General features: G+C 51.9%; 10 protein-coding genes and 2 long non-coding RNA genes across 17 annotated transcripts; 5 read left to right on the forward strand and 7 right to left on the reverse strand.

Moving 5' to 3' along the window:
- The first annotated feature begins 201 nt into the window (after positions 1–201).
- On the forward strand, positions 202–98,994 carry RABEP1 (rabaptin, RAB GTPase binding effector protein 1). 2 transcript variants are annotated; one of them, XM_088028051.1, is made up of 18 exons: positions 202–434; positions 36,283–36,411; positions 57,586–57,789; positions 59,395–59,555; positions 65,179–65,298; positions 70,575–70,710; positions 73,971–74,149; positions 76,043–76,174; positions 80,231–80,698; positions 81,788–81,892; positions 83,360–83,476; positions 88,029–88,127; positions 91,474–91,614; positions 94,164–94,353; positions 94,960–95,015; positions 96,489–96,587; positions 97,295–97,411; positions 98,079–98,994. In XM_088028051.1, the coding sequence occupies exons 1-18, from the start codon at positions 401–403 to the stop codon at positions 98,178–98,180; spliced, it is 2,589 nt and encodes an 862-aa protein (XP_087884177.1). In that variant the 5' UTR covers positions 202–400; the 3' UTR covers positions 98,181–98,994. The 2 variants fall into 2 exon arrangements, with proteins under 2 accessions (XP_087884177.1, XP_087884178.1); XM_088028052.1 differs by lacking the exon at positions 36,283–36,411.
- LOC148163343 (uncharacterized) lies at positions 85,158–87,723 on the forward strand. The gene is made up of 2 exons (XR_015769262.1): positions 85,158–85,617; positions 85,906–87,723. It is a non-coding gene; the product is annotated as an uncharacterized LOC148163343 (long non-coding RNA).
- A 1,509-nt stretch (positions 98,995–100,503) lies between the features above and the next one.
- NUP88 (nucleoporin 88) lies at positions 100,504–121,016 on the reverse strand. Its single transcript, XM_028125099.2, has 17 exons — positions 120,702–121,016; positions 118,485–118,654; positions 117,636–117,761; positions 114,595–114,681; positions 113,408–113,584; positions 110,286–110,472; positions 109,964–110,111; positions 106,804–106,902; positions 104,320–104,410; positions 102,798–102,899; positions 102,238–102,396; positions 101,887–102,012; positions 101,747–101,812; positions 101,544–101,624; positions 101,205–101,331; positions 101,002–101,120; positions 100,504–100,719 (listed from the first exon to the last, which is right to left on the reverse strand). Exons 1-17 carry the CDS (start codon positions 120,975–120,977, stop codon positions 100,656–100,658), a joined length of 2,205 nt encoding a protein of 734 aa, XP_027980900.2. The 5' UTR covers positions 120,978–121,016; the 3' UTR covers positions 100,504–100,655.
- A 425-nt stretch (positions 121,017–121,441) lies between these two features.
- RPAIN (RPA interacting protein) lies at positions 121,442–127,547 on the forward strand. The gene is made up of 7 exons (XM_028124954.1): positions 121,442–121,550; positions 123,137–123,307; positions 124,305–124,365; positions 125,697–125,808; positions 125,939–126,002; positions 126,547–126,687; positions 127,406–127,547. Exons 1-7 carry the CDS (start codon positions 121,470–121,472, stop codon positions 127,433–127,435), a joined length of 660 nt encoding a protein of 219 aa, XP_027980755.1. The 5' UTR covers positions 121,442–121,469; the 3' UTR covers positions 127,436–127,547.
- Positions 127,548–127,601: 54 nt separating this feature from the next.
- C1QBP (complement C1q binding protein) lies at positions 127,602–132,353 on the reverse strand. The gene is made up of 6 exons (XM_028124953.2): positions 132,083–132,353; positions 131,375–131,525; positions 129,570–129,663; positions 128,349–128,444; positions 128,068–128,190; positions 127,602–127,977 (listed from the first exon to the last, which is right to left on the reverse strand). Exons 1-6 carry the CDS (start codon positions 132,285–132,287, stop codon positions 127,828–127,830), a joined length of 819 nt encoding a protein of 272 aa, XP_027980754.1. The 5' UTR covers positions 132,288–132,353; the 3' UTR covers positions 127,602–127,827.
- Positions 132,354–133,708: 1,355 nt separating this feature from the next.
- On the reverse strand, positions 133,709–147,648 carry DHX33 (DEAH-box helicase 33). Its single transcript, XM_028124952.2, has 12 exons — positions 146,733–147,648; positions 144,559–144,719; positions 143,756–143,983; positions 143,409–143,579; positions 141,155–141,340; positions 140,431–140,542; positions 139,310–139,469; positions 139,093–139,181; positions 138,380–138,507; positions 137,837–138,040; positions 137,167–137,253; positions 133,709–136,268 (listed from the first exon to the last, which is right to left on the reverse strand). Exons 1-12 carry the CDS (start codon positions 146,983–146,985, stop codon positions 135,960–135,962), a joined length of 2,088 nt encoding a protein of 695 aa, XP_027980753.1. The 5' UTR covers positions 146,986–147,648; the 3' UTR covers positions 133,709–135,959.
- Positions 147,649–148,854: 1,206 nt separating this feature from the next.
- Positions 148,855–159,425, forward strand: LOC114225329 (uncharacterized). Of its 2 annotated transcripts, none has more exons than XR_003612539.2 (3): positions 148,855–149,083; positions 149,996–150,145; positions 156,269–159,425. It is a non-coding gene; the product is annotated as an uncharacterized LOC114225329 (long non-coding RNA). The 2 variants fall into 2 exon arrangements; XR_003612538.2 differs by lacking the exon at positions 156,269–159,425 and adding an exon at positions 153,883–154,426.
- Positions 153,037–162,383, reverse strand: DERL2 (derlin 2). 2 transcript variants are annotated; one of them, XM_028124941.2, is made up of 7 exons: positions 162,281–162,383; positions 161,398–161,460; positions 159,402–159,475; positions 158,178–158,271; positions 157,158–157,353; positions 156,813–156,903; positions 153,037–153,507 (listed from the first exon to the last, which is right to left on the reverse strand). In XM_028124941.2, the coding sequence occupies exons 1-7, from the start codon at positions 162,371–162,373 to the stop codon at positions 153,402–153,404; spliced, it is 717 nt and encodes a 238-aa protein (XP_027980742.1). In that variant the 5' UTR covers positions 162,374–162,383; the 3' UTR covers positions 153,037–153,401. The 2 variants fall into 2 exon arrangements, with proteins under 2 accessions (XP_027980742.1, XP_027980741.1); XM_028124940.2 differs by having other exon boundaries at positions 161,398–161,463.
- A 331-nt stretch (positions 162,384–162,714) lies between these two features.
- Positions 162,715–168,944, forward strand: MIS12 (MIS12 kinetochore complex component). 3 transcript variants are annotated; one of them, XM_028124942.2, is made up of 2 exons: positions 162,715–162,849; positions 165,761–168,944. In XM_028124942.2, exon 2 carries the CDS (start codon positions 165,800–165,802, stop codon positions 166,418–166,420), a length of 621 nt encoding a protein of 206 aa, XP_027980743.2. In that variant the 5' UTR covers positions 162,715–162,849; positions 165,761–165,799; the 3' UTR covers positions 166,421–168,944. The 3 variants fall into 3 exon arrangements, with proteins under 3 accessions (XP_027980743.2, XP_087884179.1, XP_027980744.2); XM_088028053.1 differs by lacking the exon at positions 162,715–162,849 and adding an exon at positions 163,008–163,066; XM_028124943.2 differs by lacking the exon at positions 162,715–162,849 and adding an exon at positions 163,293–164,086.
- Positions 168,945–174,050: 5,106 nt separating this feature from the next.
- Positions 174,051–174,995, reverse strand: LOC114225296 (small integral membrane protein 48). The gene is made up of 2 exons (XM_028124853.2): positions 174,588–174,995; positions 174,051–174,504 (listed from the first exon to the last, which is right to left on the reverse strand). The coding sequence occupies exons 1-2, from the start codon at positions 174,674–174,676 to the stop codon at positions 174,279–174,281; spliced, it is 315 nt and encodes a 104-aa protein (XP_027980654.2). The 5' UTR covers positions 174,677–174,995; the 3' UTR covers positions 174,051–174,278.
- An 8-nt stretch (positions 174,996–175,003) lies between these two features.
- On the reverse strand, positions 175,004–175,462 carry SMIM48 (small integral membrane protein 48). The gene has a single exon (XM_088027250.1). The coding sequence runs from the start codon at positions 175,460–175,462 to the stop codon at positions 175,097–175,099; it is 366 nt and encodes a 121-aa protein (XP_087883376.1). The 3' UTR covers positions 175,004–175,096.
- Positions 175,463–179,263: 3,801 nt separating this feature from the next.
- NLRP1 (NLR family pyrin domain containing 1) lies at positions 179,264–222,738 on the reverse strand. The gene is given in 21 exon segments (XM_088027046.1): positions 179,264–179,365; positions 182,137–182,204; positions 185,414–185,637; positions 186,838–186,991; positions 188,290–188,378; positions 189,687–189,776; positions 191,134–191,304; positions 191,828–191,998; positions 194,446–194,616; positions 196,695–197,772; positions 197,775–197,949; positions 197,951–198,284; positions 198,353–198,455; positions 209,735–209,938; positions 211,964–212,161; positions 212,588–213,038; positions 213,326–213,478; positions 215,171–215,194; positions 219,965–220,132; positions 221,087–221,151; positions 222,405–222,738. Coding segments are annotated over 21 exon segments (4,527 nt in total).
- Between the last annotated feature and the right edge of the window lie 57,676 nt (positions 222,739–280,414).

The raw sequence follows: 280,414 nt of genomic DNA on the forward strand, positions 1-280,414 counted from the left end.
GGACGGAGGCCTGCGAGTCGCCCCCCGGGAGCCGCCCGTGCCCCTCCCCGGACCCCGCGGCCCTCGTTCCCCCCAGCCTCCTCACCCGCTCCCCCTCCTCCCGCGCCGCGCAGCTTCGCGGCGAGGCCCCGCCCCTCCCCCCGGGCGGCGTCACGTGCCGCCCCTTCCCCCCGCGCCTGCGCACTGCTTATTTCCCGCTGTCAGGATGAGGAGGCGGAGGTCGGCGCTCGGGTCCGTCTCTGCCCGCGGCTGTGGCGGCGCCGGCGGCTCCAGCCTTAGCGGTTCCTCCCTGGGCGGCGGCGGCGGCGGCTCGGTCGACGCCTCCTCCGCCAGCTGAGCCCGCGGGAGCCCGGGACGCCGGCCGCCCGCCCGCCCCGCTCCGCGAGGCCGCCGCCCGGCCATGGCGCAGCCGGGCCCGGCTCCTCAGCCCGACGGTGAGGCGCCCACCATGGCCGGCGCGGCGGGCGCGGCCTGCCGGGCGGCGCGGCGCGGGGGCGCTCGGGCGGCGGGGGGCGCGCGCGGGCCCGGGGCCCCGTGGGGCGCGGCGGGAGCGCGCGGGGGCGGCGGCGGGGCGCGCGGAAGGCAGGGCGGGGGGAGGCCGCGGGGCCGGCGGGCGGCGGGGAGGGCCCGGCACGTGGGCCGTGCGGCGGGGAGGCTGCGGACCTCGGGGCCCTGCCCGTGTGCGCCGCGCGCGCGCGCGCGGCACCCCGCGGGGCGGCAGGGCCCGGGTGGCGCTCCCGGAGGGGCCGTGCGGCCTCATGGTCAGTGCCGGCGCCTGGTGGGGGGGGGTGGGGGTCCAGAGGACGCGCCCCCCCCCCCCCCCAGTGACGAGCTCTGGGCAGCCGCAGCCTCTTTGACCTTAGGCACGCTTTCGAAAGGAGGCTCCTGCACGCCTTTCCACTTTGTCGGGGAAGACGGCCACCTGCGTGGACTCAGGCGCTCAGCGTCGTCCTGGGGGCTTTGGGGAGTAAGGACAGTGGTGCTTGATGTGCAAGTCGGGGAAGCGTGTCTTTTGTAGCACTTGCCTTCTTGGAAGGAGAAAGAGCCCCATCCTGAGTCCTCCCAAGTGGGTTGTCGGAGCCCTTCGTGACCTTCTGGGAGGCGCGGGCTGAGCCCCAGACCCTTGAGAGGTCGACCACCTCGTTCCAGGTGTTACTACCTAGAGTTCGGTTGGGAGACAGTGTGCTTGCCCCTCCGCAGAGTGTCTAGGTGAGAAAGTTCTTGCAGGTGTGTTTCTGCCATGGGCGTGTGCGCCCAGCGACGGGTCGGCGTGAGTGGGACCTTGGCGGGTGATGCCGGGCACACAGTAGGTGCTTAGTGAAAAACTTGGCCCGTGCCTAGGGTGGTGTGTTAAGTTACAGCCTTTCGTGAAAAACTTCGCCTTTGTTCCTGCCTTTGGGGAGCCCGAAACAATGTTATCAGATGTTAGGGCTAGCGGCTCTCCGGGAAGTAGGCTCCAGAGCCTGCTCGCGCCCAGTTTTCGGTTTTGTTGGGAGCCCGCGGAGAGATGGGGAGCCCCCATCCCCGGAGTTGCGCGGGGAGAGCAAGCGGGGCTGTTGTCTGGCTGCGTGCAGTGTAGTCCTCACCTTTGCACTGGGTGTCGGGGAAGAACACTGCCTTTCCACAAACCGCCCTTTGTTACTGCTGACGGAGGCAGAGCCCACAGAGCCCCAGTGGTTTCTGGCTCTGGTCTGGAGTGGGAGGGATGCTCAGCTGGCTGCCGCCTTCTCCCGGGCTGCGCGGAGACAGGTCTGGGGCCGCTCAGGTGACAGGGCAGTCTGGAAAAGAATTCTCCCCCCTTCGAGGATGCGGAATGGTCTTGTAAATAGACAGAAATGACTAAGCACTTGAAAGAGGGTGGGAAAAATTAGCTTTAGGAAATCTTGTGTTCTTTTGCTATTCTTAGTGCAGGTTTGTTCCCTGTTCCTCAAATCCTGTGAGTCGGGATGAGATTCAGTTTGCATAGATTGCAGTATTTATTTTTCAATTAGTGTAGCAAATGAGCAGCCACAGCCACTGTGCACAAAAGGAGAGCGGGTTCGGTAAATCCCAGGGCTTTGTGTCAGCATCTTCTTAGAAGTTCATCGTGGGGATTTAATTTTTCTCTTTGGCCGAACTTAATATAGGTCACTTTTTAACACCTTAGCTTTAGGCTCGCTCAGATGTCCTTGCCCTGCTGAGTTTTAAAAATACATGTGGAATTCTTTTGAGCCACACTGGCAGTCAAAGATAACTGTTCAGTTTTTTACTTTAATCCCGCTTTTCTCTTTTTTTTTTGTAAAAATTTTTTTCAAGATTTATTTGTCAGAGAGCACAAGCAGGGGGAGTGGCAGAGGGAGAGGGAGAAGCAGGGTCCCCACCAAGCAAGGAGCCTGATGCGGGGCTCCTGGGATCATGACCCGAGCCGAAGGCAGACGCTTAACCGACTGAGCCACCCAGGTGTCCCTAATCCTGCTTTCCTCATTTTAGAAGCAGCTTGTCTTTTATGTTGATATTGTTTAACTTTTTTTTTTTTTTTACTATCTTTGTTTTCCATGGAGATATGGTAGATTAAGAAAAGGATTGATTTGTGTGTAAATTGATAGAATGAAATATAATTTCCTTTTTATTCTTTTTAATTTTTTGTTTTGTAAGTTTATTGAAAAAGTTTTTTGTTTTGCTTTGCTTTTTTTTGCTGGTGCATCTCAGTTTATTCATTTAGAATTAAGGTAATTTTAATAGCCATAGGAATGTCATCTAATTATTCCCTTTCATCTTGAGAATTCAAAGACTATGGATAAAGATTTTCAAATTTTAGTATTTTAAAATCCAAGTTAAACTATATCATAGAAGCATTTACTCTGATTTCATTTTTTATTTAAAAACACTGCCTTGTAAAGTCCCTCCATTGAAAATGTGTGTGTATAAAGAAGAAATATGTCTTCTCCCATCTCCCAGAGGTCACCCGTAGTAAGTTTCCTGTCCTTCTTGACTTTTTTCCTGTGGTTACACAGACGTGCTAACTTCTCCACTGAAGTGGACATGCTTTCTGCAGATAGGTCTGCGACTCGTCTGTCTCACCTAGTGCAGGTTGTCTGTCATTATTACAAGCTTGTGAGTGGTCCTGTGGCGGTGTCCTGTGCTGTCAGCTCTGCGTGCCTTGCTCAGGGGATCTTCGGGTCGGTGGGGCGCCTGCTCCTGGGATATTGTTCCTATTCTACTGATGAGGAAACTGAAGCACAAACAAGTTGAAAGTGTCTGTAGAGTTCCGTAGCCAGGAGGTGGAGGGAGCCAGAGTTCCAATCCAGCCCACCTCCTGTCAGAGCCCTCTGGTCTGTTCACCAGATCATGGACTACTTTCAAGGTCAGTGTTAGAGGTATGTTTCATTCCATCACATGCATCTACCACACAGGATTTATTTGTCGGTTTTTCTGTTGATGGACAGCTGGTTTTCATTATTGGACAAGTTTTTCATTTTATCAGCAGTGCTACCATAGATATCTTGTACTTGTTTTTCAGGCACTCTTTTGCTTCTGTAAGATTACTGACTTAAAGGACGTGAGCGCTGAGTGGTTTAAATTTTAATAGCGATTGCTAGCTTACTCTCAAAAAAGGTATCAATTTACATACCTGCCAACAGTATATGAGAGGGTGGATTTCCTTTGCACTCTTACCAGCCCTGGATAATGTCAGCTGTTTTAAATTTGTATCTTCGGATAGATCGAAGAAATGATATTCTTCAGCTAACAGATGTTTGAGTACCTCGTCTTTGCAAAGCCCTGTGTTAGGTTCTAGGAAATCCAGTGATGAACTGTGCGCCAGGCACGGCTGTAGGTGTTTGGGATACATCAGTGGGCCACGCACATGGTGAACAGCCCTGCCTTAGTGTGGGAGAAACAGATACTCAACTACAAACATAAGCAAATGGTTTAGATTGTCAGGTGACAAATGCTGTGGAAAAGGGGAAAAATAGAGCAGGGTAGAAGGAAGGGGGTTGGGCTGGTCAGCCTTATTGAGAAGGTGACCTGAAGGAGAGAGGGTCAGCTGTGAGGCTGTCTGGAGGAAGAATGTTCCAGACAGGGGTCAGTTTTTGTAAATGCTTTCAGGAAGGGTGTGTCTGGCATGTCTGGGGAAGGGCATGGAGGTCAGTCTGGCCAGAATGAAGTTATGGGGGGCGTGGGGGGGGGAGGTGGGAGAGGGGAGGGAGGGTAGGGTACGAGGTGAGAGGTCATGGCATGGCGGCAGACCTTGCAGGGCCCTAGCAGCATTGATTGGCTCTCACGAAGGGAACCGTTGAGAGTTTTGAGCAGAAGAGTGATGTGATATGACTTATGTTTTAAAAAAATCACTGGCTGCTAGATTGGCAGTAGAGTAAAGGGAGGCATTAATCTGGGGACAAAGTGGTAAGGCTTGGACTGGGTGTATTGACGGAGGTTATATTTTGAAGGTTTGACCAACAGGATTTGGATTAGATATGGAATGAGAGGGGGAGAGAGAGAGAGAGGGAAAGAGAGGGAGGAGTGAAGGGTCACTCAGACGTTTTTGGCTTGAGCAGCTGTGAGAGGTATGCAGTGCAATGAATGCCTATAACTTAGGGATTTGACCCATTTAGGGAGTCCAGGAAAGGTTTCTGAGGCAGAGGTGCTAGAGCTGGGATCTGAAGGGTGAACAGGAGTCCCTGTTTGGAAGAAGCAGGGCGGTGAGAGTACTGGAGAAAGGCCAGTATGGGCTGGCCTGAGTGGGTTTCAGCCTCGGAGCTGAAGCAGAAGTCACTGAAGGGTTTTAAGCAAGTACATGACATGATGGCTTTTAAATTTGTACTTCCCAGATAGTGATTATATATACTTGGTCTTCCTTCTGTTGTGCAGAAAGCTTTAATTTTTACATGGATCTGACCATTTTTAACATTTTATGGTTACTGCTCTTAGGAAGACCTCCCCAACTCCCATGTTTATTAAAAAAACAACCCTCATTTTCAATACTTTTATGGTTTTGTCTTTTATATTTAGTACTTTAAACCATCTAGAATTTGTTTTTGAATTTTAACAAGGTTTATACTAAACAAAGTTTCGTATCAAGAAGCATTAGCGGGCGCCTGGGTGGCTCAGTCAGTTAAGCATCTGCCTTCCACTAAGGTCATGATCCTGGGGTCCTGGGATTGAGTCCCACATGAGGCTCCCTGCTCATCAGGGAGTCTGCTTCTCTTGCTGCCCTTCCCCCTGCTCCTGTTCTCTCTCTCTCTCTCTCTCTCTCACTCATTCAAATAAATAAAATCTTAAAAAAAGCATTAGCTAAACAGGAGATTACCTAAGAGTAAAAGAAAATTCTAAAGTATATAGGAATAGCAACTCTACGGGGCAGCTGCTATCCCTAGGGCTGAGGCAGAGCGCCCAGGGAAGAAATCAGTCTTCAAGAGGCCACTCCCAGAACTGAGATCCAGACTTTGTTGGCCTTCTGGGAAGCCACTTTCTGGCTTGCTGGGAGAAGCCACCTGCATCTGGAATTTATTTTTGACATGACGTGGGGATCTAATTTTATTTTTCTTCCAAATGGATAGCCAATTATTTTAATACCATTATTCAATGATTCATACATTTGGTTCATTTATTATAACTTGAGAAATCTCCCAACTACTAAACTTTCAGAGATACTTGATCCAGAACACAAAAGCCCTGAGTTCACCCTGCAGTCTTACTGCTCCGATATCCCAACCCACAGTAGCCCAGGATTGTGTGATAGTCTTTAATTTGTATGTTTTACCTGGCTCCCTGGGGATAGAACTGCCTTTGACTCTTAAGGGCTCTGGTTTCTGAAATCTCGTGACTACATCATACAGGAGCTCTTTATGTAGTGAAATATGATGTGCTTTTCTTGTATAATCGTTAAATTGAGTTTAGCCTTCACGAGTATCTAGTAACCATTTTTGTATGCTACAGTTGTGGCAGGTGGTGTGGGGGGCGGGACATAGAAATGACTGAGAGAGAGACAGTTCTCCTTTCAAGAGTCTTGATCGAGTTGAAGGAATGGGCCTGGGACACACTAATGTGAACCGAGGAGGTGCCTAGCGGTAGAGGCTCATTTTCCTCTGTTGGATCCCAGAGGAAGCTGCTACTACCAGAGAACAGGAAGAGTTATGAAGGAAGGTATCTTTGTTCACTTTTCTCATTAGATAACCTGAATCTCTTCCAGGTGGTAGACTGATTTCTGTTTGAATGCCTCTGGAGAGCGAGCAAACTCACTACCTCCTGTTTTTGACTGGTTACAGTGTTTTTGTGTGTGCTTTAATTGAGCGGAAGCTTGCCTCACCATAACTTCTACCCACAGGTTTTAGTTCTCTTCCCTAGGACCACACAGAGGGAATCCAAGGCATCTTCTCTATGTGAGCCTGAAGAAATTTGATAATATTAGGTTCTTCTCAGATACTCTCTTTATTTCTCCTCTCAGGTAGTTTTGAATTTCCTTAACATCTCCCCCCTGATCCCCCAGTGTGTCAGCTTCAACTTGCATTGCCTTTCAGGCACTTGGAAGGTGTCTTTAAAAACTTTTTTCTTTGAAGTGTAGTCGGTACATAGTGTTAGTTTCAGGTGTACGGCCTAGTGATCTGAGAAGTCCGTGCGTTGTTCTATGCGCACCACAGGTGTGGTCGCCATCTATTGCGGTATCATTGTATTCTCCACGCTGACCCTTTCATCCCTGTGACGTGTTCATGCCATCACCGGAAGCCGGGACCTCCCTCTCCCCTCCGCTCATTCTGCCCGTCTCCCCCCCCCCCCCCCGCTCCCCTCTAGCAACCATCTCTTCTCATTTATGGGTTTGTTTCTTTCTGCCTTTTGTTTGTTTATGCATTTGGTTTTTAAGATTTTACATAGAAGTTAAATCATGCAGCATTTGTCTTTCTCTGACTTATTTCACTTAGCATAATACTCTCTAGATCCATCCATAGTGTCACAAATGGCAAGAACCCACTCTTTTTCGCAGCCGAGTAAAATTCCATTCTGTATCTATACCACATCTTTACCCGTCCATCATCACTGGACACTTGGGTTGCCTCCACATCTTGGCTGTTGTAAGATAATGCTGCAGTGAACATGGGGGTACATAATTTTTTTGAGTTGGTGTTTTTGTTCTCTTACTTTCAATACCCAGTAGTGGAATTATTGGATCGTATGGTAGTTCCATTTTTAATTATTTGAGGAACCTCCATACTGTTCTCCACAGTGGCTGTACCAGTTTGCATTCTCACCCTGCAGTGCACAAGGGTTCCTTTTTCTCCACATCCTTGTCAACATTTGTAGATTCCTGTCTTTTTGACTGTAGCCATTCTGACATGTGTGAGGTGGTATCTTGTTGTGGTTTTGATTTGCATTTCCCCGATGATGAGTGATGTTGAACATCTTTCCATGTGTCTGTTGGCCATCTGGATGTCTTTGGAGAAATGACTATTCAGGTCTTCTGCCCATTTTTTCATTGAGTTATTTGTTCTTTTGGTGTTGAGCTGTAGAAGTTCTTTATGTATTTTAGGTAGTAACCTCTTACTGGATATATCATTTGCAAGTCTCCTCCATTCACTGGGTTGCCTTTTAGTTTTGTTGAAGTTTCCTTTGCTCTGCAAAGGCTTTTTATTTTGATGTGGTCCCAATAGTTTTAGCTTTTGCTTCCCTTGCCTGAGGAGACACATCTAGAAAAATGTAGCTATGGCTGATGTCAGAGAAATTACTGCTTGCATTCCCCTAGGATTTTTATGGTTTCAGGCCTCACCTTTAGGTCTTTAATCCATTTTGAGTTTATTTTTGTGTGTGGTGTGAGAAAGTGGTCCAGTTTCATTTTTTTGCATGTAGCTGTCCAGTTTTTCCAGCACCATTTACTGAAGAGACGGTCTTTTTCCCCTTGTATATTCTTGCCTCTTATCATAGATTAACTGATCGTGTGCGGGTTTAGTTCTGGGCTCTGCATTCTGTTCCGTTGATCTGTGTGTCTGTTTTCATGCCAGTACCACACTGTTTTGATAACTATAGCTCTCTACTATCGCCTGAAGTTTGGAATTGTGGTATCTCCAGCTTTGTTCCTCTTTCTCAGGATTCCTCTGGCTATTTGGGGTCTTTTATGATTCCATGCAAGTTTTAGTATTATTCTAGTTCTGTGAAAAATGCTGTTGGCATTTTGGTAGGGATAGCTTTGAATCTGTAGATTGTATTGGGTAGTATGGACATTTTAACAGTATTAATTCTTCTAATCCATGAGCATGGAATGTCTTTCCATTTTTGTCATCTTCAGTTGCTTTAATCAGTGTTTTATAGTTTATAGAGGTCTTTCATCTCTTTCATTAAGTTTATTCCTAGGTATTTTATTCTTTTTGGTACAGTTGTAATACTTAACATTTTCTGATCTTTGAGATGGATGTCAGTTGTTAATGACTTCTGGTGGTACTTGATGTTTTCTAGATGTATTTTACCTGTAGAGAGTAGTAGATTTAGAGACATGGCACTGAAAGGAGTCTTAAAGACTAGTTATCTTCCCTAATTTTACAGATCAGGAAATTATGGACTAAAGAAATGGAAGTGACTTGCATTGTAGCAGAGACAATACTAGAATTTAGGAGGAGAATGAGGCTGTCATTTCTCTTCTGGTTACTGCTCCTGTTTATGTAGAATGAACTTTGCCTGGAGGCCTCATTATGATGTCACCTGGACAGAATCATAGAATTGATGTAACTTGATTTTAGTCAAAATGCACAAAACTCCTTATTATCATTCCTTTTTCTTTAATACTTTCATTCTTTAAATAAATATTTACTGCTTATGCCTTACGCATGGTGGGCATTGTGTTGCGGATATTACAACAAACTAGAAATGCTCCTTTTGTTATGGAATGTAAAGTCTAGTGGTGAAGACAGATCCCATGAGGAAAGGGCATTTTTTCTGGCTGGTGGTGCTGTCCCCAGCACCATGTTTGTCATGGAGTGCATATGAGCTATAGGTATTTGTTGAAAGAAAGTCAGAGGACAGTGTGCTGTTACGATAACGTGGTAGCTTTTCTTCATTTATGGTACTTCGACAACACACAGTAGGGAGCATCCTAAATCATTCAGGAAGTTTAGTTAACATAGGTCCTTCCCTCCATTCAACCCTTACTGCACCCCAAGTTATACTGGAGAAAGTGGTATTTGAATAGAGCCTTGAGAGTTGTGTGGAATTTCTGACAGATGGCGGTGGTGTCTTGGAGAAAGGTGGTAGAGGAGAGGAGGCGCCTTGGAGGGTACAGCTGGAGCGTGTGCAGGGTGAGGTGAGGTGAGTGAATTATCTGGTGGTATGGGAGCCTGTGTCTTGATAAGAGACAGGCTTGAGGGAAGGGGTTGAGCCTGAATGGTGGAAAGCTTTGCCTCTAGCTAAGGAGTTTGGGTTTTTCTAGGTGATGTGGCTAGGCATGTGTGTTTTGGTAGAGTCATAGTGTCACCCAACCTGAGCTATAGGAAGCTTGCTCTGGAAGTTATACAGAGGGTAGACTGGCAGGTGGTTAAGGAGATTGGCTAGGCTGTTCCTGTGGTCCAAGAGAGATGATGGGGTTCTGTCTTATGTCTCTGGGAGTGGAGTGAAGGAAATAATAGATGGGAGAAATACTGTGGTGGGCAAATAGCAGCTTGTTGAACACTTGGTCTGGGGTGCAGGCAGGAGGGAAATGAAGGAGGCTTCTGGGAGTATAGCTGCTGATCACCAATCTGGGGGACCAGCGGGAGGGCAGGTTGAATAGGAGAAAGTGGCAGATTTGGTTTTGGTATGTTGATGTGGAGCGCTAGTGGGGTAGCCGTGTGGAAATACCTAGTAGGTAGCAGGACGTGTGGCCTGGAGCTTTAGGAAGAAAGCAGGGTGTGGATGAACTTTCGGTAGTCAGATGTTTGGAAATCATCCAGAGTGAGTGCCGCTCATTGCGTATGCTTGTTGCATGATGGCCCCTGTGTTGGGGAGATTACAACAAAAGGACAGTCTGTGAGGAGGGCCACAGATGAAACTGATGGGTTGGATGATGAGGAGGAAACCAATGATGAATCGTAAAAAAGGAGAGTTGGGGGAAGATTAGTATTATTAAGAGTCAGTGTGCAGGGTGATGGTCACCAGTAGTAAATGCTGCACAGAAGTCAGGTGAAGACCTGAATGGTCATCGAAATCAGCACTTAATGACTGTCGGGACCTCTAGGGGAAGAGTTTCAGCAAGGAAGTAAATAGAGGAAGCATGGATAGACATTTAAAATTGTGGTGATACACCTGCAGTCAGGGCAGTCGCTTGGGAAGGGCCATAGAGTTGTGACGTTGTGTGTTTCAAAAATAGAAACTGGGGGCGCCTGGGGGGCTCCGTCGTTAAGCGTGTCTGCCTTCGGCTCAGGTCATGGTCCCAGGGTCCTGGGATCGAGCCCCGCGACGGGCTCCCTGCTCGGCGGGAAGCCTGCTTCTCCCTCTCCCACTCCTCCTGCTTGTGTTCCCTCTCTCGCTGTCTCTCTCTGTCAAATAAATAAAATATTTAAAAAAAAACAAAAACCCAAAAATAGAAACTAAGCGGGGGGTGGGGGGGGGGCTCCTGGCTGGCTCATTCAGTTAAGAGTCTGAGTCTTGATTTCAGCTCAGGTCCTGATATCGGGGTCCTGGGATTGAGCCCCGTGTCGGGCTCCACCGCGGGGAGTCTACTTGGCTGTCTCCCTCTGCTCCTCCCCCTGCTCATGCGTGTGCTCTCTCAAATAAATAACTAAATCTTAAAAAGATATACATTGTCGGTGCTGGTGGAACTGCCCGTAGAAAGGGGGAGCCTGAAGATCTCAAGGAGAAAGTAAGTAGGGCCAGCTCTCTGAGGAGCTGAGAGCAGATTAGATGGAGCAGGAACTGGAGAGCTGGATCTCATCCTACAGAACAGAAGGGAAAAGGGAGAGAAGACTCTGAGTTAGAGGAGAAACTGACTAAAACGTACATGTAGCCTCCATTTTTTTCCTCGTTTATGCAGCATACGTGATCTGCCTGTCACCTGTGAACAAGGTAAAATGGTACCTGTCCTCATGGATGGTGTAGCTCTGAGACCTTTGTTGCAGCCAAGTAGATTAGCTCATCTGTACTCACCTGGATTCCTCCTCTTAACCGCAGAACACGGAAAATAATCGGGCGGTTTTCCCAGTTACCCTACAGGCGATATAGCCAGTACTGTTCTAGATGCACAGGAGAGAGAAGTTAATTCATTATACACTTTGGAGACTGTGGGCATTGGTGCTTCATTCTGGCATGGAACTTCCGTTGAGAAAGGCTGGGAGAGTCATACGTACAGGAGATGATTGGGTCCTTATTATGGAAAATCTGATGGGGTGCGGGAAGCAAACCATGATGTAGGGTACCATTCCTTTGGTTAAGGCTATTAAAAATCAAGACAGATATTTACCACTTAATCCCCAGTTGACATCTACTTTTTCTAAGCTCCTGCTACGTTTGTTGTCTCCAAATAACCGACTGCTGCGGCCTCCCACCCCCTCTAGATCTAATGTCCCCGACTTTCTTATCTCCTCCAGAGCAGAGTTTGTTTGAAACTACTTTCTTTCGTTTTATTGTGAACCTTGTAAGCTTCTGTAGACAGTTACAGAAGGGATATTAACAGTTTAGATCCATCTCTATTGCAAAAATTTGCTGTGTGTTCCAAACAGATGAAAATTTAGTCTTCCTAGAACACTTCTGTTTTCTGTGGTAACTGTATTAGAAAATTCTTAATTTGATCAGGCCCAAATAAGTTCCCTACATGTAGCTTATGCACCTTGGTTCTGGCCTTTGGAACAAATCAGAACTAGGCTATTTTCTCTTCCACACAGAAGGCCTTGAGATATTTAAAGAGCTTGCTCCCATCTTGGTGGCTCCTCATAGCGGGATTCTGCACCCCCACCATTCTTCATGGCTTCCTCTGCTGGGGTAGCCAGATGTTCTAATGCCATGTGGTTTGCTCGTGCTCAACCTAAAGTTGGCGAAGATACTCCAGACCTAGAATCTGTGTGACCTGTGGGTAGTACATCAGAAGCATTCTTTTTGATCAAGACCCTCAGCCCCCTTTCTAATGTTTGCTAACATTCCCTCAGTTTATGTTTCTATTCACTGTATCATATTGGTTCATAGCAAAAGAACAACTATGATTTATTGAGAAGCTATATGACTTGCACCATGCTGTGTATTTTTTTAAAAAATTTTTTGAGTGTTTATACTAGGCACTGGGGATACAGATACAGTTACATTAAAAAAATAGACTATTTTTTTAGAGAAGTTTTACTTTTTGATTTTTTTTAAAGTACTTTTTTTTTTTTAAAGGTTTTATTTTCAAGTAATCTCTACACCTGACATGGGGCTTGAATGTACAACCTGAGATCAAGAGTCATATGCTCTGTTGACTGAGCCAGCCGGGGGCCCCTTCAGAGAAGGTTCAGGTTCACAGCAAAATTGAACAGAAAGTACAGTTTCCTTATACCCCCGCCCCCACCAGGCTCCCCCACCATCAGCATTCCACATCCGTGTGGTACATTTGCTACAGTTGGTGAGCCTGCTCATGGTGCATTATTATCACTCAAAGTCCATCATTTGCATTAGGGTTCACTTGCTGTTGTACGTTCTGTGAGTTTGGATGAGTGTACAATGACATGTATTCATTCACTGTTGTGGTTTCATACAGCAGTTTCAGTGCCCTGAGTCCTACCTGTTCATCATCATTCTTCTCCCCTCTGCCCCCCCAAATTCTTGGCAACCTCTGATCTTTTCACTGTTTCCATGGTTTCACCTTTTCCAGAATGTCAGGTCATTGGAATCCTATAGATTGGCTTTTTTCACTTAGCAATATGTGTTTAAGGTCCCTCCATGTGTTTTTTGTGGCTTTTCAGCACTGATTAATATTCTGTTGTATGGATGTACCAGTTTTTCCCTTCACCTACTGAAGGACATCATGGTTGCTTCCAAGTTTTGGGGATCACGTGTAAAACTGCTGTGATGCCGATTTCTGTGTGGATGGGAGAAACCAAAGGGTGTGATTGCCGAGTCGTGAGAGTATGTCACAGTGGCCACACCGCTTTGCCTTCCCACCAGCAGGGAATGAGAATTCCTGTGGCTCCGCCTCCTCACCAGCATTTGGTGGTATCCGTGTCTGGGATTTTCTCCATTCCAGTAGCCGCGCGGTGCCATCTTGTTTTAATTTGCAGTTCCCTAATGACATGATGGGGAGCATCTTTTCATTTGCCTATTTGCTGTCTGTGTATCTTTTGTGAAGTGTCCGTTCAGAATTTTGGCCCATCTTTGAATCAGGTGGTTCATTTTCTTTACTGTTGAGTTGTTAAGAGTTCCTTGTATATTTTGGATAACAGTCCTTTATCAGATGTGTCTTTTGTCAGTATTTTCTCTGAGCCTGTGGCTTGTCTTCTCGTTCTCCTGACAGCGTCTCTTGCTGAGCATTTTTTTTTTAAAAGATTTTATTTATTTGAGAGAGAGAGAGAGCAGGGGCAGAGGGAGAGAGAGAGGGAGAAGCAGGGGGGGAGTGGGGAGCTGAGTGGGGAGCCCAATGCGGGACTCGATCCCAGGACCCTGGGATTATGACCCGAGCTCAAGGCAGGTGCTTAATGGATTAAGCCACCGAAGTGCCCCCAGAAGTGTTAAATTTTAATGAAGTCCAACTTATCAATTATTTCTTTCATGGATTGTGCCTTTGGGGTTGTATCTAAAAAGTCATTGCCATATCCAAGGTCATCTAGTTTTCTCCTGTGTTTTGCTCTAGGAGTTTAATAGTTTTGCATTTTACATTTAGGTCTGTAACTCATTTTGAGTTAATTTTTGTGAAGGGTATAAGGTCTGCATCTAGATTCTTCTGTTTTCACGTGCAGCCTAGCTGTTCCAGCACCATCGTTTGTTGAAAAGGCTGTCCTTTCTCCATTGAACTGGCTTTCCTTCTTTGTCACACATGAGTTGACTCTGTTTGTGTGGTTTTGTTTCTGGGTGCTCTGTTCTGTTCCATGGATGTTGTATTTGTCTACTCTTTCATGCTATGTGTTTTTAAATTTCTTAATTAAAAATGTTCGCATCGAAAATAATAAGTGCTCATGGTAAAACATTGTGTAAATTTCTAAAAAGAGGAAAAGTCCATATAAGCTCATAAGCTCATCACTCAGAGGTAAACAGTATTAAAGGCCTGGTATATATATTTTCCAGTTTTTAAAAACGTATGTGTCCTGATGATTTAAAAGTGGAATCATGCTGCATATGCTGTTCTCAAGCTTCCTTTTTGATACAGATTATGTCATCAATTTTGAAATAGATCATTTTTGTGCAATTATAAATGTAGTATAATTTTAAAAAATAAGTCCCCATTGATGAATATTTATGCCATTACAGGAATACTACGGTGAATATCCTTGTCCCTGTCATGGCACACGCCTGTGAATGTTTTTTGTGGTGTAAATTCTTCGAACTGGAATTAGCAAGTCAAAGAATGTGCAGGTTTAAAAATTTAATGGCAAATGCCAAATTCTCTTTCAAAAAGGTTTGAGTTTACAGGCTCACCATCAGGGCATCAGAGTACTTACAGCTCCTTAATTTAACAAATTAAGTTCTTTGCATATGGGGAAGTTGACTTCTCTGTTCTGTGTGTAGCAGGTGTAGCAGAAGTCTCCCCCAGTTTGTATTTTAATTTTGAGATGTTTTGGCATATGGACATATTTTAATTTTTATGTGACTTAATACTTTTTTCTTTTATGGTTTCTAGATTTACTTCTGCATCCTCATGTTATCTTCTAGTATTTACTTTTAAATATTTGATCACATTGGGATTTATTTTGATGTAAGGACTGAGGTAGGAATCCAGCTCTTACAGTTTATTTTCAAATGGCTAGCCAGAAGTTCTTGTACCACGTAGTGATTAATCCATTTCTCTCCATTGATTTTGAAACACCACTATGTATTATATGCTAACTATCCAGGGACACTTGAGTTCATTTCCAGATTGTATGTTGTTCTATTAATTTATCTCTTCTGGTGTGATACCATATGATAACAGTTGCTACACTGATACTTTCTAGTGGTTTCATATTCTGAGAGCCAGGAACCCCTCATTATTCATTTTGTCACGTTTCCTCCCAGCCATTCTTTGGTATTTATTAATTCAGATAAAATTTAGAATGAGCATATTAAGTCTGCCCACCGTCTTCCCCTCTCCTGCCCCCTCCCAAAAGGCCTTTAGAGAAAACCTCATTGACTGCGTTCATAAACTAAGGAGAATATGTATCTCTAGCAAAAAGTCTTTACAATTACAGTGCCTTATGACACTTTAAATGCATTAACTCTATAATTTATTTATCCAGGTTCTTAAAGGGTAGTATTATCCATATTTCACAATTGAGGAACTAAAACTTCAGTAACTTGCCCAAGATTCAGTTCCCATGACTACTTTCATTCCACCCACTATCTCTCAGGTCAGTGTTATAAATTTTAGATCATTAAAAAAGGGGCAAAATGATAAGAAAATCCCAAGTTTCTTTTTTGATCATAAAGCGCAAAGAATATGTAAAGAAAGCTGGACTCACCCGTAATTCCATCCTTCAGAGGATTTTGTCATTCTGGTCTATTTCTGGTCATGTTCTATGTCTACAAATAAAAAATATTTAAACTCGTGGGGCACCTGGGTGGTTTGGTCTGTTGGGGCATCAACTCTTGATTTCAGTTCAGGTCATGATCTCAGGGTCCTGAGATCAAGCCCCATGAAGGGCTCTGTGCTGAGCAGGAGTCTGCTTGGGATTCTCTCCTTCTCCCTTTCCCTCTACCCCTCCCTGCTTGCGTGCTCATGTGCGCTCTCAAGTAAATAAATAAATCTTAATAGATTCCTTACAGAAAGAAATGTTTAACCTGTTGATCATATCGCACATGTGGTTTTCTATTTTTATTTTATAATGTGGAATTTTCCTGTGTTGTAAGTTATTTTTCAAAAACACACTTTTGCTTTAAAAGATTTTTATTTATTTGACAGAGAGAGCACACAAGCAGGGGGAGTGGCAGGCAGAGGGAGAAGCAGGCCTCCCACCGACAGGGAGCCCGATGCGGGACTCGATCCCAGGACCCTGGGATCATGACCTGAGCCGAAGGCAGACGCTTAACGACTGAGCCACCAGGCGCCCCAAAACCACACTGGTTTAAAAGTCTAATTTACCGGGGCGCCTGGGTGGCTCAGTCGTTGAGCGTCTGCCTTCGGCTCGGGTCATGATCTCAGGGTCCTGGGAATGAGCCCCACCTCTCCCTCTCCCCCTGCTTGTGTTCCCTCTCTCGCTGTGTCTCTCTCTGTCCAATAAATAAATAAAATCTTTAAAAAATTTTTGATTAAAAAATTTTACTTTTATAGGATGCTCTTCCCACTTACATGAAGAGGTGTTCATGATGTGCTGTTAAATAGTGATATTTTTAATGAGCGCATAGTCCTACATGGTATGGGTTCCGTAATATGTTGAATTCTCTCTGTATTTGAGTTTTAACTTTTTCCGCATTACAGATAGCATTGTAGTAAGCACTAGTGCAGATACTTCCTCAGTAAATCTGTTAGTTGTTTCGGAAGTTGTCTGGTACATTTACATTTTGATGTATTCTTACGGACTTGGAGTACTTCTGTCTCCGAGCAGTTGGAGAGCCAGTCCCTAGTGGCTCCCTCACGTAAAGGGTTCAGTGTGTCTGTGTGTGACCAGGTTGGAGGTAAAGCAGTCCAGGGCTGGCTCCACTGCTCGGGGATGGCCAAGGGCCCACTTCTCTCCTCCACTTTCCTCCCATGGGAGCCTCTTGGCTTACATCTTAATTACTTTTTCTCTTGCAGATGTAGTTCTGATTACATTTTGGGAATATTTATTCCTTTAAGTCTTTTAGTATTTTCTTTGTTCCATTTGTTGCATTCTCTCCTCTAGGCACGTGGATGGATCGTCCTTCTGTTGGCATTCTTTGTTTCCCATAGTTATTTCCTCTTTAATTGCTTTACTTTTTTCCTTTTTGTTGTATTCACTGGGACTGTTTCAGGTCTTTTTGGTCTCTTTAACAAAATTGATTATTTCTTAATGTTGGACAGATTTTTGTATACTTGGGGTAAACTCAAGTTGGTTGTATGGACTGTTCTTCTAGTAGGTAGCTAGATTTTATTTAATTTTTTTGCAATTCTAGTCATAGGTGTGGTTGGCCTATATTTCCATTTTGGAACTACCTTGGCTTTTGGTATCGTGATTATACTAACCTGGTAAAATAAATTGGGAAACATTCTTTTACTATACTGAGGAAAGTTTAAATAATGTAGGAAATATTTATTCCCTATAGATTTGATAGAATTTGTTATGTTCTCTTTGAAGTTTCATCTTTGAAACTTGTAAAGCTCTTTCATTTTTGGGGGTCATTTTTCTATTGTTAGACATTGGTTATTTTGATATTTTGGAATTTTAATTGATGGTACAGTCAACGTTCTTGTAATTAAATCTACACTTATCTATGATTACTTCTTTAGGATGAAATCTTGGCAGTGAAATTGGTTAAAGAATATACAAACTTGTGGGCGCCTCGGTGGCTCAGTTGGTTAAGCGACTGCCTTCGGCTCGGGTCATGGTCCTGGAGTCCCAGGATCGAGTCCCGCATCGGACTCCCTGCTCGGCAGGGAGTCTGCTTCTCTCTCTGACCCTCCCCCCTCTTATGTGCTCTCTCTCTCTCATTCTCTCTCTCAAAATAAATAAATCTTAAAAAAAAAAGAATATACAAACTTGTAAGACTTTTGCTGTTGACTACCATGTAGTCACCTGTCTTGAACTATACCCTGGATTTGTTTTACTCAGGTGTGGTAAGGTGACAGATACAGACACAACTGCCTTTGAAAGAAGAGTTTATCACTTAGAGTGTCCAGGAGAGTGGGGCATGCCACGCTGCACAGGGTCACGGGGGCATACCGGGCTTGGTCGGGAAGAAGGAGGAGCACAGGGAAAGCGTGGCCTAGAGCCTCTCTTGGGGTTTCCATGTGAAGGAGTAGGTGGGGCCGAGGAGGCAGGATGGAACAAGCTTAGGAACGTATAGTTTGAATAATGTCAGTGGGTCTCTGGTTTTCTGATACCTGGCCATGGGGTGATTTTAAGACAGGGGTCATACTGGCTTGGTGTGTGAGAGTTAGATGAATGAGGTGGTTGTAGTGTAGACTTGGGCTTAGTTGGTTTGCACGTGACGGGCATGCTCATAGGTGAGTTGTTTATCTCTAGGAACTAACTAACCCTGGGGGCGGCATTCCCTTCCTGGCCAGCAGGGCTCCATGATGTCAAAGCATCATAACCGTATGGAAAATAAAAAATATTAATACACCATCCTTTAAGATTGTAGTACTGTGTGCTCCCACCAGCAGTGCATGAGCACGCGAACACTAAGTAGTCGTATCTTTAAAAAAAAGAAATCCACAGGGACACCTGGTGCCTTAGTCGGTTAAGCATCTTGACTCTTGGTATCAGCTCAGGTCTTGATCTTAGGGCCATGAGTTCAAGGCCTGGGTTGGGCTCCATGCTGGGTGTGGAGCCTACAAAAAAAAAAAAAAGGGGAAGGAAAGAAAGAAATCCACAAAAATGTTGGCTAGTTTTGGTGAGCAAAGTTGTTCAGATTTGCATTTGATTTCTGTTGGTTTTTGGAATTCTTTTGTAAATGATCCATCTTTATCCTTTAACCATTAAATAATATTTGTCTTTTTATTGATGATTAAGAGCTTTTCATACAGAGACATTACTCCAGCAAGTCTAGATATTTTTGTGTGTGTGAAACTTTTGTTGCCATAAATTATTGAGTGATCTGGTTGAATTTGGAACAAGAAATCAAATTAATTCCTTATGCACTGTCTTCCTGCATTAAAAAAAAAGTTTTTTAAACTCTGAAAAACACCCATGAATATTTTATATGTGGTGTTTGCATAGGTTTGGTAGGATTACTGTGTCTTTCCTGGATTTCTCCAGTATTTAAATCAAACTTCATTTTCTTTCTTTCTCTTTTTTAAAGCCCTTTTATTTATTTGACAGAGAGCACAGGCAGGAGCGGGAAAGGGAGAAGCAGGCTCTCCACTGAGCAGGGAGCCCGATGTGGGACTCGATCCCAGGACCCTGGGATCATGACCTGAGCTGAAGGCAGACACTTAACGACTGAGCCAGCCAGGTGTCCCTTACTTCATTTTCTTGTGAGATTGTGAGTGCTGAGAAACACCTGTGCAGATGCTAAGTGAGTGTGGGAGAGAATGTGGCAGAACTTTAAGGACTCACTGTAGATTTGGACTGGATGAACCTCAGAACTTTAGGATGGAAGGGACTATTTACCGGTCATCTAGACATCACTCTGGCTCTGAAGGTCTCAGCCCTGTGAGTTTATAGCTGATCTCTCACCTTTGTCACCGTTGGCCTCTGGGGCCAGATAATTCATTGCTGTGGGGGGGGCCGTCCTGGATATTGTAGGATGTTGAGCAGCATCTCTGGGCTCTACCCAGTAGATGTCAGTACCCCCCCCCTCAGGTCGTGACAACCAGAAATGTTTCCCACATTGCCAGATGTCCTCTGGGAGCAAACTCACCTCCAGTTGAGAACCACTGGTTTCTAACAAAATGCTTTAGAATGCCTCTTTACCATTCTGATATAAAATTGTACACACGATTAAAAAAATCTTAACAGTATAATGCTCAATAAACAGTGTCACTAAGTGAGAGAGCACCCCTAGGAGGTGGTATTACACCGGTTTGTAATTCCCACTTATGTGATGCATGAATCTTCTATATTAATCTCCCCTGTTAATTACCTGTAGTCACAGGGAGATCTGTCTAGGCCTTGACAGATCAATATTTGCCCCCCCCCACACTAAGATTAACATCAGTGCATGCTCCTTGAAATGTTTTACCTGTTTGTTTCTCGTGTCCCCTTCTAGGGACATGTAATTAATTTTCTTTATCCACTTGTAGGCAGGATAGGTATTTATCAAAATTTTGATCCCTCTTATGTATGACCTTGATGTTTCTGAAAAGCTCATAAATAATGCATTCAACTTTTCCTTATAAATCTTTGTGTTTTTATTATATATTTATGAAGAATTTTTTTTTTAAAGACTTTGTCAGAGAGCATGAGCACAAGCAGGGGGAGTGGCGGGCAGAGGGAGAAGCAGGCTCCCCGCTGACCAAGGATCCCGATGTGGAACTTGATCCCAGGACCCTGGGATCATGACCTGAGCCAGAGGCAGATGCCCAACTGACTGAGCCACCAGCCACCCAGGCATCCCAAAGAACTTTTTTTTTTTTAAGATTTTTTTTCTTTTTTATTTGACAGAAAGTACAAGCGGGGGCAGTGGCAGGCAGAGGGAGAGGGAGAAGCAGGCCTCCCGCTGAGCAGGGAGCCTGATGTGGGGCTCAATCCCAGGACCCCGGGATCATGACCCGAGCCGAAGGCAGATGCTCAACTGACTGAGCCAGCCAGGCACCCCCAAAGAACTTTTTTTCTGATAAATATCTCCTGATGTCAATTTTGTAGCTATATGTAGCCTTTTTACAACCTAAGTGTAGGGAGATAGGAAATGACATCTACATTTTAGATTTTCTGTGTTATAATGAAGGACACTGCACATAGGGAATTTGAATTTACAGTATAATAAAACATTCTAAGGTTTGACGTTTCCCCTATAAATAATAAATCTTAAGAATATTCTAAACTGGGGCGCCTTGGTGGCTCAGTCGGTTGAGCGTCTGCCTTTGGTTCAGGTCATGATCTCGGGGTCCTGGGATCGAGCCCCACATTGGGCTCCCTGCTTAGTAGGGAGACTGCTTTTCTCTCTCCCTCTGCTCCTCCCCCTGCTTGTGCTCTTTGTCAAATTAAAAAAAAAATATTCTAAACCGATGACCATTTTATTTTGAAGGAATTGGTAATAATCAGAAACAAATCTTTTATTAAATAGTTCCCCATTGTGAATTATATGTGTGAATATGTATAATGCCCCATTATCTGGAATGGTGGAGGAATGAAATTTTTTTTTTTTTTTTTTTTTTTAAAGAGAATGGGCGAAGGAGCATAAGGGCTGGGAGGGGCAGAGGGAGAGAGAGCATCTTTTTTTTTTTAATAATTTTTTATTGTTATGTTAATCACCATACACTACATGATTAGTTTTTGATGCAGTGTTCCATGATTCATTGTTTGTGCATAACACCCAGTGCTCCACGCAGAACGTGCCCTCTTGAATACCCATCACCAGGCTAACCCATCCCCCACCCCCCTCCCCCTCTAGAACCCTCAGTTTGTTTTTCAGAGTCCATCGTCTCTCATGGTTCGTGGGAGAGAGAGAATCTTAAGCAAACTCCTCACTGAGCTCGAAGCCAAGCCCGATGCAGGGCTCAGTCTCATGACCCTGAGATCATGATCTCAGCCGAAATCAAGAGTTGGATGTTTAACCGACTGAGCCACCCAGGTGCCCTGGAATGATGTTTTATGGGCATATTATTTTTTGGCTAATTTAGAGGTAAGCCTTCCAACACAGAAGAGACGAGACTTAAAAAAAAAAAATTAAACTTAGAGTCCTTTATGTGGAACATTTTAAACACTTAGCCTCCATGTATTTGAGTTCTCTCTGATTTTCCTCTTGTGATTGAGTTCTAGTTTCAAAGCGTTGTGGTCCGAAAATATGCAGGGAATAATCCCAGTCTTTTGGTACCGGTTGAGACCTGATTTGTGACCTAGGATGTGATCAATTCTGGAGAATTTTCCATGGGCACTAGCGAAGAATGTGTATTCCGTTGCTTTGGGATGGAATGTTCTGAATATGTCTGTGGAGTCCATTTGGTCCAGTGTGTCATTTAAAGTCTTTATTTCCTTGTTGATCTTTTGCTTAGATCTGTCCATTTCAGTCAGGGGGGTGTTAAAGTCCCCCACTATTATTGTATTGTTGTAAATGTGTTTCTTTGCTTTTGTTATTAATTGCCTTATATAATCGGCTGCTCCCACGTTCGGGGCATAGATATTTACAATTGTTAGATCTTCTTGTTGGATAGACCCTTTCAGTAGGATATAGTGTCCTTCCTCATCTCTTATTACAGTCTTTGTTTTAAAATCTAGTTTGTCTGATATAAGGATTGCCACCCCAGCTTTCTTTTGGTGTCCATTAGCATGGTAAATGGTTTTCCACCCCTCACTTTCAATCTGGGGGTGTCTTTGGGTCTAAAATGAGTCTCTTGCAGACAGCATATTGATGGGTCTTGTTTTTTAATCCACTCTGATAGCCTGTGTCTTTTGATTGGGGCATTGAGCCCATTTACATTCAGGGTAACTATTGAAAGGTATGAATTTAGTGCCATTGTATTGCCTGTCAGGTAACTGTGACTATATATTGTCTGTGTTCCTTTCTGATCTATGCTGCTTTTAGGCTCTCTCTTTGCTTAGAGGACCCGTTTCAATATTTCTTGGAGGGCTGGTTTCGTGTTTGCAAATTCTTTTAGTTTTTGTTTGCCCTGGAAACTTTTTATCTCTCCTTCTATTTTCAATGACAGCCTCGCTGGATATAGTATTCTTGGCTGCATATTTTTCTCGTTTAGTGCTCTGAAGATAATTATGCCAGTCCTTTCTGGCCTGCCAGGTCTCTGTGGATAGGTCTGTTGCCAATCTAATGTTTCTACCATTGTAGGTTACATATCTCTTCTCCCGAGCTGGTTTCAGGATTTTCTCTTTGTCTCTGAGACTTGTAAGTTTTACTATTAGATGTCGGGGCATTGGGAACATTTTAAACACTTAAAAAGTAAAAAGATTAGTAGGTAGACCCACCACCCTCCATGTGTCATAACTGTTGATGTGTAGCCAATCTTGTTTCGTCTATAACCCCTCTCTCTACTTCCTCGCCTGGATTTTTAAATAGCAAATCTCAAACATCTATGATTTCTTTTGAAAACATTTCAGTATCTATGTAAACATAGCCACGATACTATTATCACATCTAAAAGCAGTTAACAGTCATTCTTTATCACAAAATATCCAGTCAGCGTGGACATTTCCTCAGTCGTCTCAATTTAAAAAATTGAGTTTGGGGGCGCCTGGGTGGCTCAATCGTTAAACGAGTCTGCCTTCGGCTCAGGTCATGATCCCAGGGTCCTGGGATCGAGCCCCGCATCGGGCTCCCTGCTCAGTGGGGAGTCTGCTTCTCCCTCTCCCACTCCCCCTGCTTGTGTTCCCTCTCTCGCTCTCTCTCTCTGTCAAATAAATAAATAAAATCTTAAAAAAAATTGAGTTTGTTCAAATCAGGATCCAAAATAAGGGCCATTAAAATTGGTTGATCTGTCTTGTCTCTTTTTTTCCCCCCTTATAATTTATTTGTTGAAGAAGGCCATCCTGTGGCACATTCGCCTCTTAACTTCTAATTGCATCCATGTTTTGGTGTTCTCCATATTCTTCTGTCTTCTGTGTTTCCTCTAAATTGGAAGTTAGATCTAAAGTCATACTCAGATCTACAGCTTTTTGTTTGTTACGTGGTTTTTGGCATTTTTTGTGTGCGCGGTGGATTTGTTTTCTTTTTAAAGACCAATCTCAGAGTGGTAACGTGTACCTCCATCAGGGGCACATAACGTCTGGTTGGCTCTTTTTATGATGTGAGGACCATTGATGACCATTTCCTAGATTTCTCCGTTCATTAGGGTTTGTCACATGGTAATTACCAGCTGGAATACTTCTGTAAGGAAGAATGCTGCTTGTAAATTTTGCTACCTTAAGGGATATTTTGTGTAGGAAATGGAGAATAAAGGAGTGATGCTTTTCCCTGGTAAGCTTTCGAAGCAATGACTTGGTTGCCTAGAATCCTTCAAAGGTGACCAATCAGGTTTTTTTTTCTTTTTATGTCAAGATTATGCAGATTTAAATAATGTACATTTGTGTTTTGCTTCATTGTTGTTTTTATTGCTCGTATTAGTTTACTATGGCTGCTGCAACAAATTACCACAGACTGGATGGCTTAAAACAACAGAAATGTATTATCTCACAGCTGGGGAGGCTGGAAGTCCAGAATCCATATCACTGGGCTGAACTTTCAGGCGTTGGCAGGGCCATGCTCCTTCCAGAGGCTCCGGGGGAGCTGCAGTCCTTGCCCCTTCCGGCGTCCCCTGGCTGCCCCACCCCAGTCTCCACCTTGCTTGTCACGTTGCAGAGTCCTCTGTGTGTCTGTTGCACAACTCCTGTTTCTTAAAAAGGTACATACGGATTGCCCACTGGAGAATCGAGGATAAACTCCTCAAGGTCCTTCATCATGTCCTTTGCCATAGAAGGTTAATATTTATAGGTTCTGAGGATTAGGAAATGAATATATCTTGAAGGGGAGGTGTGCTTTGATGTTCAAATGATCTCTTTTGGCCATTGTATTCTCTAAGACTCGTAAGTCCTTTGATACAACCCCAATAGATGTTTCAGCTTGTCTTGTACCCTTCCTGCCCAGGCCTGGAATCAGTCACTTTTTCTAAGGAGCTCTGGTTCCTTTTAGTGGGAAACAGTATTTAGAGGCCACATTCTTGGTGCTTGGAATGTAGCATTTTTTTAAGCAGCTTTTCCAAAATAAATTGCACTTTACCCTGTTTCCTTCAACAAAGTGCACTGGACATCATTAAATCTTTTTTTTTTTTTTTTTTTTTTAAAGCAGGCTCCATTCCCACGTGGAGCCAAATGTGGGGTTTGAACTCATGACCTTGAGATTAAGACCTCAGCTGAAATCAAGAGTTGGACGTTTGACTGAGCCACCCAGGCACCCCCATCATTAAATCTTCTATTAATGATTTATTACTATGAACATCAGTTTTAGGACTGAGCTGTAAGCTGATGACTCTCCAGTGCTACTGAATTTTAAAATTAGATTTGTTTGCTTTTATACTAAACGTTAGAAATTTCAGCTCAGTTCTAGTCATTGTTCTTTGTTTCTCTGTGACCCAGCCCTCCTTGCTGTCAGTGGGGTCTGCTCACCTACAAGGATTTTCAGTTTACTGTCGGCCTTCCTGCCTAAACTCTGCTTTTTCCATATCCTTTGTTTTCTGACTCCAAGAACACTAAGGGTTATTAGGAGATAAAATCGGATCTTAGAGAGTATTGTATTAAGTCAGATGGGAAGAGAAGTCTGCTTCTGAGTTAAGCATTGAAATGGGTAAGTTTTTCATTCCTGTGAATCCTTCAGACTTTTGGTGGGAGGGCATGGTGCTGATAGTGTGTGGAGGTGGTCAGAGTTGCCACACCTCTCGTTACAGCTTTACTAAAGGTGTTCATGTTTTTGATTTAGAAAACTATTCAAAGTTTAACCAATAGCATTTTAAAAAATAAAGTTTACTGGGACCATCTGGATGGCTCAATAGGTGAAGCGTCTGCCTTTGGCTCAGGTCATGATCCCAGGGTCCTGGGATCGAGCCCCGCATCGGGCTCCCTGCTCCATGGGAGGCCTGCTTTTCCCTCTCCCACTCCCCCTGCTTGTGTTCCCTCTCTCGCTGTCTCTCTGACATATAGATAAAATCTTTAAAAAAATGAATGTGGAAAACAGTTGAAAAGATGGTGGGCAGCCATGGATATGGTGGTTGTCCACTACAGCTGTGGTCTGCAAGCAGATAAAGAGCTTGCACCAGACTGTAAGTTCATGCGCTGCGTCTGTCATCAAAACATGCCCGCTAAACTGAGCAAGGTGCTCAGTGTCTTAGTGAACTTTGCATTCTGGCACAGACTTCTTAGCTCCTTAGAGCAGTAAAAGTCTGTGTGTTGCATTAGGGCAGTGTGCGCTCCTGTGAGAGCAGAGGGTGGAAGGGAAGCTGGGGTTTTAAGATGACTGACCTCAGGGTCTAAGTCGGCAGCAGAGGACGGAGATATTTGAAGCAGCCTGGCAAATTGGGAGAACTAGAGAGGGTAGGAGAATTAGGGGTCAAAACGAGCGCTTGGAATATCCAGGGTGCCGGCAGGCCCTCCAGTGCTGGCCCGTAGGTATGTAATGGGAGCCAAAGAGTGTAACGTAACTTTTTCTAGTAGCCACATTCAAAGAGTAAAAAACCAAAACAAGACCTCCAAATGGAAAAGCAGGTGACATTAACTTTTTAAAACAACAGTTTTATTGAGATTCCGTTCACATGCCATCAAGTTCACCCATTTTAAAATGGACAGTTTTCTGGTTTTTAGAATTTCCACAGAGCCATGCACCCATCACCACTGATTTCTAGGACAGTTTTCTCACCCCAGAAAGAATCCCCACATGATCCACAGTCACTCCCCACTGCTCCCCACCCTCCTGGCACCCACTTTCCTACTCTTAGTCTCTCTGGATCTTCCTGTTTTTGGACATTACTTCTACATAGAATCATACTGTATGTAGCTTTTGGTGTCTGGCATCTTTCAGTTAGTACAGTGTTTTCAAGGGCCATCCATTTTGTAGCATGTATCAGTACTTCGTTTTTTTTTTTTTTTAGGTTTATTTAATTTTTTAAGAAAGTTCTACACCCATCGTGGGGCTTGAACTCACGACCCTGAGATCAAGAGTTGCGCGTTCCTCTGACTGAGCCAGCCAGGCACCCCTGTGCTTTGTTCCTTTTTATGGATAAGTAATATTCTGTTGTATGAATACCACGTTTTGTTGATCCATTCATCAGTTGATGTACATTGGGCTTCCTCTTTTGGCTGTTACGAATAACGCCGCGATCATTCGTGTACAGCTTTCCTTGGAAATTAATTTTAATGTGTTTTATTTACTGCAGTATATTCCAGATGTTATAATTTTTTACATGTGATCACTATAAAAATTATTGAGGTATTTTAGATGTTTTTGTACAAAGGTTTCAAAATTCCATATTTATTTCATACTTAACACACTTAACTCAGTTTAGACACTTTCAGGGGTGCAGTAGCTTCACGCGGCTCGTGGCTGCGAAGGTGGGAAGCACAAGCCCAGAAGGAGCTCCAGGGGACTCCTGTGCTATGTGGGGGAAGTGTTTTCTGCACATCCGAGACATTTGCTTGCTTGCTCCCGCGTACCTATGCTTACTGCCTTGCTCCCTTTGTCCTTGCTTTGCCCAGTGAAATACGCGTCTCTCCTTCGCTTCTCCAAGTCCTTGCTGTCTTTTCAAGTCTTTTTTTTTTTTTAAAGATTTTATTTATTTATTTGACAGAGACACAGAGAGAGAGGGAACACAAGCAGGCGGAGTGGGAGAGGGAGAAGCAGGCTCCTTACTGAGCAGGGAGCCCGACGTGGGGCTTGATCCCAGGACCCTGGGATCATGACCTGAGCCAGAGTCAGACGCTTAACGACTGAGCCACCCAGGCGCCCCTGTCTTTTCAAGTCTTGAGTAATGTCCCTCTGCAGGGGTGGGTTTAGCCACTGTAGCTCACTTCTTTGTTCTTGTGTTTCCTTAGGAAATGCTTAGTGAACACCTTGCATGGGCCAGCCACAGTTCTAGGTGTTGGAAAGGTAGCAATGAGCAGGATATACAAAGTCTGTTTTCACTGTTTCTAGTAAGGAACAATGTTTAAATATTCAGGGAAATAATTTCAGATGCGTGCTACATGGATAATAACATAGGCCTGACGAGGAAATCACTTCTGCCAAGCACTAATTTATTCTTGTGATTTTTAACTCCTGTCTCAATAAAGATTTTAAAATAGTTTACATACAATGAAATTTAATAACTTTAACTCTCTAGATCCATGAGTTTTTCACAAACACAGGCAGATCTGTAACCATCACCATAATTCTGTTCTAGAACATTTTACTCCCCAAAGTTGAATCATGCCCCTTTGCAGTTTAACCCCTACCCCTCCTTCTGGGGAAGCACTGATCTCCTTTCTGTCACTATAGTTTCGCCTACTCTAGAATTTCATATATAAGTGAAATCATACTTTTTGTGTTTGGTTTCTTTCACTGGGCATGATGTTCTTGAGATTTTCCCTGTTGTGTGTGTTAGTAGTCAGTCCTTTTAGTTGCTGAATAGCATTTCATTGTATGGGTGCATCATTATTTTTTTCCATTTTTAGTGGGTATTTGGGTTATTTTCAACTTCTGGCTTTTGTGAATAAAGCTGCTGTGAGCATTTGTATACAAATCTTTGTGAGGAAATATGTTTTTATTTGTGGGATTGCTGGATTGTATGGTTAAGTGTGCATTTATAAGGCACAGCCAAACTTTTCCAAAGTGATTGTACTGTTCTGCATCCCACCAGCAGCCTTACCAACACTTGGTAAATTCAAGCCCCAAAATAAGAATTGAATTTAACATCACTGATAGTGAATTTTTAAAAGTCCCAATCCCAGTCCTGAAGTGGTATGATATAGTTCTACTTATGAATGCCGCTCGAGTTTTAGGCAGAAAACTGAATTCTTTTCGCCATTTTATTAAGTAAACCTGATACTAAGTTTTGAGTAGCCTTCTTTGTCTTGTAAATGGCTACTAAAATATTTAAATATCCAAAGTTAGAAAATATATCTGCAATCAGTCCAGTGGTAGTCATGCTTTTTCATCTCGCTTGGCATTCTATGGCGTTTGAAACACTTGGGAAATAGTACACACTGAGTAGGAAACAGTCCATCTGTATCCATGCATACTTGAATCCACTGTTGAACACCAGCATTTGACGGTTATGGTACTTGGACTGAATGTAATCGGAAATTAAGGTGATTTAAAGATTACCTGGTAAAATGCATGTAATGGTGCCTGAACTGTATCGTATATCTTGACTAGTATTCAAAAATGTTCAGAGTTTATTTGAACCATATAGCTTATTTCTGAAGTTATCCTTGTTTGGCAACTTTTGAAAATTTTTTTCATGGTGTTCATTGTATATGCCAAGTGGGAACACATGGTGGAACATAGCTTTATGCGCTTAGAGTAATGTAGGAATGGAGCCTGGAATATGGTTTATACTTAACTTGTTTGCCTCCTGAACATTCACTGAAATCCCCATTTTTTTGTTCATAGGTACTCCTGTAGTTTTTACTTTTTGTCAAAGCTTTGTTTACATGTTTGTCTCAATTGATAACTCTGCTTGAATATAATTTCTGGAACATTTAAAAAGAATAGATGACTTGAACAAGTGGTTTGAGAAATTTTAGAAATACGGTGATTTTGTAGTTATCGCTAGGAAGAATCTGTAGAACAAGTTGAGCCAAATGAACATCCTATTTTTGTTAAAGATTTATTTATTAGAGAGAGAGGGGGTGGGGGGGAGGCAGAGGGAGAGAGAATCTCCAGCAGACTCCCCACTGAGCAGGGAGCCCAATGCGTGTCACAGTCTCACGACCCTGAGATCGTGACCTGAGCAGAAATCAAGAGTTGGATGCTTAACCAGCTGAGCCACCCAGGCGCCCCCCTCTTTTTTGGGGGGGGGCAGAGTTTTGAACCTGCAACTATGAAGTTCTGAAGTTAACAGTTACTATCATTTGAGTGTTTATTAGATGTGAGTTACATTTGTATGATGGCGTTTCTCATCCTCAGAGCCTGTGCTACTCTTCAAAATGGGTGTCGTCTTTATTTTTTTAAGATTTTATTTATTTACTGACAGAGAAAGACAGCGAGAGAGGGAACACAAGCGGGGGGAGTGGGAGAGGGAGAAGCAGGCTTCCCGCTGAGCAGGGAGCCCGATGTGGGGCTGGATCTCATGATCTGAGCGGAAGGCAGATGCTTAATGACTGAGCCACCCAGGTGTGCCCCCTTTATTTTATTTTTTTTAAAGATTTTATTTATTTATTTGACAGCAAGAGAGCACAAGCCGGGGGAACAGTAGAGGGAGAGGGAGAAGCAGGCTCCCTGCCAAGCAGGGAGCCCGATGCGGGGCTCGATCCCAGGACGCTGGGATCATGACCTGAGCGGAAGGCAGACACTTAACCATCTGAGCCACCCAGCACCCCAACATGTCATCTTTATTTTAATGAAATCTTGGAAAGGTTGAACTTTTGCCTCAGTTCATATAATGAGAGCTCGGTTTTGGGTTGAAGCACGGTTTTCTGACTCCAAAATTGTAGATAGCTTATCTTTGAATTTTAGTAAGTATTTGACTACACTGTTGCCAAATCATGGATAAGATGAAGAAATGTGATTTGATACTAATGGTAGTTGGAACGGGTTTGTAGCTAATAAGAGCAATCTGATAAAGCAGTGTCAACCTCCACCCAGATCTCAAGTGATGTGCTCAAGAGCTCTGTCTTTGCCTCTAACTTAAAACTTTGTTTTTTAAAAAAACAAAAAGCAAAAACCAAACACCTCTGCAACATGGCTTGAACTGTGCCAGGTATTGGTTGGAGGGAGCCTTGGCTTAATTGAAGTTCGAGCAGAAAGGATTTAAGGACAGTGTTAGATTATGTTAATCTCGTGGACTAAGAGTGGGAGTGTGAGCTGGTGTCCAAAGCAGGGCGGGGCCAACTTGTAGAATATTCCTAAGGAAATAGCCTCCAGATACAGTGTTTCTGCTAGACTCTGTGTAGGTAATGCGTTAGGATCAGAGTGTCCTATTACGTAGAATTTTGACTGTAGTGTGCAGGGACAGCAACTGAGACGGGGAAGAATTTATTAGAGTTGGGAGGTGTTTCACCTGGTGGAGGAAGGGGAGGGCAGGTGTGGATCGCAGATATTAGACATTTTCCTAATTCTGTAGAGAGCAGGACTAAGATCCCAAAGGAAGTGGTTTAGGGTTGTGTGACTAAAAGTAGGTATTTCTCACGGGGGACCCACTGTCTGAAGGAGCGGGAGGACCACCTAACATCTGTGAATGGTGAACTGGCCGCCCTGTGAGGCGGTGGAATGAGTTACTAGGTTTAGGTTCGTGTGGAAGCCGTGTGACCACCTGTCTGTGGTGTTGTGGGAGTGGGGTCCTGTACAAGTTAGGGATGGGTGGTTTTCAGACCACTCTGACCTCCTCCGTCGTAAGACACATTTCCCGTTACAACCCAGCATATATGTGTGAGCATCTGAGATACAGATTTCGTGAAGTAACGTATACCCAGGTTAAGTGTGTTGCTGGTAGTTTCTATTATATTTCATTCGTTTGAAAAAGTGGGTTGCTAATCACTAAATTTAACAACTCATTAAAGGATTGAGACTCAGTCCGAAATGCACTGGACTAGACTAATCTCTGAAATCCTTGCAAAACTACGGTCTTGTGATTGTTCTACTCAGTAACCTAGACCTAAACATTAGACCCACAAGATTCCATCCACACTGCAGGTCCTTGGTGGCTGTCATTAATTTTGATCATCAGTATCTTTAGGGAGGCTGAAAATGAGAACATACTCTTACGTCTTGATTCTTCTCACCTCTGCCCCGTACCCCACCCCCAGATCAGGTTTTCCATTGTTTCTTTTCTTAAATTCATCTCTACCTTTTTGAAGATTCTCTTAATACATTTTCATTATCTTGTTTTCCCTCTGAATGGACGTTTGGTGCCAGTTTGTTCTTTCACTTAGTACCTTTCCCAATTTGTAATAATGTCTTCAGGTGCTTTACACAAACACCCACTAATCTTTAATGTAGGAACAGTTGACTTTCTTATTTGAAACCCGTGATCTTAAAAGTGTTCTTTTATCTGAAGTATTTTGACACCTAATTGCTTTGAGAGTTACAAAAAAGAAAAAAAAAAAGGAGAAGTAAGACAAAGTAAGGTTTTTCGTTTTGATTCACAAAAGGAAGAAGGCTAAGAAGCTCTTCTGTGTAGACCTCCTAACCAGATGTGATTCTGTTTTAGAACTGGTTTATCTGAGTAAATGGACAAGGGAAAATACTGCAGTTCCTTGAAGTTGCTAAAGTCTGGTATTTTGGAGATCATATAAAGTGAAATGGGATTATGTGAAGTGAAATGGCAGCCTCTGTGGTACCAAAGAATCAGGATTATTCAGTCATATAGACAGAGTGATTCCCAAATGCCCCGTCTGTTTGCCCTAATACCGTGAAACAGTTGGTAACATAGCCATTATCGGCCATGGGTCTGTGATGACTAATCCCTGCTAGCCCGCCCACTGGATGGTTGCCTCTCCCCTTTCTCCTGATGTGGGCTAAGTACTCGTGGATTTACTTAAATAGTAGCCTAAACAAAGCACCGCTGAGTGGGTACATGTAGTGTGGTGATAATCATTTTTAGTAATTCCTAAAAGAAGTTGTACATGATGAGTTTTTGGAGCACCAAGAGAAGGTAATTTGCTAGCTGGAAGGCCACTTCTGAAACAGAAATTAAGAGGTTATTTTTTAGGACATTTATCTATTTTAATAAATTGTTCTGGGAAAATTAAGTGTACCTTATAAAAATGATTATTTGGTGTGTTAAAACATCTTAAGACCATTGAGGTAAATTATATGCACTTTTTATGAGCAGAGATACTGCGATGTAGTGGTAAGATACAGTTAAAATGATAAAAAAAAAAGATGCACTTCATCACCTTTTTAATTTAAATCAGTGTAATCAGGGTGCCTGGGTGGCTCAGTTGGTTGAGCGACTGCCTTCGGCTCAGGTCATGATCCTGGAGTCCCGGGATCGAGTCCCGCATCGGGCTCCCTGCTCAGCAGGGAGTCTGCTTCTCCCTCTGACCCTCTTCCCTCTCGTGCTCTCTATCTCTCTCTCATTCTCTCTCTCTCAAATAAATAAATAAAATCTTTAAAAAAAATAAATCAGTGTAATCAGTGTAATTTGTTATTATAGTTACCCTTTGCTTCAGAGAGGCAACCACTCTGAGTGTAATTTGGCATATTCTTTCCAGTCTTTTTTTTTTCTATGTATTTTTGGCATAGCTCATATTGGGTTGTATAATTTTGTATCTTGTTCTTTTTATTTAATATAATTTTTCTGGCTTGATATTATTCCATTGGGTGGATATTCCTACCATACTTAATATAGTTTCATTTTACCCAATGAGACACAAATTAGGACTTTTGAGTTACAGGAAATGTTCAGATTCTTTTGTTCTACTGCAGTTATGTGTGTGTTTATTTAAGGTGTTTTCTTGGATCTTGAACATCTTTAAACAAAAAGACTGGTTGTAGTAATATTTGACTTAGACTGTTTTTCTTCTATTGCTTATGTCTCATCAAACTTAATACAGTTTGGGACTTAAAAATATTTTTAAGTTATTACATGTTCTCCCATTCATATCAGGATTAGGGAAGGTGATATATATAAGAATTACTGAGTCTTCATTTATTTACCATATTATTCTTTTTTTCTTTTTCCTTTATGGTTTCTTAGGTCAGACATTTTGAGTAATTGATGTAATAATTTTTCCCTTTGGGTGTCAGGCATTAAAAATAGCCATTGCATAAGATAGTTTTCCCCTTTTTCTTTTTTCCTTTTTAATTTTTTTTAGAGAGTGTATGCAAGGGAGGGAGAGAGACAGAATCTTAAGCAAACTCCACACCCAGTGCGGAGCCCAGCGTGGGGCCCAATCTCACAACCTTGAGATAATGACCTGAGCCAAAATCAAGGGTCAGACGCTCAACCGACTGAGCCACCCAGGATCCCCAAGATTTTATTTTTATGTAATCTCTGCACCCACTGTGTGGCTTGAACTCACAGCCCTGAGCTCAGGAGTTTCATGCTCTTCCAACCAAGCCAGCCAGGTGCCCACTTTTTCTTATCCAGATGCAGGTAACAACGTGCAGAATGTGTGGAGTGGTTAAGGAAGGCTGAGCTACTAAGAGCTCTTAACTGCTAAGTTCAGAAGGCTTAATAGTTGAAGGCTGACATTAGTACTGACTTTGGTTCATGGTGCTGTGAAGATACGGGGTGATCGGGAAGAGTCTGAGCTGGAAGTCTAAGCATGGGGACTGAGTCAGGGTCATGAGGCTCGAGTGACTTCTGGTCTTCTGTGGCTACATACAAAGTCACCTGATCATTCTGCCTTTTTCCTGTATTCCCTAAATAAATACCACTAGTTTAATAATTGCAGATAACATTTATCAATTTCTTTCTAAACGTCGGGCTAAGTACTTTTGACATGAACCGTTAGCTAGTTATTGTGAACTTGGTGGTGACCATGTTAGAAAAATAGTATAGTACTTTGTGTGATGAGAGCTATTTTCAGTTTACTTTGTGGTTGGTCGCTAATGTATTAGGATATGGCCATTTTAGACTTCTCTGCTGTCTTATGCAAGGTGAATTGATTTTTCCAGATATAGCAGTAGAGGCATTCTTTTTTTTTTTTTTTAAAGGAAAGTTGTTTTGGCCTTTTTCTTTGTTGTAGAATTGCAGTATGTTAGAAGTACTTGAGGTGTTTTTAAATTTTTTTAATTAAAAAACAAATGAGAATAAGAGAGTTGGTATATCCTCAAAGGGATCATGATTCCTGGAATTGAAAACTGTCCCAAAGCTGGAGAGAGGCAGCCAGACCTGTGGGTGTGGGCTGCATCTGCACCGTGGCCCAGAGCCAGGACGGGGTTGGGAGTGCTGGAAGCACGCTTAATTTTGGCTGCAGTTTTCTTTTTCTTTCTTTCTTTCTTTTTTTTTTTTTTTTAAGATTTACTTATTTAAGAGACAGAGCCTGCGAGCGGGGGGAGGGCAGAGGGAGAGGGAGACAAGCAGACTCCCCGCTGAGTGGCGAGGTGGATGCAGGGCTCCATTCCAGGACCCCGAGATCATGACCTGAGCTGAAATCAAGGTCAGACGCTTCACCGACTGAGCCGCCCAGGCGCCCCTTGACTCCAGTTTTAAAGGCTGCATTTTAGTTTTTATTGATTGATTAGCTTCAGTTCCTAAATGTAATGTTGAAAGGTATGGCCATTTTTGTGTGTGTTTTGGTGGGGTGGGGGTGTATTTGTGAGGGAAAAGGAAGGACAGAGGGATCTTGCTTTTCCTTTTTCCTTGGTTCCCCTGAGTCCTTCCTGACCTCATGCAGTAATCAGTAGCTACCCGTCATGTCAGAATGTTAAGTGAAAAGCTTGTTTATTTAACAGTTGGGATTTGGGCCATAAAAATGCCAAGAGAAGTAAGTAACACAGATAACAAGTTTCCTTCGTGGTTTCAGATAGTAAGTACGAGATAACTGCCTATTTTCCCCTCCAGTGGATTCTCCATCCCTCTTTTTCTCCAAACGTTATCGAATGTTCACATTGACCGGATGTCATTCTTTGCTGTGATCTAAAAACCCTAGATATTTACTCCTCAAAATGACTCCATACCTTTAATAGCAAACAGTGGAGCTTCAACAGCCGTCCCTCCCCGTTCTGACCCGGATTGTATCCATACTGTCGCATCTGTAGTGAGGCTGGTCTGAAGATGTTGTGGGGATGAACATGGTTTTAGGGGCTGATTTTATCAGTGCATTATTTTTTATCAGAGGAGTTGTAGAGAACTTTGAAAACCACATGGAAGAAATTAATGAGCCCAAATCTATTACTCATAGATAAATCATTGGTGCATTTTTTCCAGTCTTTTCTGTATACTGTAATTGAGGACTGGGTTGGGGGAGGGTAGGGCCTTCAGAGATAATTTCAGATCATGGTTAAAATTGTAATCATCATTATCTGGAGTGGCTTGTCCTAGAGAGGTGGGACCTCTGCTGGCCTTGGTGTTTAGGCAGGGGAGGCGTAGGACCCGCCGGTATCTCCCAGAGGGGTTCAGGCTGTTGCTTGGTGGCTGGGTGGGGCAGAGGAAGAGGTGGGGTTGGACTCCTGGATCTCCCTCCTCTTGCTTGAAGTAGAAGAACCTCTGGGTTTGCTCAGGATAGGCATTAATTTAATCAGCTGCAACCAAATTATGTAGCCCCTGAAGTCAAAATGTGTCCCGGTCCCTGACACACCCCAATTACCATGAATCTGCAAAGCAGATAATCTCCCAGTCATTGAGAGTTCATATGTAATATACAGTTCTGTATCCTTTCTATATGGAAGGGCTTTTAATTACGATCTCAGTACAATGGTAATGAGTCCTCTTGAAATTGGGAGAATAGTTTGACTGGTATGGCTTTCCTAATCAGAAAACCTGTTAAATTTTGCTTGTAATGCTTGAGAGAAAGCAGAGGTAGCAAGATTGGGCCCAAATACTCCAGTATTTACTAACTCCAGAAGTAGATTGACATTCTGTCAGTTATACAAAGGAACTTTAGAAGCTCTCTTTTGGGAAATTTGCCTTATGTGATTCTCCATATATATGCTGTTGCACTTTATATGATTCATTCATAGTGTGTATTGTCTAACAGAAGTGAAGATTAGAATTTTCTAGAATATACTGGATCTTTGGAAGAAGCTTGACTACTTGTTTCGTTATAGAAATGTGCAGCTAGAATACTGATTTATTCTTGTGACTTAATTTATAAATAAAAGTTATTACTTGTTAACTAGTATTTTTTTTTCCAGTTTCTCTTCAGCAACGGGTAGCAGAATTGGAAAAAATTAATGCAGAATTTTTACGTGCACAGCAGCAGCTTGAGCAAGAATTTAATCAAAAGAGAGCAAAATTTAAAGAGTTATATTTGGCTAAAGAGGGTAAGTTCCTAAGTCTCTCTCTAACCCCCCATACTAAGACTGCCTTAAAATGTTGAGTTTCTTGGTAGTACAATGTTAATTTTGTCATTGAACACACCTTGATTTTATTTGTATTTACACTGTAAACTAGAAGCCTATTTAGAGGTTAGAGTTAAGAATGGAATTGATAGAACACATTGGAAAATGCAGGATTCGGGTTTTTCCTGGTCTTTGAGCTTCACAGTGATACGTAATGTAGGTAGGCTACAGCACCCTGGGACACAGGGCTCTCGGTGCTCTTTGTGCCTGAGAGAGAGCCCAGGCGAAGTGGACTGGGCTGTTCTAGAAAGAGCCTCGGCCATGTCACAGACTGTCGCACACACTGACACTTCATGGAGTCGGTCCCGCAGACGATCCCTTACTTAGCAGAGACCTAGGACCCCCTGTGAGGCAGATGCGGTGCTGGGCGCTGGCTGTGAAGGAGCCAGAGTCACTGGGACCTGTAACTCCTAGAACTTCAACTCGAGTGAGGAGAGAAGCATACGGGGCACATATGGGGGCGTATCAAGAGGGCCTGGCCCTGCAGGGTAAGGACAGGGTTACATGTTGGGCATTGACCTCAGAAAATACGGCTGTGGCTTCTGCACCCCCCCCCCCCCCCCCCCCCGCCACCAGTGGTTCCCAGAGTGTGGTTGCCTAACAGCAGCATCAACATCAAAGTCACCTGGGAAACCTGCTGGAAATGCACCATTTGGGGTCCTGGCTCAGACTTGACTGGCTCAGGGTCCAGCAGTTGGTGTTTTAAGCCGCTCTTCAGGTGATTCAGATGCTGGATAAAATCTCCCCGAGAGCCGGTTAGAACACCGTGAGTTGGGGCAGGGCCCGAGAATCTGCATTTCCGATGAGCTGTAGGTGCTTGCAGTACAAGGACCACAATTTGGGAGCCGCTGCTAGAGACTGGTGATCACCCAACTTTTAAATATCACTTCATGGACGCACTCCATACAGTAATTACATACACCCCTTGTACCTTTTTTAAAGTTGATGCTTAAAAATTTTTTATTTTAAATTTAAAAAGGTGCAAAAGATATAAATTCTATATTATTGTCAACACTAAGAATTTAAATGAAAACTTCATGCTCTTAAACATATCCAGCAGAATCAGTGATTTAATATCTATCACCATTCATTTTAAAACATAAGTGAATAAGCTCTTTAGCAGAGGTAAAACATTTTTTTCCCTCGTGTTGGGTTTTCAGTTCTACAGCTCCCTCAGAATTTTATTCTAAAAGGTTGTTTTTTTTTCTTCTTTTTTTAGGAGCACAAGCTTGAGTGTGCGTCAGAATTTTACTTGCAGGGTTTGTTAGAGCAGAGATTGTGGGTCTTCTCCCCCAGAGTTTCTGACTTACCAGGTCTGTGGAGTCCTGGAGTTTACACTTCTAGTAAGTTAGAAGGTGGCGCTGATGCTTTTGGTTCAGGGACCACACTTTCATATTTGATGTTTGAAAGCCTTTTTTAAAGAAAATTTCATCAGACTTCTCTGTGACACAAATTACATGCATATTTCTTCTGCACTGAGTTACCATTACAGTTATTAATAAGTGCACAGTTAATCACACTGTAAATATTTTATACATTTAAAATATAATAAAGTGTAAAAATTATTGGAAATGCAGGTCTTATGAGATGCAATTGGGTCTCCCTCCCAATTAAGTCATAACCTCTGCGTGAATAATATTTACTTGTAGAAAAGGATCAGTTTCAGGTTTGTTGTTTTTTTAAAGATTTTATTTATTTGAGAGAGAGCACAAGGGGGAGTGGGGGAGGGGTAAAGGGAGAGGGGAGAAACCCAAGCGGACTCCCTGCTGAGTGCAGAGCCCAACACGGGGCTTGATCCCAGGACCCTGGGATCATGACCTGAGCCGAAGGCAGATGCCTAACAAACTGAGCCACCCAGGCGTCCCTAGTTGTTTTTTTTTAATAGACATGAGTGCTGAGAACCCTTAGTCTCATAAATAAGTAGATGGAAATAGGTTTATTTTACTTTATTTTTTTAAGGATTTTATTTATTTGAGAGAGAGAGAATGAGTGTGAGCATGAGCAGGGGAAGGGGCAGAGGGAGAGGGAGAAGCAGGCTCCCCGTGGAGCAGGGAGCCCGACGCGAGACTCGATCCCAGGACCCTGGGATCATGACCTGAGCTGAAGGCAGACGCTTCACCGACTGAGCCACCCAAGCACCCTAGAAGGTTTACTTTATGGTGATGATTATTCCATTCTCTTAAACTCTTTCTGAATTATATGTTAAGTCACATAGTCCTCAGGTTCAAAAATATTTCTGTTCTGTTGGCTGGCAACTTGATTAGGCTTCCTTCAGTTTTGTTGAAAGCAGACTTTGCAATCACCTGACCTGCCAGAGATTTATTACTTACTTATTAGTCAATCACTTTTTTATTACCAATATGGATATTTTAAATTATCCCTCTGGTTTGATATGGGAGGGGAGTTTTTACACAACGGGGCAGTGACCCATAGTCCAGTTCAGGATGGGTGGAAGGCCCGTCTCTTGTCAAGTGGGAGAAGGCTGTTGAGGAAAGGGACGTGGGCACAGAGAATCTGCACTCAAACCCTACTCTGTTTTAGGGAAGAATACTTATGAACATTGAGGATCAGGAAGTTGATTCCTTTAAAACAATATGTGTCTATGAATCCTTGAAAAATCTTTGTGTACCCCAGGGGTATGTGTACCCCACTGAAGATCACTGCCCTGCAGTGATGTTCTTCAGACTACAGGTTGTAACCCTCTGATGGATAAAAAACAATTAAGTGGGTTGTGACCCACAGTTTAAAAAAAAAAAGGAATAAAATGGAAAATAACAGCACAATATACTTGGTAAGATTCAGTTGAGTCACATGGACTGTTTTGTGTCAGTGACACACAGAGGTGTATGTATAGAGTTGTGATATGAATATGTTTTTTGCTGTGAATTGTGGTCAGAGAAGTTTGAAAGCCAGTATTCCATAAGATGCAGCGTTCTTCGGCCTCACCGAATGCAGCCAGGACTTGCAAAGGCTTGCTGCCTGCATTACGCGGTGGGTTCCGTGTTCCTGTGGCTTGTGGGAGGGCTGTTTCTGTGTTTGATTTGGTTCCTTCATAGGCCGACACGGAGATGGGAAAGCTGGTGTTTCCTATCTCGGCATGGTGGCGCTCTGCAGGTTACCATGGAGGTAGGGATGACTGAGATACGGTGTTATCTTAAAAAAAGTAGAGTCTTCTGGAGCAGATAATACATTTTGCACAGTATCGTCGTTTGAATATATGTTGAGTGTCATGAGAAAGAAGTTATGTCCAGTTCTTCAGTGTGTTTATATGACTTTGTTAATTCTCCCTTATAAAACTTATTTATTTCTTTTTCTTTTTCTTTTTAATTTCTTTTTCTTTTTTTCTTTTTTTAAAATTTTATCATGTTAGTCACCATACAATACATCATTAGTTTTTGATGTAGTGATCCACGATCCATTGTTTTCATATAACACCCAGTGCTCCATGCAGTATGTGCCCTCCTTAATACCCATCACCGGGCTAACCCATCCCCCTCACCCCCTCCCCTCTAAAACCCTGTTTGTTTCTCAGAGTCCATAGTCTCTCATGGTTCATCTCTCCCTCCGATTTCCCCCCTTCATTTTTCCCCTCCTTCTCCTAATGTCCTCCAGGCTATTCCTTATGTTCCACAAATAAGTGAAACCATGTGATAATTGACTCCCTCTGCTTGACTTATTTCACTTAGCGTAATCTCCTCCAGTCCCATCCATGTGGATGTAAAAGTTGGGTATTCATCCTTTCTGGTGGCTGAGTAATATTCCATTGTATATAGGGACCACATCTTCTTTATCCATTCATCTGTTGAAGGGCATCTCAGCTCTTTACAGTTTGGCTATCGTGGACATTGTTGCTATGAACATTGGGGTCCATATGGACCTTCTTTTCACTATATCTGTGTCTTTGGGGTAAATACCCAGGAGTGCAATTACTGGGTCATAGGGTAGCTCTATTTTTAATTTGTTGAGGAAACTCCACACTGTTTTCCAAAGTAGCTGTATCAGCTTGCATTCCCACCAACATTGTAAGAGGGTTCCCCTTTCTCCACAAGCTCTCCAACATTTGTTGTTTCTCTCCCTGTCCATTTTTGCCATTCTAACTGGTGTGAGGTGGTATCTCCATGTGGTTTTGACTTGAATTTCCCTGATGGCTAATCATGATGAACATTTTTTCATGTGTCTGTTAGCCATTTGTATGTCTTCTTCAGAGAAGTGTCTGTTCATGTCTTCTGCCCATTTTTTGACTTGATTATTTGTTTTTTGGGTGTTGAGTTTGAGAAGTTCTTTATAGACCTTGGATACCAGCCCTTTATCTGTAGTGTCATTTGCAAGTATCTCCTCCCATTCTGTGGGTTGCCTCTTTGTTTTGTTGACTGTTGCCTTTGCTGTGCAGAAGCTTTTTATCATGATGAAGTCCCAAAAGTTCATTTTTGCTTTTGTTTCACTAGCCTTTGGAGATGTACCTTGAAAGAAGTTGCTGTGGCCGATGTCAAAGAGGATATTGCCTTTTGTTTTCCTCTAGGATTTTAATGGATTCCTGTCTCACATTGAGGTCTTTCATCCATTTTGAGTTTATCTTTATGTATGGTGTTAGAGAACGGTCGAGTTTCATTCTTCTGCATGTGGCTGTCCAAATAAAACTTATTTTAACCTTGAATTGATGAGGCACCACTTTCAGCTGCGCAATGGTGTGTCCTTGTCAAGAGGACCTGCGATACCTTTAACGTATATGCAGGGCGTCATGGCAGTACACCTCTGACGGCGTTAGAGCTCACTGCCGACTGGTGGCGAGGTCCTGTTTCCCCCTCCACTCACACCAGCAGTCCTTTTTATAGCTTTTTCTTTCAGTCTTGGCTTATTCAATAAACTCGTTAATCTTGCCCCAAGTTTGTTCATTTTGTTTTCTGTCCCCAAATAAAGCTGTTAGGGCTTCCTTTGTTTTCTTTTCTTCTTCTTCTTTTTTTTTTTTTAACATTCTTAGTTTATTGATCCTCTCATGAAAAATCTGCACAACCACCACAGATAAAGCTGCCACAGCATCTTTGCTCCTTCTGTTGTCCAATCTCTTCTTGCCAGCACCAACATTGGCTTTTGCAGCCCCCCTGACTTTCTTCATTCTGTTCTTGGGTTTCTTTCGCTGTTTTCTGGATGTCTTTTTCTTCTCATACAGGCCATGTCTTGCAAGTCTGTGTTTGGGTTCATTTTTCTTTGCATAATCCAAGGAATCATAAATCATGCCAAAGCTGGTTGTCTTGCCACCACCAAAATGGGTTCTGAATCCAAACACAAATATGACATCTGGTGTTGTCTTGTACATTTTGGCTCGTTTTTCCCGAATTTCTGTCTTAGGTACTGTTGCCTTTCTGGGGTGAAGAACATCAATGACTGTCTGTTTCCGCTGAAGTAGTTGGTTAGTCATGAACTTCCTGGTCTGGATAGTTACTGTGTCGTTCATGATGGCGGCCAAGCTTCAAGCAGCCGGGGAAGAAAAGAGCTTCCTTTGTTTTCTTATTTTCTTCTTTTAAATTATAAAATGGACTTTCTTATAAGATTCTGAAGAAATGAAAATGACCAAGCACCTCTCGTTTCTGAAATACACGATCATTTGCAGTCTCTGTCTCTGATCCAGACAGCTTGTAATGTGGATTCGCTCAAAAAACATCGTTGGTATGTTAAAATTGCCCTAAGGACATCTGGGCCTAAGAAATAATGTGTTGTATCTTTACTATCTGGAGTTCTTGGTGAACTCCAGCTGGCTGTTGAGTTAACTTTTCACAAAATTTCAAAAGGACTAGTGTGATCCTTTTTGAGAGTTTTTGGTGTCATTTCTAAAGAAAATGCATAGTGTGTAAAAGGCAAATGTTGATTCAGTTTCGGTCTTGGCTGTTTGCCTATGTCTCAATGGAAATACAATTTACGGATGTCCTGTAAAGTGGAGCTTCTATTATGGCATCTGCTAGGAAGTGTAAACCTAGTGGTTTATAGTGGTTGCACATGGTAGCAGTAGAAGTCATGGATTTGATGTGTTCAGCAGTCTTTATCTTTCAGCAGACCAGGTCAAGGTAACTCTTGAAGTCCAAATACCCGTATTTTTGTATTTGGAGAAGAGCTGAAGTATAAGTGCAGACAGTAACGATGGAGGCCAGTGAAAGGGGCTGTTACCTTTGGGCTCCTCTTGCTGCCTGTTCCTGCCTTAGTACCTACTCTCGTCTCAGCCGACTTCAACTGGGAATGTTCAAGATTTCTGAAAGCTTTGTTGCCTTCCCGCTGAACTTGAAGGAAAACTATTTAGCTTTTAAAAAGAAGTATTTGGTTGGGCTTTCTTTTTTAGCCAACTTCAGTATACAGCTTGGCACTACAACGGGGTTTGTGTTTTGGAAATCTTCAGTCTTGGGCAATAAGAGAAAGCCTGTTACGTGAAGCAGCAAACAGAAGGCCATAGAGTTCTGAATTTGAAGGAAAATAGGAGGGATATAGCACGCGTTAATCACCAGAAGACTCCAGTTTTCTAGGGGTGTTCACAAGGATTTTATATGTGCTCATAACTTCTATAAAGCTAGGATGCTGGCTAACCAGAGTTTCAATAGTTAGAAGCTAGGTTAAGGAAGATATCTGTGGTCCAGATGCCATAATCTTGCACTTAGATATGGAAATAAAACTAGGGTATATTAAATAAAATTAAAGGTCCTTAGAAGTCTTAGAAACAACAAATAAATTGAAATAAGGTAAATAGATGGTTTAAACTACAGATAGGGCACAGAGATTTTCATAACTTAGAAAATGGTATTTGGGAGTCCCCCCTCTCAGTGAGACAGAGAAGCCTCAAAGAGCAGTTGACGTAGAGGCCGTCAGAGTCTAACACGTTTTCCTAAAAAGAGTCGCAGGAGAAGACAGTGGAGGGTGAGATCAGGTTTTTCAGGGATTAAGAAAAAAAGTGAGTCCTTAACATAAATGCTGATATCAAGTAGGTAAGTGATAGGAAATTCGTATTTGGCGTATCTTGAGCTATGGGACACCAGGAATGAAAATACTGAAAGCTAACAGAAGTAATGGTTAGGTTGTTGGGAGATGCCACATAAGTAAAATCAATGACAGGAGACAGCGAAATATCTTCAAAGTGCAAAGAAAAGTAATTCTCAACCTAAAATTTTACATGTAGCTAAATTACTCAAGGATGAGAGCAAAATAGGTAGTTCAGGCATATAAAAACTAAGGGCATTTATCACCCACATAAGTCACCAGATGACATTTGCAAGAAGTGTAAACACAGGGAAAATATAGGCTGAAAGAAACAATACCAGCCATAGAAACAGGTAAGTCTGAGTATAAAAAACAAAACCAAAAAACTTGATAGCTCATGTTAGGTTTTAAAAGAAGAAAGTAGAACAAATGAGACAGTAATAACAAGATTGGGGCCTAAGGCCAAACACACTGAAGGAACATAGAGGCTAGTAATCTACCAAGAAGATACGACAAAATCATCGGGGCACCTGGGGGGCTCAGGCGGTGAAGCATCTGTCTTTGGCTCAGGTCATGATCCCGGGTCCTGGGGCCAAGCCCAGAGTTGTGCTCCCTGCTCAGCGGGGAGACTGCTTCTCCCTCTGCCTTTCCCCCTGGCTTGTACTCGCTCTCTCATTCACTCTGTCTCTTTCAAATAAATAAATTAAAATCTTTAAAAACTAAAAAGAAAATACAATGATGAACTTGTATACACCTAACGAAATCGCCGTGACATGCCATGTAAAACAGAAGGTGATAGAATGAAAGGAAGAAATCAATAGATGCACACAAAGGAGATGTTTAACATTGTATCAATTGCTAGATCCAGCGATAGGCAAAGATCTAGGAATTCTGTACCCAAGTAACCAAAAATGTTCATTCCTTCTATATTCATAAGGAACACACAAAAAATTGTCCATGTACGTATATCTCAAGGACTCAACATATTTAAAAAAAATCAGGCTACCTAATGCTGTTCAAGATTTTAAACAATGTAAATGTTTTTTAAAAGTTTGGAAACTAAGAATGCGTTCCTATTGCTCTTAAAGAGCAAATCACAATGGAGATTGCAAAATCTGAGAATATGGTGAAGATACTTGTGGGAAGCAGCTAAAACAATACTTAGAAAGTAAGCTTTTAACTTTAAAATTATTTATTAAAATTAAATCATTAAAAGACAATGAGAGATTGAAAAATAAATGATCTGGGGCTCCTGGGTGACTCAGTTGTTAAGCGTCTGCCTTCGGCTCAGTTCATGATCCCGGGTCCTGGGATCGAGCCCCGCATCGGGCTCCCTGCTCAGTGGGGAGCCTGCTTCTTCTCCCTCTATTGCTCCCCCTGCTTGTGCTCTCACTCTGTCAAATAAATAAAATCTTTTAAAAAATAAAATGATTTAAGTGTTCAGCTCTGGAAGCTAGAAAAAGTGAACACGAAGAAAGTAGAAGAAGAAATAGAAATTGATGAAATGGAAAGCAAAGTTAATAGTTAAGCTAAATAAAATCAAAAGCACACCTTTGAAAAAAAAACAAATTACTGATACAGTAGAACTGTAAAAGTATAAGAATACTGTGTATGTCTGTGCCAAAAATCTTGGATATTTAGTTGAATAGTATCCCAGGAGATATGAATTGCCAAAATTACTTCAAATAGAAAACCTGAATAAAGCATGACCATAAGAAAAACTGAGTCAGTAAACAGTATTCTTATTTATAAAAGATGCCACAGGCATAGGCAAATTTTGTTAAATCCACAAGGAAAATTTGTTTCTTTTATATTCTGTGTCAGAAACAAAAAGAGAGCCATCCATTTCATTTTGTGGGATTAGGCTAACCTTGATACCCAAACAAGAAGCACTAATGCTAGTATACAAATAAGCCAATCTCATTTATGACCATAGAGTTTAAAATCCTAAATAACAGTGACTTCAGTAGAATGTTTAAAAATAGTACACTATGACCACACATAGTAGGAATGCAAGGATCGTTTAACATTAGAACATCTGTTGATGTAACTCACTACATTAACAAATTAGGAAAAAACAGGGCATTCAGTAAAATTCTTAACACCCTTTAGTAATGAGTTCATACTAGCTCTTAGCAAACTAGGATGGAGGGGGGCCTGCCTTAGCCTATGAAAACATTTTTAATAGGAACCAATAGCCTTCACTTAATAGTGAAATGAGATAAAGCCTATTATCAGTACTTCATTTTTATACTGGAGTTCCTCCTAGCCAATGCAATAAAATAAAATGAAACGAGTTATAAAATTTGGAAAGTTAAGGATAGTTTTGTCTCCATGTGGAGTCCATATGTTTATCAACATAGAGTAACCAAGAGAATTTACACTATTAGAACTAAAGAGATCAGTGGTGCGCCTGGGTGGCTCAGTCGGTTAAACGTCTGCCTTCGGCTCAGGTCGTGATCCCAGGGTTCTGGGATCGAGCCCCGCATCGGGCTCCCTGCTCCGCGGGAAGCCTGCTTCTCCCTCTCCCACTCCCCCTGCTTGTGTTCCCTCTCTTGCGCTCTCTCTCTGTCAAATAAATAAATAAAATCTTAAAAAAAAAAAAAGATCAATATAGTAATGTTTCTGTGTACCAGTAACTAATTAGAGAAGTAATAGAAAAAAAATTCTGAAAAAAAAAATCAGAATTTTTAGTCCCTTGGGAATACGTCTGACAAGGTTGTGGGAAACCTTTATAGAGGAGAATTATAAAACAAGTATTGAAGTACATGAAAGGAAACCCTGATAAATGGAATGTGATGACATGTTCATAGGTAGAAAGACTCTGTGTCATAAAGAGGCTAACTCTCCTCAGTTTGTAAATTCAGAGCAATTCCAATTAAAGTCTCAGTTTTCCTTCATGGATCTTCAGACTATCTTCAGTTTTACAAGGAAGAACAGGATCAAGAAAATGCTGACCTATTATATCGAACCACTGATTTATAGGAAATACCACGAATGAAGGAACAAGTTCAGCAGTTAGTAAAATCCAGACTGCAAGAGGCACGGAGGGCAACCTAGTTTACCCTATAAATAAATTTCAAGGGAAAAATGAGGTGAAGGGGATACCTATAGATTAAAAGAGAGTTAAAGTACATATTGACTAATTCATGGACCTTATTTGAATTTTGACTCAAAAGGGTTGAACTATTGAAAAAAATTTAGACAACTGGACTTTTCAACACTAAGTGGATGTTTGATGGTGTAGACATTGTCAAATTCTTTTTTTTTTTAAGATTTTTATTTATTTGACAGATAGCAAGAGCAGGAACACAAACAGGGGGAGGGGGAGAAGCAGGCTTCCCGCGGAGCAGGGAACCCGATGCAGGGCTCGACCTCAGGACCCTGGGATCATGACCTGAGCTGAAAGCAGATGCTTAACGACTGAGCCACCCAGGTGCCCCGTTTTTTCAGGCATTTTCAAATTCTTTCAGCTGTGAAAATGATCCTTACAAAGTGAAATTAGCCAGAAAGAGACAATGTATGATTCCACTTATGTGAGGTATCTAGGCATGGGCGCCTGGGTGGCTCAGTTGTTAAGTGTCTGCCTTCAGCTCAGGTCATGATCCCGGGGTCCTGGGATCGAGCCCTGCATCAGGCTCCCTGCTTGGCAGGAAGCCTGCTTCTCCCTCTCCCACTCCCCCTGCTTGTGTTTCCTTTCTCACTGTCTCTCTCTCTCTCTCTCTGTCAAATAATAAAATAAAATCTTTAAAAAGAATAATTAAACTTCTAGAAACAAAGTAGAATATGGCTGCCAGGGGCTTGGAGGAGTGGGAGTTGTTGTTGAATGAGTATAGTTCAGTTTTTTAAGATGAAAAGCTGTGGAGATGGGTTGAACAACAATGTGAATACTTTTAACACCACTGAACTGTACCCTTAAAAGTGGTTAAGATGGTAAATTTTATGTGTATTTTAAAAAAAATGGTCCTTATCTTTTTAGAGATACATGCTGAAGTATTTATAGGTAAATGATAATTTTGGGAGCCCCATTTCTTTTTAACAACCACAGACCCATTCTCCAGCAAAACTGGTGAAAAATTTTTTTAAAAACAACCACTTAAAGTCTATAGAAGTGGTCCTATAGCAGATGAAACATTTGTTCAAGAAAGTATACTAAATCTTGGTAAAAACAGAGTCTGTGGCATTTGATCCGTGAACTGCTCCCTTTCCCCCCCTTCCAGCCTGGTGTTACAGAAACACCACTCCAGGCTGATGATGCCAAGAACGCAGGTCTCGTGCTCTCCCCAGCTCCCGGTTGAGGACGACAGAACCTTCCTCCCCACCCCCATTCAGCTCCCTGTTGTAGAGGTGAAGTTGCAGTTGAGTGTGGCTGAGGGGTTGAGCTCCTTTCTTCTGCCCAGCCCCCACTCAGGGTGGAAGCTGTACCTTGGGTGTGGTGGTCTGGGGGGAGGGTCTCTGACGGGAGAACAAAGCCGGGGAGACCAGAGGCTACCACTTCCATCTCCCCAACCCAGTGTCCTGTTCCTATAGCTTAGAAGAGTCCCAGCAGAGTTTGACGGATGTGGTCAGGGAAGGAGACACTCAGAAGGGAGAGTGACTCTGCTCGTGCCCACAGCACACCTTCTGAGGGGCGACAGCAGCAGCCCCCCACTGCGGGAGGGGGCAAGAAATCAGTTTACATGAAAATCCAGCCAGCTACTAGACAAACAGCAGATGATGACAAGAAGCTGATAAGAGGCTGGGGCGTACCAGCACCAGAGGTGCTGCAAAAAACTGTCAGTTTCAACAACAACAACAACAAAACTTGAGATAAGAAACAGGAAACTGTTACCCATACAAAGGAAAATGTGCAATCCCTGTGAGAGTGACCAGATGTCAGATTTAGTGAAGGCTTCATAGGTGTCACACATACACTTAACCGAAGAAAACCATGCTTAATGCAGTTAAGTGTGACAGTGTTTCATCAAATGGAGAATATCAGTAAAGAAGTGATAACAACCAAGTGGAAATTCTGAAACTGAAAAGTGCAATAACTAAAATGAAAAGTTCAGTGCAGGGGCTCCGCAGTAGATTTGAACTAGCAGAAGAAAGAATTAGTGGACTTGAAGATAGATCACTTAAAATTATACATCTTGAAGAACAGAAAGAAAATAGAAACGTGAACAGAGCCTAATGGAAATGTGGGACATCATTAAGTTTGCCAACATACGTGCAATGGGAGGCCAGAAGGAGAGGTGAGAGAGAAAGAGAAAAAAAATACTAAAAGAGATAATGTCTGAACATTTCTCACATTTAATTAAAAGTGGTAATCTACATATCTGAGAAGCTCATTGAACTCAAAGTAGGCTAGAGACATGCGGGATAGAGATATCTACACACAGACACATCATAATAAAAATGTTAAAACCCAGAGACAAGGAGAAAATCCTAGAAGGAGCCAGAGAAACCTTGTCACCTGTAAAAGAACTTCGATGAGATTAACAGATGACTTCTCATTAGAAACAGTAGAGGCTGGGAGGCAGCAGGGTGACATTTTAAATGCTCAAAGGGGAGAAAACTTAACTAAGAATCCTATATCCAGCAAAAGCATCTTTCAAAGAAGATGAAATAAAGACATTATCTCAAATAGACAAAACCTGAGAAATTTTTTCCCTAGAATATTGCCTTATCGAGAAATACTAAAGGACATTCTTTAGCTGAAATCAAGTGATTCCAGACAGTAATTTGAATTTACATGAAAAAAATTATCTTGGTAAGATAATTGTGCAATTAGAGTATAAATATTAATGGATTGTAGAAAGCAATGATATAAGGGGAGCCTGGGTGTCTCAGTCGGTTAAGCATCTGCCTTTGGCTCAGGTCACGGTCCCAGGGTCCTGGGATTGGGCCCTGCGTCCAGGCTCCCTGCTCAATAGGGAGCCTGCTTCTCCCTCTCCCTCTGCCCCTCCCCACAACTTGTGTGCACTCTCGCTCGCTCGCTCCCTCTCATGCTTTTTCTCAAATCTTTTTCAAAACAATGATCTAAGCCAGTGTGTATATTATTGTTTTTATTGGCCCTGTAACATGGAAATGTAATACATTTGCCAATATCAGCACAAAGGAGTTGGGTGGGAGGAAGGCTACGTCAGACTAAGGAGATGACACCGGCTGATAATTCCAATCCAAAGGATCAACTGAAGAAAGCCGGAAATGGTAAATAAGGTTAGTATAACACACGCTGTAGATACATACTTGGCCTCCTTTTTTCCTCTCAGCTTCCTTAAGAGAAAACTGTACGGAACAATAGTTGTAGCAATGTATCATTGGGTCTGTCGTATATATAGATGCCAGCGTATAAAATAACAGTGTGGACGTGGGAAAAGAAAAGAGCTATAGAGGCGTAGCCTTTATTTTGTGGGAATTAAAGTTGTATACATTTGAAGTAGGCAAAGAAGTAAAGCTATTTCTATTGTCAGATGTCTTTTATATAGAAAATTGAAGGGAATCCACTGAAAAACTAAACTATTTTATGAGTTCAGCAAGGTTGCAGGATACAAGATCAATATACAAAAACCAATTGTATTTCTTTTTTAAAAAGTTTTTATTTAAATTCCAGTTAGTTAACATACAGTATTAGTTTCAGGTGTACAGTATAGTGATTCAGCACTTCCATACATCACCCAGTGCTTATCACAAGTGCACTCCTTAATTCCCATCACTTATTTCACCCAACCCCCCACGAACCTCCCCCCGGTAACCATCAGTCTGTTCTCTATAGTTAAGAGTCTGTTTCTTGGTTTGCCTCTCTCTTTTTTTTCCCCCTCTTTGCTCTTTTTTTTTTTTAAAGTAAGCTCCACACCCAGGGTGGAGCCCAACATGGGACTTGAACTCACCACCCCGAGATCAGACGCTTAACCGGCTGAGCTTCCCAGGCGTGTCTCATTTGTTTTTTTTCTTAAATTCTACATATGAGTGAAATCAGATGGTATTTGTCTTTCTCTGACTGACTTGTTTTGCTTAGCATTATATTCTCTAACTCCATCCATGTCTTCGCAAATGGCAAGATTTCATTCTTTTTTATGGCTGAGTAATATTCCATTGTACACACACCCCCCATCAACCACACTCCACATCATCTTTACCCATTCATCATTCGATGGACATGTGGGCTGTTTCCATAATTTGGCTAGTGTAGATAATGCTACTATATACATTGGGGTGCATGTATTCCTTTGAATTAGTATTTTTGTATTTGGGTAAATACCTAGTAGTGCAATTGCTGGATCATAGGGTAGTTCTATTTTTAACTTCTCCAGAGTGGCTGCACCAGTTTGCTTTCCCACCAACAGTGCAGGACGGTCCCCCTTTATCCACATCCTCGCCAATATCCATTGTTTCTTGTATTTTTGATTTTAGCCATTCTGACAGGTTGTGAGGTGATATCTCATTGTAGTTTTGTTTTGCATTTCCCTGATGATCAGTGATGTTGAGCATCTTTACATGTGTCTGTTGGCCGTCTGTATGTCTTCTTTGGAAAAATGTCTATTCACGTCTTTTGCCCATTAATTGGATTCTTCATGTTTTGGGTGTTGAGTTATATAAATTCTTTATAGATTTGGGGTACTAACCGTTTCTCAGATATATCATTTGCAAATATCTTCTCTCATTCTTAGGTTGCCTTTTAAGTTTTGTTTCCTTCACTGTACAGAAGCTTTTTATTTTGATGTAGTCCCAGTAGTTTATTTTTGCTTTTGTTTTCCCTTGCTTCAGAAGACATATCTAGAAAGAATTTGCTACAGCTAATGTCAAAGAAGTTAATGCCTATGTTCTCCTCTATGATTTTTATGGTTTCAGGTCTCACATTTAGGTCTTTGGTCCATTTTTAAAAAATATTTATTTATTCATCAGAGAGAGAGAGAGCACAAGCAGGGGGAGCAGCAGAGGGAGAGGGAGAAGCAGGCTCCTCGCTGAGCAGGGAGCCTGATGCGGGACTTGATCCCAGGACCCTGTGATCATGACCTGAGCCAAAGGCAGACGCTTAACCGACTGAGCCACCCAGGCGTCCCCTTTGGTCCATTTTTTATTTTTTGTGTATGGTGTAAGAAAGTGGTACAGTTTCATTCCTCTGCTGTCCAGTTTTTCCAACACCATTTGTTGAAGAGAGATTCTTTTTCCCATTAGATGTTCTTTCCTGCTTTGTCAAAGATTAATTGATCTGTGGGTCAAACTGATTGTATTTCTATACACTTACAGTGGAACTAAGGAAACAGTTCTATTTCTAGTAGCATCAAAATTATATATTTAGGAAGAAATTTAACAAAATAATTGTAAAACTTGTACCTTGAAAACTTTAAAAATGGTGTTGAAAAAACTTAAAATGATCTAAATAATTGGGAAAACATTCTATGTTCATATATCAGAAGACTTAAAATTGACAATACCCCCTGATTGACGTACAGATTTAATGCAGTGTCTTTCATCGTCTCAGTTGCCTTTTTTGTAGAAGTGGACAAGCTGATCCTAAAATTTATTTGACAATGTTAGGGATCCAGAATAGCCAAAACATTCTTGGAAAACAAGAACAAAGTTGGAGGACTCACATATCCTGATTTCAGAACTTATTACAAAGCAACAGTAATCAAGACAGTGTGGTGCTAGCATAAGTACAGGTAGCAGTTTCATGGAATAGAGTTTAGAATCCAAAAATTAACCTCCTTATTATATGTATGGTCAATTGATTTCCTACAAGATGCCAGAACAATTCACCTGGGAAAGAACCATCTTTTCAACACATTGTGCTGAGACATCTGGATATCCACATGTACAAGAATGACATTGGACACCCAGCATCTATGCAGATTCACCTGGAGTGTGTCAAGGACCTAGGTTTAAAAGGTGGACTATAAAAACCCTTAGAAGAAAACCTAGGGATAAATCTTTGCGACCTTGGAGTTAGGCAGTGATGTCTTAGATAGGATGTTACAAGCAGAAGCAACCAGTGAAGAAGTAGACAGAGTGGACTTCATCAAAATTAAATGTTTTTATGTTTCCGAGGACACGATCAAGGAAGTGAAAAGAGAGCTCACTGAATGGAAGACAGTTTTGCAAATATATCAGATAAGGGACTTTTATCTCTATATATCAGGAACTCTTACAACTAAGTGGTACAAAGACAACTCAGCTAAAAATGGTCAGCAGGTGTGAATGGACATTTCTACCAAGAGGATGCACAAGTGGTCAACAAACACATGATTAAGATGCTCAGAGTCATTAGCTGTCAGAAACAGATCAGAATTACAGTGACATGCCACTTCACACCCCCTAGGATGCCTCTATCAGGAAGTCAGTTAATAATAGGTGTGGGTAAGGATGTGGAGAAATAAGTACCCTCACATACTACTGGCAGGACTGGTAAATGGTCCAAAGGTTTGGAAAGTAGTCTTTCAGTTCTTAAAATGGTTAAACATAGAGTTAGCACTTGACCCAGAATTTGACTCCTAGGTATATATACAAGAGAGGAGAAAGTGTGTAGCAGCATTATTCCTAATAGCCAAAACGCGGGGAACAACTCAAATGTCACCTGATGAATGGACATATTATTTTTATTATTCCTGCATAAAAAGGAATGGAGTCCTGACGCTACAGCAGGGATGAACTTTGAAAGCGTCATGCTGGGTGACGAGCCAGTCATGGAGGATCGCGTGCGATTACATTTCTGTGAAACATCCAGAGTAGGTAGATGGCCCATTAGTGGTTGCTTGATGGGGGCTAGAGAGTTGGGAGGTGGTAAAGAGCACTGGGTTTCTCTCCGGGGGGATTAGAATGTTCCAGAATTGATTGTGGTAGTGGTTGCATAAGTCTGTGAATATATTAAAACAGGTATCACTACACATCTATTATAATGGCCCAAGTCTAAAACACTGGCCTCACCAAATGCTGCTGATGATGTACAGCAGTTGGAACTTTCTTTCATTGCTGGTGGGAATACAAAATGGTATAGTCACTTTGGGAGGTAGTTGGGCAGTTTCTTACAAACTAAACATACCCTTAGCTAATGTGATTCAACAATTTTCCTCCTTAGGAATGAATTGAATGAATTGAAAACTATCCATGCAAAACCTGTACATATTTATTAATAATTGCCCAAACTTGAAAGCAGTCAAGATGCCCTTTAGTAGGTGAACAAATAAGCTGGTACATCCAGACAGTGGAATATTCAGCATAAAAAGGATGGAGCCATCAAGGGAAGGAAGCTAATCAGAAAAGACTGTGTACTATAGGATTCTAACTATGAGACATCCTGGAAAAGGCAAGACCATGGAGACAGTAAAATGATGAGTGATTGCCAGGGCTTAGGAGGGAAGGAGGAGTGAATAGAGCAGAGAGGATTTTTAGGCAGTGGGACTCTTCTGTATGGTTCACAGTGGCGGGTACTTGTCATTATACATCATCCTCCTGTAGACCATGGGCTTTGATAAGATGTTACTGTAGGCTCAGCGAGGATCCCACACGTACTGCTGTGGACAGTAGGAGCTTTTGTGGGGGTGAGGCAGGGAGTGTATGGGAACTCTGTACCTTCTGCTCAGTTTTGCTGTGAGCCAGACATTGCTCTACAAAATAAAGTTCATTAGTTTACAAAAATGTGTGAGACTTGTCTCATCATGGTGTGCTGTGGAGTACACGTGGGGGGGTGGGGCAAGACTCCCCATGGGTCTGTGATTGCTGGAGCTGGGTAGCGGGTTCATGAGGCTTGTAATGATAACTTTTGAATCTGGTAGGGGACGTCTCCCCAGTTCATTCAAAACTATGGCGTTTGTGCTAAACTATGATGGAAAACCTTCTATGCGTACACGAGTAGACAAAGTAGTACAAGCACTATTGTGTTAGGCTAGACAGTGTAGATGGCGTAAAAATGGGAACATCTGTGTGGAGAAGGTGGGTTCGTACTCCACACCTGCACGCCCACAAAGCTGGTAGCGGACATAGTGGCTTTGCGGCGTTGCTGCTAACGAATGAAGTAGTTACGCGGATTAACAATCTCAGAAGCAGTGTTGAGGGATAGAGGTGATTGCAGAAGGGTACCAGGGTAGGGGAGCATTAAGGTTTAAAAACCGGCAACAGAGTAAAGGTGTAAAATATGCACGGTCATGATGCCTCCAAGTTATCGGTAGTTGTTACTTCTGAGGGAAGTGGGGCATTTGTAAGGTTTTATGTCTTAAAAAGAAATTGAAGCAGAAGTAACAGTAATGTTAAAAATTGATGAAGCTCAGGCACCTGGCTGGCTCAGTCAGTGGAGCACGGGACTCTTGATCTCGGGGTCGTGAGTTCGAGCCCCACATCGGGTGTAGAGATGACTTAAAAATAAATTCTTAAAAAAATATGATGAAACTAGGTGATAGGTAGTAAGTGTCCATTACAGAATTTTGTATATTTGTCTCTATGTTTGAAGTAGTCTGTAAAGTGTTAGTATAAACAAACAAAATGTCTTGTTTGGGTCCTAATTCAAACAGATCTTCCAAAACACATTTTTGTGGCAGCTGGAGAAAATTTTACTACAGCTTGGGTATTAGATGACATCAAATGTGTTAGGGGTGACAGCAGCACTGTGTTTGTGTAAGGAAATATCCATGTTTTTAGAGATGCATGTTGTAGTATGTTAGATGATGTTATATTGTTTCTGGGGCTTATTTTCACAAAATACTTCATAGAAAGAGGGTGGTTGAAATAAATGTGGCCAGATCTTGGTGCATCTTGGTGATGGGTACGTGAAAGATTGTCATACTAGATTCTCAGTTTCAAAGCATGTTTGAAAATCTTTATCACTACATATACGAAACCAGATGGATAAATAACTGTTCTTTAATAATTTGTTCCATTGGCAAACAGATTGGAAATGTTTTGGTACAGAGAATGTGGTTTTTTTAGTTAATATGTAGCATATAAATAGATCTTATCCAAATATACATAAAGTAAGTCAGGAACAAAATTTGACCTGGTGTTCCTCCAGGCCCTCTGTACTGCTTTTAACTCTGTGGAAACATGCCTCTGTGGAAACGTGCCACAGATTAGTATTTAGGCTTGGTATTTGCAGTTTTTCTGTTCACAGTGACAACAGGAGAGTGTATATATAGCTCTGGGTAATTTCCAGTAAGTAAAAAGGAGCAGGGATAATCAGCATGAGCAGGTGTGTGAGTGTACAGACTTGAGCCCCGACAAAATTGTCGCTCTCAGAAATGAACGAGGTATTCCAAAGATAATGCTTTTTCTTTTATTTCACATTTTACAAAACACCTTCACACTCAGAATGTGGAGCTGACACGCACAGCTTTCCTTCTGTGGCTTCGTGTGTTTAGTCTCGGGGTCACTCCCACGCACCCCCTCACCGTTTTCTGCTTTCCTTCTAGAAAGGTGTTCCTTTCTGCAGTTAATGTTCTTACCACTTTCTCGGGCTAGAGAGAGAGAGAGAGAGAGGAGAGGATCTCAAGCAGAGTCCCCACTGAGCCTGGAGCCTGTGGGGCTCTATTCTTCCGCCCCGAGATCACAACCTGAGCTGAAACCAAGAGTCGGACGCTTCACCGACTGAGCCGCCCAGGCGCCCCCAGAATGTTTTACTAGCAGTGCCGAAGCGACGTGAAACAGATGTTGAATGAATTTACTTAGAATTGGCGTGACCAGTGTTTCCCGTTTCCCAGAGTGCCAAACTTAATTCCTGCGTGTGTTTGAGAAAGATGAATGTCCTCACGATGTTGAAAAGTTCTTTAATATTATGGATTTGATTTTTTCAAGTACTTAGAAATCCATGCTGAGGAGTGTTGCCGCTGTCCCGGCTTGAGGGCTGTGGGGTCCCTTCACGTCGTGTGGCGGCCAGTAACAGAGTCAGGTCCTAAGTCAGACTGCTCTCCTGGCCCAGCAGCTCAGTTACTGCGGTCTGTAAAGGAAATCGACAACTTTGCATAAAGATGCATGGTTCTTCTGCATAAATGTCTTCCAACTTAGATGGTGAAAGACATGGAAAAGAGCAGAGTGGGAGAGCTTTCTAAGAAAGTAGAGACAGTACTCAGTGTATGTAAAATACTCTTCCCAATCGGAGGAAAGTCGGTTCATTAGAAGCCCAGGGAAAGGCTATCACCAAAGAAGAAACACGGGCATTAATAACTGTATAAAAAGATACTCAGCCTCACTACTGAGGGGGAATAGAGATGACAGCTGTCACCAGCTTCTCCCCCTGACGTTGGCAAGGGTTTTGAAAAGTGGAGAGCAGGGACTGTTGTTAAGTGTATGGGGAACAGGCGCACAGAGCCCCACACACTGTTGGCAGGCTCACCCTGTGCAGGAGTCCATTTGGCCAAACATACGCCCTACCTGGGCTTAAATCCTGCAACTGTCACGACAGATGAACTTCATATTTAAGAGGTGGTAAAGGGGTGTGGGAAAATTCATCCTGACTGTAAAAAATCCTTGATTTTGTATGGCTGCTGTGTACTCTGGCTTTTTTTCTCCTCTGTTAACGGTTTCTTGAATGTTTACTTTGTGCAAGTGTTGTACTAATAAGCATTTTCAGTAAATTGTTTTATCATTAGAGCAGCCTTCTAAGATGGGTGTTTTTAATCCCTGTTTTGTAGATGTCGAAACTGAGGCCAGAGAGGTTAAATAAGTTCATTAGCCAGTGGGTGAAAGAGCCTCAATTTAGCTTTAGAACTATGGCCTTAGTCACTATCTGGTTGGATAATTAACAAGTAATGGACTAGTGATACGTGCATACCTTAAATTTTGTCTTTATTAAAATAATTTCATTTTGGGGGCGCCTGGGTGGCTCAGTCAGTTGAGCATCTGGCTCTTGGTTTTGGCCCAGGTCATGATCTCAGGGTCCTGGGATCAAGCCCGGCATTGGGCTCCGTGCTCAGCGTGGAGTCTGCTTCTCCCTCTCCCTCTGCCTGCTCCCGCCACTCGTGTGCGTGCTCACACGCTCTCTCTCTCTCTCTCTCTCAAATAAATCTTTTAAAAAAATGTTCACTTTCTAAGTTAACATTTTAAAATTCAGTGCTTCATTTCTTCCTTAGAATGTTAACATCATAAACGTAATGCTTTCTCTCTTCCTTGGGATGTCAGCCCGATCCATGCGAACCTTCGTTAATGGAAAGGCTTTTACTCTCTCCCCAGAGGACCTGAAGCGGCAGAATGCAGTGTTGCAGGCGGCGCAGGACGACCTGGGGCAGCTGCGGACGCAGCTGTGGGAAGCCCAGGCAGAGGTGGAGAACATCAAGGCCATCGCCACGGTCTCTGAGAACACCAAGCAGGAAGCAATCGATGAAGTGAAAAGACAGTGGAGAGAAGAGGTTGCCTCGCTTCAGGCTGTGATGAAAGGTAAAGACTGAGAATGTTCCGTCTGTGCCGTGATTTCCTAGGATCGCCTCTGCCAATGGGGACTATGCTGTCAGAGGGTCTTAGACTGCGCCCGGAGCTTTTTGTGGCATCATGCGTGACCGTCGTTGGGGCGCACTGTCCTCTGTGAAAGGAGGGGAGGCCTGTGCTGCCGTCAGCGGGCCGCCGTCTGCCTGCCCCGGGTCTGGTAGTGGAGGCTTACCGTGGGTGTGTGCAGGGCTGTGGCGCTGAGCGGGGGCTGCGTTCACCGAGGGTTTGCAGCGGGGTGGGGGGCTGGGGCCGGCTCTTCTGTAGGAGCCAGGCCGGGCACGTCGGAGAAGCCGGCCGCGTGGACGCGGGGCGTGTGCGGGCTGGAGACCTCCCACGCGGGGTCCAGTCACTGCTTACACTTGGTTACTGCCCTTCCAGTCCAGCGTGGCCAGAATTTGACATTTTCAGGGGAAGTGTGGGTTGCGATGTGACTCCTCACTGTGGTCTCTGAGGTAGAAAGGTATGGGCTCGAATCAACAGGCTGGATGGGCTGCCGACCTCTGACCCTGGCAATAAAGGAGGAGTCGCGGGTTAGCCTGCGTTTCTGACCAGACGGTAACGAGCCGAAGGAAGTTGCCCCTGAAGCTGTGGTTCCTGAAATTAGTTTCATTCGTATTATAAATGTGACATAGTGGTGACTCTCTCCGCCATCTTGGCCTACGTGTCATTTTTCTGCAGTGGAATGGCTGTAAGCCTCACGGTAGCCGACGGAAGTGGCTCTCCCACATGGGAGTCTGTTCTTCCCTCAGGAGTGCATCCCGGAGGTGGGGACTCTGGGCCAGTTACAGCCTCCACGATGGCACCTGTCCCGGCTCCTTCGGTCCTTCTGGTTCTCCATCCCTTGGCATGTGGTTTTCACCGCCGTTCTCCTTATGGCTAAAGAGTGGTCGCTGCTCCTTCAGTCGCCTCAGGGAAGCAAACACTCTCTAGAAGTCTCCATACACCCCTTCCGTTTATTGAGGTGTGTGGTTGCCCATCACTGCAAAGGCAGCTGGAAAATGTAGCTTTTAAATCGGCCCGCTGACTTCTTAGACAGAATTGGGGTTTTGTTAGGAAGGAGGAAGGGGTGGAAGCTAGTGAGCAACCAGCTGTGTTTATCCCGGAAATGCCTCAGGTTTATACTAAAGAGAAAGCCATTTAATACGGGCCGCGTAGACTTTGTCTCCGTTCAGAATCCCGAGTCACAGTGAACTATTCCAGATGCACGTCCCGTTTCTCACACGTTCAGGCCGTTGGACGGGGGTGACAGGAGCCGGAGCGTGGTGTGGGCACGCCGCGGTTTGGCGGACATGGGCCGGCTCCGCACACCGGCTCTCTGGCACGGGCCAGGGCCTCTGCTGAGCTCTCCTCATCTAGGGGAACGCTCGGCACACGCCAGCCGTGAAGACGAGAGAGGGTTCAAGCCCTTAGCAGAACTACACGTCATGGGAACCAGAAATCTTGCTTTAGCTTTAGTTGTTGTTTTGCGTAAATGAGGCATGAGCTCGTCTGGCCCGGTGCGCCCGAACGTCGCTCCTCGGGGCGCTCAGACCTGTACTCTGTGGTGATGTTTTGTAGAGACCGTCCGCGACTACGAGCACCAGTTCCACGTCAGGCTGGAGCAGGAGCGAGGCCAGTGGGCGCAGTACCGGGAGTCCGCGGAGAGGGAGATAGCCGATCTGAGGAGGAGGCTGTCCGAAGGCCAAGAGGAGGAGAATCTAGAAAATGAGATGAAAAAGGTATGAAGGAATGTACGCGTCTGTAGGAGTATTCGCATCCGGGCGCAGGGTGCCTCCACTGACGTTACTCTGTTCCGCTAGAGGGATTGTTGGACGCGCACGAAGTGCCGTGCGAGATGACCCGACGCGGCCCGGCCGCGAACCCCCCGTCTTCCCATCTTTGACCGCACGTGTCTGCCGCGCTGGGCCTGTGCCAGCGGCCCCCCACCTGCCTCAGCTCTGCTGGCCACCCTGCCCCGTTCCGGTGTCCCCTTGTCTGTGGCACACAGAGTTCCCCTGTTTATCGTGTTTACTGCTCGCTGCCTTCTTTCCTCGCTGGGGTGGGAGCCCTGAGCGCGGGAGTCTTGCTGAGTAGTGCAGCCTGCGTGCCCACGGGAGCGTCTAGCACGCGGGCCCTCTGTAAATGTGAGGGTCTGAGCCAGAGCTGGACCACGGCTGTTGATTTTCTGGCCTTCTCCGTGTGTGGTTCCCGTGTGACGAGTGCACCGCATGGCATGCTGAGCACATTACCGCAGATGCCCGACCTGAATAGGAGGGGCAGTGTTTCATCAGTGAGAAAAGTTAGAAAGCTTTGTGGCCAGTGTAATTATATGAGCTTTTCCTTTACTAATGTAGGTACATTCATGTATTTTGTCACATATTATGTAAAATAATACCTGAAACTTGATTTTTTAATTTCATTCCGATTAATCCTCCTCTTTGGTTCCTAACCCTCAGTCCATACAAGGACTACTTTTGTGTATTTAGAAGGTTATTTGGTTTTTATAGTAACATAAAAATCATCTGAGAACCCAGCACCCCAAATAGAAGCTTTAAACACGAAGGATAGTTTTTTCCGTTCCGTCTTGTTCCAGGACAAGACTGTAATTCAGCACCTCCGTGAGGACCTGACGACGTCTTGGTGACCACTAGAGTCAGTCATGTGACCGTGTGGTCCGCAGCAGGCCGCCGTTCCCCACCCTCCCCAAGGAGGTGGAGATGCTCGTGTTCGGTGCTCTCACTGGGAGCTCTGGCCCACGTCTTAACAGGAGACCGTCGTCGTTTTCATTCTTCTGATACATTCACATCCATGCTTTTCATAACCTGCCTCTTCTTGTCATTCTTAAAATTTGTTTTATTTTCAAAATAAACTTTGTTTTTTAGAATGGTTTTTATTTACAGAAACGCTGTGAATGAGGATAGTACAGAGTCCCATGTACCCCACTCCTGGTTTCCCTTGTTACAAGTATCTGTTATTAGTGTGGTACATTTGTCACAACTAATAAACCAGCGTTGATTGATTCTTACTAACTCAAGTCCATGCTTTTTATTCAGACGTCATTCATTTTTACCTAATGTCCCTTTTTTACTGTTCTAAGATCTCTTGCACGAAACCACATTGCATGATGCTGCGTGTCTCCTTAGACTCCTCTCGACCGTGACGGTTTTTTAAATTTTCCTTGTTCTTTTGCTTTTTTCTAAATTTTTAAAAAGATTTAATTCCAGTATGGTTCACACACAGTGTTATACTAGTCTCAGGTGAACAAGATAGTGAGTGATTCAACGCTTCAGTGCATCACCCACTGCTTATCCCCACAGGTGCCCTCCTTAGTGAGTTTTCCTTGTTTTTAATGACCTTCATTTTAAAAAAATCATCTTTACAAGTTTTGTTTATAATGATATTCAACACTTGTGGGGTCACCATTACATCAGTAAATAGCTCAGTCTGTGTTAAATTCTTTGCTGCTTCCCTCCTTTTTTTCCTGCTGATTTTTATCAGCAGGCCTCTGTAAGTATCCCAAATTAGCCTTGACTGAAGATATTTTAAGCTCATATGTCTTTTCCAAACAGGACTTAGTTAAAAATAAAATAAATGATGAAGTGACTCTTTAAGGACTGGAAAACAAAGTGAGTCCCTCTTTTCTGAGAGAGATGTTTTTTGGGAAAAATTTCCATGCATATTTGGGCATATATGATATTTTTCCCATTATGAACACCTAAGGATAAACTTGCGCTCTTTTAAATTTAGTGAATAAGGTAAATTTTCATTTTCACCAGAAGGGTAAAAGCTAACTTTTTGATTCTACCTTTGTTTCCGTGTATATATACACACGTACACACACGCACACTTACGCGCACACATATACACGCGCATATGCATGCATACACACACGTGCACGCACACGCACGCACACATTCGCATACACGCACACACACGTACATACATTCACATATACTTACAGACCCACGCACACACACGTACACACAAACTTACGCATACACATTCACATACACACACGAACACACATACACACGTATACCCACTTACACAGATACACATGCACACACGCACACATACACAAACACGCATACACGTACAAACACATACACATGCACATACATTCACATACACACGTACACACATTGCACACACATACATATACGCACACACACACATGCACACACACCCATACACATATACTTAAGCACTTACGCATACACATGTACACACACACAAGCTCACACATGCACACACACGTACACGCATACACATGCACACACACCCATACACACATATACACACGCATACACGTACAGCCAACTTACACACACACACACGCATACACGGACATACACATTCACATACACATAGACACGTATACGCGCACACACGCACATTCACATACACATACACATATACGCATACACAGACATACGTACATACACACGCATACACGCACACATTCACACACATACACATGCGTACATGCACACATTCACATACACATGCATAAACACACTGACGCATACACGCATAGACACGCACACATTCACACACGCATACACACGCACACATACGTACACATTCACATACACACAGACACGCACGTACACACATATATACACATACGCACATACACGCATACACACACGCACACATTCACACATACACATGCACACACATACCTCACACACACATGCAGATACATACCCACACACACACACAGGCATACACATGTACACATACATAGTTACATACACATACGCACATACACATTCACATACATACATTCACACACGCACGCTTACATACATGCACACACACATTCACACATGCGCACGCATTCACATACATATCCACATACACGCATGCACACGCAGACATGCATACACATACACAAGGCACACACTCACACGCATAGTTACACACACACCCACGTTCACATACATACGCACATTCACACCCACCCACACACGCTTACACACATATACACACACACGCACATAGACACACATGCACATATACGTACACACATACACATACGTACATTCACACAGATGCACTTACACACCCACACACACGCTTACACACACCCACACACATAGACGCTTACACACATACATATATGCACATACACATACAGAAACACGCACATACTACACATACACACAGATATACATACACAAATATACACACATACACACGCATACACAAATACGCACATACACACGCATACACACAGATACACACATACACATACACACCGATGCACACATAGACACACACAGATACACAGTTACCCACACATACACATACACACACTTGCACACTTACAGACGCATACACATACATACACATGCATACACACATTCACACATATACACAAGCACATACACACGCATACACACATACACATATACACATGCACATTCACATACACATGCACACACATACAGATCTATGTGTGTGTATGGGTCTGTATGTGTAAGTTTGTATCACACACATATACACTTACACACGCATACACACACATTCAGATACACTTACATGCACACATTCACATATACTTACACACACGCTTACAGATTTACATACACACGTACACAGGCACAAATATACACATATACACACATACATACATACACAAATATACACATATACACACAGAGACATACATACACAAATATATACACATACATATATATACACACTTTCATACACACGCATATGCACACATACACAAACACACACATACACATATATGCACATTCATATACACATACACAGTGCATACAGTTACACACATACGCACATACATACGCATACACACATACATACACAAATACATACACATATACATACGCACACACACACATATATGCACACATACGCATATACATACACATACACACACGGACATACATACACACACATATACATACATACACACATACACACATACACACACATACCCATATATACATTATATTCAGACATATTACACACATGTATACATATGTAACATTATTATGTACATAGTGTATATATATAATGAAAATCAAGTTTCGTACCAGTTTACTAATTTGTGGATATTATTTCCTTTTAATCCATGTTTTTGAGAATGAAAGAAAACAATATGATAGTTTTAGGGGTCATTCTTTGGGTTTGTTTCATTTAGTTATCAAAAGTAAAATATATAAATTACTTCTTAAAATAAGGTGGAAACTTTTATAGCAACATAATTTTCTAAGATTTTAGAAAATATTGTTGTTCTCTTTGTTTATGTTTAAAAACAAATGAGTCCTTTTATCCAACCATTTCATAAGAAATTATGGTTTCATGAATTTAGTAACTAGAATTATGAAAATGAAAGTATTATGTGTGTTTCCTTTTATATATGTGTCTTTTCCAGTTAATTGATTTAAAAAGTTAGATTTGTCATAGTGAATCCATTTTCCTACTTACTTCCAATTTCTAAGTAAAATAATGGGGAAAATTATGATGATGACTTGAGATTCAGAGTTGTGCAGCATTTGAAAGTCAGGCGTGGTTCAGTTTAATGAGCGCTAATTCAGCACCCGGTAGGCTTACTCGTTGTACTGAGTCTAATGGTGTATGTAAGTCAGCATTTCTTAGAAAAGCAGTGAACCAGTAAGTCGTAGCATTTCTTTTTTTTAATTTATTATTATTGTTATGTTAATTAGCATACATTACATCATTAGTTTTGGATGTAGTGTTCCATGATTCATTGTTTGTGCATAACGCCCAGTGCTCCACGCAGAACGTGCCCTCTTTAATACCCATCACCAGGCTAACCCATCCCCCCACCTCCTCCCCTCTAGAACCCTCAGTTTGTTTTTCAGAGTCCATTGTCTCTCATGGTTCGTCTCCCGCTCTGATTTCCCCCCTTCATTCTTCCCTCCTGCTAGCTTCTTCTTTTTTTTTCTTAACATATATTGCATTATTTGTTTCAGAAGTACAGATCTGTGATTCAACAGTCTTGCACAATTCACAGCGCTCACCATAGCACATACCCTCCCCAATGTCTATCACCCAGCCACCCCATCCCTCCCACCCCCTCCACCACTCCAGCAACCCTCAGTTTGTTTCCTGAGATTAAGAATTCCTCATATCAGTGAGGTCATATAATACATGTCTTTCTCTGATTGACTTATTTCGCTCAGCATAACACCCTCCAGTTCTATCCACGTCGTTGCAAATGGCAAGATCTCATTCCTTTTGATGGCTGCATAATGTTCCATTGTATATATATATACCACTTCTTTATCCATTCATCTGTCGATGGACATCTTGGCTCTTTCCACAGTTTGACTATTGTGGACTAATTCTTTTTAACCATAGGCTCAAGAGGATGCTGAAAAGCTTCGGTCTGTTGTGATGCCCATGGAGAAGGAAATCGCGGCTCTGAAAGACAAACTGACAGAGGCTGAAGACAAGGTTAAAGAGCTGGAGGCCTCAAAGGTTGTGAGATGTTGTAGCCCGTTCCTTGAACCTGGGACCCTGACCTAATGCTATGAGCAAAGTTAGAGTCACTGAGGGGGTACAAACTGGAATTTAGACTGTGTGTCTTAAAAGCCTTGCTTTCTTTAAAATGCAAAGAAAAAAATGCCTGAAGATAATTGTGTCCTTATGGATATATTAAATAATCACAATAGTGATGTTCCTGCTGCTTTGTTAACAAAGTTAGTGCTCATGTCAAAATGACACCCGATCTCATTTGTTTTCTTATCGAGGAACATAAGCTGTTGGAAGTTGGCTTTATCTCCTGAAGCTCGTCCCAGAACTGATGTCTTAGAGCTGATGATGTAGTTATAGTGCTGGACTTGTTGGCCATAAAGATACAACAGAGGAAATACAGAGGGAATGTTGAAAATGTTGATAATTAAGAGAAAGGAAAGAAAGCAAAAAATAATAATAAAAAGGTAGTCAACGAAAGCACAGCATAGGAGTGTAGAAAGGGGGAATATGTCCATGATCCTAATAAATGTAAACTGATAATCACCTGCTAAAATAGATGGGATTCTTAAAAAATCTAAATTTATATTGTTTATAATAGACACACCTAAAACAAAACTACAAGATAAGACTGAAAATAAAGGGATATTTAAAGATATGCTCTCCAAATTCTACCCAAAAGAAAGTTGATATAGTGATTGTAAAATGAAACATTTAGGATGTAAGGGAAAAAGAATAGAGATAGAGGGGACCCCATCTAAAAATTCATCAGTAGGATGTGACAGTCACGATCAAATGTACCGTGTATACCTTGAAATTTGTGAACTAAAAGGGATAATTACAAGGGGAAATTAATGTGCACAGTTCTAGTAGGAGATTGAAACAGATCTTTTTACACTGAAAAAAAAACATCTTTTTTTTTAAAGATTTTTTTTTAAAATTTATTTTGACAGACAGTGAGAGAGGGAACACAAGCAGGGGGAGTGGGAGAGGGAGAAGCAGGCTTCCCGCCGAGCAGGGAGCCCGATGCAGGGCTCGATCCTAGGACCCTGGGATCACAACCTGAGCCGAAGGCAGACGTTTAACGACTGAGCCACCCAGGCGCCCCTGAAACTGATCTTTAACTGATAGTGTAAGCAGAGAAAAACGTTAGCGGGGATATAGGGGTTTTGAGCTATCTGATTAACAGTTTAGACGTAACAGATCCATGGAGAGAGAGACTGCGTCTTCTGTGGTAGCAGAGCATAGGAATCAGGAGCTCAGCAGTTACTGGCTGGGGGACCTCGAGCAAATTACTTCATCTGACTGTGCTTTGCTTTTCTCAACTGTAAAATGGGGATAATAGTACCCTTCTCATAAGGCCACTGTTGGATTATGTAAGTCCACATGTATAAAGCACTTAAGATAGTGCATGGGATAAAGTAATTGTTAGTTTTAGGTACATTATGCTTTACATAGTGTCACAAAAGGAAGTGCCAAAAAATTTTGAAGAACTGTTATGTAAACTCAGGTGTCTGACCACAGGTTTTTAAATTATTTACAGTAAAATGGTAGCTGAAATAAAATGGAAATGAAAAAAAAAACTCACAGAAAATGGAATTCTAAAATATTTAGAGTGGTTTGAGTGTTTTACTCAAGAATCCAAAAAGGCGAACAATAGTACAGACTATGAATACAAGGAAATAATACGTTTAAAAGCAGAAATTAGTGAAATAGAAAAGCAAAAGAAAAATTGAGAATGTCAGTATAATGGGAAAAATGGGAAAACTAGTAACATAGACAAACCTCCATTAAGACTAATCAGGAGGGGCACCTGGGTGGCTCCATCAGTTAGGTGTCCGACTCTTGATTTCAACACAGCAAGACGAGATGCAGGGACAGGGCGTAAGCACTGAATGGAGACAGACGATGATTGTGTGGAAGGAAGAGAATGTACCATCATTCTTAGACCTGACAACAGTTCAAGAAAGTTGTTCCAACAAGATCAACATACAAAAATATATTCTCCAATAATCTATCCAAGTAAAGAAGGTAATGGGGAAAAAATCCCATTCATAATAGCAAAAACAAAACAACAAACAAAACCCCCAGATACAAAAAACCTAAAATCAGCTCTATGCTGTAGAGACGTAGATACCTGAGGATAGATCCAAACAAAATTATGGAATACATTATGATGAAGGTCCGAGCTCGTGTGTGTTCCTGAATGAGAAGATAGTGTATTATAAAGCAGGTAGTATATCCCCAAATTAATCTGAGTTCAAAATTCCAGTCTGAATAAATTGGGTTTAACAAGGAATTTAGAAGGAGGCAAGGTGGGGAGACTTGCCCCGCCTACCAGATATTAAGACTTAGAGTAAAGCTCCTGTAATTAAGATGCTTTGTTACTGATCTGGGGACAAACAGTGGACCAGTGGAACAGAATCAAGAGCCCAGAAACAGAGCTGGATGTGTGTGGGAATTTGATATAGGACAGCTGGCCTTGCCCATCAGTGGGAAAGGAATGACTTGTTAAAACATGGCCATTTTAGGGCCACGTGGGTGGCTCAGTTGGTTGACTGTCCAACACTTGATCTCATCTCAGGTCTTGATCTCAGGGTCATGAGTTCAAGCCCCGTGTCGGGCTCCATGCTGGGTGTGGAGCCTACTTAAAAAAATAGCCTTTTAAAAATAGTTTTACCTTTTATTTTTTTTAGAGCGAGACAGTGAGAACGGGAGTTGGGGGGAGGGGCAGAGGGAGAGAGAGAATCTCAAGCAGATTGCACACTGAGCAAGGAGCCTGATGTGGGGCTTGATCCTAGGACCCTGAGATCATGACCTGAGCCAAAATCAAGAGTTAGGCGCCCATAAATAGTTTTAAATACAGAATAAAGTGAAATCAACTTTTTACCACACACTTTTCAAAAATTAATTTCAGGGCGCCTGGGTGGCTCGGTTGGGCAACTGCCTTCGGCTCAGGTCATGGTCCTGGAGTCCTGGGATCGAGTCCCGCATCGGGCTCCCTGCTCAGCGGGGAGTCTGCTTCTCCCTCTGACCCTCCCCCCTCTCATGTGCTCTCTCCCTCATTCTCTCTCTCAAATAAATGGATAAAATCTTTAAAAAAAATTAATTTCAATGAATTAAAAACCAGAGTGAAAAGTAAATCTTTAAAACTTTTAGATCTTAAAAAAAGATGTTATTTGGGGTACAAAAGATTAAAAAAATTTTTTTAATTTATTTTTGGGAGCATGAGCAAGCATGAACATGAGTTGGGGGAGGAATGGGGGGTAGAGGGACAAGCGGACTCCACACTGAGCCAGACACGGGGCTCGATCTCACGACCCTGAGATCATGACCTGAGCTGAAACCAAGAGTCGGATGCTTAACCTACTGCACCACCCAGGCGCCCCAAAAACGTTTTTTTTTTTTTTTAAGATTTTATTTATTAGAGAGAGCACAAGTAGGCAGAGTGGCAGGCAGAGTGGGAGGGAGAAGCAGGCTTTTGCCGAGCAGGGAGCCCGATGCGGGGCTGGATCCCAGGACCCTGGGATCACGACCTGAGCCGAAGGCAGATGCTTAACCGACTGAGCCCCCCAGGCGCCCCCGTAAAACGTTTCTTAAATTAGAGACAAAAATACTGTGAAAGAGAAGTTTGACGGATTTGCCTACATGAGACTATAAACCTTCCTTATTAAAAGATGCTACAAAGGGTTGCACAGAGAAGTTGTGGGCTGTTAGGAGATACCTTTACCTCCTGTACCTGATGAACAATTAGTATCCAGATGAGTAAGAGCTGCTTAGTCCGTAAGGGATAGGTGGCCCAGTGGAGAAACCAGTGAAGAATGCGAACGAGCGGTTCACCCAAGAGGAGACCAGAATCGTCACAGAATGTGACAAGATCCTCAGCCTCACGGGAAATCAGGGAAACACCCTCTCCAGATTGCAAGCGTCCCCGTACAGATGTGTTGCATTTCCCCACTGTTTCCAGCTTCAGCTGCCACTGCCAGGTTGGAGACACTTGACAGTCTTGGGGTTTTTGGGGCTGTCACCCTCTCCTTTGTCCCTGTTGATGCTGATCCCGGGGACGTCCATAGAGGTAGCTTTCTGTGCTGGACCCCACCCTCTAGCTGTCACTTAGTTTGTTTCGTGGATGCCACTGATTATTCATCGAGTCGGCTCTCTGTGCTAAGAAGTAGCAGTAGATGGAGTTACTGGTCATGTACCACCATTTTATGTCTGCCGTATGGACTCTTGCTCTCGTCAGCTGAACCCCCACCCTCCGCGGTGGCTGGGACACGCCTCCCAGCGGCCTGCGCTGCGTCTGGTCGGCCCACGGCCTCCAGCGCATCCCATGGCAGCTTCTGCAGTCCTTTCAGCCTGCGCCCACTACTAACGTCTTGTGTTAACAGTCTAGGAGTAAAGACACTTGAAAGCAGGTCAGCTGGCATTTTCAAGTTGGAAGAAGTAGGAAGTTATAAGGCCGGCAAGTAACCTGGAAAGTGAAAGTAGACATAACCATTTGAAAAAGTTGACATAAGTAACTGGCCGAAATTTAGGATGGATAATATATAAGACAGAGTAAAACAAGTGATTCTCTATTCACTCTGGTGCAAGATTGCGTTTTATTTTGGTTATAACTATTTCAGATATTAGACTATCTTGTTAACACTTTAATATTACAGTTAAACAGAAAGAAGCCATTTTTAAAAAGATGTGATTTTAAAAAACATTCCACACTTGCCTTCAAGTTAGTGTTTATTACAGTATGAGACTAGTTATTTTTCCCATCATGACTTCCTCTTTTTTCCTTCCAATCTATGTGTCCATGAAAATGGGTCCTTTTTATAAATTCAAGGCATTTGGAACTACCTCACCAGGAAATCAAGGAAAAGCACATTTACTAGAGTGTGGCACTACTTTTATCTTTAGGAATTATAGCTATACTGTTTAAAAACCCCCCAACAACCTAGTGTTACTGAGAATGTGACAAAATGAACCCAAGTATGCGTTGCTCTGGGAATGCAAATTAGAGCTAGCTCTTTGGAAAGCGAGGTACAAAGCTGTTACGTGTATTTGCTCTGGCGATATGATTATGGATAATACCTACTATTATATTACTTTCCTAGTTTTCTGTAGCAAGTATGTGTTTGTTCTGTAATTGAAAATGAGAAGTGTTAACTTTTAAAATTTTATGTAAAATGTAAACATGAATGTAAATTATTTTCAAGGCACATCCAGAACTTACCAATATACCTAAAGAAGAAACTGTTACTTTAGTTTCATAGAATTGCATTTTGTTTCAGGTTAAGGAACTGAATCATTATCTGGAAGCTGAGAAATCTTGCAGGACTGACCTGGAGATGTACGTAGCTGTTCTGAATACTCAGAAATCCGTTTTACAGGAAGATGCCGAGAAACTGCGGAAGGAATTGCATGAAGGTAAATATAGATTCTGTATATTTTTAGTCTCAGTCTCTAAGTAGAATTGATGCCGATTAAAAGCAATAACAAGTCCTAGACTCCAACATGTTGGTGATTCACTTTAAGCTTTGCAGTTGGTTCGAATGTTCTCATTGAAGGGCTGGAGCCAGGAGGTCTCCTAAAGATACATGGATTGTTAACAGCTCCTCTTCCCTCAAGGACTCCAGGAATAACTTCACGGGGCATGAGCGGTAGACAGAAAGACAAGAGGGCTGGGAAGTTCTGCTTAAATTGCTTTTGCCCCCAAGATTCATTTTGTTGGAGGTAGATTAGCAAGAGTAAAAATGGGACAGAGCGCAGATCCTATATTCTGGCGGCCTCAAGTAGCATCCCTGTTCGTAAGGGACAGTTTTGATTTCTCTAGCCTGGTAGCAGAGTTCTACAGAAATTGACTCTTGTTTACCCAAGCCTGGGGGCAAAGGCTTATCTTTTCCCCATTAAAATAAAGATAGTGGGGTTTTTTATTTGTTTGGTTTTTTTTTTTAAAGATTTTAGTTGTCAGCGAGGGAGCACAAGCAGGGGGAGTGGGAGAGGGAGAAGCAGACGCCCCACTGAGCAGGGAGCCCGATGCGGGGCTTGATCCCAGGGCTCCAGGATCGTGACCTGAGCCGAAGGCGGACGCTTCACCGACTGAGCCACCCAGGCGCCCCTTACTTGGGGTTCTTAACCATGTTGTGTCATGGACTCCTTTGGCAGTCTTGTGAAAGCCTCTTAAGGATACTGGTTTTCATTCCTAAAATACAAAAGCACTTATATTATGAAACAGTAATGAAAATATAAATAACTGCCATCTTATGATACAGTAACAAATGTGCTATTTTCTTAATGCCTTAAATGCAAAGGTTTGGGGCGGGTCTGGTCGAGGCTGTAGTCCGGAAGCAGTGCCGAGCCTCAGGGCTGTGTTGGGGTACCTGCAGCCACTGCAGTGGCTATGGCCTCTGTTGGCCACTGGGTCGCAGGCACTGTCCTCCTTCCTGGGCTGGGTTGCCCACATTGTGGGTAATTAAGGGAAATGATAAATTTCAGTGAGAGCTTAGTAAACACACAGACCAACATTTCCTCATCTGGATGCATGGACCCCTTGAGACCTTGTATGTGTTGTGGGTTATACTAGGAACGCTTGCACAGGGGGTTTAGGACTGGGGTGAGAGAGTCCTACAGCGAATACTTTTTATGTATATCAAGTGCCGTGGGAAATAGAGCTCTTCCTCAGTAATTTAGGCTTGCCTATTTGTTTTTTTCCCCAAAGCTGAAATTCTATAAGCCTACAGAATTTTTCATAAAATACTAGGAAAATCACCCAAAGTTTGAACAGGTCTTTGGTTTTTCAGGAAGCACTTTTTGGATGTAGTGCTGTGTCAGAAAGACACGCAAACTCTGAGAGTGTCCAAAAGAAATAGGAATTTCTGTTTAAATGACATGCCCCAGCCCTTCCAGAAATAGTGTGAAACTACCAAGCCTTCCTAACCTATCTGGAAAAGTATCTGAGAAGTCTCATTAAATGAGTAAGGGCATAATTTCCATCCTGAAACACTCACACCAAAACTAGTACTCAAAGGAAGAGAAGGTACAACTTGAGCAGCCGTGTAACTTACAGCCTGAATCGGGAGAATTAGCCAAGTTAGTGCCTCTTCCGGGAGCCGGCTCGCAAGTGTGCTAGGAAGTGGCCGAGCGCAGGTGGGCTTCTTGAAAGAAGTTGTAAAGGGGGCTTTGACCGACAGGTGGCCATTTGTCAGGTGGCCAGAGATGAGCCTGACGTTCAAGGCCATTTGCACGTGGTGCAGCAAGGTCAAGAAGTGGAAGAAATTCGTTCGGCAAAGTTAGGATGCAAAGGGCAGAGGTGCAAATGCGAGCCAGATTGTGGTCACCTTGGGCTGAGGGTTTGGGATTTTATCAGATGGGCAGGAAGGAGCTTCTGAAAGGCTTTTAAAATGTTTTTCTTTTGGGCTCCCTGCTCAGTGTGGAGCCTGCTTCTGCCTCTGCCTCTGCCTCAGTCTATCTCTCTGCCTCTCATGAATAAATAAATAAATCTTAAAATAAATAAAATGTTTTTCTTAAGCAACAGCTTTATGGAGATGTAATTCACATGCCATGAAGCTCACTCTTTTAAAGTCTGCTGGACTCACAGAGCTGTGCACCATTATCAGTCTGATTTCCACAACAGTTTTGCTGCAGAAAGAAGTTCCGTCCTCATCACTAGTCACTTCCTTTTCTCTCCTCCCTCCCGGCAGCCCTGGTCTCCTTTCTGTCTGTACAGATTTGCTTATTCTGGACTTCCGTGTAGATGGCGTTATACAACATGTGGCCTCGTGTTTGGCTTTTCTGAAGGGGTTTAAACTTGAGAATGATCATCTAAATTTTGTACTTACGGAGTTTAGTTTGACAGCGGTGTGGAGGGTAGGCCGGTGAGCGAGGACAAACGGCAGGAAGCGTCCTGGTTGTGGGGGTCACGAGAGCTGGTCTGAGGCCGGCGGAGGAAAGCGCTGTGTCCGCCAGCACAGGGGGAGCTGGTGGGCGCCTGTCACAGGGGCTTTGGGTGCGGCGAGGCACGTCAGCCACGTGGGAGTCTTCTGGTTTCTGGCTTGAGTGACTTGTTCGTCAGGACAAGACGGCCGAGTGGGGCAGTGTCGGCAGTATCCACCGATACGGAGAGCCTCCGACCTGTCCTGAGACGTCAGAACTGTGGGGGTGGGAAGGACTTCTGGGTCCCAGGTTTGTCAGAAGGTATTTAAAGGCACTGAGTAGTGGTTACTGCACCTGTGGCATTTAGAGCGGTAGCTCCCCGAGTGTCTTCCCGGAACTTCCCTTGTTCTGTGAGTGGCACTCTGCCGGGAGGACTTTTTGGTCAGAGGAACTGGGGGAGTCCTGTATCCTGTACCCTCCTGCAGGAGGACACGGGCATACTTCAGAGGCAGAGCTCAAGGTCCTCGGGGAAGGACCCTGTAAAAGTGCACTTAACCAGGGTTTCTAACGCTCACGGAGCACAGAAATCCTTTGTTCATGTGTCGCTGTGACTGGGAGCACGCCTGGGAGCCTCTGTGTGGGGAGAGGTGTGAGGACAGCTGCTGTGTGTCTGGCAGCAGGCCGCCCCTCGGTTCTTGTCCAAGGCGGAGTCCCAGGTGGGGCGGACCGTCCGCCAGACCTGGTCTAGGGCCCCAGGTTACAGGAATTGCCTACCATTAAAATTCAGTGTTTCTGATTGGGGGGTTCCTAAACAGTGTGCCATCTCTTGGAGCAAGAGCGACAACAACACAACCAGCTGAAACACACGTGGCAGAAGGCCAATGACCAGTTTCTGGAGTCTCAGCGTCTGCTCATGCGGGATATGCAGCGCATGGAGATCGTGCTCACGTCCGAACAGCTGCGGCAGGTGGAAGAGCTGAAGAAGAGAGATCAGGTGAGCGGCAGTTCCGGGCACGCGCTCGCTCTGCTGGTGCCCACGCAGCCTTGGCTCGGAGGCAGTGGACGCTCGCACCCTTTCAAAATGCGTGATAGCTGCATCAGAGGGATTTTGCTTCTCACCTTTAGAAGTGGCCTTGTCTGGGGGAAAAGAACTGATTCAGCAGTGCTCCTCTCTGGAAACTGCAGGACGCAACGGTGCATATTTCTGAGAAAATCTTCCTCCACGGCTCTGTCCGGTTCTCCCAGGGCTCTGGGATTCTGTTTGTCCGGGTCGCGTCTTTTGTGACGTTGCTCTGAAAGCCTCACTGGACGGTGACGGCATGGCAGGGGGGAGGGGCTGAGTGATCCCAAAGGATAGGAGTCCAGAGGGCTGCTCACCCGAGATCCTGTTTTCTCCTTACCTTTTAAAAAGCTGTCTGAATTACATGAGTAAGACACAAATACATCTCAGGTTAAAAATGCAACAATAAATACAAGTGATAAAGGAGAATCTCCCCAGCCACCTCCCTTCCAGGAGCGAGCACTTCTGTCCTCAGAAGTCTTCCTGTGGAGGGCGGTCCTCCAGGGCATTTGTCTGCGTTCGGAAGCGGGTGTTCGGGTTGGTTCAGAGGTGGCACAGGGAACGTATTCTGTGACCTCTGCACCAGAGAGCTCTCACTCTCGCTCACTGCCGGGGTGGGCACACCGTGATGGACTCGATCCCTGCCCCTGTCCCGGCGCCCAGATGGCTTCCCGTTCTGTGTTCTTCATTTCAAACAGTGGCGCGGCTCATCTCCTGCACCGTGTTGTGCGTGGGTGCAAAGATCTCCCCAGGAGAGCTAAGTAGAAGCTTTTCTAGGTACTGTGCAGATTGTTTAGATTGCCTTGTGTGACTTAGGCTAGATTTTGGTTTTCAGAAGTTTCATCCTTTTTAAAATTTCTGTCTTTAATTGTGACTCATTCCTCTTCTGTGTAGACACAGCCAACTTAAGGATCGAAACTGTAAATGCTGGAACTGGTCACTTGGGACTGTATTAACATTTACTGAGGTTTTTCTACACGGTTTTTCCGCAGTGTGCGCAGGCTTTACCTGTAAAGCTTTGTGTCATGTAGTTCCCAGAACAGACACTGCAGCGCCCCAGGTGCAGTGCGGCTGTTGGCAGATCCCAGGTTCGAAGCCTGTGCCCCCGACTTCCCGTGTGCCTGCCCTGTTCTCAGCCACAGCAGGATACTTGGGGTCCCTTGTGTGCCTGCCCTCCCTGGAGCCCTTGCTCACCCCTCACCCGGTTGGCAGACTCTCCGCACTGATCCTTCCAGATCCAGCAGGTGCTGCTTTTGTGGGCCCGTTTGCAGCTGCCTCTGCGGAGAGCGTGGTGTTGCTCCTGAAGAAGCTTGTGGCCTCCCTCCCCCCGCCCGTGTGATGCCGAGGCCATGTCCCTGCCCGCAAGGCCGTTCTGGGGAGCCCTGAGGTGCCTGCTCATCTGTGTCGTGCAGATTGTTACATCAACTTCAGCCATTCGTTTTGTGTTCCACATGAATTTGTACCTGTTTCTAGTGGCCGTGCCCTGCCTGCGTTCTGTAGTTGTCGGAGGGGACGGCCACGTAAACGCTCTCGGATCCCGTGACGGAGAGGGTGTGTTTTGTGTTGCTTTCTCGTAGCGCACTCTTCTTGGAAGCGGCTTCCTGATTTCTCCTTTATGACAGGCTTCGTACTTTGTGCCTGTGGTGGTAAAACACTTTGTCAGGACCAGACATTCTGACAGTGATTACAAAGCAAATAAACTTCAGGGTCCAGTGTTCTCATGAAGCTTTGTTCCCTTTTATCTGTTTTGAGCGGCTAAAGAACTGTATGAATGGTGAAGTGTAGATCACCTGGGTGATGTATACATATATTTTCTTTAACTTCTAGGAGGAAGACGAACATCAGAGATTTCACAAGAGGAAGGACCATGACAGAACAGAGGTTGAGGAGGAGGCAAAAGCCCCAGCTGTGTGTGCTTTCGCACACGAGGAGTCTTCAGCCCAGCTGTCGAATGAGGAGGTAGGGTGAGTCTGTCGTTAGGGCCCCGTGTCCATGACGTGGCTGTGTGCGTGTGGGAGTGTGGAGCTGGAGCGATGGTATTCTGTCTTACCGCATCGGTGGGCTCACGGCCAGGGCTCCGGAAACATGGGGTCCTCTTACCATCGCTCAGCCACGTGCAGGCTCTTTTTCCAGTGGTTCTCAAAGTAAGGCAGTGGAAGGGAGCTTAAAGGACACCTGCAAAATCTCTGTGGGGTGAATAGTAAATGTTGCCAGTACTTTGGCTTTTACTTTAAAATATGAGCTCAAGCCCTGAAGCCCCGAACCCCCCACAGCACATGCTTGTGTATCAACGGATCTGAGGCTGTGGGCTCTGAGGAGTCAGGTGGAGTGGGGAGCCCCGGATGTGGAGAGGGGTGCTCCTGTGGCCTCGGGGCCCCTTGCCTCCCATCGGGGGTCCTGTCTGCAGCCTCTCGGCCCCCTGCGCGCCAGCATTACTGTCCCCTTCCCTTGTGGGAAGTGCAGCTGTGGCCAGGCCGCTCCCCTCCTCGGAGACCACACAGGCTCCCGTGATGGGCATGACAAGGTTCCACTTCCTGCTTCACACCATTCCAGCCGCAGTTGCCATCCCGTCATGCTTGCACGCTGGCTCCTTCTTCCGCCGTGCCGCCTCCCCTGCTCGCTCATCTTTAGGACGCAGGCTGACTGTTACCGCCTTCGGGATAAGAACGAAGGCACAGAAGGGCCTGCACCACTGGGTGACCCTCTGTGCCTCCCATGCTCCCCACGTCTTCACAGCCGGACCTGTCTCCGTGCTGGCCAAGCTCACACGCCTCGCGCCCACTGCCCCCAGCCCCGTCTCCGTCTCCTGGCCGATCAGATCAGGGTCTGTTCCCCCTTTCAGGGGTACCGTGTGTCTGTGTAGTTGGCACGTGTACGCTCAGCCCTATGTAATCTGCTTCCTGGTGGCTTATATTTCCATGTTTATGGATTGTTGGACGTGAAAGTTTTAAAAATATCCTAGTGGACACTGAAAAGGATGATGTAATTGTTTTTCTACATTCTTTGTTTTGGGTCGTACATGAGAACCACTTGGCCTGATTCTGCTGTGCATTTTTTTAATGGTCAGACTCCCAGGAGAGTGTTTCAGCTTTTGGGTACTGCCAAGTATTATGTGGTTTCTGTGTGCAGGAATGTTTGAAAAAGTTTCAGACTTTTCAAAAAATATTTTAGCAGGAAAACAGGAAAGAGATTTGTTAGAATGTACAGTGAAATATTTAAAAAAATTTTTGATTCCGTCTTCATTGGTCTGTAGTATATATTGTGCGTAACATTTCCTGACATTTGAAATATATTTTAGATTTTCAGATCTGATACTTTACAGTTTGAATGTGGAATATGCTTGTTTTGTATTGAGACTCATGACGATTTACTTTCGCCTGTTGATGTAAAGTTCAGAGTGGCTGCTTCGGAGACTTAGTTTTATGGCTAAAGACGATGAAAATTTGTAGGACCTGATACCTTCTTTAGTCTGATGTGTGGAGTATCCTTTTCTCACTACAGAAGTAATGTGTGTTCGCCATGGGAAATGTGGAAAGTACAGAAAGGGCCTACGAAACAAGGAGAGCTTCTGGGTGATTCTCCTGCCCAGACATGGCCTCCACTAGCGTTCTAGTGCAGACCCCTGCTTCCTTCTTGTTTCTTTTCTCTGTTTCCAGAGTTAACGTGGGTGTTTCTATTTTCACTTTTTAGGCATAACTCATATTTTAACTCTAAATAATATTTTATGTAAATTTTTTGCTCTTAAATCTGTCTTAGAGGTTTTGGCGTATCAGTAAACGTTTTCCCACAAGTGGTACTTAAGAGCTGACAGCATTTCGGCAAGCACATGCCCCATAATTCCATTGTAATTGATTTATGCCCAGGCCTACAGGTCCACGCCATTGGAAAAAATGTGTAATGTGTAATGTTGCTCACGGTGTCCCTAGAAGTGAGTCACGTGCCCCGTGCAGAGCCATGTGCAGATACGGCAGCACTGGGTCACAAGGCATGGGCAAGAGCAAGTGGACAGCACGGACCCCAGGCATTATGGGGACTTTCGAAGGCAGGGGCAGGGCAAACCGCACAGGGCTGGCTGGTTTGAGGAATACCAGGAGGCGTGGTATAGAGTCTGTCCTTGGTTTCCTGGTGCCTGGCCCAAGGTTGATTTAGGGCGAGGGGCGTACTGGCGTGCGGCTGTGAGGGCAGGTAAAGGAGGTGGTTGGGGGCTGGACACAGGATGCGTCACGTGTATGTGTGAGGCATGTTCGTAGGCGACTTGTGTCTTAATCGGAGGAGTCAGGTGGCTTGGAGGGACCGTCTCTCCCTGGCCAGCAAGGTCCTCAGAATGGGAAAAACATCGTAAAACAGAAAATGAAAAATGGGATTGACAGACTAATAGATTGGTTCCATCTTTCACTAGTGTGGGAGTTTTCCTCATTATGAGGAACAGCATAATGCTGTTGCATGTAATTCTTCCCTGAACAGAACTCACCCTGGACTGTCCTGATTGCTCCCCTTAGTGCAAGCTATGGGGAAAGGACCGCCGAGTTTAAGGGCATAGATGTTTTTCAGGTATTGGCACATACTGTTGAGTCATCTTTGAGAAACCCCCCACAGTTCACGCTGCCCCGGGAGTGTGTGCCCCCTGTGTGGTCGCGGGCTCCGTGGTCTGGCGTGTTTCCTGCCGCTGCCCCCTCCCCTCCTCCATGTCCGTGAGGCAGCGCTCGCGGGAGGCTCCGTCGTAAGCCAGCAGCAGGGATTCCCGCCCCGGCTTGTATCGGGCACTTACTCGGGACCTCGGCTGTAGCTACAGACTAGATGTGTGTTCCTCAGCCATCTGAATCTCGCAGATGAGAAACATCTTTATACAGAAAGAAATGGAGGAATTCACTTAAAATTTTTGTATTTCAGTCTTTTCCAGTTCATAAAGGAAAGGGCGTTTAACAACAAAAAGTAGACGGGGTATTATCTTGAAACAAAGGCTGGTCCTTTAAATCGAATATGTTGAATTTTAAGAAACACTTGCTGCACGTTTCCGGTTTTCTGGGTTTCTGGGTTTCTGGGTTTCCTGGTCACTGTGCGGCTGCCTCGTAGGGCACACTGCTGTGCTGTTCACACTTCGGAAACACACTGCCCTGCGTGTCTTTTTAATTGAGCTGAAATTCACACGTCCTAGAATTAACCACTTGAAGTATGCACACACCATGTCTGTCTAGGTCCCCCACCCCAGGGGACCGCACGTCCTCCAAGGAGTCACTCCCCGGCTTCCTTTCCCCTCAGCCTTTGGCATCCACTGACTGGAGTTACTAGTTCTGGACACTCTGTGTACATGGAACCACATGATGTGTGTTTTTTTACTTGCTGCACCCACTTGACATGCTTGTGACACCCTCCGGCATTCGACGTTATTCTCATTTCCCTTCCACTCAGGCTACTCCTTCCTCCGTCCATCCCCAAAGTGGACGGAATTGGTGTTTCTTGGGGCTCTGTTCTCAGCTCCCCTGTCCTGCAGACCCATCATGGGTGTTCCAAATTGCTGTTGTGACTTTATCATTATGTGGTGCTTCCTCTCCGGCCTCGGTCTGAAGACTTCTGGTCCCGGGGTTGGGTGCACGTCTCCGCGCGGGCGGACGAGGAGCACCTCACGTTTGGCGCACGTGGCACTGGGCTTCGGGAGACCTTCCCTGACCCCGTATCTGGGCTCAAGCCCCCACCTTGAGCCCCCAGAGCATTCACGGAGCTCTAGCCTGTCATCTCGTCACATAGGGTATTTTAGCTGCCTGCTTGCTTGCTTGCTTTTTTCATGGAACTGCACACATGTTGAGGTCAGGGTTTGCTCACAGCCGTGTCCTGAGCGCCTGGCTTAGTGTCCAGCATATAGAAGACACTCGGTAAACGTTTGTTCAGTGAGTATGGGAAGGGAACATGCTCAGGATTATCGTATGTAACATGTGGCAAACATGTTTATGATACGGTCGTTTTTGTCTCTGAAGTACAGAGTCGTCTGACTTGGCCACGTGTGTTTTCACATTTCAGGAGCATTTAGATAGCACCCACGGGTCAGTCCACTCGCTGGATGCGGACTTACTGTTGCCATCTGGAGACCCGTTCGGTAAATCGGACACGGACATGTTTAAAGACGGACTCAGGAGAGCACAGTCTACCGACAGCTTGGGAACCTCAGGCTCACTGCAATCCAAAGCTTTAGGCTATAACTACAAAGCAAAATCTGCCGGAAACCTGGACGAATCAGATTTTGGACCGTTGGTTGGAGCAGATTCGGTGTCTGAGAACTTTGATACTGCCTCCCTTGGGTCACTGCAAATGCCAAGTGGGTTTATGCTAACCAAAGATCAGGAGAGAGCAATCAAGGCCATGACACCTGAGCAAGAGGAGACCGCATCTCTCCTCTCCAGTGTCACCCAGGGCGTGGAAAGTGCTTATGTGTCCCCCAGTGGTTACCGCCTGGTCAGTGAGACCGAATGGAACCTCCTGCAGAAAGAGGTGAGCTGCCCTTCGGACTTCCTCTCTCTTGCTCGCTCTGCAGGATAGCGGGTAGCTGTGGGATTTATTGTCGGTTCACGAGATACCCCTGGAGTCCCTGCACACACGTGACTCCCAGTCCAGGTGGCTGTGGCCAGGGAGGGAACTGACTGGCCGATCACACTGGCTGTGAACCCCCCCCTCCCCCCGCCCCCTGGAGTCCCACCTGAAGTGGAGCACAGGCAGCTTTATGTTGGAGGAGTCTAAATTTGGTTTGCTGTGCACTTGTCTCCAATCTCAGTGTACATCTCTCCTGGAGAGCTGGAGCGCAAATGCTTGTCAGCAGTCGATGAGCCAGTGCGTCCGTGTAAGGAGGGGGCAGAAACTGCGGGAGAGAGAGGTTCATCTTCCTCCTAAGCGTGTGTGCAAACTCAGAAGTAGGATTAGGAGCTAAGCTTTATGCTTTGCGCAGTGGCTCACGGGTTCACACAGCCCTGTGTTCCGGCTTCAGGATGATAGTGCCATTGTCCCCAGCTTTACAGGGGAGGGCTTTGCTTCAGGCCGCGGGAGTTGTGCAGGTGTTCCCGGGAACTGGGAGCAGGGAGATGGGGGTCAGGGGCCAGGTTCTCTGACTTGCAGTGCTTTCTTTCACGGGACCCACGTCTCCTGAAGGAACTGTTGAGCAGTGCGTGGAACCGCAGACGAAGCCTCACAGCAGCCGCCCCCCCCTTGGTCTCACGCAGGACGTGTAGCTTATGGGGTGGTGGCTTGTGGTTGGAGCCGGGGCACTGGCCCGTGGGTGCTGGTTGCTCCTGGCCGAGGCCCCTCTCCTGGTGGTGTACTCACTCACAGTGTGTGGCTCTCGGCTTGGGACCTGTGGCCTCGTGTTTTCCTCCAGTGCCGTATCTCGTGGCCCTTGTTTCATGTCGTGCTTGTATTGGCGTTTATGGCGTCTTAGAATCCAACCCTATATTGCCATAAATTTCTGAAGACATTGTCTACCCCGTCCCTGTTCTCCTCTGAGTAACGTAGGTACGACTGCATGTGTTCAAGTATGCGATGTGGAATTATGTTGTTCTGCCTGATAAGAGGTCATTTTGGTGCCTTCAGGTACATAACGCGGGAAATAAACTTGGTAGACGTTGCGATATGTGCTCCAATTATGAGAAACAGTTACAAGGGATTCAGATTCAGGAGGCTGAGACCAGAGACCAGGTGAGTTTCTTTTGGCATGCCAAACTGCTGACGTTGTCCTTCTCACCGGAGGCGCAGAAATAATGGCTTCTTCCCTCCCATTTGCTTGGTGAAGTATATCTGTGTGAAATACGAAATAAGCCGGTTTGTGCAGCGTCAGCTGCATCCCTGGGGGGCACACCAGGACCTTCCCTTCTGTCCCTTCTGTCTGGGCTTGGTTAGCTCGTCTAGCACCATGCAGGCCGGCTCTGCTCTCGCAGGGCCAGGAGCACCGGGGCATCGGATCTCGCTGCCTGCTCTTCCTGCCCGCGGCCGCCGGCCACGTGGTCAGGAGCGTGCGCCTGTGCACAGTGCTCCCCCACGCGGGGCCTGACGGAGGGGAGAGGTACTGTTGCGGCAGCTGACTGCGCAAAGCTTAGTTGAATATCATCTTAACCATTATTTAGAGTCTTCATTGCTTTTTGCCTACTTCTTGTCAGAAATCTGTTGAACTGATTGAGGTTAGTTTTCAGGAGCACAGAAATTAAGATTTGGTAGATTTTGTATGCAGAGATTGACAGGTACCTTTCCAAATATAGTGTCTAATGATGGATTCCTTGAGAACATTTAGGGAATGTGGAATTTCAGGAGAGTAGGCTTGTGAACGGATATAGAAGGAAAATTTTTTTTTATATTTCCGAATTGTTATTTGATTATTGTAGAGATTGTTCCCTTAGTTCCCTTAAAATAAAGTAAGCAGATTAGAATGATGGCTTAATATTTTCAAATGCCATTGGCTTTCATTTCCTCCGTATGTACTAGTTTCTGTAGATGCTGGAAACATAAATTTCTAGAGGTGCAGGGGGGCGTGTATAGTCTCACTGTGCGCTCAGGGAAGGCAGCGCTTGAGCTAGGTTCGTTTTAGAGCTGGAATAAAAATCAGGAGAAGTGGGAAAGGGTGTTCAAGGACAGGAAAGGTGCGCGAAGGAGCAGTTATGAAGGGGACCGCTGTGTTCTGGAAGCACGAGTCGCGCATGGGCTGGGCGGGGGGCCTGGGAGGGGGCAGAGCGCTAGAGGGGGAGGCCGGCGTGAGACCACTGAGGGAGCGGCGCTGTGGACGGCGTTTGGGCTCTGCCCTGAAGACTGTGGGACGCGTTTAGAAGCTCCAAGTAGGGAAATAATATGATTTGACTTCTGTTTTAGAGAAAATCATAGTGTTAGTGTGGGTTGCAGACTGGAGGCCGAGGATAGCCCAGACTAAGGGGGCGGTGCCCCGGCCCGCAGGACCAGGCAGAAGAGCAGACCTTCTCGGAGGAGGTAACGTACGTGAGAAGGGGTTTGTTAACCGTAGAGCACGGCTCCGGCCCCGAATGAGGTCATTTGTTCTGAATTGACCGATCAGGAAGAAGAAAGGTGAGGTTTTTAACATTTCTGGAGCTAGGGCTTTTTTTTTCCATGAACAAAAGAATCCTCAGGAACTTGTCCCGATTGGCATTTACAATTGCGCAGGTGAAGAAACTGCAGGCGATGCTGAGGCAGGCGAACGAGCAGCTGGAGGGGACGGCGAGAGAACGGCTGGAGCTGGAGGGCGCTCTGAGTCGCAGCGCCCAGGACGCCGGCCACCAGGTACGCGGGGCCGGGGCACCCCCACGCCGCCCGCCCGGACGCCCACGCGGCCCAGAGCCGGCGGCTCTGCAGTCACAGCCCTGTCTCTCCCCCGGGCCTGCCCGGCAGCTCTGTTTTCCCTCAGGGAGTAAAGATCTCTTCCGGATCTGTGCCTGCTGTCGGCCTCACAGATCTTTGACGAGTAACTTCGTAAACGACTGCGTAACGGATATCAGCAAGCTCTCATTTTTGTTTTCAGTAGGTTTTTCTGCTGCACACAAAAAACTTCCCAACAGGAGTGATACTTTTTAAGTTCCCCTGGACTTATTAAATGTATGACAGAGAAAACTCAGACCTGCAGGACAGACCCGGCACACCAGCACTCCCCTCCGCGTCCCCGTCAGGACCGCATGGCAGGGCGTGAGCCCGCGTGCCAGGCCCGCCCCTCCCTGGCTTCTGACCCCATCAGCTGAGTCCGCGTGTGTCGTCTGGTCTTCCTCATGCGGCGTCGTGAGGCTCTTCTCACCCGACGCTGGGGCGCTGGCTGCTTCCCCGTGCTTGTCGTGCGCCTGAACCGTGTGCGGATCTGTCAGTCTGTCCATCCTGACATATGCGGAGTAATTCTGCTGTGAAGTTTCCGGATGGGTCTTGTGGCACGTGCCGTGCCCGGGTCGGGGTGTTCAGAGCGCACTCCGTGCATAACTGGGTAACGAGCCAGACCGTGTCCACAGCGGTTGTCCACATGTACACTCCCGCTAGCACGCACGGGGGGTCCCTGTGGGCCCATCGTCCTGGTAGCTGGTTGTGGTGCTTCACGGAGGCTTCGTTTGCATTTCCCTGAAGACCACCCGGGTTACGTGGCTGTCTGTGTGTGTGTGTGTGTCCTCTCAAGTCTTATGCTGATTTTCTATTGGATTGTCTAGTCTTTGTTTTATTTATCTGTTTTTGGTTCTTTTTCTGATTTGTGAGAAGCTCTTTATACAATTGTACTAGAGCCTTTTGGTGACTTGTGTGGCACACGTCTGCTCATCAGTATTTTATGTTTTCATTATTTTAATGGTGCCTTTTCATGAACAGAAGTTCTTGACTTTCATGTAGTCAAATTTATCCATCTTTTCTTTATGATTGGTGATTTTTGTTCCGTTTTTTAAAAGAATATTTACTTGGGGCGCCTGGGTTGCGCAGTCAGTTGAGCATCCAACTCTTGATCTCGGCTCAGGTCCTGACCTCAGGGTCGTGGGACTGAGCCCCACGTTGGGCTCTGAGCTCAGTGGGGAGTCTGTTTGAGATTCTTTCCCTCCCTCTTCCTCCCCCTCTGTTCCTCTCCCTGCTCATGTGCTTGTGCTCACTCACTCTCTAAATAATAAAAATCTTAAAAAAGAATATTTTCTTACCCTGGTGTTAAAAAGATGTTTTTATATATTTTTGTAGAAGCTTCATTGTTTGTAGTCACATTTATATCTAAAAATCCATCTAGAACTGACTTTGCTCTAGAGGCTGTATAGACAAGGGTGAAGTTTTATTTTTCTGTATGGAGAGCCGGTTCCCGTGCCACTCAGGTTCCTACTGCTCTGCAAGGTCACCTGTGTCATTCATCAAGTGAATGTGTGGGGGGCGTCAGTTTCAGGACTCTGTTCTCTTCAACTGGTCCGTTTGTCCGTTTCTATGCCGCCTTCTCTAGCCCTCGTCCCCAAGAACGCCCCCCCCCCCCCCGCTCTTCCGCTTCGGGGACCCTGCCCTGGCGCTGGGATCAGAGTCTCGGTCTTCGTTGCCATGGAAGTGGGAAAGCCCCCCGTGAGCAGTCATTTCACTCCTGGGTGAGTCGCTTCTTCCCCTGGTGACTCCCTTCTCTCAGCTGCCTGCCTTTGCTTATTTTTCAGAGTCCTGGGGTAGCTTTTGGATTTATCCAGAGTTTTTAGTTGTAATCAGGGTAGAGAAAGGCGGCTGTGGGCCTCGTCCATCTTGGAAGTCTCCACTCTCTCATATTTTTGTTTATTTAGACATCTTTTTATTTCCACCTTCATCCAAGAAGGATACTTGGCCGGCTGTGGCATCCTGAGCACTTACGCTGTTCTCCTCTCGCGCTTGGAAGTTACTGGTTTGCTCTGGCTTCCCAGTTTCTCATAAGAAGTCTGCTGTCGGTCTTACTGTTGCTCCTTTAGGTAAAATGTTATTTTTTCCCCTGGCTATTTTAAGGATGCTCTTTTTGGCTTTTGTTTTCAGCAGTTTTACTGTGCTGTACCTAGATGTATTTTTTTCATATTTCTCCTGTTTGGGATTCTCAGAGGGTTTCTTAGATTTCTGAATTGATGTCTTACATCATAATTGGAATAGTCTCAGCCATTATGTATCTTTTAAAACTTGCTTTTATTGAGATATTACGTACAGTAAAGTGCGTAAATCTCAAGTGTAAAATTGGGTGAATTTTAACATGTGAAAAAATTTACCAGGGCGATCATCACCTGGATCAAGATACAGACTTTCTGATACATCGCGCTGTGTCCTGCTGAAGGACAGAGCTGCCCGCACAGAGAGGCAGGCGGGGTTCTGACTTCGAACACTGTTTCGCTCACTCGTGAACTTCCTGTAAGTTCAGGGGAATCCTGTCACCCCATCTGGGCTATTCGATTCTTCTGTGTGTGAGGCTCCTGCATGTTGCTGGGTACATCAGTGGTTAGAGATCCCTGCTGTGTGCATTCTGTTACACGGATGTGGCATAATGCATCCAGTGCAGGTGGGGACACTTGCGTCGTTTCTAGTTTTGGCTTTTGTGCACATACATTTTCTAATGCTCCTGTGTGTGTCTTCGGTGGACATGTGGCCTCATTTCTCTGGAGCGTCCCTCAGAGTAGATTACAGGGTCTCTGCATTGGCTTACTTTTAGCTCCACTGGGTTGGCGGTATTTCTTCCAATAGTTATATATGTTACACCTGCGCATTGTGGCTACATGGCTTTTTAAGGCTCTTTTGTATTTTCTTTTTTGTCTTTATTTTCTTCAGATGTGTCTTACAGCTCACCGACTTTCTCTTCAAATGGGTCTTAATCTGTTAAAACTCATCCATTGAAATTTTTAACTTAGATAATTGATTTTTTTTCTGTTTATCATTTCCTTTTGGTTACTTTCCATTGTTTCCAGTTCTCTGGTAGTTCTAAATTCTGTCTTTTAAATCTCTGGACATTTTAAAGTCTGTAATAATTCACAAATCTGGATTCATTTTAGATCTGTTTGTATTACCTGTGTTGTTTTTATTATTTCTTTTTGTTTTTATCCTTTGTGCATTTTTACTTGAGTGCTAGACATTATATGTGAAAATGTTGAAATAATATAAAGCCATTTTCTTGGGGCGCCTGGGTGATTCATTCGGTGAAGCGTCTGCCTTAGACTCAGGTCGTGATCTCAGGGTCCTGGGATCGAGTCCCGCGTCGGGCTCCCTGCTCAGCGGGAAGCCTGCTTCTCCCTCTGCCTCTGCCTCTGCCTCTCCTCCTTGCTCATGCTCTCTCTCTCTCAAATAAATAAATAAAACTCTTAAAAAAAAAAGCCGTTTTCCTGATGAGAGGCAAGCAACTAGTGGGCCATACAATTCTGGAGCACCTTCATCCGGCCACAGGAATTGAGATTATATAAAGTTGCAAAGGTCAGGTTAAAGTCTTCCCTAACCCTCTGGGGACCCAGTCCACGGTGCAGCGTGTTTCCCAGGCTCCCTTTGCACCGTGGGCCCTGGACTCTCATGTCTGCCACCCCACCCTGGGGCTCTCAGCTTCGTGGTGTCACGTGTGTTTCTCTTGGAACTGGCACGCACTTCTAGGGAAGAGCTGTTCCCGATGCCTCTTGACTCTCCACACGGCCTCCGTCTGGTCCGGGGCTCTGTGAATCTTTTTTGCCCTGTTCTCCAGTGCCTTCAAGTAGATACCGTTCATATTTTTGTCTGGTTTTCCTAATTCTCAACAGGAAGTTTGTGTCCCATGACCTGATCTGCCAGTACTGGGAGCAGAGTACTGGCAATAATCATGTTCTCAATGTCCAAACACATGGGTGTTGACTTATTTTATAATTGTTATGTATGAGTCCCCAACTCTCACAGGACCCCTCTCAGAAACATTAAAACTAAGGGAGTTGAGAGTTCAGTGACGTTAATCATGTGTTCATTGCTTTTAAGAAAATCATTTTGGAAGGAAACTAGTTCAGAGAAGATCCATTTATGCTTTACACTGTGCACTTTTTTTTTTGTGGGCAGAGTTCAAAATTTTTATTGATTTTTTTTTTTTTTTCTAAAAGCTCCTTAAAGGATAACATAAGTAGGCCATGTGGATTGACATCTGTGTCTAGAGATCCATACGGCACCGTCCGTGTACGGCAGTGCACGACCCTGGGGACCTCTGCTGCCGGCCCCATGTGACGTGAAGGGCTGAGACACAGCAGAGGCACACGCGTCTGTGGAATGAGTGATGATGGGTTACGATGAAGGAAGAAGACATCAGTTCTGGACATGAAATAAGCAGGGGATGGAAGGGTTCGTGTCAGAATCACCAGCTTCCTAACGATATTGTCTATGTGCATTTTTGTCTTTTAAGATCTCTGCACTTGTCCTAAGAGCCCAGGCGTCTGAGATCTTACTTGAAGAGTTACAGCAGGGGTTTTCCCAGGCAAAAAGGGATGTTCAGGAGCAGATGGTAAGTTAACATTTAAATTAGCATTAACCGTGTTAAATAGATTGCTTTGTGTTCGGTCGTGAGACCCTCCTTGCTATGACTGTGTCTCCCTGGCCCATTGGCCCCACTGTTCCTCTGTCTGGGGCCGAAGCAGCCTTCGTGATGGACAAACCTGTGTAAAGACCTCACTTGTTTTTTAAACCTGCCCCCCAACCAAAAAACACTCTCACCTTTAACTTACTTTACTTTTCTGATTTGGGCAACCTCAACAGAATAAACTGTTGACTAATAGTTGGTTCCAAATACAAGGCGAACATTGAAATCTCCCAAAGCCCCCGCAGATGGAGCTTTTGAACCGTCCTTGTACTTCTCCTGACCGGCTGATTGATTGAAAGTAGCCTCATTAGCCTCACAGGCGTTGACATGTGCACCATCACCGCTGTGCCGCGGGGGGCTTCTGGAGGCTATCTGCCTTGGGAGGGACGGGGCAGACAGCTTCTGGAAGAAGAGCTGGCTGGGACCCCTGCCGAGGAGCTCCCCAGACTGGAGCCTCCTTCCTCACCAGGCTTGTTCCATTTGCCTGTTCTTCCTTCTCCTCGAAGCTGGAACCTGACACCTGATGACCCTTTGTAGGTGATGGCAGAGTTGGCCCTGCTGGGATGATCCCACAGAGCTTTCTCTCGTCCAGCTCCGTCAGCGACGGTGGGGGGAAAGCCTCTGGCTCTGTGGGAATGGGAATGGTTTGTTTTTGACCGGCAGCCCGTCAGCGTCTGAGTGTCTTTTGAGCTGATCCCTAAATACTAGCCCTGGTCTCTTGAGGAGCATCTCATTCTAATCATTGACCAGGGACTTCCATACCTTTTCATTGATCAGAGAATACGAAATGATAACCGTCAGTGTAAAAATCACTGCTAGATGCCGACAGAGTTTCAGTGTTTAGCTCCTTTCCCCCCTCTCCTCTCTCCCCTGCTTGCCTTGTCAAGCCCGTGCGCCTTTGCCAACACTTCCGAGTGGACTCCACTTAAAACGAATGCATTGCACGTCACGCAGAAGAAGTGTTCAGAGTAGGGTTGGGGTCCTGCCCGACCGTCTTCTTGATTTGATCTTCGAAGGTTCTTGTAGCGAGGAAGAGGGACTCCGTTTCTTTGTCCCTTCACACAGGAGCAGCTATGGCCATGCCTGGGATCTTAGCATCTCCCCAACAGTGTCTTTGGAAAAATGTCCATCTTGAGTGGCTTATGGATTGAACATTCCTAACGTCTTCAGTGAGACTTATCAGTGGTCAGTATTTGGCCACATTTTCATGTGTACTGCTGTGTTTTCTCCATCTCTTCCATCTGTGGGTGTGTGTGTGTATTTTCTGAGCCGTTAGGAAATCAGTTGCAGACTCTGTGCCACTCGGGAGTATTTGTGCATGCATTTCCCGAGAACAGAGAGGTGATTCTACTCCATCCTTAAAATGTGACCCTGGTCCCCAAAGTGCGTGGCTGTTTGTAGAGGTGGTTTCAGTTTTTTATTCTGATTTTTTGATGGAGGAACCAGTCAAGGGTCACATATTATTTTTGACTGTCTTGTCACTTTAGTCTCTATTAATAATCTAGAACAGTCACCCCTTTTTTTGGGGGGGGGTGTTTTGTGACATTAGCATTTTTGTGGAGCCCAGACCAGCTGCCTCCTAGGATCATGTGTCTGGTTACTCCCGCGCGATTTGGTTCAGGTTAGAGGTCTGGGCGCCCACGGTACAGAGATGCAGCACGTCAGTGGGGGCTCCGAGCAGCAGGGGGGTGCTCAGTCCTGTCACTTGGTTGGGGCAGGGACACCATAGTTTCCAAGCGACCACTTTAGTGCTGCCAACAGCAGAAGTATTGAGTGAGGTTCTGTGTTTCTTTGTAGCTCTTGCTCTTTGAATGTTTCCCAGCTAAGAATTTACAGTCAGCCTGCTGTGTTTCCAAAGTTACTTGAATTAACTATTTCCTTTGTGGTTATGTTGCTAGTTTGATACGTGGTGAGCTGCATTTGTTCCTGTTTGTATTACATTTTCGGATTTTCCTTTTTCTTTTTTGATTTACTTTTTTTTGGAACATGTAATAACATGGTTCGTAAGTCAAAACTATAAAAATGGATACATGTTCCGATTTCTTCCATACCCCCTTCCATGTATGATCATTTTAATTTATTTTTGGTTTATCCTTGTGCTTTTGTCTTTACGAAAGTAGCAACTATGTACATTTTATTCTTTCCCCCTTTTTCATGTCCCAGAGAGTGGAATGCTAACATATTGTTTGTTGTAAATGGGTTAAAAGTGAGCATAAAACACAGTTGATTCTGGTCTGAAGATAAGAGCCAGCAAAATTAACCAAAATTTATGTGTGACCTTGCATGCCTTCCAGCAGCCTTTCTGTCCTTCGGGATGCAGCGATCACCTTCTCTGGGAAATGACCTTGAGCCTCTCCCCTCAGAACCCCTGCGTCCTTTGACCCTGCTGCCCCGTTCTCTGTCCTAGCGCTTGCACTTGCCCTGGGTTGTCACTTTCCTGAGCCCTGTGAGCTTCTCCAGGCGGAGGCTCTGGCTCTTATCTCTGTGTCCCCGTGTGCAGCACAATGCCTCGTACGGCGTGGCAGCTGCTAAAGGAATGTTGGAGCAGTGAGTAGTCTACACTTATACATACATTTAAGTTAAACGATTGAGTATTAAAAATTAGCAGAAGTCAAACACTTTTGTAGAATTTTATTGTACACTCAAATTAGCGGGAATAACTTTTATATTGATTCAGATTCTCATTACCTAAAATTATACTGCACGTCTACATGTAGAGGTAGGAGCCTGTCCCATTTTAAGAATGAGCTGCTCAGGTGTCCTGTGGGTCCTAAGCATGGATCCTCCTGATGACTTCCAGTATTTGGGGTCGTTGGGCCACTCACAGAGATCCTGAGCTGATTGTGCATATATACGTATGTTCTGTGTACACACGCACGCACGTATGAAGGAGGTGGTCTTTCGCTCTCCCTGCTTCTGGTGAATGTGTGCTGTGAGGAGACGGGTTGTTTTGCAATATGTGCTGCATTTGCTGTAAGTCCTGCTGCGCCGGCGCAGGAGATACAGAGGTATCGGGGAAGAGATTCAGTACTTTGAAGCTCTTGATGGAGACCGTGGAGAATGGGCTCAGAGGCTTGCTTCCTGCCTGCCTCCTTGAGTAGAAGAAGACTGCAGATAGAGGCGTCTCTGGGCGGCTTCTTGTCAGTCCTACAGGGCGTTATCATGCGCCCCCCGTCCTCGGCCCTCCTTTGGTTCGACCTGGGTTTTCTCTGGGGCAGCTCTCAGCAGACTGGACCCTCCTGTGTGGCTGTGATTACCGTTTGCGTTTCAGGCGGTGCTGATGCAGTCGCGGGAGCAGGTCTCAGAAGAGCTGGCGAGGTTACAGAAGGACAACGACAGTCTGCAGGGGAAGCATAACTTGCATGTGGCCCTGCAGCAAGCAGAAGACTTCGTTCTCCCAGATGCTGCAGAGGTAACTCGTTTTACCCGGGATCAAAGATGCAGACACATACATTTTCTGAAATGGCTGCGAGCCAATTCCGGTTTAAAACAGGCTTTATCGAGATAGAATTCACTTACCAAATAATTCACCCACCAAATAATTCACCCATGTAAAGTGTACAGTCCAGTGGTTTTCAGTATGTTCTCGGATGTGACCACAGTCAATTTCAGAACATGTTTATAACGTCAGAAAGAAGCCCCTTCCCCTTCCTGCTCCCCGCCGCCCTGCCGTAAGCAACTGCTCACCTCTCTTCCTCCTGTGGATCGCCCTGTTGTGGACTTCCATGGGACTGGAAGCCTACGGTGTGTGGGTTGTGTGTGGTTCCTCCTCACAGCCGACTGTTGTCAGGGTCACGGTGCTGTAGAGCAGCGTCCGAACACCATCCCTTCTTGTGGCCACGTGGACGTTTTGTTTACCCGCCGGCCTGTGGCTGGGCATTCGGGGTGTCTCCATGTGTAAACATCCATGTGCACATTCGGGTTAGTTTGGGGGAGAGACCTCGGAGCAGAGTTGCGGGGGCCCGTGAGGATTTCTCCCGTCCTCACTGTACCTCTCACTCAGCTGACCCTGAGCGTCTTCCCATGTGTTTACTGGCCGGTTGTCTATGTTCCTCGGAGAAGTGTCTTTTCAGATCTTCTGCTCATTTCTAAATTGGGTTATTTATTTTTTATTGTGGAGTTATATGGTTCTCTATATGGTCTAGATCTAAGTCCCTCACCAGAGAAACGATTTGCAGATCTTTCTCCCCATTCTGTGGATTGTCTTTTTCATTGCCTTGACGGTGCCCTTTGAAGCACAAAAGCTCTGAGCTTTGAGAAAGTCTAGTTTATGTGTTTTCCCTCCTGCCGCTCGCGCTCTCAGTGTGCCGAGAATCCTTGGCCGAATCGGTCCGTGAGTGACTCCGGCAGGACCAGACTGAGAGTGCACCAGAAATGAAATGTGTGAAGGGGTTGCCAGGCTTGGTTTTCTGTATCACACTGTAAAGGGTGAATGGCACCTGCCACCCTCCTGCCCTTACTTCTGTGACACGTTGGGTCACTTCTGTTCCTCTGTCATGGGGTGAATCTGGGCTGTGAAACCACCTGCTTCCCAGAGACGTTCCTGACCGTCTCCCATCCGTGTACTGGCTGGGCCTGAGATCAGACGGATCTGGCGCATTCACATCTCCTGGCCCTCCCCACCCTCGTGTTGCCCCATCATCAAATCCTTCAACATCAGCAAACCGCATCTGAGGCTAAACCTAAGGAGACTAAACAGTATAGGCAAGGAAGAGACTTCTTTGAGCAGTTTTCAAAATAAAATAGAGGTTACTTGTGAGATCTTTCAGTTTTTTAAAAAATATTATAGTTAATTATCTAAAAATCAACATTACAGAAATTTACAGTTTTGTAACAGTTTTCCCTGGTCCTGTCCCTGCAGATCCGACCTCTGCAATTTGGGTCTCATTCTTTTTTTATTCCTGAATACATATTAACATCACTACTGGTTTTTGCTTTAATTTGCTCATGGGGCCACGCTGCTGACTTGCCACGAGCACCCCGTCTCTGCCCCTGCCCTCCCAACCCCGTGTCTCGGCGCAGGCCGCTGGTGCTCCCCTCTGTGACCTGGTGGTCACAGACACCAGGTCACTAGACATTTCTAGCCTAAAAGCTGATCTCGGCAGAGGGAGTTGAGAGTTCGAGTGCTGCCAGCACGGCCACCTTCTGACGAGCGGTTCTCTGCAGGCGTGGGATCCTCGTTCCCCGGCTCCTAGACTGAATTCCTGGGCTGACCACACTTCCTAGAATGCTTGAAGGATGCCGCCAGTCGGCCTTGAGGCCTGACTCCTAGACCTGCTCCCGAGTCAGTCTTCGGAGGCTTTCCTTACCACGGTTTTCTCATGGCTCTTTTTTTTGCTGTTACTGATTTTACATACACCTGGTAGTTCCCTACGAAGCCCAGCGTTTACCTTAGAGGTGCTTTAGGATAGGATTGGATTTTTTTTAAAGAAGACAACTAAAATTTAGGGAAATAAATAGGATTTAAACTAGAAAAACGGGATCACCTTGGCAGGCCGCTCTTTGCCCCGGCCTCTGGCCCAGCTAGCACTTCGCTTGTGGCCGACGTTAGCAATGCCAGTGTGTGAGGAGGTACGCTTCGTGCTCCGATTGCACGCCTGCTTCGCGCGGAGCGTACGCCTTCTGGGTCCTCACCCCTAGCAGCCCCAGATTTCACGGCAGATTGTGGGAGCCGCGAAGCCCTTCACAGTGATTCCCACACGGCAAGTCCCTTAACGTTTTTCTTTTCTGCTTACGAGCCAGTTTTGAGGGAGAGACGTGCGGTCCAAGCGCACATTTCGGGCTGGAAAGGTCTTATTTCCGCGCCACGCTGAACGTCACCGCGGGGAGCCCTGAGGAGCTGGCGCTCCGTCTTAGGTTCCGCACCGTTTAAAATCCGCGAGTCTGGCGGCGGAAAATGTCGGGGGGCTCTCATGGCCTCTGCCGCCACAAACCCGGTGCGCCCTGGCTTCTCGGGTGCAGGCGCTGCGGGAGCTGGTCCTCAAATACCGAGAGAGCATCGTGCACGTGCGGACCGCGGCCGAGCACACGGAGGAGAAGCTGAAGGCCGAGATCCTGTTCCTGAAGGAGCAGATCCAGGCGGAGCAGTGCTTAAAAGAGAACCTCGAGGAGACCCTGCAGCTGGAGATAGAAAACTGCAAGGAGGAGCTCGGTGAGCGCGCGGCCGAGCTGCGTGGCGGAGTGCAGGGTCCCGGGGAGGTGGGCGGGGCCGGGGAGGAGTGGGCGGGGACGCGGGCTGTGGGCGGGGCCGGGAGGAGTGGGCGGGGACGCGGGTCGTGGGTGGGGGCCGACTTAGGGGTCATAAACAGTACTGTCTGGTTTTGGAATGTGGAAGACAGAAAATGGGTAGGGGCGGTCTAGGGAAAAATGAAGGGCTTTTCCGATGTTCTGATACATCCAGAGTAAATTCAGATTTAATTGGGACTTAAAAACGACAAAAATCCCCTATTTCGGGGAGTGGCGCTGGCTGCTCCTGGCAGGACCCCGCAGTGTCCCCAGAGCCCTGCTGGGCTGCCCCCCCACCGCCCGAGTTCGACGTGGTGCAGGACGCACTTGCCGCGTGGCCTCGCCCGTCCTTGAGCTCCGTGCTGCTGCAGGCGGGCTGGGGGTACTTGGGAAAGGGGCGCTGGTTTCCCGCGCTCAGTGTCTGACTGCTTCTTCATCCTTTGAGATCGAGCTTATGGTAGGAAGGGTGTAAACGAAGAGAGCTCCAATGCAGAATAATCAGCGAATACTGACACTTCTCTTTCCCTTCCAGCTTCCATTTCTAGCCTAAAAGCTGAACTAGAGAGAATAAAAGTAGAAAAGGGACAGGTGAGTCTCCTGCGGGTCGCGCTAGTTCCATCCACAGCTGGGAGTTGTTCCTGGAAGACAGGCCCCGTCCCGCCCTCCGGGAGCGTCTGCCTGCTGCCCGGGCGCGGCGTTTGCCGGGCCTGCTCCGTGCGCCGGGTGCCCACTGTGGTGGGGGGACAGGCAGGCGGGGTCTCTTACAAACGGGAGGGGATGTTTCTTGCTGGCTTGGGGTCCTCTTGACATCAACACTGCTGCCAACCGACCCCGTGACCTGCGCCCCCCCCGGCCGCGCCCTTTGTCCCACAGGCCCGGCCGTCCGAGCCCCCCGTTCACACCGTGTTTTCTCGCTGTCCGTGGCTTCCGCGGGGCGGCCGTCTTTCCTTGTAAGCTGTTCGTCTCTTCTCGCGGCCTCCACACGCCCGCGGGCATGGGCTCTGTCCGTCTGCCCCAGGCTGCCGAGGCCCCGGCTGAGCCGCACCGCGTGTCCGTCCGTGTGCCCGTCCGCTGCCCCTTCCTCGTGCCCCTCGCCCTCAGCTGTGACGGCCTCACGCCCGCCCTCCACACGACCGCCTTCAGTGTCCCGGCTCCTCGCTGCGCGCCCTCCCCTCGCTCCCGGCCCGCTCTTGCTCCTGCAGGGAAGGGATGGCCTGCGTCCGCCGGCTGCTCTGTCGCCGACCCCTCCCAGTCGTGGGCCTGCAGCCGTCCCCTCCTGATCTCTTCTCCGCAAACGTGCTGGGGTCCCCGGTGGCACTGCACGGCCTCCGGTCCCTCCACAGCCCCGCACAGTCTGGCCACCCAAGCAGACATCACCCGCTCCGGAGCGCGTCCCATCTTGTCCACGTGCACCCCCCATCTGGGCTCAGACGTCAGTGCTCGCCCCGCGTACCGCACCAGCCTGATGTCTTTCTCTGCCTCCAACACGCACCCCTTCCAGTTCCTCTTCGTACTGAAACCCAGGTGGTCTTTCAGAATTACTAGGTCACAAACACGACTGTCGCTGTCAAGCCCCGTGCTCCCGACGTCCCCAGGGTGGAGCCCGTTTTCCCGGCCCGGGGCCTCTCCTGCATCTGCCTGCACAGCCTGGTGCGGCCGGGACTCACCCCAGTCCCGAGAGCCATGCGCTCCCCCGCTCAAGTATCTTCCTGCCTTCTCCCCTTACCACCCTCTCCTTCCCCTGGAGAGTTTTCTGTCAGGGGTCAGTGTCACGTCAGCTTTTCTGGCAGAATTAAACGCTGCTTCTCCGCGTTCACATGCCGTCGGTCCTGCAGCACACGTCTGTCTCCTGACTGCTCCGTCCCTGGGTCTCGGGACCTAGTGGGGACCTGATGGATGTCTGATGAAAGAAAGAGGGGGTCTTGAAGCCTGACCTGCAGGCGCACAGCGATGACAGGGTGGGGACAGGGTGGGGACAGCGTGGCCGCGGGCGTCCAGGGCCTGGGGCTGCTTCTCAGGCCCCAGGCACTTTCTCAGCTCGGCTTTCCCTTCCTTTCACAGCTGGAGGCCACCCTGGGAGAGAAGTCTCAGCAGCTCGAGGGCCTCCAGGAGATGAAAATCACTTTGGAGGAACAGTTAAAGAGAGAGGCTGCTGCTAAGGTGATATTTTTATTGGTAATTTAATAAAAGTAGCGCTAAGCACATGGGGTCGCATGCTGCCTGTGTAGGAGAGGACGTGGCGGCTTGGAGCAGCGTCCCCCGAGGGCTGGCGGGCTGGCCGCGGGCGGGGGTGGGGGGGAGGACCTTGTGAGAGTCAGCTCACCCCGCACGGCCCGGAGCAGTGCTCGCTCTCAGCCGCCGTGGGCCCCGTCCCCCCAGTACGTGCGGCCCGAGGTCAGCCCAGTGAGGAGCAGCCTGACGCGAGGCTGACTGCGGGGCCTGGTTCCGAGAACGGGTCCCCGCGAGCCGTGTGCGCAGACTGACGGATAAAGACACTGCATCCGTGTTCCTGGACCGTTCTGTGTCCTAAGGTTCCCGCGCGCTCCTACTGAAGGGTTTCCTTGCCGGGTGGACTGGGAGTTGCGGGGGCCGCCCGGGGCAGAGGCTGGCCTGTCGCCGTTGCTGCGGTAGCTCCAGTCGTAGCCCCGCAAATGCTGACGAATCGTGGTCCCGGGGCCGCTGGGGGTGAGCTGAGCAGTGGGTGGCTTTGTACTCGCACCATTTCAGGAGGACGCCAGCGGGCCGCTCAGGCAGCCGTGCCCGGGGAGGCGCTGGATTCCGCGCGGCTGTCGTCGCGGAGACGCAGAGCTCGGCTTCCCGGGCCTGTGGCTCCGGGGCCCTGCTCCTCACCGGAAGCTGTCTTGTAGGCGACTGTGGAGCAGCTAATGTTCGAAGAGAAGAACAAAGCTCAGAGGCTGCAGACGGAGCTCGATGTCAGTGAGCAAGTCCAGAGAGACTTCGTGAAGCTTTCTCAGACCCTTCAGGTGAGGACAGGACCCTTCCAGCCAGGCTGCTGCCTGCGCTGGGTTCCTCTCCTCGGTCCTGCTTCCCTCCGCTCAGCGCCCCCTGAGCCACCGCCCCGCACCCCTCCCTTCGAGGCCCAGCCTAGGCCCAGCCTAGCGGGGTCCTCCCCGCAGAGCCTTATCGCCCCCCTGCCCGGCTGTGGTGCGCCTGCTGCCCTGGCCCTTGACGGACGCCTGTGGGGACATTCAGGAGGTGGTGCAGAACCCTCCAAGCTCGGGGTTCGATTTCCCCGAACTCAGCTGTGGAATCTGCGGGGTCGGGGGTCGTCCATGCCGCGGTCGCAGCACTTAGCCTGGGCCTGTCGCACAGCAGCCCCTGGGGAGCGAATTGCTCTTTGGTTTTTTTTTAAAGATTTTATTTGAGAGAATGAGAATGAGAGAGAGCGCGCACATGAGAGGGGGGAGGGTCAGAGGGAGAAGCAGACCCCCCGCTAAGCAGGGAGCCCGATGCGGGACTCGATCCCGGGACTCCAGGGTCATGACCTGAGCCGAAGGCAGTCGCTCAACCGACTGAGCCGCCCAGGCGCCTGCAAATTGCTCTTTGACGGGCCCCGTGTCTGCCAGACCGACCCAGCTCGGGAAAATCCGGGCCCGAGGCGCACGCACTTGACTCCGTGTCACTTCCCAGGTGCAGCTGGAGCGGATCCGGCAGGCGGGCTCCCTGGAGCGGATCCGGGCGATCCTCAACGACACCAAGCTGACGGACATCAACCAGCTCCCCGAGACATGACACCCGAGCAGGACGCCGGCCTGCACCCTGGGTTTTTAACTCCTCTTAGAGCAACATTAATTATTTAACTCTTAACCGAAGAAGCCACAAGAAAGGGAGCCCGGAGCGATGCTTGCTTCCGGTGGGAGAGGACGCTGCGGCGTGGGAGACGTGCACGCAAGGACTTTCCCGTGGGGACAGACGGACACACTGGACTCGGGGGGGGGGGGTGGGGTCCGCTCGGTGACGGAGGAAGTGCTGCTTTATCCGTTTTCCTGCCTTTAAAGCAACATCCCAATCGTGTTTGGAATTACATTTTCTGTTCCTAGATATTGGAAGAGAGCCTTTCCTGTTTCTGTTGTCTCGAGTTCACCAGTAACCGTGTTCAGCTAGCAGACAGAGGTGTAGTGTGCTGTATGAGTATTTTATATTAAAATATGAAGTTCGCGAGCAGGCCATCGGCTAGGGAGTGTATTGCTCAGCTCAGTGCATTTTCTTTCTTTTTTACCATTTTATCTTGCGTGGGAGGACCTTCAATGCGACCGAGACTTGCCTGAGACCTACAGGACGGAGGTGACACCACCGATGCAGGCGCCGAATCAGTTGTGGGACTGAGTGTGGCGGGGCGCCCTGCATTGGAAGCCGAGGCTCAAGGAAAAGCACAAGAGACCGCGGAAGCACTTTTCTGCCCCCCTCCCCGGACGCGCTCTGCGGGCCCACAGGTACCAGGGTTAAGCCGAACGGGCACGTCTGCTCTTTTGAAAAACTGTTTTAGTTTAGTTATTGGATCAGTGGAGAAAATAATATTAATAAAACAAGCTATGTCTGACATCTAGTATAAGCTTCTAAATCTGCTTATTTCCACCTCGAGTCCATGGGCCTGTGCGCCTTGTTTCTGATCATCCCAGACAGATGCCTAGTTTGTTTCCCTTTTCTGACCTCGGTGTGGCGTGCATACGGCCCGTGGGGGCCCCTGGGAAAGGCCGTTCGGGTCGCCACCAGGCTAGAGCGCTGCTGGCCACGTCTGTGAGGTCAGACCCCTCCCCTCTGTGTAGAAGGCTCGCTGAGCATGAGGTGCCGGGCGCCCTCACGCGTCACGAAGCACAGGGACCGTGCTCTGCTCACTGGCGGCCGGCTGGGGCCCCGCGCGCAGATGCGTCCTCAGGTGACCCTCGTGCTTGGTGCCGCGCAGCGGGAGTGAGTGGATGACGGAGACTCTGGCTCAGCCACCGTCAACTTAGGGTTCGGAGTGGGTGGTCTTGCTGGATGGGGCTAGCCCAAAAAAATCTGTCCCCCGAGGACAAGAGGAGGTCTACACCCCTCATTCCTTGGGCCCCTGGTGCAGTTCTGTCATAATTATGAATTTAACAGTAAATACTAGTTATGGAAATAGTGCTCTAGGTTCACCACGCATGAAACGTGTTAATATTGGTTTAAGCTCTCTCCGTAAAACAAGTGCTACTTGGTTTAGAGAAAGGAACCTGTATCCTCACTGAGTTAGAGTTTCATTATGTGCACGACGAGCCACAGGCAGATTTCAGAGGACTGCAGCCGGCTCACAACCTTCCTGAATGGCCTCCATCTGCTCCCTGGGAATGCCGGCACCTCGCAGACCGTTTCCTCCCTCCGCAACCAACGGCGGTCCGCGGCGGCGGCCAACTGGGGAGCCCGGCCGCGAACATGCTAGAGGAACCTCAGCGGAGACTCCTGGTTCTGCTCAGTCTTTCTGGTGTGAAACCGCAGTGACGCTACCCATGGAGGAAGCACTTCTTGAAACCGGGTTGTGTGTGTGACAGGAAGCGGTCGAGAAGGTGGGGTTCTGCCCCCGCAAAGGACAGGTCGGCTGGGTTCCCCGAGCGTCCGTGTGCTGGCATGGCTGCCCCACCCCCTCACCTGGAACCTCCTCCCCTTCTGGCTCTTCCGCGGCGGTCACAGCTGCCGTCCACCTTCTAGAACTCACACCGGCGGGTGCGAGAGATGACCTAACGCTGAGGACAGACCCACACCCGGAGAGGCTGCTCTCATGCTGAGGCCCGACCCACCCGGCACCCGTCGGGGACTGCTCGCAGCCGGCGCCGCTCTGGAGGGTGGTCCTGCCTGTCAGTCGCCCCTGCCCGGCTCTGAGCGGGCCTTGGGGGTGACCGTGTGACTGCACTCGACATGTGTCTTCGAGAAAGTGGTATTAATCAGCCGCTGCCTCGTTCAGTCCTGGGGTTCTGGCTGCTACTAGAAAACGCAGCTCCTGTGTTGGCTGAGCACGGAGACGTGGGACGGTTTCAAAAGACCCTAGTTCCTTGCTGAACACAATCCTAAACTTCAACTTAAATATAAAGTATGTTCCAACTTTAAATAAAAGCATTTATTAGATCATTATAAAACCAGTAGGAAAGACTAATCAGCAGGGCCCGGTTCGACAGCGCCTCTGTGTAGGGTAGGTAAGGCCCCCCGTCGGAGCCTCCGCCGCTTCCGCCCCGCAGGGACCCACGCCCTGTGCCCTCAGAAGTTGACGTGGTTTCGGATATCATTGATCTGCTTCACCATCTCTCTTATGTGTTCACCCCTGTAAGATCACAGAGGCACTCAGGTCCGGGGACGCAAGGGACAAACAAGGCATTAACGCTCATGCCGAAGGAATTAAGCAGCGCTGCTCGAGTGTGCGAGAAGTGCTCCGCCGAAGCGAACCGTGCGAGCTTCCCACGCGGGGCGGTGGGGCTCGCTGCCCGGGGACCCCATCAGCCACACGACACGGTCCCGTCGCTGCCCGTCGCTGCCCCTCCCACCATCCTCGGCCCCTCGGCCCCTGGGACCCGTGCACGCGGGCGGCGCGGCAGGCGGCACTTACTCCTCCTTCAGGACGGACTGGATGCACCTGCGCTGGTAGGCGCTGAGAGCAATGGCGGGCTTCTGCGGGCTCAGCACCTTCTCCATCTTCCGCTGCTGATAGTCCTTCTTCATGGTAACCTCGGGTGTCAGAACACGGACTACGGCTGGCTGCGCTGCCACCGCCCCTCGGACTGAGCGCCCGCCGCCCCCGCCCTGGCCTACCTGCTTGATGGCGTTGCCCAGGTGCCGCAGCTGCTCAGGAATCAGCTGCAGCTCCTTCTTCATGTCCCTCTCGCTGTCGGACAGAACCGGCAGCTGAGTGTGGAATCGGTGCAGCACGGTCTTCGTCCTAGAGCGAGCCAGGCGGGCGGGTGTCTCAGGCCGTGGGGGCGCCGAGCGCGCCAGAGCCCCGGGTCCTCGAGTGCGGCTCTGCGCCCCCCACGGGACGGGCGGGGCTCCCCCGCGCTGTCGCGCCAACGCCTCCCGGCACGGGCGGCGCCATCCCTGCCCCAACAGGCTCGGTACCCGAGAGCTTGGGCCGGACCGTTCGCGGCCACTGACCTGCTCATGAGGTCCTCCTGTCTCTCCCTGGCCTCCTCGTACTTGTCAGCCAAGCGCTCTGCCATTTCTCGGAGACTCTTCCTAACGGCAGAAACCAAGGGGCTCTCGGGCTACACCCCAACACCGAAGCCAAGTGTGTGCTTCTGCGTCTGAGCGTTTGAGCGGGAGACGCGGCCGCGTTCCCCGTTCGCTGGGGCACTTACCTCTCCTCGCGGCAGTAATTGAGGTCTTCCAGTTGTTTCTTCTTCTGGTCACATAACAGCTTGACCCTGGGGGAACACGGAGACTCAGCAGAAGCCGGGCCGGGCCGCTGGCGGGGCGCGCGGGCGCGGGGCCGGGGTACCTGCGCTGGATCTCCTCCTTGGCCAGGTCCTGCTTCAGGATGTACTGCTCCCGGAACACCTGCGTGGCCCTGCTCAGCAACTGCAGGCATTCCTCCGGGGCGGGGGCCGCATCTCCGTCGGACGACCTGGGAGACGAGCATCTGCTGTGACTCCCTGTCTGCCCCGCAGCCCCTCTCCCTGCTTCTGCCCACCTCCCACCCCCCGTCACCCGCTGACGGCCCAGGCCCCGTTCCCCTCACGCCCAGCACGGCAGGACACGGGAGCCAAGACCGCGGAGGACAGAGGACGGACAGGAATGACGAATGCAGAGACGGGAGCCTGGTAAAACCTGGACGCCCCAAAGCTCATACTTCAAAAAGGCGGGATTTGCAACACTCCGTTGTAAAATGCTTCTGATGTGCTTTTCGAAGGAATCTGGGCTTTCGGCCAGAATGCGGAGGGGAGACTCCGCTGCTGCCACATCTTCTCGGGTACAGAGCAGGGGAGGAGATGCCGGGTGGACCGTGCTCCTGCAAGATAGACGTGACCCGACGCCGTCTACCGTGGGCTCATCGGCTGCGTGCCCCACAGGAGCCTCGTCCACGCTGAGCTGTGAGAACACGACAAACTACACAGCGTGTCTCCCGTAACAGGCCGAGACTGCGGCTCTCTGCCTGAAGTCACCCTGGGGAGGCCGTGCCCCCTCGTCTACCAACGCTGCCGTGTCCCAGCATGGCAGGACGGGATCCTTCCAATAACGACGTTGAACTGACAGAGGCAGCCCCCAAATATAAATTCATCATGGGCTCGCTGCGGAGCACTGGACAGGCTGTTTGTCACGTGAACAAACCGTGCATTTCCCACGTGTGATTCTGGATCTGGGATTCTCCCAGCAGGATGGTCAAGCGTGTGAGGACATGAGGGGACTTACAGCAAGGGCCTTATGAGGCACTCGTAGGTGCTGGTGATGCAGACCATCGTGGGCCCCAGGATGTCGGGCACGATCCAGAACCCTCGGATGGGTGCCGGCTGCCTGGAACGACACGGCCGCAGGGGTTGACGCTCGGCCAGGACGCCTCTGCAGGAGTGTAAAGCTGGGGACTGGAAGGCCGCCATGCTGGGAGTCCTGGTCGCCTAACAGCCTGGAGGCTGTTGGGACAGGAGCCACGGGGCAGCGCTCACAGAACCACCAGCTGCCGCTGGCTTGCACGCCAGGCCCAGCCCAGTGCGAGCGCTCGCACACGCTCAGACCGCACAGGAGGCGAGCATCCAGCGTCCAGCGCTCCTGCACCAGCTTGCAGGGCTTCACCTACGGTCTCCACCCCCTGCCCTGCCCCGCGGGGGAGGCGGAACAGGGACAGCGGCCCATGTGCTTGCGTCACCTGTCCCTGCCCTTAACCACAACCCTCCTTCCGGGCGGGAGGGGGAGACGGTGCGGGGTCCAGGAGTGAAAAGGCCTGTTTTCAGGGTGAAGCCTGCACCTGGGGAGCAAGAAGCTATGACTGCGACCAGGCCCGGAGCAAGGCCGCCGCGGGAACTGCAGCCTGTGGGTGACCCCCCTGCTCACAAGCTGCCCTCACCCGACCCTGCGGGAAGAAATCGCTATCCTGACTTGGCGCTTGGCGATTTCCAATCTGTGGATTCACACCTAAGCGACAGTTTAATTTTACCTGTTTGAGAAATGTGTACACTGGGACTTTATTCCCTATTTCCCCCCTCGCTCTCTGGCCCAGTGCTGTCCTCCCCGCCCCCAGCAGGGCCTTCCCTGCGCATCCCCGAGAGCCCCCGGCCTGTTGCGCGCGTCTGGACCCTTCCCTGCTCGCAGCTGCTCTCCGTCAGCCCGCAGCGCCCCCCACCCCCGCAGCTGGGTGGCTCCAGGTGCTCAGGCCTCCTGTGCCCATCCTGTGCCCTCTCCCAAGCTCCTGCCCCGCGGCCCGGCTGCCACCCCCGCATGCCCCCGTCCACGCGTCTTCCATCTTCCCGAACCCACCCTTCCTCCTGGCCTGTGTGCCACGGCAGGACCGCGACGCAGTGACCCCAGTACAGAGCTGGGAGTCATTCTAGATCGTTCCCTTCATTCACTAAACGTCCACGGACCGTGTGTCCCCTGGCCGGAAACGGAGCACGAGACAGTGTGTGTCACAGACACGGTCTCTGCCCTCACGGACCTCACCACAAACCAACCCCAACTTCAGTGCGTGCGACAGAGAGAGAACCAGGCAGACGGGGACCCAGGGAGCCCTCGCTGAAGACGTGACATGAGCTCGGGGTCACACACGACCTGGGCTCGCGAGGGGACGGCAGCAAACGGGGGCGGGGCACACCGTGTGCAGGCGGCCGTGAGGCAGGTGCCATGACCCACAGCCCCTCGGGTCAGCTGTCGTGTCTGTCGGGTGGCGATGTGAATTCGGCTGGGACCCGGGACCCGAGCGCGCAGGGAGACGCGGCCTTACCTGCAGGGCAGTGGCTTCGTGCAGAGGATGTGCTCCACGAAGCACTTCTGCTCCGCGGCGAGCTCCTGCAGACTGTCCTTATCTTCCTCGTCTGGGGGGGCGGGGGGGGCACACCACGGTCAACGAGCCGCGCACGGCCCCGGGCACCAGCTGGAGGCGGCCAAGTGCCCGCCTCGGACCCCAGCTTCGTGCAGACCGCGCCCTCCTGACACGGGGCTCCCGGCTCCTGGCCCAGCAGGGAAAGTGGGCTTTCCCTGGTCAGCTGCGGAAACAGGCGTGTTCCCGGCCAGGGTTCCTGGGCGGCCGCCGCCTCACACACGCCTTGGCAGGTTCTGCAACAGCTTTCCGAAACGTGATTCACAGCGGCACACAACTCACCGCTTAAAGTGTGTAATTCCAGGGGGTTTGCTGCACAATTGTACACCCACCACCACAGAGATTTTTAAAATCTTTTCACGAGGGACGCCTGGGGGGGGCTCAGTCGATTAAGCGTCTGCCTTCGGCTCAGGTCATGATCCCAAGGTCCTGGGGTCGAGCCCCGCATCGGGCTCCCTGCTCAGTGGGAAGCCTGCTTCTCCCTCTCCCGCTCCCTCTGCCCCTCCCCCTGCTTGTGCACCCTCACTCTTTCAAATAAAAAATCTTAAAAAAAAAAGTTTCATTACCCAAAAGGAAGCTGCACACTCCTGAGCAATCACGTGAGTTCAGCCAATGGCCCCAGGCCACTGCCACCACCCTCCGGCCTTCCCCCTCCGCACACCTGCCTACCCTGCACAGTTCCTGCACGCGCACAGTCAGGCGACGGGTAGCTGTCTGGGCGAGGCTCCCTGTGCTGCAGGCCTGAGCCGGCACCTCATCCCTTCCTACTGTTGGCAGACACTCCATCGATGGCTGGGTCGCTGCCCCATCGGCAGTGACGGACACACGACCGTCTGGCTCTCACAAGGACACGGCTGTGAACACCTGCTCACTGTTTGTGTGGACACGTGCGTGCGCACCGGGCAGTGGACTGCTGGGTCAGGCCTTAGGTCTGTGTGGGTCGCCTGGGGCACGGCCAGACTGTTTCCCTCGGCGCGGCACCACGTCACGTGTCTGCAAGCCCCGTGCTGACTACTCTTGTTAGGACCGGTTCTGATTTTAGCCACTGTGCGCCGGGCGTGAAGTCGCACCCAGCGGTCGCGTGGCGTCTCACTTCCATGACTACTGATACGGGACGTGTTTTCATGTGCTTACTGGCTCTGCACCTCACTGGAGGAACAATGTCTACTCAAACCCTTCGTCCTTTTTTGAGTTGGAGTCTTGCCTTCATGCTACTGATTTCTACAAGCCCCTTATGTATTCCAGCTACAAGTCCGTTACCAGATACGGGATTTGCACTTACTCCCATCCTGGGGATTGTCTTTCTACTTCCGTAACAGTGTTTTCTTCTGGGAGTTCTAGAGTTTTAGTTCTGTGATCCATTTTGAGTCATTCTTGCGTCACGGTGTGAGGAAGGGGTCCAGTTCCATCCTGTCGCAGGTACATGCGGGTGTCCCAGCACCACTGGTCAAAAAGACTGCTCTCCCGCACTGATCTCTGTTGGCGCCTTTGCGGAAACCAACTGGACTCTCCACCCCGTTCCATCGACCTATGCGAACCTCCTTATGTCAGCGTCACGCTGTCTACGGTACCGTACCTTTTGTAAGAAGTTTTGAAATCGGCAAGTGTGGGTCCTCCAACTTTGTTCTTGTTTTTCAAGACTGTTTTGGCTAATCTAGGGCCTTGGAATTCCAAATGAATTTTAGGATCAGCTTGTCAATTTCTGCAAATTCTGACAGGGATGGTACTGGGTCTGCACATCGACTTAGTGAGTACTGCCATTTAACAATATTAAGTTTTCTGATCCATGGGTGGTGTTTATTTATTGAGGCTTCTTGTTTCTTTCAGTAACATTTTGTAATTTTAAGCCTATGTTTTACACTTTTGTTAAACTCATTCTTAAGCATTTTCTTTTGAAGCTATTATATGTGGGACTGTGTTATTTTTCTTTTGGCTTATTCACTACTAGTGCACAGAAACAGAACAGATGTTTGCACACTGCTCTTGTATCGTGCAAGTTCTCTGAAACCTTTATTAGTACACACACTTTTGTAACGTGTCCCCTATGATTTACTGTATAAAAGATCGTGTTGTCAGAAAAGAGAGTTTTAGTTCTTCCTTTCTAATCTTGAAGCCTTCTATTTCAGTTTCTTGGCTAGTTTCCTTGTCTGCCAGCTCGACAACAATGCTGAACACAAGTGGCAAGAGCAATGTGCTTGTGCTTCAGATCTTAAGGGGAAAGTGTGGAAGGCAGAACTTGTAAACAACCAAACTGGACATTCAGTGGAGATTTCCTGAGCCGAAATCAAGAGTCGGACTCTCAATGGACTGAGCCACCCAGGCGCCCCGATTCTAAACTACTTTTTGATAGAATCTGTGAAACATACTGAAAAGTAACAAAAAACTCACCTGACCCAAGAAACTTGTGAAGTTTATGAATCCAAGTGAGCCCAACACTGTGCACGCCGGCCTCGTGAGTACAGTGGTATCTGGAGGGACACTTGGGATCTGCAAACAGAACCATGAACGATACAACGGCAGTCGTTAGAACACGGACATTCACCCCAGAAGCCTGCAAACACGTGTGTGGACAGAAGTGACAGACGGTCTGCAAGTCCTTCACACTGTGCTACCGTGTCAGGGGTTTTGAAACTTTAAGATCTGAATTCAGTTTTCAAATACATTTTAAGTATTTTTAAAAGTAATAAACACAACCCAAATATTTCTCAACAGAAGAGTTCACCAAGACATACATACTTGTCCACCTCTGGGCATTTACTTGCAGTCCTTCAAAGTAAAACGGGGCAGCTCTGCAGAAACATATGCGTCACTCCGCGAACCTACTCAAGCAAGTGCATAAGTCACAGCCCGCCAGGACGACCGCGGACTCAGCAGTCCCGACACCGTGTGTCCACACAGGCGTGGGGTGTCACTTCTCAATAATGCTGACTCACGGATGGTTTTACTTTAAATTTGAATCCTTTTTTTTTTTTTTTATTCCTTAAGTAAGATTACTCCCACCGTGGGGCCTGAGCTTATGTCCCTGAGGTCAGGAGTCACATGCTTTTCCAATTGAGCCAGCCAGGTGCCCCAATATTTTTTTTTTGATATAATTCTTGTTTGACAATCCTTTATATTTACTAATTTTTAAAAAGATTTATTTTTTTAAAGATTTATTTACTTATTTGAAAGAGCGAGAGAGAGAGAGTACATGAGAGGGGGGAGGGTTAGAGGGAGAAGCAGGCTCCTCGCTGAGCAGGGAGCCCGATGCGGGACTCGATCCCGGGACTCCAGGATCATGACCTGAGCCGAAGGCAGTCGCTTACCAACTGGGCCACCCAGGCGCCCCAAGATTTATTTTAGAGAGCACGCACGCATACATGCAAGAGAGAGGTGGGGGGGGTGGACAGAACCTCCAGCAGACTCTTCGCTGAGCATGGAGCCTGACGTGGGGCTCAATCTCACGACGCTGAGATCATGACCTCAGCCGAAATCAAGAGTCAGGCGCCTAACTGACTGAGCCACCCAGGAACCCAGAGGATCCTTTATAGTTATACTAAGAAACATGAGGAACCGTTACGTAATTTAGATGAAATGTTCTATGCTTCTTTTGAGCCCTAGTACCAGTGAGACTACCTGAGCCTAAAACATGAGTTCCTGAATATTTATATTTATCGCTGTGACTCAGTACTTTCAAAACATTAAACAACTAAAACCAGATACAGAAGTAATTTACATGCTGAGGCTGACTGAAGATGCAACGGTTGAGGGGCTGGCTCAGTCTGTGGGGCATGTGACTCTTGATCTTGGGGTCATGAGTTCGAGCCCCAGGCCGGGTGTAAAGATTACTTAAAAGTAAAATCTTAAAAAAAAAAAAAAAAAAAGTTTGGGGCACCTGGCTGGCTCAGTTGGTAGAGCATGTGACCCTTGGCGTCAGGGGCATGAGTTCAAGCCCCACTGTGGGTGTGGAGCCTACTTTAAGAAAAAGAAAAAAAGATGCAACTGTCATCCATAAGCCCCAGATGAAAATTTCCTCCTAACAGCCTTTCTTACTGTTGACCTCACAGTAAGTAAATGTTGTGAAGTGAATGTTAACATTTTTTTCCTGTTTTATATGTTGGGGTTCTGCATAACTACTCCCTGAAAACAGCATTATAGTATTACAAAATTTTAAAAATCCTGGTGTATGGCAGTCCTCTCCCTGAACAATAAAATATTAAAAAGTTTCTTTTCATCTGGCCAAACTGGAGACTTTATCTCAGGCTCAAATCATCTCATTAGGTCTATTGTCTCCAACGGCTTTTCAAAATGTGTCTGCGCTGAAGTCAAAAGAAAAATCTCAGGATTGGGAAAGAACCAGAAATCTGTTACAAAAGAGGCAACGTTCATAACTGAAGTAGGAATCTGTTAGACACCCTGCTATTCGGTGGCCGCTCCCATCATTAAAAATCTGGGTACGTTTCAGTGACTGCAATGTGTCTTAAGTACAGATATGAACGAGTCAAAAATTTACTAGTTTCACATACGAAATATTAACTCTTGTTGGAAAAACCAAGATAAGAATATCTCCGTTGAAGATTTCCCAAAGACCTATATTCTCTTTATGAGGAAACCAAGCAGCGTGTGGCCCTTACCTCACCGGGTCCCGGTGCCGTCATCGCTAAGTGGGGACCCCTACCGCCTGGACTGTCTACTCAGACGTGCTCTGTGACTCCCTGTGTTGGCCTACTGCACGAGAGCCACGAGCCCCGAACGTCTGCTGTCCTCTCTACGGAGCTGAACCCGATCCCGTGGGCTGGCTCCAGGGCCGGTGAGCAGAGGAGCTCCTGTCTCTGCACGGGGCCCGGAAACCTGGAGGGGACTCCCGAGAAGCGGTGGAAGGACAGCGGGGTTGCAGGGACTCGTGTCAGAGCGCCTCCCAGGTCATCTGATGTCACCCCGACTGTTTCCAGATGAGAAGACAGAGCCCAGAGGGGCTCACCGAACACCCATTCGTGTCAGAACTGTGCCCCAAACCCAGCAGGAGCCAGGCTCCTTCCACTCAGCCACTCGGCATCTCCACAGCACCGGCTTCCAGGGGCTCAGCAGTCTACCCAGAGGCTCCCCAGACACAGAGAAGCTGCCGGAAAGATCTGGTACCAACCCAGGTAAATTAGAAAAAGATAAAAAGGAGAGCTTTCAAACTGAGTCTGGGAGTAACAAGATACTACGATGTGTTCAAAAGCGAAGACCTGAATCTTCACAGCAGAATCTTAGATTTGGACTTTAAAATTCCTTTGAAGGGTTACTAAAAGTTTCTATACGTTTAACTACTTGAATCATGAAATCAGCTTTCGACTGGACTGGAAAAACTCCCCCCTCGGTCTGGGCGGATCCAGACGGCAGACCTCCGGACGCCTGGGAAAGCCGCCCAGCCTCTCCCGGCCCCGGAGCGGCGCGTGAAGCCCGGCAGGCGCTCGGGGCTCAGTCAGCCTTCCCGCGGCTGGAACCCCAAAACCACGGCCCGGGAGCAGCCGGCCCCGTCCCCGGACTAGCAGGCCGGGCTGGAAGGTAGGGCGGTGCCCGTTACCTCTGTGCAGTTTGATTGGACAAGAAAAGTCGGAGTCGAAGGGGTCGTCGTCCCCGGCGGCGAGCGTCAGGCCGAGCTCCAGCTCCACGCACTCGAACACGTACAGGGAGGGGACCCAGTCGGCCCTGGAGGCCCAGGACTTCTCCGACTGTGAAAGAAGCAGCGGCGTCTCAGCGGTTCGCGTTCATCCAGCCGACGGGACCCCCCGCTCGTGTCCTGGCGGGGGGGACAGACGGCCTCCCTCGTGTCCGGCAGACGCGAGCCCGGTTCCGAAGGGCCGGGCAGTGACAGGGAGCCCCCCCGCCGTCGGCGCCCGCCTCACCGTCCGGTCGTCATCGTCGTCCCCGTCCAGCACGACGCAGTGGTACAGCACCCCCGACTCTGTGGCGATCACCAGGACGTTGGGGACGCAGGGCAGGCAGAGGACGGCGCACGCGTCGTAGCCGTAGTTGTCTTCCGCGGCGGGGTGCATGGGCAACGGGCCCAGCAGCCTCCCGACACTCCCGGGGCTGCGGGAACAGCGACACGCGGGCGGGCGGCTCGGACCGGCCGGGGACGCAGCGCCGGGCGGCCCCCAGGTCTCCGCACTCTCCTGCTCGACTCTCACCCCCGGGGCTTCGCGACTGCAGACAAGTCTACACCCAGAGGGCACGGATCTGAAGACATTTTTGGTTGTCGCCACGGGGGTGACGGGGGCGCTTACTGGTGCGCTGGGGCAGAGGGTGCTGCACGCGCCCCACTGTTCAGCTCAAACAGCACCAGTGCAGAGGCTGAGAAACCGGGCCCCAAACCTAGGACGGTGCTTCCCTCGTCACGTCTCCGAAGCTACCCAGTGCCGACAGCCCCAGGGAGACCCTCGCTGCTAAAGCCACGGCTGCGTAGCTGCCCCGCAGCTGCACTGAGCCCCCCGCACCTCCACACCTGCCCTGTCTCCCCCGCTCCCCGTCTCCCCGAGCACACCTCTCGTGCTTTCTCCAACTTCTGTCCCTTGAAGACTGGCGCCCCCCACATTCTGTCCCAAGCCCCCGCCCCGCTCTCCACGCACACAAGAGCATACTCAGCTATGCCTGCTTCTAACTACTGCCTAGACCCTGCGTTCTCCTGTGGAACGTAGCGTCTCTTCGGGGCTTCAGACCCCGCGTCCACGTGGCAACACAGTTAGGACTGGGGGACGGCCCAAGGGACCCTCAGCTGGGGAAGGAGACGTGTAGCCAGAATTACCACACGTGTGCTGAGTGTGACAACACGGGAATTTACAGCGCGAGAGGAACACAGGGACAAAGACACTGAGGTAAGGGGGTGCCTGGGTGCTTGGTCGGGTAAGCATCTGACTCTTGATTTCTGCTTAGGTTGTGAAGGGAGTCCCACGTGGGGCTCCGCACCGAGTGCAGACTCGGCTTGAAAATGTCCCCTGCCCCTCCCGCCTGGGCTCTCCCACTCTCTAAAATAAACAAAATTTTTTTCCTTAAGATTTATTTATTTGAGACAGAGAAACAGAGTGAACACGAGCAGGGGCAGAGGGAGAAGCAGGCTCCCCGCGGAGCAGGGAGCCCGATGTGGGACTCGATCCCAGGACCCCGGGATCACGACCTGAGCCGAAGGCAGACGCTTCACCGACTGAGCCAACCAGGCGCCCCTAAATCATTAAAATTGAGGTAAAAAAAGGTACCAAAAATAAATAAGAGCAATGAGAAAGGACATATTCTGAGAAGGGACTGTGAACACTCCAGCTAAGGAGCAGCTCTGGAAAGTTCTGGAAGCATGGACGGCCAGGACCCACAGGAAGGTGACCCCGCTCACTAGGATGGGAGGCGATGGATACCGTCTGAGGCCACAGGAAAGGAGCCCACGACTGGCGCGGGACGCGGGCAGTCTCCCTGCGGGGCAGCGGCCATCAGCGGGGCTCCACGTGGAGGTGACGGAGCCGTGCTTCGCCAGGATGAATGTGACAGCAGTGAGGAGAGAACGTGGAGGGGCAGACGGGATTGGGGCCGCGGGTGAGGACATGAAGCATCTGGGCAGAGAGGGCCCAAAGCCAAGACAAGGGACTGGAAAGAAAGGGATTTGTGTTCCAGGAACTTTTAGGGTAAAATCAAGAGAATTTGGGACTGGACTAGACTGCACATAAGAGAAGGCAGAAGGCGCCTGGCCGAGCGGTGGGAGGCTAATGGTGTCAGCACAGAAGCCCCCGGACGGGTCCCGTGTGATCGGCGGAGAGCGTGAGGGTCGAGGAGAGTCCGAGGGGAGCGAGTCCTCAGAGCCCTGCCGCCCGTCGAGCTCCTCGCCTTCCTCACCTCACGGCTCCGCTCAGCCTCCCGCCCCCTCCACCCGGGGTCTTCCCGCGGACCCCCCAGCCCAAGCTCCCGTGTGACCAGTGTCCCGCTGCCGCCAGCCGGGCGGGCGAGCCTGGCCCCCGCCCCACTCCCGCAGCGCCCGCCACGCCGCGCCCACCCGGGTCTGCTGAGGGAACGCCAGGGGACGAGGGGCCACACGCCGGGCCCTGGATTTCTGTCCGTCGAGACGACTTAGGAACGAAGCACAACGCTCAGCCTCTGGCCTTAGGCCTTCCTGGTTACAAACTTGCCCCAAATTCTTAGCCTCTTGCCTCACACACCACGACGGGGGAGCCTCAGGTCTTTATCTTCAGCATCTGCCTCTGCTCCCGAGGCCTGTGTTTCCAACTGTCCCCGGAGTGTCCCCGCGGTCTTGTCCAACTCAGGGTCAGTCGGGCCCTCGGTTAACACCACTGCCCGCCCCGCCGGCAGCCGGCTCGCACGGACCCTCCCTCTGCGCCGTCTCCTGCGCGCACCTCTGCCTTGGCTTCCGAACGGCCCCGGTCTGCGGCCTGCAGGTGGTCAGCCAACGTGGGCCACAGCGACTTCCGACGTCTCTGCCCCGTGCGTCCCTTACCAACCGTCTACCCTTCTGCTCGGGAGCCATCGCCGGCTTCCCACGGCCCTACCCTACAGAAAAGACCCTGTGTTCCCTAACCGGGTGTAGAACTCCACCACATGTTCCCCAGGCAGCCACTTCTAGCTCCATCATCCGATGCCCTGTACCTGAAACCCCGCCCCTGCCACAAATGTCTCATCGCTGAGCCGCGAGTGACACGTGCACCCACCCGCACGCCCTTCCCCAGCCCTCGGTGGAGCCCGCGTTAGACACGTGTCCCTCTCCACGAAAACGTCCCCATCTCCTTCACGGCGGTCCACCTCTCCCTCCTCTGAGCGGCCGCTGTCTCTGTACCACTAATGTGGTGTCTCTTCTCCCCACAACCGGGACATTTGACCCCAGGCTGCCCTGTCTGCCCTTCCCGTCGATGCCTCGCCCACATGAGATGAACCGCTGTCTGGTCAACGGTGAGGAAGTCACAGGTCAAAGGATCGGTACCACGCAAGCCAAGCACTACAGGGACCCCGCGTCCCCTGGCCGCCCCTCACTCACCTGTGCGCCAGGCTGACGTAGGTGAGGAAGGTCTCCCCGTTCTCATACAGGATGTACAGCGGGTGCACCACGACTTCCCCTTTGCCCTTCTGCCCGAACATGCTCTTCGGGACCGTGGACAACGGCCCGAAGTCAAACGCAACTGCTGTCTCCCCCAGAGACGCGGTATACGCCCTCCTGAAAAGACATTGAAAACCAGCCTGTTGAAAATAAAATGTCCAGTAACAGGAAGTGGGGTGGAATTTGTATTCAGTGGAGAAGACAGAAAATCACACTTAAAACGACAGAAGCGTCAAACCCTACAGTGCGGCTTCCCTCTTCAGCAGCTCAAACCTACAGACGAGCGGTAAAACCCCGCACAGGGACAAGCGCGAACCCAACAGGAAGACAGCGGGAGGACCAGCTCTGAGCGGGGGAGACATGCCTTCCACAAGCAACCACGACACACCTGCCCTGAGCAGGTGCTGCTGCACGTTCTGGAAACACGTCGGTGAACCTGATAGCCCCGCCCTCGTGAGAGCGACAAGACAAGAAAAGAGCACAGGACACAGCAGGCGGCAGATGTCAGCACGGGAAGGGAAGCGTGCAGGCAGCCCTGAGCGATCCTTCTGGGAGGGACTCTGACGGGCGACATCTGAGCCCAGATCCGAAGCACCGATGGGAGCGGGTCTGTGGTCACGAGGCAAAGCACAGGCACAGAGGCTCCACGTGGGCAGGGGCGGTGCTGAGAATGAAGGGCAGGGAAGCCGAGGTGGCCGAGCCCAGGGCCGGGGCAGGAGAGGGGCCGCCTGCAGGAAATCAGTGCAGTGGGGCAGCAGGGACGCAGAGCCACCTGCTTTATACCCCAAGTGTCCCTCTGGCTGCTATGGGGAGATCACAAAGCATTTCATTTTCTTAATATTTTTCTGTAGGCATTCCCCGTGTTCTACAATAAATACACGTTACCTTTGTAATTAGGAAAAACCAGTGATATGACGTGCTGCTGTCTTTGTATTTTAAAGTTTAGTATGACTGTCATCCAAAGAGGTTCCAGTTTCCTACAAGGTTAATAAATACGGGTGTTTGCTCACACCACCAAAAGCATGCCGGTCAGCGATGGAAAAACCTTGTAATCTCTGTTGAAACCACATTTGTAATCCCAATAAACTACCGGAAAAAAACATTTCAGGACACGAAGAACAACTTACCCTTTATTGAGTATCAGGCTCTCCTCTTCGGCTTCGGAAAGCACAATGACCCTGGCGGGGGTCTGAGGCTCTCGCAGAGAGTAAATCCTAGCGAGCAAAGGAGGAGAGACCCGCACTTAGAATTCTTTCATTTCAGAACTGCCCTCCACCTAATCACTGCTTCAGCATTTTCCTGCTGGTCTCACAACCATTTCTTTGCCACAGAGCCTGGTCTTCCTGACAGAGCAGTGTACTTTGTCTGTTCTTTAACGACAAAAGAGCAGGGTGTCCGTGGGACCTCCAGAAATACTGTGCATCGTTACCAAAGTGCCTCCTGGCCTCCTGCACGCTGTGGCACCCCTGTCTCTCCCACCCTGAGCCCCTGGGCACACTAGCGCCATCTGGGCGCTGCCCGACTGCCCCGAGTGGGCCAGCTCCCCTGTACCGCCTGTCTCTGCCCGTCACACACGAACCTCCTCGGAGAGGAGCCACACAGCCCTCTCTACACCCACAGGCTGCACAGAGAGGGACGTTTAGCCCCCAGTCTGCACACACTGTTGTTACACGAAAACGCAACATCACGTCATCCCTACTTTCCCAAGGGGTAAGTATAAAACGGGCATTTCTTTTACCAACATCGTTTTCATTTAAAATAACAAAAATTCACGGCACGTGGCTATAGTTAAAAGGAGAATTTTCAAAAGGCCAAAAATATCATTATTAGCAATCTCACATCACTTATAAAGCCCTCATCAAGTTAATCACTTTGTCTGACCGCCCTAAGAAACTTTAAACTTCGTTAGTTCCATTACCAGGAAAATGCCATTTAATAGATGTTTTTAACGAAAGTGTGATCCAACTGAACACACGCACTGTGGTCTTCTGCCGCCTGTAAGCAGCTCTGACTTCAAAACGCACATAAATGCTGGACAGGATGCACCGTAGCGGGGGCAGTGAAAGGAAGTGCGGGTGCACCGGGTGGGTAGGGAGATCTTGATGCCCAGAAACTGTCAACAGGGTCCCAAAGCTGAGGAGAAACAGTAACTACCCCATATTTATTTTTATTTTTTATTTCCTTAGAGAGTAGGAGGAAGGAACGCACAGAGGAAGAGAAAGAACCTCAAGTAGACTCTGCACGGAGCACAGAGCTGACACGGGGCTTGATCTCATGACCCGGAGATCATGACCTGAGCCGAAATCAAGAGTAAGATGCTCCACTGAGCCACCCAGGCGCCCCAAGTACCCCATTATTTAAAAAAGAACAACCTTCAACAGTGGAGACCAGATACCTCCTTTTAGGCATACCTGGAGGAAGATCTTGGCCTGGGCCCTTTCCCACCACCCCGTTTCTCAGCACATATAAAGGAAGACCAGGGGAGGAGCGCCTGGGTGGCTCAGTCGTTAAGCGTCTGCCTTCGGCTCAGGTCATGATCCCAGGGTCCTGGGATCGAGTCCCGCATCAGGCTCCCTGCTCAGCGGGGAGTCTGCTTCTCCCTCTCCCACTCCCCCTGCTTATGCTCTCTCGCTCGCTGTCTCTCCAATAAATAAATTAAATCTTTAAAAAAAGACAGACAGACCAGGAGAGGGAGCGTCAGGAGTCCTTGCGTATACACTGTAACCTCTGTGGCGGGAGGGTGTCCCCTCCTTTCTTTAGCCCCAACTCCAAAGCCAACTGGGTGAGGAGGAAGACACTCACCAGATTTAGAGATGCCCGTAATGAGGGGAGACGGGTGTCTCATGTCCTACCTGAATCCAGCTGTGCTGCAGGAAACTGCAGGCCCCCAAGTAAGGAATCCCCGAGTGAAATGGACAGGTCACGCCCTAGGGTTGGGGGCTTGTGAATGCTACATGGTATCCACCGCTCATATGGAAATTTCTACAGGAGGTGGGCTGGAACAGTGTGAGAAAGGCCTGTGGTACCGATGCCCAGGTCCCCATGGCCCTTGCAGGGCAGAGCAGAGGACCCTGGCGGTCACCACACCACAGAAAAGATAACAATGGCTGCATCGCGAGTGCGAGGATCCTCCATCCCAAGAGAGAACGCGGGCCTGACCGCGGACAGAGCCGGTGGGAGACAGAGCTCCTCAGTGACTGGGGGCCCCTGAAGAAACACACACCCGTCTGTGCAGAGGTCCCGTGTCAACGGCGGCCAGCAGCAGCCCATGGGACCAGATGACACCGGGAGCAGGGTCAGGTCCACCCCGACAGCCAGCCAGCCTCAGCTCCCCTCACTTCCAAGGACTGAGACCCCGAGGAAGCAGGAGGCAGCCCCGTCCCTACACATCACCCCACCTCAAGGTGCCGGGACAGAAACAAAAGCCAGAGCAGTTCAGGCCCTCCCCACACGCGTCCCTTCCCCCAGTGTCTGGCCTGTGCGACAGGCCGGGACCCAGAGAGGGTATGGACTGGACATCGCAGCTTTCAACTGGACACACCAAGTTTAATAACCAAATGTAACCAGAGAGCGATGAGATCTGTTTAAGAGGCCAGTAAGGGGTCAAGCCTTCAGCAGAGAAGGAAGAGCTGGTGGAGCACGGTTAAAAGCAGTGATTAGGAAAAATAACACTATCTGTACCTCAGCTGAGTCCCCACCCCCCCCATGTTTTACCTAAATTAGATCCAGAAAGTTAACTGATAATATTACAGAAATGTCTGCAGGATTAGGGCCTTACTCATAGAGTTCAAAACCTGTCAGATCAAACCAGTTCATTTTACAAAATTAGAACTGAGGCTCCCCTCAAGTTTAAGTGGCGCGTTGGGACAAGAATTCAGATCTCTCAACCCCCAGTTATATTCTCTTCTCCCCACGGGGCATCGCCTCCAGCAGAGCGACAGGATGAGAGGCGGGCTCTCTCGGGAGAGTTAGTGAAGGAGAGACTGGAGGCGAGAGGCCTGGCTGGGCGGACGAGCAGTAACCAAGGCCAGGCAGTCAGGGCCGTCAGACAGCCCGCTGGGCCCGAGTGCCTACAGCAGCCTGAGACAGGGCAATGCGACAGCCACTGACCCAACCCATGGCACCACAGCCGTCCCCGCGTGAAGCTGCAGAGATCGAGACACTGCACCTTATCACGTTGTCTGAAGTCAACAGCACGACGTGGGGGTCCAGCAGCTCACTGGGGTACCAAGCGGCATGCTTCAGAGTCAGAGACGTAGAACTGGTGAAAAATCTCTCAGCAACGGGAGTCGTACTACAATAAAGACAACAGTTTTTCCAAAACATTCTGTAGAATGTGGACCAAAGATCTTCTACAGGAAAATCTGTTTTAACACTCTTTACTCTTCTTTCCTTCATTTCTCTCTCAAATCTTGCTGAGAAGAGCAGTCAAAGCATCTGTTCAGTCAATACAAGTGAGGATCAAAACAACCATTTTCTAAATCACAGTGTATTTTCGACCATACTTTTACAAGTGACTTGAGATACACTAACTGATTTGATCCCTTTACTGGCCTGGTGAGAGAACTACAGGATAAACATGACTGACCCAACTGTGGAAACGGGGAGACAGATTTTAGCAAGGGAACATTTTCAGGGAACTACGCTGGGGAGCTAAAGGTGGTTTCTATCTCACACTCTTTTCAACAGATCTTTCACAGACTCTCCCGTTTGCGGATAGTTGAAAAAGATACAAAAATTAAACTCAGTTAAACTTAAACCCGTGACTCATACATAGTAACTGCTTCTCAAAAGTTATCTTATTTCTGCCCACATGAAGGAGCGGAACTCCGGTGGGACAGCAGTGGTCAGCCGGGCAGAAGAAATGCAGGTCACGCAGACATGACAGCAGGAAGCCCAGAGCACGCGGTGCTGGGTCAGCGGCACAGAAAATGCAGCTTACGGACCACCACGGCACTTGAACGACTGTCCGCACGTGTTACAAACTAGACAAACGATAAACGGAAATACAACTTACCTACAGTTCACTGTTGATTTTCCACCTTCGAATTCGGAATTCTTCCCCCATCTTTTAGGTAGTTCTAATACTGTAAGTCCTCTTACCCCTGTAAGGGCTATATGATGCTGTGTTGGACTTAACAGGACTTGAGAGATTTCAAACAGGGGCGGATTGATGCACAGCAATCTCTGGGGAATAAAGCAAACTGGTTAAAACAGCTCCTTTCACAGTAAATATGTATGCGAGGTACCTGAAAGCACAACCGTCATGGTACAGTTTTCTTTTCAAGATGTTCTTTACTTATTTGACAGAGAGCGAGCGAGCATGAGCAGGGGGAGCGGCAGAGGGAGAGGGAGAAGCAGGCTCCCCGCTGAGCAGGGAGCCTGACGCGGGGATCGATCCCAGGACCCCGGGGCCACGCCCTGAGCCGAAGGCCGACGCCCCCCTGCCTGAGCCCCGGCGCCTGTCAGGACGTATGGTTTAGTACCAGCAACCGAGGCAGGTGCTGCTCTCCCCGCTGGGAACTGCAGAGCAATGAAGCATTCTGGGTAAGTGCTAACACCCCGGCTAAGAACTGATGAGAAACTTTTTAACCGCTGAGATTAGAATGTAACATAGAATGCACCAGATTTCCCCACCTTGAAAAATAACCTCTACACATAATTTCTCTTTTTGTGACCGAACTCCAGCCTGCCCCTGACAGTCTCTACACCCCATCAGGTCAGCCTGTGTCCGCGAAGCCACCACGCTCTGCCAGCCTCTGTGTGTCTCGACGGCTCTTCCTTCTCCTTTTGTGGCTGGCTGTCACGGTCCAGGAGACCTCGAGAGACACTCCGCTGATCTCCCGGCCAGGGGCACGTGCGTCTTCTCTGTGCTCTGGAAAACTGTCATAGTTCTTGTCACCCTGCATTCGAGTCATCCTTTCAGTTGACCGCCCCGCCCCGCACAGCTGGCTGTGAATTCCTGAGAGCTGTGTCCTTCCTCACTTACCCTTGGCACAGCACACGGCACAGTGCTGTCTCTGACGTGTTCCAGGGAAGCGAGAAATGAACTCAGCAGCGTTCATAAATGACAGCTGCTGTGCTACATCAGAAACAGTCCAGGGAGACAGAGAGCAGCTTCAAGAGCTCCTGCAGCTGGTAAAACACTGCTGGACCCACGCGGCATTTTCCGGGCTTCTGAGAAGCTGCTCGTCTCAGCGTCACCAGCCCTCACAACAACGCACTTCTTCTGCGGGCACGTTCTGCTTCTCTCCTGCCCACATCACATTGCCATCTTGTCCTTTCTACTTTCACTCGTAAACCAGGAGACGGCCAACGTATCACTTACCCTCCCGTGAGAGGAGACTCACCCTCAGCCTTTACCACTGTAACTAGACCGTTCTGCACACAGTGAGATTGCCACCGCTGGTGACTGAGGTCTGCAAGCCTGCCTCACTGCTGTGGCTGAGCGGCCCGTCGCCCACTCCAACCGATGCCCACCCAGCGCCCGTTAGGAAGTAGACTGTCCTCTCGCGACCTGCTTCCAAGACTGCAGAAGCACAGCCAGCACCTTGCCAAGATCCAATCACTTCTCAACAAGAATCGGACCGTGGCTCACAACACAAGGCGTATGCGTCAGAGCAGGTAGCACGTTATTATTTTTCTCAATCTTTAAAAAAAGCCGGGATCCGTTTATTACAGAAGGACGTCTCCTGCAGGCAGCGTCTGACCGCAGGTCTGGAAGGCCGTCTACACCCACTTTCACGTGCTGCCCGCTGAGCAACACCCCGCAAAACTCCCGCCCAACTTTGGGAACGGGCTCACCTTCTGGAAGCGAGGAGAAGGGACCGCCAGGGCATTCTGTCCCGCCCCAGGCACAGAACTCGAGCCCCGCCGCCTTCAAACCTGCCCCGACTCGGGGCTCACAGCAACCCCCGCGGCAAGGATCGGGCCTGGACCCGGGGGTGCCCCGCCCGCCGTCCGCTCTCCCGCGACGTCTCCCTTCGGAGCACCGGCACCGCCGGCCTTTGCACGGCCCTCCCCGCCCGGGCCCCCCAAGAACCCAAACGCCCCGAGGGCGCGTCGGAGTCGGCAGACCTCTGCGGAGGGAACGGCACCCGGGAAGGAGAGGCTGCCAAGGCGGCCCCGCCGGGATGCGCGGCACGAAGAGCGGCGCGAAGACCCCGGCCGCGCCGCGCCGCCGCCCCGCACGCCCGCCCGCCGGGATGCGCGGGGAGGCCGGCCCCGGCCCTACCTGGTACTGGGACAGGGAGGGCTCCTCGCCCGCGCCGCCGAGGCCCCGCAGGCGGACCACCAGGAACGAGCTGCCGTCGCCGTCCCACAGGAAGAGCTCCCCGCCCAGGCCCAAGACCAGGTTCCTCGTCAGCGGCGGCGACGAAGACGCCGGCTTCTCAGCGTCGGCCGGGCTCTGGTTCTTCAGCCCCTCGCGGAGCCGCAGGAACACGGCGTGGTTGGGGAGCCAGGACTGCCACGGCTCCGCGTCGCCCGCGGGGCTTTCGGCGGCCGCCATCTCGACCCCACTGCGCGCGTCGCCCCAGTGACTCCGCGCGCCGCTGAGCGCAGCCAATCCGCGGCCGGCCGGCCGCGTTCCGGCCAATCAGCGAGCGGGCAGCCCGGAAGCACACGGCCGCGGGGGCGGGGCGGCGGGGAGGGCCGGCCGTCAGGCGGGGGCACCGCCTCGGGAAGGCCAGCCTCCCGGGGGACAGCCCGAGACCCGCGTCTCTGCTGCTTGGGCACCTCCGCCTGGCCGAGCCTAGACGTCCGAAAGCTTCCCTCAAGCCTCACCTCCCTTAGTCCGGGTTGGGTTGACCTCACAAATGCCACTACGGCCCCGCATCCTCGGGGCCGCCCCCGTCTGTCTCCGCGCGGGGCCGGCCGGTGGGACCGCCCCTCCCAGAACGCCCCGCGGATGGGCGCGGGGAGCGCCCGGAAACTACAACTCCCAGGGTTCTGCGCGCCCAGGGGGGCGGGGCTTCCTGGCGGCGACGCCCGCCGAGAGGAGATGGCCGAGGCGCCGGGCTCCGGGCGCCGCTCGCTGTACAAAGCGGTGGGCTCGGCGCCGTGGAAAGAGGTTTTCCGGCAGGTGGGCGTGGGGTTTGGGAAGCCTCGGCTGGGCCGGCCCGGGCAGCCGCCGTCCCGCGCGCCGGGCGAGGCCGGTTGGGGGAGCGCCGGGCGGCGGCGGCAGCGGCCCCGGAGCGGGACCGGACCGGGCTGGGCTGGAGCCGGTCGCCGCCGGAGTTTCAGGGCCCTGCGTGCGGGGTCGTGGGAGCCGGCCCAGTGCCAGCACGCCGCGGGTGCACCTGTGCGCTCCCACCACCACCCGCTGGGGCCGGGGTCGGGGGGTCGGGAGGCGCTCGGCTCACTTCCCCCCTGCGAGCGGGAAGTTCTGCTCCAGACGGGAGGTTTTGTCTAGTTCGAACCGAGTCCCAGCGGCAGCGCGCGCCTGCGTCCCTTCTGACCTGTTATGACATCAGCGTGGTCCCCGCGAGACGGCCCCGCCTTCCCGGGAATCTCGGAAGGGGCGGGCGTGTGCACCGCCGTCGAAGAGTCGGACGCTGGGAATGACCGCCGACCGCGGGGGCTTCCCAACCTGGGCTGTTGACGTCCCGAGCCCGACGGGCCTTCGGTGCCGGGGGCGCTGTTCCCTGCGTCGTAGAAGGGTTCGCAGCATCCCGGGCCTCTGCCCGCTAGATGCCAGTAGTCCTAAAACTAAAGTGACAGCAGGAGGGTCTCCAGGCATTGCCCCGAGCCCCGTGAGGGATGAAATCGCCCCAGGCTGAGAAACCTTGTGCACGACAGCGGCCCCGGTAGCCATATCCAAAGCAGCAGGAACGTGGGTGTAACCTGAACGTCCTGTCGTAGCGCAGCAGGTGCTGAGCTGATATTACCCAACCATGAAGGACGCTGCCCTTGGTCAAGGTTGGCTATAAAATATGGTGATCTGGGGGCACCCGGGTGGCGCAGTCAGTTGGGCGACGGACTCTTCTTGGTTTCGGCTCAGGTCACGATCTCAGGATGGTGAAATCGGGCCCCCCCCGTCGTGCTCATGCTCAGCTCTGAATCTGCTTGAGATTCTTTCCCTGTCCTTCCCCTGCTCCCTCTGCTCCACCCCCAGCTCACGCTCTTTCCGTCTCTCTCTCTTCTTAAAATAAATAAAATAAAATCTGAATGTGGTGATCAGAATACATAAACAAAGCATGATAATTTCCCCTGTCTGTGGATAAGGACTGGACAGAAATATGCAATATTTCCGCAAATACGCAAGATATGCAACATATGCAAAACATGCAGATATAACGCATATGTAAATATGCAAATATATGCAAAATATGCACATGCAAAAATAATAGTAATTAGGGCTGTAGTTGATATTTTGTGTCTATAAATTTCTGTTAATGATTTAGCATCTAGTCTAAGAAAAAAAATTTTTTTTTAGAGAAAGAGAGAACATAAGTCTGGGGCGGGGAGGCAAGGGCAGAGGCAGAGGGAGAAGCAGACTCCCCGCTGAGCAGGGAGCCCAACTCGGGACTTGATCCCAGGAACCCCGAGATCATGACCTGAGCCAAAGGCGGACGCTTAACGACTGGGCCACCAGGCGCCCCTAAGAATCTGTTTTGTTTGTTCGTTTGTTTGTTTACTGGACTCACTCCCTGTCTTTCTCCTTCCAAGGGATGCCTGGAGAGAATGAGAAACAGCCGGGACAGGCTCCTGAACAGATACCGCCAGGCTGGAAGCAGCATGCCAAGGAGATGTCAGAACACCCTTCTGGTGCAGGAGGTGATGGAAGAAGAGTGGAGTGCTTTGCAGTCTGTGGACAGCTGTCCGGAGGTCTTGACCCAGGTCAGGCTGGGATATGTGTTTCCGGGGAAGGTGCTACAGCACCAAGAGTGCCCTGTGCCCCCAAGTCCTCTGAACCCATCCACCTTCCACCCTCCAGCCCCCAGTCAGGATTCCCATTGCCTCGAACCCAGGCTCTTCCGTCTTTAAGGTTAGACTCTTCTAGATTCATGGTTCATAAATACCAGACTCTACCAATCTGCTGCATCATCGCATCTGTGAAGCTAAAAAGAAAGATGTTTCACCCCCGGGCTCCCCTGCTGGAAATGTTGACTCAGCAGGCATGGGCTAGCAATCTCTCTCTTGAAGAGGGAGTCCAGGAGCTCTCTGATTCTCATCTTGGCCAGAGTCGGGGGCTGGGTGTGGACCGGAAACCATTTACCCTGCACGAGGAAGAGCCCTGGCTTGGATGTCAGTGCTTCTGGAATTCTGACGCCGGTTGTGCTTTCGACCCTTACCTGTCCTGTGCCTCCGAGCTTCGCTTCCACGTTTGTACGAGGAAGAAGAGAGCGTGGTCAGCACATTGATATAAGAGAAGCTTGGCAAACTGCTCTGAAAACATCAGGGCTGTCTGTAGTCACGATGCGTCATCGGGTGCCTCCCGTGTGTCCCAGCGCAGGCCGGATGTCTGGGTTACATGGTCCTATTTAGTGCTCACAAGGGCCCATTCAGGTCTCTTCCCACTTGACAGAGGCCTGAAGTGAGGTTTACGGGGTTAGGAACTCCCCCCAGCAGCTCCGAGCTTTGGCAGAACAAGTACTTAGCCGCTGCCCTCTACCCTCTCCCCCCAAATTTGGGGCCCTTATCTTGTTACTGGGTGGTTTAATCATGTGTTGATGACTTCTCGGGGATCCCGTTAGCACGTCGTCAGCATATCCTAGAGAAGGGATCTCAGATCTCAGGACAGATCTCAGTTAAAGCGGAGTCCTTCGGGCCAGCCTCCCAAGCCTCAGTCACTGTGGGACTTGCCGACTGATCAGAACTGCACTTTCTCTTGCAGTTGGAGGAGCTGTTGGACGTGGCTGAGCTCGAGGAAATCCAGCAGGAGATGGCTGACCAAGGTGACCTCTGGGAGTGTCCTTCCACCTGCACCTAGCTACTGGAGCGCTGAGCGCTTTCCAAAGCAGAATTCCTTCTTAACTGCCCCCGCTCTATGCCTCGCTCCAGGCGGGTGTCAGAAGTCCCTGCTTTTACTCCGGAGTCTTGGCTCTTCCCGAGAGTCTGTTGTGACTGGGCCTGGTGCTCGGACTCCGCGTTCTGTGCGATCGCTTTCTCCTGCTGACTAAGCTGACCAGCTAGCATGAGAGAGGAGAGGGGTGCGGGCGGCTCAGCGAGTGCTGGGGCCGAGAAGCCACCTCCGTGTGGCGAGTCCAGGTCCTGTGTTTATTCTGTTCTCTGGTTCTTCTCCATTAATAGCTGAATAGCAGTCCTGTCTCCGTACGGGACGCAGTCGAGATCAGAGTGCTCACGTCACCTACTTTGCCTGCCTTCCCTCGCAGCCGTTCCCTGCTGCCTGCCGGGGCGCTCGTGGCGCCCACCCCCTGGGGCATCACTAGGGCCGCGGGGTACGGCCTAGCACCTGTGTCACTGAGCCCTGTTGGGCCCTGGCTTTGTTGTTATTTCCTGTAAGAGACATCATAGACCTGCCCTCTAAGTTTGTAGGCTTACGTAGCGTGTGGACAAGAGCCAGAGCCTCGCCAGTAAGTGGCGGCTGCCCCAGGAGGGTGCGGGAGGACAGACCGTCAGCCCGACTGCGAAGATGCCCTTCTCGGCCGGGTGGTAAATGTCAAGGCTTTGTGATCCATACGGTCTCTGGGGCAGCGATTCGGTCCTGCTCTGGTGTAAAACAGTCGTAGGCCTCATGGGCACGGCCGTGTTCCAGTAGGACTTGACTTAGAAGATCGCCCGTGGGCTGGTCGGGCTGTGGTTGGCTGGCCCTGGCGTGTAGACTGGGAGCTCATGCTTTTCTGCGTGTGTCCCTCCTTCCTGCCACATCCTCGGCGTGGTTCCGTGCTCGCTGTGTGAAGGAACACAGATTGTGAACAACACAGACTGAGCACATGGACGTCGGGGAACAGATCGCTTTAAACTCAGCACCTAGTGCCCAGTCAGGGTCTTCTCTCTGCTCTGCTCCCGTCGCCTTGGCGGTGGGGGGGGGTGGGGTGGTGAACTCTGTGTCCTCAGCCCTTAGCCCCGGCGCTGCTGACGCAGGACAGGCAGGAGGGGAGGGAGCCAACGAGACGAAGCCTGGCAGAGCAGTAAACATCTTGTGATGGGTAGCAGGATTCTGCCTGGATTCTTCTCTGGTGTGGGTGAGGCTTCACGTGCAGGACAGGCGGCCGGGCCGGGGAGGGAGGCGGGGAGCTTGCTGGAGCTGCCGTTTGCCCCGCAGAGCGGTGCATCCTCAGGGAGTATGAGAAGAGCCTGCAGTTCGATGAGAAGTGTCTCAGCGTCATGCTGGCCGAGTGGGAGGCAAACCCCCTCATCTGTCCTGTGTGCACAAAGTAAGAGATTCCAAACCCCTTGCGGCATGACGGGTGGGTGGCATGTCCCCCCGGAAGCTGGTTGTCCGGAAAGGTCTGGGGGTGCCGGGGTGCCGGCCCTGGCGTGCTGTGATCCCAGCTCTGCTTCCAGGTCCAACGTGAGTGTGTCCGGCGGTGTGGTCACGTGTCCGTGTGGCCTGTACCTCCCCTCGCACGTGAGTGTCCCCCTTCCCACGTGTGTCTGCTTGCTGGAGGCCGCTTCGCTGGCGCCGCCGAGCGTTTCACAGTCGCTCCCAGCGGCTGGTGCTCCAGGTCCTGGTTCAGGCGGGGCCGTGTGGCCGGAGTGCGGTCCGCGTTCCCGGCTCGCGGCTGGGAGGGGCGCACAGAGCCTGGTGCAGACTCAGGGTTTGCCCTCTCCGTGTAGCTCAACGGCTTTTTTTTTTTTTTTTTTAACAATTCCCGTTTGAGTATTTCCTGAACGTTGCATTCCTTATCGTCGTAAAAGAGGAAAGCCTTGTTCTCATTCTCCGTCGGGTTACCGACGTGTATGACAGCGCGGTTCAGGTAGCGCAGGCGGCCCCGTGCCCTCCTGGTGCGGCTCACCGCGGGAGCAGGGGCCCACCAAGGTCAAGGGGTTAGCGCGGTCGGAGGCGCACGGAGCCCGGCCATCCCCGCGAGCCGGCCTTGGGGAATCGGGATCTTCAAGCTGTTGACTCAGAGGTGACCGGGGTCAGGCTGTAGCTTAACTTTATTTGCTAGTCTCCAGAGTTGACGGTGCAAAAGCTTCGAGCCTGTTTGGAGGACCGCGTGAGTGAGCACAGCGCACACTGCCCGCACACGCCCGCGTTCTCCGTCGCGGCCGGGCCCGAGGAAACGCCCAGTCTCCTCATGAGCTGCGTGGTAAGCCTCCTGCGGGACCCAGTGGCGGAGCCGCCAGTGGTTGGTGGTGGTCCCACCCGGCAGAAGTCATAGAGATGGGTAGATAGTTACAAATGCAGCTTAGTCTCGTGTAGGAGAGTGGAGGTCACGTGTCACTTACACCAGGAGGTCCACGGTCACCCGGAGGGCCTCCTGTTTCACTCTGAGGACTCCAGGACGGCTGGGGCGGCCGGGGGCGGCAGGGTGCGGCCTCACCGTCGGTAACGCACAGCCAGGAGGACATGCATGAGCAGTCTGGGTGGCCATGGGATGATGGAATGTGCTAGACGGCCAGGAAGCCAGGGGCGTCCTCCGTGAGTGGTCAGGGGCTCCTCAGCATGCTGGCGCGTCTGAGCGGCCCGCTCTGTGCTCCGACGCCCACCGATCGGGAGGGGAGAGCCAGGGATGCGTGCTGGCCCGAGGGGCCGCGAGTTCGGGTTCTGCCTGCAGCGGGCGTGCCCGTCAGCCTTGGGTTCAGCTGCAGGAGCCTCAGTCACCTCCCTGCGAGGCCGCGAAAGCCACCGGCCACTTGTGTGCTGAGGGGAGAGTGTTTGGAGCCCATGCCTGGGACCTGATCTGAGCCCCAGCCGCACACGCTGCAGGCAGACGCCCCACTGGAGCCGCCTCGTGTCCCTGCTGATGAGACTTGAATTGTGGACGGAGATGGTGTTCGTGACTGGAACTCTCTGTTTAAATCCAGGCTTGTGATACGTGGGCTGTGATCCTCTAGAGCGGCCTCCACTTGTTCTCCTGGGAACAGGACTCGCTCCGCCTGAGACAGGCCCTTGTAAATACCAGCCGTTAATTTATAACTTATTTTGTATTAAAATTTTCAAACTGTCTGCTCTTGATGTGTTGTGATGCAGGCTGAAGGGGGAAGAATAGAACAGAGCACCTTGGAAGAGAGAAACCAATTTTATTGTCCATCATTATGTTATACAAAAACGTCGGAGCAAAAAAGTCGTAGAGAAGCAATAAGCAAAGGGTAAATAAGAGGGCAACAGAAATAATTTAAATCTGAATTATTCTCCATGATATCAGGAAGGAAACCACCTCGAAGCCCGTGTGCGTCTGGCTTCAGAACAGGCTGGTCCCCCGGCAAAGCCCGGCGTCTGGTCTGCTCTACTGACTCTTGACAAAACCTTTGAGATCCTCGAGAAAAGTAATGTATTCCTGGTGCTCCAGGGCCGTGCTGAGCTCCACCAGCTCGTCTGCGAATGTGTTATCCACCCCTCGGTCGGCCAGGAAATCCATCAGGTGGTCGTACAAGGCCTGTGAGCACAGACGGCCCTTCCTAGTCCCAGGCTGCACCCCTGCCGGCCGCCGAGCCGCCCGCCTGCCCGCCCCCCTGCCCGCACTCACCCAGTCCAGGGAGTCGGTGTTGAGCGTGTAATTCGTGTCCTTCCAGTCAGACTCGCCGACGGACTGGAAGCTCACCTCCCTGATGGAGAAAATGTCACTCTCCTCCTCTTCCTCTTGCCCGACCTGAGAACAGACGGGGTTCGGAAGAAGTGAAGCTGTGGCCCAGGACAAACTGGGCTATTTATAGCTGCGAAGTCCCCAGATTTCACCCCTTCCCCCGCTCTGCTGGTCCCCGCTGCACAACGCTGCTGTCATTGCCCCCCCACCCCCGCCCACAGTACCTCATCTTCCGGATAATGACAGTCCAGCACCAGGGCCTTCTTGCCACCGTCCTTGATGACTTCCACCACGAAATTGGGTGTGGACGTCAGTTCAGGCTGGGGAAGCGAGAGCACGTCAGGCCACTGCCTGGACGGGGGGGGGGGGGGGGGGGGGGAGGGAGGGCTCACGGTTCCCGGGGTCTGACGACCACCACCATTAGGACAGCCCTTAGCTGCTTCCAAACTCCTACACGATCCTGCTACTCAACAAGGAGCCTAGAATCTTCCACAGCACTAAAGCCACATGCCAGCTCGTTCAGGAGGCTGGGCTACACTTTCTGTTGGTCCTGCCCCGAGTTCTGAACCAGGTTTTAGAGGGTGGGGGATCACACGTCTCCAGGGTTTCACTTCCGTTAGCCCCCTACTTGTTTACAGAACTTCCTAGGTCTCAAATGACGAAATCTGAGCTGGGGTCCCAGCTAAGTTAATTGATCTGCTCTCCCGCAGGCCCGTTTTTCCATCCGTGCACTGCAAAGCTGGCTTAAACCTCCCAGATCTCACTTCCGCTGCCCGTTTCGGGCTCTTCCTGTCACAGCCCAGGACCCAGGCCGGTGAATCCCGCTAACCGGCCGTCCTCACGGCTCAAGAATCACAGCGCCCGCCCCTGTGGCAGTGAGCCGTCCCGCATCAGGGCGATGGCGGCCAGGGCGGCTGGGACAGAAGCGCCCCGGGGGTGTCCTCTCTGTGCTCGGCCAAGAGACGGTCCCAGGACTTGCTTAGGGAGTCCGGGCACCCTGTGGCCCCAATGCTGGCCGAGGCCTAGACCAGGCACACTGCCTCCCACAACGTGCAGACCAGGCAGGAGAGCCAGCGGCTGGGGCAAACACCTCCTCGCCGTGTCGGGCCTTAGTCTCTGATGCCCCAGCTTCGGCGGTGGGTGTTGACTGCCAGCCCGTGACACGCCGGGCCAGAACGTTCCTCCCTTGAAACACTCCAGATAAGCATCCCGATACCAAACCTCTCCCGATCCTGGGAAGGCTGAAGACGGGTTCAGTTCCTTCCCACTGAGCAAACAGGCTGCAGCGTGGAGCCCAAGCCTGCAGGGGCCGCGGTCCTGGTGCCGAAGCCCGAAACCGCTGCGCGGGGAGTAGCGGCCCAGAGACGGCCGTGCCCTTGCCGGCCCTCACCTGCTAGCGGTGGCGAACAAAGGAGATCAAGGCCCGTGCCCCCCACCGCGCTCACCTCCTGTTCTTCCACCTTCTGCCCCTGGGACGGCTCCTCCTCCCCTTCAAATGTGGGCGGGATGCTGTTGTTGATGTTGAAGGTGACGGTGATCCTGCAAAGGGCAAAGACCAGGCCAGGGGCTGAAACTGTAATGGGCGGACAAGTAGCGAGCGCTGCTGCAGTGACAGGTGCGACTAAACAATGTCTCAGAAGCTCTGCACCGATCCGGGCATGGGGTCAGCAGTCTCCCTGCTCCGGGCCCGGCTTCATCTCCGCCACACGCAGTCCCAGGGGCCCTCCACTGGCGGTGAGCGGCTGAGCGCACGGTGGCCCCCAACGGAAGCCTCCTTCCCCGAGAAAATCTGCCCACGGGGAGGGGAAGAGAGGCACCATGGTCACCTGCCGTCAGCGGGGACCCAGAGGGGCTCTCCCCAACAAACCTATGTGCCGCCCAAAGCGGCTCTTCTCCGTTTTTTTTTTAAAAGATTTTATTTATCCATTTGAGAGCGGGAACACAAGTGGGGGCGGAGGCAGCAGAGGGAGAGGGAGAAGCAGGTTCCCCGCGGAGCAGGGAGCCCGATGCGTGGCTCGATCCCAGGACCCAGGGATCACGACATGAGCCGAAGGCAGGTGCTCAACTGACTGAGCCCCCTGGCGCCCCCAAATCCATTCTTCAAAATAGCAGTGGGCAGTTTTATAATCACGAAGCAGACTGGAAACACCCAACTCATGACAGTTAAGCTGCAAGACTCCTCAGCTGCCAAACCCTGCTCCCGAGTCGGACTGGGAGCCACAGGGAGGGGCCCTCTGGCACCGACGCGCCACGGGTCCCCTGGGCTCGCCCGGGACCCCCACCCGCCACCCTCTGGAGCCAGGAAGCTGCTCTCCTGATGCTGGTGTCGCAGTCAGCCACAAAACCGGTCTCATCTGTCCCCGGGCTGGCCAAGCTGAGCTCCTGGGCACACAGGTGTGGTTCTGTTCATGAGAACATTATCTATAATGAGCCCAAACCGGCTACAAGTCACACCCTAGAAAGATGGCTTAGGGGATGTCACGGGGTGGGGGTGGGGGGGGGTGGATGGACACACACCGGAGGCAGAGAAAACCAGAACCCTACTTTACAACATACACAGAAGTTTACTCACACAGGGGACGGTGAACAGCTGAACTTGGTGGAAAGTTCCCCACCTTTCTCCCGGGGACACTCGCTGCCGCTCACATGTGATTACACCGTCACGTGTTCCCTGCTGTAAACGCCAGGGCAGGGCCTGCGTTCCCACAGCGGAGGCCGCGGTGCGCGAGTCCACACCGCAGACCTGAGGCCAATCTGTATCGGTCAGCACTGTACGAATTTCTGAATCTGGGGCGCCTGGGTGGCTCAGTCAACTGAGCGTCCACCTTCAGCTCAGGTCATGATCTCAGGGTCCTGGGATCGAGTCCTACGTGGTGGGGGGGGGTGTGTGTGTCTCTGCTCAGCAGGGAGCCTGCCTCTCCTTCTGCCTCCCCCCGCTTGTGCTCATTCTTTATCTAATAAATGTCTTAAAAAAATTTCTGAATCTGCGTGTCTGGAATCAGGCACAGCCTCACCAGGACAGCCTGTACTGGTCCAGCCGACTTCCAGCGACACCCTTCCCTACTGTCTTACTTATTAAACCAACTCGCAGCAGATCCCGGTGCAGCGAACGAACCACCTGGAAATCGTGTCCAAGGACCTGCTGTAATAAAGGCGGCTCTGGGAGAAGGCAGGGCAGGTCCGGCAAGGTCAGGGAGTCGGCCCACTCCCACCCGCGCATGCGTGCCCCCTACAGGCCCCCCAAACTTACTTTTCTCCAGCAACTTTCCGCACCAGCTTGGCTTCCGTCCCGTTCACTTCCAGCTCCCAGCCTCCAGACATCTTGGGCAGGGACTTGTGCTTCTGTATCTTCCTTTCTTCCTTAATCTCATCGTTCAGGAACTCAACAAAAGCTTTGTCTCCTACCGTGAAAATCCGTAAGATACAGAAAGAGAAAAACCAGTCAGTCTAAACCCTAAAAAAGACTCGGGGCGACTGCAACCAGAAACCTGGCCTCGGGGCTGTTTCTGACACCCCTGCCGGGGGTGCGGCCCCCCCGGAGCCCGAGGCACACCCGCTCGGCCCGGGGGTCCCGCCCTGTGAAGGTGCCGGGTACCCTCAGCGCCAGGCTGAGCTCACTCCCGGAAGAATGACTTCCAGCAGTGAACTCACCACCACGTTTCCCCGCGAAGCCGGACGTTTCCCGGTTACCGCCCCCTTCGACCTGCCACAGACAGGACCTCCTACTCTCGCCCGCGACCACCGCCTCCCCACAGCTCCCTTTCCGAGCCTCGGGACGAAGCCGGCCGCCGGGGATTAGAAGCAGCGCCGCCCCGAAGCGCAACACCTGCTGGGTGAGGACGGGAAACGCGCTCCCACGCGGCTGCAGCCCGGGGTCGTGCACCAGCGCGGGAGGCTGCGGACCGTGGCTCGGGACCCCCCCCCCCCCCCGTCCCCCGGTCTCGCCCCCGGCCCTCACCCTGGGTGTGCAGCGCGCCGCAGCCGCAGCTGCAGGGCCCGCGGGCGCGCAGGAGGCCGGCGCACACACGGAGCAGCCCGAAGGGCCGCACGCACGGCCGGGGCGCGGGCTGCAGCAGCGGCCGAGGCGGCGGGGCGGGCGCGGCGCGGAGCCCGGCGACCGCGGAGCCCAGCGCGCGGGGCACTCGGCGCAGCAGGGGCAGCATCGCGGCGGCGGACACGTGCGGGTGCGAAGGACGAAGCCAGGCCCTAAATCCCGGCCCGCGCGCCGCCGGAAGTCCCGCCCCCGCCGGGAGCGCTTCCGCGCCGGCGCAGGGCGGGCCGGGGGCGCCGGGCTAGGCGCGCCCCCTACTGGGGGCCTCCGAGGTCAGCGCCGCCGCCCGCGCCGGATCGTCCCGCGGGACCCGCAGTGCCGCCGAGCCCCGCGAGCCGCTCCGCTCCAGGGCGGGCCCTCTGAATTCCTGCGACCACCGCCCCCCCACCCAGCGTGCACCTCCCCTTGCGTGCACTCCCTCCCCCGGCGTGCACACACACCCCTGCGTGCACCCCACCCCGACGTGCGCCCCCTCCCCCGGCGTGCACACACACACACACACACCCGCGTGCGCACACACGCCCCCCCACATGCACCCTCCCAGCGTGCACTCAGTTACGAAGGCACGGCATTGTTCTGGGGCCAGGAAGCTGGGAGCGGGGGCGAGGGGACCAGAAAAAGTTTTCAAGGCACCCAAGAGGTCACTTCAGGCCCCCAGCTATGCTCCGTGACCTACACCCTATTTGCCCAAGCAGCTTCTGGCAGAACTCCCAGGCGGTGTCAGAATCGCAAAGATGCAAAAAACCTCAGGAGCTAAGGATTTTAAGGTAACAAAGGGGATGCAGAAACAGTTTCCAGCCTTACTACATCAGAAATAAGAAATGAGTGGTAAAACTCCCGGGGCTGTTTCAAAAGCAAACAAGGCCGGCATCCCTTACGGCAGATGAGCCCAAGACCCCACTCCATTTATACCGGCCCCTCAGTGCACCCACAGCCCCTTCCTCCGGCCGGACTGTTACCTCTGCTTTGTTACAAGATTAAAGTCTCCGCCCTGGGAGGAGCGCAAACTTCAGGAACATAACAGGCTTTCAGCCTTGTGCCTGCATCATGCCCACCTCTACCTGCCCAGACAAAACTCCCCTTTCTGAATACCACCACACCAAACCAGCCTGTGCCAAGGTGGACCCCAGCGCGGAACTCTCAATGACTTTCTCTGATTGTAACACTGAAAATCACCCTTGGGGTGAACATTTAACGTGCTAATTAGACATGCAACACACGAAAAGGTGTGACCTTTAAGCGCACAGGTGCTAGTAAGTCCCCACCTCTGTTGAGGGCTCCCCTTTCCCACCCTGACCTCTCCCCGGGTAGTCAGCCTGGGAACTCCTGGCTCCGGGCTGGCGCATCAGCCCCAGGAGGGCCTGGCCTCGCACTCCTGCCCACCTGGTCAGGTTCTAGTGCTTAGAGAGCCCTCGGGCCCGACACTCCCTATCAAGAAAGTCAGTCTTCCCGAATGAGTGGCGAAGACTAATACTAATACTTAAATATATTCTAAACAGCAGGGAAAGGAGCTGCAAGAAAGAGCCACACACATCCTGGACAAGATTCAGCTTTAACGGATCTGACAGTCCTGCGTTCGGTGGGCCGTCATATACAGGAGCTGCTGATTCCGCGGGGCTGTCTGTCCCAACAGACTCAAAACAACGTAAACCTGAGCAGTTGGGGTTTTCTCCGGCAAGTTCTCATAATCCACTCAGAACCTAAAGCCCTCGCTTCCCGTCAGTGCCGCGGGTCCTGGCGCGCTGGAGGAAGCCCGTGGTCACGCCTGGCCTGGCCAAGCCGCCGGAACGGCGGGATCACGCGGGCGCAGGGAGGTCCGAGAACCGGCCTCCGTCCTGCCCGCCCTCCGCAGCCTGCAGAGGTGCCGCCCAAGGAGGGCTTCTTGTCAGGGACTGGGTGCTGGCGGTTCGTCCCTCGTGGGGACTCCACGCACGGGCCGCGCGCCGGGAGCACAGGAGGCCTGTGGTCTGCGGGGAGGGCATCTCCCCCCACGAGGCTGCTTGGGGCAGCTGGTGATTCATCCGGAGAGACGGCCCAGGCTGGGAAGGGGCGTCTCACCTCAGAGGTCTTCTCAGGGATGGCGATGCGACGTCAATGGGAAACACGGAACTTAAGAAAGTGCGGTGTCCCCTGCAGCTCGGTATAAACAGCCGTTTATTTCTTTATAGTAATTCGTAGTCAAAATGGGGTTTCCAATCTGGTTCAATCCCTGAGCAGCTAGGTTAAAAATTAACTTTTTGAAAAGCCCGATAAAAAAAACTACTGTATCAAAACTCTGCCAGAATGTTGCGGTGACAAACGTCTTTCTGTACAGAAACATTAAAGCTGTTGCAAGCTCTGTGCCCCGGGCTCCCGCTCGAACAGGTACTGAGGAGGGCGGATGCTGCCCTTGCCCCAGGGAACCCCAGAGAACATACTGAGGAACGTCATCACCCACTCCCCACTGTTTACCAGCATGATTCACTTTTTATTAAAAATACAATGTATTCTTTCCCATCAGGCTGAACATCCTAGGCCTCTATTAAGAAATGAAAAAAACAGTTAAAATTTTTCTGAACTCGTCAGAAAGTCAGCAACCGCAAAGAACGAGGTGGTCTGAGAAAGAGGCAGCTGAAAGTCTTAAGAATTCAGGAAGACGGGGTATCTAGGACCCCGCGGCCCTGGCCGGACGCTGGGGTGCTCGGGTGGGAATCAACGGGGAGGCCGAGCCCCCGCCCCAGAGTGAAGCCTGCCCGTGGTCTCTGCACAGCGTCCCGGGCAGTGTGGCCCCTGCTTTGGAGCCGCGGTCCACCGGGTAAGGAATGACAGAAATACTGCACATCTGTGTTCAGACCCACCAAGCCCAGGAAAAATGCTAAGTCGGCTTCTTTTAGGGCAAAACACTCTCTGGGAAAAGATGACTTGCTTATGGTGATTAAATAGTGAAGAGGGACCTTTGGTGTCTCTCCCCTTCTCAGAACACGAGGCCGGGAAGAGACTGGAGACCCTGGGACTCCCTCTGACAGACGTGCAAACTGACGCCCAGAGGCGGGACCAGCTCACGCAGGAAGGAGCAAAGCCAGGCCGTGTCCCCCTGTCCCCAAAAAGGAGGAAGCACGGAGACAAAGAATGAGACGCAAGAGCACAAACCCCAGGTGCGGCTGGGTCCTCACCGGCCGCCCCCTCCAGCCGCCCCCAGAGCTCCCCGCCCGGCCCTGCCGGGAGGGCCGCGCCAGGCCTCAGGCCCGCGGGGTCGTACGTGCCCCGCTGGGCAGAGACGCGGCCAGGGCCCGTGCTGCGGGCCGCCCACCGCCAGGTCAGCACGCGTCCACCGCCCGGCTCGGAGCCCAGGAGCCGCAAGGAGGCTGGCGCCCTGGGGCGGGAGGTTCGCGAGGGGAGAGCCAAGAGCACGGCCCTCCTCAAACTTCTAGAACGTGAGAACGGATCCAAGCACAACAGCTGGGCTCTGCAACCGCGCAGGGTCCCCTCTCGGGGATCCTCCCCGTCACAGGGACTCGGGGGTTCACCCGGGGCGCGGGGGCCCGCGTCTCACGGTCTGTCCATTGCGGGCCGGGCGCGGACCCTGGCGCGCTGCTGCGACGCCCCCATGCGGCAGGCGGGGAACTGCGGCAGTTCCGGGGGGAGCGCCCCCGCGGACCGAGCGCCCAGGGCTGCAGCTGCCACCCCCTAAACAGAAGCGCGCGGCCCTGCGCGCCGGGCTCGGGGGTCGTCGGGCCCTGCGCTCCGGGCTCGGGCTGGTCGAGCCCCCCCCAGCGCCAGGCCCCCCCAGGGGGGGGCGGGGGGCTCAGTCACGGGCCGCCCGCAGCTTCCTCCGGAAGTAGTCGGGGGCGGCCTCGTACAGCCAGTCGGCGTCCACGACGCACAGGTCCCGCATGTAGCACCTGCCGGTGTGCAGTAGCTCTGTGTAGACGACGCAGGCCGGCCGGCAGTGGAAGAGCACGGACGAGGGGTGGATGGCCACCGGCTGGCGGGTGTCCGTGGTCACGTACGTGCCGTCCGGCTGCAGCTCGGCCGCGCTCATGAACAGGCTGTGCGCCAGGCAGCGGCGGACACTCTCCACGTCCCCGCGGGAGGACACCATCGGCATGGACATCTGCGGCGGGAGAAGCAAGCAGCAGAGACCACCCCCGGTCAGGCTCAGCGGAAGCCCGGGACGTGGACTGGGCCACCAAGGCTCCGGCCGGCGTGGCACCCCGCACGCCTCGCCGACCGGGATGGATGGCCGGCTGCGGCCCAGGGGGTAAGGGCCTTTCCTGCACTTCCTCCGCAGCCAAATTCCCCTTCGTGTTCTGGCGCGCCCCTCCAGTGAGCCCCTCTCGGAGCCTCCCGGGTCCACATCCCCCGCAGTCGGCCCCCCAGCACCGGTTCCAGAAGCTCCCACCCCTCAGCTGCACCCCCTGGGAGCAGAGCACCAGCCGAGCAGAGCGCGGGTGGACACCCGCCTGACCCCGCCAGCCTGCTTCTCCCCTCCAGCCGTGGGGAGTGGGAGCTCGGGAAACCTGACCACTGTCGTGGCTCCCGGGGGGGGGGGGTGGGGGGGGGTGGGGTGGGGGGAAGAGGCCTGGGAGAGCAATCACCAAGGAGGCAGAAGGCGGGAAGCAGGAGGGGCGGGCAGAGAGCCGCCTGAGAGCGCCCCCCAGCCCTCCGGGGGCCCTGGGGGGCTCGACTGTTTCCGGTCCACAGCTTCCCGGACAAACCTCTCCATCCCCCCTCTCTCCCTTTAAGAGCCAGGGGTTTTGGCTTCCACACTCCGCTGACCCCCGCCTGTGGAGGACGCTCTTCATCTCAGCTGTCACCACCTCCAGGGAGCCCCCGAGTCCTGCAGCTAACTGGTCTCTCCTTCCAGGCTGCCGGCTCCCGGGACAAACTACCCAAGTTGTTTAGGCCCTAGTTTCAGCGTCTGCAAAGTGGGACTAGAACCCCACAGGGGAGACGCCAGGATTTCAGATGCGGCCCAGGGGAGGTCTCCCAGATGCCAGGAGGGCCGGTACCTTCAGGCAGATATCCCTCAGCTGCGCTCGGACTTCGGCCACCAGCAGCATGTTCTTGCTGTTGACAAAGTTCTCTCTGCACCAGTCCTGAACGGGAGAGAAAGAAGACAACCCTGTCACTTCCACAGAGAAAAAAAACAGAACTTTGGGAACGTAGCTGAATTCAGAGAGAAGACGTCAGTTGCCAAAAATACAGGAAAACCGCTTTGTATCAGAAAGCATGAATGGTAAGGGTAAATTAGAAATACTTTCACAGACTAAAAATTCCCTCATGTCGGGGGCCTCAGCTGGCTGGGTTGGGGAAGCTCACAACTCTCAATCTCAGGGTGGTGGGTTCGGGGCCCACGCTGGGCGTAAAGGTTACTTAAATAAAACTTTTAAAAAAAGTTCCTTATGTCAAGTCACCGTGAAAAAAGCTACAGACTGGAGTATTTGCATCACATTAGCTCATTTCAGAGCTAAGAAGCTGGGCCACCCAGCACCTGGAGCCCCTGCCGGCAAGGACGAGGGGGACACCGACGGGGCGGAGGCCAGCCCTGTGCGCAGGCGCCGCGGCAGGGCCGCCCGCACTGACCGCGCGGCTCACGACGCCCCGCCGAAGGGCAGGCGTGTGTCAGGCTCAAGTGCGGGGGGACGCACCGCGGGAGAGAAGGCCCGGGCCGAGGCTGACCTTACTGCCGCCCAGGTTCTTGAAGGTCCGGTAGATGTTGAGCAGCGTGATGTGGTCCCCCTCCCCGGACACGAACTTCTTGCGGACGGCCTGCACCTCATCACGCCGGGCCGGAGGGCTGCACAGAACGCTGTCCACCGACAGCAGAGAAACGATGGTCAGGATCTCCTCGGTGCAGTGGAACTTGGGGGACAGTAGTACGGTCTGCACACAGAAATGACAGACAGTGTGCACCGAGCTCTCCCCCGTTCTGAGCACAGCTCTTCTACCTGCGGCCTCGGAGGCCGGGTGTCTCTGCAGCCACCTGCTCGCCAGAAGCCCACGGCCCTCCCGCAGGCTCCCACGTTCCTGGGGGCATGGGGGGCTCACGACTTAGCGCGGCCCTGAATCTCACATGAGGCCAGCGCGTGTCAGACACAACGTGGGGCTACAGCTACTCAGGGGCAACAGTGAAGGTGAAGCCGGGGCGGGGGGGGGGGGCGCAGGTTGCTGCCCCACGAGCTGTGACGGGCAGAAGGGGCACGGTGGGGAGAGGCGACTCACTTTGGCAAATCTGGGCTCTAAAGGGAAAGCTGCCATCTTTCTTCCCAGTGGAGTCAGGGTAAGCTGGTCGTCCTTCCGTTCGAGAGCACCCAGCAGGTCCAGCTGGGCGACAGCTGCCTGAATGTGGTCTACAGACAGACGGGAGAGGAGGAAAACCTGCAGCCAGTCTGCGCTTCAGGGAGCGGAGGACTCTGCGCCCAACCCCGGTCCTGGGGCACAGCGGCCGGCGACACCCCCGTCTTCAGGTCTGCCTGCAGCAATGGCCCGTGACCCCACTGCGTCACATGCACGCACCCCGCACACAGATGTGCCGTGGCGCCGCGGGGACCCGCATGCGGAAGCGGAGACATGCAGCAGTGCCCACAGGCCCTGCGAGGCCCAGCCAAGAAACTCTTCCTATTCTCCCCTTCCTACTTTCTGAATTTCTAACCATGTCCACGCATCACCTGCTGAAGGATCAAGCAGCATGTCCAACGACGTAATAACGCACACAAGCGCGAAGACGAAATGCCGCGCCCAGGCCCAACGCGAAGCCACGGCTCCCGCCCCTGAACTCTTACGGGCACAGAACCTCCCCGGAGAGTCCCAGGTGCCTCTCTGACAGCCGAGCTTATGCAGCAAAGGGAACGAGAGAGGAGAAGACCCCCAGACCCTTTTCGGAGAGCCCACCCGTTAGTTGTTGGTCCTCATGCACCCAGGCCCCTGCCGCCTACCTGGAGAGGGCTTGGACATGAAATCAAAGGTGAGCACGTCGGGGACTTTCATTGCAAGGAGCTGCAGCAGCACGCTCGCCAGGTTGCACCTGTGAGGAGCAGACCCGCGGCTGACGCACCTGCTCCGGGTCCTGCAGCTCCCTGGTCGGAGCGGCGGGGGCGGCGGGGGTGCGGGGGGTGCGGGGGCACGGGGCGGCGGGGGCGCGGGAGCACCTACCTCTGGATCTCCGGCACGGTCATCTTCTCAAACTTCTCGAACTCGTCCTCCGTGTAGAGCCGGTAACAGACACCGCTGTCCTCCCTGCCGGCCCGGCCTGAGCGCTGCCACGCCTGGGTCTTGGACACGCGCTGCACGGCAAGCACCTCCAGGCCGCTGCCTGGGGGGAGAAGGGCCCGTGTTAGCGCTTCGCCCAACACCTGAGCACACCGGTCCGCAGCGTGGAGAAGCAGCAGCATTCCTCAGAACACCGGTGACCCTTCCTGCAGCACGAGTCCAGAACCCCAAGGCCCCGTGGGAAAGCACAGAACCAGAGCAAGCGCTCCACACTGAAACAGCGGGGGATGCACCTCGGGAACGTAAGAATATGCTCGGCCGGTCTGCCTGGGACAAAGGGTTTCCCAGGCCGCGGGGCTTTTCAGTGCCCACACCCCGACTCCAGGAAACTAGGGTAGCGGGTCACCAGCCAATGCCCGTGCCTGCACCCGCCCTTCCAGCTGTGCTGCAAGAGGGAGACGTGGGATGGAGTCACTCCCGGGACTGAATGTGACACGCGTCCTGGATAAAGGTGTGCTCTGTGTCAGGCACGGGGGAACGGGTCCTTCCAACACTAACTCCAAGTCCGCACCCTCGGGAGCTGAGTCGTGCTCTGTAATCAGACGCTTTGGCTGCCTCTAATCCTCCGTAGCACAAAGCCCAGTAGAAAGCAGACAGAGGACCGGAGCGTCCAGCAAGCTCTCACTGCACACCCTCAGGAATAGATGGTATCTCACCCCAGCCTGGGAGGTTTGCTTCCTGGGATGCCTGGAGCTCAAACATCCATCCCGATGAAGCTCCTGCCCTGGTGTTGGGGGTCCCTGGCTGCACAGCCCCCTCACCCAGCTCCTCAGGGGGTCTCGGGCCAGGCCCGGCCCCTGTTCTCAAGCCAGCGAAGCCTGGACCCGTCCTGCCACACTGGGCCCCTTGCTCCTGCTGCCTGCCCCCTTCCTGGACCTGACTGCTTTCGGCCCGGGTCACCCGCACTGCCTGTGCCGCCCTGGTCGGTCACAATGAGTCCAAGCAGGAGGCGCTGGCTGGGAGAAGCTATGGGGAGAAGAGGGGCTCGTGAGCTCGATTCTCACCAGGATTATACTTCTTTGCTTTAACCATGCCCGTGTCGACCACATATTTTATTCCCGTGATGGTTATGGAGGTCTCAGCGATGTTGGTTGAAACGATCACTTTGCGACAGCCCTGGAAGCAGGAAGCAACCAGAAAGTGACACCCAGGACTCCGAAGTTTCACAACATAGTTCTCACCCGTAGCTTCCACAGTCCACTCGTGCTCCAGATCCACGTGACTAACGGGAATTCCTAACACTGAGTAGGGAGGTTCCCGTCTTCAAGGCTTACTTGAGATGATGAGCCGCAGGGGAACAGGCAGGTGTGGGCTGGACCCCCGGCCCTGCCGGGCACTCCCTGAGCACCGTCTCTCGGGGTGTCCGTGTCTACACGACGGGACCACCCCCCACCCTGCCAGTTCTCCAGAGGCAGGCCGCACACGCAGGGTGTATGCACGGTGAACGCACAGTGCCTGGCCTGGCCGGCGCTTGCACTACACGGTGTGGTGGGCACACTATGGTCTATGTCGGACTTGGGAGAGCCCCTCGTCCACCAGTCACCTCCTGCCTCTGCCCACTGCACCCCCACGGTCTCCCCACTCTCCCTGTTTCCACCAGGCTGGGGAGCCCCATCAGGGGCTGTGTCTTCTAGTCCCGCGGCTTCGCGGCTCATGCATCTGGTACCCGAGCATCCCGCCCCCACAGGTGCCCAGGGATGGGGCTGCACAGGACAGGTGCGCGCTCACCTTTGGGGCCCCCTGGAAGACGCGGAGCTGCTGGGCGTAGGGCAGCGAGGCGTAGAGAGGAAGGACCAGCATGGAGGGGCAGCCGTCTGGGAGGTGCTTCGCGATGTCTCGGCAGGTCTTGCTCATGGCTTCGATCTCCTCCTGCCCGGTGAGGAATACCAGGATGTCCTGAGAAGGAGGGGCCTCCTGTGGAAGGGAAGCGTGGGGTCACTAGGTGCCGACGAGCGCAGGCTGCATGGAACACAATAGCAGTGATCTCCCCGTGGAGAGGTACACGGGCCTAAACTTGGTGTCTCCTCCCGGAGAACGGCCCCACCCACAGTACATGGAGCTGTCACTTGAGTGAGTTGGCCAGCTATGTTTAAAAGCCAGTTCCCTTGGGGCACCTGGGGGGCTCATTTGTTAAGCCTCTGCTTTCGGCCCAGGTTATGATCCCAGGGTCCTGGGATCGAGCCCCGCATCGGGCTCCCTGTTCAGTGGGGAAGCCTGCTTCTCCCTCTCCCACTCCCCCTGCTTGTGCTCCCTCTCTCGCTGTGTGTCTCTCTGTCAAATAAATAAAATCTTAAAAAAAAAAAAAAAAAAAAGCCAGTTCCCACATCTAGTAGATCTGCCGCTGAAGCGAGCACGTTCCTCCATCTACACGGTTAAGCCCAGAGCAAAAGACGCAGCAGAAGAGAAAAGAGATCCCAAGTTTCGCCCCGTTTTGAGAGACCAGGGGGAGGGAAGGACTGGGCAGAGGGTGCTCCAGCCTGGGCGTGGTCCGAAGGGCGTACGGCAACAAGACACGGCCGGGCTCCCTGGAGAAGACAGGAAGGCCTGGGCCTCGGCCGTGAGGCAGGGGTGGGTCACGGGAGGGGGAAACCCGAGCACGGCGTGGTTGACCCCAGCTGCCCTCCTCTAGCCGACAGGGCAGGAGGCCGGACAGACACGGCAGACAGGGGAGGCTGGAATGGGATTCAACCTGGAAGCTTGGGACAAGTCCAGAAGCTGTGCCGAGGCTTAGGAGCAACCTGCCCTGCAGAAAGACAGCATGAGGCGCTCCGGGGAAAAGTGATCGCATGCAAACACAGGAAAAATATTCACGATGCTCCAATGGGAGATGCTGGAACACCTGGGGGAAAATGAGCCACAGGAACGCAGAAAACTTGTACGACTATGTCGCACAAGGAAGGAGCCATCGGGATGGGTCCTGCTGGCAACGTGGGGTCCCGAAGCTGCAATCCTGACCGGTGGCTTGAAAACCATGAGATATATCTATGCTGAGAGGCTGGAGGAGCATCAGGTCAGGGAGGGTAAGGGTAAAGCCTCACCTCCTGTGGCAGGAACTAACTGCCCGAGACCCGCAGTGTCGGCAGGTACCGTCGGAAACACTAGGGAATCACGAGGAAGCAGCCGGGATCTGCAACGGGGACGTAAAAGCAGCTGCTGGGTTGTTTAAGATTGACTGACTGACTGACTGACTGACTGATTGGAGAGAGGCGAGCGCACACGCACTCGAGCAAGTGGGAGGCGGGGTGGCAGAGAAGCTCAAGCGGACTCCCTGCTGAGGGAGGAGTCAGCAGCCGCCCTTGGGGCTGAGCTCCTGACCCTGAGATCACAACCTCAGCTGAAGTCAAGAGTCGGGCGCTTCACCGACTGAGCTGCCCATGTGCCTAGCCGCTGGTTTTCATGATTCTTTTAGAACGAACTACTGCCCTTTTAAACTTTAAGCACTCACCACTTAAAATCAAAATTATTTTTAAAAATTTGCCTCTGGATTCTTTCAGAAAGTTAACATGAAGTATGAACACTCAATTTTATGAGGGCAACAAAAACGAGAGGATTTAATCACTCGGACTTAAGTAAACGTCTAATAAAATGAGATTCTGCAATGTTTCTCTAACTCGGTTTTTCCAAAGAACCCGAAAACTCTAAAGGGCTACCCGTTACTGGGTTGACACGAACTCTTGACAACAGGCAGTAAAGAGCAGGGGCCACACTTTAGTCGGGCGGCGGCGCCGCGGGCTCCGGCCAGCACTGACAACCGAACGCCGTTCTGCTCTAACCGAGTAAGTCTCCTGACTCAGCTGAGGCATGAGGACGCTCAGAGCGGAATTATTTTTCATTTTAGAGAAGATAAGAGACGCCAAAAAGTAAGAAGCCGGACACAGTGACTCATGTCACGGGCACAGCGCACGGGGCGCTTTGGTTAGCAGTGTTTCAAGGCCGAGTGTGTCCCGGACGGCGAGGTGAGCCCCGCGTGGCCAGCCCGCACCTGGTGGATCTGGAAGACGGAGACGAGCGCGGCATGCAGGTAATCCTGCTGCGGCTGTTTGGTGTAGAACACCTGGATGGGGTGCTGCCGACCCTCCAGGTAGAGGACGGGTGCTCCGTTGAAATACTGCGAGAACAGATCCACGTCCATGGTCGCGGACATGACAATCACCTGCGTTCGAGACGGAAGAGCGTGATGACAAGGCCGCACCGGGCCTGTCCGGGACCCCCTTCCCAGCCTGGCGGGCAGCCGGTGAGGCCTGTGCCCCCACGTCCGGAAGCAGGGTAGGCAGGGGCGCCAGGCTGAGGAAGGAACTCGAGCCTCTCCCGGATGCGAACCACACCTACTTTGAGAGGCAGCTTCCCCAGTTCCTTTCTCCTCTTCTGGGCGGCCTTCACCACCCCGAAGAGCACATCGGTGTGCACAGTCCGCTCGTGGGCTTCATCCAACACGACACAGCTGTACTTGCGCAGCAGAGAGTCGGAAATCGCTTCTCGTAGAAGCATGCCGTCCGTCAGGAACTTGATCCTGGTGGCCTCTGAGGTCACGTCGTCGAAGCGCACTGTGTAGCCCACCTGTGCGAGGAACCGCTCGTTCAGTCGGCGCGGGCTGAGCAGCCGCTGGGTGCCCGGTGCCGGGCGGGCACGCGTGCCCTCGTTGGGGCCGCAGCCCCCTGCTCCCTCGGGCACGCATGGGCAGCCGACGCGTCCCTGTAACTGCAAGTATAAGCACTACAAAGAACCTAAAACTAGACTCTTACCCTAGCTACTTAATAACTTAAAAGGAAGCTACAGACAGACAAGAAAAGATGCCCCAAATATTTTAAGGTGAAATGCATAAACACACACGCAAAGTGGATGTATCCACAGTTCTGGGGCTCATTCTCCATACCCACATATTCGCTAAAGAAGTCCTTACGATTTCTCAGACAGATAGAGATTTCAGAGGTTACGGAATCCCGAAGAATGCTCGAGGAAAGCAACTAATTTATCCAACTTGCCAACAGACTCTGAACGCAAAGCAAATGGCACAGACATGTGAGGTCTGGGGAATGAGTAGAGACACAGGCCTGAGTGACCGGGGCAAGATCGAGCCTCCCTCAGGAAAGCGCCATGCGGGTGGGCGAGCAGCAGAGAAGGAGGTGAGGTACCAGCTTCCCGAGCTCAGTTCTCTTCTCATCGGAGACTCTCATGGCCAGAGAGATGGCAGCCACTCGGCGAGGCTGGGTCACCGCAATGATACCCTGGCGGCCGACCCCCCCTTCGTAGAGGTACTGCGGGAGCTGCGTCGTCTTCCCAGAGCCCGTTTCCCCTGAGAAAGAAGACAAGTCTCACCTACACGCAAGCTAACACAGATTTCACCAAACTCTAAGCTGATAAAGCCCCAGGAAAAAAGGCACTCGAGTGTGTCGCTTAGAGGAGTGTTCATTCGAACTGCACCTCAGAGGCCAAGTTGTATCAGAAGCACCTTTAAAATGTTTATACCCTGGACAATTCCACTTGCAGGAATGGATTCTGAGAAAATAAAGATGCATGTAAATATTTAGCTTCCAGAGATGTGTCATTCAACTTTGTTCCAGGCAGCAAAAAACTGGAAACAATGTAAATGTTCAACAATAGGTAACCCGCATAAAAAACCATAGGAGGAAATACAACTGTTACATAAAATGGTTACTTCTCAGAAGAAAAAATGAGATGTACTCGGGCCCACTTACACACCACCTGCAACAAACTCCACGGCCATTCTGAAGTCTGCCCTTTCTTTCAGACCCCCGCCCTGGCCCACACTTCAGGACGCGCCCACTGTTGCCAGGTCTGCCTGGCAAACTCTACAGGATGAGTCACACCTCAAACTCTCTCCCTGGGGCTGCACTGGTGGCCTCTTCCTATTGTGTCCCTGGTACCTCGTCCATCTCTCCTCCAGCACTGACCACCTTACACTGTGCGCCAACACCCCAAGTCCCTGGAGAGCAGGGAAGGTCTACCTGTCTCCTCCATGAACCTGAACATCCCACATACAGTTAGCGCCCAATGTTATTTCCCACCTGCGTGGGTTCCTCTAACTGTCCTTAAGTAGAACAAAGAATTTGGTAAACCTGGGCATCCTTCCCCTCTGGCTATCACTAAGCTTCTCTGACCTTAGAGTGTCCTAAATAGGATTATTCTTGCATTTCCCACTCTGCTCATCCTCCTGACCCAGCCAAGAATCACAGACTAAGAATGTGATTATTCTGCTGCATTCCTGCTGAATCCACCAGGAAAACCCCAAATGTGGATCGACGTCTCCCTGTCCATCTTTTCTGCTCTTACACCAGACTCCTGAGCATTGCTAAAGTAAAACAGCCCACCTGCGCAGATGAAGCTATGATATGAAGCTATGAGTCCGTAGTGGGGCCAAAGCACCTGGACTGCAGCACGACCGCCGGACCACTGATCCTGTTCTCGCTTCTGCAGCCTGGCTCTGTGCCCATCCTCCCCAAGGGGCCCCTGACTCCCATTCTCAGCAGAGCTCCTGCACCGATTCCACATAACTTAAGTCCTCACATGTGCCCTCCCTCTCCCCCCCTACAAACTTCACCCCCGCCACACCCATGCTCACCTCCTTTCGCCCCCCCCAGCCTCCTGGATAGCCTTCCTCCTATTCCCGGCCAGCGTGTTTCCACGCGGCCCCTTCCACCCCCCCCCCCATTCCTGCCGGCTTTCCCTCTTCAGCTCCTTCAGCTCGTCTCTACAGAGCTCTTCCCGTCAACCCATGAATGCAAGTCCCTCGGCTCCCTTCCCTTCCTCCCGCAGAAGCCTGCTCTCACTGCCTTCCTCCCCGCGCCGCCTACTCGGTGCTCAGCCCGGGGATACACCTGCCCCTACCCCCACAGCTTTGCCGACGGCGCGCTCAATGGGATCCACAGTCAGTACCCCGCACCCAAACCCAGTGGGCACTTCTTTGGTGCCGGATGGGGCCCCACGGCTGCATCCGTTCACTCCCTTCTTCCTACGACTCTACTCCTCTGACTCGCGCCCTCCTGGCTCTCCCTCCTCTCTCTGAGGGCTCGTCCGCTCCGTCCTTCGGGTGCTCTTCCTAACGTAAGCGCAGGAGATCAACGCCCCCGAATCACAAGCCCGCCTCTTAGTTCGCGCCCCAGACGCTGCGACTTCGCGTCAGACCCGCCTGGTTCTCCCCTCCCGGCGGCTCCCCCGCAGCAGGCCCGTCCCCGTGCGCGCACTGCCCTCCCCTCTGAGCCCCGAAGTCCCCGGCACGCCCCTCCGCCGGGCACGTGGGTGGCGGCCCGCGGCGGGGCTTCTCCCCCGAGCCCCTCGGGCCACTCACCGATGAGGACGGCGCTGTCCAGGTTCCGGAGCTGGGCCAGCAGCTGCCCCCGCGCCGAGAAGATGGGCAGGCTCCGGCGCTGCCGCTCCACCGCCTCGGGGTAGGGGCTGGCCGCGGGCTGCGCCAGGGCCGACTGCTGCCTCCGGCCTCCGCCGCCGCCGCCCGCGGCCAGCAGCATCACCACGCGCCCCCCGGCAGGCCCGCAGCCCGGCCGGAACCTCTTGGCCGGCGGGAAGCCCGCCTCCTCGGGCATGTCGGGCGGCCGCCGCGACGGGAGACCTGCACCCCGGCAGCCGACGGCAGGCGCGTGCTGCCCCTTCCTGCCGCGCGGCGCGGCGCCCACCGATGACCTCACGGCCGCCGCCGCGGGCCTCCGCAAAGGACTACGGCTCCCGGCGTGCACTGGGGGCCTGGGCTGGGGTGCACGAGTGGGGGCCGGAAGAGGGGCCCGAGGTACGACGGGGAGGAAGAGCCGGAGCTACAACAGCGAGGGGCGGAATGGACGGTTCCGCACGACCTCCACCATCGATACTGACGCTCTTCCTGACCGTTTTACTGTCCCGGTGACACGGTTTCCTGCCAGTAAACACGCGTCTCCCCTTGTCGCCAACAGTAGCAGCCGCTCCGCAAGGGAAGCACTTACTTTTGTAAAATCAGCGGGGAACGCGCAAACACGTGCACTACTTAACCCTCTAGGGCATGCCGTACGGTAGATCCTGACGTGAGCCCCGAGAACCAGCCCCTGACATCCCCGAAAGTCACTCGGAGGTCGGCACATCGGAGTGCGGGCGAGGGGGCCGGCGAGCCCTGTTGTTGGGGCCGGGGAAGGCCTCGTAGGGTATGCTGCCGACAACCGAGTGCTCTCGGGACCGGTCTGCGCGGGTCAGGCCCGCAGGGGGAGGGGCTCGGTGGCCGGCGGCGACTGTGGCCCGCCCTTCCCCCCCAGCCCCTCCCCCAGCCCCTCCCCGTCCTCCCAGCTCCTCCCCCAGCCCCTCCCCGTTCCCTCCCAGCCCCTCCCCCAGCCCCTCCCCGTTCCCCCAGCTCCTCCCACAGCCCCTCCCCGTTCCCCCAGCCCCTCCCCAGCTCCTCCCCCAGCCCCTCCCCGTTCCCTCCCCAGCTCCTCCCCCAGCCCCTCCCCGTTCCCCCCAGCTCCTCCCCCAGCCCCTCCCCGTTCCCCCAGCTCCTCCCCCAGCCCCTCCCCGTTCCTTCCCAGCCCCTCCCCCAGCCCCTCCCCGTTCCCTCCCAGCCCCTCCCCGTTCCCCCAGCCCCTCCCCCAGCCCCTCCCCGTCCCCCCAGCTCCTCCCCCAGCCCCTCCCCGTTCCCTCCCAGCCCCTCCCCGTTCCCCCAGCCCCTCCCCCAGCCCCTCCCCGTTCCCTCCCAGCCCCTCCCCGTTCCCTCCCAGCCCCTCCCCCAGCCCCTCCCCGTTCCCTCCCCAGCTCCTCCCCAGCCCCTCCCCGTTCCCTCCCCAGCTCCTCCCCCAGCTCCTCCCCCAGCCCCCTCCCCGTTCCCCCCAGCTCCTCCCCCAGCCCCCTCCCCGTTCCCCCCAGCTCCTCCCCCAGCCTCTCCCCGTTCCCCCAGCTCCTCCCCCAGCCCCTCCCCGTTCCCCCAGCTCCTCCCCCAGCCCCTCCCCATTCCCTCCCCAGCCCCTCCCCGTTCCCGGTCCCTCCCCAGCTCCTCCCCTAGCTCCTCCCCCAGCCCCTCCCCGTTCCCGTTCCCTCCCCAGCTCCTGCCCAGATTCCTCCCCAGCCCTCTCCTCCATTCCCATTACCTCCCCAGCTCCTCCCCCAGGTTCCTCCCCGACTCCTCCCCTATTTCCTCCCCAGCTCCCTCCCCAGCCCCCTCCTTGTTCCCGTTCCCTCCCCAGCTCATCCCCCAGCTCCTCCCCAGATTCCTCCCGCAGTCCCCTCCCCCGTTTCCATTCCCCCCCCCAGCTCCTTCCCCAGGTTCCTCCCCCAGCTCCTCCCCAGCCCCCTCCCCGGTTCCCATTCCCTTCCCAGGTCCTTCCCCAGGTTCCTCCCTAGCTCCTTCCCCAGCTCCCAACCCCCTTCCTTCCCCACCTCCCCCAGCCCCCCCCACCAGCTCCTTCCCCGTTCCCTCCCAGCTCCCCCCCCAACTCTTCAGAGAGGCTGCCAGGCCCATCACACACATCCCACCAATGAAAGGATTTAAAACTCCAGGAAGATAGGATGAAACCAGCAAATTGTCTCCTCCTGCATCCAAACCTCTCAGCTGCTGGTTTGTGGCAAAACAGTGGCAGGAATTATTTCCAGAGAATTCATCGGATGCTTCAACTCTCCTGAAGGACTACAGGCATCCTCTGAAGTCTCTCTCCGGGGAAACTCATCCTATCTGTAAGCCTGTTAAAAATCCTTCTTCCCCTTTCCTCCAGGGAAGAGATGATTTTCCTCTAGTTGCTGACAGTGTAGCCATCAAGGGTGGCTGAGAATGTGCATGCTGAACTCATAGCACACGCGCATTCAGAATTGACAAAATGCCACTTCCTAACCCGAAATATTAACTTAGAAGGGCAATTCAGCCACACACACAAAAAAGAAAAAGAAACAAAAAAGGCAACCCAAAACTGAAAGGGAAGTAACTAGTCTGTTCAGGCTGCGGTAACAAAAAATATGACAGGCTGAGGGGCATGCATTGCTCACAGTCCAGGAGGCCAGGAAGCACCGGCATGGCTGCCGTGTGGCTCGTGGCTACTGCTCGCTGCCCTGTCCTCACAGCGAGGTGGGGACCAGGGAATCTCTCTGCGGCGGTTTGATAAGGCGTTCATCTCGTTAGGGCCCCTCCCGAAGGCCCCACCTCCTAATACCATCACATCAACATAGGAGTTTTGGGGGGACACAAACGTTCACATCACAGCAATAACTAAATGTTGACTCTCAGATTATGGACCTTGCGTCTGTAACAGACGGACATCCGTCCTTTTCCCCCGGTGCTTTCCAGAATAACCTCCTCGAGGAGACACGTGTGCCCAGTGATTGCGAGAGTCTAGGTCGGAACGTGAATGAGGGAAGTGGCTTCTGGGAGGAGCCCATGCCCCATCTCGAGAAGCAGCCGTGAGTGGTCACCTCTAGACAGTAGCAGCCAGGCAGGCCCGGGATTGCCGGATCTTCCCATTTTTTCAAGAAAAGCCCCAAGCAAAGATTTTCCTGGGAAATCGGTCCATTGTAAACATTGGCTCCAATTTTAAAAAATGGTGCAGGCAAAATAAACCGCACGCGTGGGTGACTCATCCCCTGTCTTTGGCCTAGGGACCCTACTGTGCTGCAGCCTCCCGGCCCCGTGGAGGGGGCGTTAACGCCTAAAATCCTTGGCAGGTCCCAGCCAGTGTTGTGCACGTCGCCCACCCGCTACGGGAGGAGTCTGAAGTCTGCAGGCCCCCCAAAGGCAGTCTCTTGTGGGTAAGTGGCTTCCCCACGCAGGCGATCATAAGATAAACATTCAAAGAATGTCAGGGCTCTTCTTCCAAGAGGGGAATTGTCAGACACGTTTCATTTTTAACCGCTCTGGGATGCTCTCTGGACCATCTGTTCTTCCCAGGAGCTACCAGCCGACTGGCGGGAGCACCACAGGCTCACTTGGGCCCCACCCCACTTTCAGACAACGCCGAGCCTCAGGCGCTGGGTCCGGGTGTGTGGGCACATACGTTAGTCCCTGTATAGTTAAAAATACCAGGTAATAGTCTGCTGATCAGTAGAGTGTTTGTTCAGCACCCATGTGCCAAGCACTGTGCCAGGCACTGCGGTGGAGACGGAACTCGGGAGATGCGGACCAAGCACTGTGCCAGGCACTGCGGTGGAGACGGAACTCGGGAGATGCGGACCTGCCCTTCCGGGGCACACATTCCCATGCGGGAGACAAGCGGTGCAAGACAATTTGTCATTTGGTGTGAGAGTGTGTCGTACAGACTTGAAGTTTGATAGGGATCCAGAGAAAGACCGGGAAGGAGGCCCCAGAATCAGGACCTCCTGAGGCGCCAGGAACGGGGCCACTCTAAGAAGAGACCTCAGTCCCTCCCTGCTAGGGACAAACAGTACGCATTGGATTTGGGGGCTGAGACGTCACCGCGGACTTCGGAGCAGAGAAGGGGCTTGTCCGTCTCAAGTTCAACAACTTTAATGCAAACTCATGAAATAACGGGAGTAGCTTCAGGGACGGTCCTACAGCACGGAGAACCCCGCGGTGTCGCGACCAGCAACACAGACAGCACTCACCTGTCCGAGCCCGGCTGTCGGGGAGACGCCACAACTCCAGGAGCCCCTCACCCAACAGCTCAGCGTCCCCTGGTTTCCACGGGCCCCACACGGCGGGGAGGGGGGCTTCACTGCCAAGACCCAGGGCTTCGCGCTCTGCTCTGCACGTGGAGAGACCACACACGAGGTGGGAAAGGCAGCGAGACCCACAGAAGGGACGGAAGGAAGGACACGTGGAAGAGACTGGACCAGAAATACCTAGTGAAGAAAACACACCAAAACCTACGGAACATCTGTCTCCTAGGGAGATGCGAGGTCCTTGTCCGTTGTTCTCTAACGAGCCTCTGCGAAACTCCTCCAGCAGCAAACTCTGCCTCACTCAGGTGTGCTTCCGGTGTTACTGGTAGAATCCAGGTGTGTCGGGGAAACTGGGCACAAAATCCCGTCTATCAGTTCTCACCGCACAACGAAATAGCAGCGTGTTCTGTAAGAGTCGGGACGGAGACGGGGAACTGGGGGAGAAGGGGCCTTTCCTCCCACCCAGGCAGGCGGCACAGGGCGAGGGATCGCGGCGGGGGCCGGCCTCGCGGGTGGGGAGGTTGGCGATGGGGTCACCACTGCCTGGGGCACGGCCGAAGGGCACGGAGTGGCATCCTTGGAATTCTCATCCTGTAACAACATGGAAGTGAAAATCCCGCCGCTGACCACACTTAGTTAGGCCACAAATTCCGAATCGGTTTCCTGTTCTACCGTCATCAATATGTACAGACATTCTTTACCTGAAACCACAGAAACCTATTTCTAGACCCTTAATAGATCATTTTAAAAACCCTAATTACTACACCAAAAAGTAATAATGTACTACATGTTGGCTAATTGAACTTAATAAAAATAAAATAAAAAATAAAAAAGCAAAACAGAACAATAAAAATCCCTTCTAATTAAATTCATGCTTTTTTGAACAGAGACAAGACGTGATAAAATTTAAGAATCCCATAAAGATTGTACATTCTCAGATTGGCATTTCAAGCTTTTTTTTTCATTGCTTAGAAAAAAGCCATCCCACGAACCCGTTCCGTAAAGTTACAACACCTGTGTTCCAAGTTACTGACCAGCGGCATGTCCAACATCGGCCTTAGTTCCCATCACTTACGCACCAGCCATGGGAAGACATTCAAATACTTTCTACTTCACTGCACCCCCTGAAGATCCCCACTTGCTCTGAACCCCGTGTTCATCTCTCTGAGGGAAATCTCACTCTGGAAGAGCCACCACCTGCCCAAGCTACGACTACTGGGGAATAGTCCACACCTCCGCCCCATTTGCTAAAACCATCCGCAACCGTCTCTTCCCTACAGGGGTCCACTTCATGCCTGTGGGTTTTCTCAACGACTTAGACCCTTTGAGCCCAAACCTGCTGAGGCCAGGGAAATTAATATTCTGGACAGGTCTTCATGGAATCACAGGCATCAAGTGTCTCCTCCTCCGGACCCTGTCTAATTTCTACCTGATGGCGAAGGTAAACCAGGTGCTTGGCTCTGAAAAGCTTGTGGGCTTTTCATTAAGGAAAATGACCCACGTGAAACCAGCCCAGGACCCACGGACTCCTGCCTAACGGGTACCTGTTCATCTGGCTCCAAAGTCAACACCCCAAGTCTAAAACCAATCTCTCTGTTGTTGTCCAAAAGGCTGGGCATGAAGTGTCATTCCCTGGAGAGTTCTTAATGGAGAAACGCAAGCAGAGTTGCTAAGACGCCACGGGAGCCCTGAGCCGGCCCTCCTTAGCTTCTGCCGCGGCAAGAGCCACTCTACCTGCCCTGTTTTCCCTGCATCCGACAACGGGCAGTTTCACAAAACCCAGATGGAGAACAAGCTTTCTGGACACCACCAGCCCATCTTGTTCCTACTGGAGCTGGTGCTGTGCGTGAGTAAGCTGTGTGCACAGCCACGGCGCATCGGCCACGTCCTTCCATCCTGGAATGCAAGCCCGTCGAAAGCTGCGAAGGCTGGGGACCAGTGGGCCCCGAGCTGCTGTGGGCCCAGGCCTGCGCGGCAGGGCCAGGACCGAAGTGGTCACTTAAAAGATCACACACAAAACCTTTTGTTCAGTGAGAGAGATGGAACTCAGTTTTATTGGGTCCTCTCTGAAACTTCCATTTACCCCACAGCCTCATCTATCGAAGAGGAGGAGGGAGCTCTGGATGACTCCCCAGAACTCGAGCGCGGGGGCATGGTGGCTAGCGGCGCTCTGGCTCGGAGAGATCACGCCGCCAGGGTCGGTCCGACCGGCCGCTCTGAGTGAGTCTGGATCCATTAGTGTACCATTCCATAAAGTGCTTCTGGAGTTCAAATCTGCCAAGCCGTCAAAAGCATCCACACTTTCGTGACACAAAGGCTAAAAGAATCCCGATGGGTGTGTCACCGAGTCCTTCCCAGCTGAGTCTCGTGGTTGGCACCTGCCGCTTTAGCCGCCAAGGCGCTGGCCCTCACCCCAGGCGAAGCCTCCCGGCCGCTCTTCAGGTAGTGGGTTGTAATTTGGATCCTCATCTGGTGTATCAAAAATAGCCTTCCTAAAAGACAGGCAACAGAGACCACTCAGTCCCGGAGTCACCTCGAGAAGGTCCCCTGGGGCCTCCACCAAAGGTCAAACATTACACCCACCTACCAGGAACAGTCATCGCGCTAAGAAAGTTTCACAATCATTTCACATTTGCGTGAATGCTTTACCTCCAGGACTATCTTTTTTTTTTTTTTTACTACGAAAGCAATACATGTTAGTTGTAGAGAAAACAGAAAATATACACAGACATCCTTAATCTCGAGAGAATCACTGTGGGTGCTGTCATCATTCTTCCACAACTTTTCTATGTGTAACAAAAGTTAGATCACACTATTATTTTATAACCTTTCACTAAACTTATCATGAATGTCTCTCCACAACCAAGGTATCGCCCCGTACCCACTGGCAGATGGATGGATCAAGAAAAGAGTCCGTGCACACAACGGGATAGTGTTCAGCCTTAAAAAGGAAGGAGGTTCTGACTTCTGTGACATCGTGGATGAGCCCTGAGAACACTGTGCTCAAAAACCCAGACACGGAACAGATACTGTGTGATTCCACATGTGTGAGGAACCGGGAGTAGTGCCGTCACTACCGAGGTTGGGGGCAGGGAATGGAGCGTGTTCGTGAGGACAGAGCTCCACTTTGGCAGGCTTGAGAGCGGAAGGACGGACGGGGTCACAGGAACACAGCGTGAGGAGAGTAATGCTACGGAACTGCACATCTGAGCTGTGTAACGTGACACATTTCATGTTAGATAGACTTTATCACAACCGAAGTTAAAAAAAACCTCACAAATCGTTCTAAGAAAAATTATGCAGATCATAGGAAAGGAGAGTCAGTGTCCAAAAGACTTTTAAAATCCCTTTAGACGGTCATTCAAGTTCCCCTTCGAGAACTGACCATTAAAACAGCATCTGCTCTTTGCATCGTGTTTCTAATGACACTGCCCACTGCTGGTACCGTTAGAAATGTATCCAAAAACTTCTATTTTATAGTGGGGCCAGAAAAAGCATCTATACTTCAGCATGAGCCGCCTGAATTCTTACAAACTAACAATAAAAGCAAACACACACCGGCAGATACAGGGCTGAAGAGGCAATTCAAAAGGGAATCCAAAAGGCCAATAAACATGAACATGTTCGCTTTTGTAAAAACGAAAAGAAAGGACGTTAAAACAGCGAGGCCGCTTCTACTTCCCGAACAGGCACGGGACAGAACGTGGGCACGTGAGCAGGGAAGTGGGGCCATGGTGGCCCCGAGCGGGACGGGGGTTGGAGGGACATCCCAGCAGCATGGGGCGCACACCCATGGGTGGGCCTGGTGCAGTGTGCTGAAGCCTGAGGAGGCTTCAGGCGGGCACTCCCGGAAGAGGGCAGCCCACCACAGGGGGCGCGGGCAGAGCAGGACGAGAAGGCATCCATGTGGGGGGTGGGCGGGCAGCGCCATGATGAGAGGCTGGTTATGCACGGGGCTCACTAAATAGGGAGAGAGAGTAATGACCACAGGGTCAGGCCCCTGTCAGTGAGAACGAGAAGGTGCTATATGCATCTCAGCAAACAGGGGCACAGACCCCTGTTACGTGCAACACCACAGGCGGCTCTCAAACGCCCGCCGGTGGATGGAAGCGGCCGTATGGTGACCTTAATCGAGGCATCAGAGTGACAACCGCCACTGTGAAGATCGGTGCCCGGAAACCCGGTGCCGGCGGCCGTGGGGAGAAAGGCATGGGTCCCTTCTCTGACAGTCCGGCCACGGATGCGGCACCTGAAGCTCAACGTCAGGGACCCTAGACAAACCCAGTGGTGGGACACCCTACAGAATGGGCCGAGCATCCACAAAAACGTCAGGGCCACGACGTCAAGGCAAGACTCAGGAGCTGTTCCACCCTGGCAGAGACGAAGGAGGCGTGACAAGCCAGTGCGACACCTGGGCCTGAGCTGGACTCTTCCTGCAAGAGCGCTTCTTGGAACAACGGCCAGGCGTGGCTGGGGTCTGAGGACCCAGGCTTTTCCTGATTGTGACTATGTAGGGGAATGTCCTTCTTCACGGAACATACACGTTCATGGGGGGGGTCACGGGGCATTTGATGGACAGTTTACTTTCAAATACCTAAGGAAGAAAAAGTCCTTTGAAGGGTTTGTAATTTTCTGTAAGTCTGAAACCGTTTCCAAAAAAAAATTGTAAAATCGAGGCGCCTGGGTGGCTCAGTTGTTAGGTGTCTGCCTTCAGCTCAGGTCATGATCCCAGGGTCCTGGGATCGAGCCCCGCATCGGGCTCCCTGCTCTGCGGGAAGCCTGCTTCTCCCTCTCCCGCTCCCCCTGCTTGTGTTCCCTCTCTCGCCGTCTGTGAAATAAATAAATAAAATCTTAAAAAAAAAAGACAAAAACACACACACAGCAATCCCACTTCCAGGAATGCAGCCCTTGCAAATAATCACGGACGTGTGCCACCCAAGGAAAGCCAGCACTCATCCGGCGGCTATCGCTAAGGGAGGAGTCCGCGGTGCCGGTACAGTTCCGTAGGACATTTGTGACGGAAAAACAGTTACCACATATTACATCGAAAAGGAAGTTACAATAGAGCATTTTTTAGAAATTTAGCACCCACACAGTAAAAGACGGAAGAATATGTATCAAAAGGTCAACAATAACAGCCAGTGTTCCCGCTAAGTGGGAGGATTATGGAGGATTTTACTCTCTGCTTTGCTTAACTATTTGACAACCAACATTTTATAATAAAAACTCACATTTTACTCCTTCTAAATGCAGCACGTCTCAAGGACACAACCTTCTGGAGTAGAAAGAGGTCCCATAAACCAAAGCTCCACTCTCAGGAAAGCGAGGGGCAAGACGGAGACGGACTTTCTTAATGCCACACAGCGGATCAGCCCACACCTGGTTCCCAGTCTGCCTCACAGCTTAGCTCTCCTTCTCTTTTCTGGAAGGCCAGAAATCCCACCACTAGAAACGTCCTTGTGGTCAGGTTCACCCGTTGTGCCGCCTCGCCTCTGTAAGCTCAGACAGCGGCTCTCCAGGACCCCGCAGGCTCTGCCCGGGGACATGAGGGGCTGGTGCTCAGCGGGCACCCTGCCACGTCACCCTCAGGACACCGAGCTCATGGAGCTTGCTCCTGCAGGACTCTGGCACCATCCACTCCAAATGCTCATCCACTGCAGCCCGTGGCTCAATCTGCGAATACTGACTGACCCGAACAACGAGCGCCAGGAGCTATGGGAGCTCTGTGGAAACACAGATCACGGACCCTGGCCCGCGTTATCTGTAAGGAACGTGCCATCTGATGTCAAATACTCACAAAATAGACGGTGTTTTCAGAATTCTGATGCCACCAGGCTGATTGGGAAATACGTCTTCCAAGAAAAAATATATGTGTCCAACTGCAATGCCTAGAGTCGCCCAGAAACAAAGAACGATGGAGAAGATGAAAATTTTGACTGCAGGTGGATCTGCCAACATAAATTCCATATGTTTAGGAAGGAATGTCAATATAATTACTCAAAATTAAAAGATATTGTCATCTTTGAGCCTATAACCACCAAATAATCCCAAGATAGCTGTATGTGAGTGCCAGACATGAACAACAGTGACAGAGTAAGTTCACGCGCAAAGTAACAGAAACAGTAGCAATGAAGACTCTTACCCAAGAGGTCCACAATGATCGAGTTCCCCAGCAACAAGGAAAAGCCCATGAGCACCCAGGGCAGAAAGGGGGCCTGGAAGTTGAGAAGGCCGAAGAAGTTCATGCGCACGTACGGGTTCCTTCGGCTCCACACGTAGACGAGCATGATCGTAAAGGCCTGGCCCAGGAAAACTAAGCTCACAAACAAACCGAAAAGCTAGCAGGTAGCGTTAAGGAAAATCTCAAAATCACAAGTGTAACAGGAAAGGCTGAGCGAGAGAAGAGAACAAAGGGTTGTGTTCTAACAGAGGTCTGAGGTAGGGAAGTCCCACAGTCATTAATCTTTAGAGGAAAAGAAATCCTGAAAATAATGACCCAGAGCAACCAGGCAAAAATCTGTGTAGGTCAAAACATCTGGACTATAGCTGCTTCCCAGTAATATTGTTTCCATGAAGTTCTCAACTATTTGGAAAATATAATAATTCCTTGGTCAATAATTACATTAAATTTCACTCACCATTAGCACCTTTAAGAGGTGAGTAAAGCCAGCCGGAGCCAAACCGTCTTGTCAGACCAGACTACATTCAAGTCTAAATTATACTAATCTATCAGTTTTGATAGCGACCAAATAAATGTCTTACCAACTTAGTTTAAAAGTACACACATCGAGCGGAACCCAGGGTGGCTCAGTCCGTTAGGTATCTGACTCTTGGTTTTGGCTCAGGTCACCCTCCCCCAACAAACTCTCTCTCTAAAAAAAACAAACTGTACGCACACGGACAATCCTCTGTCTAAAGTAGTGAACAGTGACCCACCTGTTACTGCTAAACGCCCTTCTGACTCGCCCACCCCGAGGCTCAGACGCGGTCACAGAGCGCAGGCTGTGAAGCGGCCACGGTACCTGCACCTACGGTCAGGAGGGCCGCCCCATCTGTGTGCTGGGCTTATCTAGCGGACTGTGGAAGACAGCTGGAGGCCTTTGGCAAGACAGAGCGTGTTCTTGAGCGTTTTCCCGTATTTGCTCTATTTGTTGAAGGATACGGTCATTAAGAATCCACCAAAAAGGAACATAAATACAAAGTCTGCTGTCCGACCTCGGAAAGAGCCTTCTTCCAGCATTCGACAGTAGCGGTATCTTAAGTTCCAAGTTAAGAAAACGGTAAGCACACACGTGGGAAGAAAGTCAAGTTTAACGTATGGCTGCAGTACACTCAACTCCGCCTTAGCCGTACGAAGCCAAGCCTTCGCTTCTGTGAGCGTGTCCACGAGGGGCAGTGTGGGGTGTCCCTTGCAGCCGGCATTTCGGGCGAGGTGAAGGCCAGCTCCACATGTTATACACACTGCTCCTGACTGGGGAGCGAAGCCCGAGGCCGCAAACACGTGCTTGCAGGGACTCAGGAAACCTTTTCAAAGCTGGGTCGTCTTTCCCGAACACAGCCCCACCACGACCTGAGCCACCCTTGCTTTTTCACAGCCTAACTTGGAAGAAACGCCTGGCAAGAAGCCTTGCGTGAGGATCTACTTTTGCAGGCCAGGCAGATTCGGCATTTCTACACCTCAGTTAATAAAAACGCATCAAGAGGAAAATATTTCATTATTAGAAACTTACCACGATGGCGTATCACACAGGACACACAGGAATCCATCAGGCAGGGACCCTGTCACCCCAACAAGGCCCCATCTCCTGCACACGAGCTGGGCTGTAACCCGCTCTCGATCCAGAGGGTCAGGAAGAAGAGGAATGCCCTGTTCAGGGGGCCCAATTACCACCTGACCAGAGCATCCCTCTTCCCCTCTTTCAACAAGCAGCACGTGGCCTGCCAGGCAGACATATGGCACTGTCTTTCCAGCCAGTAGAACCCGCAACCAAGATCCAGGGAGATCCCACGTTCTCCAGTCCCCATGGAGCTGCTCTCAGTCCTGTGCCGACACCGCGGGACTTATCACCGTATTTGGGTACCTGCTGATGTTATGTTGTAAATATGCCTCAAAGAATCCACTTCTTTCCCTTGATCTGATTTGTAAGGGATTTACGGGCAGAAGTGTAATCATTCTTCGGGTGAATACCTCCCATTAGAACCAACAGGAACCGACAAACACCCTCAAAATGGGACTTTCTGACCAGCTAATCTGTACCACGGAGCCAGCACTCAGAAGTCACAATTAAGAGAGTAACAAAATCAGCAGCATTAGAAGCTTTAACTTACATGGCATTCCCTAAGCAAACCTCCAGGTTTTATGCTAACCCCACTTAATAAAGGATACAGAAAGATCATGTTAAATAAAAAATTGAATCCCACTGGACCAAAAAATAAGAAATTGGTGATTAGCCTCCATATCTGTTAAAAGAAAAAAATCGAGAGATGACAGATTAAGTCAAATATACCAGAAAACATTTCCACATTAAGACAAAAGACATCTCCTGGGGTTGCGATGGTCTGAAAGGCCATGAGTAAGTGACACTATGATCTGAACCAGAAAGTGGGGGCGCACGCGATCTGACACTGGGTTTCTGTTTCCAGTTGGAAGTCTGAAAGGTATCACTCGGCCCCTGAAATCTGCAAGGGTAATAGGATAGAAAACTTGAAATTGTCGTCTTAAAAAAAAAAAAAAAAGCCCGTACCATATGGTCAGGCGAATTTTGGGAAAAGCTGGATGGAACGACTATGTTAATTTGCAGAACAGAAACCAGGGCTTTCGTGTGTCTAGTGTCAGAATCTAACGAGCAGTCTTGAGAGGCCACAGAGAAACTCCAGAGGCCTCACTTAAATTGCCAAGAAATGTTTCTATATTAGTCCCTAAGAAACATCCAGAGGAAAGGGTAATTCTAGAACACTCAAGTTCTAGTCTGAGTAAACAGCCAACTCCCTACAAGTAAAGATCTAATGCTCTAATAATTAGTCTAATTGGCAGACACCAGGACACTCGTTTTCATGTTGGAAACCCTGATACACTTTTCCCTACCCAACCCATCCACACCCACAATAAAAACAACTACTCACAGTGCGAGAGAACTTCACATTTTAAAATGGTTTAGCACAATCTATAATCTCATGTGATCCTAATAACCCTGTGAGACACAGGCTGGTGCTCCCATCCCCATGTCACACAGGAGGAAATGGGGACACTTGGAGAGCATGAAAATGGCCTGCCCAAGGGAACTTGTACGGGGAGACTCTGAATCCAGGCCTGGAAATCCCGGCTCCAAATGCAGATACATGGTGTCATCAAGAGTTTAACCCCAGGCGAAATCGAGCCAAGCATGTTAACAGGAAGCAATGCTTGGATGGAGCTACAGTGCCCAGCAAAGGCCAGGTGAGCAGTGAAGGGCGAAGGCAGTGACAAGAGTCCACAGGACTGCCTTGTGCATCATTCAACTCTTCAGAATTGGAAACAGTTCTACATACTAACTGCCTCCAGGACTTTAGAGTCCCCGACTTATCATCGAGGAGACAAGCATCTAAGTAAGTGCAAGCACAAAGCGAGAGATGCTCTAAAGGAAGTCTTTCCAGATACCCTGGGGACACAGAGGAGGGTGAATCTGAGAAGCTACACAAAAGCTGGAGCTCAGTGGGTGTAAAGGGAACGACACACATTCGACAGAGGAAAATTCCTCTCGGTCCTTCTCCCCCTCCAACTGCAGGCTATCTGATCATCCAGGAGCAGGAAAACACACCTTTCTTTGAGCACTCTAATTACTGGAAAGGACTAGCTCCTACTAGAATCTAATAAGCTCGCATGTTGTTTAAGGGCTCAGTCTTTTGGACTTTCGTTAATATCATCTGATCCCTGGAAGACGGATCAGTCTGGACGGTGGTGATAACACCGAGGTGTTAAGTGGACAACACAGGGCATCCTCTGAGGCTCTCCCTGGGCTGGCCGGTCTCCTCTCAAACTACAATGTTAACTCTGAGCCAGTAATTTCTACATACAGGAACTGGACACATCAAATTAAAACCATGCAGGGAACTTTACCAATAAAATACAGATTCTTAATTCCTACCCTTGGTTGATTGCGGTTTTGGTACATGATGAGGAACCTGAGAATCTCTTCAAAGTTCCCTAGGTGATTCTGAATTCCAATCAGGATGCAGAATCACATCTTTATTACCACCCTCCCCGCCCCCCCCCCCACAATGAGACAATCAAATATTCCCGCTGAATTCTTTTTTGATAACATATGGGAGGATCTGCTACCAAAAAGTATGAAAAACAAGTTTAACAACTGAAACATGAATTGTGGTTGTGATGGACCACTTACTTGAAAGTGTTTAAAGATTAATTCAGGGTTGAAGTACAACTGAAAAGGTGTGATCAATTCCAACTGCTGAAAAAGAAAAGAGCTTCTTAGAGCAAATCGATCGGGAAACAAAACATCATGTACAACAAAAGATTAGCAGGTCCAGCAGTTTCCAACTCTCAGTCGCTCTGGCTGAATCCTTTAAGGCTCTTCTCCTTGGGCGGGTGCAAAGGGTCGGTAAAGCATTCTGTAGAAACGGTACAATTTTCTGTATCCCTCATACCTCACACGAAGAGAAAACTTTGCTCTATGCTGCGGCAGGTGAGGCTGACCTGAAGGCAAGGCGGCAGGTGCTGCTACCCTAGATCCAGGGCAAGGAGAAGCGGCGGCCACGCACCTGCCCACCGCAGCCGCCCCCCGAAACAGCCGTGCGGAGCGACCCAGCTCACCCCAGAGAACCGAGACTGAAGACCCCGCCGCCGTCAGGGCTGGGCGCTTCCAGACAGTCTCTACACCCGGACTCTCGTCCCCCCTCTGTCCTCGACGCCCAAGTTTCCTCACTAAGCGGACCTTCTTCCCACTGGTCCCCAGCGTCCCACCGGCCCGTCGCCTGCCTTCTCAGACACGTTTTCCGGGTGGGCGGCTCCCGCAGCCCCGACCTGCTACAGCTCCGGCCTCCCTCTCTCGGAAACCGGCCTGCAGCCCTGCCCCTCCCGCCCTCATGGGGCAGCACTCCCTTCTCGGCTCACCGGACGGGCCATCCTGGACCCCAGCGTGAGCCCCGGACGCCCCCACCCACCCGAGACCAACCCCTCTGGGCTTCCCCGAGGCCCAAACCCCAGTTCCCCGAGGCCCCGGTCGGGCGCAGCGCGGACAAAGAGAGGCTGGCGCTGCAGCTGCTCACCACGGCGGCGGTGGTGAGGACGCAGGCGGTGGTGTAGGCGCGGCTGACCGGTGGGATCTGCAGGTACTCCAGCCGGAGACTCTGGTACGCCATCTTTCCCACCGCCGCCTCCCCCCCCCCCCCCACTTCCCCTTCCGCCAGTCAACCCCAGCGGCGGGGCGGGACCAAGGCGGGCTGCCGCCCACTCAGCGCCACGCACCCGGCCAGCCGCCAATCGCCAGAGCCGCAGGGAAAGCGCGCCGGCCAATCACGAGTTGCGCCTCCGCGGGGCCCAGCCCGGCCGCCCCACCCACCAGCCCACCAACGTCGGGGAGAGGCGTGTAAGTCCCGGGTCCCTCCGCCAATCGCCGCCGGCCACAGCTGGCTTTCCCGCCCGGCCCCTCCGCGTCTCCGAGCGAGGCGGCCCCGCGCAGCCAGCCAATCAGGAGCACGACGGCGTCCCGCTCGGGCCGTCGCTCGCTGAGGCCGGCGTCGGGCGGCGCCGCCTCTCCGCGGCAGCAGGCGGTGGTTTAAAGGCGGTGGCGGGAGGCCGGTGCGTGGCCGGTTTCGTCGCGCTGGCACCCGCTCGGGTAAGGGCCACGGGGCTGCATCTCCTCCTCGGAGCAGCGGGGAGAGGGGAGGGTCGGGGCTCAGCACCCTCGCTGGGCGCCCGCCGGCCGGGCCGCGCGCCGCCTTCCCCGAGCTCCCGGCATGCCGCGGGGCCGCGGGGCCCGACGGGAGCGGGCGGCGCGCCGGAAGTGGTCCCCGCCCGGCGCGGCTGCCGCGGGCCTCCCGAAGGAGAGCGGGGTCGGCGTCGGGGGTGGGGGTGGGGGTGGGGGTGGGGGGGGTGGGGGTGGGGTGGGGGGGGTGGGGGGGGTGGGGGTGGGGGTGGGCTGGGGGGGAACCCGGGGAGGGGGAGACGCTGGGGGGGAACCCGGGGAGGGGGAGACGCTGGGGAGCGGGAGGCGCTGGAGGGGGGAGTTGGGGGGAAGACACCCCGGGGAGGGGGCGGGGAGGGAGTAGAGCGGGGAGTCCCCTGCGGAGGGCGGAGGTCCTGGCGGGAGCGCGGACAGCGGCTTTCCTGGAAGGGGCGAGAACGTCCCGGGGGGGGACGGTCGCTCGGTCCCGGCAGGCGAAGCGCCGGGCTTTCTTCGCTTGGTTGTGGGGAAGCACTTCGGGGCCTCGGAACAGGGAGAGACGTCGGGGGGCGGATGCGGGAGCATCGAGTAAAGGGCTGCGGAGAGCGGGCTTTAGCCGGGATGAGTGGGCCCTTCTCCACGGAGGGAGGAGCCCTGTGCAGGGGGCGGGGCCCGACGCCAGTAAAATCAGAGAGACCGCGTTAAAATAGCTTTGCCTGGGGCACCTGCGGCTCTGGCTGTGGGGTTGTGAGTTAGAGCCCCACGCTGGGCGTCGAGGTGACTTCAGCAGGTAAAGTGCTGTCCGCTGCCCTGACGTCGCGCTCCCGGCCTGTTGATGCAGTGCTGAGTGTATTGCTTTGGCCGGCCCCTCGGAGGGATGAAGGGCGAGATGGGACGTGTTTGAGAATCGCAAGTGTGGACTGAGCTGAGTCTGTCCATTTGTGGGGCTTCATTAGGGTTGGGGGGGGGTCCTGCCCTCACAAAATCCAGGATTGGTAGAAACAGGCGAGGCAAGGGTTTCAGAATCTCACCGTACGTATTAGGGATTCTTCCCATTGAAGAGTTGGTCCCGTTGAACAGTGAAAATAGTCTGGTCTCCCAGAAGAAGAAAGTCATGCCAATGTAAACAGTAGGTTGGGTGGGATGGGAGAGTGTAGGTTCCACCCTCGGTGTCCAGCCTGTGTGTGGGGTACGTGCATGGTTTTGGTTTTCTTTCTTTCTTCCTTTCTTTTTTTTAAATAAATAAGTTCTCATAACTTAATTTTTTTTTAAGAGAGTGCCTGAGCGCGTGAAGGGTTGGGGGGCAGGGACAGAGGAAGAGAGAGAGTATCTTAAGAAGGCTCCACACTGGGTGGGGCTTGATGTCAGGACCCTGAGGTCATGACCTGAGCCGAGAAGCGAAGAGTTGGACACTTAACTGACTCAGCCACCCAGGAGCCCTGGTTTTGGTTTTCAAAAAGCAACACACTAAAACAATTTTAACACCTACCAGACTAGCAAAAATTAGAATGTTGAATAACATCAAGTGTTGATAAAGAGAAATTTTCATATACTGCAAGGGGGAGTGTCAGTCGGCCTAACCTGCCTCCCCCCCCCCCCCCCCCGACCAGAGAACATTTCGCAGTATTTAGTGAAAAGTCGTGTATGAGTAAGCTGCGTGGCTCAGCAATTACTTGCCAATGTGAAAGGCCTGCAAGTCCCTGAGGAGACATTATGGGAGGGTGTTGAGGGTGTTCATTATGACATTGTATCTGGTAGCAAGGTGCTGACAGCAAACCAGGTGTCTGTCACAGGAATGGGCCCGCCGAGTGTGTTGGATGCATGGGAAAAAGTTGATGGAGTACCTCAGTCAGAAGCAATGACATAAGATAACATGAAGTGATTGCAGACATTAAGAAAAATGTAAACATCTGCATACAAAACTTTTTCAGGAACATCTAAAACGGGCCCTGGGGTGGCTCAGGTAGTTAAGAGCTGCCTTCAGCTCTGGTCGTGATTCCGGGGTCCTGGGATTGAGCCCCGCATCGGGCTCTCCCTCTCCCTCTGCCTGCCACTCTGGGCACGCTCTCTCTCTCTCTCTCTCTCTCTCTCTCTCTCTCTCTTTTTGTCAAATAAATAGATAAATAAATAAATTCTTAAAAAGAAAGACTACCTAAAACCTATCCGAGGTGAAGTAAAGATGGATTGAAAAGGCACATGTTCAAGCACTAGAGTGGGTTCCGATGGGAGATGAAAGATGGGAGAGTAAGAAAGGACCAGAAACGGAGTGCCCTGAAGTAGGAAGTACCAACTCAGCACTGTACGGCCTTGCTCCTTAAACAGGAGGACGGAGTGTTTGTTGAAGGCCCACGTAAGCCCTGTTGAAAGAGTTTGAACTTGATCCTGAAGGAAGGCATAGGGGAGTGGGAGGAAATGAAAATAGGGAGTATGTGAAGGGGAGTTGGAAGAACAGCATACGAGGTTGTGGTCAAGAGGTAGGAGCACTTGGGGAGAGGTTACAAATAGCGGTGGCCGGGTGGCTGTGAGAACAGAGACAAGGGCCATTGAAGCTCAAGAAACCGCATCTCCTGGGCCTTGCTTAGGTCCTCCATCCAAACGTGAAGGTGGTCCAGGATGATAGCAGAGTTAGGAGACTGAGCCCTGGGCCAGGGCCCTCTTTAATGAGAAGTGAGGGAAAGAGCCTCAGAGAGCCAAGGGTTTGTGTCCTGTTGTGGACGAGGAGGGCTGCAGGTAGCATCGGGCTTCAGGCAACACACCCTCCTTGAGTTGTGTTCGCCTGCTTCCTGGCTCTCTGGAATGGGATCTGTCACTTTCATCAGATGATTTCTTACCCAAATGAATTTTTTTCTTTTTACGTTGGCAGATTTTTTCCAGGCAAAATAACCACGCAAAGTAAGCGAAGATGTCCGTGGATCCAATGACCTACGAGGCCCAGTTCTTTGGCTTCACGCCACAAACCTGCATGCTGAGGATCTACATCGCATTTCAAGACTACTTGTTTGAAGTGATGCAGGCCGTCGAGCAGGTTATTCTGAAGAAGCTGGATGATATCCCGGGCTGTGAGATTAGCCCCGTCCAGATTCGTAAATGCACAGAGAAGTTTCTTGGCTTCATGAAAGGACGTTTCGATAACCTTTTTGGCAAAATGGAGCAGCTGTTTTTACAGCTGATCCTGCGTATTCCCCCAAACGTCTTGCTTCCAGAAGATAAGCCTCAGGAGATGCATCCCTGTACCGAGGAAGAATTCCATCTTCTCCAGAAAGAAATCGAACAGCTACAAGAGAAGTATAAGACTGAATTATGCACTAAGCAGGCCCTTCTCGCAGAATTAGAGGAACAAAAAATTGTTCAGGCCAAACTTAAGCAGACGTTGGCTTTGTTTGATGAGCTTGAAAATGCCGGCAGAGATCATGGGACTAGTGATTTTAGGGAGAGCTTGGTGTTCCTGGTCCAGAACTCCAGAAAACTCCGGACTATTAGGGACAGTGTGGAACGGGAAGGCAAAAGAATGAAAATATCTTAATTTCTAAGTAGTAACAGGAGCTCTTTAGGAAGTAGAATAGTAAGGATGTATATCAGTGGTATTCTAGTGAACTGCACGTCTTACGGGATTTCCTTTGTTTGCTCTTTCCTGTACTCCACACCTCCCTCTGTCTTGGTCCACTCTGCTGAGATAGCTCTGCACCGCCCTGGACTAATCTCTGGAGCATCTGTTCCCTAGAGACCTCTCGTCAGCGGGAAAGGATTCCTGGTCCAGTAACAGTATCCTGGGGGCCATGACTGAAGAGGCTGGGCTCTCCCTGGCCGGTCAGAGATGTTTGTAAAGCTGTTCCTTGGTCCTCTGTAACTTGGTCCTTTCGACTTATTCTTTGGATGCAATCAAATGAGAAAAAGGTGCAGTGGGTGGCTTCGTTACGAGCCAGCCTCTGCCCCACGAGACTGAAGCCAGCTCTGCCTGCCTGCTCTCGTCCACTAGCGTGTCTTGCGCGGGGACGTCAGCCGAGGGAAAGAAGCAAGCAGAACGACACCCGTGATCTTCGGGAAAGAGCAAACAAGTTGTTTTCGTTCCTAAACTAGAACCTTTTTGTGACGGTGGCCTCAGTAATGTGGAGCAGTCTGCCGTCTGTCTGGGAGCCCAGCAGGGCAAGACCGTGGGCAGAGAAGAGGCAGATCTCACTGGGGCAGAAAGGGAAGCCCGAAACAGAGCCAAGAGCAGAGTTGATGAACTGACTGTTAGGCACTTATATCATTTTTTTCATACTTAAGTTAGTTTTGGAATCTGCCCTGTACCTAATATTTTTAAAATTATTTATTCATACTCCTAAGCATCAAATATTTAGTACCCACAGTGGGGAAATTTTAGCTGTTTTGTGCTTAAATTTAGTGGAGTCTAATATTTGTTTTCCGAAATTAATCCATGTGACGTGTTGTGTCACCCAGAGAAAGAGCATGAATAGCAGTTGGTGCTCTTAGGGCGTTTCCCTCCCTGTCTTCCTTAAAGAACAGGATTTGGAGTTTCTCCTTTAGAAGAGTAACTTGGGACATTAATGTTTGCAATTAAATATTCATAGATTTAAGATGCCTGTGTTTCCCTGGAATATGTTTATCACCAAAGAGTCTTTTTTCCAATCCTGTACATGAAATACATATATTTTAAAGGCTTTGGTTTTAGATTTTCTGTTACTTAAGTAACCTCAGCACCCGAGGTGGGGCTTGAACTCATGACCTCAAGACCAAGAGTCCCATGCTCCACCGACTGAGCCAACCAGGCTCCCCATGTTTGTAGCTTATTTAAAATCTCATATGGGGCGCCTGGGTGGCTCAGTCGTTAAGTGTCTGCCTTCGGCTCAGGTCATGGTCCCAGGGTCCTGGGGTCGAGCCCCGCATCGGGCTCCCTGCTCCGCGGGAGGCCTGCTTCTCCCTCTCCCGCTCCCCCTGCTTGCGTTCCCTCTCTCGCTGTGTCTCTGTCAAATAAATAAATAAAATCTTTAAAAAAAAAAATCTCATAGAGGGGCGCCTGGGTGGCTCAGTTGGTTAAGTGTCCAACTCAGAGCATGATCTCACAGTCGTGGGATCGAGCCCTGTGTTGGGCTCAGTGCTCGGTGTGGAGTCTGCCTGAAGATTCCTTCTCCTCCCCCTGCTCTTGTGTGTGTGCGTGCTCTCTCTCTCTCTCTCAAATAAATCTTAAAAAAAAAAAAAAAATACTAGAGAGGGTTAAATGGTGATTCCCCCAAAGGCATGTCTTAGTCCTGATTCCTGGAACCAGCCCTTATTTGGAAAAGATGGTCTTTTGCAGGAATAATTAAGGATGTAGAGATCGGGAGCATCCTGAATTACCTGGGTGGGCCCTAAATCCAGGGGCCGGTGTCTTCACTAGAGAAAGGCAGAGGGAGATGGGAGACAGGAGAGGAGAAGGCAGGCTGACCACAGAGGCAGGTGGGAGTGACGGAGCCACGCACCAGCAACACCAGCGGCCACCGCCAGTTGGAAGAGAAAGACAAGGTTCCTCCCTGGCGCCTCTGGGGGAGTGTGACACCCTCGCCCTGGATGTCTGGGCTCCAGAGCAGCGGGGAGAATGCATTTCTGTTCTTTCAAGTCACTAGGTTTGTTACATGTTAACTAATAGGCCTGATTAAGCTAGGGTATTAGCGTGTTCACACTCAGAAGGAGGTAGGTTGCTTACTAAGGAAGCAACAGCCCACATCTAGTTGTCCTCATAGATGCCGTGATATGCTTTGTCTGAATGCACTTAAAATAGGGTTGTGATCTGGACAGAAGGGTGAAGTCCACTGTGTTTAGAACTCAGGAGTTCAGGGGCGCCTGGGTGTCTCAGTCGGTTAAGTGTGCGACTCCTGATTTCAGCTCAGGTCTCGATCTCAGGGTCGTGAGTTCGAGCCTCACGTCAGACCCCACACCCAGCTTAAGAAAACAAAAACCAAGACACTCGAGTTCATTGCGTGTTGAGTGAGTGCTTAGTAACTGGTGGGTATTGATACTGTTTGTCATCGTAGTATCTCAGCAGGAATAAATTCATCTACTTGGCCCCATTGTCCTCTGATAAATTCCTCGCTCAAAAATTCAGAAATAAGGATAACAAGCCCCAGGTTACCCCCTCTGCTTCATGGCCCCGTTCCCATTCAGCATCTGTCTTGCCGCGTTGCCTACTCCCCTCTACATTAGAGCCTCTGACTGTAATACCAAGCTTTGGTTTCCCCAGATGCCAAAGTCCCACAATTCTCCCTCACTGTCCCGCCCGGCGGTCGACCCTCCAGCTCCTCAGTTATTCTCCACCAAGTCCAGCCCCCCTCACCGCCCCCCCTCTGTCCACAGAGTTTTACAGGGTGAGGGGACACGTAGAGGGCATCGGGAGATCAGAGGGTTCGCACGCTCCTCAAAGGACTGGCATCCACCTCGTTGACAGCTAGCCTTGAAGGAGATCTTGTGGCACCGTTCATGCATCAGGAAGGGGAAGGACTCTGTCATCTCTAAGAGATTCGAGGGAGGCCAGAACAGACCTCCCCCTGTCCTGCCCTTGGTGGGCATTTCTAAGGTCTCTATATTCATCTCCGAGGGACCTGGAACACTAAGCCTCAAGAGAGGTCATCATCGCTTGAACATGAACAAGATGGAGGGCCAGCGATGGAGTCCGAATTGTCAGCACTCCTACCACTACCAACCTTCTAGAAATAGAAGGGATTATAGGGTACCACTGTATAAGAGGTTCTGCACTCAGTCCCTATGAGTGTGTGCGGGAGGTGGGGGGCTTGGGGGGAAGTTCTCCATACCACCTGCAGGTCCTGCAAATCAACTCAATTCTGACCCAGTGTACCCAGCGATAACATCAGATTCCCCAGGTCAGGGGCTCGGTCCAAGACAGCTGCGCTGCTGTTCAGATCCCAGTCACAAGTCCTGGTTGCTCACCTGGGCTTCTGACCCCCCGGCTGTCAATCACAGGTTCCCATGACCCCCTCCTTGGGCTCCATTATTTTGCTAGAGAGGCTCATAGACCTCAGGAGACCTGTTTACCCATTAGACTACGCGTTTACTTCAAAGGATACACGAATCAAAGCCAGATGAAGAGATACATAGGGTGAGGCCCCAAACAAGAGAGTTTTAGCCCCCCGAGTTTTAGCATGGCCGTACGAGGGAGCTTTCCAAACCCCCTCCTTTTGAGGCTTCATCACATACATCGTCGGCCATCGGTGTTCGAAGTTGGGTCCCTACCTCACACCTGGTACGAAAATGAACCCCAAACAGATCAAAGATCTGAATGTAAATGCTGAAACTATAGAAATGCTTGGGAGAAAACCCAGGTTTAACTCTTCCTGACCTTGAACTAGGCAGGAGCTTCTTAGACAGGGCACCCAAAACACAAGCACAAAAGGAAAAAATAGATAAACAACATCATCAAGATGAAAAAAACTCTTGGTACGTCAAAGACACCGTCACAAAAGTTAAAAGGCATACCATGGGAGAAACATTTTGCAAATAATATCTGATAATGGACTTTATTCAGAATACATGAAGAACTCATAGAATTCAAGACAAATGGCCCAATTTTATTTATTCAACTTTTTGCATGGTTTTTAAAGTAATCTCTACACCCAACATGGGGCTCAAACTCATAACCCCTGATCAAGAGTCGCACGCTCCACTGATTGATCCAGTCAGGTGCCCCCCACCTTTTTTTTTCTTTTGCCTTTTTTCAAGTGATCTGATTTAAAAAACGGGTAGAGGATCTGAATAGATGTTTCTTCAAAGGTAGACACTCGGCTGGTAAGCTCAGGAAAAGCTGCTTGATGTCCTCGCCATCAGGGAAATGCAAATGAAAGACACAAAGAGATTCCACTTCATACACGCTAAGGTTATGACTTAAAAAAGAAAAATATAAGTTTTGTCAACGAGGCAGAGAACTTGGAACCCTCCTACAATTCTGGTGAGAATGTGCAATGGTGCAGCCAATTTGGGAAACAGTCTAGTGGTTTCCATATGAGTCAGCAATCTCACTCTTAGAGAAAAGAAAACACGTGTCCACACTCACAACATTGTACGTGAATGTCCACAGCAGCATTATTCACAGTAACCACAAAGGGGAAACAACCCAAATGAACGCAACTACTGGATGGATACGTAAAATGTGGTATATCCAGACAATGGGATATTGCTTAGCAATAGAAATGAAGCATTACGAGATGAACCATGAGAGACAATGGACTCTGAAAAACAAACTGAGGGTTCTAGAGGGGAGGGGGGAGGGGGGATGGGTTAGCCTGGTGATGGGTATTAAAGAGGGCACGTTCTGCGTGGAGCACTGGGTGTTATGCACAAACAATGAATCGTGGAACACTCCATCCAAAACTAATGATGTAATGTATGGTGATTAACATAATAAAAAAAAGAAAAAAAAAGAAATGAAGCATTATTACACGCTGCAACAGAGATGAGCCTTGAAAACGTCATGCTAAGTGAAAGGAGCCAGTCACAAAGGACCCCGTACTGTATGATTCCATTTATAGGAAATGTGCAGACCAGGCAAATCCATAGAGACAGGAAGTCGATTAGTGGTTGCCTAGGGATGGGGGCTGGGTGGGGCATTGGAGGGAGATGGGTAAGGGGTGAAGGGTTTCCTTTCAGGGTAATGAAATATCCTAATATTGATTATGGTGATGGTCGTGCAACTCTGTGAATATACTAAATGCATGAGTTCTGCGGCATGTGAATTGTATCTCAATGATGCTGGTAAAAATAATAAGAGTACACACTCCAGAAACAATGCCTGGGTTCATCTAGCGCCTTCACTGGTCTTGCGACCTTGGCCAAATCACTTCCCCTATGTCTGTTTCCTCATCTGCAAAATGGGGAAAATAAAAGAAACTCCTGACAGGCTTGAGAGCCTTCAAGCCACATAAGACATCCAGCCTGTCACACCCTAAGTTCCCTTATTAACACAGTGGGCTCCATGAAGGTAAGGGTTGTACCTGTCTTGCTAATGACTATCTCCAGTGCTAGATACCCAAGAAAAAATGAAACACTTACAAAATTGCTCCATTTATTCTCCCAGCTTGAGGTTCCACTGTCCCACACAGCTAAATTCCAACTGTGTCCCCCAACATAAACTTCCTGCTGTCCCATGGTATCCAGAAACCACTGTTCGTTTCATTGCCTCTGTATACCTACCCACTCCTGACAGCTCAATGCGCAATAGGACAAGTTGCCCAGAATAGTCGTCTCTCCTGCCATCAACATTTGGGATCTGCTGAGAGTCACTTTACTGGATGTCTTGTTATTTTTGTCTGCTCACCCTCTATGGGCATGGTGACCAGTTTTCCTTTGGGAAACCTTCTTTCCCATTGCATCCTATCTTCCTGGGGACTGTGTATCAAGTTCTCTCTTCCGCCTTCCGGCCAAAGGTGGGCACGTGGCCCTAGCCAGGTTGGTGAGACACTCTCTAGGATTTAATTCTTGAGCAACACGGCCAAAGGACCCCCAAAATGGGCCCATTTGTTTTTTATGGTTGAACCCTGAAAAGACAGTCCATTAGTACTTGACTGGAGCGGCTGGGTGTTTTGGACAAGGGAGACTGTTATTTGAAGCCCAGAAGTTGGAGGACAATTGAGAGCTCCATCTAGGGAAGCAGTTACTGAAATTAGGTGGACAGTGGAGGGGATAGGGGACAAAATATCGTGGGATATTTGAACGATGTAAGAGGAAAATTGGCCAGGCCAGGCATAAAGGGACGCTGAAAGTACACATGGATGGTGGGAGAATAGTAGAATTTTAATATTTAACAGTAGAAATTTAATGTTAGAAAAGGTGGGTCAAGCTCCTGCTGGAGCCCAGTGGAATCAGGAATTTTGAGATATGGGAAGTTTCAGGTGTTTCAGGAATTTCAGGGTATGGGGGGGAAGCAAGGGTTAATAGAGGAGAATATGGATGTATGGGAAGAAAGCAATTCATTGGGTTGGGGGGAGCTTAGTACTGAGGACAGCAGTGATGTGGAGAATGTTGGGGAAGGCTGGAGCACCATATCAGAGAGGCAGTGATAATCCTAGTTTTGGGGGAACCGCACAATGAATCCTGAAATGAGGGGATCACATGGGACTGGACATTTAGGGGAATATTGGAGCCCATGTTCAGACTGTAGAGGCAAGAGGATTTAATTACAATGTAGTCTCATAGGAACCGGATAGGGGAATTTGGGGCAGAAACTGGAGGCATATGTTGAGAACGGGGAACTCAGGTTCTGGGAATGGGGGGAGAAGCTACTCTCAGGGGATTAATGGAGGGGAGGATATTGGGAGATCATATCCTGAGTAGTCCCTGGAGGACTGTCTAATGAGGGGTTCTAGGAGATGTACGAATGCAAAACAGTGGGGCTGTCTGGAGAACACGGAGCTATGTATTGGAACTCAGTGGTTAGTCAATGTTAAAAGTCGGTAGGATATGCAATATCCAAGACCGAAGGCTGGAAAACCAGTGAGAGGTACCTATCGCAGGTACCTTGGAGGCTTAATTTTGGGGAATTGTGCCACCAATTATTGGGGGGTGGCGTTATTGTAATAAGTCATGGGTGTACGGCACAGGCAGTCAGGGAACAGTGGGTATTGAATTTGCAGCATGGCAATGAAATGCAGAGGGGCAAGATGCTAAACCCTGCGGTGACGCGGGATCACGGGAACACAGAACTGGGAAGCGATAAAACTCTGATATTGGAATATGCTGAGCTTATAAAGACAGAAGCTGGGTAAATCGGGGTGGGGGGGCAGATTCTAGAGCTTAGTGGGGGGGGGGGACCGTACTGGGGCAGAAGTGTCTTGATAATGGAAGCAGGTGGGGACTGAATCTGGGAGGCAGCAGGTGAAGCCACAGGGGACAGTCACGGACCTGCAGTGAGGGGAACAGAACGTTCCCAGAACATTCCTGGGAACCCGATATGGAGAAAGATGCCATAGAGAGGCAGGCAGGGCTATTTAGTGGAGGGAGAAGCTGCACCTGGGAACGCTGGTCATAGGACACACCTGTTTGGGAGGAATGGCAGGGATGCTCTAAGGATTATGGGGTGAAACCGAGCAGACTGGGAAGCTTGGAGGGCCCACTGCTTGGTTCTACATTAAGTGAGAACTCAGTATACATGGGACTGAAAAAGGGATTTATTTCATCAGAGGTAAGACAGACATTTCCAGATAACATAGCAGAGCGCTGAGTTGATGACATTTAACATTCATGAGTAAAAAAAGAGATGGCAGGTGGGTGAGTAACCCGCAAGGTATAGGTGGGTTTCAGTGTTAGGGCTCTGGGTCTGAGATGACAACCCCGATGGAATTCTTGCTAATGACAAATACCCCACGCCCTGGTCTTGGGTCCCATTGCTGCGGCAGCGCTCAGAGCCCGCACGAGGCCGCCAGAGACGCAGAGAGAGCCCTCCCGCGCACCCCAGCCCAGCCGGGGCCCCCGAATCTCATCCTGCGCAGCGCGCGAGCGAGGGGCCCGCGTCCCGGGAGGTCTGCAGCCGCGCGTCCCACGCCGTCCAGGACGCGACGACAGCGTGGCCTCCTGCCAGGACAGCCCCTCCGGCTGTGGGTCTCGGCCCGGTAGCGGCCGCAAAGCCTAAGGCAGGAACAACGCACAGTCCGGGTCAGCTCAAGCCCCTGGGGACGCGGTGGCGCGCCACCCCGACGATCGCCACTCACCGTGTCCCGCGCTCCGGCGGCGCCCGCGGGGCGCTCAGGTCCGCCAGCTCCGGGGGGCGTGGCTGGTGCTCCGGGGGGCGATGCAGCATCACAGCGCTCCGGCCCGGCTGGCCCAGGGCGCCGACCCTCCGTCCCCGCGGGGCCCTCTCCGGAAGCTCGTCCCTTAAGGAACCCAAGGTTGGGCTCGCCGCGCGCGCTCCCACCTGATGAGGTGTAGGGTCCGGGGACACGATCTTAATCGTGAGCCGCACCCCGCTCCTCTAAACGCCGGGGGATGACCGCCCCCTCCCCTAATCTCAGGGGCAAGCAGACCCTTATTTCTTTTCTGGCAGCAGCTCCGGACATGTCTCCAGATGAGCAGGGACACAAAGGTAGTGACAAGCACAGGACAAAAGAGCAAGCATCAGAAGCTAGATGAAGGGGGTGCAGCGCGTCTCCCGCACACGCCACGCCGAGCCCCTGGTTTCCCTTCCCGCCCCCCGGGGCCCCGCGGCCCCGACCCCGGCCGCTCAGGCCAGCTGCAGGTGGATGTAGGTGAAGATGCAGGAGGTGATGGAGAAGGCGATGGCCGCGTAGATAAAGATGGAGAGGTGTGGGAAATGGTCGAGGTAGCAGCCCTCGTCCCGGGGGGGCTCCTCCTCCTCGGGCTGGGGGCGCACCGCGGCCTTGGGGGGCTGCCCGGCGCGGGCCCCCTGCGCCCTCCCGCCCGCGCGCCGACCGGCCCTCCTGCCAGCCGCCGCCGCCGCCCTGGGTGCGCGGGCCGCGGGGGGCTCTTCCGGGGGGGGCTCGTCGAACAGGCCCCCGTAGTCGTCGGCGGGATCCGAGCGGGTGGGCGCGGGGGCCCAGGGCTGGCGCGGGAAGAGCGGGGCCGCCATGGGCGAGGAGCTCGCGGGGTCGCGGGCGGGAACGCGGTGGGCGGCGGCCGGGCTGCGCGGCGGCTCTGCCCGCGGAGGGGCGGGGACCGCTCGGCCGCGCGCCTCCCCCGGCTCCTCCCCGCGCCCCGCCCCCTCCCGGGACCCGCGCTCCGGCCCGCCGCCTGTTCCCATGGCAACCCGGCGCGGGGCGCAGGGCCTGGGGTGCGAGCTGCGGGCGGCGACCCCGGGCGCCAGGAGGGGGCTCGGCGCCGGCCAGGACCCCAGCTGCGCGCGGAGCTGCACCGGGGACGCTTTTGTCTTTTTAAAAGAAATATTTATTATGGGTCTTTCTGTTTTTGTTTTTTTTTTTCATCTACAATTTAATACATGAAAAAACAAATACATAATCTTTGCAGAAAACTTGACAGTGAGAAAGCCCCGTCGGCAAGAACAGGAACAGAACAAGTGCTCCCACCACTATCCAAAGGCCCAGAGATGGATGGTGCCTTTCCTTCCTTCTTCCTTTTACCCTCTCCTTACGGCTACATTGGTATCTGGGCTTTCCCCTCGTGCTCCTCGCCCCCAACCCAGGACCCCAGCCCCGTGGGCGGCTCACGTTTGAGTAGGAACAGGTACTTTTCCCCCGCCCCCCTACTCAGCACCCCCCCCGCACCCCCCAGGCCTTTCTCTGGCTTCCACTGGTACCGCCACAGACTTGGGGCACCGAGGTTGCAAGGCCGTTGGTGTTCCCCTGTGGAATGTGGGGAGAGCAGCCACTAGGACTTTTGGGGTCCCAGGGAATCTGGCAGGCCCCGCCAGTTGCAGCAGATCCAACTCAGGCTGTCATCAAGGAACTCATGGCCTCCTGTAAGGGAAAGGCCCTGGGGGAAACCAGGACGAGGGTACAGAAGCAATGTCACCAGGATGCTGTGTGTCTCCTTCCATCTCTCGGTGTTGCCAGGGATTTCTTGCAGGGCCAGAGCCTACATAGTGGCAGGTGCTCAGATATAGTATTTGTTGAATGAGTAATTCGAGGGGTGAATGGCGGTTGGCAGCCACAGACTCGCACCTCACAGCCTACCGCCCCCACCCAGCTCCCGGAGCTTCCAGTCCGCTAGCAGGTGGAGAAGGGGCAACCCTCCAACACTGCCGCTGGGAATGTAAAAAGGCGCGGTGGCTTTGGAAAAACAGTTCGGCAGTTTCATAAAAAGTTCAACACACACCTGCCATATCAGGAATTCCACTCCCAGGCATCTACCCACGAGAAACGAAGACGGGCTTTCATATGAAAACAGGGACTCGTCCATGGATGTCCATAGCAGGGTTATTGGTAATAGTGCCAGACTGGAAACAATGCAAATGTTCTTCGAATGTTAAACGAATAATCAAAATGTGGCTTATTTGTGCAATGGGATAATATTTCACAATAAAAAGAAGTGAGCTGGATGTGGGTGAACCTCACAACGTTCCGTTAAGTGGAGAAAAGCCAGGTGCACAGGACCACAGACTGTATGATCCCACTTACAGGAAATATCCAGAAGAGACACATTTATTTACAGAGACAGAACGCAGACGGATGATTGCCGGGGCTGGAGAGGGAGGTGGGGAGGCGAGGAACTGCAGACAGGCTCAGGGCAACTTTTTAGAGGGATAGACATGTTCTCAACCCCAGTGGTGGTAATGGTTGAGCAGCTCTTTAATTTTTCTAAAATTCATCAATGTGTCCACTTAACATGGATGACTCTCATGACGTGTGAATTATACTTCAAAAGGCCATTGTTTTTTAAAAAGAAACCTGAGTTATCATTTCTCAGATACCAGATGGGCAAAACAAAACAAAACAAAAACCATGGATTTTCTTTGCAATTCTGTGGGTCGGTTGGGTTCTCCTGGTTTGAGTTGATTTGGCTGATCTCTACTGGATTTTGTCATTTGTCTGGCAGGTCGGCTGAGGCTGGATGATCCAGGATGACCTCACGCCCATGTCCGGAGGTGGGCAAGCCGTCGGTCAGGTGACTTAGTTCTCCAGCAGGCTAGCTTGAGCTTATGCATGTGGTGGTCTCAGGGTTCCAAATACAGAAACAGGGAACCCTATAGAGCACAGTGACTGTTCCAGTCTCTGCTTGTACTATACTTGCTGTCCCACTGGCCAAAGCAAATCACATGGCCAGATCCAGGTTCAAAGTCTGTGCAAAGCCACACTGCAAAGTGAGGGGCAGCATTAGGGACCACTTTTTGCAAGCTGCTATAGAGAAAAAGAGAGTTAAGCCACTTCTCTATGGTTATGTGGCTAGTGAGTTGCAGAGCTAGGATTCTGGGGCTCACGCTTTTACCCACGCTGCCATTCACTGAGGGGTGTCTGCAAGGCGTGGTGCTTGAATATGGTGCGTGAGATGGAGAGGGGTCGGATATGTAGCCAGAAAGGAGGTTAGACTTCATGGAGAGGCACTAGAAATCCATTGGAAGATTTAACCGAGTGGCATTTTGGAAAGCTCACTCTGGCCATGGTTTGGATGCTGGACATCAGGTGGAGGGTTGGGGGCAGAATGGCCGCGATGAGGACTTCATTGCATTAGGACCAGGTTAGAGGTGAAAAGAGGTTGAAGTGGCAGAGGGGGTGAAGAAAAGAGGACAGAGTCAAAGGACATTTCGGAGCTAAAATGGGACTTTGCTGATAACTGATGGGAGGGGTGGCGAAGAGGTGGGGGGCACTGAACTTTCCCCAGTAGATGTAGAGGAAGATGATGAGTTACCGTGCAGCCGGGTTGGCTCTGGGGTCCTTATGGGAGAAATGGGGGGAAACGTCCCTTTGCCAAAAGCATCCTCAGGTGCAAGGTGCAAGCTGGCAATCCAGATTTGGGGATTACTGGCATGGAGGGGATGGGTGAAGCCTCAGGCATAGATAAAATTGCCCAGAAGAGTAGGAAGAGACGAGGCCTCGCAGAGCATCCCGAGGACCACCAACCCCTGATGGTTGTCTTTTAGAGAAAAATATAAGCAGGACGCCAAATGGAAGATTTCACAGATATTACTGTTTAGGACGAGTCTAAAAATTTTCAAGTGAGTTACAGTTAAAGAAAAAAAATTGCACGGGGCGCCTGGCTGGCTCAGTCTGTGGAGCACGCCACTCCTGATCCCGGGGTTGTGAGTCTGAGCTCCACGTTATGTGTAGCGATGACTTAAAAATAAAATCTTAAAAAAAAATTAAGTAATGAAACTGTTTGGATGGTTCACAGACATGACAAAAATCAACAAGTCAGATGAGGAAATGCCTGGAATTTAGGCAATGCCTGGAAAACGTATGTGAACGAGCTCTTAAGCCAAGCTGTATAGCTCTTTGCAAACATCTCTCTTCCTGAAGACCGTGGTGAGTTCCAGGGGAATCAGGGGGGATTTTAACTCCCCCATGAACTCTACCAGCTCCCCGCTCTTTGATATGGGCAATAGGTGTTTTCTCAGTTTTATTTAAAGCGTTATGTTACACAAACAGCTCCAAGTCCCCCCACCCACCTCCTTCCAACTGGATTTATTGCTTCGAAGCCCCTTCGTTATTGGGGAAAGGCTCAGGAGCAGGAGGGACGCTTGGGGACCAGGCCCTGCAAGGACTTCCGGGGAGTGGGGGGCAGGGGTAGGGGGGAGTGGAGGTACCGGAAATGCCTGTGCAGGGGTCCATTGCCTATTAAGAAGGTGTGAGGCTGAACATCAAAGACAGGGTCCCCCTAGGACGCCTTGCTGTGTGCCACCTGGTTCACCTGTACAGAAAAGCCCACAGTGCAAAGCACCTCTGGTCCCAGCCCAGGGGATTCCTGGGGGCTCCATCTCTCAGAGTTGGGAGAGCTCGGCCAGCTGGGTGGGCTCACGTTCGCAGAGGCTCTGGCTGTCCCTGGTGATGAGAGAGCGAAGTCTGTCCCAGGCCAGGGAGCCCTGAAAAGGCAGATACCAGAAGGTTCCAAGCTGCAGCCTCACTCTCTGCTTCGTGCCAGAAGGTTCCAGGAAAACCCTTAGGATCCCGGATCCCAGAGCCCAAATCCACCAAAGGACCCACATGGACAAAAGGCTGCCCTTCCCTCCTGCTTCTGGGATGGGCCCAGAACACCCACCCCTCTCCGAGGTGAGAGAGCCCGCCTCTTCCCAGAATCCCTGCTCCTGGGCTGAGATGGTGGGTCTCCTTCATCCATTTAGGGGGACCTGCCTGTGGAAAAAGGGTACACAGATCAGGGATCTGAGTCTGTCCTGCCAAAGGTCATATGCCCATGTTGAGGATGCCCCATGCCCCATGAGGAGTCCCAGGACACAGGTCCCAATACCAATACTAACAGCAACTAGGAACAGCTCTGGGCCTTTCTGCAGAGATGGTGCACTTGGTTTTTATGACCCTATGAGTCATGCACCAGTATTTTCTCCAGTGTAGAAATGGGTAAACTGAGGCTCAAGGGGTGAAGGAACTTGTCCAGGGTCTGCCTCTGGGTTCCAGCCAGGAGCCCGCCTGCCTCCCACCCACCTCTCACACCAGGTCCTGCCACAGCCTTTCCCTGGGGCCACATCCTGCAGACAGACAGGACTGTTCTTTAGAATCTGCACACAAAGCAAGAGGCAAAACTCAAGATCACTTTGAGCTCACGATGCTCGTACCCACCTGAGGAAACAAGCTTTGGTGGTTGAGTGTGTGTGTGGGTGTGGGGGGATGCAGAGGTAGGGGGGATGTAGGGTGGGGGAGAGTACAGGGTAGAGGAGGGGGGAGCCCAGGATGGCTGGGGAGCTGGGGGTAGGGGGGTGGGGTTGGGGTGCTTGGGGGGTGCTCAGGATGGAGGGAGCATGGGGTGGGCGGGAGCCCTGGATGGAGGTTGGGGGGGTGGGGGTTGCAGGGTGGTGATGAGTGTGGGGTGGTGGGGAAAGGGGTTTTGTGGGGGGGGCTCAGGATGGGAGGAGCATATGGTGGGGAAGAACGCAGGGTGGGGGAGGGGAGCGGGGGAGGGGGCCTTCCAGGAACCCTGCTGTTTGTCATCCTGGGAACCGTGAGTGTGTCTGAGCCGACTGTGGATTCTCCCTCCTGCGGGCCCAGCTGGCTGGGAACTGGGAAACCAAACCAGGCATCTCTTCTCCTCATGGGCTCCCCCCTCCACAGCCCGCAGAAGACAGAAAATCTCACAGTGTATTGTGCCCGCCACCCCCCCCCCCCCCGCAAGGGAATGTCCTTGGGCCAGGAGTGGGGGAGGGCTGTCACCCACTGAATGTAGCAGGGCGCTTTCCCCTAAGGCTCAGACCCCGTGCCATGCCCTGCTCTAGGACTGCACAGGTGCTGTGCCCCCCCCGCCCCCCCGCTCATGGTGGAGGGCAGTGGGGTTGCTGAGCAGGCGCAGAGAAGCCCAGGCTGTATGGGGACAGGGGAGCGGGTGGCCAAGAACCCATCTAGGGGATGCAAGACCCCATGTGAGCTGAGGCTCTAAGCCTCCCTGCTTCCCCACCCCGCACTTCCTCCCTTGCTCCCGCTCCGTTGTCCCAAGCACTTCACTCCCAAAACACAAAGACAAAATTACTAAGGATTTCAAGCCAGTGACCAAGCATGGAGCCCCAAGTGGGGGGGCATGTGCAAGTGACCCATGATGCTGGCCCCACTCACACCCTGCCTGGCCCTTGATGTCCACTGTGGGAGCCCACGTGGTTACTAACTCTCCGCGCTGGGCTTTCTCACCCTAGACAGGACTCTGACTCGCAGCTTCTCTAAGCGCCCAGCGAGGGGTAGGTAGTGACCAAGACTCTTTCAACAAGTAGGTCCTGTGTCTCTTCTTGAGCCCTTGCGCTCCCAGCAGCTCACGAGAGCCTTCGTGCGTGGACCACCCAGCCAGCAGGGATGTTGGAGGACAGGGAGCCCCCAGGCCTCTGCTCAGGCCTGGCCAGGAAGTGAGGATGGAGTCGGTGGGCTTCCGGGCCAGAGCCCGAATCTGTCCTTTCCTTCCCTGCACGTGACCGCGAGCGCCAGGAACCCGAGGACCATGTGGGGTGTGGGGCCCTGGCCCCAAACCCTGCCACAGAAACAGTTCTACTGTGTGATGCGTCACCTTGAATATTTCTGAGACCAGCCAAAGACAGCCCCAGGGCCGGGTCTTGGTGCCAATGATTCCTTGCCCAGCTACTCCCAAAGGTCCTCTCCTTCAGACCAGGGCTTTCCAAGTACTTCTCTTTTTCTTTTCTTTCTTTTTTTAAAAGCTTTTATTTATTTATTTGAGAGAAACAAAGAGAGAGAGCATGAGCAGGGGAGAGGCAGAGGCAGAAGGAGAAGCAGACTCCTGCTGAGCAGGGAGCCCGATGCTGGACTCGACCCCAGGACCCCGGGATCATGACCTGTGCCGAAGGCAGACGCTTAACGACTGAGCCACCCAGGCGCCCTTCCAAGTACTTTTCTCTTTCCCGTCCACCATAGATTGTCCACACAACGCACTCTCAAAGAGTTTGGGAGAGGTAAGAATCGCTCTATATAGCCGGTGGGCTGGCTCAAGAGCACCTGGTAGTGACTCAGGAGACGCACAGGACATTCCCGAACTCAGTCGCGCCACAGACAGCCGGCTGTGTTGACGTTCCGGACGGGGGTGAGGCCCCCTGACCTAGAACTAACGTTAGTGCTGGGCGTGTGACTTTGGGCCAACCCTTTCTCTCCAAGATGTCTCCCCATTAACAAGCGAAGGAATGGATAGTACGGTGGCAGGTGAGGTGAGATCGGTCCACTTGAACGTGGTCAGTGCTGAGAACACGGAGGGTACCACCTCTGAGGGAAGCGACAGGGCGAGACCTAGAAAGTCACGCGGATATTCACGTCCTTTGCTAGGATCCTCTAGCCCCTTAAACTATTGATTTAGAGACAAGGATCTAAGAACAAAGAGAAGTTCTCTGCAAAAAGATGTTTATTGTAGTATTGCTCATCATGGCAAAAAAATTGTTGGAAGCAAACTCAGTGTTGGAACAGGAGGAGAGAGGGAATTCAGTGATGGTGCGCCCACTGGGTGGAACCCTGTGCAGTCTTCACGCAGAGGTATTCTGAAGACTCTTGACGGGCCCTCGCGATGACGTAAATCAAAGTCGGAAAGGCAAGGTTTAAAACCACATGGGCTAGGACGGCAACACAGTGCGAATGTATTCCTGCAGAGAAAGGCTAGCACTGGGAAGGTGAAGATGATCCTTTTTGCATTGTTTGGATGGCGAGATCCTGGGGTGATTGCTTTCTCCTTTTCCCAGACTTCACGTACCATTGTTATACTATTCTTCGAGCAACCAAAGCAATTAATAGACGAGAAAATCTAAGTAATGGACCAAGGGGCCGCTCTCAGGATTCACAATGCCCTGCGATGGATGTTCTGATCAGTGCCCACGCAGACTGAGGACCTCCCCCAACTGTCTGGATGGCCCCACGTTGCCTAGCAACCACCTGCTCAGCAACAGTTGCTAGGAAACCAGGGACAGAGCCAGGACTCCTGACTAATGCCAGTCTCTTCCCATCAAGGACCCTCGAGTCATGCTCCCATCTGGGCGTTCTTCCTCCTGCCCTGCTCTCCAAGTTCCCCACCTTGCTGGGGCTCACTTGCCCCGGCATTCAGACAGCCCACCACAGTCCAGGGGATCACGGGCTCCATGGGACCCCTTTCCTCCCCACCGTTCCGAGACGACGGTCTGGACCAGGGTGAGTGCATGGCTTCAGGCTTCAGTCTGTACTGATCTCATCACTTGGACGAGGACTGCCTGCCTTCTAGAAGGGCCCTGAGGGAGGGATTCTATCAGAAAAGCCACTGAGGTCAGCCCAGGCCTTACCACCCCAGCAGCGGGATTAAATCCAGGACCCGTGAACGAATTCTTTGACGGGGCTCACACAGACATCTCTAAGTAGCTTACTTCAAGGAGAGAAGAAAATCATCTCAGATCGATTTGCCTGAACACAGTGATGCTGGAGAACCCCCATTTTCCCACCATTTTTGAGAATGATCCATGCCGCCCCAGATCCCCAGAACTGGCCAAGTTCTTTGCTTCTCATGTTCCTTTCCATCCTTTTATTGCTACTAGTTTGTCAGTGATTCTTCTTACACGTATGTTCTTTGATTGATGATCCTAATATTTTAATGTGTGTACTTAAAGTCTAAAGGAAATCCACACCTTTACCTAAATATATTTAACTATTGGGACATCACTATGAACGAATCTACCAGCCAATAGATAAATGGTTCATGAAAACCACACCCCCCTTCATGATCTAACTCAACCCTACACATCCTGAGAGGGTTTACCCCCCGGTATCAGCTGTAACACAAACTGTTCATCAAATCATCGATCATAATTAAATGAAACCCCTGTCTGAGTCATGATGGGACGTGGGGCATGGCATCAGATTCTTCTGACCTGCTCATTAAATCCGCAGACACCAGGTCCCAGGCACCCGGCACTGGCTGGGTGTGTACCTGCCACGGCCACGTGGCCCACGGCAGAGAGCCGTGGCCCCTGCCGACCACATTGCTCCTGGCGCCCCCCATCCTGCTGCCTATGGTATTTGTGGCTAAGTCCTCCTTCCCGACCATTTTAACCCGGAGAGCAACACCGGTGCCGCCTTACAAAGACCTTAGAATTCTTTAATACTTATTTGCCATGTTGTTGGCATTTCCGTTCTTTCCCTCTTTCAAATCCCACCCCCACCGCCAGACATTATGGTCACGTTCTGCGGGCCCCGTTTTGTTAGATTTACCCACACGTGTCTTAGCATCTCTGTGATCGGTCCGTGCCGCGCCCCACCCCTTCCCTGTGCCTGAGGCGTGTCCTTTAGAATTTCCTCCCGGGAGGATTTGTTTGCTGAAAGCTCACTAGGTTTTGGTTTAGCTTTAAACATTTCAACAACTGTACTCTTCTCTTGAAAAATGATTTTTCTGTGTTTGCAATTTCTTGATGGACAGTTGTTAGGAGGGAACACACGTCCAGAGCCGCCGTTCGGAAATCAGTGGTCAGCCTGGCGGCCCCACCTTCCTGGGCATCTCTGTCTCCTGCTTTTCGATTCTTGGGATTTTTTTTCATCCTGAGAACGAAGTCACATCTTCTGGCGACTGGAGGAATTTCTTGGCAAGTCTCTCTTCGAACATTTCTCTGCACCTTCTCCATCCTGTCCGATTAGACGTGTGTGTTGGGCTTTCTTACGGTCTCTTCCATGTCACCGAATCTTTATTTTTTACGTTTTTAAATATTTTCTGAAATTTAGTTTGCTTCCGAGCTTGCTTTACCCTTGGCAATGGCGCCGTGCTTCTCGCGTGTATTTTAAGGACTCTCTCTTTAAGCACGTGAAACACAGTTATTTTACGTGCTCTGTCTGATGGTTTCAATATCTGAAGTCTTTGTGGGGCCGATTCTGGGATCCGCCGTTTCCACCGGTTCTCGCTTGTGGTTCCCTGTTCACCGCGTGGGAGATTTCTGACTGTGCGCTCATGGTTGTCGGGACTTTGTGGGGAGGAAGTCTTTGGAGGTGAGAGAGGTCGGGAAAGGTACATTACCCTTTATGACTCCGTATCCTCCTGGGAGGCCTTCCTTCCTGGCTCCGGTGTCTCCGCCCTGCCTTTGGGGAGAGTCATGCTCCCCCTCGGGTGTTAGTCCCTGGGGACCCCCAACAGCCCCCATTAGTTAATTTCCCCTCACTTTGTAAATAGCCCTGTCTTTTCAAAAACCACCTCCGAGCACGTGGCCTGTTTCCTGCTGGGACCACGAGGGACAGAATCTGGGTAAAGAGCACTTTGTAGATGCCAGTTATTAGAGTTAGCGGGGAGAATGCTTTCTATTTAGGGAAACTTCTGAGTCATTTGGGCAAGAAGGATTATGAAGCTGGGAGACAAAAATGCTTCAAAAAAATAGAGCCGCCCAGAGCACAGCGCTCCCGTCTCTCTGAGGAAGCCCCGCTCTCCTCCCCCAGGACACCCCTCCCAAGCCCCCTCTGTCCCCTCCCCCCGTGCTCACCTCGGAGGTCCACGAAGTGGGGGAGGTACACAGCCACCATGGCCCCCGGCTCGGCCTTGATGTCAAACAGAGGCCCCGCCACCATCCAGGCCTGCTGTGGGACCATCCCGCTTGGGAGCTGGTCCCAGGCGCAGAATTCAACGTCGATGGTCACGGGCCCTCGCACCACAGAACGGAGACCCATGTTGGGCCAGTGGTAGGAGCCAGCCACGGGCAAGCGAACTCTGGGGAGGGGAACAGGGAGGGGGGGACACAGAATTACTCTACGCCAACTCAGCAGACCCCGTGCGGGGCACCGCGGACCCAGATGTCGCAGTCCGCAGGCCTTGGGTGAGTCCCGGCTCCTTCGCCCTCGGCCTATGGACCCCTGGGCACGTCACTGAGCTTCCCTGATCTGTGTCCTCCTCTGTGAATGGGGAGGCAAGGCGCACCCATCTCGGAGGTGTGAGTGCTAAGGGACCAGGCGCCCGAGGACGGGTTAAGGTGAGCCTGGGGGCGGTGATGTTTCTATCATGATGATGATGATGATGAAACAGGAAAGCGTTCTTGTTTTTTAAAGGCCTATTTGCCAGCAGTTAATCCATCTACACAATAATGCTAATGACACACCCTTGGGGATAAAAACAACTCTGCAGGGGTCTCGTTCCCGAGGTTCCCCAGGCCCTGAGTACGGGGTCGTGGGTGGGCAGCGTCTGCAGGGGCGCGGCGGGAGGGAAACCATCTCTCAGCTGAGAGGAGGTGTGTGGCGACGTGCTGTGGACGAGACCACAATTATGAGCACAGAGACCGGGGCTGCACGTGGTGGGTAGTAATAAACCAGGACAAGGGGGCACCTCTGAAGACGGACTGGGTCGGAGCTGATCGGAAAGACTTGTTGTAAATGTTACACCTGCCAATGGTTATCATGCTTATTGAAGAAAAACGCCTTTGAAATGCATCACAAAATATTTAGGGGTAAAATCACCCGATATCCTGGATTTGAAATGCTGTAACAGGGGCGCCTGGGTGGCTCAGTCGTTAAGCGTCTGCCTTCGGCTCAGGTCGTGATCTCGAGGTCCTGGGATCGAGCCCCGTGTCGGGCTCCCTGCTTAGCGGGGAGTCTGCTTCTCCCTCTGCTCCTGCCCACCCTCCAAACAGAAGATGAGAAAACGGAATAAATTTGGCAAGACGGCTGTTGAACCTGGGTGATGGGTACGTGGAAGTTCCTTGGACCCCGTTTTGGTTCATGGTTGAAAATTTTCACAATACAACCTCCTTTTCCGTAATAGAAGCACTGACTCAGGATCTCAGCCTCGTCCTTTGCCTGTGGGCTTGGAGGGGGAAGGGCCCCAGGGCCGTGGTGTGGTGCTGCCGGCCGTGCGCAGCCGTGCGGAGCAGGAGTGAGGATAGGAGGCCAGCCTGGGACAGCAGAATCCCCCGCTCACTGGTATAGGCTTCTGTCTTTGTCAACCACCTCAGTGGCCGCAGGCCCCAGGGGAGCCCAGCAGTCATCCTCGGTCCCTAGAGGCTCCATGTGCAGGTCCCCCGGAGAAGGCAGACGGAAGAGTCCCACCTGGGCTTCTTGAGGGGAGCGTCCCTCTGGAAACAGGCAGGGCAGTGGTCAGCTCTAGGTTCTCCTGTCTGGCCTCCACCAGCCCCGATGGAGAGACTGAGGCTGGATTGGGGGGGGGTTGCTTCCCAAGGCTGGGCTGCCTGGCTCATGGCAGGGAGGGTCTGAAGCCTCTGTCCCTGCTCTTGCAGCTGCCTGCTTGCAGCCTGAGGAGGGCCAGCCCTGCTGCCCCGGCCCCTGCCCCTGCTGCCCTGGCCCCTGCCCCAGCCCAGCCACTGCCCAGCCCTGCTGCCCCAGCCACTGCCCCAGCCCAGACCCTGCCCCAACCCCTGCCCCAGCTCAGCCCTGCTGCCCAAGCCCCTGCCCTAACCCAGTCCCTGTCCCAGCCCAGCCTCCACCCCAGCCCAGCCCCTGCTGCCCCAGCCCCAGCCCAGCCCCTGCTGCCCCAGCCCCTGCCCCAGCCCAGTCCCTGCTGCCCCAGCCCCTGCCCCAGCCCAGCCCCTGCTGCCCCAGCCCCTGCCCCAGCCCAGCCCCTGCCCCGGCTCAGCCCTGCTGCCCCAGCCCCTGCCCCAGCCCAGCTCCTGCTGCCCCAGCCCCTGCCCCAGCCCAGCTCCTGCTGCCCCAGCCCAGCCCCTGCTGCCCCAGCCCCTGCCCTAGCCCAGCCCCTGCCCCAGCTCAGCCCCTGCTGCCCCAGCCCCTGCCCCAGCCCAGTCCCAGCCCCAGCCCAGTCCTGGCCCCAGCCCAGTCCCGGCCCCAGCCCAGCCCATGCCCCAGCCCAGCCCCTACTGCCCCAGCCCCTGCCCCAGCCCAGCCCTGCTGCCCCAGCCCCTGCCCCAGCCCAGCCCCTGCTGCCCCAGCCCCTGCCCCAGCCCAGCCCCTGCCCCAGCCCAGCCCCTGCTGCCCCAGCCCCTGCCCCAGCCCAGTCCCGGCCCCAGCCCAGCCCTGCTGCCCCAGCCCCTGCCCCAGCCCAGCCCCTGCTGCCCCAGCCCCCGCTGCCCCAGCCCAGCCCCTGCTGCCCCAGCCCCCGCTGCCCCAGCCCAGCCCAGCCCAGCCCACCCATCCGGAAGTGTTGCTCTTCCCAGCGTGCTGCAGGTGGGCAGCTGTAAGAGGAACATGGCTCAAAAGATGGATGGGCAGGGGTGGAGAGCTCTCAGGCCCCAGCCCCCCAGGCTGGGACAGAGGGAGGCAGAAGTCCTGCAAGGTTGTAGGAGTGGAAGGCCTTCCATGGGATAGACTCTCTTAGGGGGGACCCAACCCTGTCCCAGCCCAGCGGCAGGGGGATGGAGCCACCCCTCCGTAACGCCCCCCGCCTGGACCCTTCAACTACCTGATTCTCGTCCCTGCTGCTTGAGTGAGGACGTGCCACTCGTCTCTCGCTTGCTCGGGCCCTCGTTAGCCATTGTCACACTGGGCTTCCTCGACACGGAGGCCTTCATTCTCCCCGAGATCTTAGAGGACGCTGGGGCTGTCTCCATGACACCCTCACTTAAATTCCGCTTGTCCCAATTTGAATGTGTGGCCGGAGTCCAGGCTTCCCCGGTAGCCCCTTCCCTGTGAACGACCCCACCGGCCCAGCCCTCCACACCAGAGCCAGAACTGGGGTGTCACCCCGAACCCCCGTCCCCTCTGATCGCTGACGGGTCACTTGTCATTCTCCCCGGAAGAGCTTTCTTTGCGTTCTCTTCCCGCTCCGCAGCCTCGGCCCCAGGCCGTGGCAAGCCTGCTCACTCACCCCTCCCAGGCCATCCCTCCGCCCTGCGGAAGCCCCGAGACCTCTGTCCAGTGCTGCTGGGATGAAGGCTTGGCTTCGCTCGTCTCCCCGCCCGCACCCACTGTGCCACCCCCCCGGCTCACTCACCCCTAGACTAGGGGTGTTTAAACTCGCCTGGAAGGCTTGTCAGACACACAGGCCCGGGCCTGCCCCAGAGGTTCTGATTCAGCAGGTCTGGAGCGGGGCCTGAGGATTTGCTGGTCCACGGACTACACTTAGAGTGGCACTGATCCCGACACCTGGCCTCGCTCTGTTCCTCGAAGGAGCTGAGCTCAGAGCCTCTTCCTCTGCCTGAACTCCCCCCTTCTGGGCCCAGCTAACCGCTCCCATCTTTCAGGGCTCAGCCGGGCTCCTTCGAACGGGGTCAAACCGGCCCTTGAATGCGCTCACACGCCCCCCTCCAGGTACAGTGACACGGGCTGGGGGGTAACTTGCACCAAGCCCCCGTTCCCTGCGGCGTGCCTAACACACAGTGGGTCTGCAGGGAAGGTCCACTCAGCCTCGCGCCCTTCCCTCCCAACTGCAGGTGAGCAAGCAGCTGTGAACGCGGGCACCTCTGCACGGTCAGGGCCGAAGTGCCCCAAAGTGGGGGAGCCGGGGGGCTGCAGCGGATTCCCCGCGGGGAAGACGGACTCTGCCTGGGACTCGTCCCCCAGCCTGCCAGCCCGCGGTTGGTCTGGTCCCAAGCCTCTCGCTCTTTGTCCTTGCCTCCCCCTCGCGCTCACCGCTCCTTGTTCCTGTGGCCTCCGTTCCCGCTCAACACCCTGGTCCTCCACTGGGAGGGTTTGAGCAGCGCGGTGACCCGTTCTATTGGCACGAAACAAACACGCTCACTCCAGCAGCCGTGGCCTCCTGGCTTCTTCCCCAGCTCTTGGCTCTTGGCTCCGGCCTCAAGGACTCAGCTCGGGCCTGGGTCAGCAGGGGGTGCTGGGTCCCCCCACCGCTCCCCTGACCATCTGCTGCAGATGAGCAGCGGAGGCTTCTCCTCCTCCAGGGCCCTCAGCATCTGGGTCACCTCCTCACTCAGCTGGGTCTGGTCCAGCCTGGGGCACAAAGGAGGCCTGGTTCTCCTGGGATGTTTGTTGCCCCCTCGGGGTCTCTGTGTTCTCACTTCTGACACAGGTGGGTCCTCTGCGCGTGTGTGAGCCACAGACAAGGTGGAAGGTGAGAAGCCCCGCGCCCTGTACGGGGAGGGCACACCCCGCTCATCGCTGCCTGGGTCGGGGAGGGGGATGGCCTGCTGCGTGGACCGTCGCCCCGTGGGTCGGGTCCCGGGGTCCAGGAGGGGAGGAGGCGGAGACCTTCGCGGCCCGCCAGAGGACAAGCAGCCAAGATGTGACTCGTGGCCGCTGAGCCGGGGCCAAGTCCCTCCTGCCCGCAAGGACCAGGCCTGGCAGGCCCTCCCACATGTGGGAGACCGTGAGAGCCAAGAACGCTGCGTGGGGAGGGGGCTGAGGGTGGAGGCGCCGGCCCCCGGGTCGTGAAGGGTCAGCTTTGGGAGGGCCCCCGTGCCGCCCGTGCAGCCCCTGGCGTCGGGCCCCCTCTCCCTAGGCCTGAGAGCCCAGGCTGCGTGGACCCCCTCCGAGGGCCAGGGGCCAGAGCGTGTGGGTCCTGGAGCCCCGGCCTGCTGAGTGACACAGGGCCCAGCCTCAGGGAGGGGTGTCGCCAGAAAGAGCCATGGGCTTGTTTTCAGGCTGTGGGGGAAGGAGGCCCAGGGAGAGCCCGGTGGGGACGGCGGCTCCCTGGGCTGACTGTGCAGGACCTCAGGGCAGGAGGGAGGGCGGCCCGCTCTGCGCTGCGCCCGTCCTGCCCGGGGCCGCTCCCCCTGCCTGCACCTGCCCAGCTCCTGCTTCTGCCTGGGGTCTCGGCCTCAGTCCACTCCATCACCCCCCACCCTAAGACCCAGAAGACCTTGGCTTTCCCTTCACAGCCCTCTGTGGAGCTCAGAAATCCACATTTGTGCATTAGCACGCGACTAGCGTCCCCCTCGTTCCCACTGGAGTGTGAGCATCAGGAGGGCAGGGCCCACGTCTGCTTGCTCCCTCCTGTGTCCTCGGAGCCTGCCCGGGGCTGGGCCGTGGGAGGCACGCAGCTCCTGACCATCATGCCACCCTGTCCAATTCTCTCCCCAGACCATCCACGTTCGCACACGCGTTGTACTCCTTGCAGCTTGCAAGGTGGGCACATGGTCACATCACACAAATGAAGACACTTGAGTCTCTGATGAAGACTTGCCCAAGTCCCGCGGCCTGGGTCAGTGTCGGAGCCGATGAGGAGCCCGTGCAGACCTACATTTATGGGGCCCTCCTCCTCCCCCCGTCCACTTCCACAGCCTCACGACCCTGCCACCCCGCGTGTCTCCCCTCCCTGGCCCTGCCGCCAGGGCCCTGCAGGCCTTACCACAGGAGTGTGAGCCAGAAGGCAGGGTGCCCGAGCCCCCAGCAGAGTAGCCGCATGCCGACGTCCTGCAGCTCCTTCTGCTGCAGATCGAGCTCCTTCGGGCTGGGGCTGGCGCCCAGCGTGGAGGCCAGGGCCAGGCAGCCACTGGACGTGAGGCCACAGCCGACCAGCCTGCAGGGGAGACGCGCCCGGGCCCGCCGTCAGCATCCTGAGCACCCTCTCCTGGGGTAACTGCGGGCTGGTTTCCCTTTCTAGGACCTGTGGCCCTTAGGAGGTTCTGGGGTGACAGTAAAGGGACCTGAGGGATTTTAATTTTCCTCCTGCATCCAAGGAGGCACGCAGGAGGGAGGCGGCCTCCCCCGCCCGCCGCTGTAACTGCGCATGACTGATCGCCCAGTGTCCCCTTGCACGGCTGGGTCTCGGTGCTAACCACGCCGAGCCTGCCGGGCGCCCAGAGCCCACTGACGTGGCAGCCCTGGCGGGTCTCAACACTCAGGGCGTCTCTGATGCAGGAGAACAGACCGTGAACTTCTAACATCGGACAGAAAGCTCAGGGGAGGGAGGGGCTTCTGTGGGAATGGAGGGTCTGTCCCGCTCTGTCCCCCCAGCGCCCAGCTTCTGTCTGCCCCATGGACCGAGGGCAGCTCCCGCCACCCCCCAGCCCACCCCCACAAACTGCCTGTGAGCAACTCACCACAGCCAGCATAGCCTGCAGCCCGGCCGTCTCAGCCCCTTGCAAAGGTGCCCGGCTCCCTTGTCCAGGAGCGACTTGAAGCTCCGCTCCAGCTCGGTCAGGGTCTGGTTGGAGCTCAGCGCCGAGGCGAGGTCCCTGCAGCCCTCAGCCGTGACGCCACAGCCGGCCAGCCTGTGGGAGCCACACACCCGCCGACTCCAGGACACCCGCCAACGTGCGGCCACCTCCCCACGCTCAGCCCCCACGCGGCCCTTCTCCTTCCCTTCCGTCCCAGAGGCGCCCAAGTCTCTTCCCTCATGCCCTCCAGCCTCTGCTCTTTCTGCACCCCCTCTTTCAGCTCACCAGCTCCTTCTCCTTGCCTAAGTAATATGTTCAATTCAACATCCCCCTCCCCCCCCAAGCAGAACACTCCGGTATCCTTGATCCTAGCCCGTGCAACCTCTTACGGGAGGGTTCCAGTCATCACTTAGGACTTTGCTGGAGGGTCTTACATGGTCTTGCATCCAAAGGCAATAAAGCTCTGAGCTCTCCCAGTGTTTCCAGTGAGGGGAACGAGCCACATCTGCCTGAACCTAGCGCCGATGCTCTTGGGGGAACACTCCTTCTTTTTATGACATGACCCCAGGGAGCCGGCACGAGCCAGATCTGGGCTTTCCTGACGGAGAGGTCCGACCGTGTCCTCACGGGGTCCTTGCCTCAGCTCTCCCTGTTTCTGCCTGGAAATCGGGGCAAGCCAGCTGACCTCCCTGAGCCTCAGTTCTCATCGTCGGGGAAACAGAAATAATTGTCCCTGCTGTGCTATGTTCACGGGTTCTTTCCTGAAGACCCCAGAAGTCACGGAGATTAGGAAGTTCTATACCCACGTGAGGGGCCCGTGGAAGATGGTTGTCTCCCCCGCAGGGTGTGAGGCTGGGTTTCTGAGTCCCTTTCAGAAACCTTTGCTGCCAGACTCAGCGGCTTTCCGTGCAATGGTTTTGGGAGGGGATACAGGAAGTCACAACACAAGGCTGGATTTGCCTTCTTACTCCGTTGGCTCCCCTTTCTCTCCACCCTGCCCCCACCGCTTCCTTTTTTTCACTTCCCTTGGAATCTAGCTTAGGTGCCACGATCTGTCACCACCAACATCCTAAAAGTGACCTTCCATCACATCCTTCTGGCTAACCCCGAACTCCGCCACCTTCTTGCTCCCGAACCCAACCCCTACTCCCGCCTGAGTCACAGGGCAGGTGCGGCCGTTAGGGACCTCAACCGGGAGCCTCGGCAATGCCTGGCAGGTGGAAACCCCCCACTTTACAGTGGCCCCTTCAGAATGGCATCTTCCCCGAACCTCCACAGCCAACCCTCACACTCTCAGCAGACAACTCGATTCCTACCTCACAGAGAAAAATGGAGCCATCAGGTGGAAACCCCGCAGCGTCCCACAGTCCAACCTGTGTGCCTCCGAGAAGACCTCCCTGCGTCCTCTCCAAGGCCAGCCATTTCCCTCCTCCCCCCCGTCAAGTACTGTTCTCCCTCTTGTAGCTTTCATCATCGAATTTCAATTTCAGGTCTTTTCCTTAAATGCAAGCAACTAGTCAAACACACACACACACACACACACACACACACACACACCTTTAGCTGGTCCCATGTTCCCCTCTGCTTTGACTCTTTCCTCTTACCACCAAAGTCTTGGTGTTGTGGTCTCATTTTCCATCTCTGTCTCCCTCTGTTTAGTCCATTCCAGTCTGGATGCTGGCCCCTCACGTGACAGAAGCTGTTTCTGCTAAGATCATCCATGACTCGCCTAACGCTAATCCAACGGTGGACAGTTTCCCGCCCTTGCTTTACTTGGCTTCCTGGCAGCAGTGGCCCCTGCTGGCCACACCGTTCTCGGGACCCTCTGTTCCTTTGGGTTCCATGGAGCATACTCTCCATGGTGTTCTTCCCACCTCCCTGGCCGCTCCTTCTCAGTCTTCTTTGTTGGCTTTTCTTTTCCCGGGCAGTAAACACTGGGGGGATTCCCCAACGCTTGACATGCAGTCTTACCTTTGCATATGAATTTTAGGATCAGCCTGACCACTTCTGCAAGAAAGGCAGCTATGATTTTGATAGGGATTGAGCTGAATCTGTACAGTTTCGGGAGTGCTGCCATCACAATGATATTAATTTTTCCGATCCATGAACATGGGATGTCTTTCCATTATTTAAGGTATCACTTAATTTTTTAATCATGTTTTGTAGTTTTCGGTATATATACCGAAGTCTTTTGCTAAATTTACTCCTATTTTATTCTTTTCGATGCTATTTTAAGTGGAGTTGTTTTCTTAATTTTATTTTTGGATTGTTCATTGCTAGTGTGCAGAAGTACAACCGATTTTTATAGGTTGACCTTATATCTTAAAATCTTGGTGAATGTGTTCATTAGTTCTAACGGCTATTTCTGTGGATTCTTTATGACTTTCTATATGTAAGATGACACTATCTCCAAAGAGAGATCGTTTTATCTCTTCCTTTCTAACCTGGAAGCCTTTTATTTCATTTTCTTGCCTAATTGTCCTGGATAGAAAGTGCACTCAGCTTCCACGTCAGACCTCCTGCCCATCCCTGTTTCAGAGCAGGACCCAGCTCAGACTCACCGCAGGGCCTCCAAGTGGCAGCCAGGGAACCTCAGGGCCTCGCACAGACTCTGCAGCACGGAGTGGCTCAGGCAGTTTCCACTCAGGTCCAGCTCCTTCAGGTTTCCAGTGGCCCAGAGAGTGAAAAAGAGAACCCACCAGCAGGCATCTGTGACTGGGACCCCGCTGAGCCTGAGGGAGGGGGAGATGGACAGAAGAGGTGTGAGCTGTGTGGGCAGGGTCTGGGGTGCACATCCCTCTGCCCCTCAGAGTGCCAAGCCTGGGACTGACAGAGCAGGCTCCCCAAAGGCTCCTCTTCCCACCACACCCCTGGGCTGCATGCCCGTCCTCTGTGTGGTTCCTCATTCTGCAACACTTGCCACACCATCCTGAAGTGTTCATTTTGTGTGTCTCTTTCTGTCTTAGTCTGGGAGTTCCTCGAGGGCAGATGTTTATCATCTTTTTTATCTGCAGTGCCCAGCAGAGATCCTGGTGCTGAGGAGGAGCTCGGGGAGCCTTCCTCCCTTCAATGCAGGCACACCTGTGTTCCTTTGGCACAGACATTCTGGAATCCTGGTGCCCAGAAAGGAAAGGAGGGAGGGGAGGAGGGAGCAGACGCTGAGAGAGGTGGTCTGAGGATGACACGGGCGGGGAATGGTATATGTGACCGTGTATACTGCTGTCCGCGTTAGCTTGCTTGGGACACCCTCCCCTTCCAAAGATAGAGAGGGTCCCTGGGAGGAAGTGCCAAAGGGGAGTGTCTCAGGATGGAGGATGATGGGCTTCCTCTGGGGGTGTTAGAGCTGACTCTCTGCCCCATATAATTTCCCCACTCATTTAATGTTTCCGTTCTCACGCAAGGCTTTAGTGATCTCCCCTACGTCCAAGGCTTCAGCAGCTCAAACTCTGTCCCGGGTTCCAGACTGGCATCTCCACCTCGACACCCAGTAGCACCTCGACTTAATGTGTCTCAGTGTGCTCCCTACAGCTAGTCTTCCCCCCCAGGTCTGCAGAGCCGGGCAGAGACAAGGACCAGGGTTCTAGAGCCAGGCGGCACACACGCATGCACGCACGCGCCCGAGCCTTGCTCCGTGTCCTCAGCTGCAGAAGGAGGGCAGCAAGAGACGCTCCTACAGAGGGTTTTGTGAGGATTGAGAGATATTACAGAGCTCTCCCAAAACCACCATTTGAAATCTTCATCATTTAAATTTCTTTTATGCTTATTTCGTTTGGTGGAATTCGAACCAACAAATTTTTAACTTTTTGTTTCAGCCGACATTTGCCATCTTTAATCAGAAGGGCTCTAATAAAAAACAGTTAAACATTTATTATTCAAAACACCATTCAGAACGAGGCCCTGCCGGGCTCCCTCATTACGGGGAGGACAGCGTCCGTATGAAGATAAAGATCTGGGTGCCTGGCTGGTTCATTCGGTGGAGAGCGTGACTCTCGATCTCAGAGTTATGAGTTTGAGCCCCACCTTGGGGGTAGAGATTACTTGCAAAATAAAGATAGAGACTATAAAATAAAATGGACAGCATGGTCCAGCTCTGCCAAAGAGAGGTGTGTAGCGGAAAGATCGCGGGGTAGACCCCGATGCTTCATGATGGTCATCTCTGAGTGACAGAATGCTGGTCCATGTTGATTTTCATCGGCTTGCTTATCGACATATCCTAATGTTCTGCAGTCAACACGAACTTTATTGTGAAAAGAAAAAAATGTAAAAACATCAGAAAATAAAAGCCCCGAGTCCAACATTTCTTCCTCTGAGACCCTTTCTTTTTCCACTCTACTCATGCGCTCACTCCCTTCCTCAGGCTCTGGCCGAGCCCTGTCCGTGCCTCTGTCTCCATGGGCACCACTCTCTCTTCTAATTATGGGATGGGCATCTGTCTTTTCCCTCGGATTCTGAGTTTCTTGAGGGCAGAGATGGTGTTTTATTAGTGTGTGATCTCATAGCATAGAACCTAGCATAAATCAGTTCTTAATAAGTATTTATGGAACGAATCATCCAGGTACTAAGTGGCCAGTACTGCAACCGCGCTGGGGGGGACCCGGATAGGGAAGCTCACAGGGTTGAAGAATTGGAGGATGGTTAGAGCAAGCTGCTCCATCAGCTCAAACGGGGTGGGTGTCAGGCTGAGCAAAGCGCATCAAGGGCACTAGTGCCCGGTGCCAGGCTGAGGGGGAGTGGCTCCAGTACCCAGCATGGCGGGACCACGGAGGGGCTGGCCATGGAGGGGCGGGGCGGGGGGGTGTGGGGTACTCACAGAGCCACCCTGGGGGATCTCCACGGGTGTCTGCACCATCTGTGCGCATTCAACTGAAGCTTATTCACGTTGCAGAATTTAATGCAGAACGTGGACACCAGGAGCTCCAGGCCAGTGTGGACACACATGCTCGCCCCATGGAAATGGGCCATCACGTGTGCCAGGAAATCCTTGTCCTGAATCTTGTACAGGCAGTGGCACATGGGCAGAGAGCATTGCTGTAGAATGGGGAGCTGGCTGCAGACCTCCGCCTCCACCCAGAACAACAGTCCCTGTTTCTTCTCCCCAGGCACCTGGCACTGGAAGACCGCCTCCATCTGTCGCTCCCCCTGCTCACTCAGAAGGCCCAACATGAAACGCGTGGTTGGTACCCTAAATGGGTTGAGACTCCCATACGCCTTTAACAGGTTTTCCAGCTCTCTGGTGCTGTCGGGAGGGTGGATTTTCCTGTCCTTGCCCCCCAGCACACAGGACACTGCTGCAAAGAACTCTTGGAGGTACCGGTGAGCAAAGCAGTAGCTCAGGGAGGAGGGATGCTTTCGAAGAGTGCCCATGTTTAAGAGAGTGGAGATGGTGGCCTCCTCCAACTCACACTTCCTGAGATCCTCCCAACTGAGCAGGCTCCTTCCCTGCCAGATGCCCTCGGCAGCTGGAGCACAGAGGCCCCTCAGCTGAGTCCCAAGGGGCTGGGCTGGCAGAGCTTGGGAAAGGTAGTGCAGACAGAGGGCTGTGGTGGTCTGGGGGGCCAGTGAGAGCTCGTCTCCCTGCTCCATCTGCTTCTTCACACAAGTGCAGACCAGCCAGGACACCAAGGGCATGAGACACATGGTCAGCAGTGCTTGGTTTAACTCAGCCGAGCTAAAGGCTCTGACTGCTTGGCTTTCACTCCTGAAATATTTGTAGAAATACTCCTTCCGGCCAGACTCGGAGAACCCCAGGACCTCCATCCACCGTGGCCGCTCCACAGAGAGAAGGAAGTTTTGCAATGCCGTGGTCCGCGCCATGATCAGCAGAGATGCCTCGGGGAGTATGGTTTTCCTGAGCAACCCGCCCAGCAGAGCGTGTGTACCGGCTTCTGCTCCCTCAAGACCCACGTTGGCTCATCCAGGTCATCGAGGATGAGGAGCAGTTGTCCCAGCTGAGACAGGATCTGTTCAGTGGGAACCACGGGGGCAGCCCGGCCCTTTATGATTGGCTCTGTGAGACTCATCGTCTCGGGCTGGGCCAGTTCCCTGCAGCTGAAGTAGAGGACGTGAAGTAGAGAAGCGGTCCCTGTAGAGCTGGTCTTCCTCCCGGGCCCTCCTCACCTGCCTGGCCACCCTTGACTTCCCGATGCCAGTAACCCCGTGCAGTATGACTGTTCGAGGTTTTTCCTGGGCACCCAGGCCTGAGCCAAACAAGTCTTTGACCTCAATCAAATGTCCTTGCTCCTCCACCGCCCCATGGTGCCAGTCCCCCTTGGTTAGGGACTCCTGGCATCTGGGGTGAGGTTGATGGAGAAGCAGCAGTTGTATGACTTCTTGGTGCAAATCCTCAGCGCCCCACGACTCTGTGGGGCAGGGCCTCTTCGTCCTCAGGTGTGGTGCCTTCCTACGTAAGGGAGAGGAAAGATGGGACAGAGAGGTGCAGCCTAGACCTGCTCCCATGTGCTCATTCACCCGTTCACCTGGCGGCTGTTTGAGGTGCCCACTCCAAGCCGCGTGCTGTGCGCGCTGCCGACGCCCCGGCACACTCTTGCCAGGGCCGTGGGAGGGGCCTGGGCTGCGGGGAGAAAGTCCCAGCTCGCCTTCACTTGACCAAATCGTGCTCCCTGGGGACTTCCCTTCATGCTGCAAATAGTCACCAAGGGCTTACTCTGCTCCAGGCTGAGGGCGAAGAGCGAATGAAACATACAGCACAACTCTGCTCTCATTAAGCCCGTGGCCCGAGCCATTTGCCCCACTGGGCCTCAGTTTTCTCGCCTGTAAACTGGGGATCCCGACACGTCCTTGTAGGAGGTCATAGGGGAGCGAAGGGCATAAGGTTGACCTCAGCGCCCACCATGGAAGCACGTCCCATCTGCCCATACCTGTGGTTGTCAGTCTGAGGGCTGTCTCCAGGAGGAGGCCTCGACCGACCAACGGCAGAGGGCGGACCCCTGCCCCCAGGAGAGACAACTCTGCAGTGCGTTCTACACCGTCTCCCATAGATTCTAGAAACATCAAATCTCAGTTTCTCAATAGGTGAGTTATGCTGCCTTCTTTCCTCCCCTGTCTCACTTCTCTCTCCTGCTGTTGCCTCCGGGGAGTCACTTCCCCAGTAAACCACCTGCACCCACATCCTGTCTCAGGGGCTGCCTCTGGGGAGCCCACCTGAGACAGACAGAGAGGTGCGCTGTGACCTGTGAGGGGCTGAGTACCTCTCAAAGACTGTCCCCCAGGAAGGGACCTTGGGCTCCTATCTTCGATTCCACATGGAATCATTGTTAAAACCCCATCCCTTCTTCTACTCAGAACATTCTGAGTGCTTCTCACTTCTCTCCTTTGGCAGATTTTAGAGGTGGTATAAGTGATTCCTTTGGGTCCCAAGGTTCAGCTCACCTTGGAAAACCTGCAGGGCCTCCAGAGTTGAAAGTTACCTTTCCTACCTTTGTGGGCATGTGAGGAAGAATCTGGGGGAGATGGGGCATGTGGGGTCAATATATGCCTTTAGCGTTGGTGAGTCTAGGGTGATAGAGGGCCACCCCCACCTCTGAAGTCATGACCTATAGATCTGCTTTTATTGTCACTTGTGGGAACGTTTCTGGCAATGTGACAATCTTCTAGGAGCTCAGGATGGCCACTCTGGGTCATGGGTATGGGCTGCCCCACTCAGGTCCCTGTGTCCGCCTGAGGTACCAACAGAGGGCTTAGTTCTTCTCGGTGCCATGTTCTCCAGAACATCCTGGTTTTCTTGGATCTGTAAAGACTTAAATCCTCTTTATTCAGTTATACTCTACTCTTCTCATGAATGCAAATAGCTTCAGAGGGCTCAAGAGTTCAATTAAGAACCTACAGCAACACAATGCAGAAGAAAATAACCACATAAAAAGCATTGCTGGGTAGGTCAACCTAGCATAGACATCTGGGGAAGGCTAGGGACAATGAAGAAGGGGGAGGGTTACAAGCATCAGCCATGCAACAGGGGCCATTGTGGTCCCCAGCGGTCTGCTCTAGGGAGGAACCAGCAGTCTTTGCTGCTGAAGCCTTCAGTGGCCCTACTGTGGACTACCTGCAGTTTTCACAGAAGAGGGCCCCATAATGGTTGTTGGTGTGGACTCCCAACAGCCTGCTACACATTGGACGCCAGCAGCTTCTGCCACTGAGGTAACCAACAGCCATCCCCACCGTGGACTCCTCAGTGGGGAGATGATGCTGTGCCCCCTTCCTGAAAGTGTTGTTGCATTGCCCTGGGACCGAGGTTGCCAGATTCCCCGACTCGGTACATGCCCTGGACCCCAGAGCTCTGGATGCTCTGTGTGCATCCATGCTTTAGACCCCAACTCTGTGGTTACTCTGTGCACCTGTGCATCAGATACCAGTGCATCAGATACACCAACCCAAGGGTGCCTGCAAGCTGGAACCAGTGCCAAGAGGGATCCCCTGGGCCATGATATCCCCAGGGGCAGAATAAGAGATCAGGAGGTCCCCAGCAGCCTAGGCTATTGAGAACCACTTCTACCTTCACTGACACTGATCTCAGATGATGGAGCTATATGGGGATTGCCAGAGCCTTTCCTGGAACCAGAATTGTGACCCCCACCCAACCTGTGCCCTCACAACCACCCACAGACGAAGGCCTTTCCCCACCAAAACCAGTCCATAAAGTCTGGAAGATGTGAATGCCCCATCCAATGCACAGACATGAACACAAAGCTAAGGATAAGGAAACATGACACCCCAGGGGAACACCATACTTTTTCAGCAATCAACCGCCCCAAAATGGAGATCTGTGAATTGCCAGACAAAGAATTCAAAATAATTCTTTCAAGGAAGCTCAGAAAGCTACATGAAAACACAGGTAGGTAACTCAATGAAACCAGGAAAACAGTACACGAACAAAACAAGAAGGTCAACAGAGAGACAAAAATCATAAAAAAGAAACAAGTAGAGATTCTGGAGCTGAAGAATACAATGAGTGAAATGAAAAACATGCAACGGAGAGCATCAACAACACACGTGATCAAGCAGAAGAAAGAACCTGTAAACTCTGAGGCAGGTCATTTGTAATCATCCAGTCAGAGGAGAAAAAAGAAAAAATGCATAAAAAAGAGTGAAGAAAGCCTATGTGAATTATGGGACACCATCAAACAAAGTAATATTTGCATTATGGGAGGCCCAGAAGGAGAAGACAAAGAGAAAGGGACAGAAAGCTTATTAAAGAAATAATGGCTAAAGATTTCCCACAGCTGGGGAAAAGATATGGACATCCAGGTACATGAAACTCATAGATCTCCATACAGATTAAACCCAAAGAGGATTTAATTTATATATATTATAATAAAACTGTAAAATAAAACAACCCAAAGACAGAGAGAATTTTGAAAGCAGGAAAAAAAAAAAAAAAGACTCATCATATGCCTGGGATCTCCCATAAGGCTGTCAGCAGATTTCCCAGCAGTGAAACACTGCAGGACAGAGTGGGCTGACATATTTATTCAAAGTGCTGAAAGTCAACAACAAGACAGAAGAGAGACAAATCAAGGAGTCGATCCCATTTACAATTGCACCCAAAACCATAAGATACCAAGGAATAAATTTAATGAGAGAGGCAAAGGATCTGTACTCAGAAAACTATAAAATACTCATGAAAGAAATTGAAGAAGACACAAAGAAATGGAAAAATGTTCCATGCTCATGGATTGGAAGAACAAACATTGTGAAGATGTCAATGCTACCTAGAGCAATCTACACATTCAGTGCAATCCCCACTAAAACACCATCCACTTTTTTCAAAGAAATGGAACAAATAATCCTAAAATGTGTATGGAACCAGAAGAGACCCCGAATAGCCAGAGGAATATTGAAAAAGAAAAGCGAAGCTGGCAGCATCACAATTCCGGACTTCCAGCTCTATTACAAAGCTGTCATCATCAAGACAGTATGGCACTGGCACAAAAACAGACACATCGATCAATGGAACAGAATAGAGAGCCCAGAAATGGACCTTCAACTCTATGATCAACTAATTTTCGACAAAGCAGGAAAGAATGTCCAATGGCAAAAAGACAGTCTCTTCAACAAATGGTGTTGGGAAAATTGGACAGCCACATGCAGAAGAATGAAACTGGACCATTTCCTTACACCACACACAAAAATAGACTCCAAATGGTTGAAAGACCTAAACGTGAGACAGGAGTCCATCAAAATCCTAAAGGAGAACACAGGCAGCAACCTCTTCGACCTCAGCTGCTGCAACTTCTTCCTAGAAACATCACCAAAGGCAAGGGAAGCCAGGGCAAAAATGAACTATTGGGATTTCATCAAGATAAAAAGCTTTTGCACAGCAAAAGAAACAGTCCACAAAACCAAAAGACAACCGACAGAATGGGAGGAGATATTTGCAAATGACATATCAGATAAAGGGCTAGTATCCAAAATCTATAAAGAACTTACCAAACTCAACACCCAAAGAACAAATAATCCAATCAAGAAATGGGCAGAAGACATGAACAGACATTTTTCCAAAGAAGACATCCAAATGGCCAACAGGCACATGAAAAAGTGCTCAACATCGCTCGGCATCAGGGAAATCCAAATCAAAACCTCAATGAGATACCACCTCACACCAGTCAGAATGGCTAGAATGAACAAGTCAGGAAACGACAGATGTTGGCAGGGATGCGGAGAAAGGGGAACCCTCCTACACTGTTGATGGGAATGCAAGCTGGTGCAGCCACTCTGGAAAACAGTATGGAGGTTCCTCAAACAGTTGAAAATAGAGCTACCATATGATCCAGCTATTGCACTACTGGGTATTTACCCCAAAGATACAAATGTAGGGATCTGAAGGGGTACGTGCACCCCAATGTTTATAGCAGCAATGTCCACAATAGCCAAACTGTGGAAAGAGCCAAGATGTCCATCGACAGATGAATGGATAAAGAAGAGGTGGTATATATACACAATGGAATATTATGCAGCCATCAAAAGGAATTAGATCTTGCCATTTGCAACAACATGAATGGAACTGGAGGGTGTTATGCTGAGCGAAATAAGTCAATCAGAGAAAGACACGTATCATATGACCTCACTGATATGAGGAATTCTTGATCTCAGGAAACAAACTGAGGGTTGCTGGAGTGGTGGGGGGTGGGAGGGATGGGGTGGCTGGGTGATAGACATTGGGGAGGGTATGTGCTACGGTGAGCGCTGTGAATTGTACAAGACTGTTGAATCACTGATCTGTACTTCTAAAACAAATAATGCAATATATGTTAAGAAAAAAGAAAAAGAAGAAGATAGCAGGAGGGGAAGAATGAAGGGGAGTAAGTCGGAGGGGGAGACGAACCATGAGAGACAATGGACTCTGAGAAACAAACTGCGGGTTCTAGAGGGGAGGGGGGTGGGGGGATGGGTTAGCCTGGTGATGGGTATTAAAGAGGGCACGTTCTGCGCGGAGCACTGGGTGTTGTGCACAAACAATGAATCATGGAACACTACATCAAAAACTAATGATGTAATGTATGGTGATTAACATAACAATAAAAATTAAAAAAACACAAAGTGCTGAAAGAAAACAAAAACAAAAACTGCCAACCAAAAGTATTTGACCTGGCAAAACAGTCCTTCAGAAATGAAAGTGAGATAATTTCCTAGATAAACAAAAGCTCATCACCACTAGGCCTGATTTATAAGAAATGCTAAAGGGGGTTCTTCAAGCTAAAATGAAAGGATGTTAATTAGTAACATGAAAATATGTGAAAGTGTAACTCACTGGTGAAGGTAAGTGTATAGTGAAATTCAGAATGCTCTTAATACTGTTAACAGCGGTGTGTAAAACACTGAACTCTAGTAAAAAGCTAAACGACAAAAGTATTAAAAATAACTAGTTACAATAATTTGTTGATGAGTACACAATATAAAAATATGCAAATTGTGACATCAAAAACATGAAATGTGTGTGTGTATGGAAGTAAAAGGGTAGCATTTTTGTATGTCATCAAAATTATGTTATCACCTTAATATAGAGTGCTATAGCTACAAAATGTTCTATGTAAGTGTCGTGGTAGCCACAAAGCAAAAACCTATAGTAGACACACAAAGGATAAAGAGAAAGGAATCCAAGCATACCTCCTTAGAAAATCATCAAATCACCAAGGAAGACAGCAAGAGAATATGAAAAGAATAAAGGAACAGCAAAGCAGCCAGAAAACAATAAACAAGATGTCAATAGTAAGTCCTTACCTGTCAAAATTACACTAAATGTAAATGGATTAAATTCTCCCATCAAAAGACACAGAATGTCTGAATGGATTAAAAAACAAACAAACAAAAAACAAAAAACCAAAACCAGGACCCAACTACATGCTGTCTAAAAGAGTCTCATTTCAGCTTTCAGGACACACTTAGGCTAGAGTGAAGGGACAGAAAAAGGTATTCCAAGCAAATGGAAACCAAACAAGAGCAGAAGTAGCTATACTTACATTAAACAGAATAGATTTTAAGTCAAAACATGTAACAAGAGAAAAGGAAGGTAATTATATAATAACAAAGGGGTCAATTCATCAGGATGTTCTAATACCTAAATTTGTCAAGCAAATAATAACAGATCTGTAGGCAGGAATAGATAGCAACACAATAATAGGAGCGGACTTCTAATACCCCACTTTCAACAATGGAGAGGTGGTCCAGACACAACATCAGTAAGGAAATACTGGACATGAACCACACGTTAGACCAAACAGAACATATGTGTTAGACATACAGAACCTTCCATCCAATAGCAGCGGAAGGCATGTTCTTCTCAAACGCACATAGAATGTTCTCCACAAATCATATAATAAGCTTCAACAGGTCTGAGAAACTGAAATCATGTCAAGTATTTTTTCCAACCACAATGATATGAAATTAGAAATTGCTAACAGGAGGAAACTGGGAAAATTTATAAGTAAGTGGAAATTAAGCAACCCTCTCAAACAATCAATGGGTTAAAAGAACTAATTAAAAGGGAAAGAAAAAAATCTTGAGACAAATGAAAGTCAAAACACAGCATATCAAAACATCCCCAGGAGCAGAATAAGAGATCAGAAGATCTGCCGCAAAGGTATTTCTAAGAGGGAGGTTTATAGTGATGTACGCCTACATAAAGAAGAATGAAAGATCTCAAACAAACAGCCCAACTTTACACTGCAAGGAGCTAGAGAAAGGAGAACAAACTAAGCCCAAAATTAGCAGAAGGAAGGAAATAACAAAGTTCAGAGCAGAAATAAATGAGAGGCTAGAAAAACAAAAGACAAACCAAACTAAAACCTGATTTTTTAAAAAAGATAAACAAAATCGACAAACCTTTAGCTAGACTAAGAAAAAAAAAGAGAGAGAAGTCTCAAATAAATAAAATCAATTACAACTGAAATAAGGAGACAAAGGGTCGTGAGGCTGCTTTAAGTAATCAAACTGGACAACCTAGAAGAAATGGATAAATCCCTAGAAACACACAACCTACTAAGACTGAATCACGAAGGAATAGGAAAACTGAACAGACCTGTAACTTGTAAGGGGATTGAATCAGTAATTAAGACTCTCCCAACAAAGAGCTCCCAGAACCAGATGTCTCCCTTGATAAATTCTACAAAATAATTAAAGAATTAAAGCCAATCCTTCTCATACTCTTCCAAAAAATGGAGGAGTAAGTAGCCACTTCCCAAGTCACGTTATGAGGCCAGTTTTGCCCTGATAACAAAGTCAGGCAAGAACTCTACAAAAAGAGAAAATTATAGTCCAATGTCCCCGATGAACATACATGCAAAAATCCTCGACAAAACACTAGCATACCAAATTCAACAGCACATTAAAGGATCATATAACATGACCAGGTGGGGTTTATGTCTGGGATGCAAAGAGGGATCAACACAGGCAAATCAATAAATGTGATATACCACCTTAATAGAATCAAGTATAAAAATTATGTGATCATCTCAGTAGATGCAGAAAAAGCACTTGTCAAAAACCAGCTTTTTTTCCATGATAAAAACTTTCAACAAATTGGGTATAGAAGGAACATACTCAGTATGGCAGAGGCCATATATGAGAAACTCAGAGCTAACATCACACTCAATGCTGAAAGGCTAAACCTTTTCCTTCAAGATCAAGAACAAGACAAGGGTACCCACTCTCACCACTGTTTTTTTAAAGACATTTATTTATTTTGGGGGGCAGAGGTCTGAGAGGGAGAGAGAGAATCTCAAGCAGACTCCCTGCTGAAGCACAGAGCCTGATATGGGGCTTGATCTCCCAACCCTCAGATCTTGACCTGAGCTGAAATTAAGGGTCATATGCATAACTGACTGAGCCACCCAGGGGCCCCTCTCACCACTTCATTTTAACATGGTACTGGAAGTCCCAGTCAGAGCAATTAGGCAAGCAAAAAAATAAAAGGGATCCAAATCATTAAGAAAGAAGTAAAATTGTTTCTGTTTGCAGGTGGCATGATCTTACAGATAGAAAACCCTAAAGACTCCACCAAAACCTGCTAGAATTGATAAAAGGACTCAGTAAACTTGCAGGATACATAATCAACATAGAAACATCAATTGCATTTCTATACACTAACAATGAACTATCTGAAAGAGACATTTATTTTGCATCAAAAACAATAAAACACTTAGGGATGCATTTAACCAAGGAGGTGAAAAGCCTCTACACAGAAAACTATAACATACTGATAAAAGAAATTGAAGGAGCCTAGATGCCCTTCAACAGATGAATGGAAAAGATGTGGTCCATATATTCAATGGAAGATTACTCAGCCATCAGAAAGGATGAATATCCACCATTTGCATTGACATGGATGGGACTGGAGGGGATTACGCTAAGTGAAATAAGTCAAGCAGAGAAAGTCAATTATCATATGGTTTCACTTATTTGTGGAACATAAGGAATAGTGTGGAGGACATTGGGAGAAGGAAGGGAAAAATGAAGGGGGGTGGAATTGGAGGGAGAGATGAACCATGAGAGACTCTCGACTCTGAGAAACAAACTGAGGGTTTCAGAGGGGAGGGGTGGGGGTGTGGGTTAACCTGGTGATGGGTATTAAGGAGGGCACGTACTGCATGGAGCACTGGGTGTTACATGCAAACAATGAATCATGGAACACTACATCAAACACTAATGATATATTGTATGGTGACTAACATAACATAATAAAAAAAGTTCTTTAAAAAGGTAAAAAGAAAGAAGAAGACACAAATAAATGGAAAGATGTTCTGTGTTCCTGGATTAGAGGAATTTATTTTATAAAAATGTCCATATGACCCAAAGCAATCTACAGATTCAGTGCAATCTCTATCAAAATTCCAATGGCATTTTTCATGCACATGAAAAATGCAATTCTAAAACTCTTATGAAATCACAAAAGCTCATAGCCAAAGCAATCTTGAAAAAAAAAGAACAAAGCCGGAGGCATCACACTTCCTGATTTCAAACATTAGAAAGCTATAGTAATCAAAACAGTATGGTACTGGCATAAAAACAGACACATAGATCGTTACAACAGAAGTGAAAGCCCAGAAATAAACCCATGCATATATGGCCAATGATATTTGACAAGGGAGCCAAGATACTCAATGAGAAGATCATCTCTTCAAAAAAAAGTGATGTTGGAAAACAGGATATCTACGTGCAAAAGAATGAAACTGGACTCTTACCTTACAACACTCACAGAAATTAATGCAAAACAGATTAAAAACTTAACTGTAAGATCTGAAGCCATAAAACTCATTGAAGAAAATATAGGGGAAAAGTCCCTGATGTTGATCTCGACAATAATTTTTTGGATATGACACCAAAAGCACAAGAAACAAAAGCAAAAATATGAAAGTGGGACTACATCAAACTAGAATGCTTCTGCGCAGCAAATGAAATGATCAACAAAAGGAAAAGGCAACGTATGGGAGGGGGGGAAATATATTTGTAAACCATGTATCGGGTAAGGGGTTAATATAAAACATATAAAGAGCTCATGCAACTCAACAGCAAAAACAACAACAACAACCCCAAAAAACCAAACACAAACAACGAGCAAAGGACCTGAATAGTTTTTCCAATGAGGATGTAAAAATGACCAAGGGGTACATGAAGAGGTGCTCAACACCACTAATCATTAGGGAAATGCCCATCGAATAGCACCTCGCATCTGTCTGGAAAGGCTATCGTCAAATAGAAAGGATATTACAAGTGTTGGCGGGGATGTGGAGAAGGGGGACCCTTGCACACTGTTGATGGGAATGTAAGCTGGTGCAGCCACTATGGAAAACAGTACAGAGCTCCCTCAAAAGATTGAAAATAGAACTACTATATGATCCAGGAATTCCACAGCTGGGTATTTATCCAAAGGGAACAAAATCAGTATCTTGAAGAGATACTGACACCCCCATGTTCACTGCATCATTATTCACAACAGCCAAGACATAGAAACAGCCCAGGTGTCCTCTGGCTGATAAATGGATAAAGAAAATGTGGCACATATGTACAATGGAATATTATTCAGCCATAAAAAAGAAGAAAATTCTGCCATTTGTGACAACATGGATGAGCTTGGAGGGTATTATGCTAAGTGACATAAGCCAGAGAGAGAAAGACAAACATATAGTATCACTTAGATGTAGAATGTAAAAAACAAAAACAAAAACAAAGTACACACACAAAAAAAACCAAAAGTCAAACACATAGAAGCAGAGAGTGAAATGCTGGTGGCCAGGGGCTGGGGGTGTGGGAAATGGGGAGAGGTTGGTCAACGGGTACACGCTTCTAGTTATAAAATGACTGAGTTCTGAGGGTCTAATGTACAGCATGGTGACTGTAGTTAATACTAGTTTATCAAACCTTTGCACACTTTAAATTCAATTCTATTTGCCAATTATACCCTAATAAAGCTGGAAAAAACAAAGAATTTAGAATCAGGAAAAAAAGTGTTTCTTTTGATTTCATCTTTTCTTGAATAACAGGTATTATGTAACCCTATTATATTTCCCTTTTTGCCTTGGTTGCTAAGATGCTCAAAATCAATTAATAATTAATTACTTGCAAGTAATTAGTCTTCGTGGCTTTCATCCTTGCTTCATTTTAAGGTTATTGCATTTGTATGTTTCTGTAAAACTTTCTCTAATCCCTCCTTTCTTTCTCTCCTTCCTTCCTTCCTTCCTTCCTTCCTTCCTTCCAAGCAGTGTAACTTATTAAGTCAATCAATACGCTCTGAGCCTGGGCCACACACATTTCAGGACCACGGATTCCACAAGTTTACTCCTACCTGGGTGTGGAAAGAATCCTTTCCATTTACCATCTCTCAGATTTCAAGGGCACATCTCTGAGCATTAGGGTCACTTCTAAGGGGATGGCTTCTCAGTGGCTAAGACCCTGGGTGGCAGGGGGAGCCCGTGAGCCTGCGACTGTTCTTGTCGCCCACATGGCAGACGGAGCCCGATTTGGGGGTTAAAGGTGTGGAGTCTGGCGTCAGGGAGAGCACAGAGGCTGAAATCCACCCCTGCCTCCAGGAACTGCGCAATCCTACATCTTTGAGCCCTGCTTCTCTCATCTCCACGGTGGGGTGATAAGGATACCGCGCAAGGGAGGCACTGGGCACAGAGCCTGATGTGTTTGCTGCACTGGGTAATGCACCTGCATTGTAATTTCTAGGGGCTGCCTAGAAACGGTGGCTTAGCCCGACGGAGGGAGCCAGCCAGCAGGGGTGTTCTGGAGAGGGGTTTCTGATGCACTTGATACCCTCTGTGCTCAGCCTGCCCATCTGGCCCCCACCTGTCCCTCAGCCCCATCCACCCCTCTCCAGGAGCTCTGCAGGGGCCTCACCTGTGCTATGGTTTCCAGATGTTTCGACTGGAGGCCACCCAGCCCTGGGAGCCTCCTGCTTTCTGGGCTCGGGGCTGGGCTGCAGTGGGGACCCACAGTCCCCCAGGACCGCCGTGGACGTGGGAGCACTGGGTGACTCCTGGAGTGGCAACTCTTGGTCTGGGGAGCTTGGAAGGGCTTGGTAAAAGGTCAAGGAAGAGTCTCCTGGAGGGAAAGACAGGAATGAAACTGCCAAATCCTGAGCATCCCTTGTATGTCGGCCCCTCCGTTCTGAGCTCTCACTACACTCCTTTGGGATGTGTGTTGTTAATCCCAGATTTAAAACCATAAAGATGAAAAAGAACCCACCTTACCCTTTCGAGGTCGCCTACTATTTCCTACTGTAGCCAACCACGAACCTACTTTCTGCCTTTCTAGATTTGCCCGTCCTGGACATCCCTTATAAATTGAATTTCGTGCTATATGGTCATTTTTTTACTGGCTTCTTTGACTTATCATGTGTTCAAGGGTTATCCATGTTATGGTTCATATCAGGACTTCATCCTTTCATTGGAAGATGATTTCTGTGTCTGTAGAGACTGTATATTGTTGATCCATTAGTTGATGTACATTTGGGTTGTTGATGCTTTTTGCCTTTTATGGGTAACGGTACAATGAATTTTCATCATGAAAATTCACGCACACGTTTTCGTGTGAAGGTATGTTTTCATTTCTCTCGGGAGTCGGTAAGGTGTTGTTTTTTTTAGAGGATGATTAAAATCCTCTAACATTGATGGCGGCAAATCACTGAGTTGGATGCTTTAAATGAGTGAATTCTATCTCGATAAAACTATCGCCAAAAAGAATCATAAAAATAGAGGCCCAGTTTTATTCTCTTAGTAGCCGGCCTGGAACTTCCTTTCGGCGAGAACGTCTATTAGGTAGAAGATGCTGAGAAGCCACTTGGCCAGGTCGGGCGCCTCCTTTCTAGGACAAGTAGTTACCAGGCGGCGTCTAAACCCTGGGGCAAGTTGGGACAGGGCAGCATCGCTCTGCATCATGGTCGTCACGGGGCAGAAGCAGTGGGACCGGATGCTGCATGGGGGGGTCGCAGGGAGACAGATGCAGGCGGGGGCACCACCTTTGTGGGGGGACATGTGACTGGTCTAACCCTCTCCCGCATAGTATGTCAGTAGAACTGCACCGCACACTCACACTTCTGTGCAAATGGACTCTTTGGTGTGGGTCACAGACGTGCCCATTCTGTACTGGGGGGTGGGGCTGGAGGGGAGACTGTGGAGCGTGAAGGCTCAGCTGGGGGAGCAGGGACACGGCGGGGCCGGGGGATGAAGTGACTTGCTTCAGTCACACAGAAAGCAGGTGAGGTCAGGGGAATGAGGGCAGTGGAGCTCAAGCTTGGGAGCGGAGAGGGGTGCTGGGCACCAGGCGGAGGGAAAGCAGAGGGGCTGCGAGATCAGCAGCGGGGACTTCCACAGAGCGGTAGCAGGAATGGCTGGTTCCAGGTTCCAGCCCTGGCTCTGTCTGCAAGTGATGCCTGAGCGTGGACCAGTGCTTCCACACCGGGCCGAGGTGGCCACGCAGAACCCGGATTCGACAAGAGAAAGAGGCAGGGTGTCATTAAGATCTGCGGCCTGGGTAGGGGCCCCTAGGTGGTACAGTCGGTTGAGCATCTGACTCCTGATTTCAGCTCATGATCTCAGGGTTGTTAGATCGAGCCCCATGTTGGGATCCGTGCTGAGCGCAGAGTCTGCTCGAGATTCTTTCCCTCTGCTCCCCTCTCCTTCTCAAAATAAATCTTGAAAAAAAAAAAAAGGATCTTCGGCCTGGGTGACTCAGGATGGTGAAGGCTGAAATAAGAGAAGTCAGGAGAGGGAACTACGCAGCACTGAGGAATGAGCCTGCCCTCCTCTTGGGGCTCATCCGAGTCCACCTTGGAACTTTCTGGACTGCCCTGGCCCTGAGGATCTTCGGAGCCTGCCAAGATAACCCGCTGAGCTCTGCCAGGGCAAGGGCGGTGTTCCATGTGGCACCCGGCGCGGTAAGACCTGCCGCCCGCCCCGCCTGGCTCTCCTGTCTGCATCTTTCACTTCGGACGGGGTGTCACCGCAGTGCTGGAACCTTCCAGAAGATCACTTCCAGGCCGCCTGCCTCCACCACCCCAGCCTGGCTCCTCCATCCCTCTTCCTTCCCCTTTTCTCCACCCAGAGCCCCATGCAGCCCCAGGCTCACCTGGGTGGAATCCGCGGGGGGCCCCGGGGCCGGCGCGGCCAGCCTTACGGTTCCGCGTGTGTCCAGATGTGTCCGGTGGCTGTCTCCAACACCCCGTCTCTGCGGCCTGGACGAACCTCAGCACGTCGGTGGAGGTGAGCCCGCTGGGGGATTGCACGCTGGGTGCACTCTGGGAGCAGGGGAGTGGGGGGCAATTGGCTGCGGGGGGTAGACACAGAGGTGGGGCTTGGGGCCGGGCCGGGCAGGACCTGGGGACTGAGGCCGGGGTTCTGCGCATGAAGCCGCTCTGCTCTCTCCACCGGGAGAGGCCAGGGACGCGCGCGCGTCCCGGAAACCGGATTTATGGAGCACTCACTAGGTGTCAGGCTGTGTGCTAAATGTTTCCCACGGATTATTTCGTTAAAGCTCGCATAGTCTGAACAGAGGCCGAGAGACACGAAGGGGCTTGCCGGACGACGTGGCGCCTACAGCTGCCGGGCTCCCGAGTCCGCGCCCCCAACGCAGACCAGGCAGGCGCCTGGAACTGTGCGCCTCGCACGTGCCTGCGCCTCCTCCCCCGCCCGTCCCGAGGTCAGCCCCTACCCCCAGGCCCCATGGGAACCACAGGGCGGCCTGGAAACGCACTTGGCGAGGAGAGGGGTCCCGAGTCGCTGCCCAGAGGAAGGCCTGGGGGGGGCTCCGGGGTGGGGGTCCCCAGGGGGCCGGGGGCCAGGCGATGGCCAGTGGACAGAGGGGGTTTTGCGCTCACTTGGCATGAAGGCCGCCTCGGCCCGGCCTGGGCGCACAGCCCGCTCAGGCCCATCTGCTCCCAGGTGCGGAGGGCCAGGTCCCAGGCCGGCTGCTCCCCATACTGAGCCACCAGGCCTGAGGCCACCTCCATGCCATCTGCCTTCTGCAGCTGAGCCAGGGTGGCGCCGGGAGAGGGCTTGCAGAGCGGCTTCTCAGGCAGCCGAAGCTGGAACTCCTTCAGTTCATCCTTCCCCATCACGCCTAGGTACCAGGCCAGCCGCCACGGGGCTCCGTTGGCCACCCCTGCCCTGCTGAGGGACCTTGGGGATGTGCATGGCGGACCGGGCTGGAGGTGGATGCAGAGGGGCGTCAAGCAGGCAGAGGACAGGGTCTCCCTTCACCTTTGCCCCTCCCCTGGCCCAGGGCGAGACCCCCACCGGGATCATTCCCCTGCACCTGGTAGATTCTTCTTCCCTGGTGTAGACCCCAGGGCCCCTGCGGTTAGGAGAAGGGAGGGGCAGGAGAGGGAGGAAGGGCTGTGGGAGGGAGGAGCCCGGAGAGGCCGGGAGACACAGACGAGCCCAGGCTCTGTGGGGACGCTGGAGTGGGGTGCAGCCAGCCAGAGACACTCACCCTTCTCTGCTCCTCAGGGTCCCACAGCCTGAGCCTCGATGGTGCTGGGAAGTGGGCTGAGCTCAGAGCCAAGCGCTCCCAGGCCCCATCAGGCGCCTCTTGGCCGCGGGACACCGTCCACGGAGAAGAGCCGGTCATGCAGAGGACCCCAGGCTGGGTGTGCCGGGGACAGGGGAGGGGCCACCTCCGCAGGTGGGCGGGGGACGGGGCGCAGACCCACGACACCCAGTGCCTTTCCAGCCCGGGTGTGGACTCTCCGGGCAGGTGGGCGTCGGGCAGGCAGGGCGCTCCAGAAGGGTGGGGTCCCCTGAGTCAGCAGGGCAGCTCCTTACTGAACTGCTCCAGCCGGGCCAGGGAGCCACCCCCAGCCTCTCCTGGGTGGCAGTCTTCCCGAGCCCCCCTGCCCATCCTGCCACGTCACGTGTGCGTTCCTGGCCCCGGGGTCGTCTGCTTGCCCACAGTCAGCTAGGAGACGTCCAGCCAGAAAGCGGAATGGCCCCCACCCCATGGCCACAGAGCCAGGCCTCTGTGGACACGGCACAGGCTTTCTTCCTCTTTTGTTGAAAGGAGAGACGTGAGCAATGGATCCCTGTTGCCTAACAGTTTCTGGAGATGCCTTGATTTGACAAAGCGTCCGCTCGTCTGCACGCAGCCTCCTCCTGCGGCCGGTTCCTTCCTCTGAGTCTCGGTTTGCTCCTGTGTCGGGGGGATCTGAGCCCTCCATGAGGGACCCCATGGTCCTGGACGGTGGGAGGTAAGCCCGGGTTAGCGCAGGCTCTGCGGGCTTAGGGCTCAGCCCCACAAGACTGCCCCCCTCCGGTGTCAGGTGCACACGGGGTGCCCAGGTCACCCTCCCGTCTGCCCGATTCAGTGACAAATTCAGAGGTTCCCCCCCTCCGACCCTTTTTCAGATTTGTTATTTGTGATTATTTGTTAGAAGGACCCAGAGGACACAGGACAACGTTGTCCTCAGCGGCTTATTATCAAGGATACAAGTCAGGAGCAGGCAGGAAGGGGTGCAGAGGGCAGGGTGTGGGGAGGGGGCGGTCCAACATCCCCATGTGCTCACAGCACGGAAACTCTCTGAACCCTGTCATTTAGGGGCTTTATGGAGGTTCCGTTTCGTAGGTGAGATTAAGACATTGGCCTTGGGGATTAACTTAGCCTCCAACCCCTCTTTCTGGACATCCTGCCTTGGTCTTTGGGTGAGCAGCCCCGCCCTGCAGCTCTGGGGGGCCCAGCCACCTGCCATCCTTGTTAGTGCGCAGACTAAGAGCCTGAGGGTTTTAGGAGCTGTGTGCCAGGAACTAGGGACAAAACCCAAATATTTACCTTTTAATACATCACAAGGTGGGGGTGTCCTAGGATTCTGGATAATGAGGGAGACCCCGGGTCTTGGAGGCCAAGGCCAGGCAGAGAGAGGCTGACAGAGCAGAACAGAAGCAGAGACATGCACCCTTCCCCCCCAGCCCAGTGACCTCCACGGCTGCCCACTCACCTGTCCCCACTTCTCTTGGGCGTCTGACCTGGGCTGTGAGCGTGTCAGCTTTGGCACCTCTAGGCTATCAGACATGGAGTGCGTGAGTCCCGGACTAAACTTTCATTTCAGGCGTCTGAGGGGGGCGTGGAGGCCCAGAGGAGCAAGGGGACTTGCTCAAATCACACAGCAGGTCAGTGGCTCAGCTGGGGCTGGGGGCCAGGTGTGTGGATGCCCCAGTCGAGGACTTCCTCTTCTGGCTCATTAACTTCTAGGTCAGCAGGATTCGGAGGGAAGAACACAGGCTTTGCATCCACAGGGCCCGGCTCTGCCCTTAGCAGTTCTGAAATCTTGGCCAAGTCACTTACCTTGCTGGCCCTCAGCATGGACATCTGTAAGTGGCGGGGGGGGTCACGTCTACTCAGAAGGTGTAAAACCGAATAACGCCCATGAAGGCAGTGAACAGAACTGCTGGAGCACTTAACAGGTGCTTAAAATAAGTTGACCTATTCACCCTCTCTCCCCTTTTTAAAATTTCCCCTGCCAATAATCCTACTCATTTTTGAACAGCCAACCCAAGTGGCACCTCTTCCAGGAAGCCTCTCCTGCTTTCACTTTCCATCCCCTTGTTGCCTTGTGTTTCCACCGTCTGTGCCTGGAGGCGGCTGGTGCCAGGAAGAGCACAGGGGCTTTGCTTCTGGTTGGTCCGGGGTCTTCGGATGCCTCTGCCGCTAGCTCACTGTGACTCTGCGTCATGTCAGCCTCGCGTGGGACAGGGACAGAGCAGAGGGTCCAGACACGCCATTTACCTTCTCCTTCTCAAGCTCATGGGTTCCTTGGAGGCAGGCACCTGAGCCTTATTTGTTTTGCACCTAGGAAAGTAGCTCGCTGCTTTGCACGGCCTTTGCACATTCGGATCATACGTGTGATGAAGAAGTGATTAGAGATATTATTATTGTTTTTTTATTGGAAAACTTTTTTCTTTCTTTTTAAAAAATTTTTTATTGTTATGTTAATCACCATACATTACATCATTAGTTTTTGATGGAGTGTTCCATGATTCATTGTTTGTGCATAACACCCAGTGCTCCATGCAGAACGTGCCCTCTTTAATACCCATCACCAGGCTAACCCATCCCCCTACCCTCCTCCCCTCTAGAACCCTCAGTTTGTTTTTCAGAGTCCATCGGCTCTCATGGTTCGTCTCCCCCTCTGACTTACTCCCCCTCATTCTTCCTCTCCTGCTATCTTCTTCTTCTTTTTCCTTAACATATATTGCATTATTTGTTTCAGAAGTACAGATCTGTGATTCAACAGTCTTGCACAGTTCACAGCGCTCACCGTAGCACGTACCCTCCCCAATGTCTATCACCCAGCCACCCCATCCCTCCCACCCCCCACCACTCCAGTAACACTCAGTTTGTTTCCTGAGATCAAGAATTCCTCATATCAGTGAGGTCATGTGATACATGTCTTTCTCTGATTGACTTATTTCACTCAGCATAACACCCTCCAGTTCCATCCACGTCGTTGCAAATGGCAAGATCTCATTCCTTTTGATGGCTGCATAATATTCCATTGTGTATATATACCACATCTTCTTTATCCATTCGTCTGTCGATGGACATTGAGATATTATTTTAATTTTCATTTCACTGGGACAACTTCATGCACCGCAGAGACTACCATTGTCCCTACTATGCTCTGTGTCCTTCCAGACAGACAGACAGATGCAGACGCACACATGCAACTATATAAAATACATAGCTTTGCTGGGCTACACAATGTGTTTATTGTATAACCTGCTCATCTTTGTTACTGTGTCATACTTGATACAGAAGGGCCCTGCCGCTCCCAGGCTTCTCATCTCAGCCAGTAACTGCTCAGGGCCCCAGATGCCGGGGTCACCCTTGCACCCTTGCCACCTCTCTTTCCCTCAAACCCCACATCCAGAGCCTGACTTCTCACTGTGCCCATGGGTCCCGCCCTGGTGCAGACCCCCATCATCTTGTATCCTGAGCATTGCAGTAGCCTCCTAACTGTACCCAGACCATTGAAGTAGCCTCCTAACTGTACCCGGACCATTGCAGTAGCCCCCTAGCTGTACACAGACCATTGCGGTACCCTCCTAGCTGTACCCGGACCGTTGCAGTAGCCTCCTAGCTGTACTCGACCATTGCAGTAGCCTCCTAGCTGTACCTGGACCGTTGCAGTAGCCTCCTAGCTGTACCTAGACCACTGCAGTAGCCTCCTAACTGCCCCCAAGCTCTAACTGCCCCCTTGGCTGTCTGTCTACCGTCCATCTGGCAGCCAGAATTACCCACTTAAAACATAAACCAGGCCAGGTCACTTCTCCACTCAAAATCTTGCAATACTCCCCATTTTTCTTGGAGTAAAAGTCAAAGTCCCAGTAGTGCCTCACGAGGCCCTGTATGATCTGGTCCCTGAGGTCTCTCTGATTTTCTCTCCTACCTCCATCCCCTCTGGTCTCCTTTCTGTTCCTCGAACACACAAAGAACGCTCTCACCCCAGGGCCTTTGGACAGGCCCTCCCATCCTCTTGGGATGACCCCCCCCATAGCAGAAAGCTTGTTTCCTCGCCTCCTGTAGAGCCGCCCCCTTCCCTCCCTGAGACCCCTGACCTGCTGTTTCTGCACCATCTGGCCTCAGAGGTGTGCTTATTGGCTTTGGGTTACCCTCACCTGCCAGTAGGACGTTAGCTTCCTGAACACGGGGTGGGGTGGGGGTGCTGAGACCACTTTGCTCACGGGGAGCCCTGGCCGTGGATCAGCGCTGTCCACGCTGAACTGCCGGCTTCCTCCTTGTCCATCTAAACAGGGCTCACCGTGGCCACTGGATGGCACTGGAGTCCTTTCTGTGCCTCGAAGCCAGGTCCTGCCTTGGTGGCTGGAGGACCCGCGGGTGTGCTCCCTCTGGGTCTGGGTGTGTAGTTCCCTGGTTCTGGTGCCTTGGGTCTTTGCTCCCGGTCTGATGTTTTGGGGCCTTTTAGGAGCAATTAAACACTTCATTTTATTTCTTTATTTTATTAAATAATGCTAGTTCCTATTAAAAATTAATTTGGCTGGTGTCCTTCTGACCGGTCCCATCACCCCCAGCCCCAGGATTCCCCAGCCCCCTCCCCATCTCTGAGGTGGGGCAGTGTGGCCCCAGACCCCCAGGAAGAGAACAGGCTTCCCTCACGTCCCCCCAGCCCCCAACACAGGCCCAGTGTCCACCTCCTTCCAGAATCATCTGTGTGGGCGTGTGGTCCATCCTGTGGACCCAGCAAGGAATCCTGGCCAGGAGCTGTACTGTAATTTATGTAATCAGTCCACTTGGGTGGAGATTTAGCTAATTTTCCTTTGCATTCTGCTGTGAATGCATGAACACCGTTGTGTGTACAGGTGTCCTCGAGCGTGCTTGTGAGCACCCCCAGGCGGAGGAACTTCCGGATCGAAGAAAACACACATTTAAAATTTTGGTTCAGAAACGTGCGATTCTTGGGAACGCACTTATGCTTCCCTTTCAAGCTCCTCATCACGCAACGTTGTGCATCTTTGGTTTGTCCTCTAGGAAGTTTTAAAGTCACGCATTTGACCCATTTCTTAGAAACGCATACAACACGCTGTCGTCAGGCACATGACTCACGTACTTCCTGATGTTTAGTTTGCGCCTACAGCTCGTCACTACCCTCCTTGTGATCCATGCGGCCATGTAATACAGTTTTCATCTTACTTGACATCTTCATAAGGGTGCACGTGGGCATCCTGGGTCCGTCAGGAACAAGACGGGCTGTGACGATGCGAAATGGTTGAGCTGACGTTTCTGGCGGTGGTCCTGGGGGTGGGAGGGGTGCGTGCGGGTATCTGTGGAAATGGACCCACCTCAGGCAGAACTTTGCCAAGCTGCTCATTTTATCTTCCCAACATTTTTCTAAGCCAGGAGATCCTCGTGCTTATTTTGCAGCTGAGACCAGAGAGTCCAAAGCCCCGTGTGTCCCCCGCTGTGCCTCCCGCCGCCTCTGGGGCGCTGCACGGTGCGCCCTTGGGTGACGAGCTGTGTCCGCCTCCAACAGGCTTATCATCCTCTCGTTGCTCCCACGGCGGCTGCCTGAGCTTGGGTGCACCTGCGGCTCGCTCTGGCCCTCACTCCGGGGGAGGCCCAGCCTTCCCGAAATGCACCTGAGTCCCTTGCACTAAGTGTCCCCCTCCCTCCCTCTACCCCCCCACCCAAGCAGAGCTTTGAGCTGGGAAATACAGAGGTGACACGGTGACCTCTGAGTGTATCCAGCTCCGCTGCTGTTCCTCAGAACAGAGGTTCTCTAACAGCAGTAGGAGGATCTGGGATTAGCTCTGGGGGTGGACTTCTGTGCCGTAAGAGGTGCTGAGTGCAGGAATAGTTCCAGGAGTTAAGGAGCCTGTGAGAACAGGCCAGATCCTCAGCCGCCTGGGGCTCAGCGTGGAGAATTAATGAGGCCCCTCGCGGCGGCCCCACTAAGCCTCCTTACAACGCGACAAATCCGTGTGCCAAAGGGTCGTTAAACTCCATCCCTCGGGCTCTCTTTTCCTGACAACACCTTCTTTGGCCACCGGGTGGTGATAGATCAGCAGGAATAAGCCTGCGGGCTTCTCTGAGCCGCCTGGGACCACGGGGCGTTCTGTGAGCCCAGAGCTGGCCCAGAGCTGGCCCAGGGGATGGGCTGAGGATGAGGTCTCTCCTCTCCTGACTCCTGTCTCCGTCCCAGAGAGCGGAGGAAGCAGCTCTTGCCCCTCAAGCATCTCCCGGGCTCCCACGCCAGCCACTTTGGGTGAGGCCGCAGGACAGGGCCTGCCGCCTGGTGGCTCCTGCAGATGAGGTGGGTCCCGCCTTCTCAAGGAGGCATGGCCTGCAACCATCAGGTCAAGGCCCTTTGATCCAGGTTCTCCGGACACGGCTGCAGGGCACGTCCTCCCGTCCTCCCTGCTCCATGTCTTGCCTGTCTGCTTCCCGGGCTGTAACTTCGCCCAGGGCCAGGTTTCTGTCTCCCTTGCCCACAGCCCTGCCCCAGCACCTGCTGCAGAGGTGGTTGCAAGGACGAGAAGGTCACTACGTATTTGTTGAACCAAGGGATGAATGACTAGTAGGACGAGAAGCTGGCCTCACGGAGCTGCCTAAGCTCCTCACCGGCACCCGGCTGCCTTCGGCCACAACTGGACCTTTGCCTTCTTGCTTTCTTCCCGGGCTTTTGCCACAGGACCCGCTGCCAGGCTGCGTTTGCTGAATTATGTCCTCTCTTGGCAGCGTGACTGTGCCCCTGGTGGCCCCCGGCGGACCCTGCTGGGTCAGGTCTGCCTGCAGCCAAATGGGTTAGATGTGCGGAGCTCGTCTACCTCCGTGAAGTTTTGAATTCTCACCTCCAGTCCCGGCAGTCCCTGTGGTGCAGGGCGTGCGGTGGAGACGGCCCGGAGAAGCAAGCCTAGTGGCTCGTGGGGGCTCGAGGCGAGAACTGGGGGGCGGCGAGCGTGCTTCGCTGGCCCCTGAGGGCTCACGGTGGACCACACGGTTCCAGGCACGGAGGAGGTGCTCCGTCCAAGGGGCATTATTTCCAGTTGTGCAGGACTGTGCAGAGGATGTGGGAAATGCAGAAGCAGTCCTCAGCCCCCGGGGTTGGCTCAGCGAAGACTCCCCGAGGAGCAGGAGGGGAGGGACCCTTCTGTGCTTACGTCTGCATTGACGAGAGGAGCCCACCTTGGTTCCTCTGTTTTTGCTTCCACCGCCGGGGACCCTTGTATGATACAAGGTGAACACAGGGAGGGAGGGAGGAGGCTCAGACTCGGAGCAAAATGTGCACCTGGGGGGCAAACCTCAGACCGGAGAGTGCGGTCTGGCAGAGGGGTCCTGGAGAAAGTTCGGATGCCACCTCCTCTGGGAAGCCTTCTCTCAACCGCCAAGCTCCTGCTTATGTCTTGTGTGAGACACTCTGCTTCCCAGCCTGTCAGACCGTGAGCTCCTTGAGAACAAGGGTGGGATCTTATTTCTTATTTCTTTCCCTGTTCCCCTCCTTGCGCTGCCCTGCTGAGTGCCTGGCGTGTGCTGGGTGCATAAGACGTACTTAGAGGAGGGTAGAGTTAATTGAGCCCCGAGGATGGATGGACACAGAGACTGCCCCCGGGGGCACTGATGCTATAGGAGGACAGAGGCAGGGAAAGGTCCTGCCAGAGGCTCTGAAGCTCTAAGGAAAGCAGAGCAGGGACACGATCTCCTGGGGCGGGTGTGTCCCTTGGTCCCTGGACGGGCCAGTGTCACTTGGTCCTTCTCCCGCGAGCTGTGTTCCCCCGGCCCCTTGCTGCTGGTCTGGGTCTGGCAGGAGACTAGAGCATGGGAGGGAGGGAGGGCAAGTCAGGGCATTTCCCCCTCTTTGTTCTGGGCACTTTCTGGCCACATAGCTGGCTCTGGATTCCTGCTGGACCTGCCTCTGCCTGTGGTCTCTCCTCCTGCCCAGTGACCTCTGCGGAGGCTCCAGCTTGGGCTGGATGGCCCTGGTAATAAACCATCACCTCTCTGTGTCCTGCAGCCCTGCAGGGATACTGGTCCTGCTATTGCTAACTTTTGGGGGGCTTCTGTATCCTTGTTTGGCTTCTTAGGCTTTTCATCCTGACTGTGGCTCATCCTCTGTATTAACTTCCTTGAATTTTGAATACAAGAGTGCTTTGTCTTCCCAGCAGGCCTCTGACCGTCCATCTAGTGCTTAGACCCGTGGAAGGTCCAGTCTTGGACCAACCTCTGTCCTGGCTTCTGCTCCCAGGGACCCTTTGCCTTGAGCACACTATTCCTGCAAGCCACCCACTGGTGGCCCACTTAAGAGCCAGAGTTGTCCCCTGACATTATGTGCCTTACAATTCATTTTGGGTGATTTTGGTGATCTGCATCCTTGGCTGAACTGATCCACCCCTGCCCTGTGAGGGAGGGTCTTGGATCCTGGCAGAGCAAGGTCGGGGTGGTGGTGCAGGACCACGGCATCCAGGATGCTGGGCGACTTCTGTGCCTTGATGCTCAGAAGAACAATGTGTGAAGCATATTCAGGGGGTAGCAAGCTTCAGGAATTCATCATACCAAGAGCTGGTGCCAGTAAACAGAAAACCCTTCCCGAGGTGCCCGGCTGAACCCAGCAATCGATCGGGGTGTGGGATGATTAAGTGGAGCGAGTCCGTCACTCGGCCATCCCCGCGGTGGACCAGTGACTAGGTCCCTTAGGAGACCTTGTTGGAGCCAGGGGCTGGCTGGGTGGACCCAAGGCTGACCGCAACGGTGTTCCCGTGCTCCTTGCAGGGTGGCGGAAGACGGAGATCCTCCTGGAACCCGTGGTGGAGTCAGAGGCGTGGGGGCTGCAGGGGAGGTACGCGGGCCGCGTGGGACCTCGCACAGGCTTCCCCTGCGGCGGGAAATAAAGAGTGTTACAGCTTCACTTTGACAAGACAACGCGACTCTCATTGAACAAGGCATTGGAGGGGGAAAGAGCCAAGGGAGGGTGAGGGAAAGAGGCCCGGGGACAGGGAAAGAGAAGACACTTGAGGGCTGAGTTGCAGTTACTGGGAAAAGAGGGAGCCGTGGGGGAGGGGGCCACCGAAGGCCTGGAGTGGGCGGGGCCGCGGGGCCGCGTGGGAGCTGGAGTGGGCGGGCGGTGGCCGAGGGCGACGGGGAGGGCTGCAGAGGTCGGCGGGTGGTGTGGAGGCGTCCTGGGAGGGCTCGGGCAGACGCCGGCCCTGGTGGTGGTTCCTCCGAGAGTCCACACAATCCAGCTGAGGAACTGGGCGGACGGATGGGCCCTGCTCCTGACCGGGATGTCGGGTGCGGAAGCGGGAGAGAGGTCCGGGCTGGCTCTGAGCGGTGCAGGGGACTCCGTGGGGCCAGCAGGCTGCAGGTGGAGGCTCCCGCCAAGCTGGGGGCGTCTGGGACATCCGGAAATGCACGTGAGTGAGGCATCTCTGTACAGCTAAGTCCCTTTATTAACTTAATGAGTTTGGCTGCTCTCCTGGAAATGTAAGTGCCATTTGGTGCTGTTGCGGCTGCTTCTGAAGGGGTGTTGTTAAAGCTTAGAGTGTGGGAATGCACACTAGGGATGAAGCAAGCGGCCTGGGACATTTCGAGCATCATGCACACGTCTCAAGGACCTTCCGAGTGGAGAGCCCTCCATGCACCGATGTCGGCCTGTGCAGTGAGGGGCTGGGGATGCGGCGGCGGGAATCTGAGACATTATCTGGGCCATCCGATCCACGCGGCTAATAATGAGTAATACTTGGGGGACTAATATTAATGTCATATTAAGGTTGAAGCAGAGACTGCAAAAGGGCCCAAACACTTCCCAGCCCTTCTGTCTGCTGCACATGGAGGCAGCCTCCTGTCTAGGTTTTCTTTTTTCTTTTAATTAATTTATTTGACACACACAGAGAGAGAGAGTATGACATGAGCAGGGGGAGTGGGAGAGGGAGAAGCAGACTCCCTGCGGAGCAGGGAGCCCGACGCAGGGCTCACTCCCAGGACCCGGGGATCGTGACCTGAGCCGAAGGCAGACGCTTCACCACTGAGCCCGCCGGGCGCCCGCTGGTCTGGGTTTCTAAAGGCCGACCCCACAGTCCTGGCTCTGGTCTTTCCACACCCAGGTTTGTGTTCGATTGTCCTGGAGGTTCCCAGACACACTGAGAGGGAACCTTGTGCAAACTGCTTCTTCCAAACACAGGCCCAGACTTAAAACAGCAACAGTGGAGACTGGAGCACCGGGCAAGAGGAGAACAGACCGATCTCGATCTCCGTCCTGCAACTTTTATTCTTTGCAACAAGAGAGGCTTGAAGTCAGGGGAGGTCCCTGGGCTTCCGATTGCATAATATTGTCGTGAAACCCCCCTTCTCTGAATTGAGTTTGGACCCGAGAGCTGGATGTGGATGCCACGGGACAGGAAAACCTTCCCAGACGAGGTCAGCCAAGAGACCCTCATAATTCATGGGGTGCCAAGTCCCCCGGAGCAGGGGGGAGCATGGGATGGAGCAGCCGTCTCCCACTCTCTGACCCTCGCCCCTCAGTGAGCCCGCAATGAGGGCACCGATGCTCCGGCCGGAGGGAAATGGAGGTGCGGAGAGGTCAAGACTCTTGGCAAAGCCTCCCAGCTGGACTGGATGCGGATGGTCTCCTGCTGATGTTGCTCCCTCCCCCCGGGATCACCGACGAGGAAGGTGTGTATCAGGGGCTCCACGTAGAGTCAGCTTTGAGCGCAGCCCAGCCTGAGAAAAGTGTCTGTGGTTCCCTCCACCCCCTCTTGGCTCCTGTCCCAGCCATGGACTCCACATGGCTGGGTGCTTTTATAAAATTTTTATTTTTCAATTACATGCTCATGGTAAGAAACCCAAACAACACAAACGTGGGTGAAGTGGGTGGAGAAAGGCCTCTCCTCCCCCTCCTCCGGGTGCGAGACCTTTTTCTTTGCTTAGGACACGTGGAGCTGTGGTTGTGGACAGCGGCTCAGGGGCCAGGCGTCCAGGCTCGATCTGGGCTCCGGCCCTCGCTAACCTCACAGCCCTGGGGCATTCACAGAACTCTGTGCCTCGGTTTCTTCTTTTGACACATGGGATGATGGCGCTCGTCTCGTGAGGTTGCTGTAGGGAGGAAATATTTAGGTACGTGCCTAACAAAGAATACGTATTCAGCAAATCATTAGCTAGGTTTTATTATATGTGGTTTTTAAAATAAAAAATGAGTATTAACACTATACATATTGTGTACAACTTCCCTTTTCAATTTCCAGTATGTTGTCGATATCTCTCCAAGTCTGCCCATATGGCACTTTTAAAAAAATGGTTGTGTAAAGTTTTATTTGTATGGAGGCACTATAATTTATTCGTTTCGATATGGACAGACGTTTACATTATTCCCACAAGCAATGTTGCAACATTGTGCTTTTGCAAGGTACGCCGCTCTGGAGGTCTGATCGGCAGATTCCAGGGTGTATGTAAATAGATATTTGAAGTCTGATTATATATTGAAGCATTTTTGCCAAGATGTGGGGCCGGTTATATTCTTACTGACAGCGTAATAAGAAAGCCCACTCACCCGACCTTCACCGACACTTGAGTTATTCACCTTCTAAATGGAGAGTAAAGAAGTATCCAGCCAACTGTGTGCATGATAACAATGTTTCTACAAAGGTAAGTTAAGTTCTTGGGTCACAGATCCATATGCACAAATAACATGAAAGAGACCAAGAGCCCGGACGGCAAGAGGCATCCAGCCGCCGGAGCACAGTTTAAACTAAAAGACAAGTGTATCCTGGAAGCCGTGTGGAACCTTCTCTGATCCCATGACACCTGCTCGTTACTGATCCCGTGTTAGAGGTGAGAAACCGAGGCAGCCAGGGGTTAAGCAACTTGCTGAAGACCAGGAGGGGGTTCTGCCGTTTGTGGGCCCTGCTGCCGCCGCCCCACACAGTCTGGATTTGAAGAAACCAGTGAGGCCTCATGGAAACCATAGCTATGTGAGCTCGGGCGCCGGTGGGTGCATTGATCCACCTTCCCGTGTGGGCATCTTGAGTGTTCCTCCCCGATCGCCCGTGGGGGCCTCCTGCTCTCGCGCTCTGTGCATGCCTATCGCGTAGTGCATCCCGAGCGCTTCTGCTGGCTTGCTTTTTATTTTTATTTTTTTAAAACAAAATAAAATCAGAGCCTTTTGTGTTTGAACGCCGTGTCCATAAATCAGTGCTCCTGGAATGGGAAGATGTATGTGGAAACCTGAAGACGGGGCTTTGAATTATTTATCAAGAAGTGATGCTACTTGGAGCCTCAGACACACTCAGCCGGATGACAAAACCGGGTGGCTTCTCCAGATGTTTTTGTGGCCCCAATAACCATATATTTGGTCCCTGCCCACCTTCCCAACCCCCATGGGCCCTAAGCTGCAGCTACACCCACGTGTTCCCACCTTCCCAGAGGCATCCTGCTCTGCACAGGCTCTTCTCACCCCTTCGGTGTTCCTTTCCACGTACCCACCCCGCCAACTCCTACTTGTCTGCTATGAACCAGCCTAAATGGCCCCTTTTTTCAGAAACGTTTCCCTCCCTCCCGGTCAGCTTGGTAGCCGCCTCTCTGTAGGTCTGACTGGGTACAGAACACATCACGGGCCGAGTTTGTTACGTCTGCGTATGTAGCCAAAAACAACGTCAGGCACATAGTCAGAGTTTGGGCTTGTTGGGTGAGGGAGCGGTTTGAGGTCAGTGGGGGTTCTTCTGTGCTTGGATGAAGATGCGGGGGGCAGATGTGTTTTCGGCCACAGGCAATGCACGCCTGAGCGGGATGGCAAACGCACTGCGAGATTGGTGGGTATTTGGGAAGATCTTGGTAGGTCGGCAGATCTCCTGAGATGAACAAGATGATGGCGAGCGTGGATAAATTTGAAGTGTTACCGACATACTGTTCGGTGGCTCAGTGGCTCTCCGTGTCTGGGGCGAGGGACAAGTATGATTCATGGGTCACTTAAGGTGTTAAAGTGGTTCTCATCCCCCCAGTGGAGGGGGAGCTCACAGCCTTCTCTGGAAAGGGACACGAATATGCAGAATTTCGTTCACACCGTCCTCTGGGCTCATAATGACACCTGGACCACAGCGGGTGCTCGACACGCATCGGTTGAATTATGAGTGACACTCGAGCGACTTTGCATTTACCTTCTGCTTAGAACATCTTTTGCCTCCAGGTTCTTGTTAATTCTTCAAGCCTGCACTCTGGGGTCAGCCGCTCTGGAGCACGTTCTCTGGTGGGTGCTTCTCCGAGGGGCTGTTGATGACACGCTGGTTTTAAACACAGGACTTACTGTACTGTGCTGATGTTACTTGCTTAGGGTGTGGATCCTGCTAGATCTAGAGCTCGGTAGAGGTGGGAGCCGGGCTTGATAAGTCGCCGATCGACTGGAGCACCCTGTAAGTGCCCGTGAGTGGACTGAGTGAGGGGGGAATGGTGCCACATGGCGCTCACTTCCAGCAAAGCTCAGTGGTCTGCAAGGAGACATGGGTCAGCGGGCAAGGTCCTGGACTGCACAGGGCGGGACTGGGTCTGGGTGCTGGGGCTGGACGATTGCAGAGTAGAGGCTGGGTGCCAAGAACGCAGGGAACCAAGGACATTCTCCCGCCCTGTCCCCATCTTTCTCCAAGCCTTGCCTCTCGGGGGTGTATCTGCTCCGTCTGCCATTCCGTGATAGATAACTTTCTTCACGTGACGGGACACCATTGAGTCTTACTTTTCACAGCTTTAAACACCAAAGAGACGGTCTCTGCGCCACACAAATTAAAGCATTCCTGGGGAAGAGATCCACTAGCTCGGGAACGAGGCGCTCACCCCTTGACCAGGGTCCCCGACTGGCTGTCGGGTGGGCCGAGAGGAGGGCTCTCGGAGCAGAGAAGTTTGGTTCTCGTGATTCGGGGGACGTTCGCTCTTCATCATAGCAGAGGGGATGCATCAGTGAGGATGATTTTGGCCGCAGGGTTGAAACAATCTTGCTCAGAGTGGCTTAAACAGTAAGGAGACGTACCGGCTCACGGAACGTGAGGTCCGGGGGTGTGGAGGGCAGCTCCCTGCAGTGGCGCCAGCCTCTGAGCTCCCCCGAATGTCCCGGGGTCCCAAGAGCAGAAAGAGGGGACGAGCCCCAGTGCACACCGCTTTCCAAATGTCTTCCTGCCTTGCCTGTGCCGTGGTCCCAGGGGCCAGAAGTCACACCGGCAGCCGGGGGAGGGAACATGGCCAAGCGGCTGCCGGGAGCCGTGAACTAATTCGGAGCCGTCAGTGAGAGCAGGCCATTTCCACCGTGGGCGTGCATGGGAAGGGCGCTTCTAGAGAAAGTGCCGGACGTGGGACACTTTGATTTCATTACAACAGGGGCTGAGGAGGGCATGTTGGAGGAAAGGCTCGGTCAGGAGAGCAGAAGGGCTAACGGAGCCCATCAGGCGGGAGAAAGGGGTTTGCATAGAGGACAGCAAACGAGGGAACTTCCTATCTGGGCAATGCTACGATAGTGCCAGGCTCTGCGCTAGGAGTGTTGCCTGCATTGTCTCAATGTTTACAGTTGTAGGTGGTTAAACAGGCTCAGGGAGGTTAAGCAAGTTGCCCAAAGTCACACAGTAAGTAAACGTGGATGTGAGCTCTGTTCTCTCTGGCCTGAAGGAGCCCAGGACTCGGCAGAGACAGGACGGCAGGGAAGGAGTGGGGCGGGGGGGTTTGGCGGGGTAGGGGGGTGATGTGCAGGGATTTATAGCATCAGCTCACCTCGGTGTGGGGCCCAGATGAAGACGCTTCCCACCTGCACAGAGTTCTGTCCTCTGGCACCCAGCAGGGTGAGGACACTGAGCCCAGAGCGGCCGTGCCTGTGTACACTCGGGACTTGACCGTGTGAGAAGTCCAGGAGCGGGGGAGAGGCATCCACCTCCCCGTCCCGGGAGCACAGTGGCTACAAGTGTGTACGGACCAGGCCGGGTCCGCGTGCGCGTGGCACTTCCCTGCTTCTTACGCCAATGCTGGGGCCCTGGGCGCGGCCAGCCAGGCCGGCAGGAGCTGAGCTCCCCTGAATTCGACATTTCCGACACACACCTTTGTCTCCCCAAAGTCATCAATAACAACCTGCATCCCTGCAGCATCTGCTAACGATTTATTATTACATGGGCAGTATAACATTTTCATACACACCACATTTTTCATCCCGGGTTGAGTTAATTACCACTGACTCGCAAGCAAGCCGCATTTCCGCCCGCGGCCGCCGCAGACAATAGTCCTCCCCTCCACCCGAAGCAAGAATGTGCCACCTTTCTCCAGCTCACGCACGTGCCCCTCATCTGTCACTGTCGCTCTAAATGAGACACACACACACACACACACACACACACACACACACACACACACACACAGACACACAACACACGGACGGAAAAGCCTCTGAAACTTCGGGCCCAGCAGCTTCTCCCTGATGTACCAGATGCTGTGGCGTCCTGGCCGCTGGGCGGGGGCCAAATTGGTGTCTTTCCCCTCATTTTAAGGTAATATAATAATCTTACCCAACTACTAATATTTATATGGTCCTACTATGTGCCAGACACGGCTCTAAGTCCCGCGCTTTGTAAAACACGGCATCTCACAGCTGTTCCGAAGGGCCTACTACTAGTACTCCCATTTCACAGATGGGGAAACTGAAGCACACGTGGCTCAGTGGCTTGTGGCTTGCCCCACGTGGTATGGCTGAAAGGGCTGCAGTTGGGATTCAAATCCAGGGGAGTCTGAGCTCCTGTCCACTCGGCTGAGCAGCCTTCCACACTGGGCACCGAGGGGAGCAAATCTGAGCTCAGGTGCAGGCCCGGCGGGAGGGCGCCCTGATGGACTCATAAGTCTGCCACAGGCCCCGTGCGGGATGACGGCTGCATCTGGCATTCGGCCTTCTGGTCCCGCCAGCCTTAGTCTTCAGACGAGGATGCCAAGGCCTGGAGAGGTTAAGGGATTTTTCTAAGGCCTCACAGTGAGAGACTGATGGAGTCGTGGTTCCAGGCCTGGTGGCGCGTGGACAATTTAACCGTTGCCACGGTGGGAGCCGACATGGATGTTGAACCCACTGAGAACTCACGAATCCTTGTGGCAGATCACATTATGGTCGACCAGTGATTCTTAGCTGCTCCATCTCCAGGCCAGACGGGAGTGAGTGAGACTGCGTGCCTGCCGCTGAACCATCCCGCGGTCTTGTGTTTGTTACACAACAGGAGCTGACTGATGCACTGGGGTGCAAAGCTCCTCCAGCAAAAACCCGAGGCGTGTGGCATCGGCCTGAGCCTGGGTGTGTGCAGAAAGGCCAGCGTTTCACTCTGCGGCCGAGAGACACGTGGTGAAGCCGTCACCTGCAGTAACCCGGAAGGTAGAAAAATGCGCCTAAACACCTGTGATGTTGGGTGAAGAGATTTTGAGGCAAGGTGTTGAAAGCATGGATGCTGCTAATTGCATTTGAAAGACAAACTCCAGAAGGAGTTGGGCCAGTCTGCAGGTGGAGTGTCAAGCCCAGAAGTCGCCGGGTTGGAAAATCAAACGCTTCCTCACCAATGGAAGGTGTGGTCATTGCAACGCAGCCTTGGGGAGAAGACCAAGTTCAAGGCTTCGCACCTAAGATTTTGTGGGCTGCTTCCCCCCAGCAACAGCTGACTGATGGCTGGGCGTTCGACCAATCACTTGGCCTGCACAATCCCACGGGAACCTTGTAATTCGTCCCCTAATATAATCCTCCCATAAAACGTAGCTTTGTTATTATTCAGGTCAGGCCAACCGACAGATCAGGAGATGATTAGTATCGAAAAGATAGTGTTGCTCATGGTTCTGAAGAGGGGGGCCACGCCCTGTCACGCAGGGCCACACCGGGAAGCTCTGGGGTTGGCCGGGAGGCAGAGGGGGTGAGGGGGACATGTGCACAAGGTCCCTTGCTGTGCTTTCCCTGGGGAGGAACAGGTGAGGCAGAGTGATCAGGTCTGGGATCGGCTAGTTGGAATAATTTCAGCAGGCTCTGGGGTGCAGGGGCAGGGGGGCTTGGCCCTGGGTATGGGAGCCCAGCGAGCAGGGGTCAGGGTGCACGGGCTCTGGGGGGTGTCAGTTTGCCCATGAAAGCCTCCGTCACAGGCAAGTGCTTGACCGTCTCTGAGAACTGGCTGGTCGCCGGAGGCCCCAGATGTCGAGCATTGGAATAAAAAGACATGCTTAATGCGGTAGGGTGTCCTCGTTTGCATTTTCCAGATAATGAAAATGAGGGTGAGACGGGGCTTGAATGGCGCCTCAGGTCATGCAGCCCCAGGAGCCAGGGCCAGGTCTGGAAGTCCGTGCGAGAGCTGACTCGAAAACCCACAATCTGTCTGTTTCTCACCCCGCACACACCTCTGTCACTGGGCTGTGAATATGCGTGTGTGAGACAGAGTGGTAGCCTCTCAGAGACGCGGGGTCCTAATCCTCAGAAGCCTGAGTGCGCGAGGTTGTCTGGAGAGGTTGCGCATCCGTGGACCTTGAGATGGGAGATGGTCCCGCTTTGCGTGGCACGGCCCGGCATCCGCACAGGGTTCTCGGCACTGCAAGAGGAAGGGACGGTGCAGAGCCGCGGGGACCGACCGGGAGATGCCACATTGCAGCTTCCCTGCCTCGGAGCCGGGCAGCCTCCAGCGGCTGGCGTGGGGGGCCGGGCGACACGGGGAGTGCCGCCCTGCCAGCACCTGGATTTTAGCCCCTTTAAACCCATTTTGGACTTCCCACCCCCAGAACTGTGACATGATACATTTGTGTCTTTCGAAGCCACGAAGTTTGTGGCCATTTTTTGCCGCAGAAGTAGGAATACAGCGAATATCCCCGGGTGTGCGCTTCCCGTGGGTGGATAGAGGGCGTTTCCTAAGCGCGTGTGTGTCCCCAGACGTCCAAGTGTCCTCGAGGGATGGGACCCCCCCGGGGTGACCGGACAGGGGTGCAGACACTGGCGGAGTCCTCGGAACACTGCAGACTACTTGACCGCACGCCCGCACAGCCCTGCAGCTGAGTTCCACAAGCTCAAGGTGCCGGGGGCCTGCAGGAGGTGGGGGCCCGTGTGCGTGAACGGTGCGGGCATCTGAGTTCAGGTGCTCACGTGCACGTGTGCTCGGGCGGATGGACACGTGAGGCGTGGGGATGCACCTGCATTCCTTCGGGGGCCCTGCTGACCCATGCAGAGGGCACCTTCCCCAGCCGGGCTCTGCGGGGCGGAGAGAGGAAGCATGGGGCCCCCGACAGGAACCATTCATTTGCTCTTTTGTCCCTGGGGCTGGAGGAAAATGAAGCTTGTTGTCCGTTTCTACCCAATGAGAAGCAGCGTATCGATTTTTCCTCACTTCTGATTGTTCACATTCGAGGCTTATTTCTGGGCAAATTGACACCCAGATCGTTCGTTTTTACTGCACAAACATTTTACAGATTGCTTTTCCCTTTGAGACACAGGCCTGGGTGGAACTGAAACTGGTCCATTTTGTAGATTTGTGCTTCCCTGTGTGGAGATTATCCCTCAAAGAGCAAGCTTGGCTGCTCCAGTGGTCCCTTTCAGGGGTTCATTTGTTCACCCATGAATTTGTCCAAAGAATTGCATTGCGTGCTGGTGACCCGCAGACGGAATCCAGCGGGCGGGCGCTGGCTGAGGTCACGGGCACCGGCAGGCCCTTGCTTGTGGAGCTGTCAGTCTGGGGCTGATGTGTGAGCCTGGAGGAGGCCTCCTGCATCCTCCTGGGGGGCGGGGGCAGCAAGGAAATTCAGGGCAGAGGGGAAAGGAGGACGAAGGGGAAAAGAGTGTGGGACGAGCACCAGCCCAGCGGGTCCCATCTCCCAGCTTCGCTCGCCCCGCGCTGACCTGTCAAAGGATGCTGCCCATCTTCCCATCCACCCCTCCCCGACTCCAGAGAGAAGTCCGGCTTCACGGACCCCTCCCTCACGGGTCAGCATCGGACCCCTTTTCTCCGTTCCGAGCTGGGTTTCCACGCAAAGTCCTCATGATGTAATTTCTTTGAGGGCAGGAGCCACGCCTCACTCACCACCTCCCGCCTCCCCAGGGGGGACATTTAATCTCACCTCCTACACATGCTCACCACCCCCCAGAGAGGCGCCGGGGCGGGGAATGGCGGCCCCCACACCCCGTGAGGCTGACTATCTGGACACCGTGCACCGACCCGCCTCCCTGAGGTCTTCACCTGATTCAAGACCGATATCCCTTTTCCACGTGGAGCCTCCCTCCTCACGGGGAGGTGAGGTTCCCAAGCTTGGGTGCAGCCTCCCGCCACCCAGTGAGGAGAAGGGACGGTGAGGTCCGACGGGAGACGGGGTTACAGGGTTTCGCAGCCCCCAGAGGGGTAGGCTTCCTTCCAGGCCCCGAGGAACTGACTCTGCCGCGTGCGCTCTGGGGAAGGTCAGAGGCTCTTCTAGGACGTCCCGTCTGGTACCGCGGCGGGGGGGGGGGCGCCTGTCACTTCAGGGGGACCCCAGGGGCCATGGGACTTCCCGTGTGGGGGGGAAGCAAGGATGCTGCCTGCCTCCCCAATACCCATCATCCTCTTTCTGCCCTCCACATGGGACCCCAACTTTATTCCACGTGTTGGGGACAGAAATGCTTCGGTGGCCTGTGAATTTTCCCTGTTTCTTCTCCTCTGCTCGGTTTCTGCCTGGAACACAGACGTGATGGCTGGGTCTCCAGCAGTCATCTTGGGCCACGAGGGGCCTTGAGGATGGGGGCCGCGTTCCACAGAGGTTGGAGCGGAAAGATTGAAGATCCAGCTCCTCATTACAGCGGAAAACTTTCCACTGCCCATCTTGGGGCTTCTCTTAGATTAGAAAGAAATAAACTGTCATTTCCAGCTTCTGCTTACTAGGTTCCGAAGGCAATGCCCGATGTGTAAGGCTATATCATCGTGATTCTTCCCAGAAGAGCCAGGTATTTAGGGGCTGGGTGTTTCCACACACATGTTATCTACCAAATCTTTTAAAATCTAATTACTAGCACCCGAATGTGCCCTTTGATTTCCAGCAGAGCGCTGGATCTGAAGTTAGATGGGTTCATCATAACGTTGCACTGGCCCGCTCTTAATTTAAGGCTTATGAGCCTTAAAGGTGAGCAAAGGGAGAAATATGTAATAAAGCAGGGAGCCCAGACCCCCAGAGACCCCCTCAATGCAGGTCTCCAGAGGAAAGTAGGGCCCAGCCAGGGCCACGCCACCAGGGGACAGAGCCCAGCGGATCCCCCTCCCTGCCTCCCCCAGCTGGTGGCCGGCACCTGTTTGCCTGGACGCACTGTTGAGGCTGTATTCATTCTGAACGGTGGCTGGCCATGCCACGCCAACTAACTCTTTCGAATGTCACGCTTGCGCAGCGAGAGGCTTTTAAACCCAACAGCCTCCCTTGATGATGACCTACTTCACCCTAGGTCCACTGCAGAACCATCCACCCACCAGAGTCCACGCTGTGTGTTCATGGAAATGAGTGAGTCTATGTTCATGCAACTCTCCAAAATCCCAGAGTGTGTGCACTGAGGGGCCACGGACGTCCTCCCGCCAACAGAAAATTCCGGCTCTTTCTGTCGTTTTTCCTTAATTCCCTCAGTGGCTGTCCTTTGATCAGTACAGATATGCTTTGAGCGGGAGCCACCTTTCTCTCAGTGGTACAAGGGCCGAGCCCTTTCTCTTCAAACACAGACCGCTCCCTTCTGAACGGGGTTGTGTCTTTCACGTGGCGCTCTTCCTGCCGAAACAGATGTCCCCTTGGCTGGAACCAGTGCCAGCCCTGGGCCTCCGCCCGTCTGCTCCCTCCCTTGCAGCTACCTCGCCACGTGCAGCCCACTGAGGCACGGCACGCTCGCAGAGCTCACGGCTCCCAGCCTCCCTTCCACGATGCCTGGCTTCCCGTGTGCCCAGACCGAGATCTCCCCACTTTGGGCTGGTTACTGGGAGCTCTCGACAGCCTGGAGTCAGGCCACGGATGGATCCAGAGGCCCCCCCGCTGCCTGGTTCCTCCACCCACCTGGGGGTGGGGTCTCTTCAGGAGCCCCTGGGGCTGAACGTGGAAGTCTTGCCCCTCTCAGTCCCGAGCTCAGGAGCAGGGAGGAGGCCCGGGCACTACGAGGCAGTGAAGGCTGGAAACCGTCTCGAGTCCGTGAGAGCTTAAGATATCCCTGGAGGTCTTCTGGTCGGGGACGCTGGAGCCATGCACACGCGTCACTTCCTCTCCCGAGACAGGGAGTGTGCAGTGGATGAGAGGTTGTAACAGGTTTCTGGGAGGCAGTGAGCGCATGAAGATGGCTGGTGGCTGAAGTGGACCCAGGCAGGGGGACACACGCCGGGGGGCTGGGGGTGCAGGGCGAGCTCGCGGAGCCAGACAGGCCTCAGGCTCAGATGGCGGCGGCGGTGCTCTGGCTGGCCTCGCCTGGGACAGTTCTCCCTCCGCAGGTATAGACCAGATGATGGTCTGGAATTTCCTTCCAGGACACACCAGACAGTGTTGCCTACGAAACGATACAAAGTGTCCTCCAAGAGTCGGGACTTGCGGCTGTGGGCTGGGGCTTGGGGGAGGATCCTTCGTTTTCCGGCATTTCCTGGGGACTTGGAGTCCTGTGGCATAGGAATGCTATGAGGTGGCCTGCCACCACTCTGTGGACATCTCCATCCCCCCAGAGAGCTCCCTGAAGCCTCCTCACGGTCGGTGTCCCCCGTCGGCTCCTCAGCCTCTGCTGGGAGACCACCACTCTGAAATCGCTCACCGCAGGTCGGGTTTGCCCGCTCTCGAACTCCAAGCCGGGTCCACGCGGTGCGCACGGTAATTCATGCTGAGTGCGTGTGGTTTGTACTCCCTTGCAAGGGGGCTGCGATCCGCCGCGTGAATGTACCCCAACCTGTTCGCCCGTGCTTGGACGCTGTGAGATTTTGTTCTTGCCTTTTTGTTGTAGGTCCCTCCCTCCTCGAGAGGATCTTGAGGGGTTTTTCTGGCTCAGACGCCGTCCTCTCATGGCCTGGGTTGTCCTGGGTCTGGGTCTGAAGGCAAATGCTTAGCTGAGCCCGTCCTTCGGGAACAGGTGGGGAGGATGGGAGTATAAAGGTAGGTGGATGCCCGGCATGTCGCTTTTGGTGACATTGTTTATCTGTTGGGGTGTCAGTGTGAGATCGTGGGCTTTGGCACAGGCAAGGGGGGGACCTTAGCTTCCTGGGGTCCTTGGGAACCAAACGTATGTTGCTGGACGTCAGTGATGGGAAACTGAAAGCAAAGGGTCTGCTGTTAACCCGTGTCAGATGCCCTCTGGTTCCTGATCAGCCCTCCCCGCCCCGGGATCCTGCACGATTTATAGGACTATGCGTTTGATTTCCGGAGGGGACTGTCAAGAGTCCCCTCACTCAGGAACTGAGATTAGTAATATTAAAAAAAAATCCAAATGAATGCAAAACACTTTCATGATGAGCAAAGTATTAGCATTTTACGTGGACACCAGCTCTGCGGGCGTGGTGCTTAGGCAGCGGGAAAACCGGCATTCTTGTGTGTGTGGTTTGATGTGGTCCCCCCCCCCAAAGGGTTCACTTAAATATTGAAAAATAGAAGAGGGGGTGCATTAACACTCATAGCGTTATTTGAAGTTTAAATATTTTATTTTTACTCAAACCAGAGTTTATTATAACTTCACTCTCTCTGCTTTCGTGGAGGCAAATGCCCGGCGATGCTCCCCGAATCCAGCTTTGGGGAAGGAGGTATTGTGCCAGGCTCCACGGTGCTCGACCGGCACCAGGACGCCCCTGACCAGCCCAGGCGGTCTCGGGGAGCGGTTCTGAACCTGGGCTGCCCCATTCTGCTCCGCGGTCCCACCACTGGCTGGCTGCATGATTTGGGGGCAGGGATTTACCTTCTCTGCACCTCCTTCCTGCGTCTACAGGACAGACATCATGATGACGGGGCTCCCGTTTTGGGCCATCGTGCTGGTGAAGGCACTTAGGAAAACGGGAGGCGCAGAGTTAGTTCCCAAAAGGACAGAAATCCGGCTGCTATTGTCCCCAGGGCATTCCTGCTCGCCCTCGAGAGCCAGCATGGCCCCAGGAGCCACCTCGGAACGTTCTGGAGCGTGCACCCCCTCCTCGGACTCCCTCGGCCGCCGCTCCCCTCCGTCATCTTCCTGGTTTACCCTCTGTTTCCACGGCTGCCCTGTGAGCGGCCCGGAGGCGGTGACCGCCAGGCCTCTGGGGAAAGCAAGCAGCCTCGCAGGAGGAGTATGACCCCCGGTGCAGTCTGGGCTGGGGTTCAGCCCCCCAGCAGGTGGGCCAGGGGTCCCTGGGGGTCAGGGAGGCCCCACGGTCTTCTAGAGGAGGGCCTGGCCCTGCAATTGTGCAAAGGCCCTTGGTATCTCTTGGACACTGACGCAAGCCATTCTAGGGAGATGTCGGAACTCCGGGCTGAGCAGCGCCCCAGGCCATGCATGCCCTTCTCACGGGCGTCCTGATCGCCAGGAAGTGGGGTGTCCCCTGCTTCTGCTCCCAGCCTGCCTCCTGGGACCCCTAGGGCCGCCGGGCCCCTCCTTCCCCGCATCAGTCAGGCTCCAACAGACAAGCGGAAAGCAGTGCGATGCGGGCAGGTACGTGTGTGTTCTACAGCGACCAGCTGTGGGCAGGCCAGGCTGTTGGGAGCGACAGGCCGGAGCTCTGCCCGAGCCTCAGCGTCGGTGCTCAGGTGGAAAGACTTCCTCCTCAGGGAAGCCTCCGTCCTGCACCACGGCCTCCACCTGTTCCAATCAGGCCCACCCGGAGTATCCAGAATAATTTGTTTTTAGTTAAAGTCAACCGATTAGAGAGGAAATAAGTAAGTGAACACATAAACAAGCTGCTAAGAAGCGTTGGGTTGTGGGATCCTCAGCATTCAAACCTCCCCGAAGACCTCTGAGATGATGGTCTCCATCCCTCTGGGCCGTCACAACAAAGCACCATCGATTCCATGGCTTCCAAATGGCAACATTTATTTCTCATGGTTCTGGAAGCCAAGATCCGGGCGCCGGCACGGCGGGGTCTGGCGAGGACCCCATTCCTGGCCTCCTGGGGTCCAGCTTCTCACGACCTCATGTCCCGGAAAGAGCGTGGGATTGCTCTTTGCTCACGGACCGGCTTGTGTGGGCGCCCATCTCATCATGAGACCCCACCTCGTGACCTAAGCACCTGCCAAGGGCCTACCTCCTTGTACTGTCACCTTGGGGGCCAGGATCTTCACATATGAATCTGGGGTGCAGGGCGGGGCACAAACATGCAGCCTGTTGCAATGCCAAACCCCCAGACAGGGGGTCCGACATCTGCTGACACAGACAACAGCCCACAGACGTCACCCCGGCAGTAACGATGGCTTCCGACTGCCTTTCTGGGGGACATGCGGCCTTAAAACCCCAGGTCTGACGTCCAGGAGTCCATGTTTCCCTTACAGGTCAAGAGCAAATGGTGTGAGAACCAGACCAATTACAAGGAGAAAGAGAAAGCTTCAAAGAGCGAGGAGGGTCCTCGGGAGCATTCATCAGCTCAGAGATCTGCCTGTTGGCTTTTTACCATTTACTGTGTTTTTAAAGGCTTTCGACAAACGTGCAGAGGAAAGCGGAGAATCTTCATCAAGAATGAACTGGGGCCAAATAGAGGCAGTAAAGAAGTTGCCGGGCTCCTTTTGAAAACCTGTTTTTATTGATGACACAGAGCTCTGCTCCTCAGCACCCTCCCACGGAGCGCACGCAGGAGGGGACCGTTCCTGCAGCCGCGGCGCGTGGGTTCCTCCCTCTGTCCCCACCATTCCCCCGGTAGCTCCTGTCCTCGCCGGTGGGGTTGTGGCGAGCCGGGGGCCCCTGGGTGTTGGTGTTGGCGTGGGGTCAGTTGCAAGGCTCTGAGCTGCTCCCCCTGCAGCGACCTGCCCCCACTCACGCTCTGTGCTCAGCTCCGCCTTGCATTTCCAGCTGCAGATCCAACTCTCGGAGGGGGGCTCTGTGGCCCTTAAATCGGGACTAGGTTATGGGTTTATAGCCCATCATCAGAGAATTGCTCCCGCTTTCCTCTTGTCTCCAAAGCGCCCTCCACTCCACTCCCAGATTTCTTCCTAAAGCACAGCGCTGTAAACACTCCCATGGCTCCCTGTTGGCCACAGGGGTCACTGGCTGATCACTCTCCCGCGATCCTGGGCGGCACAGCCCACATCCTCGGGTGAACACACGAGCTGGGGGAACACAGTCTGTTGTGTTGACGTTTTGAAAGAGCCAAAGGTGGCAGATGGCATTCCCCGAGGACGTGCGTAGCCATATCTGCCACGCCTCATGTCTCACTTCCCACGGGGACCCCACATCTTTGTCCCCGGCAGACCTTGGGGATGGCCTTGACTGATGGAGCGTGGCCGAGGCCATGCTGCGTGATTTCCAGAGTGTGAGCATCACTGTGCCGCGTGCTTTGGCCCCGCTCTCCGGAGACGCTCTTGGACGCTGGCCGTGGGGCTGACAGGGAGCCCACGTGAGCCCACGCGGAGAGTGTGGGGAGGCCACATGGAGTGTCCTGGCCAACAGCCCAGCCGAGGTGCAGCCGACAGCCTGAGTTAGCCACTGGGCACGTGAATAAAGGCTCCCACAGAGGATTCCAAGTCCCGCCATGGTGAAAATTGCAGCTGAGGCCCCGACAGATGGTCCCCGCTGTGTCCCCTCCAAGCTTCTGACCCACGGAGCCCTGGGGGGCTTTGTCATGCAGCCACGGCAGCTGGAGCCCCAGGCCCCCCTCGGGTCCGGGACGACCCGCCAGGCCTGCCCCCTCCTTGGCAGCCTCCTTTCTTGGGCTTCCTTCAGACATGACGGCCTTTGTTGCGAGTTCCTGGAGGGACCCACCTCCTCCGCCTCCTCTGACCCCTCACTCAGGCCGACTGGAGGGGCCAGGCCAGCCCCCGGGGAGCCGGACTCCAGTGCCAGGCCGTCCCACGCCCCGTGTCTGCAAGCACCGCTCTCCTCGTCGGGCTGGGATTTTTCTTCCCACACCGTTTAACCCATTTAACCTCTCAGCCTGGAGAACTCCTGCCCACCTCAGGGGACTAATCCAGCAGCTCCTTCCTGGTGAGGAAGGCTCCAGAAGGTTCTGGACTCATGCCCGGGGAGCGAAGGCAGAGCCAGGGTGTGATGTGTGCTGGAGACCCCGGGTCCGTGTGCCGGGCAGCTGTTGTCTGGGCCCAGATCTTTCTTGCCCCTTTGGATTGTGGACTCAATGTGGCTGGACCTGATTTGCCGTAACAAGTCTGAGAGTTTACATGAAGTCTCCTGGTTTTAGGATCTTCAACAAGCCAAGTTGCCTCTGGCCTAAGGGCTGCTAGTTTGCAATTAGCCACCTCCCACCAGGGCTCATCCCACGGCGTTTCCAGACTCTGTGGCAATTCTTCTGTAGTACTGACCACGTGCTGTGAACCCCTCGAGGGCAGGGCTGAGCCCACGCTCACCCTCTCTGGACCCTGGGCTGTGCACGTGGCAGGATGCATAGGGGCCGAGGGGGCCATTGGTTGGTCAGTCCCCTTGTCTCTGGAAGGAGGGTTCAGATGCTGTGTTCCCCCAGCATAGCCCACGCGGGCTCCGGGCCGCCTCCTCTCTGGCTAGATCGCCCTGTAGTTTCCTCCTGGGGAGCAGCTCTCCACGCTTGGGAGCCCCTCCTTCCCCTGCAGCCCTCCACGGGAGCCTGAGCTCCTCCACAGCCCTCTGGCTGCCCGTGTAAATCCGCTCCAAGCCTGTTGTCTTAGCCGAAGCAGGACGCTTGCCGCTGATGACGGCTCGGCCCGGGTGCTGACGCCCAGCGCAGATCCCCGAGGCAGACCGCACAACACTGAGAAAACTCACGCTTCAGAGGAAGATGTTGTCTGTGGCGTTCTGGTTGCCCCGTTCCCCCCACCCCCCAGGGCTCCGCGCCCTCCCCAGGGCACCCGACGGTGCCGCCGGAGGTGGTAGGGGGACGCACATGCACACCCGCCGCTCCCTTCCGCACACCCGGACGGAAGGCAGTGCATCTTGATGTGGGCACATGGTTCACTGATGGCAAAACATTGTCTTCTCTGTATGAATAATGGGAGACATTTGGCTTGCTCATAATCTTTTGAAAACTGTAGTCATAGTAACATGTGTTTTGCCCGTTAAGATGAGATTTTTTTTTTCCCCCTCTCAAAGACAACAGCCTATTTTATAATGTGTTCTTATTCCCCCACCGGTGGAATATCTGCTGGATTTGCAACCTGACCAAAATCAGAGACAGAAAAAAAGGCTTGTTTTTGCTGCTGGTGAGAGTTTTGGCTGCCGCCGCCATGGGGTGATGTGACGGCCAGATACCTTTTGGCCAAAAACTGCCATTTAGAACAAAAGGCACATGTCTCTGATGGAAAGAATCACCAGCAGTGTCTACACGCAGCTTGGGAGGTGGTCTGCCCACGTCTGCTGTTTTCCAAAGGAGAGAGCTCAGGGCTTAGGAGAAGTAACTCACGTGGAGATATTCCACGTGCGTGTGGGCATGAGGTGTCCCTGCCCTGCTGTGTGGTTGTGCTGGGGGGGGGGCTGTTACCCAACTCGGGGCACAGCTCCTCTTTCTGAGACTGGCAGCCCATGGGGGTGTGGAACCCGTGAGACTGGGCAGCAAGATGTGGGTGCCCAGTGTCAGGATGGTTGAAGGCAGGGGGTCAGTTGGCTTGGAGGGTGCGGCTGGAGGTGTTCAGGAGGCATGATAGCCAATTTTGTCTCTCTTCTCTCTCTCTCCTCCCCCCCTTTTTTTTTACAGAGGGAGGGGGCAGAGAATCCCAAGCAGACCCCCTGCTGAGTGCAGAGCCTGATGCAGGGGTTGATACCATGACACTGAAATCAAGAGTCGGATGCCCAACCGCCTGAGCCGCCCAGGCGCCCCTCCCTTCTCTTTTCTTAAGCTTTACTGAGATATGATTGATAAATAAACTTGCAAGATATTTAAAGGGCCCATTGTGTGGCTTGATACAAGTATACAGTGTAAGAAGCTCCCTTTCCTCTCGCTGCCTGATGATGATGGCTAATTTCACATGTCTGAAAGGCCATCTGGGGGCAGGGGGATCTGGCTTGTTTTGTGTGGCCCTGAGGGAGAGGACTGGTCCCCGTGGATGAGAGGACACCAAATGGAAGCATTGCTCCGTCAGTCCAAGGCAGAGCTCCCTCCCTGTGATTGCTGCCTGGGGAGGGGATGGCACTCGGGGGTAGTTAGGGTGCCCTGGCTGGATTCCCTGGGACAGAACTCTGAGATGTATTCGCAAATGCACAGGTCCACAAGGACATGCCCTTGTCTTCAGTAGCCCAGCTGGGAGGATGCAGGAGGGGAGCCATGACCCCACGGGGTGCCCTGGAGCAGGCATGCCCATTAACGCCGTCCTGATTTGAAGTAAGGGACCTCATGCTGACCAGTCACTGGATGCCCTCGTCCCCAGGGAAGGGGGTTGACCTTGGACAAGCCTGCTCTCTTGGGCTAAGGGCAGTTGAAGAAAGCAGCTCAGCCGAGAGCCGTAGGCTGTCAGGGAGCCTGGCTGCTGGGAGAGGGAGCCCGAAGACGGACCTGGGCAGCACCCCATGCATCTGCTGCGGATGACGGCTCGATGGAGATGCTGTGACCTCTCCATCGCGTGACTTCCAATGACCCTTCTGGTGCTTACATTGTACAATAAAATATAGGGTTTATGGAAGACCCCCTTTAATCCCCACGGGACCCCCAGCATGGGTCCTAGATGGAGCCACAGGTACTATTGGCTTAACTTCCAGCCTCGAACTCTTGGATCCGGGGCAGCAACTGACTGCTGGTTCCAGAAAGAAGAGTTTATCCCTTCAACGTCCATGCACATGATATTAGTTGAATGTCTCCCTCCAGGAGTTGGATGCACAAGTATGAACACATCTCTGTCCCTGAGGGGCTACATTCTCACCGGAGAGACAGGATGCAGTAAACAGATGCATCCTGGCTCGGGGATGTGGAATGGCTGCACACACGCGCTCTGGGGGGGCAGTAGTGATGTGGACGAAACCCGAATGCTGGGAAGAAGCTCTGTGTGTGACGATCTGGGGACAGAGTCTCCAGCACCTCTGTCTCTCTCCTTCCCCGTGTATGTCTCGTGGTCCTCTGTGATGACCCTACCTGTTTGTCCGTCTCTGTCCTTCCTCTGTCTTCTGCTGCCTCCAGATCTCTGTCTCTGTTTCCCTTGCTCTCCCTGCCCCCTCCCTGCTCTCCCTCGCTCCCTGTCCCCCAGCGCCCTCTCTCTCCCACTTCCTCCCTCCCTCCCCCCCCCCACCCCAGGAGCAGGCAGCTCTCCATGGTGCTGAGGAGGACAGTTGTCCAGGCCTCCATCCCTCATTAGGGAACAGAGATGGATGGCGGTGGTTTTCCTCAAACACCAATCAGCAGGGACTCTCCATCTGCTGGTGCAGGTAGGGGAACTCCCCTTGATGTGACCAGCTTCCCTAGAGCACGCGAGACCCCCTTCCCTCACGACAGCAGCTGTCTTTCTGCCGCCTCCCCCCGCACCCGACACACTCCATCCTGTCTAGTACATGCCCCTACAGCCTCCACGGGGGGCTGGAGCAGCAGGTCCTTTTTGGTCTCTGGGCTGTGGCGAAGCATATTGGAAGCGGATTTATTTCTCCTGCTCTAGTGGTACAGAGCAGCTCCCGGTGAGGGAGCCAGGGGCTGGCCTTCTGGAAACACAGGCACTCTCTCCATGGAAACCCTTCCCAAGGAGAATGGCAGCGGAGAGCCGTGCCATTTTATCCCTCCAAGAAGCTTTCTTTAGTATCACCCAAAGTGAATTAAATGATGAGGGCCTGGGGATTTCATCTCTTCTGATCCCTTTCAGCCGGTGATGGGCGGGGCGGCTGGGGCGGGGGAGGGGAGGGATGGCCCGGGGCTTGAGGGAGGGGGAGAGGGGCTCTGAGCCGGGGACCTGTGCTCACAGGACTTAAAGCAGCCACGCAGAGATTTCAGGCCTGGCCCCGTCGCTGACTCTGTGTGGTCTCGAGTGAAGGATTGATGGGTGTCCCTGTCTGAGGCTGGGGGCGAACATAGCTGCTCAGCTTCCTCATAAAGGTGTTGGGAGGCTCGAACAGAAAATGGGATGAGAGAATTTAGAAACTTAAGTGTTGTGCACATTCCAACAACTCATCTTTTTCTTTTTTGAGTGTTTTCTAAGCCTGGACCCTGTGCCAAGCACTTTACATGCATTAATATCCTGATGAGGTAGTTGCTGTTATTGTTCTTTTTAAGGGATGAGGGACACTGAGGCCCTAGGGAGCCACACGGGCTGCCCAAGACCCCTCGGCCAGCCAGGGGGAGAGCTGAGAAATAAACCCGGGTCCGTTTGACACCAACATTCTTGTCTCTTTCCTGGCGTTCTTCCCCCTGCTCCTTCTTGCAGCGTAAGCTGTGGCTGGTACCCCCACAGCCCAGGGGTCCCCATGGACTAATGGCAGGGCGTCCCCATGGCAGACATCAGGGCTTGAGTTGGCAGATCCACTCTGAGATGTCGGGGGGGCTGACCTTGGACACACCAGAGAGCATGTAGGGGAAGAGGGTTTGGAGTTCCTTCCTCAGGGAAGGCGCCATCTGCTTTGTGCTCTTTCAGATCAATCACCTTCAAAATTTGTGACTTTCACTGACACTTTTGGGCAACAGAGATTAAGGAGACCAGGCGTCTGATTCCTTATCTGTCCAGAGAGAGCACAGTTGTGCTTGAAAAAGATGCTTCTGAGAGTCCAGGAAGGGTCCCTCGTTGGCGGCAAGGAGCCAGGCCTGAGGACTCTGCAAACAGCCCGAGCTGTATCTCCAACTACTTGCAGCTTTGCCTTCCGGCTCCAAGCCACAGCCACCAACTAAAGGCCCTCGTCTCTGTTTTGAAGAAGTCAAAAACCTTTTTAAAGTCTTAGGTTCAAAACTCTGAGAAACCTTTCTGGGACATCACAGAATAAGCCAGAGCCAGGGGAAGCGAATCAGGGAAGACTTGGAAGTGAGTTGAATTGAGTTTCTATCACTGAACTGTCCAACTTCATGACTGTGGATATGAATTCGGTTATACTTCATATTTGCAAATAAAAATGTGTTTAACTGCCCGCCTCCCCCACCCCGCCCCACCCCTGCCGCTTGCCATATTTTTAAAAAAGCTCAGCAAATCTCTTGGAGCTTTTTAAAGCTTAAAAGGTTTTTTTAAAGATTAAAAAAACCTTAGGGTGTACTCCATCCAAAATGGTCAGTCCGACTTCCGCGTGCTTGTGCTGGTGGAACTGGGAAATACGGCCCGTGTAGCAGCAGGTGGGCCGGGTGTCGGCACGGATGGCTGTTGAAAACTGGTCTAGCATGTTCTCCCACCTGTGTCTGAGGGGCTGCATTGGCTGGCTCAGGTCCCTGGGCTGACCACGCTGTTCTCAGGGATGGTGATTCTCTTCCCCCATGTTGCCCTTGGCTCTGGGTGCTCCACGTGGGGGAATGGTCAGACCCCGGAGCCTGCTGTGCCAGTGTCCAGCATCGTCCTCGTCGGCCTCATGAATCCCCTTCATCTCCGTGTTAATCAGGCAGGGCTCAACCAGAGAAGTGGAAACATGTTGAGTTTTGGAGAATAAGGGGGCTTATTAGAGGAAACAGACCTTGTGCAGTTGTGGGAGGTGGGTCAGACCTCCTTCCAAGATTGTCGTCATGCTGGCTCATTCCAGCGTGCAAGGGCTCATTGTGGCATTTTCGGGAATTTTGTGATCCAGTTGCGAAACACGGCCATTATCAAAAGTGTAACTACATAAACTTATATTAAGGAAATTGCATGAATAACCGAGGTAATACATACTCAAAACTCATTACGTCCTAATGATTTTGTTATGTCTTATTATTACTTATGCTTTTGGGGTTATTTATGTCTATTTAATCTGTACTGTGGAAATACTATATGACAATCGATGTGCCACCGTGCACCTCTTCCCAACTCCACGTTCAGTGGTATCACTTCGGTGGCTTTAAATTAGCCCCCTGGTGGGAGTATTTATACCACAGAAATTGGCAAATGCTTAAATCAGGCTTTGATTTATTATGCTGTTGATTGCCTCGGCTCGTCTGGGAGAAAAGCGTTCATAAAATTAAACCGAACACTTACCTGTGGCTCGAGGTAGCTCTAGAAACACTAGTTACATTGTGAATAAAGGAACTCTTCTTTTAGTATTCAAAGTTATCTTTCAATTGAGCAAGTATTTCCTTCTGTCTTACATGTTACCATAAACAGGAATATCAACCAACATTTAGGTTGGAGCGGCACCTGCCGAGCTAGAGGAGCAACACTTACCCCGCACACTGTTGACAGTGCTTCTCATGGCCTCCAATCTGGACGGCACCGAGGGCTTGGAGGAGAAGTCTGCACCTTTTATAGCAGCACTGAACATACACCTGGCCCAAGACTTGGATGAAGCAAAGGAAGAGATGCAGTAGGGGCTGCAGGAGGCCAGTCAGGGGTACCCCCCGCGCCTACAGGGTGAGCTGGCAGTTGCAACGTTGTGTGTGGAGTTTCTCCAACGACCTTCAGAGAATAATGGGTGGTGCTTTATTCCGCCTCCCAAATCTCGTGCCTATTTCTCTTGGGGCCACCCTGAAGTTGGAAGCCTGCAGGAAAGGGAATTCTGAGGACTGGAGTTCCCACTGCGCTCAGCTGACATAGCCCCCTACCTTCCTTGACTCTGAGACATGACGTGAGGCTGGGGTGTGGACGTCCCTGGGTGTCACAGCTGCCCCTGGACCTGGCTGGCTCCGGCGCTGGCTGCCATCCGTATGCAGGTGGGTGCTTGTGGAACAATCTGCCTTTACCCTCAATCCAGATCCTGGGGATGGGCTATTCTGGGAACTGGGCGTCTATAGGAACAGATGGAATAACCCATATTAAAGGGCATCTAAATAGTCTTTTTTTGGACACTGTGTGTTAATTACCATGGTAGGTATGACCAAGTGAGCTGAATTGGTGAAGGGGCTTGGGGAGAAACCACGTGGCATTCTCTTCCGTGGAGAGCTCTGGGATGAGCCAGCGTGGGTCCCCCTGATGGGCCTGCTGGGTGCCGTTTGTCAGGGGAGAGAGTCAGAGACTCATGGAAGTAAAATGACACTCCGGCCTCGTGAGCAGACTCCCCGAGTCCTCCCAACGGGCTCACTTTCAGGTTGTTTGCTGGCACCTGCCAAGGTTTCCATGGACCCCGCCTGCTTTGCCAAGTGGGAGGGCATCCGATTCGGGGCTGCCAAGGGCCAGGTCTCCATCTGCTTGGCCGTGAGCGTAGTCTGACGGGCCAAGGTCTGCTCCGGTGTGTGAGCTGGGGACCGAACTGAGAGGCTTCAGGCAGGCCTGACCCTGGCCAGCTGGTTACCTTGCTGGTGAGTGAGCCAGCCAAGCCAGGGGTGGGTGAGGTGGTTCCTGGGGCAGGGGCCTTGCAAAGCCTGCCAGGGGCCAGGACGGGTTGGGCCAGCCCACCAGCACCATCATGCCCTGGATGCGTCTCCCTCGCCTTCTTGTCAAGCATGGACTGGAAACTCCCCTGAGGCTTGAGGACCCCACTATCACACATCAAGTGCTGGCGGACCACGGGCCCTTGCCACGGTCACTGACATGACCACATGAGCCAGCCGGGTGGAGCAGGGCTGCCGGGGGTGTAGACAGAGGTGCTGCCTGCAACCCGCACCTGCCCGTGGCCCCGTGACCCTGCACGATCTGGCTTCCAGCCTGCTGTGACCCTCTTGTTCTGGTCCTTGCGTGGGGTTTCCAGCAGTGGTTTCCCTGGGGAGCTCTGCGCGTGGCATCTGGCACCTGCTCTGGGCACAAACCTGCAGGTGAGCACTCTGGGCCAGGCCACCAGCCCTTCCGGTCCTGCTCGGCTGGGCCAACGGAGGACAGTCCAGTGCTGCTGTTGGACCACGCTGACCGTCTCGTTAGGGCAGGCAGGGACTCACGTGTCCCACAAGGATGGGGGCAGCTTGGGGGCCCCTGAGGAAGGCAAAGCCCATTCTCCTCCGCAGACCACATCCTTCCCTCTCCGTGCCCTGCCTCCCCTTCCCTGAGCACACAGCCGGTGGGACTGGAGGCCGTGAGAGGACGGTGTGATTGCAGGACCCGGGAATGTCATTCTGTTCTGATGAGGCCCACGGCCATCCGGAGGCTCCGGCACTCACATCACATGCCTGGTGGTTGCTGCTGGCCGCCGGCCGGGGACTCTGCTCCTCTCCATGTGGTCACTCTGCGTGGGCAGGCTTGAGCTTCTGCGTCACACGGTATCGGGCTTCTCCGGAGTGAGCCTTCCCCGAACAGTGTGAACTAGGCGGAAGCTCCAGCCTTCCTCCCCCCACCCCCCCAGGGGGCCCTTCGAATGCCCTTGGAGGTCCCAGCGTCTGGGGGCACTGCTGACCTCACGTCACATTGCATGAGGAGCTCGTGGGATGAGAGACACGGTTGCATTATTTGGGAAAATGCCACCAGCCGCAGAGGCAAAGAAGCTCGTTTTTAAGGAGCCGAGGTGTGGATACCCAAACCTCGATGCAGAATTCAAGTCCGTCGGTTGCACCCGGTGGATGTCTTCTTTCTTCTATGCTACTGAGGCCCGGAGAGCCTCAGATCCAAGGCCGGGAGAGAGGTCATGCTGTCTGTTTTCTCCCTTAATGCTCAAACCCAAGCCTTTCCCAAAAGGGAAAGCCAACAGCAGGGGGAGCTGGTCTAGAGAGCAGAGGAAAGAGAGGAAGATTTCCTGGCTGTCCTCCCCCTGCCCTTCCCGGTCTGGGCAGTGGCCCCGGCTGGACTGCCTACACCAGGACACACACACACACACACACACACACACACACACACACACACACACACACACACCGTCTATATTATAAGGAATGGCTGGTGTGGTTTGGGAGGCTGACAGGTCCCACCACCTGTGGGGTAAGTCGGTGAGCTGGAGACCCAGGAAGGCTGATGGGTTAGTTTCCGGCTGAGTCCGAAGGCCTGAGGCCCAGGGAGAGCCATGTTTCAGAGTGAGCCGAGTGTGAATGCAACTGGGTGGAGGGGAGTCCTCTCTTACCGGGAGAGGGTCAGCCCTTGTTGGTCTTCTGGCCCAGCAGATGGGGGCAGGGGCGGGGGTGGCACCTGCTGACTTGGTCCCCTGACTGAGGTGCTCACCTCGTCCCAGACACGCTCACAGAGGTGCCCAGGAGGATGCTGGACCAGATCTCTGGGTTGACACACAGTTGAACCCACTGTTGCGAAAGAGGGTTTGCCGTCGGAGGCCGCCTGACCAACAGGAGGGGAGAAGATTCTCAACCTCCTGAAAATCCTGTTGCAAGGAATGTCTGTCCAATCAGTGCCCTGAAATCCTGTCAAATGGACCCTGCCTCCTCCCCGAGAGAGTGCACTTCCTTGCGTTTGGTGTGGATTCATCCTTCCAGGGAGAGAGGGGTGGGGAGAGGGGAGCTTCATGCCTTCTGGAAGTCCGACTCCGTTTGCTGCGCACTGGGGGCCAAGACGTGGGTCCCCCCAGCACCTGGTTCAGGGAGCTCACACTTTGGAGGGAAAAGATGCATGGCTGGGAAGTGGACAGAGGTAATGGCCTCTGGGGCCCCATCCAGATGGCCCCCCAGTGGCCACCAGGGCTTCTCACCCCATCGTGCTTCCCCAGAGATGGACGACTCCCCGGGGCGCTTCTAGCTCCTTGCAGGGCACGGTAAGCCCCTTGCTGGTCCTCCGCCACCCGTGGGACCACTGCCCACATCCCTCCACTGTCCAGCTCCCGAGCTGCCCCTCCATGAAGCCCTGCCCGTTTCATTTCCCGCCCACATTTTGTGTCCTCAGTTAATGCCGTTTGGGTGATGTTTGTCGAGGGCAGTGGCCACCGTCCACAGAGCCCTTGTGCACATTATCCCCATGGCGTATTTTTTTTTTAAAGATTTTATTTATTTATTTGAGAGAGAGAATGAGATAGAGAGACAGCATGAGAGGGGAGAGGGTCAGAGGGAGAAGCAGACTCCCTGCCAAGCAGGGAGCCCGATGCGGGACCCGATCCCGGGACTTCAGGAACATGACCTGAGCCGAAGGCAGTCGCTTAACCAACTGAGCCACCCAGGCACCCCCCATGGTGTATTTTCACGACAGTTGGGAGCAGGTGTCTGATCCCCTCCGTGCACATGAGGCAGTGGGCACCAGGGAGGGTCAGTGAGAAGCTCCCCGGGTCTCATGGCCGGGAGGTGGCTGGAATCGGACCTCTGAGACGGGTGACCTGTTTAGTGTAAGGAGAGGCCCCTCCAAAGCCAGCTCCCTGGGCTCGGACTGGGGATGGGGGTGTCTGTGCACGAGTGCTCGGCAGCCCCTGCAGGGCTGGGGCCAGGCTCAGGAGAGCCCGGCACGTGCACACTTTCAGGGTGTCACCCAAAACTCAGCCACCAAGACAAATGATCTTTGGATGCAAGATTTGAAAGCTGAAGTTGATACAAAATATCCATGGTGGGAAACTATCAACATTTTAAATCAAGCAGGATCAGGAGGTTGGAAAGGCTCTTCTTTGCGGGGCACAGTGGTGAGGTCCGGGGAGCAGACCCGCTGAATGCTGAATGTTACCGAACGCATTTTCATCTTTTGTGGTGATCATTTAATATTTTCTCCTTAATCTGATATGTTGAATTACATCAATGGATTTCCGAATGTGGAACTACCTCAGCATTCTTGGGATAATCTCTATTGGGTCATGCTGTATTTTATATACTGCTGGAATGGATCTGTCACTATTTTATTTAGGATTTAAAGAAAATCCGCATTGGCGCCTGGGTGGTTCAGTCGGGTAAGCGTCCGACTCTTGGTTTCAGCTCGGGTCATGATCTCAGGGTCCTGGGATCGAGTCCCACATAGGGTTCCTTGCTCCGCGGGGAGCCTGCTTCTCCCTCTGCCTGAGCTTCCCCTGCTTGTGTTCTCTCTCTCTGACAAATAGATAAAATCCTTAAAAAAAGTGAGTAGGTCACCCCCCGCCCCCCATACGGTGTCAAACGGCTTGTGAAAAAAATAGGGATTACCTCTGTCATTGGTTTTCCAAAGCTCGTTTCTGTGGCTGGTTTGCTGTCTTTGGGAAGGGGGAGAAGATTTCTGACTCTCTGTTATATTTGTAAAACATGGTTGGTTTATTCAAGTTTTCTATTTCTTTCCCAGCTCTCATAATTTATGCTTCTATAGAAAAGTGTCCGTATCTTTATTGTCTTGAAGTTATTCCTAGGTGTTTTTCTGTTTTTTGGGTGTTTTTTTTGGGGGGGGTGATTTCACATCTTATTGTGTCTTTTCTCCTGGTTTGAGGTTTGTCCGTTTCATTATTTTTTCCCCAGAGTTGTGTTTTGGTTTAATCTTTTGTAATATGTTCGCCATTCCATTAGTTTCTGTGGACATTTTCCTTATTTCCTTTTTTCTACCCTGATGTTCTCCTGGATTCTCCAGGGAGGCAAGGAACTCATCTACTTTAATCTTTCCTGTTTTTTAATAAGCACCTTGCAGGTGGAGGGTTCCTCTAGGTACGACTTCCGTCACATCCCACAAATCTCACATGGAGTGTAGTCTTTGTAGTTTGCTTCTAAGTATTTCATACACTTTCCATCGTGAATTTCTTTTTTAATCCATGTTATTCTGGAGCACTTCTTTTCTTTCCCAAATGCATTTCAAAACTACTTTCATTGTTGAACGCGAACATAATTGCCTTGGTTGGAGAACATACGTCTGTGTGACGTAAATTCTTCCCAGTTGGTCAATACTATCTTTGTGACCTGGTGCATAGTCAACTTTTATGATGTGCTTGGTGTGCCGAAAAGAATTAATACTCCATGTTTCTCGGGAACAGGTTTCCAGATTTATCTAATAGATCACTCTCTTGAATATGTGGTTCAAATAATCTACATCCTCACTGCTTGATCAATTTGCTTCTGGGTGGGGATGCACGGAACTCTTCTTCTGTGATTGGGTATTGGTCAATACCTCCTGGTCGCTCTTTCAGGTTTTACTTTATATATTTTGAGACAGGGTATGGAGATGAACAGAAGCTCACAACGGTTAGACCTCTTTGCTGGACTGTGTTCTTTATCAGTGTGTGTTTTTCTTCTTTATTTCTCAGATGGCCCTTTCCCTCAAATTTTGCCCCATGTTAACATTTTCTACATTTGTTTTCTTTTAAAGAAGTTTTTATTTTTTTAAATATTTTAATCTATTTATTTATTAGAGAGAGAGGGGGAGTGATCAAGGGGAAGAAAGGGAGAGAGAATCTGAAGCAGACTCTGAATTGAGTGCAGAGCCTGACTTGGGGACTCGATTTCATGACCCTGAGGTCATGACTGGAGCTGAAACCAAAAGTCATCCAACTGAGCCATCCAGGGGCCCCCATTTGCTTTCTTTTAATGTTTACCTGGTAGGTGTCTTTTTTTTTTTTTGGTCCCTTTATTTCATATTTTCCCTGTCACTTGTAAGCAACACAGGTCGTGGGATTTAAAAAATCCAACCTGATAGCCTGTTAGTCTGTTCTTCAACAGGTGAGTCTGATCTACTAACATTTATTTTTCAGTGATTACTGGTGTATTATGCCTATCATCTTAGTTTGTGTTTTTCTTGACTTTTATTTTTCTACTTTTTACTAGTACTTTTTTGTTGTTAGATTGGTGAATCTTTCTTCTCCTCATTTCTCCCTACTCCTGCTGGGGTGGAAACTATACATTTTATTACTATTCTTTTGCAATGACTTTTTAAAAATTTTTTTAGCGCTTCTATTTTACTGTTCATTGTTCTAATAAACTCAAAGGTCATTCATTGTTTCTATTCTCCTTCAGAGAAGACCTTGACATACTTTATCCCCAGAAACCCTGTATCTTTTGTCTAGTCTCTTATTAATATTTAGTAATTATGTAATAATTAAATAGCATTATTTAGGGATCAGTACAAAATTTCAGCATATTTTGCCAATTTCCAAGTTCGCCATTGTTTCCTACAGGACACTCTTCTTTCATTTCACCTTCCTTCTTGCTGATGTACAATCTTTGTGAATTCTTCCAGTTAGTTTCCCTGGGTGGTAAACACTTAGTTTCTTGTGTTTGAAAATTTCTTGATTTCACTTGCAATCTTGAACGCATGGGGAAGTCATTCTAGACCACCATTACTTTTGCTCGGCCCTTCGAAGATGGGACTCCATTGCCTTCCACCCTCCACTGTGGCGTTAAGAAGTCTGCCGTCATTATGTTTTATTTTTGTAGCTAATTTGTCTGCTTTTTTCCCCCTGAATGGTGGTTTTTAAAAATAACATTTTCTTTTTTCTTTTTTAAGAAGACTTTATTTATTTGAGAGAGAGAGAGCGTGCTCGAGCAGGAGGAGGAGCAGAGAGAGAGCATCTCAAGCAGACTCCGCACTGAGCATGGAGCCTGACGAGGGGCTAGATCTCACGACCCCAAGATCATGACCTGAGCCAAAATTGAGTCAGATGCTCAGCTGACTGAGCCATCCAGGCACCCCAATGTTTCCTTTATTCTTGGTGTTCTGTAGTTTCGCTATGGCATATTTTCAGATGTGGTTTAAAAGTGTATTTTATTTAGCCTTCTGTATATGTTCAATTAGAGGATGTGTATTTTTCTTCACTTCTGGACGATCTGCAGCCCTTACCTCTTTGAAAATTGCTTCCTTATAATCCTCTCTATTCTCTTCTTTGGGGAAGTCGGGTTAGACACGTTTTTGAGCCAGAGTCTTTTTTTTTTTTTTTTTGACAGCTTTTCCATAGTGTTCTTTCTTATTTCTCTGAGTTGTATTCTTTTTTTTTTAAAGATTTTATTTATTTATTTGACAGAGAGAGACACAGCGAGAGAGGGAACACAAGCAGGGGGAGAGGGAGAGGGAGAAGCGGGCTTCCCGCGGAGCAGGGAGCCCGATGCGGGGCTCGATCCCAGGACCCTGGCAACATGACCTGAGCCGAAGGCAGACGCTTAACGACTGAGCCCCCCAGGCGCCCTCTGAGTTGTATTCTGAGTCTCACTACAACAGCACCTCTCTCCAACGCGTTCATTCTCTCTTCGACTTTGTCCTCTCGTATTTATCTACTGAAAAAATTAACATGAGTGCCTATCCGTTCTGTGTCCAGCATTTCTAGCAGGCTCTTCTTCTTCTTTTAAAAATACCCCTGACCTTGTTTCATTTCTGCTTGCTTTTGTTTCACAATTCCTTACTGTTATTATTCATGTTTTTTTCCTTCCTTTTCTGTTGTGGATCCTAAGTAATCAGAGCAATTATGTTCTGGTTGCTCTATTATTCTATGTTGGTCTGGAGGGAAGGAGCCTCCTAAGTATTGGCTTTTTGGCTGTTTTTCTTAGTGCCAGACTTCCTCCCATGTTTCAGAACTTAGCTTTGTGGGATTATGTTGAGTGGGGGTCCCCTCCATCCCCTCTTCCATGTTCCACCCTTGTGGTCTTCTCCACTGAGGCCCCCTCCAAGGCAACCTAAATCACCCTAACTGACGGAAGCACCTGTTGCTTAAGACTGTCTGGAAGATTGCATGGGATTGTCCATTGTGAACGCTCGGCAGTGTCCAACCTAGAGGAACACCGGGTGAAAGAGGCAGCTTCCACTTTGCCTTCGATGCCTGACTTCCCCACACGCTTCTGCTCACGGTGGGTGCAGCCCAGCAGAGCCCGTGTGCTGGGATCTGCCCCTGGCCCTACGTCCTTCCTCCACCAAGCACACTGGACTCACTCGACGTCTCTTCTTTTCTCCTGAATCAGATGTTGGCTCCTGCAGAATTAATTTGCTTCCCCAAACGTCTAAACAATAGTTTGAAAAGTCTGCTTGATGGAGGGTCCCAAGTCACTGGGAAAGCCTTGCCCGGGCTGTTAGTGGCAGGACCTCAGAAAGAGCCCCGTGATCAGATGGGGCTGTCAGGGTAGATCCTAGGAGACACTGGAGGTGAAGCCCTTTGCAAACGGTGCAGTGCTGTGTGAACTGAGGGCAAGTAAGTTCCCATCTGTCAAGCACTGAGTTATATTATTTAATGCCTACAACCCCACGTAGAGGGACAATTTTTAACCACGAGGCTCAGAGAAGGGTGGTGACTTGATGAGGTGATCATACACATTCCCAGTGTGTTGTATGAACCAGATTTGAGGATTTCTCTCCCGAACCATCACAGACCCGGAGAGGGGGTCTGAGGGATTCCAGGCAGACGTCTTCGCGGGCTCAGGGTCTGGGGAGGGGTCGGCTTTGGAGGGGTCCTTGCTGCCGAGGGGTGTGTTGGGGGGGCGGATGTCCCGCATGGCGCGGGCGATCTCTGGAGTGGCTCCACGTCATGCGGGCAGCCCGCTCTCCCTGTTCCTCTCGGCATTGCTATGGAAACCCAGCCCGAGCCTTTCTCGCTGTGATGGGCCTTTTCTGGGTGTTTTTCCTCCCGGGTCTCAAGCTTACAAATCACTCTTTCCTGTGTGGAGATCAGGTGATCCTCCGGGGCCCTGTCTGGGTAGGTGACTGACAAGTCAATTTGGCCGGACAATTGTTCGGGCTGATTTTTCCACTGAACTGTGCTCTTTGTTTTGGCTCCTGGTAACTGGGTTTGAGCTGGGGCCGGGGGGCTGAAGGAGGGCGATCAGGAAGGTCAGGAGAGGACCCCAGGGGGGCCTCCTCTTTCCTAGGAGGGCTGGGAGGAGAGGGTGAGAACCCCAAACCCCGGGCCCGAAGCAGGGAGCTCAGGCTAGGGCAAGAGCCCCGTTTTGAGGATGAATCACAGAGTTCAGGGACTAGCTTTACCCAAGGCCACGGGACGTACGCGGCAGAACCCAGACTCTCCTTGAAGGCGTGGTGCCGAGCACGGTGCTCTTCCCACTGCTTCTGTCCTCGGACAACAGAAATCAGCCTTCGCTCCATGTTGGGTGTTTTGACCTTACGACGAGGGAGGACGGGGGGCTAATGCTGCCCAAAGACCTGAGCGTGATTTCTTTTCAAGAGAACCTGCCACAAATCTGCAGCTGACCTGACCCGGGGCTTCAGGCAGCCGCCGAGAGTGGGGGCCCCCCACAGCTTCACCTCCACCCTCCGAACGGGCAGTGGAGGCAGGGAGGAGAAAGAAAGTTCCTGGAGGCCGGGAGACCCGGGCTTTCGTCTCACTCCTGGTCCTCACAGACTGTGTGACCTTGTGCAAGTGTCCGGGCCCCTCTGTGCAGCATCGAGGTAATTACTGCTCCGTCTGGCTCTCAGGGTCGTTGTGGGGATTTAACAGGGTCACGGATTTAACGGGACACGGAAGAGCTCTGTCAGCCTGTAGGGTTACACGCGCGTCCAGGCAAGAGCTCCGAGGCTCTGAGGTCCGGGCCCCAGCTCAGGATTTGCAGCCATCTGGGACCGGGTTGCTGATTTTTCCTTTAAGGAGGCCTCTGGTCCCTGGGGTCAGTCAGCCAGGGATTAGGAAACAGGATGAACGCCAGTCCACGCGTGTGCTCGGCGACGTCTTATGCATCAGACCTGCTGTCTGCTGAGGGGCAGGGGAGACGGGCCGCGGCGACGGAGAGGACCCAGCAGAGTGGTCCCCAGGAGAGGGAGTGGTGACACACGCTTGCCCTGGATCCAAAAGGCAAGGTGGCTTGCTTTCAGGGTCAGGGGCAGGGCCTGGGGGCAGGACCAGAGGGTACTGAAGATGGCTAAGTTTGGAAACAGACAGTCACGTCCCCATCCCTTGTAGGGGTGTAGGACCCGGTGCCTACGCTCTTCCCCTCCCCCAGCAGCCCCGCCAGCCTGGGCGGCAATCCTGTGAGACCCTCCCCTCCCGCAGTGGGGCCATCAGACCCCGCAGCAGCCTGGGCTGGAGCCTCGGTGCCAGGATCGTCCTACTGTTCCAGCCTCTGCCCTGGGCTCAGCATCGGGCAGGCCTGCTGTCGGCTTGTCAGACCCTGGCGCCGAGGGTGAGAGACGCTAAGCAGACCCGGGCCTCCGTCTGGAGCTCTGGTCCTTGCCTCCCTCCCCCAGTCGCCGTGAGTCCCCGTCTGCAACAACCAGGCCTGTTCTCAGCTCTATTTCTTTCAGCCATTGCAGGGCCTCATGTCCTTCTGCAGGCTGAAACCCAGCCTGTCCTTGCTGGGTACCCCTCCCTGGGGGCCGCAACCCACCCTTGGACCCCCGCCCATGCTGGTGCTTTTGGACTCAGGGACAGGAAACAAAGTCACATGCATTGAGGGCCCGTTTCGCTCCTGACCCTTCACACCTCACAACACGTTGGCAAAACTGGTTCTAATTATCCCCATTTTACAGAAGAGAGAACTGAGGCTCAGAAAGCCCGAGAGACCTTTCCAAGGAAACACGGATGGTGGAGACAAGATTCCAACCCACGTCCAACCCAGAGGCCAGGCCGTGTCACCAACCTGCCCTGGTCCCCGGGGATGCACCCGTGTCCCAGACGTCTCCCATTCGTGCCACGTCCCTGAGACCCCAACCTTCCGTGCGTGGCCGCCCCAGCCCGTGCTTCCATGCAGGCCAGGAGTAGTTTCAATGCTGACTCTGTTTCTCTCCCCCACGCAGTGGTCCTGTGCAGTCCCTCACGTGAAAGGCAGACCCGGAGACAAAGCATTTAGGAAAGGAAAGAGAAAGCTAGCTGTTCCTGGGAGCCCGACCTCGTGTGGAAACACCGGGCAGTCGTGCCGGGGTCACCGTGGTGGAGGGCAGTCGCTGGCCCCCATGGGACATTTCACACACCAGCACTGCAAATGTCAGCGGTCAAGTATGCTTTGTCATGAGTTAGCCAACCATGGGAGAGGCTCGAGACCTCATTTGCTTTGGGGCCAAAGCAAGGCAGAGCGGTCCTTTCATTTTTGGTTTCTTCCCCCCACCCCCCCCACCCTGGTTGGGAGACCCGATATGCTCACTTATTCGTACAGGTGGCAGGAATAAAGGTCAGTTCTGTGTCCACACTGATAAACCCCTTCTCTGCTGAAACCACCCAGACGGCAGAGTCTGGTGTTTGTAACTGGTCCCACAACCTGTTACCGAGTGTGGTGGGTTCACCGCTGGGCGAGCATCAAGCCAGGGGACGCAGTGGCTGGCTCTTGCAGGAAGCAAGGGGCTTTTGTTACCTGTGACGATTAAGGGTCCAAGCTTGTCTCTGCAACAGCGTGGTGGGCTTGGGTAGGCTGAGCGGCGTCGAGCGGGCGGGAGGGCGTATGGTGAGGGTTTCTGCCTCTGCCCTTTCCCAGGAAGCCCTATAGGCAAAGCTGAACAAGGGAGATTCAGGCAGAATTTTCCCCTGCAGCATGTAGGAAGGCCTCTGCCCTCAGGATGGCTGGGCTCTTGCTAACGTAACTCGTACCCTATATGGGAAGGGCCTGGAAGGGGGCATGTGACATGCCCGAGGCCACGCTGACCTTTCTGCCCCGCCTGGTCCAGGGTCCAGTGTCCTCTGTCCACTCAGGCCTGACCGGGAAGCCTGGGACTGAGCTGGTGTGTTCTAGCCTGGAAGTAGTTCTGAGGGGCTTTCCCTGGAGAGAGAGGCCCAGCTTGTGTCCTGGACAGGGTCTTGGGGTCCTGTGGGACTGAGACCTTCCTTTTGCCGTGCAACTGACATGCCCACTGCGCCGCTTGGCTCAGCATCTGCTCCCCCCCCCACACCCTCTGCCCCCCGCCCCCACCGCCAGGCAGGGCTTTCTGAGCCCCACCCAGGTTCAATCCCGGAGCTGGGCAGGCAGGGGTGAGGCCGTGCTGGTGTCACCCTGAGGACCCCGCGGCGAGTCTTCAGGCCACAAGTCTGGTCCTGCCCTCAGGTACTAATGTGCAGGCCAAGCACTGTGCTAACTGCTTTGTACGTAGTGTCATGTTAATTTCCCTAACAACCATAAAAAGTAGGTTTTCCTTCCATTTTATGGATGAGTAAACCGAGGAACAGAGTGCCTCGTGCACGCGCCCCGTTCCCTGAGCTCCGGTCCCTTACTACTGCATCACCTGGCCGGTGTGGCCCCACCCGGAGCTCCTGCTTGGGATGGGATGTGGGGTGGGGGGCGGCACCCGAGGCTCTGTCACTTGCTGGTCTCAGCCTCGGAGCATCCCCCCGACTCCGGGATCCCGGGAGTGAGAATCCAGGCTCATGGTCCCTCTGTTCATCTCCAGGCAGGTGGTGTTTCCTGTTGGCCTCTGTGGCCCTCGCTGGGCTGAGGGAGCTCACAGCCCCGGTCAGTGCGGAGGCTCTGATGCTGGGATTCCGAGCAGAATGCCCCTGGCCTGAGAAGCTCCCGCAGGAGGGAGTCTCTGTAGTTCTCACGCTGAGAGCGATCCCTTCCCAGAAAACAAAACATATCTTGTTTTCTTCCAGTAAATCAAGGCTGGGATGTTCATTTGTTTAATGGGCTCTGCTCACAGCTCATCCAATTTGGTAAGTGCCTAGGGGTGGAGAAAGCTGCTGACCCGACACCTGAGACCAGACCCGGAGGACAATGATGGAGCCTCGAGAAGCTGTGAGCTGGACACCCACCTGGGGGCTCCCGTCTCACCCTCACACGGCGACACGTGCGCACACATGCACACACACACGCAGGCACACGCGTGCACTGAATGTGTCTGTTTTGTGCCGTGTCTCTCTTTTCGGACTCTGGATCTGAATCTCTGCCACAGGTCATTCTGCCTGTCGGTCAGCCGTATGGTGGACACTAACGAGCGTGTCGGGATGGGGAGCATCCTGACTGAAGGATGGGGCGGGCAGAGAATGGTCCCTGAAGATGTCCTCGTGCTCATCCCTGGAGCCCCAAATATGTGACCTGATGTGGCAAACAAGACTTCTTTGATGTGATCAAGTCAAGGATTGCAAAATGAGATTACCCTGGATTATCCTGATGGGCCCAATGTAACCACAGAGTCACTGTGTCAGGAAGGAGATGGCGACCGGGAAGCAGGGGCCAAGCGACGTGCTTGGACGATGGCGCGAGCAGCCGTGACCCCAAGTGCAAAAGTCGAGGAAGCAGATCTCTCCAGAACCTTCCGAAGAAGCACAACTCTGCAGACACTTGACTTTATCGCCTTAAGTAAGATTCACTTGACTTCTGGCTTCCAGGATAGATAATGTATTTGTGTGGTTTTAGGCCACAACGTGTGTGCTAATTTGTTACAGCAACAACGGGGAGCCGATACAAAGAGTCGGGAAGGCAGGAGGGAATCTGGCAGCGGGAAAGGTCTCCGTGTAGGGCTGGGATCGGGGCCAGGCCTGGCACCCTGGGGGGACAGTTCATCAGTGTCTCAGGGTGCTGGGATCCTAGGCTCCAAGACAGGGGCTCAGGCATTAGGGGTCGACATTTGGGGGCTGGGTACAGGCAGTGTCTGGGGAGGAACAGAGGAACGGCCATTCCACGGAGGCCACTGCGTGCTGAGCTGCATGCGCTGAGCCTCATCTGTACAATGGAAGTCCTACTAGTCAGGGATCTCTGGAGAAGCAGAGCAATTCGATGTGCCTGTAGATACACACGGATATGCATGTGGTTATTTCGTTACTGGACTGTTTATGGTGAGGAGTTGGCTGGTGCAATTACCGAGGGAGCAGCAGAAGAGATCCCAGCTCAAGGGGGGAGGTAGGAACAGGGGTGAGTTCCTCTTTCCTCTGCCTTTTGTTCTGCTCAGGCCTCAGCGGGTTGGAGGAGGCCTGTCTGCACAGGGGAGGGCAACGTGCTTTACTCAGTCTAGGGGCTCAGATGCCAGCCACATCGGGAAGCGCCCTCCCAGAGGCGGTCAGCACCCCGCGGGCTGTCGAGGTGACGCGTGGGATTAACCATCCCAAGGTCATGGGCGTGAGGGCGGAGGCTGCGGGCTTGGTCCGGTCCATAGACACATTTGACGTACGCTGGGTTGTCAGGGAAATCTGGAGCAAATCTCAAGATCATTAGATGTCACGTATACATGTGAAGTTCTGAGTTACTCTAAAATAAGGTGACCTGGCCACGTTGCCCCTGCGTTCTACCTGTTTCAGAGCCTCCCAGCTGGTTCTGGGACCTTCCCAGGGGAGGCAGACCCCTCAGCAACCAAGGTGGGGGCCAATGTCACCCCGAAGGGGAAGCGCAGGCTTTTTAGACCTCGTTTAGGGGAGCCCCCCCCCGCCGCCCCCGGGAAGTGTTTGAGCTGCTGGGTCCTCACAGCGTCAGGGCCCCAGATGCAGCTTGACAAGTGCTGAGTGCAGCGGGTCTCTGCTCGTCACATTGATCCAGACACTAAACTCCTCTTAATGCAGCCAGAGGACACAATTGCTTTCTTGGCAGCCGCTTGGAGTTGCTGCTCACACAGGCCTGTCGGTCAGGGGGCCCCGGGGCCACTCGCTTTGGGAGCAGCCGTGAACCTGCCTTCCTTGTCTGCAGGTCAGACCCCCCAGCGGACGCCCGTGGACCTCCAGCGGCCTCCGGGGCCTCCTTCCTGGCTGGACCCAGCCCCGCACGAGGGGCAACGGGACCCCGATGAAGGGCTAAGAGCACATTCCCCCACCCGGGCCCCTCCTGCTTCTTCCCCAGCACACCCGGGGCCCCTCGGTGACCCGGCTTGAATGTCCTCCAGGTTCTCCCTTTGCAGACTTACTCACGTGGACACGATGTTGGTTTGGGGGCTATAGGCTGCCCTTTGGTCTTGCTCTCAGGGGCCTGCTGCTGGCCAGGACCGCTCCCCAGCCCCGGCAGCTCCCCCATCACCACGGTCTGTCTTTACTCCGTTGCTGAGATCTCTAAGTGTCCTGCCTGAGTGTGTCCAGTGCCAGCCCCCTCCTTCTCCCACCTGGACTGTGACCTGGGTCTCCTTCCTGTCTTTTCTGCTCCCAGGCTCTGCTCTGTCAACCCAGCTTCCAACCAGAGACTCCTCTTCACACCGGACCACGGTAACTGCTCAGAATCCTTCAGGGGCTCGTCCTTGATTTGAGGATAACGTCTGGGTTCCACACACTTCACGATTTGTCCTGTGCTCTCTCCTCCGGCCGGACGCACGGCCACGTCACCCCCCAGCGCGTGCTCTGGCCGTACTGGTCTATTTGCAGGATCCCTGTTCTCTCTGAAACTTGGACTTTTGTACGAGTTTCTCCCTTTGGCTAGAAGCTGCTCCTATCCTGCCCCTTCCCCTGGGCACCTCACCATCCACACCTCTGGTCAGTGTGGATGCTACTCCCTCCCCGATGTACACCCAGGCCGGGCCCCCCAGCCCTGCTCTCCTGGGAGACTATGCCTTCCGGTCACCCCCAGGGCTTACTGCTTCTCGAGATGTCTGTCTCCTGCACCAGGCTGTAAATTCCGTCAAGTTGGGGCCATGTCTGTTTTGCTCCCGTGACCGTCGCACCGCCAGGTGCAGGCCCAGCACACAGCAGGTGCCCCACGTGTGTGTGTTGGATAAGCAACAAATGAATGATAATGAGGACGGAGCCAGCAGCAGGGACCCCAGGCCGGTAAATAGAGGCCCTCCTGCAGGTGTATCCAAGATCATCTTTAACTGACGATCTCTGGGCAGGTGGCAGGGGCAGGGCAAGGGGCAGGTTGTGGGGACCCTCTAGCTGTCACGCCCGGTCCCAGCTTCCCCATCCTGTCCATACAGAGGGCATGGGGGACGGTGCCAAATGCCTCGCTGATGCAAGCGACACTCCTGTTCACCAACAGTGCAAATGAGCAGGATCTGCGTAATAGTGTCGGGAAGAACCCAGAATTCCTGAGCTCGGCGAACTTCACCCCTGCTCCCGCGGTTTAGCTGACATGCAACATCGTATTACTTTCAGGTGCACAACATGGTGATTTGATACTTGTGTATCTCGTGTCATGAACCCCGCAGTGAGCACAGTTAGCCGAGCCCAGTCACCTGGCATAGCTTGCAAACTTCTTTTTTTCCCTTAGGATGAGACCTTCTAAGATTTACTTTCTTAGCCCCTTTCAAATACATGGTCCAGGATCGTGAGCTACGGTCACCATGCTCCATGCTCTGCGCCCGCGACTTACTTATTCCAAAGCTGGAGGTTTGTACCTTTCGACCCCCTTCCCCTAACCCGCTCCCCCCTCCCGCCCTCCCGCCTCGGGCGACCACCGGTCAGTTCTCTGTATCTCCGCTCAGCTTTCTCCACCACGGTGCCTTCCCACCTGAAAGATGAGTGGGGCTCAGGCTGAGCTCGCGTCCAGGGACTGAGCTAACCAGCCGTGGTGAGGGGCCAAAGGTCCGAGCCCTAGCCTTCCTTCTGCCCGGTGCGGCTGTGTGACCTGGGGCAAATTTCTTACCCTCTCTGGGCTTCCGTTCTCTGTCACCTGACCCGCAGTTCTGCTGCAAGGACTCATCTTTCATTACTTCGGGGTCGCAAGGGGGGCAGGGACCAGGCTTCTGGACATGGGGCTGGCCCTTGCACAGCACATGGCCTGGCCCATCAACAATGGCCTGAAAACATGATGTTGAATTGGAAAGCAATTTTCAGACATCCCAGATTCCCCCTTTCCTGAGTCAGGTGTGTGAGTCAGGCAGGGAAACCCATTCTCCGCTCACTAACTGGACAATTGCTTCATGTCACTGAGGTGTATTATTATGTCTTCTGTGATAATGCGTCTTTTTAAAAGAAAATTAGGATCTGTCAAGCTCCATTGCACAACGAACCCAGCAAAGGAGCAGCTTCCGTCCGAGCAGAGGCGGCCGTGGGCAGCGTGGGTCTGGGGCCCAGTCACCGCCGAGGCTGTGGAGGGCAGTCTTCTCTGTCCGGGAGTGTACTTGTCCCCAGCTTCCTGGCAGCTTCCCCGGGGCACGGAGTGCAGAGGCCCCGATGCCGCTGCCTGGCCCGAGGGGCAGAATCCACTTCTGGAAGGGCTCGGGGCCCGTGCCTGCCCCACACTCGGACCCCAGTGCGGATGAGGGGGACCCAAGACCGGGGGCACCGCGGAGGGGGCGCTCCTTCCAGTGGTCCCGTGTTTGGTGCCTGGCAACATCAGTCACCACGTCATCGCTGCGCCCGTAGGAGGGAGCTCCCATTCACAGATGAGGAAGGGAGGTTTGGAGAGAGTCAGCCTGGGCCTGGGGGAACCCAGAGCCCGCGTTCTCAGCCTGTGTCTGCCTGCTGAGGGTCCGTGACATGCAGGTGGGAAGGCCAGGGGGGGCAGGGGGACTTTGGGCTCTTGTGCACATCCCGAGGAGGCCAGCCTAGGGCTCCCGTGGGGCTGGTCAGCCACTTGGACACGCTGGGCTTCCCATGGAGTTGGCCGGTTGCCTGCGGGAGCTGTCCCTTGGCCTAAATGGAAGCAACACAGAGTGCAGGTGGCAGCTGAAGGATGGTCGTTTGGATGCTCTGTCCTCAGCGAAGCTGCTAAGTGGCTGGGAGGCCCCCTGGCCACCTGCGCCCCCCCTGCCGCCCCCGTGCTGCCTGGCTGGCCCTGCCCCGCCCCGCGCCCTGCTCTGCTTCCTCCCCACATCGCTCCCTCGGTCTGGGCAGACGGTGCCCACAGCCCCGCCGGCCTCACATGTCATGGAGTAAAAGCTGAGCGGTGACCATCCTGTCTGCCTCCAAAAGAGAGGTTTTATGTAGTTTTTGGCATTTACAAATCCTTTGTGAAAAGGTCACCCTGTTCTTGGAATCTCTCATGAATGCTGAAGACTGGCCCCAGAAATGTCATGTCTTTTTACCACGATATTTACTCAAAAAAGTATGACTAAGCACCTGGAATTCTATCAGCAGCATGACCCGGGCCAGGCTGGGGGACATGCAGGGACAAGTGGGTGCTGGTCTCCTTGGAGCTGCCCTGCCCCCCCCCCCCCCGGAGCCCTGGGTGCAGGGAAGGGGACGGGCGAGGGCCACACACTGGCATCTGCTGCCCAGCTCCTCAGCGCCTCCAGGCTGGAGCCCGGCATGTCCCGGCCGGAAGGGATCCTGGTGCGTGTGCAGGGTAACCTCCCGTTTTGCAGGGGTGGGGGCTGAGGCCCAGAGAGGGGAAGCACCTGCAGGGACCCCCCAGTGGGTCGGGGGCATCGTGTCTCCCACACCAACCTGTCTGGCCTTGTTATCTTGCTGAGCCTGGGAAGAGGGATGGGAAGTTGGTGTTCCTGCGACCAGGGTCCGGGGTGGTTTGGTGTGGGGGGAGACATGGCACGGAGCCCTCGCCTGCCTCCCCCTCCACCAGCTGGCCCCCGAGGGGGTGCAAAGTGCAGACAAGGCTTCCCTCCTCCTCAGTGTGCTCTCGGACGGTCCTGGCGAGGTTCGGGACAGGAGGGGGTAAAGCCTGCCCTACCGTCGTAGTCAGATTTGGCCGCCATCACAAAATACCCCAGACCAGTGGCTTAAATAGCAGACATTTATTTCTTTACTTCTTTTCTTTTTTTCTTTATTTGTGTGTGTGTGTGTGTGTGTGTGTGTGTAAAGACAGCGAGTTCCCAGGTGTCTCTTCCTATAAGGGTGTCAATCCCCTCGTGGGTCCCCCCCTCGAGAGCTCATCCAGCCCGGTTACCCTGGAACTGGTACCCACGGGTGCCCACCTCCAGATACCAGCACACTGCGGGCTCGGGCCTCACGTGAATTTTGGGGCGATGCAAAATGTCCGTGACACCTACTGTTTCGCAGGGACTCCGAGGGGCTGGGTGTGTGCACTCCAAGCTTCCTTCCACGGCGGGGAGAGGACGCAGTGGGTGTAAAGCTGGTGTGTAATCCACAGATCGTGTGCAGGGGTGCATTTTGCTCTTGTTTTACCTTTGGGAGGAAGCCAGGGAGAAAGGGCTCGGCTTCTCCGATGGGCTTGCTTGCATCTAGGAGAGGGCAGTAAGCCCAGGCCGACATTGCCTGCCTGCTCCTGCCGTCTACCCACCCACCCCCGTGTCTGGCTGTGCCCCCCCCCTCCCCGACCAGGGAGGAAGTCGGGAGTCAGGGCCACCTGGGCGACTCAGGCTCTGCCATCGGAGGCGGGGCCTGTGCAGTGAAGGAGGCCAGAGAGCGGAGAATCCTGCTCAGCTTCCTCTGGAGACCCGCGCGGGACGTCTTCAGACGCGGGCAGTCCGTCCTTGGCTGGGAGCAGTGATGTTGGTGGGAGAGACTGAAGTGGACCGAAGTCCTTCCTCCTGCAGCCCCGGGGGCCCGGTTCCCTTGGGAACGGGATGGCTGGGGGCGGCTCCCGAGCATCCTCAGGCACCAGGATCACCGGAGGCTTGTGGAACTGGGTTTGCTGGGCCCTGTGCCCGGACGTTCTGACTCAGTGGGTCTGGGGGTCCCAGGAATGGGCGTCTCTAAGAGGATCCCAGCCTGAGCGCCACCGGCCCAAATGTGGCCTGCACAATGGCACACCTAGCAGGTGCGGACTCGAATCCTGCAGACGGAAAGCTGCCTCCACCTCTTCCCGGTGGGTTTGTGCTGGGAAGACGAGGCAGAGTGTCCACGGGGCTGCCTGCCGTGTGGACTCCCCCAGACCGTGGACCGGGCACCAGTCCTTCCGTGGGGTAGCAGACCGGGAGTGCCAACCGTAAGGCAGGCTCCCCTGATTCTCCCACTCCCCCGGTGGCAAGGGACGCCCTTTCCCAGGTGCAGAGAAGGGGCCTCGCTTTGCCAGTCCCCCACGAATGCCTTGCACCGAGGCGCCAAGGTGGCTGGGGGATGTTGGAGGGGTCAGCCGCTGGTGACAGAGCCATTTGGTTCTGGGGCTTGGGATTCCCACCCCGCCTCGCCTGTCCCCACCGCAGGACCATGGGGGGCCCTCAACCCAAGGAGCCTGGTCTTCTCGTCTGTGACACGGGAATAAGGGGACGTCTGCCCCACCGTGTGGTTCGGGAAGCACGAGGTGATGTGTGTGAAATCGGCAGGTGTGGGAACTGTAGGTGCGTGTGTAAGTTTCCACCTTGAGGGGAAGCCCCGGGGACCCAGGAGTTGCAGTGGAATCGGGAAGAGACCCTGCCTTCTGTGGGGTTTCCGCTCTTTTCCTCCTTATGTTCAGAGAACTCAGATCGACAAACGCCTGACGTGAGGCCAACGTCCACACTTCAGCGGCCACACCACCGTTACTCATTTATTTGCAATTATTTTATCCGCCCCCCCCCAGCTTTCTTGAGGCATATAGGACAAGTATGACCTGTATATATTTACCGTCTACAACAAGATGCTTTGGCATATACACAGAGAGGGTGAAATGGTCAGCACGACCAAGCCGCTGCGCGTAACCCACCCCCCTCACGCGGGTAACGTGCACCACGGTTCCGTTCGCTCTAGAGACTGAGCACCACGTGACGTCTGCAGACACCATTCATCCCGCATGCCTGAACCCCGTGCCTCCGACCAGCGTCCCCATTTCCCCGCCCCCCACCCCTGCAGCCACCCGTCCACCTCTGCTCCTAGGAACAGAACGCGGCTTTCGATTCCGCATCTAGGACATCACGTGGTATTTGCCTTTCTGCGTCTGACTTACCTCGCGGAGCATAATGCCCTCCAGGTCCATCCACGTCGTCACAAATGACAGGATTTCCTTTTTGTTGTTTTGTGTTCAAAGCCGAGTACTATTCCATGGGTTATGCACACATGCCATGTCTTCTTTAACCCTTCATCTGTCGACGGCCACATAGGCCATGTCCGTATCGTGGCTTTCGTGAGTAATGCTGCAATGAATGTGGGGCACAGAGATCTCTTCGGGATCGTGATTTCACTTCCTTGGATATACACCCAGAAGTGGGGTTGCTGGCTCCTATGGTAATTCTTTTTTTTTTTCTTTTCTACTTCTCTTTTTTAAAAATATTTTTTATTGTTATGTTAATCACCATACATCACATCATTAGTTTTTGATGTAGTGTTCCATGATTCATTCTTTGTGCATAACACCCAGTGCTCCACGCAGAACGTGCCCTCTTTAATACCCATCACCAGGCTAACCCATCCCCCCACCCCCCTCCTCTCTAGAACCCTCAGTTTGTTTTTCAGAGTCCATCGTCTCTCATGGTTCGTCTCCCCCTCCGACTTACTCCCCTTCATTCTTCCTCTCCTGCTATCTTCTTCTTTTTTTTTTCTTAACATATGTTGCATTATTTGTTTCAGAGGTACAGATCTGTGATTCAATAGTCTTGCACAATTCACAGTGCTCACCGTAGCACATACCCTCCCCAATGTCTGTCACCCAGCCACCCCATCCCTCCCACCCCCCACCACTCCAGCAACACTCAGTTTGTTTCCTGAGATTAAGAATTTCTCATATCAGTGAGGTCATATGATACATGTCTTTCTCTGATTGACTTATTTCACTCAGCATAACACCCTCCAGTTCCATCCACGTCGTTGCAAATGGCAAGATCTCATTCCTTTTGATGGCTGCATAATATTCCATTGTGTATATATACCACCTCTTCTTTATCCATTCATCTGTCGATGGGCATCTTGGCTCTTTCCACAGTTTGGCTATTGTGGACATTGCTGCCATAAACATTGGGGTGCACGTACCCCTTCGGGTCCCTACATTTGTATCTTTGGGGTAAATACCCAGTAGTGCAATTGCTGGATCGAATGGTAGCTCTAATTTCAACTGTTTGAGGAACCTCCATACTGTTTTCCAGAGGGTTGCACCAGCTTGCATTCCCACCAACAGTGTAGGAGGGTTCCCCTTTCTCCGCATCCCCGCCAACATCTGTCGTTCCCTGACTTGTTCATTTTAGCCATTCTGACGGGTGTGAGGTGGTATCTCAAGGAGGTTTTGATTTGGATTTCCTTGATGCCGAGCGATGTTGAGCACTTTTTCATGTGCCTGTTGGCCATTTGGATGTCTTCTTTGGAGAAATGTCTGTTCATGTCTTCTTCTGCCCATTTCTTGATTGGATTATTTGTTCTTTGGGTGTTGAGTTTGATAAGTTCTTTATAGATTTTGGATAGTAGCCCTTTATCTGATATGTCATTTGCAAATATTTTCTCCCATTCTGTCGGTTGTCTTTTGGTTTTGTGGACTGTTTCTTTTGCTGTGCAAAAGCTTTTTATCTTGATGAAATCCCAATAGTTCATTTTTGCCCTGGCTTCCCGTGCCTTTGGTGATGTTTCTAGGAAGAAGTTGCTGTGGCTGAGGTCGAAGAGGTTGCTGCCTGTGTTCTCCTTTAGGGTTTTGATGGACTCCTGTCTCACATTTAGGTCTTTCAACCATTTGGAGTCTATTTTTGTGTGTGGTGTAAGGAAATGGTCCAGTTTCATTCTTCTGCATGTGGCTGTCCAATTTTCCCAACACCATTTGTTGAAGAGACTGTCTTTTGTCCATTGGACATTCTTTCCTGCTTTGTCAAAGATGAGTTGACCATAGAGTTGAGGGTCCATTTCTGGGCTCTCGATTCTGTTCCATTGATCTATGTGTCTGTTTTTGTGCCAGTACCATACTGTCTTGATGATGACAGCTTTGTAAGAGAGTTGGAAGTCCAGAATTGTGATGCCACCATTGTTGGTTACATATCTCTTCTCCCGAGCTGGTTTCAGGATTTTCTCTTTGTCTCTGAGACTTGTAAGTTTTACTATTAGATGTTGGGGTGTTGACATATTTTTATTGATTTTGAGAGGGGCTCTCTGTGCCTCCTGGATTTTGATGCCTGTTTCCTTCCTCACATTAGGGAAGTTCTCTGCTATTATTTGCTCCAATATACCTTCTGCCCCTCTCTCTCTTTCTTCTTCTTCTGGGATCCCAATTATTCTAATGTTGTTTCATCTTATCGAATCACTTATCTCTCGAATTCTGCCCTCCTGATCCTGTAGTTGTTTCTCCCTCTTTTTCTCAGCCTCTTTATTTTCCATCATTTGGTCTTCTATATCGCTGATTCTCTCTTCTGCCTCCTTTATCCTAGCAGTTAGTGCCCCCATTTTTGATTGCACCTCATTAATAGCCTTTTTGATTTCGACTTGGTTAGATTTTAGTTCTTTTATTTCTCCAGAAAGGGTTTCTCTAATAACTTCCATGCTTTTTTCAAGCCCAGCTAGTATCTTTAAAGTCATGATTCTGAACTCTAGGTCCGACATCGTACTCATGTCAGTACTGAGTAGGTCCCTGGCAGATGATACTACCTCTTGCTGTTTTTGCTGAGGTGATTTTTTCGTCTTGTCATTTTGTCCAGAGGAGAACAGATGAATGAGAGAACAGAATGCTAACAGGTTAACAACGTCTCCAGCAAATATACTGTATACAAATCAGAAAAGACCTGAAACCAGGGGACAAGAAAGGGAAAGAAAGAAGAGAAAAAAAAAAAGGAAAAAGAAAAAGATAAAAACAAACAAAAACAGAACAAAACAAAAAAAACCAGAATATGATCAAATATGATCAGGCTAGTGCATAGATCAGTGCCACACACTAGATTTTGGGCATATTTTGGTCTGTTAGAAGAAAGTGCCTGCTAAAATTTTAAAGGAAGAAAGACTTATATATGTACAAAATAAGGGTTGATACAATGAAGGGATGGCAGATGACTGTAAAGATGAAAATTATAAAAGATTTTATAAAGGACTTGATAAGATAAGAAGTTGTTTTTAAAAAGAAAGAAGAAGATTTAAAAAGAAAAAGAAAAAAGAAAAAAAAAGAGAGAATGTGATCAGGCAGGAGACTAGAACAGAGCCATACACTAGTGATTTAGGTTATATTTTGATCTGTTAAAAGAAATTGTATCTCAAAATTTTGAAGAGAGAACAACTTATATATATATGCCAAAAATAAGGGTAACTACTATGAAGGGATAAAAATATGACTCTAAAAATGAAAAATAAAAAATGTTTTTTTAAAAAAAGGGATTGATAAGATGTTGTTTGAAAAAGGGAAAAAGAAAAATTCAAAAAAAACAGTTAAAAAAATTAACTTTGAAAAACTAATGAATCATGGTAAAAAAAAGCCATGAATTCTATGTGCAGTACTCCCCTAGCGCTGGAGTTCCCCCGTTCTCCTTGATCGGTAAACTTGGTCTTGGCTTGCTGGCTGTTCGTGCTGATCTTCTGGGGGAGGGGCCTGTTGCCGTGGTTCCCAAATGTCTTTGCCGGAGGCGGAATTGCCCCGCCCTTGTCGGTCCGGGCTAAGGAAGCTGCTCCGGTTTGCTCTCAGGAGCTTTTGTTCCCTGCAAGCTCTCGGTACAGCTTTGGAGGACCAGGGTGAAAATGATGGCCTCCCAATCTCCACCCGGAGGAGCTGAGAACTCGGGGCCCCACTCCTCAGTGCGCCCCCAGAGAAAAGCAGTCACTCCCGTGTCCCCGGTCTCCGGCCGCACTCCGTGCTCACCCGGCCTGTGACCAAGGGTTTCTATCTCTGGCACCCGACCCCGTGTGGAGTCTCCAAACCCAGCAGATCCCTGCGGTGCGCTCCCGCGCCGCTCCTCCCGGGGGAGGGAGGGGAGTCTCCCCGGCTCTGCCGCTTGTGGGGTCCCTGCTGGGGGAGCCGTGCCCCGACTGGGCCGCGGATCACAGTTCATGGCCACCCCGAGCTGAGAGCCCGCGCCTCGGCTCCGTCTCTGCAGCCGGCTTCCCCGCTCCGATCCCTGGGAGCTCTGCCGCACTCAGGCTCCCCCGGTCTTTCTGTGACCCCGAGGGTCCTGAGACCACACTGTCCCGCGAGGGTTCCACCCCCCGCTTAGCCACTGGAGTGACGTCCCTCAGCGGAGCCAACTTCTAAAAGTTCCGATTTTGTGCTCCGCGACTCTAGCACTTGCCAGAAGCGGCCGACGGAGGCCCCCTCCCCCGCCGTCTATCCTCCCAAATATCGCCTCGGATTCACTTCTCCGCACGTCCTACCTTCCAGAAAGTGGTCGCTTCTCTGTTCAGAGAGTTGTTGCTACTCTCCTCTTCGATCTCCTGTTGAGTTCGTAGGTGTTCAGAATGGTTTGATCCCTATTCAGCTGAATTCCTGAGACCAGACGAAATTCAGGTCTCCTACTCCTCCACCATCTTGCTCCGCCCCCCGATCTTATGGTATTTCTATCTCTAACTTTTTGAGGAGCCACCATACTGTTCTCCACATTGACTGCGGCAGTGCGCATCCCCACCAACAGTGCATGAGAGCTCCTTTTCCTGCACATCCTCGCCAACACCCGTTATCTTTGCCTTTCTTGATGACGCCCTTCCAGCAGGTATCACACCAACTTTAGCCAAGACTCCAAGGTGCAGGAAGGATGGGGGTTAACTCACTATTCGGGTTTGGGAAGTTGTTGATCATGTTTTCGCAATGTCGACATTGGCTGGTTTGGGACAATGCTGCCCACTTTCCCTCTTTTGAGACAGGACATCTTGAGCAAATGCAATGGCCATCAATTGGCACGAATTTGACTGTGTTTTATTCTGTGCCTACTACGTCATAGGAGCTTAGCGGGCATTATTCCAGCCCAGAGGGTAGGCATGACTCTTACCACTTTGTCGGCAAGGATGCTGAGGCCCAAGAATGCTGTTACTTGACCAGGGTCATCATGCGCTGAGTGGCAGAGCCCTTCCATTTTGACTGCTCTGCTTCTCACAAGGATCACGGAAACTTGCATTGCAAAGGGGCGCCGCGTCACTGAAAGGGATGGTCATTACACCATCCCTTCATCGATTTTTAGTGCTCAGAGTAATTTCCTTGAGCCTTTTTATTTTCCAAGTTGAACAAATATCCAGGCACTTGCCCATAACTCTGCGGCCCCTGCGGCTTCCCGTGGCATCCATCAGAGACCCTCAGTCCCCAGGGACCACAGGTGACTTGGGGACTCAGATAAGGGGGGGTTACAAGCCTTCTCAGTGTTTTCCCCACTTGCCTCTTGCTTGGGAAGATCCCGGCGTGCCCCCAGCCCCCACGCCCCCCATCCAATTTGTGGCATGGGCATAATTTCTTACACTAACATTAACATATCAAAGGAGCTCATTACCACCAGAGCAGTGGTTCCCTATTAAGTGTGTCAGACTAATTATGCCGGTTGCTTTCCATCCACTCGAGGGCTTCTCCCGAGAGTCGCTGTGCAGCTTCCGTAATAATGATCAAAGCGCCGTCTGACGCTCCACTGGACGTAAAGTAAAAGTAAACAGGGACAACTCCTGGCTGGAAATGGGCCTCGCAGCCTGCAGAGCCGATGCAATTTGGGGTTTCAGAAGCAGTTAGCGGGAGGTTGCTTGCACCGGGCAATGGGGACTGGCCGTGGTTCCTGGGGGTGCAGGAAGGACAAGCAAAGCAAGGTAGGAAGCCGCTCAGCAAGACAAGGCCCACAGCGGCAGAGGGTGACCCGGGTGCTGTTCGCTCTGGAGGGGGGAGCCCTCAGTTCCCATGGGGTGCCCCCCGGGGGAGCCCAGAGACTGGCAGGTGGGCAGCAAAGCCCAAGGAGGAGCCAGAATGGAGCATCAGAGGAAAGAGCCCAGGGAAGAAGAATGAAAATGAAGTCATTGTCACCTTCCTGGTCTCCCACAGAGCTCTTTGCTGGAGCTGAATGGAACAGAGTCTTTGTCTTTTTGCATAAAGGGAAGGCAATCTTCCAACAAAAGCTTGGACACAGGTTGATGCTCTGTATCCACTGATGGGATGTGAACCTGTCCTGAGCACCCATTCTCGATGATTATTAACGGCTCCGATAATTCTAACCAGCATCAGCGGACTGATGATGCTGTGCCAGGCGTTGTGTGAGGGGTCTCACGTTTAATCCCTAGAATAAGCCTATTCGGTGAGGACCTGGGGTGCAGGGAAAGTGACTTGCTTCAGGGCCCTCACCAGAACCCCCGGACCTCACTCCAAAGCCCATTTGCAAATAGAACTGCTGCCTCTTTACCCCGACAAGCACTATGATGGGGGCCTTTGACCCCCAGATGTATTTCTAGCATCACCAACGGCCTCGGCCTTCCCAAGGCTGGGAGCTCAATAGTCAACTTCAGGATGGGGAGAAGGCTTTCAGGATGGTGCAGGCGGGGGGCTCACTCCCCCACGAGTGGTCATTCCAGTGCCCACATGCCTCTGCCGGGGACACCGGGGTCAGCAAAACCACCATGGACCTTTCACGGGGGCCCCAGTACTGATGGGAAAATGCAGCCTGGGGCAGTCTGCAGTTGGCTCAAGGTCACTGCTCCTAACCACCATCCACTGTGCACAGACCTGACCGATTCTTGAGGATCAGTATATGCAGCATGGGCACCGTATCCATTCTCTCAAGCCTGGCTCTGCACCCTCCCATGGGATCTATCAGCTGGGTGCCAACTGGGGACATTGTCTCCGTATGGGCTGTGCCGCCATGTTGGCTGAGGGTGGAGGGAAGACACAGAGGCTCTGGCGTGGCCACGGGAGAGGACCACAGAGAACAGGTGACGTCTGGCCCGCATGGCTTTGGCTCGAGGAAGGGCGTCCTTGCCATGCACTGTCCCGCGGGGCCCATGGGGCATCCACTGCTCCCCGACAAACACCAACTGATGCTCATGGACTCTGGGGGATCCGGGTGCAACGGGCAGGTGTGCGGCCTGCTCTGCCCCACAGCGCGCACAAAGTTCTTGCTGGATACTTCAACAAAAACAGTCTCTTTTTGATCTTGACAATAGCCAGTGAGGAAGGCATTACCGTAAATGTTTACAGATGAGAACGCTGAAGCTGGAGAGGTCAGCAACTTGTCAAACGTCAAACAACCTGTAAGTGGTAGAGCAAGGATTCGACTTCAGGTGCAACTTGAAAGCTCAGCCTAACTCTAACTCTGCCCCTTCCCAGCCATGCTGTCTCACGAATCAAGACCCCCATGCTTTGTGCGGGCTATTTCTGACTCAGTTTCCCCCTCTAGCCACTTGCACTTCCATCCTTCAGATCTGCACACGCCCCCGATCATTCATTCATATCCGCTCAAGACAAATGAAAGCACACGTCCATAGAAAGACTCGTACGCCAACGTCCAATGTGGGATCATTTACCACGGCCGAACATGTGGACACGGACCCCCTGTCCCGCAGCGGGTGAGCGGGTCAGTAAACCGCGGCCCCTCCGTACCACAGGGTGCCGTCAGACCACAAAAGGGGCGAGAGTGCGATCCACGCCTCAGCACACGTGAACCTCACGTGGTTTGCTCAGCAGGGAGGCCAGCTGGAGAACCCCACACACCGTGTGGTACCGTCCGCGTGAACCGTTCGGAAGAGGCGAAGCTCGGAGATAGAAAGCACGTCAGCGGTTGCCCAGCCCTGGAAGGGGGTCCGGGGAAATGGGAGTGATAGCTAGCCTGTGGGCACCACCGTTTGTCCTCGGAGCGGGGGAAATGCTCTAAAACCAGGGTTTGGCGGCGGCTGCACAGGTCGGTATGTAAACTAATAATCAGTGAATGTTCCCTGAGAAAGGCGAGGGCTGAGGTTTGTAAATCATTCCTCCGTAAAGCCTGAAGAAGGAGAGCTACCTCGAAATAGGTACCTCTGTCCTGCCTCCCTGGCTCAGGCCCCTTCCACAAAGAGGCCTCAGCCCCTGCGCTGACCTGTTTCCATTGTCTCACCTGCTGTGAGTGAGCATTTTGCAGGTCTTCCAGCGCTGGGGGCAAGGTCTAGCTTCTTGTGCGCATGAAAGGCTCCGAATCTGGGTCAGCGGAAAGCACGCTCTTTTCTCGGGGAGCGGGGTCAGGCCTGCAAATTAGGAAGGAGGTCCGTGGCAAGACATGCCATCCGCCTCCCGGCGTGGGGCTGGCGGGAGGCTCCTGTTAGGAGCCGTGCAGGGTGACCAGGTGAGGCGGCTGGGCTGGCAGAGGGGCACCGGCGAAACTAGAGCTGCAGGGTCACAGGGTGCGGGGCTGCCTAGGGTGGGGTGAGGCAGAGCACCGGCTGGGGCATGGCTGTCGGAAGGCAGAAGACCCAGTGCCTCAGTTGGCCCAGGCAGCAGCACCAGAGTCCCACAGACCACATGGTCTGAGCGGCTGGTGCCAACAGTGCGCCCTTCCGGAGGCTGGAAGTCTGGGGGCAGGTGCTGGTGGGCAGGATGCTGGCGAGATCCTCCTGCAGCCTGCAGACAGCCGCCTCCCCGCCGTGGGCTCGCCAGGCAGTGGGGGAGCGAGCGGGCCCCCTGCTGTTTCTGCTCACAAGGGCACGAATCCCATTACGAGGGCCCCACCCCCTTGTGACCCTAAAACCTATGTGCCCCCAAAGCCCCATCTCCAAATATCGCATCGGGAGTTAGGGCATCAATATACAGATTTGGAGGGAAACACCATTTAGTCCGTAGCACACAGGTACGAAATGGAACTTTCCAGAACCCCGGAGGTTCCCCTGTGCCCTCTCCAGAGGCTTTACTGTGTGAACACACCACACATTACCCATCCGTGGCACGGCTGATGGGTGTTTGGGCAGCCACCCGTTTGGGGCTGTTGTGGTTGGTGCTGGGCACCTGTCTGTGGGTCAACACACAGATGTGTCTCTGGTGCAGATGCAGTTGCTGGGGCGTAGGTGCGAGCAGAGACTGCCAGAGACACCCCCAAAGTGGCCGGACGCACCTGCACTCCCCCCGCAGTGTGCATGAGGGCGGGTCCTCCCTGGCCCTCCCCCCCAGAGCCAGCACGCCCACGGGTACCGTGAGGGGCTCAGCTATGATTTACGCTAGATCAGGAGCTTCGGTCGTTCATGCCCCATCCTATGGCCCTTGGTTAAGGGAATCACGGCTGCGTCTGGCTTTGCAGTTTGGGGCAAAGGAGGGAGAGTGGGGTCGGAGGCCGAAGGTCTGGTTTGAACGCTGGGCTCCCGGCTTCCCGCTGAGTGAACGTGGGCCAGTCCCTTAGGTTCTGTGCCTCGGTGTCCTTGTCTCCAAGAGCTTCCGGGGGTGACGCGCATCTCCAGCGTGATGATGTGTGGGGACGTGCCTCGTAACTGCAAAGCGCTGGGAAGATGGTAACCGTTTCAGTGATTTTGGGAGCTGGGCTGTGCGTTTGCCAGGACTGAATTGTGTCCACCCCAAATTCACAGCCTTACTCCCAGCAGGTGGTGTTTAGACATCTGGGCGGTGACCAGGGTTGGATGAGGTCGTGAGGGTGGGGCCCTGGTCTGATAGGATTAGTGTCCCCCCGCAGAAGCAGACACCCCCGAGAGCCGGCTCCCTGTCCCCCCATGTGAGGGCAGCAAGAAGACCGCCATCTGCAAGGCAGGAGGCAGACCTTCCCCGGAAACCGGGTGGGCGGGCACCTGCCTCTTGGGCTCCCAGCCCCCGGGGGCCGGTGAAAACGGAGGTGAGTTGCTGCAACCCCAGAGTTTGTGGTACTCTGCTCTCTGGCACCCACAGCCCCCCCAACTAATTAAGGTTCTTCAAACACCGACTTCTTGGCGAGCATCACGTCTGGGGCTGGGCTGGCTGAGGGGCTCCTCCGGTGGGAGAGTGGTCGCTCCGGAGCGCAATGAGAGAGGAGGCCGGTGTTTCTTTTTCTGGTTTGTGTTGTGAGCCAGGATGGCGGGGCCGCTGGGCCCTGCAGACTCAGGAGTACGGAGGTGAGGAGGGGCCGGGATACAGGTGAAGGAGAGCGATGGTGGAGGCGCCTTCCGCTTGGGGAAGATGCTCACGGGGGCGGGTTTGGCTCTTGGCCCCGTTTTACAGCCTCCAGCTCAGAGACTCTCCTAGAGTTCCTCCCCAGTTTGCGCAGGACGCAGGACGGAGACAGAGGCCCCGGGCGAGTGCATCTGTGGCACCCCCCAGCCGTCGGGAGGGGCGAGGCTACGCTGCTGACCCAGACCCTGGCGGCACCCCAGAGAGCCGTGCCCCTGCTCCGTCATGGTTCATCACCCGCCACGCCGCTCCTGAGCCTTTGCTCTGAACCCAGTTCAGAGCTGTCTCTGACTCCGTCTCCACTGCTGGATCCCGGGGGCTCTGCCAGGGGCCCTGGGGGCTCCAGCCCGGAAGTGACCTTCCTTTCTGCTCCCGCAGTTTGGCTGGGATCAGGCAGCAGCCCCGCCGAGGACAGCGGGGCCCAGGCGCTTGTCCTGCGTGGGCTGCAAGGACGGAGCGGAAACACGGGGAGGCTTCTGTGCGCCCCTCGGAATGCATGTGCACGTGAACGCAGCAGGAAGGCCCATGTGAGCCTGGCGGTCGCTGACAGCCCCGAACCCACCCGGCGTCGGGCAATGGAGCTCTGCGGGTCCTAACGGCAGGCTCACACAACGTGGAAATGCACTCGTGTCTCCCCTGCCTTCGTTTACAGCCCCCCACGCCTACATGTTCTCGCTTTTGCCAAATCTCTCTGTTATTTGCCGGGCGGCCGAGCCCCACTGCCCACATGGGCCCCGTTCTGGGGGAGATTGATGACCGCTGGACACACGCGGACGGGCACGGAAGGAAATGTCTCCTCGTTGCCTGGGCCTCGGGCCGCGTGGAGGGGTAGTTTTTCATGAGAGCGTTAGCTCCGAGTCTTTCTGGGGCTCCCGACCATAGCTAAGCCCAGACAGGCTCTGCAAGATGAAAAATAAAGCGATGTTTTTATGATGCTATGAAAAGTCCTTCTCCTCCTCAGAAAGAACACTTATTTATGTCGACGTGTGTACGGGTTTGCATTAAGTGTGGAAGGATTAAGCCTTTGCAACTGTCGATTTATATCTGTGAGTAATGTGCAGTCTTTGTCTTGGAGGGGAGGGAGGCCTCCAGAGCGGGGAAGAGTCAGCCCCCGTCACTCATTTCCCCGGAGGTCATTCGTGATGTATTCCCTGAGCTCCCAGGCCGCCCAGGCCTGGGTCAGGGGCTGGGGGCGCTGGGCCTGCCCCAGGGCATCTGCAGGCCACAGGGCCAGCGCTGAGCGCACACGGGGCCTGCAGATTTGGGTGGGGGTGGGGTGGGGAGCAGACCAGGGGCTCGGCCAGGCAGCCGGCACTGACGGTTCAAACCCCAGCCTTGCCCATCTGTTCTATGGGGCCTTCAGTAAAATGGGACGGAGCCTGTAACTCTCCCTGGGATGTCATGAAGATTCAGGGAGCGGTTACAGGTTAGTGCCCAGTGTGTGCAGGACAGCCTGTTAATAATACTCGTTAATGAGACTCAGCAGAGGCAGGAAGAGGAGGTGGGAAAGGTAGCCAGGGGCCTGAACGTCTGGGCGAGGAGCTGATGCTCCGACCCCCACTCGCAGAGTTTGGGGGTGCACGGTTTCCAGGGCCCGGTCTGACCCCAGGAAGGCAGGCCCGCTGTGGGGTCCTGAGAGAGAGCCCCCCAACCCTGAGCAGGGCAGAGTGGTCCGCTGGAGACTCGGGAGCACTGGCACGAGGGGGTCCTGAGCCCCGAGGTCTGCAGGGGGAGGCCTGCAGAGAAGGGGCGGGTTCCCCAAGAATGCACAAGGGAGCCCACCTGCTGAGTGTCCAGTGGGGGGTGGGCATGCCAGCCAGAAGTGGGAGGTGGGTCTCTGTTGGGCAGGCTGCCTGGGACAGGGTGCTGGGCCCTCGTGGGCCCTGGAGTCAGACCCAAAGCCCAACAAAGACAGTGCATTCCTGGGAAGCAGCGCCTCTATACAAGGGGAGGGATGACCCCCAGCCCTCGGGGCTTTGTGAGTTAGATGATGTATCTCACTGGTTAAGGAGCTTCGCACTTGGGGTGCAGCCCAGGAAGAGTGGAGACTGCACACACATTGGCAATCGAGGACGTAGGGGTGATAAGAGAAAGGTGTCAGCCTCTGGGAACATAGAGGGGCTGCTGCAGTCAGCAAGAGAATCAGGGCAGACTTCCTGGAAGAAGGGGCCTTGCTGCTGAGATTCACAGGACTGCAGGGGCTCCGTGTGGCGGCATGGAGGGCAGAGGTGAGTGCTGAGGGAGGGGGGCGGGTGAGTGGCCCCCCACGTTCCCCAGGGACTGGATGTGGCTCTGGGCCGCTCTGAGGGGCGGACAGGAGGGGTGAGCCCTTCCGTGGTCAGAAGACCCAGCTACCAGGCCTGGGCCACTCTCTAGACGTGGGTCCTGGATGCGCCACGGAACCTCCCTGAGTCGGTCTCTTTCCCCGCGAAGTGGGGTTTCGTGTGGGGACGGAGATGCACTCATTCCTTTCTGCATTCACCAGCATTTACCGAGTGATGGCTATGGGCCGGGGGATTATTCCAGAGCACAGGGGAGTTAAAGTCCTCGCCCTTGGGGGGGGCACACCTGCAGGGGGAGGCGAGTATAAGCGCTGTGATGGAGAACAAGCTAAAGGGTGCAGGGCGCAGGGGGTGGGGGTCGTACTGGACAGTCATGGAAGGCTTCTGAGAGGAGGTGGCATTTGAATGCATGACTCGAGGGACCCAGGGGAAGTCATCCCCTTGCTGGGCTCATTCATCTTTTACCCTCCCTCGCCCTGGACACGGTTGCCATCACGCCCCATCCATGGATGGCGACGCTGAGGTCCCATATCGATCCTCAATACTCCGCTGTAGAGACCCGCGGTGTGCCGAGGGCGCGGGGAAACGTCCAAGAATGAGAAAACACCTGCGCGCGCTCCCGTAAAAGGCATGTAGCCACGAGCTGGAAAGACGGAAACCGGAGAGAAGAAAAATGGCCCGCGCGGTCACCATGCAAATACAAGTGTGCTGGAGTCTTTCCTTGTATTCTGCCTTGAAAGGAGCGGGGGTGTTCTCGCGCCTACAGCAGAGAGAGAGGACGCAGGCGGTTTGGAATGTGAGGATGACAGCACCAGGTTATTACGTACGTGATGGGGAAAAAGGTAGGATAACGTGATATCCATTCGCATCCACGTTCCCCAAAGCGTCAGCTCTCCTAGAAAACTCAGGGCAGCAGACAGAGCCCTGTGGCGCATCACTAGGGACCGTATTTGAGGCTGGCCGTTTCCCTCTGGGATTGTCTGCTTACCTTGCCGTCACCTGCTTCTGCACTCACCAAACACACCCCTTCCAGTAAGGAATGTTTGCGCATCTACTCTCTCCATATAGGCGTATTTATTTGCAAATCATACCTCTGCCTGTCTATAGATTAACTCTCTATCTTTTTATTAATATGTTAGTGTAATAGTTAACATACCCTTTCATATTTTTATATAAAAATAAGTTTTATCTAAAGAAAAGTTCTGATATTTTCTTCCCATGTAATTTCTTGGGTTGCTTGCATCCCACTGATTTCTTGCTTTCTCTCTCTCCCCCCAGGTCTGGAGACGTTTTCTAGACAGACCTGGTCTCCAGTTGCAGGGTGAAAAGCTCACTGTAGGAACTCCTGGTGCCGAATGGGGGTTAGCACGGGGCGTGTGGTGGGAAATAAGCCCCAGATCTCCCATTAGGAGAAACGGGTCTGGGAGCAA

The sequence above is a fragment of the Eumetopias jubatus genome, unplaced genomic scaffold (assembly GCF_037043125.1).
Source record: "Eumetopias jubatus isolate StellerSeaLion01/CBP00866 unplaced genomic scaffold, mEumJub1_p1.0 scaffold_10, whole genome shotgun sequence".
Lineage (NCBI taxonomy): Eukaryota > Metazoa > Chordata > Mammalia > Carnivora > Otariidae > Eumetopias > Eumetopias jubatus.

What these genes read in the sequence shown, in the direction of transcription:
- RPAIN (XM_028124954.1), top strand. Translation starts at nt 121,470, where the DNA reads ATGGCCGAGGCGCCGGGCTCCGGGCGCCGCTCGCTGTACAAAGCGGTG. An exon ending in GGAAAGAGGTTTTCCGGCAG is followed by an intron (nt 121,551 to 123,136) that starts GTGGGCGTGGGG and finishes TCTCCTTCCAAG; the next exon opens with GGATGCCTGGAGAGAATGAG. An exon ending in GTCCGGAGGTCTTGACCCAG is followed by an intron (nt 123,308 to 124,304) that starts GTCAGGCTGGGA and finishes TTTCTCTTGCAG; the next exon opens with TTGGAGGAGCTGTTGGACGT.
- RABEP1 (XM_088028051.1), top strand. Translation starts at nt 401, where the DNA reads ATGGCGCAGCCGGGCCCGGCTCCTCAGCCCGACG. An exon ending in TAGAAAATGAGATGAAAAAG is followed by an intron (nt 59,556 to 65,178) that starts GTATGAAGGAAT and finishes TTTTAACCATAG; the next exon opens with GCTCAAGAGGATGCTGAAAA. An exon ending in AGCTGAAGAAGAGAGATCAG is followed by an intron (nt 74,150 to 76,042) that starts GTGAGCGGCAGT and finishes TTTAACTTCTAG; the next exon opens with GAGGAAGACGAACATCAGAG.
- MIS12 (XM_028124942.2), top strand. Translation starts at nt 165,800, where the DNA reads ATGTCCGTGGATCCAATGACCTACGAGGCCCAGTTCTTTGGCTTCACG.
- DHX33 (XM_028124952.2), bottom strand. Translation starts at nt 146,985, where the DNA reads ATGCCCGAGGAGGCGGGCTTCCCGCCGGCCAAGAGGTTCCGGCCGGGC. An exon ending in GGACAGCGCCGTCCTCATCG is followed by an intron (nt 144,720 to 146,732) that starts GTGAGTGGCCCG and finishes CTTCTTTCTCAG; the next exon opens with GGGAAACGGGCTCTGGGAAG. An exon ending in GAACTGAGCTCGGGAAGCTG is followed by an intron (nt 143,984 to 144,558) that starts GTACCTCACCTC and finishes TTCCTCGCACAG; the next exon opens with GTGGGCTACACAGTGCGCTT.
- NUP88 (XM_028125099.2), bottom strand. Translation starts at nt 120,977, where the DNA reads ATGGCGGCCGCCGAAAGCCCCGCGGGCGACGCGGAGCCGTGGCAGTCC. An exon ending in CAGGAGGACCTCATGAGCAG is followed by an intron (nt 101,332 to 101,543) that starts GTCAGTGGCCGC and finishes GGCTCGCTCTAG; the next exon opens with GACGAAGACCGTGCTGCACC. An exon ending in TGGGCAACGCCATCAAGCAG is followed by an intron (nt 101,121 to 101,204) that starts GTAGGCCAGGGC and finishes CTGACACCCGAG; the next exon opens with GTTACCATGAAGAAGGACTA.
- C1QBP (XM_028124953.2), bottom strand. Translation starts at nt 132,287, where the DNA reads ATGCTGCCCCTGCTGCGCCGAGTGCCCCGCGCGCTGGGCTCCGCGGTC. An exon ending in CGGCGCGCTGCACACCCAGG is followed by an intron (nt 131,526 to 132,082) that starts GTGAGGGCCGGG and finishes TTTTCACGGTAG; the next exon opens with GAGACAAAGCTTTTGTTGAG. An exon ending in ACACCGACTCCCTGGACTGG is followed by an intron (nt 127,978 to 128,067) that starts GTGAGTGCGGGC and finishes CTGTGCTCACAG; the next exon opens with GCCTTGTACGACCACCTGAT.
- DERL2 (XM_028124940.2), bottom strand. Translation starts at nt 162,373, where the DNA reads ATGGCGTACCAGAGTCTCCGGCTGGAGTACCTGCAGATCCCACCGGTC. An exon ending in TCCTCACCACCGCCGCCGTG is followed by an intron (nt 161,464 to 162,280) that starts GTGAGCAGCTGC and finishes TTTCTTTTTCAG; the next exon opens with CAGTTGGAATTGATCACACC. An exon ending in GATCATTGTGGACCTCTTGG is followed by an intron (nt 156,904 to 157,157) that starts GTAAGAGTCTTC and finishes GGGCGACTCTAG; the next exon opens with GCATTGCAGTTGGACACATA.
- LOC114225296 (XM_028124853.2), bottom strand. Translation starts at nt 174,676, where the DNA reads ATGCTGCATCGCCCCCCGGAGCACCAGCCACGCCCCCCGGAGCTGGCG. An exon ending in CCGCCGGAGCGCGGGACACG is followed by an intron (nt 174,505 to 174,587) that starts GTGAGTGGCGAT and finishes TTCCTGCCTTAG; the next exon opens with GCTTTGCGGCCGCTACCGGG.
- SMIM48 (XM_088027250.1), bottom strand. Translation starts at nt 175,462, where the DNA reads ATGGCGGCCCCGCTCTTCCCGCGCCAGCCCTGGGCCCCCGCGCCCACC.